Here is a 257374-nt window from a genome sequence, read left to right as displayed (position 1 = left end):
CTAGATTTTAGCAATCCATTTCAGAGGAGCAATTTGTAAAGGGCTTGCCCACATTTGAGCATTATTTAGCCTGTTCATCCACTCCATCACCACCCCAATCAAATTAGACAAGAGTAATCCATACCCAGACATATTTCAATATGGAGAAGCAACTTTGGTCTTTCCTGTGCATCCCAGTAGGCATGGCCTTCGTCTTCTAATTGGTTAATTCAGCTATGTCAGTTAGGTACTGACAGGGCATGTGTGCAGGTAGCTGTGCACACACCTTGGGTTGTTTGTTTGTTTGTTTGTTTGTTTGTTTGTTTAATGTCCCTACCCAAGAAGTGTTCAAATGCACACAGTCAAGCAATTGTAAATTAGCTCATGCAATTTTTGATTTTGTGCAAATCTGAGGGATCAAAAATAATGTTAGACCGAGCTCCTGATTACTATTAGCATATGCCCTTATTAGCATGTGCAGAAGTACATAAATATTTGTGTGCAGACCTAGAACAGGAAAGGTAGTGGAGGGCAGAAAAGTTGTGATTGAGGTGAGGGTCCATCAGACACACTCCATCAGTCATCCACTGATATGGACAGGAAATACTGAAATGCCTGTGAAAAATGTGTGGGCACTTGCATGTCTGTTTTGCACACAGAAAAAACAGATCTGAATAATCTGTAATATTAAATCCCTACAGTACCTGGAAGCATCCTTAATCTGCTACAGCAGGGTTCTTGAACACAATAGGACACTGAAGCAAAATAAAAAGATTCTTGTTGAAATAAATCACCTAGTCTAGCATCCTATTCAGGCTACTACTTCCTTTTTACCAATCCCCTCATTTTGAGGAAGTTTTCTGTTTTGAAGTCAATTTTGACCCTGCTGGATTTCCTTGGCAATTAGACATTCACATACATATTTAATTCAATAGCTCTAGACTCATTGTTCCCAATTGTGTCAACAACATTTACAGGTCCTGAGCACCGCTCGTAATATTAAGTCCTGGTTCACCACTCCTCTGGTTGCTACCATGACCAACTGTTCTAGGGCACGGTCATTTAGAATATCTGGAAATTCCATGTCTTTGTTGTGACTGGACCAATCTTTGTGAAGAACCCATTACTGCAACGAAGAGAGCTTCTTTGCTCTCATCCTTCATCTCAAAATCTCCTTGAATGTTTTGATCTGGGGGACGATAGCATGTCCTCCATATTATTCTTGGGGCTTGGTATCACCAACCCACAATGATTTTGTGGAGGATTCTGCCCCTTTTGCAATTTCTTGCTTGCTGGACTCAATGCCCTCTTTGACACTCTACCACACTAATGGAATTGTAGGGTTATCCTGGCAAATTTATTCATCCTGAGTACAGTAAAAAAATAAACAAAAAGCCAGAAAGGAGTAGATCAATCCATCTCTCTGCATGTTATATACATTGTTGGCCTGAGATACCTATGACTAACTGCTCAATCCTATGCATGTTTATTTATTCAACTGAGGTCTGTAGTACTTATTCTCAGGTAAGTATGTGTACCCACTTCTATATACTCTGCATGCAGTGCACTCCCACCACTGAGTACATATGATGTTAGCCACAACATCAATCCTGTTGTTTTTCACGGAATACTACATTTTGATGTGCCGTATTTTTCATCCCATAGGACGCACCGGCCCATAGGACGCACCTAGTTTTTTTGGGGGGGGGGAAATAAAGGGATTTCCCCCCCCCCTTTATTTCCCCCCAAACCAGGTCAGGGAATCCAAACCAGATCAGGGAACAGCGGGATGGCGGCGCTCCACCTCCCCGCTGTCCCCCGAGCTTGTGGGGCTGGTCGATGTCTGCCTGAAGCGTGGGGCGCTCTGCTTCAGCGCATCCCACGCTCCGGGAAGCAGGCTGCTATCCGCAGCCTAGGGAGCCCTGCGGGAACTCCCGCGGGCTCCCCAGGCTTGCTGATAGCTTCCTGAAGCCTGGAGAGCGAGAGGGGTCGGTCCGCACCGACCCCTCTCGCTCTCCAAGCTTCAGCGAAAGCCCGCATTCGCCCCATAGGACGCACACACATTTCCCCTTCATTTTTGGAGGGGAAAAAGTGCGTCTTATAGGGCGAAAAATATGGTAGTTTGGGGGAAAACACTTTCAATCTGTATTGAGAAAATTTTTGACCTGGCTGTGTTTTAAGCCAGCCATGTGTACGCAGCTTGAGTTGGGAATTCTTCTTGAATGCTGTTGATACATTGGGCAATAAAGCTTTATTTAAGAACTTAAATAATTAGGAAAGGGTGGGGGTAGCAATAATAAACAGACAAAAACTGTGCATTGAAACAGAAGTATTTAAGCTGGTGAAGACAATGGAAGTTTGCACAGCATTACACAGCAACACGATTGGGCAACACAATGTCAGTTGAAACACACTGCAGTTGAGATCTCAAACAGATAACCAAAATGAGGAGGACTCTTTCCATTGTGGCCAGAAAATTGCTGAGTTCTGAACAAGCTGCAGGCAAGAAAATGGAAAGGATGTGGGCAGCAGTGTGGACAAAATATGTTCAGCTGACAAACATGGCAGAAAAGTAATCAGAATTACTATTAGGGTATCGAGGAAGAAACCCAAATTCATATATGCTGGATGATGCTACAAAGAACCTTATCTTCACATCCAATATTAATGTTGGTTACTCTGTTTCAGAAGGTATAAGAAAAGCAGAATGGAGTCTGTAAGCAGAAAAGGGTCTGTCAAGTGTGGACCCAGGTTTGCAGTTTGTTTCCCCCAAAGAAACCAAGAGCGGTAAGCCAAGAACTACCATTCCCAGCATCCTGAGCAAACTACAGTTCCCAGAATTCTTTCGGGAAAGTCATATGCATTGAATGTGCTTTACATTTATGGAACAGATCTACCCACAGATTGAAAGTGGCAGGGATAACCCAGAACAGGGAAGGAAGAGCTTGAGATTAGACATGCAGCTTTCAAGGCATCCAGCCCAAACTCACCCACCACAACAGCAAGGGAAGAATGGTTTTGAACTCTTCCATTTTATACTGTGGCTTCAGAGTGGCTCCCACAGATGGCATGGTGGGGCAGAGCAACACTCCTAAGTCCTGACACTGGCATCACTACAGCTTAGCTAGAAGGCATCTAGAGTAAGGTTACTTACTGTCCCCGGACAAATTCCATCCCCGGAATGTCCCCAGATTTGCAAATCTGTCCCCGGAAAACATGGCAGTGGCAGCCTCAGCATAGTAGCATAGTTGGCTCTGGCTGGCTTCAGGAGCTGCTCACTGCCGCGACGCCCACCATTTTCCCTCGCTGGAAGTCCCCATATGATGTGTATTGTGCACAACACATCATATGGAGACTTCCGGAGAAGAAAAATGGTGGGCGCCACAGCAGCGGGCAACAAGCAGCTCCTGAAGCCAGCCAGAGCCAACTGCACTACCAGGCTGATTCTGGGCTGCCGAGGCTGCTGAGGCTGCTGCTGCCACTGCCAAAGGGGAACCGGGGATGTCCAGCGGTACAGATCTCCTGCCCCCTTGGGAGTCGAGGCCAGCAGTTGCCCAGTTTTTTAAAAAACTGTGCATTTATGTTTCACAGGGTGCGAAAGAAGGGCTTTGCACCTTGCCTGGCAGAGAAACTGAGTGCCCTGCATCCCTCCTGAGCAACAGCTGCCCGTCCATGACTCCCGAGCCTCCCCCAAACAAAGGGGGAAGGGGGCAGGAGATTAGGGAAGGCTCGGGAGTCATGGGCGGACATGTTGCCCATGGTTGTTTTTTTTAAACTCTGCGCATTTATGTTTCACAGGGTGCGAAAGAATGGCTCTGCACCTTTATACAATATGCATGTGTGCTTGGGCCCAGGGTCTTTTGCCTCACCATCCCCACTACTGACTCCCTGTTGCTACTCAGCTTCAAAAATAAAAAAAAACAGTGTCCCCGGATTCATTGAAAAAAATCTGGTAACCATGACTTAGAGGAGGCAGGGAGAAGAGAAGATGCCAGTAACATGGGAGCTGCATAGACACACTGGTAGGAGGGCCAGATTGGCTCTGCCTGGCACCTGCACAGACCTCGCCAACACCCTATTCAACATGGGGCCATCTAGGTAAACCGCAGTAATGATGGTGGATTACTACTCCTGCCATCCTTGCCCATTGACCATGCTGGCAGGGGCTGATGGAAGCATCATCCAAACAGGGAGAGGGGGTTCAATACTGAACTGCCTGGAGTCATAACTTACAATTTCCAAGCTTTTATTATTATTTTTTACAGGGCAGGGGAGAAGATATATGACTGAATTTATTACAAGTACCCTAACATCCCCCCCAGTTGTAGCTTCTTTTATGCTCGAGTCTCTCATATTTAGTATAAAAGGAAAGAGCCACACTCAGGCAGCATGCATATATATATGTGTGTGTGTGTGTGTGTGTGTGTATATACACACACCGTTTTAAAACAACTCTGTTCTGCAAATGCAAACGGTCCGATGCAGAAATCCATCGGAATATTTGCATTTAGCTAATAACAGTTAGCAGAATTACCAAATAAGTAATGCATAGATTTTCGTTAACACGTGCAGTCATACAATTCATTGCATTTTTATTTATTTTTTTTAAAAGACCTGTCTGACCTTCCTTTGAGTTTGGGGTGAAATCATCAATAACAGGAAGCGAAATTGACAGGGTGGTTTGACAGAAAGAGGCAAAGAGAGCGGAGGAGGTGGAAGAGGAAGTGGTTAAAAAACGGCTCAGTTCTTTCTTAGATGCTGGGACCCTCTGCAAAATGAAACCGCCAGTAGGCTCTCATCTGCCTTGGGATCATTTCAGAGTTTAATCAGCTAGATTACCAGCTTGCTATTCAGGCTTTATTAGGAAGAGAAGATGCACACCACAAATCAAAGAAAATGTGAAAATCCTTTTTTTTTTTTAAATGATATTTATTAAAATTTCCAATAAGAACATACAAATACAAACAACAATAATAAAAACAAACATAAACAAAACAACAAGTATAATTTCAAACCTTATTTCCTCAACCTAATTTCCGCGACTTCCTCATACCTCCCCATTTTGTATTCTAATTTCGTTATCCCATCAGCAAATCCATTCCCTTATTTCCCAAAAGTTTTTTATTAATTCCATTCCTATTCTTACTCAGCATCTCTTAAAGCCACATTATTTTTAAACCCATGTCAATCTAACATTCATTAATCTTGTAGTATTTATTAAGATAGTCCTTGAATTTCTTCCAATCTTCTTCCACTGTCTCTTTCTCCTGGTCTCGGATTCTGCCCGTCATCTCTGCGAGTCCCATGGAAAATGTGAAAATCCTTTCCACTTCCAATTTACCTACAGCCTTCACCCAACCCTAATATTAAGTCCTACAACCGAACTGCCTATTTATCTTTATTGACTTATTAAATGCATAGGTCACTTTCTTTGTCAAGCCAAAGTGACTTACAATATTTTAAGCAAACAGACACATACATACATTAAAACCAGAATTAAAAAAGCAACCCTAAAGGCTCACAACATCCCACCCAGGCAAAAAGGCCATAACTAATCAAAAGTAACAGTTCTGATGAAAAAAAAATGTTTTCTCCTGGCAACCTAAGCTTTATGTCTAGTTTGGCCTTCAGATCTTCTGCATTTGGAAGCAGATGGGGTGGAAACAGGAGACTAGAGTTCCTGAAAATATCCCCACAGGTCCAAGATTAACTGCCCTGGATTTGCAACGGAGCCGCATCTTCCTCCCTCTGGAGACTGTGGCAAGATGTAGCAAGCAGTCCCACTGTTTTCCCTCTGTGGCTGCTGACTGTTAGAATTGCTCAGCTGCCCCCTCCCATCCAATGCCTTCTGCTGCTGCAAGTTCCTCCTCTGCACCCCCCTGGCTGCCAGCTAACAGCATAATTGCCAGAGGCCCTGGCCCAGCCTGAGCAGAATTCTAATGAAGTGCAATGCATACAATCAGGCCGTCATTAGACATTAATCATGTGATGATCTTTCCCTTGCTTTTTTATTATTAATAGAAACAGCAGCCGTGGTGAGGGGGGTGGGGGAGAACAATCCAAACTGGTGCCACACAGGGAGTTACAGCATCTTTTGCCCTGCACCCTTTTCTGGCTGAAAATCACCCTTCTGAAGCTGCTATTTGTCTCCAAAGGTCTCATTAGAGAAACTTGTACCTTTTGGGATGGGGGATGGGAAACAGCACCTTGGGGAGGTGGGAGTTTTCAGCTGAGAAGTGGTGTGGAGAGAAAGGCTGAAACCTCGCCCCCCCTCCACCCCAGAGTCCCAGGTTTTCCTCTGCACTGCTACTTCCAAAACCTGTAAGGAATATGGAGAGCAATACAAGAAGGCATAGGGACGTGGGTGGCGCTGTGGGTTAAACCACAGAGCCTAAGACTTGCCGATCAGAAGGTCGGCAGTTCGAATCCCCATGACGGGTGAGCTCTCGTTGCTCAGTCCCTGCTCCTGCCAACCTAGCAGTTCGAAAGCACGTCAAAGTGCAAGTAGATAAATAGGTACCACTCCAGCGGGAAGGTAAACGGTGTTTCCGTGCACTGCTCTGGTTCACCAGAAGCAGCTTAGTTATGCTGGCCACATGACCCGGAAGCTGTACACCAGCTCCCTTGGCCAATAAAGCAAGATGAGCGCTGCAACCCCAGAGTCGGTCACGACTGGACCTAATGGTCAGGGGTCCCTTTACATTTACCTTACAAGAAGGCATATACTTTCTTTTTTAAAAATTTTCCTTCTTCTATTCTTTTTTTTTTTTAACAAATCTTTTTAATTAAGTTTTACATTGCATATTTAAATTCAAACATTAATCATCACCCATCATTTAGGATTCCCTGAATCCTTTGACTCCCCTCCACCCTTCCATGGTTACCATTTTCAATCTTTTTTCAACTGCTTCACTTAGTTCCTCTATTTTTCTTAAATAATCCATTTTTACCTTAGTTTTTTAGTACATTACAAGCATTACTCAAATCCTGCCAAACTTTTTAGTTGTTTAGGTAAAAGGTAAAGGGCCCCTGGATGGTTAAGTCCAGTCAAAGTGACTATGGGGTTGGGGCGCTCATCTCGCTTTCAGGCCGAGGGAGCCGGCGTTTGTCCACAGACAGCTTTCCAGGTCATGTGGCCAGCATGACTAAACCGCTTCTGGTGCAACGGGACACTGTGACAGAAGCTAGAGTGCACGGAAACGCTGTTTACCTTCCCGCCGCAGCGGTACCTATTTATCTACTTGCACTGGCGTGCTTTCGAACTGCTGGGTTGGCAGGAGCTGGGGCAGAGCAATGGGAGCTAACCCTGTAGCCCTGATTCCAACCGCCAACCTTCTGATCAGCAAGCCCAAGAGGCTCCGTGGTTTAGACCACAGCACCACCCACATTATTTACAGTGTTCTCTCAGGTACATGATAAATTTTCCTCATTAGTTCTTGTTGTTTAGTTGTTTAGTCATGTCTGACTCTTCGTGACCCCACGGACCAGAGCATGCCAGGCACTCCTGTCTTCCATTCCTTCTTAAAGTTCCTCTATTCCTGGTTTCTGATTTTCCTGGTCAGTTTCACCATCTCTGCATAGTCCAGCATCTTCATCAGCCATTTGTCTCTGGCCAGGACTTTATCTTCTTTCCATCTCTGGGCCAGTGGTATCCTCGCTGGTATTTTTTATTCATTGAATCATTTATTTGTTTAAACCACGTGTGTTGTTGTTGTTGTTAAAAAAATCATTTGTTTTGTTACTTGCCCCCTTTACTACCCCTTTACTTTTTTGTTCCCTTTTTCTCCTGGCAGCAATGGCAGCAATGAAGCTAATTTTGGCAGCCATCTCCTGGCAGCTGCCATTCCCCCCCTTCCCAGAATGCCCTGGGCTGAGCACTGTGTTGTTCTGGGGCATCCAGAGAAGAGAGGACAGCAGCCTCCACTGGCAGACTCATCTATGTGTGTGTCAGACACTAAAATCAGCTGATGTGTTAGAGAAAGGTAACACACATTCTCATATGAGTGATGGGGATGTGTGGGATGTAAACACAGGAGCAGTCAATGACAACATTCCTAGAGTGTACATGTTAGAACATGGGGAGGGATGTCTGTCCAGCAAGCAGGTAAACTTCCTGGGGACGGACTTCCTCCGCATGTGACCAGAGGTGGGTGTGGCCTCACCTGTGCAGGTAATGATAAAAGCACAGGGCAGGCAGCCACTCTCTCTCTTGCCTCTTGCCTCTTGCCTCTTGCCTCTTGCCATCTTCATCTTCTGAAGGAGCAACATGCCCTCTTGGCTCCCAGCCAAGAGAGGACAGTAATATCTTGCTACAAGATAGATTCTAACTGCATGTAACCTTTTTAAGCCTGCCTACCTTCTGGGATCATATTGTGAACAGAACGTGAGTAAACTCTTTTATACCTTTATAAAGACTGTGTCGTGTCTTGTATTTTAAGAGGGAACAAAGGGGAAATTACCAGAGTAATTATTATAGAGGTTCTAGCGAACCTGTGCAAGCGTTACCGTTGCGTACTTAAAGGGGAATGTCTATAAACTCTGCTGATATTTTGGGAACTTGTTAGTACAAGTTGGATAAGGATATAATTAGTCAATATATCCTCTCCTGCACCCCAGAACATTCCCACAAAGGGTTATTGGCCCCAGTATTGCATATTTCTGCGTATTTTTGAAGGATTGCGTTGGATTGTGATTTTGAGTTGAGTAGTATTTTTCTGAGTTAACTTCCTGGTAAGCACATGGTCCTTTGTTCCATTGTGCAGTGGGGATTAAGCACCCCCCCCTTCCCTCAGAGTTCACAGTGACCCAAGGCAGTGAAGAACTGTTTTGTATTTTGAGATTTTTGAGATTTTGATTTTAAAATTTTGAGAAATTTTGAAATTTTGAAGAATTTTCAAATTTTTGGATTTTATGATGGCTAGAGCAGCTTTTGATAGTGATGCAAAGCTAGGAATGCCTGTGCTGAATGAACACAATTTCATACACTGGAAGCAGCGCTTGATAGCATGTTTAGATTATAAGCACATTTTGGAAGCTTTAAACCCTCAACCTACGGGATCGTCTGAGGAAGCTTTAGCCAAGATAAGTGCTTGGAAACGCATGAACAGCGAAGCTAGACACATAATTTTGAGTGGACTTCGTGATGAGCAGCTATCATTAATAAATAGTACAGATGATGCATCTCAAATCTTAAGAGATATTGAGCGCGTGTATGGAGAATCTAGCATAAACTGCTTCAGAAACTTGGTTTGTAAATTAACCAGAGTGAGGATGAATTCAAAAGAGGAATTCACAGAGCACATCAACAAGTTCACTGAGATTATTCAAAGAATTGATTTGACTCCCAAAGCTTTTGATGAAGATACAAAGATAGCATTTTTGTTATCATCACTTGGACCACGCTTTAGCGCATTTGTAAGTTTGATGGATCATAGACAAGGTCTGACTTTTAAAGACTTGATTGGTTATTTAAAAGAAGAATGCAGAGATAGAGCTGAATCTCCAGTGAGAAATGCTAGAAGCAAGGACAGCAGTTATGCATCTAGGCAATGTACAAAGTCCAAAGAGATGCCTAAGAAAGTGATTTGTTTCAATTGTAACAAAGAAGGACACATTGCAAAGAATTGCAAGGCTCCTAAAGCCAAGAAACCCCACCCCTTTCAGCCAAAAGGAGAAAAGAAGGGGAAATGTGAATGCACATGGCTACTGCAAGAAAGGAATTTAACTGTCCAGAATCGTGAGAATAAACGTAATAAATGGATTTTAGATTCAGGTGCCAGTTCGCATTTTTCATATAAAAAGGACTATTTTAATGAGATAAATGATGAAGAAGGATCTGAAATTGAAATTGCAGATGGGAACATTGTTAAAGCAAAAGGTGCAGGTTCCATGAGTCTGAAATGCAATATAAACAATGAATGCATTGAGAACACAATCTCTAGAGTTTTGTATGTTCCAGAGCTGAGCTGCAATTTAATCAGCGTGTCCACTTTGGACAAGAAAGGTTTCCAGATCACATTTGGAAATGGAGAATGCAAGGTGACTAGAAATGGCAAAGTGTTTGCTCAAGCAGAGCTAATCAATGGTGTATATGAGCTTGATCTTTCAGAGAATCAGTCTGCAAAAGTGGCACATTCCAGCCAGAAGGATGAAGCAGATCTGGACCTGTGGCACAGAAGGCTTGGACATAGAGACACCAACGTCATTCTGGATCTACAGAAAAGAGATCTTGTAAGAGGTTTGCAGGTAAAGCAGAGCAACAAAGCTCCAGCAAAGTGCATAAGCTGTATTACTGAGAAGGCTGTAAAACCTTCATTTCCACGTTGTGCAGAACAAAGAAGCAACAAAGTGCTTGACATAGTGCACACTGACATATGTGGACCCATGAGTGTTCCCTCACTGGGAAAGAATAGATATATTTTAATATTTCTGGATGACTTTTCAAGATTTTGTGTTGTGTATTTTCTCAAAGAGAAGAGTGAGACAGTGGACAAGTTCCAGGAATACATTGCCATGGTCAAGAACAAATTCCAGAGAGCTCCAGCTGTGCTAATGAGCGACAATGGAGGTGAGTACTGCTCAAATGAAATGCAGGCTCTCCTGGCCAAGGAAGGAATTGCACACGTAACCACAATTCCTTACACACCACAGCAGAATGCCATAGCTGAGAGAAAGTTTAGGTCCATTATGGACATGACAAGGTGCATGCTAAAGGATGCATGTTTGCCACAGAAGCTGTGGGCCGAAGGAGTGTACACATCGGTCTATTTGCAGAATAGACTGCCAACTAAAGGTGCAGAGCGCACACCATTTGAACTTTGGCATGGGAAAGCTCCCAATCTGTCGCACATACGTGTGTTTGGAAGTCCGTGTTACTTCCACGTGCCCAAGGAACACAGACACAAGCTTGACTCCAGGGCAAAAGCAGGTATCCTTGTGGGATATGCCTCTGGAGGCAAAGGATACAGAATTATGGACTTACAAACTGGTAAGACAAATGCATACCATGCGGTTTATTTTGATGAATATGGAAAGGTAGACACTAAGAACACTGTTGTGGATTCTTCAGATGAGTCAGAAAGGACTCAAGAGTTTGTATATTTCCCTTTTGAGACCCCACAAAGTACTAATCTGCCTTCGAGTGTTACAGCGCCCCCTACAGGCGACGCACCAGAAGACGCAGAGGACCAGAACCCTGGCGGCACCAGAGACGAAGATGAGGACTCAGATGGGGACATGCCTACGTTGGAGGAGGATGAGGAAGCTGATGCGGTCGCAGAACCAGAGGTCAGGCGCTCGTCCAGAACCAACAAAGGTGTCCCACCATTACGGTTGTCCTACTTTGCAGGGTCGGCGTTTCCACAAGAACCTTCCACTTGGGAAGAGATACAGGAGATGCCAGCTGCAGAAGCCAGTCTCTGGAGGAAGGCCGCGCAGGAGGAGATGGATGCACTGCATCAGAACAAGACCTGGACACTCACTGAGCTGCCTCCCGGTAAGAAGGCCATTGGCAGTAAATGGGTTTTCAAGGTTAAGAAGGGGTCAGAAGGAGAAGTGCAGCGCTACAAAGCTAGACTTGTAGCACAGGGATTTTCACAGCGTTTTGGTGAAGACTATGATGAAGTTTTTGCACCAACCGTGAGGTACAGCAGCGTAAGAATGCTTTTAAGCATTGCAGCCTCCAAGAAAATGAGAGTGAAACACATAGACATTGCTACCGCTTTTCTACATGGGCAGATTTCTGAAGAAATTTACATGAAGCAGCCTAAAGGTTTTGTGAAACCACATGAGGCACATTTAGTGTGCAAACTGCAGAAAGGACTTTATGGACTTAAACAGGCTGCTAGAGCCTGGAACCAGAAGTTGCATAAAATGCTGATGCAACTTGGGTACAAGCAAGGCGACGCTGACAAGTGCTTGTACAGTAAGTCAAATAATGGACAATTCTCATATATCTTAGCATTTGTTGATGACCTGATTATTGCCACAGCAAGTGAGAAAGACTATACACAGATAGTAAAACACCTTAGCAAAGAGGTGGAGGTCAAGGAGCTAGGAGATGTCCAGTACTACCTCGGGATCCAGGTGGAAAGAGAAGAGGACGGCTCATTTCTTCTCAGCCAAAGACAGAAGATCCACGAGCTGATTGAGCACATGCAGATGCAAGACGCACATCCAGTTGCTACACCGATGGCTACTGACTTCCTGAAGAATCAGCAGGATTCGAAGCAGTTGCCAGACAACAATGACTACAGGTCGGCGATTGGTAAACTTTTGTATTTAGTTACCACATGTAGACCTGACTTAGCAAATGCTGTGGGGATTCTTAGCAGAAAAGTGAATTCTCCCACTGAGCATGATTGGGCAGGTGTAAAGAGGGTGGTGCGATATTTGAAGGGTACCATGAATTGTAAATTAAGGTTACCAGCCGTCAGAGACCCTAAGTTGGTTGGGTATACTGATGCGGATTGGGCTGGGGATAATGCTGATTATAAATCAACAAGTGGTCATGTTTTCATGTTTGGTGATGGACCTGTTTCATGGGGCAGTTATAAACAGAGCTGTGTAGCATTATCTTCCACAGAATCAGAATACGTTGCAGCAACAGAAGCCTGCAGAGAGATCGCCTGGCTTGATCAACTCATAAAGGACTTTGGGTTGGTGAGAAAAGGGCCTGTCAGCTTGCTAGAGGACAATCAAAGTTGCCTGAAGCTGACGCAGAGTGAGAAGTTCCTGGCCAGAACAAAACACATTGGGGTTAAATACCACTACATACGCCAGATGATCCAGGATGGACTTGTGGAACTATCCTACTGCAGCACCCAAGAGATGACTGCTGACATCCTGACGAAACCCCTACCAAGAGAGAGTTTCCAGAATCTACGTGTCAAGCTGGGACTCTGGGTGGTTGAATAAAGTTGTTTATGTTTTGTGTATGTTGTATTGCCTGAGAAGGGGTATGTGGGATGTAAACACAGGAGCAGTCAATGACAACATTCCTAGAGTGTACATGTTAGAACATGGGGAGGGATGTCTGTCCAGCAAGCAGGTAAACTTCCTGGGGACGGACTTCCTCCGCATGTGACCAGAGGTGGGTGTGGCCTCACCTGTGCAGGTAATGATAAAAGCACAGGGCAGGCAGCCACTCTCTCTCTTGCCTCTTGCCTCTTGCCTCTTGCCATCTTCATCTTCTGAAGGAGCAACATGCCCTCTTGGCTCCCAGCCAAGAGAGGACAGTAATATCTTGCTACAAGATAGATTCTAACTGCATGTAACCTTTTTAAGCCTGCCTACCTTCTGGGATCATATTGTGAACAGAACGTGAGTAAACTCTTTTATACCTTTATAAAGACTGTGTCGTGTCTTGTATTTTAAGAGGGAACAAAGGGGAAATTACCAGAGTAATTATTATAGAGGTTCTAGCGAACCTGTGCAAGCGTTACCGTTGCGTACTTAAAGGGGAATGTCTATAAACTCTGCTGATATTTTGGGAACTTGTTAGTACAAGTTGGATAAGGATATAATTAGTCAATATATCCTCTCCTGCACCCCAGAACATTCCCACAGGATGAAGGTGTCGTACCTCAGTAGCAGAACATATGTTTGGAATGCAACAGAACCCAGGTTCAATCTCTGGTGTCACCGGATAGGGTTGGCAACATCTGTCTAAATCGCTGAACCAGTGCTCTGACTCAACAAAAGGCAGCTTCCTGTGAATGCAGATAGGAAAGCAAACATGAACCCAATTGTCCCCACTTGTTATTCACGATGGCATTCATTTTGTAATGAAGAAAGGTTGAACCAAACAGACCCCTTTGGTTCAGTTTTTCATTTGTTTTGTGACAACTGCCTGTTAAGTTGTGGGTGAACATATCAGACGACACAGCGATTCTTCAAACAGCTCTTGTTTATTCACAGGCCAGAACAGAACTGAACTGAAGGGTTCAGCCAACCTGCTTATATAGAGCTCCACTACAACGCAACAGGAACCATTTTCTGTAACTATCCAATCACTGAACGTCACTTTCAATCCCTTATTTGCATATGTGGACCTGAGTGAAAACTATCTACATAACACTGCCTATACTCCCTAAGCAATGAAAAAGTGCATTTGAGTGTGATGAAGGCTGTGTGCGCACCCTTACTACTCGGGAGTGTAGAAACCTGGGTTCAAAGTTCAGGATCCTGAGAACCTTTGCTTTTCTTTAGAGAAAGAGAAAGAATGGAAGTTTCTCATCCTTGTGGCTGGAAAGTTTTTCTTGAAAGAGTGGGCAATTCCTGCCAAGCAACATTTCCCCTGGCTGAGAGTGAAACTTCAGTGCCTTGTACAGTTTATTTAAAAACCTTGCCCTCACCCATTATTAGCAAAACGAGAATAAAAGATGGAAAATGGCAAAAACTGCAGAAAGCACAATTCAAAATAAGAGAACTTGCGCTAATGCACTCCGCTTGCATGATTTATACAGGCTGCAGAATTCAGTTGTTGAATTTGTGAGGAGCATGTGAGTTGTCCAGATGGAGTAGATTGCACACAGAGCAAAGAGGGTGCAAACAGAACCCAGAGTATCCCCCTTTTTTGTAGAGCTGTGAGTGTGCACACAGTCTTGCGTGACTAATCTTTTAGATAGCCTTTTAAAAAGGAAACCAACAGTTCACTGGAAGATGAGGCTTCTGAGGGATAGGAACAGAAAAGGGGAAGAAAAGTATCTGTCAAGGGTAACACTCACTCTCACTTAAGCTTCTTGAATATTTTCAGGTCGCCTCTCCAGACAAAGTAGTTACATCATAAAGATACCTCGGTTTAAGAACTTAATCCATTCTGGAAGTCTGTTCTTAAACTGAAACAGTTCTTAAACGAGGCACACTTTCCCTAATGAGCCCTCCCGCTGCCGATGCCCTTCTACCATTCAGATTCCATTCTTAGACCAAGGTAAAGTTCACAAACCGGGACACTACTTCCAGTTTTGCAGAGATTGGAAACTGAATAGTTTGTACACAGGGCTGTTCTTAAACCGAGGTACCATTGTAGTGTAAAAAACCACCAGCATTTCTCAGTCTAAAGGCTTTAGAGCAGGCATAGGCAAACTCGGCCCTCCAGATGTTTTGGGACTACAATTCCCATCACCCCTGACCACTGGTCCTGTTAGCTAGGGATCATGGGAGTTGTAGGCCAAAAACATCTGGAGGGCTGAGTTTGCCTATGTCTGCTTTAGAGATCACTTTTTGCCCTGCTGCAGCTACCTGTGAAATCCATTTAAATGGAGATGCTGCTGAATAGAGATTGAACCTGGCTGGGAGGGGCATTGGCAAGGTGGTATTTTACTATGGTCCTTTCCGAGGGACGCAGGTGGTGCTGTGGGTTAAACCACAGAGCCTAGGACTTGCCGATCAGAAGGTCGGCAGTTCGAATCCCCATGACGGGTGAGCTCTCGTTGCTCAGTCCCTGCTCCTGCCAACCTAGCAGTTCGAAAGCACCTTAAAGTGCAAGTAAGATAAATAGGTACTGCTCCGGCGGGAAGGTAAACAGCATTTCCGTGCACTGCTCTGATTCCCCAGAAGCGGCTTAGTCATGCTGGCCACATGACCCGGAAGTTGTACGCCGGCTCCCTCGGCCAATAAAGCGAGATGAGCGCCGCAACCCCAGAGTCGGCCACAACTGGACCTAATGGTCAGGGGTCCATGGTCCTTTCCCCTTGGTATGTTTGTTTTAAGTATTCATATCCTGCTTTTTTCAAGCTAAGAGGCTTTGTGGAGCAACCTACAGTAAGTTAAAATCCATCACAAAGGACCAATAAAACCATAAAAATGATGAGAACAATGGGTTAGCAACACAGCAAATGGCAAGACACTGAGTTAAAATCCACAGATCTAAAATGACTGGGTGTTTTTTTTTTGTTTTTTTTTTAAAAGAAGGTTTTAGCTGGTGCTGAAAAGTTATCAGACCCAGCGCTATGCATACTTCCCTGTGAAGAAATTTCCAGAGCCAGGGTGCCACCACTGAAAAAGCCCTCCTTCTGGTCACTGTTTACCTCAACTTCATTGGCTGGTTTGGGGGGGAGACATTTGTGGCAGATTGCAGAGGACAAACAGGCTTGTATGGGAGCAGCTGGCCCTTCAAAGCAGCCTTGCTCTCTGCCACGTAGAGTTTTAAAATGAACACCGGCACTGCGCTTAGAAACAAAGTGGGACTGCTCTTTTCCTCATGAGTTTCTAAATGCAATCCTCTTTCACATGTTACAAGACTCAACACCTTTAGGAGCCTGAGATGGCGTGCTACTTTATTTCTCTCCCCTATAGCTAATGCTGGGTGATATTTCAGAACTGTGAGCACTCTCGATATTTATATCCAGGGCTTCCCCCACCCCCACAGCTGGAGCTCAATGCAGCTCAGCTCTGGCACCTCTCAGGTGGCTGCCACGGCCGTTCTAAGAGAATAAGGGAGACGTTTGTGGTGAGCTCTGGCACCTCTTTTTCTAGAAAAATAGCACTGTCTGTACCCATATCATCTATAGCAGCCTTAACATCAGCCAAAAGGGTAGCATTACAACCCTGGCTCTGCAACGCTGCCTGGCCATGGGATTTATAGTATGGACCAGGCTCCCTGTGCAAGGGCTATAAAGGTAAGGTAAAGGGACCCCTGACCATTAGGTCCAGTCGTGGCCGACTCTGGGGTTGCGGCACTCATCTCGCTTTATCGGCCGATGGAGCCGGTGTACAGCTTCCGGGTCATGTGGCCAGCATGACTAAGACGCTTCTGGCGAACCAGAGCAGCGCATAGAAACACCATTTACCTTCCCGCCGGAGCGGTACCTATTTATCTACTTGCACTTTGACGTGCTTTCAAACTGCTAGGTTGGCAGGAGCAGGGACCAAGCAACGGGAGCTCACCCCGCCGCAGGGATTCAAACCGCCCACCTTCTGATCGGCAAGTCTTAGGCTCTGTGGTTTAACCCACAGCTCCAGCCACGTCCCTTTTAAGGGCCATAGCTCAGTGTTAAAGCATATGATTTGCTAGCAGAATGGCCCAGGTTCATTTCCTAGCATCTCCAAGTAAATTTAAGAGAGACTGCTGTCTGAAACCCAGAAGAGCTGCTTCCAGTCAGTGTAGACAATACTGACCCTAGATGGACCAATAATTTGATTCAGTACAAACCATCTTCCTACATTCCTATGGATATATTCTTCAAATCAGGCGTATTAAGCCAATATATGTGTACACCACTAGAGGGCACAGTTCCCTGCAATCCTGCCAAGCATTTCAATTGAACAATATTTCTATTTTCTGGCAGCTCCAGCTACACAAATCCTTCCTAAGCTTTGCAAGAAGAGGATGGATCCTACAAGCTACTAGTCAGCTAGTTTCTGCTGTGCTCTGTTCCCCAAGCATCTGCCTTGATCTGCAAGCTATTAATCTTCATTTATTTCACTTCTGTCATCAAACTCAGCCTGCCTGAGGCTGTGGCAGCTCCTGCTGATCTCCTCACTGCTCCTCCTAACTTTCATGCTCCAGACCATGACCTCAGCTTGCCTTGCAGCTGCAAAGGAAACCCCTGGCATCTAATTAATCACTAATGCTCACCTTTAATTTCACTTCTCAGCTGGATCCCCAAGCAGACCTCGGCACCAATCATGACTTGAAACAGGACCTGCCAGCCAGCACTGCTAGCCACAGATATTCAAAGATTGCATGGCTGATCCCCACTGGCCTTTAAATCTTGCATTTGAAGACGACGCTGCTTATGGACTTCTTTTGCCTCTGCTCTCCTTTGGGAGGTTTTCACATCACATTTCCAGCTGCCACTTGAAACCAGAAAAGTTAAAATTTGATTTTTTAATTGGTCGGGACAACGTCACAATAGGATTCTAAAAGCTATCAGAAGAGAAGCACCTGTCTAGCTAATGTTGGAAACGAACAGGGCAGGCCCAAGATAATTTGCTGTCTGAGGCAAAAATGCTCCCCCATTCCTATTCCACATACATATGCTGAATTCTGCTTCAACACAAGTGATGGGTAGTGGGGGCTGGTGCCCACTGGGAAGGGCTGAAGGCAGGGAGGCCAACAGTAGGTGGCGCCAGAGCCATTGACAAGCAAAGCCAACTAATTTTTGTCCCCATCCTCTTCCCCAATGAGTTCTTCAAGGACAAAGAGGTGGCAAAAGAGGAGGAAGCTGAGACTCAGCACCACTCTGTGGGTTGGTTGGTTGGTTGGTTGGAAGCAAGAAGGCGGCTGAAGGAAAGGCATTTTGTGCTTGCTATTGTTAAACGTTTGGGTGTCAGATCTAATGCAGATAATCCAGAGGTGTGTCTTCTACATCCATTATACAGTTTAATCATTTGCTGAAAATGTACCTCCTTATCCTGGCCTTTTACCCTTGTGATTTATATATACAGTGGTACCTTGGTTTAAGAACAGCTTAGTTTATGAACAAATTGGAAGTAGAATGTTGCAACCCCTGAAGTAGGTGTTTTGGTTTGTGAACTTTGTGAACCTGTTGAGTGTGGTCCATTTGTAAATTGAGGCCCCCGCTGCTAATCAGAGGCTTCCTGTTGAGTCTGTCGGCTGTTTAGGACCGAGCACCCACACAACACAGAGGTAATACTTGGCGCTTTTGTTTTTGCATTTTTTTGCGGTTTTGTTTGTGTGGCATTTTCATGTGTTTTTTTTTTTACTGTGACTTGTTCTTCATTTTATGGGACTGACTTGTGACTGTGGCTTGTGACTTCGTTTTTGTTTCTGCGTGATTATGTGACTGCAGAAATGGATAAAAGCCCCCATCCAAACAATGGCTATCATTACTGCATGTAAGAATTTTTTTTAAAAAAAATCTATAATTTACAGTACTGTCTTATTTATTTTATAGTGCAGTACATTGATTATTGCTTTCATTTTATGGATCAATGGTCCTGTTAGATAGTAAAATTCATGTTAAATTGCTGTTTTAGGGGTTGTTTTTAAAAGTCTGGAACGGATTAATCCATTTTGCATTACTTTCTATGGGAAAGCATACCTTGGGTTTGGAACACTTTGGTTTTGGAACAGACTTCCAGAACAGATTAAGTTTGGGAACCAAGGTACCACTGTATTTTAGGACCCACTCTATTCTTGTGATTGCAATTTGCTTTAAACTTGGTTTTTTTAATGTTGGGTAATAAATCTAATAAATCATAATAATAATAGGTCCCAATCTACCTTCTGCCACACCTGTCCTGTGGACAAAAAACAAAGGCAGAAGAGATGAGAAGGAACTAGGGAAGGCCACTGAAAAGTTGGAAAGAAGAGACAAGAAATAGTAGCCTGTGAATGAAGGCTGTCAAAGTTGCCTCTCCTCAAAAATAATATTGCAGAGCTGGGAAAGGTTCAGAAAAGGGCAACCAAAAGGATCCAGGAGGTGGAGCATGAGGAAAGGTTCCAGCATTTAAGTCTTTTTAGTTTAGAGCAGAGTTTCCCAAACTTGGGTCTCCAGCTATTTTGGGACTACAACTCCTATCATCCTTAGCTAGCAAGAGCAGTGGTCAGGGATGATGGGAACTGTAGTCCAAAAACAGCTGGAGACCCAAGTTTGGAAAACCTTGGTTTAGAGAAATGGCAAGTAAGAGGTGGCACAATAGAAGTTAAAAAAATTATGCATGGCATTCAATGAAGCTGAACGTTGGAAGATTCAAGGAAAATAAAACAAAGTACATAGCACACAGTTAAATTATGGAACTCACTGAAGAAGAAGAGGAGGAGTTTTGATTTGATATCCCACCTTTCACTCCCCTTCAGGAGTCTCAAAGCGGCTAACATTCTCCTTTCCCTTCCTCCCCCACAACAAACACTCTGTGGCCTTTCTGGTCTGGTCCTGAGCAGGATGGCTCCTGCAAAGAAAGGTGGTGAAAAGAAGAAAGGACGATCAGCCATCAATGAGGTGGTTACTCGGGAATATACTATAAACATTCACAAACGGATCCATGGCGTGGGCTTCAAGAAGCGGGCTCCTCGTGCTCTCAAGGAAATCCGTAAATTTGCAATGAAGGAGATGGGGACTCCTGATGTACACATTGACACCCGCTTGAACAAGGCTGTCTGGGCAAAAGGAGTAAGGAATGTTCCTTACCGTATCCGTGTGCGTTTATCCAGAAAACGCAATGAAGATGAGGATTCGCCTAATAAACTGTATACACTGGTCACATATGTGCCAGTTACCACTTTCAAAAGCCTACAGACTGTTAATGTGGATGAAAACTAATCTTTCATTACAATAAAAATGTTATTACATTAAAAAACAAAAACAAAAAAAAAAACAAACACTCTGTGAGGTGAGTGAGGCTGAGAGACTTCAGAGAAGTGTGACTGGCCTAAGGTCACCCAGCAGCTGCAGGTGGAGGAGCGGAGACTCGAACCCGGTTCCCCAGATTACAAGACTACCGCTCTTAACCACTACACCACACTGGCTCTCCACAAGAGGCAGTGATGGCTACCAACTTGGATGGATTTCAAAGAGGATTACACAAATTCCTGGAGGACAAGGCTATCAATGGCTACTAGCCATGGTGACTTTGATCTCCCTCCACAGGTAGAGGCATCATGCTTCCCAGTTGCTGGAAATTGCACTTGTGCCCAGCATACAGGCATCTGGTTGGCCACTGTGAGGATGCTGGACTAGTTGGGCCATTGACTGGATCCAACAGGCGCTTTTGATGTTCCGATGGTTTTAAAATGTTATCTTTCTGATGAGCTCTGGCTCAATACCAGGGGTCAGCAACCTTTTTCAGCCATGGGCCGGTCCACTGTTCCTCAGACCATGTGGGGGGGCTGGACTATATTTTGAAAAAAAATAATGAACGAATTCCTATGCCCCACAAATAACCCAGAGATGCATTTTAAATAAAAGGACACACTCTACTCATGTAAAAACACGCTGATTCCCAGACCATCCGTGGGCCAGATTTAGAAGGCGATTGGGCCGCATTTGGCCCCCGGACCTTAGTTTGCCTACCCCTGCTCAATACAAAGCTAGGGAGTTGGCTCGGGAAAGGGGCTGGGAAAGGAGGCAAAGCCAAAGGGAAGAAAGAAGAAGGAAGAAGATCCTCTCCATGCTCAGGTAGATGGCTTGGAAGCAAATACAAATGGCTTCCCCTGGGAGCAGCACATGGCTTAGGTGACGGTTTAAAGCAGGCAGTTCTTGGAAGCTGCTTCCCTTTCTCGGCAGGGCTCTGGATGTTTAGAGAGAGGATTGGGACGAGCCCAAGCAAGCCACCCACACAACTGCACAAGGACCAGCTGGGACTTGTTAGCTGGGCCTTGTGCATAACTGAGAGGCAAGAGGCAGCCGTGCACGCCAAGTGTGCATTGCAGAGCCAGGAGAGGCAGTGCACTTTGGGGGACAACAGCAGGAAGGAACAGAGAGGCATCCAGCTTCCCCAAGAAGATATCCCCAATGCTGGAGGCAGTTTCAGTTCAAGGCTATGTGAACTGTGCACATTGTTCCTTCAAAGCACATCCATTTCCTCAAAGAATTCTGGGCATTGTAGTGTACTCTTCACAGAGTTACAACTCCCAGCAACCCTTAACGAACTACAGTACCCAGAATTCTTTGGGGCATGTGTGTGTGCTTCAAATGTACCTTAAAGCCATAGTGTGCAAAGCATGTCTCTCCCACACCCCATTCAGCACACTTATGACCGTTAGTAGACTTTAAAATGTAAAATGCTCTCCAGTGCCTCCCAGGATCCCATTAGTTTCACAATAAGAACATTTAGTTCTTCAGAAGCGGCTGTTGTTGCTGTTCAGAAAGTAATTAATCCATGTTGTCATGTGAAAATCACGTGGTCTGAGAAGGATAAAAGCTATCCTGTTCTGGATGTAGCACCCAGAGAGAGAGAGAAAAAAGATAGACCTTTATAGATATGGATGGATGGTAAACAGGGGGTACCATTTTATTTATTTTATTTTATTAAATTTATACACCGCTTGATTGGGGGGGGACTTCAAAGAGGTTTACAAAAAGAATAACATTATCAGTAAAAACAGTTAAAAGCAACTATTTAAACCATTTGAAAAATTAAATTCACTAATGAACTCAAAACAGATTGAAGTACACACTAGGATTCTACACATCTGTAGAATATCTAAACAAAAATATTTTTGGCAGGTGCCGAAAAGAGTACAGCAAAGGCACCTTGCCTGAGTTCCAAAATATGGGAGCTGCCACACTAAAATATTTATATTTATTTCTTCCACATGCAGAATACGTATTATGTGGCACCTGTAATAACACCAGTTCTGCAGATCAAAGCAGTCGAGAGGGCACATATGCAGGTAAACTGGTCCCAAGTTGTTAAGGACTTTATATAGTAATACTGTAGGAACACTTTGAATTTGGCCTGGTTCCTTAGGTTCCAGGTAGGCTCTAGGCCTGCTGCTGTATTGGAGGGGTGGTGGAGGAAAAGAACAGGGCGTAAGGTCCAGCAGCAGATAGAGCGGCCACACAGACATTACCAAAATAGAGGAAATGCTTCACCAGAAAGGGTGACAAGTGTGGACACAGATTTGCATACAATTTGTACATTTTGTCACTATAATTTAAACAGAAATGCATCCCACCTTAATGAGGAAGGCCCTGACCAGGTGACTTGTGTGCCTTCTCAGGCTGCAATCCCATGCCCACTTAACCAGGAGTAAGCCCCATGGAGTTAAATGTGGCTTACCCAAAGCAGGCATGTGTAGGCTTGCGCTGTCAGTCTGTTCAGTGTGCATCAGCTGCCTTAAGGCCCCCTGCTCTCCCCTATGGTTCTTCATCTTTAAACTGCACTGGGACCAGACAGCCCTTTGAGTAAAGGACTCCTTTAAATCGTGGACTATCGTCTGTCAAGCAGGACACACAGCATGGGCTACCTACAGAAAGGTGGAAATTTCATCCTTGCTTGACTTCCAGTCTGTCAGGTATGAACCAGGATGCCACACAGTTATTCAGTAAAGCAAATAAACCCATCATCACACCTTACATGCACCAAGAGGGCTCCCGTTTCGTTTTTGGAATAAACAGTCCCAGACTTTGGGCTCAGAACGCATCTCTCCTTACTGGGGTGTGTTTCTGCCCACCAGGTCCATTTCGAAGACAACACACAACCCCACAATATTCCTCCCACAATGCTCCTGTTTTTGGCAATCTGGACTCCTTTGACACCGCAAAGTAGTCAGCCAGGACCAGCACAGGAGAATTTGTTGGCAGGACGGGATTAAGAAAGTTTGATGTGGGGATAAATGTTCCTCACTGTTGTCATTCGGTATGGGGGTGGATGGTAAATAGAAGGGGTTAAGGACAAGTGTATTTTGTCTAGCTTTTCAAAACTGGAAGCAGGATGGCTGCAAGGCGGAAAACTTCCTGTATAGAGGCTGAAAAAGGAGCCAAGACTGACTTGCAGGTGAGATAGTTTGGTACTGAAGACACATCTCAAGATGGATAGTCTAGAAAAGGTGTGGATCATCTGTGACCCTTGAGAAGTTGTTGGACCCCAACTTCCATCAGCCCAGCCAGTGTGGCCAGTGCTCAGGTATGATGAGAGATGCAGTCCAGCAACATCTGGAGGAAACATAGGCTGTATAGCGCAATACACACACACACACACACACAGAGAGAGAGAGAGAGAGAGAGAGAGAGAGAGAGAGAGAGATCCCATAGGGAGCCCAATTGCAGCAAGGTTGAACTTTGGCATTAAATTCCCCACGTTAGCTGCTCTTTAGTTTGAAGGGAAATTTGATTCCTCCATTGCTGAGGCAGCGAGAAGCAGGTCACGGCATTATAAGGCAGATTAATTTGGTAGACTCTAACGTCCTGAAAACTGGCCTAACCCGTTTGGCATGTGTACTGGGCCACCAGGTGTTGGCACAGAAGACCTGGCAGCGATGCTGCTGAAAAGCTATAGAAACGCTACAGAGACCTGCTAAGTCATGCGCACTGGCACGATGCTGGCATGGGACAGGGGTCAGGAGGGGGTCATATTCATTGCTTAAAGGTGCGGCCAGGTGCAAAGATGGACCTTTGAGAGTTTTGTGAAAGAGAATTTCAGCTGGTGCATCACTTCTCTCCCCTACCTGGGAATACCTGCCCCCAACACCGTTCTAGTTGTTAAGCCCTGTCTAACGCAGGAGCGGGAAACTTATTTCTGCCCGAGGGCCACATTCTCTTATGGGGAATGCCCCAGGGGCCACATGCTGCCAATAGTGGGTGGGGCCAGAGGCAAGAGTGAGTGGGGCAAAAAATGTGACTCTTACCTTTGTTGAGCATAAATCAAAAGTTTTATGCAACAGACATCTTTCTATCCAGGCAAGCAAGAGTTCAAGGCAATGGAGCACATGAAGCAGAGTGTGGCCTGAAGGGAGGGGGGCATGGCCCAGCCCTAGGGAGAGTCTTTGAGACTTGGAGAGGCCCACAGACCTGAGGTTCCCCACTCCTGCCCCATCAAACTACCAAATCACTAAATTTTGGGGTATTTCAGGCAACTTTAAGTGATCTTCAGAAAATATGGCACCTGTACAGAGAAGGTCTTTCTCCCTCTCCACACACTACCATTCCTCCTCTCTCTCTTCAGAGTAGGGGTAGCCAATGTAGCGCCTGCTGCTTGTTGTGGGACAACAGCAACTGCCATCACCCCTGACCGTTGACCCTGCTGGCTGAGGGTGATGGGAGCTGTAGTCTGACAAGATCTGAAGCCACCCTGCTTTAGGGCATTCTCTCCAGTGCAGGCTAGATAGATTGAGCTCTCTCTCCCCTGCCCGCTTCCTCTCTGGCAGCTCAGAAGAGTCCTTGCGATGGAGGTCTGGAGGTCCCCCTTTGGCACGGTCCCCCTTTGGCAACCGGCCTCTGCCTGCTGCCTGCTCTGTTTTCAATTACAATGGGCTATGCAGCCTCTCCGCCCCCCTCTCCCCTACCCTCGTACTCCCTGCAGCGGCTTCCACTGCTCTCTGGAAAATATGATGACTCGGCAGCCCCCGTTTCCAGGCCTTGTTCCAGCTGCTGGGTGGAGGAGATGCTTGAGGTCTATTTAAAGTCCAGCTCTGCCTGCAAGACTCTGGCTTCCACAGGTCCTTCAGCTGTCATTCCGTTGTCCTGCTCTCATTTCTGGCAGTGTCTAAGGCAAGGAACTGCTCCGTTAAGCAGCTTTGGAGCTGACGGGGACCCATCTGTTGCACGACAGCCAAACTTTAGGAACACAGGAAACTGCCTTTTGCTGAAGCAGACAACTGGTCCATCTAGTCCAGGAATGATGACACTTGACGGGCAGTGTGTCGTAGTCTCGTGCTGAGTAACAACATGCAGTGGAGTGGGAGGCCGGCCAACCAGAAGAGTCTCTGAGGTGTACTTGTCTGGAGGCAAAGTCAGCATCCAAAGTCAGGTCCAGTCCCAGGGTCGGGCGAGCAGCAATCCACATGGCCAGATGGTTCAGGAGTTAGGGAATCCAAGACGAGCAGCAAGGAAGGGCCAGGAACTACAAGCATGGTTTCCAGCATCTGACTGCTGCTGGAAGCTCTTCTTCAGAAGGCTGAAGCCAGCTGGTTCTCATCAGTGCCTCCTCCTCTGTGCCCTTGAAGGCTGATCAGCTACAGGTGGAGTCACTCTGCCTTCTCCCCTTTCAGGCTGCTGTTCAGCAGGCAAAGCCCATGACACAGTGGCTCTCCAGGGTTTAAGATGAGATGCTGAGGATTGATCTAGGGACATTTTGAACCCAGAGCATCTGCTCCACCACTGAGCTGCAGCCCTTTCCCTGAAGGCTGTATGTAGTCCTGCATATGGTGACTGAAGACAGGTCTGCACGGCAGGTAGACTGGCTCCCATTTTGTGCAGGGCTGGTTCTGCAAACTGAAAATTAGGAGCTGTGTGGGATGATGGGCAAGTTTTATTCTGCGTTCACTATAGTTTCCCCTTTTCATGCATGCTCATATGCATCAGGAAAGAATTACACTGACCGGTTTTTTTTTCTGTAGTTATGCACATTCATTTTATGCACATTAATAATTGTACTTCTCTGCTACTGGGTTGGGGAACTCTAACAATCCAGAGGCCATGCCAGTGGTGGGTGGGACCAGAGGCAAAAATGGGCAAGGCAATGTGTAGGTTTCCAACCTAAAATCCTCCACTCCAACACACACATCACTCCCTCCAGCCAAGCTAGAGGCATTATCCCAGCTCAAGAAGCACTCCAGGAGGGCATGCAGCAGAGCCAGTGTGAAATGTGGCCTGGGCACAGTCCCGAGGGCCAGATAAAAAGGCCTTGAGGGCCACAGTTTGACCCTGGCCAGTGGGTCCTCACCCATGCTCTGCTACAACCTTTCTCCTATGCTCAAAGTGCTTCACCCACATTAACGTGGCAATCCTTACAACAACCCTGTAAGGTAGGCCTGCCTTAGCATTCTCATAGTTTTGATGAGGGCCTGAGGCAGACAAGAGAGAAGGGCTTGTCTAAGGCAGGACAGTGAGCTGAGCCTGAGGTTAGGTTGTGACTCCACATGATTGGTTGCAAACCATACAAGACAAAAGCATATTAGGAGCCCAGGTACATCCACACAAGAGTTTCCAGTCCTTTGGGCTGAGTATTTAGCACTAAAACAAGAGGATGTCACTGCCCAGAGTACATGCAAGAAGGTGTGGGATTTCCAGTGCTGCCACCACTCTGTCCTCTGTGTGGGCTGCTCTACATGTACTCAACTTGCCTTTTTCCTTCTCTGCAGTGCAGACTGCAGAGGGTCATCCCAATGGAAGGATGGAGCAGCAATTGAATAGTCATATCTGCATTCAAAAAACTGGTCTGTGTTTTAGAGTTGTAGCCCAGCTGAAACATCAGTATAGGTTGGTGGTGGCACTGATCTGCATAACAACCCAGTGTGCACCTGTTTCCAGCTTCTCTTGCTAGAAGATGCCCCCAAATTAAAGCAAACTGCTGCCAGAATAGTAGGACCAAGAACCAGAGCACAAATAGGTTTCTCCATATCATTTTGTGTATTTCTTCAGTAATTATTTTAAACTCTTTGCTGCCTCTTTCTTTCCTCCCTACACCTTATGGTAGGTGTAGGTAGACTGGAGAATATATTAATTGCAATTTATCCTCCCAGGCGCCCCGTATGTGCAGGATGAACAAAGTTTAAGGTCCCACTCCAATCAGCAAAGCAAGCGGGCTCCCCCCCCCCCTTTTTAGCCTGCTTAACAAAGAAATCGGGCAACAGGCTGAAGAGTAAGCTTAAAATATGATTTACTTACTCAGTAGCCTTGCATTGATTTTCAGCTACTGCAGTAGTAAAAACTGGACTGGTAAAATACTTATATTTACAGTAAAAGCAGTCTCTGGCGTGTGCCTAGGACTGGAGCAAGCACAGGGCAAGTCTGCCCTTATGGGTGGTTGAAAAGAGAGAGAAAAAGGGGAGAGGGAGGGAAATGCAAGTTACATGTGCCCTTTCCCGCCCATGAGAAGAGGGGAAATACCGTAACATCACACAGAGCCCTCTCTACCAATTATGTTTTCTATGGTCTGACTATTTGCTTCTCAGCAATTCAGCTCAAAATTAAGCTGGATGTTGTAGCCATGAGGTCTGCATTTAGATTTAGAGTAAAGATGGAGGTTGCAGACTGATTGAATTAGTCTTTGCTAGGCGCTGCATGTATCGAGTTACCCAGATTCTGGGATGAAGGCTCAAAGGCTGGTCCTGATTTCTGAAAACTCAGAACGGCCTCCCATTTTAAACAAAACAAATGGGGCTCCTGGTTAGACAATAAGGAGAAACGTGGCAGTCTTTATATGAGCAAAACTGGAGCCTGATTCTGAGTGCTGTACTAGTTAAAAGAGTCTGCTTAAGGCAAATTGTATTGCACTGCCTAGTGAGCAAAGGGAACATTACTCTCAAAATACAAAGCCCTTCTGTTAAACTAGCTAAGTGAACTGGTTTTCCATAAATCACTTACAACAAAACCAAAGCATTCAGGAATGCTTTTGTTGCAATGACACTGTAGTTGAAACTACACACTGTATTGCTGTTGAAGCTCCATGGATAATCTAGCATCTTCCACCCTCCTGAAGTTCTAGTTTGCAAAATAGAATTCACTCTTCCTTCTTTTTCCTGACCCACATGCAACTATGTCTCCCAACCCAATGGAAGAACAATTCTTCCTCTGGCCAGACTTCAGTTAATCCTGATCCTATTCTCTTCCATTCTCATTTCTCCCTAACCATGGCTGCTGCTTGTCCAGTCTTTCTAACAACGCATGGGTCGTGCTGCTTTCCTGTGCCTTAGCCACAGCAGAAGAGTGTGCATTATGCACTGTGATCTGCCTAGATGAGGGCTTAAAGCTGGCAGCAACACCCAATTCAAAGGGAAACTTAAAGCCTGTGTACTGGACTGTCTGCAACCACGGATGCCTGGAAACCAGCCTTTCCAAACAAGCTTCCCATCCAGGAGCCAGCTGGCCCCCCTTCCTCCTGCTCTGGCCAATCGCAAGAAGCTCCATCCCTCCCTCCCACCTCCCCAAGAGCAGCAGGCAGCTCTTTCAGTTTCCCATCACCCTGCGGAAAAAGCCTAGAGTAAAGGATGCCCAACCACATCCTTGGGCTCCTTCACCATTGGGCTTGCTCTTTCCAAGGGAGTCTTTGCTTGTTTTTAAATAGCCTCATGTTACGTTCTGAGCCTTGACTGTGTTCCCGTTTTATAAACAGCACAACAGAGTGGAGGAAACGATGCCATTTTGCATCAGGCCCCAATTCACTGCAGAAGTGTTTTTGTTTTGCTTTTTTTATCCCCATCAATCCCAAAGGTTCTCCTGGAGAGTAGCAATATATTCAACTGCATTAAACAGCCTGTGAATTAAGAAAAACACACACATAATAGGTATTAAATTCCCCTAACGCCCCCCCCAAATAGCTTGAAATATAGCTCATTTTAAAAGGCATGTTAAATTTCAGAACATGCATTTTGCTTCTCTGGACGGTGAGAAGTTCAAAGGGTTCAGTGATTTACCTGGGTTTGGCTTCCTTGAAAGGCTTAATACAGTTATTAATATATGGATTTATTTACAAATACAGTTTGAGCAAAGGTGGAGGCGCACAGTTTAAACGCTCCAATATTCAAAGCCCAATCCTATAGCAATTTACTCAGGCCAAAGGTTTAGGCAAGACGGCTCCCCTCTTACTAGGAACTAACCAGGAAATGTACAAGTGACTCACACACTTTCTGTGCTTCTGGGCACCATGCACATCCTTTCTCCCTCTTGTAACACTAGACTTGTGATCACCTAATGAAATTGATTAGCAGTAGCTTTCAGGGAGTTGCTGTGGCTGCACCTCCCCACAGGGAAAGATGCTTGTGCTGCCCCTTCACATGATACCTGAAAGCACAGAAAGAATATATGCAGCTATTCACTGTTTCCTAGTAATGTTTGAAATGGTTCTAAGAGCCACTGCAGAAGTTACCACATCTCACTATCCCCTGCAAATAATTACTCGTGCAAGTGGTCTAGTCACATGAGCAGAAAAGCAAATGCACACAAATGCAAGACTCTTCTTCCATGAATAGGAAAAAAAACCATTTTCAAGGAGGAAAAGAGGAAGCTGCCTTATATGGAGTGAGATTATTGGTCCATCTTTCTCAGTATTGTCTTCTTCAGTTGGTGGGTTAGGAGGGCTTTACCCAAAGTGAGTCAAACCAGCAACACAACCACCATACAAGTTAAGAAGTGTGCTCCAAATGCATTTTTGCATTCAACACGGGGCCCATGTCTGAAAAAAATTGAAAACTATTGGTACACTGTCAGGCAGCAGTTCTGCAGGGTCTTGAGCTGCAAACACAACATAATACTGTAATAATAAATAATAATAATAATAATTTAACTCTGGGCAGCTAACAACATATATAAAAACACAACAAAACATCAAACATTAAAAAACAAAATATCCTATACAAGCAACCAATAAATCAATAGAAATCATCATCATCAGCAACAGTCCACAGTTATACCCAAATTAAAATAACCACCAACTCCAACTAAACATTTAACCAACACCAACCAAAGGAACTTAAATTAGCACAATTTAAAACATTTTAAAACATTTTAGCCATTTGCCACAAACCAAGAGTTGTTCCAGCAACGTCCCAGTGGCCTCCCAGGAGCCTCTTTTAGCTGTTCAAGGTGAGTCAGGGCCCTGCCTCTAGGCCAGGTGAAAATGGGCCTTGCAGCAGGCAGCAGTCTTCCTTCCAGCACTCATGGCAGCAGCAATGTAAATCATTATTAATAAAATTACTAATAACAATAACAACATAAAGTTATAATTATTTAGAAGACATCTGAAGGCAGTCCTGTATTGGGAAGTTTTTAATGTCAGATGTTTTACTACGTTTTATATATGCTGTAAGCTGCCCAGAGTGGCTGGGGAAACCCAGCCAGATGGGTGGAGTCTAACTACTACTACTACTACTATTATTATTATTATTATTATTATTATTATTATTATTATTATTAACAACATTCAAAGCCAATTCCTTATTTCCAAAAATTCTGTGTGCTCTCAAAGAGTTACAAATCTCAGCAACCTTAACAAACCTCAGTACCCAGAATTCTTTGAAGAGAAAAATATGCTTCAGGTGTTCTTTTGAGGTATAGAATGTACACAGCCTCAATAAGGTGACTTTCTCTTCTACACATGTAAATGCCTGGGGTTTAATCTGGGACTCTACCACTGCTCTACCACTGAGTTATAGACCTTCCTCAAATGGTAAAAACCTGTGTGCATCATCTGAAGAAGGTTCTTCTTTCCATAGAGTGTTCCTCCACCTCAATCCATTTCCTGTCGTACAAGCTGCCTTGCCGTTCCTACAAAGCCACCCACAGAAACTCTAATCCATAATGCACACCCAGTGATCTTTCAACACTCTTTGAGTCCCTGAAAACTATACGCAGGAATTAGATTTCAGTCGGGTGTAAACAAAGCAATGCAATCTTCTCTGCAGAGAGATTTTCTACCTCTTGCGGGCTTGCCCTTTCCCTCAGGCTCTAAAGGTGAACCAAAAAACCCTAGACCACACTTTTGAATGCATATTAAGATATACCATATTGGTGTATGCATCTACACCAAGGAAACCATAGAAAATGCTAACGTTGACTTACTGAGAGACTCCAAGATGGATCTCTCAGATGATAATGATTTGGTATTCCTGTATACTTAATGACTTTGGATAAATTTTGAGAAGGTAGAAGAAGAACTGGTATTCTCTTCTACCTTCAAATTTTTTTTTGGTTCTAAACCAGAAACTCAAGTATTATTCTTGAAGAGCACATCCACCCAACCTGTGAGCCACTGAGCCAACTGCAGCTCCCTTCCTCATGCAATGCAGCCTACAAGAGCTTGAAAATCCTCTCATTTTTGATGACCGCTTTAGGGGCAAAGGCTGGGGGCGGGGTGTCAAATGTGTGTGCTCAGTCATCCTAAATCTTTCAACCTGTTTAAAATAGATTATTTTGAAAGATACTTCAAGTTGTTTGAGAGATTGGGATAACGTATCCCTTTTTTAATATAGAAGGAATGGGTTGTATTGCAAAACATCTATAATCCGCATGTAATGACAGAGTGTTAGGAAATGTATTTGGTTCATTTTCATTACATCTGTTAACAAAAGGTAGTGTTTCCTACCTTTCCTTTACCACACCAGCAACCCTATACAAGTAGGCTAGACTGGGGGCCAAATTAGATTTTGTACCAATGAAGACCCTCCCATGAACTGCAAATAGCAGTTGACCACAGCAAATACGTTTTCAGAAAACAGGTCCAAAGTTGCTTAGGCTTCCCTGTGGCTATTTACGAAACCCAAAATGTACATATTAATTAACACCACACCTAGTTTGGCCCTAAGAGTTATTGTATGCAACATCTTCTCATTTCTTCTCTGCTGTGCCATCACGAAATGCCACTCACTGAATTTTGCAGGCCCATTTGTTGTGTGAGAAATGAATGCCCAGGAATCTGGCAGCATGTAGCCAAAGTAGAGACATAGCAATGGTCCAAAAGGCTGAAGCCCCTTCTCACTCTCACTGTCATTCTCTGCCATGTGCTGTGAGGGGTATACGTTCAATTAAAAATATATGTGTGTCATTTATTATACCTAGTTTTTTTTACCTACCTACCTACCTACCTGAATCTTGTTTTTTATCAGTAGTGAAAAAAATAACAAAGCTTGTAGGGTATGAGTGTGGTTAAGGTGTTGGACCCCATAGTATGACAACTCATTAAGCTCCTTGTGTAGGTTTAGGATTTTAAAAACATTTTCATGCCACTTTTGATATTCACTTTTGAGCATCTGTAGGATTTTGTGTGACATGTGTATCATTGCACATGTGTATACCATGTGTGCACTTCAAGGCAACTCTTGCCAGAAAAGGTTTGAAAGTTGTCTTGTTGTGTTTGCATGATTCACAATTTGTAATGCTTTTGTGTGCACAGGGTATTCTTCAGCGTATGCATTCAAACTCTTAGCAGTGTCTGAAGCACTACTTTCCCAGAGTGACAACCAGTGGGAGATGTTTGTTCCAACAAAACTCAAGCACATCATCAGATTGATGGTCAAAGCTTGCCAACGGTTAATATGAAAATGTAACACGACACAGAATATTTTATTGATCTAAAATTACTTAGAAGCCCGTATTGAGTCCAGATAATGACTGAATACAGAATACAGAATTACAAAACTCTTATCTGAAATGCTATGAAAAACAGCTACATCCAGGACAATCTTTATTTCAGTGAACTTTTCAGCTCTTTTTTTGTGTCACAGTTCTGGCTCAGTGGCTCAGTCAGCCTGAGGTCTTACTGTTCTTGAAACTCCACTGACCATCCCGAAACTTTTGAGTTTATGGGAACCGAGACTCCTAGTGGGTCAATGCTGCTGTCTGTTCATTCCAGGAGAGAGAGAACAGGCAGACATTTCTCTTTGGGCTACTCTACCACCCTGAGCAAGAAGAGTAAACCACCCCCCAGTCCCTCCCCGGCAACTTCTGTCAGCTTCAACAAACTTGTTCTCAAAGAAGAAAATGTCTAAAAAACAAAAGAAAAACCCAGGACAATAGACGTCCTCTTGGAGACACACACCCATAGAAACAGACACTCCCACATGGAGGAACAGCGCTGGCAAGGCTTGCTCACACACGCAGCCACACACGTACAGCCTCTCTCGCGCAGGGAACAGTCGATGCTCCCCCACACAGAGAGGAAGGCACACTCTCCCTCTCTCAGACACACAGGCACGCTCCTCGTCCTCTCATGCAGAGCCTCTCGCAAACTCACACATACACCTTTGAACTCCCCGGCAAACTGGCGGCTGGAGCTGGCATCCTGCATGCCAGGGCCCTGATGTCACAGGCCAGCGAAGGAAGTCTGCAGGAGTTGCCGTAGGGACAGCTGGGTGAGGAGGGCAGCTGCTCTTCGAAGAGGACTACAGTATAACTTGCTGCTGCGGCTGCCTTTCTCCGCTCCTCGTTCCCCTCTCTCCCCCAGATGCTGTGGCTGCTGCTGCTGCTGCCCATGGAATGGGCCTCTTCGCAGGCGCATCTGCAAGCTGTGGTTGAGGTGAGTCCACGTTTCTCTCTCTCTCTCTCTCTCTCTCTCTCTCTCTCTCTCTTCCAGTGCCTTTCCTTGCTGGCGGTGGAGGCCGGCTCCTCTGAGTTACAGCCAGCCTGCATTTCTCTGCTCTGCTGGGGGATGAGAGCATTCCTGCCTGCTGGCCACACAGCTGCACTGAATTAGCACCATTGCCCATTAGAGAAGCTCCCTCCAGGAGCTTTCCCCGGCCTCTCCTCTAATTGAGACCACAGAGCCTTGTGCCAAGGCAGTGTGCGTTAACAGGGCAGGAGGACACTTATTGTGGCGCATGGGGATTCGCAGCGCTCAGGAACGGGGCATGGGAAGGGGCATGGCCTAGTAGTAGGGCACATGGAGAAGGTCTCGGGTTCAGTCCCCAGCATCTCCAGGTAGGAGATGGACCCCTACCTGAAACCCCAGAAAGCTGCTGCCAATCAAGTAGATAATACTGGGCTGTTTGGACCAAGGGTCTGACTTGGGAAAAGGTAGTGTCCTGTGTGGGGAGGCAAAGCCACACAGTGGGCCTGTAAAAAGAGATGGGAGCTTGTCATGAGTAACTGCCCTGGTGCTCAGTGTGTGTTGCACATTCTGCCGCCGCTCACACCTTCACCTGCCCGACTCAGAAGCACACCAGGTTCCCAGTCTGGATGCTGAGTCTGTTGGAAATGCTGGAATGAGGTGCATTATTATACTTCATACTCTATACTTTTAGTCCTACTTGGGTGTTTCCTGCCAGCCTCTCTGGACTTATGTATGCTTCCCACACACCCCCACACCCCGGCTGGGGCACATGAACCCTCATCAGACGCAGCTCTGTGACCTGTTTCCATTAAGGGCCTGGTTCCTCCTTTCCCCCTCACAATGCATTGATAGTTGTAGAAATTTGCCTTTACACAAATCTACCGTGCGGCCAGACCAGGAATACTGTGTACAGTTCTGGTTGCTGCACCTCAAAAAGGATATTGTAGAGCTGAAAAAGGTGCAGAAAGGGGCAAGCAAAATGATCACGGACCAGATCAGTTCTCTTTTATATATATATATATATATAATTTTTTATTAGTTTTCAACATATCATTTTCAACAATAATTAACTGTACTTTAACATCTTATACAATTTTTTGACTTCCATCAATCACATCTGAAAATTTTCCAATCTATTTACTTAATTTACATTTCTTATTTTCACTATTACATTTAAATCCCACAACTAATATCTCTCTTCTTTCTCTTCTTTGCAATATTTCATATATTTCTCCTTACGAAACTTCTTGTAGACCTACTAGCGTAATTTGTTGATTACAATTGCTCTTCAAATAGTTCGTATATTTCTTCCAATCTTCTGTAAATCTCTGGTCCCACAGGTTTCGAATCCTTCCTGTCATTTTATCCAATTCTGCGTAGTCCATTAATTTTGTCTGCCGTTCTTCTTTCGTCGGGACCAGATCAGTTCTTGTACAAGGAAAGGTCACAACTCCTAGGGCCTTTTTTTGTTCAGGGAGAAGGGAGCGAACAAGGAGGGATGTAAGAGATGGAAATTATACTTGGTGTGGACACAGAGAGGATTAGCACTCTCTCATAATACCAAAACCCAGGGTTGTCCAGTGAAGCTGAATATTGGGACGTTTAGGACAGGCAAAAGGAAGCACTGCAAGATGTAGTAATGGCCACCAAGTTGGGTGACTTTAAAAGGGGATTTGACAAATTCACAGAGGCTATCAACAGCTGCTAGCCACAATTGCCTTATGTACTACTGCCTGAATCAGAGACAGTATTGCTGTAGTTGTTGGAAGGGGCCATTGAACTCATGTCCTTCCCACAGGCATCTAGAAGGCCACTGTGAGAACAGGATGCTGGACTAGATAGGCTTTTGGTCTGATTTGTACATTGACTCCATGTGCCGGTTCAGGATTTTGGCCTCCCAAAATTCTCCACTCTATTTGTGTACAGAAAAAAACTTGTGTTTCAGAGCATTTCTCCAGAGAGAGGAGAAATGATCCTCATTATTATGTCACCATTAGGTGTGGCAGTAGCACAACCTCTGCATCCCCAAGTCCCCACCCCCACTTTGTTGCTAAAGGGCCCTAGCATCATTCGGGATCATGCAGGAGATGGAGGGGAATGATGGCACCACAAAAAAGGTGGATAATATTACAGTGGTACCTCAGGTTACATACGCTTCAGGTTACAGACTCCGCTAACCCAGAAATAGTGCTTCAGGTTAAGAACTTTGCTTCACAATGAGAACAGAAATTGGGCTCCGGCGGCATGGTGGCAGCAGGAGGCCCCATTAGCTAAAGTGGTGCTTCAGGTTAAGAACAGTTTCAGGTTAAGTACGGACCTCCGGAACAAATTAAGTACTTAACCTGAGGTATCACTGTAGTAGAAAATTCTGCAAAATGGCTTTCTCTTTTTGGGAGGAGGGGGAAGAATGAGGTAAGAGGAAGAATGAAAAATCACATCTTCTAAGAAATTTCGGCTCTGCTCTAGAGAAGGTTGTTCAGCTAGGCAGGTGATTTCCCTGGTGATTCTGATCACTTTCTTCATGTCATGAGAACCATCCTGGAGGCAGGGTGAGGCCGAGGACAGGGATTGGTGTTGCATTGCCCTGCCACTTGCGAGAATTCCCCAGATGCATTGCATGAGATGCTATTCCAACCATAAGATTTACATACTTGCAAGCCTTTGAAAAACCTCTTTTTCATTTGGGTAGCTCTCTGGGAGTCCAGAGATGTTGGACTCCCATAATCCTTGACCCTTGTCTATACCGGCTGGTAATAATGGGAGCTGGAGTCCAACAAACGTTTATCGGGTGCCTTGTTGGTAACTTCTGCACTAGATCTTGGTTTTAACCATGATATTCAGCAGCATATTCAGAACAAACAAAACAGTATGCATCATCACACACAATTCATATTTGGAAATCATTCCGACAAGCTGTAATGATGGCCACACTAGCATAAATATCTTTAAAAATAAATTTCAAAAGTCAGGATTGTTCAATGACAACTAGTAATAATCTTGAAGGGCAGAACTTCCTTCCACGTTTCATGAATAGAACTTCACTGTTCAGGATTAATGGATGGGGGGGGGTGTACAACAGGATAAAGCTATTCCAGCATGCCTTGCTTGTGAGCAATCCAGGGTCATCCAGCTGGGAGAGTTGCCAGCTTCGGCCCTTTCCAATCCCTGTAGCTGTGCCTTTAACAGCAACTTGATGCACAGACATTGGGAGGAATTCAGCTCCACATTGCTACAAACATTCCATCAGAATGCATTTCTGCTAGCCCAGTGAAATTATCTCCCCATACATGCTGTTCTGGGGGTACTGCTGACCCACACTTCCACTAATTTGTTGAGTTGGAAGGAAGCCTCATTGTGCTAGTGGAAGTCCTTGTATGGGCTTCTGCTAGCAGGACCAGTTAGTTGAATCTGGCCCCGGATAATGTTTATTTCCATCCTGCAAAAAAAACATTGTACCCACTGATTTCTACACATCAGCCTGTTGTGGAAAGCAGACCTGCTCCTTTCTGCTGGCAACCTTGCTGGTTGCCATTATTGGAGACAGAATGCAGGATAAGGGGAATCTTTGGTCAGACCCTGATAAGCAAATCTTAGGGGTTTTTGTTCTTGTCTAAATCTCACTGTAAAATTAGGAGCCAAATTAGAACAGCAGAGCTTAAACTGAACCTGATGCCACGGGGAGGAACTCCCATAGACCATTTCTTCCTGGCTTTTCCAACTTCACGTTCCTCCAACCTAATTTTTGCCATAGGGCTGCAACTAGAGTGGAGGCCAAATCTAGAGATTTTATGCAGTTGGGTGTAAATTTCCCCATCATTAAAAATAAAATTAAAAGCCTTAGGAGGTTACAAATTTAAGTGGAGGGAAAGTGTGGTGTCCGTGTTCTTGACCCTCCCCCCCCCATTTCTTTCATTTATAATCTCATCCCCCCCCCCAACTGTTCTTCCACAGGTATCTTAGTTTTGGTAAAAATGGGAAAAGACATACCACCTTCCCTTCCTATCACTGTTCCTCTATTTATGTTTACATATGCAGACTTACTATGTTGTTTTACGCGTGTGCGTGTGCGCGTGCGCGCGCACACACACACGTATAAAAAACATCTGGGAGGGAACACTGACTGCATGTAATGCCTAGGAAAAGGGATCCCTGACCATTAGGTCCAGTCGTGACCGACTCTGAGGTTGCGGTGCTCATCTCGCTTTATTGCCCGAGGGAGCCGGCGTACAGCTTCCAGGTCATGTGGCCAGCATGACTAAGCCGTTTCTGGCAAACCAGAGCAGTGCACGGAAACGCCATTTATCTTCCCGCTGGAGCGGTACCTATTTATCTACTTGCACTCTGATGTGCTTTCGAACTGCTAGGTTGGCAGGAGCAGGAACTGAGCAACGGGAGCTCACCCCGTTGCGGGGATTCGAACCGCCGACCTTCTGATCGGCAAGTCCTAGGCTCTGTGGTTCAACCCACAGCGCCACCTGCGTCCCATGTAATGCCTAGTTTGCCCCTAATTGTTTACTTCAGGCACCACCCTTTACTGGCCACATACCAAAATGGGGAGAACCAGGGAGTCCACTACAGCTGCAGCATAATGACCTGTCCCTTGTTACGAAGGAAGCAACCTGGATAATGCCACAAAGAGAAACAATGCAAGAGGCAGGGCTTGGCTTTACACAGCAACAAGTCTGGCTTCCAGAGAGACGTACCAAGCTGGGAAGGGAGGCTGGCAGCAAGACCTTACAGTTCCTGTAAGCCAGTCTAGGTAGGATGTGTAGTTGGACAGCACTTGGCAGCTGTCAATGTTGAGCCCTTGACTGTGAAAAGAAGATGTAGCCTTCCACCACTCAGGCATTCCATGCTGTACCCATCCATTTGGATGCAAACTCTCTTCCCCTTTGAGGTTGTGGTAGCAATGTCTAGAGAGGATGCACTTCTGTTTTAAAATAGTTTCATGCACCCATCCCTGGCCATTAACTATTCTGGATGGGGCTGATAGGAGCTGGAGTCCAATACATCTGGAGGGTACCAGGATAGGGATGACTGGACTTAGTGATTCGAATCAGAGAGGTGTCCCCTCCACATACTGCAAGTGTGAGGGACCAGGCATAAAGGTGGGTATCTCAGGGGTGGAGAAACCTGTGGCCCTATCATCTGTGACCATTGGCCATGCTCACTGGGGGCGATGGGAGTTGGAGTTCAGCAACATCTGGAGGGTCACAGATTCCACACCACTGGGGTGTCATAACATTAGAGGTGTTGTGTCTCTTTGTTTTTATGGCAGAATAGAGATGCAGTCTTTTTCTGAGCCTTGCTTCTATCCAGACACCACTAAGGATTTTATTAATTTCAATCTCATAGGATGACAGATGCAACCAAACAGATTGGCAAAGGAATCCAGGAGTGGAAGGACTGCCTGACGAGAAAGGTGAGTTTTCTGCTCCTCTACCCTGGGAGTTCCCAGACACGGAAATCTGGAATATCACAGGAATATCCACTGTTATTGGAGCCAGATATATTTCCCTAGAGATCGCTTCAAGGGACAAAGTGAGGGAGTGATGGAGACCTAAGGGACTGAGAATGTAATGGGAAGGTGTCCCTGAAAGTTCTCACCTTCTTTTCCCTGAAGAAGAGGGAGAGATACTTTTCCTCCCCAGTGCAGCTCAGCCTTTAACTTCCAATTGGCTTTTATGGAGCCAAGCTTCATGGGAAAGGACACAGCTTGAAAAACCCTCCTTAATCTAAAGAGTCACTGAAAACTATTTGTGGCATTTGTGTGTGTCGGGGTGGTGGTGGCATTCTTACAGTCCACAACTTTTTAAAAGAATTGGCTCATTGTGCACGTTGGGAGACCGCAAACCCTTTATAGGAGGCTGGGACAACCCAGTCAGATCGGTGGGGTACTACTACTACTAATATGTGTGTGAGTGTGAGTGTGTTTAATTAAAATAGTAGACAATGAAGGAAGGAGGGTGGAGATTGTGTTGCTAATCTCTAATTTTCCTTCCTTCTTTCCTTCCTTCCTTCTGCGCAATATTCATGATTTCTCCAGTTTTATCCTCACCCAGTGTTATACCTAAGGCTTAAGGGACAGTGACTATGCCAACATCACCTTCTAAGCTTCATGACTGAGTCTAGGTTTCCTCAGTCCTATTCTTACACTCTGTCCACAATACAACACAAGCTCTGTATCATATGTCCTATAAGTGTTTGTGACATTTGCAGCAATACACACACCTAGGGAAATATTCTTTTCCCGGCACCATGTTTCTACAGACTGTTCTGGGTAAAAAGAAACCTGGAGCCAGTGCCGAATTGTATTAGGCCTCCCTTATTCGGGCGATTCTCCAAACTATTGTTCACCTTTTCTGTGTATGAATTTCAGTGTGTTTTCAAGTAGCTAGAGATATACAGTAGTAGACAAAAGCTTCTGAACTGCCTTGGCGAAACAAAGAACTGTTAAATGTCAGATCTATTTAGGCAAGCAAGATGCACATTCAAGATCATGAAAAGTGACAGCAGCATTCTACAAGTGTTCTACCTTAGCATAAAAATAGATGTTGAATTCTGTAAGCTAATACTTGCAGGGATGGAGAATATTGTGAAGAAGAGGCCCAAAATGAATTGGCAAAAGTTATTATTGCTTTCCTCCTGGAAACCAAGTCAAGCCAAATTCTCTTAACTCAGGGACTGCACATTTCCATCATCATCATCATCATCATAATCATTATACCCTGCCCATCTGACTGGGTTGCCCCAGCCACTCTGAGCGGCTTCCAAAGTAAATAAAAGCATAATAAAACATTATGCATTAAAAAGCTTCCCTATGCAGGGCTGCCTTCAGATGTCTTCTAAAGGTTATATAGTTATAAAACCTTAAGTTTTTATCAATATTAATTAACCTGGATACATGTTTGCTCAACAATTAATTGCAGCATGCAGAATTTCCACATAGGTGAGTTCAACACAAGCCACCAAGAATATATTAACAATTACAACATGCAAAAGCAGCACAGGTTGCACACAGACTTTGCCAGCAAGCAGGTAAACAGGGCATTAGACACACTTCTAATACATCAGCAAAGCATTAAATAAGGCCTTTGTCTCCAGAGAGAATTACACTGCAATCCTAGGAACACATTAAGACTTCATTATGTAGATACTTCTCCACAGTGAGTTAGAATTAGAAAGGAACAGGGCAAGGTCTTTCTTAAACTGCTAATTCACCTAATGAAACCACCCAAGGTGTCTGCAGATCTTGCATCCAAAACTCATAATTACCTCCACCGGGGGGGGGGGGGGGAGCATACCAAAGTATTGTGGAACCTGAAAGGCCAACAGATTCATTGTGACATAAGCTGTCATCGACTAGAGTTCACATCTTATGATGCATGAAGAGTTATGCACAGTTAGTGGATATACATGGGCATTGAGGGGAAAGATAGTAAACAATGAAGCCAAATAGCATGAAATGCAGGAGTGGCAGGCTCTGTTTACACATGTGCGTGTGCATACACATTGCAGACAAAGATTGCAGTACTTGGATGACTGGATGAAACCCACCACGTCCCACCATTGCACACAAAAACATGCCCCATTGCCTGAACAGGGCTACAACCTATGGTGATTCTGCGCAAAGCTTATATGTCAACAAAGTAAACATAGTGGCCAATCACAGCAGCAATGTACAATAACACAACATTCCTAGCTTCACTATGCTAATTTTTTAATTACCCACCTGCAGTAGGAGAGGAAACTATTATCTATGTTGATGCCATTTCACGCCGGAATGAAGTGCCTTCATGGAAAAATGATGGCTTTTAGGTTAGGAAGAAAGTGTTTTCCAAAGACTGCCAATGGTTTCTGAATATTGCCAATTTTGTGTTGCTTTATTCTTTTCTGTAGTGACTGACTTACTTGTCTTGGTCAGGCATCCCCAAACTCAGCCCTCCAGCTGTTTTGGGACAACAACTCCCATCATCCCTAGTGGTCAGGGAGGATGGAAATTGTAGTCCCAAAACAGCTGTAGGGCCGAGTTTGGGGATGCCTGTCCTAGGTAGACAACAGAAGGGCAATGTTGAGAGGGCATTACAAAAATTACATGTAATTCATTGGAAGATGAGCAGGTGAATGAACACCTGATGATATGGTTGGCTTTATGGATGATGTCTGTAATACTGTTGCTTGTATGAAAACGGAGGTAGAGTTGGCATCTGGGTTTGTTGCAGAATCTGGTCCTTAGGTTTCTGTCTCCATTTGATAGTTAATTGTTGCTAGTGACTAGCCAGTTTCAATTTAGGGGCTTTCTGCAAGTGTGGACAGGGCTACCACCCAAGGCCTATGGAGTTGTCCAGGATAAGCTGTCGATTATTCATGATGCATTGGGGCACCTTTACCTGGGAGCCATAGGTGACAACAAGTTATTTTCTCTTCTGTTTCTGACTCGTAGAAGGATATGCCTGGGAGTCAGACTGGCTTTTTCAGTCTCTTATTTGCATTTCAGGGTGAGGGTGTCATCAGTTTCAGGAATCCCTGATGTAAATATTGAGTTCCTTTCTAAGGAGCTGGAACAAACGTGGTTGAATTGTGGGGCTTGACTACAGACAATGAATCATGTAGTGCTGGGGTTGCCAACACTGCCCCCCTACCCGCTTTGACCACTTCAAAATTGCTGATGGTCTCAGCAGACTAACTTATGATTTTCCTGTCTGTTGTTTAGCAATTGTAGAGGCTAAAGAATTAAAACATGACTATTCTAATGCAGTGGATTTGCCTGTCATACTACTGTTCCTTTTTATAAACCAACCACTCCCGCTCAGGTTCAGCATGAGAGTGAGGAGGCTTTGCTGATATCTCAAGGGCCTCCAGCTTTTTGGCCCAGATCAGGGATAGCCAATGTGGTGCTTTCCAGTTGCTTGGGATTGCAACTCTCACCAGCCCCAGCCAACATGGCCCATGGTCAGGGATGAAGGAAACTCCCCTGAGTCTGTGTGGCTCATTTGACATCAACTTGAAACTGAGCCTTTAATGTCACTGGCTCAGTCATGTGGAATGCTCTTCCAATAGAGATTCAACAGGTGTTTGCTGAAAACTTTTATGTGCTGCCACACTTATAGAGTCAACAAAGAAACATAGGTAGCTCGCGATCTGTTTTAAATTCTTATATACTTTTTAGAGTCTCTCTGTGTGTTTGTGACAGCTTTGATTATATATTTTTGTGTGTGTGTGTGTGTGTGTGTGTGTGTGTGTGATACAATTATTTTAAAAAATAAATAATAAATAATATGGCGCCCACAACATCTGGATAGCATCACGTTGCCTACTCACCTAGGTGATGAAGGTGTTATTGATCTATGTCAGATAGAGAACAGGCCTTTGGGTTTGGGGGCTGAAGACAGCAGACCCTGAAGGACAATACAGTTTTGAGCACCTTATGGTCTATCTTCCCCAGGACACCTCCTGAATGTGAGCATCAGCAGCCAAGGCCGCTCTGACTACCTCCTCTTGACCTGGGAAAGGCCCTCTGGAGGTGTCCAGGGCTTTTCACTAGCCCTTTATGACTTCAAGACAAACTCTTTGCTGCAGAATGGATCAGCTGGGATCGATGCCACCAGTTTCGACTTCCAGGGCTTGCTTCCTGGGACACGATACAGCATTGAAGTCACCGTGCTGCTGGTCTGTGCACGAAACTACAGCAGGAGAGTCACCGGGCAGACAGGTAAGTGGGAGACAAATGCATCTACTTTGCCGCGTGAGGCTATTCTGAGCATAGAGTTGGTTTATATTTAGAAACATGGACATCGCCTTTTCTCGCTTTCATTCACACACTCAAGACTCAGCATGCCACATTGTGTAATGGCGGCCTCCCCTTGACATGCCTGGCTGTGTGCTTTCTTCAAAAGTTGAAAGTGCTCACTTCTATAATAATAATCATAATAATCATAATTTTATTGTTTATACTCCACCCATCTGTCTGGGTTTCCCAATCATTCTGGGTGGCTTCCAGCAAAATATAAAAAATAATAACATTTCAGACATTAAAACCTTCCCTGAATAGAGCTGCCCTCAGATGTTTTCTAGCTTACTGAACAAGTAAAAGAACAACTAAGTGGGTTAGGATGGAGGCAAGAACCACCCTGGCTTGTGAGCTGCTATGCCATGGAGGAAAGTCCCACTCGGCTAGCACTATGCCTTGCACTAGTGCAGATAGTTCATTGAGCCTTGCCCTCAAAAATCAAAGCTGCCATTTCATTGTCAAAGCTTCCAGCTACCCATAAAGAAAGGAAAGGATAACGGAGCAACCTAGGACTTTTGCTTTCATTTAATACCCTCTGCCACTCATATCCTCCTTAGAGTGAAAATACGTGGCAGAAGATGCTTCTGGGAGGCTGTCCCAATCACAGCTTTCACACTGATGTTCATGCAAATACAGTGGTACCTCGGGTTACATACACTTCAGGTTACATACGCTTCAGGTTACAGACTCTGCTAACCCAGAAATAGTACCTTGGGTTAAGAACTTTGCTTCAGGATGAGAACAGAAATTGTGCTCCAGTGATGCGGTGGCAGCAGGAGGCCCCATTAGCTAAAGTGGTGCTTCAGGTTAAGAACAGTTTCAGGTTAAGAACGGACCTCCAGAACAAATTAAGTACTTAACCTGAGGTACCACTGTACCATCAAATGTTAGAAAAGTGCAGGATCACTTTACAGTATACTTGTTTTTTTCTATGACATCTACAGTGGTCTGAACTTGATTTTGGATGGAAGAAGAGCTTCTGCTAGCTCTTCCAGGCTGAATTGCTTTAGCTGTGTCAGGCTAAATATAACATGACGTACCAGTACTTGCGGTTCTACATCCAGTATTTAGCACAAATGCAGCAACATCTGGCTATTTTTTCTGCTTGCACATCCAAGTTGGGCCAATAAAATGTGTGTCTGGCCCATCGTTTATGCAACACTATACCCTCTTGTTCACAACTTCCAGATGCTTTGCTGGGGAGGGGGAATACTTTGCTCCATTATCCTTTCTCAGCATTTGCCATTTCATTCCAGAAACATCTGAATCGTATAGCTAAAAGCAACATGTTGTTTTGTGCATGCAACATTGCTTTTATTAACGCTGCAATCCTAAGTATTTCCTGCTTGGAAGCAAAGTCTCATTAGTTAGAATGAAACTTGCTACCAAGTTAGTTTTCTTAAGATGGATCACAGCTTATCCTCCAAACCTCCCTGGCTTGCAATTTACATGTACAATTTACATGTACAATGATATTGAAATCAACTAAGGCAAACTGATTTGCAACCTTTCCCTCTGACTTACACAGAAACTGAGAGCAATTGTCAGGCTCTGCAGGCAGCTGGCCGCAAAGTTAGCTCAGAGTTATTCCATGGCCGCCTGTTCCTAATGTAATGGTACCACAACCGTCTCACAATGTCCTTGTGGACTTTGGAACAGTGGGAGCCACTAATTGCAGGAACAGCCCAAGGTTTTCTGTTGGAGCAACTGATATGGGTCGTTCTATTACAGACAAACTGTGCCCAGACAATTCTGTTACAGAGAAGGGTTTTCCAGGCTTATGAAAAATTCCTTTGATCGCAGAAGTTCGTGTGTCAGTCACCAGCTGAAATTTGCTGAATGCAGTGTTTTCACAAAAACTGTTTTTACCATAGCCACGCACCTGAGGTGGTGTACGTTACCATTTAAGTCCTTTTTATTGTCATTCAAGCTGTAGCAGAACCTCATTGCAGTTTGTGCTTGTGAAAGTGCCTCTGAAGTATAGCAAGAACCAGGGTCGGAGCTAGGGTAGGATTGCACCTGATCTAAGTCCCCACCAAAATCATAATTCATAGAACCGTATAGTTGGAAGGGATTCCAAGGATCCTCTAGTCCACAACCCCCTGCAATGCAGGAACCGCAGCTACGTATGGCCTTCCAACCTCTGTTTCAAAACCTCCAATGAAGGTAAAACATGCTATATGCATTATTTACTAAAATGAAATTTACCTTAAGAAAAAATAATGTGTTAGGTGAGATTACTGGTTGTAGTAATGATTTAAATCCTGCAAATATTTAGGGTGTGTACATACTGTGTGATAATGTGCATTCGGAGCTGGATGCAGGAACCTTTTTCGGGTGCTGTACACATGACCTCATCCCCATGTCATCCCTGCCCCCGCACTAATGCTTGATCTGCTGGAGTGCTTATAATCCATTTTGTGCTGAGAATGCACTTCTCAAGTGCACGCTGCCGGTGTGTGTACACAGAGCAGGCTTTCTCAGGTCACCTCCAATTGGGGCAGACCTTCCGGCCTTGCAGGACTGTGCCACTCCCCCTCCCCGTACTTAACTTGTCTATGAATGAAATAGTCAAAACAGGAAGCAATACCATACCTTAGTTGTCTCTGTATGGTGATGCACACCAGTATATCAGCACACCAGTTTCCAAAGACTGCAGAAAACAACTTTTTTTAATAAAAAAAAAAAAGGCTGTGGACACAGTAATTCAGGAGAGTAGATAACACTGTTGCACACTAATTTTAAAACATGCCCACCTGTGTTTACAGACAACCTGGCTAGCAGCTGCTACTTTAGATTGTGCCGTTGCATAAAGGTGTGTACAATGGCAAAGTCCTATGTAAAAAAGCATGTTATGATAAAATGGCGACTGTGCATTTCAGAGGTAGAGTGTGTACACAGCCTTAATCTGAAAGGCAAAGCTTTGAAGCACCAGGCGCTGTCAGTTCTCCCAGTTCCAGAGTCATCAGACCTCCTAAAATAATCCATGAATATTCACTAACTCTGTCTATCCAAGTCTTGCTATTTATCGTTTTATTATAACTGGTGTTAATGTTTTACGTTATAAAATAGGGGGGGTTGACTTAAAGATGTGTTTCATGTTCTTTGCCCCAGGCACCAAGATACTTAATTCTGGCCCTGGCAACAGCCCAGCACTTCTTTACCTATAGACACCCTGTTTCCTGTTTCCTGTGTCTGCATGCAGGCTGAGTTTACATAAGGCTGAGCTGAGGACTGTGAACCTTTAAGCATACAATCATAGGTGCACTTTCCTGATCACAGTGGGTTTTATTTCCGAGTAAACATTATTCGACTTTCACTGTGAAGTGTTCATCTTTCAGTTCAGCGGTGGGGAACCTGTAGCCCTCCAAGTTTTGCTATAGTACAACTCCCAGCATCCCTGACCATTGGTTATGCTTTATGCCGCTGATGGGAATTAGACTCCACCAGCATCTCAAGGGCCACCAATTCTCCACCCGTTTTTTAGTTCCAACTGCAACCCTTAATAAACAGTGGTACCTCAGGTTAAGAACTTAATTCATTCTAGAGGTCCATTCTTAACCTGAAACTGTTCTTAACCTGAGGTACCACTTGAGCTAATGGGGCCTCCTGCTGCCACCACGCTGCCGCTGCACAATTTCTGTTCTCATCCTGGGGCAAAGTTCTTAACCCGAGGTACTACTTCCGGGTTAGCAGAGTCTGTAACCTGAAGCATCTGTAACCCGAGGTACCACTGTACTTCAGATAGGCTAGAACAGAACTCACATAAAATACTTTAGAAATCTGGTCAGGATTTGAGAGAGATAGGTTTGGGGATCTGGTAAATATTCTGAAATGCTTACTCACTGGCAACTCTGTTTTGGAACCTTCATCTTGTTTTAGCTCCCTTAGCTGTGCGGGACATGATCCTCAGCTATGATGGCCCTTCTGTGTTAGTAGCCTCTTGGAGTGAAGCCCCTGGCGGGAAAGATGGCTACCAGCTGGTTCTGTACCACATAGACTCACAGGCTCCTGTCAGGAATGTGACTCTCCCTAAAGGGGCCACCACCTTCCGCTTTGAGAGGCTTCGAGCTGGCAGTGAATATGCCCTGCGAATCACCACCCTGGCTGGATATTCCAAAGCAAGCACCAGTGCACGTCAATGGACCGGTATGGAAAGTTGCTACTCTGGCCTGAGGGCATTGTTGGAGGATAAAATCAACTCTGTAGAGACAGAAGCGTCTCCAGAAATTAATCAGATACCTGGGCGGGGCTACGTTATCTCATTGTTCCCGCATGCTCAAGGAGTAGTGAGGGGGAAAAGAAAGTAGGCAGGGGCTAATTAGCCATGCCTGAGATTAGTTTATGACACCCGTGGAGCTTATGAGGCCTGGAATTTTATCTATTTATTATAAAGTGATTTATGACTTGCCTTTCAGCCCAGTGCAGTCCCTAAGGCGGCTTACAATTTAGATAGGCAATTTAGACAACTTAGTTGTCTATGGAGTAAGACTCACCTTCAAGCAGCCAGGCAGGAAAAGATGGCAACCAGTCACTGGGAATCACAAATGGAGACACTTCTGTTGGTGCTCAGGTTCTGGTTGCAGGCTTCACGTGGCCACAGTGAGAACAGGATGCTGGGCCAGATGGGTCTTTAGCCAGCTCTGGTGGGGCTCTTATATCCCTGTGTTCTTAAAACTGATCAGTTTCTCTTCCATTAGGCCAAAGGCAGAGAAGTTGTGGTTCTTGCTGGACTACAACTCACATCAACACTGACTGTTGGCCATGGTGACTGGGGCTGATGTGAGCTAGAGTCCAGCAACATCTGCAGGGCCACCTCTGTTTTAGGCTACCAGCGTGCCATCAAAAATTGGCACATGTATGTGTGAGCAAGGCAAGCAAGTAGCTGCTTTCACTGACTGATTTGTTTGCAAGGGTGCTGGAGTGTCCTCTTCTGATGACTGGGGACTTCCATGGAGTGGGGGCATCTTTGAAAAGGGACCCATCTTCTTGGAGCAGGTGGTTTCCTGTAGTGAGAGATGACTCCCTTCAGCTTTCCTTTGTCCCAACAGCTCCTGTTGCCCCCAAGGCATTGGCATTCCATAGCAACTCCAGCTCCAGTCTGACAGCCTCATGGGCAAAAACAGAGGGAGCAGAATGGCTCCATCTCACTCTGCAGAACCTCCATACCGCAGCTGAGAGCAGCACAGTGTCGCTCAGGAGAGGCCTGTCCAGTTACGTCTTCCAGCACCTGCAGCCGGGCACCCCCTATCGCCTGGGGATCAGCGCTGCAGCTGGGCTTTACCTGATAGAGGGGCCCAATGTCACAGCTTATACATGTGAGTATGCAGCAGAATACTGTTCAAGGCACTTGGAAGTCAGGTAAAGGTAAAAGTACCCCTGCCCGTACGGGCCAGTCGTGACCGACTCTGGGGTTGAGCGCCCATCTCGCTTTAAGAGGCCGGGGGCCAGCGCTGTTCGGAGACACTTCCGGGTCACGTGGCCAGCGTGACGAAGCTGCTCTGGCGAGCCGGCACCAGCGCAGCACACGGAAATGCCGTTTACCTTCCCGCTATAAAGCGGTACCTATTTATCTACTTGCACTTAGGAGTGCTTTCGAACTGCTAGGTGGGCAGGAGCTGGAACTGAACGATGGGAGCTCACCCCGCCGCGGGGATTCGAACTGCCGACCATATGATCGGCAAGTCCTAGGCGCTGAGGTTTTACCCACAGCGCCACCTGCGTCCCTTTGGAAGTCAGGTAGGCAGGCCTAAACTGGAAGGAGAGGCTACTTTGAGCCTATGAAACAGAATAAGGCAGGGTTACAATAACAGGTAGTCCTTATCCTGAGAGACCTAGAAGCTTGCTCTGCATCTGTTTAATAAGGATAACTAACACACATGAACATGTGTATGTTCTGACTGTGAAATAAAGACAGTCATATTGTTCTTTTGTATTATTTGGTGCTTGTGTTTCCCTATTGTAATAGAGGCTCCATAATTTACTTTCTGAATACATGAACCAGAGACTTTGTGTTTTACGTTACCAAAGCAGTGCCAATAAAGTTGAGAATTTCCAAAAGTCAACCAGACTTTTTCCAGTCGGTGGGTGTGTTCTTAATGCAGGAGGGTCCTTCAGGTCCCAGTGACCATTTCTAAAAGGCCATCCCTGTATTCCAGTTGACTAGCTTTCATGCTTGGAGAATCCAAGCTACCTGCAAATCAAACCTTTGGTTTTCTCCTCACTTGTATTATGCAAAGCAACTAAATTCATTTCCTTCCTTTGAAGTATGGGTTTCTCTTACATCAGCTGTAGTTGCCATCAGGGAGACTTTACATTGTGTGTGTTTGTAAGTGTTAACATTCAAAATATTCCCCTATTTCTCATAGAACTCAAGAGCAGAGCAGGTACATCCCAGACATTCCCCTTTATTTACATCACATTCAGATATGCATCTGAAATAGAAGTCAAACTTCCAGTTTTGTGCTCCACTTATCAGTGCTAGCTTGACCCTTCAATTATCCTAAGAGTTGAGATGGAGAACTCTGAATCATGTGAGCAGCTGAGAGTTTGGAAAGCTATCACAATCTATTTACTAATTATTCCTAAAGCACTTAAAATGATATGTTGGCTCTGAATTAAGGAAGTCATAAGCTCTGTCCACAGGTTTACAGACCACATCACACTTTTCCAACCTGGTGCCCTCCAAACTGCAACTCACATCAGCCCCGGCCAGCATGACCAATGGTCAGGGATGATCATAGCTGTAGTCCAATACATCAGGAGAGTACCAAGTTCGGGAAGGCTGACAACACCCTGTTTCTTGGCAATTCATTAATGGTGAATGCTGGTCCTTCCTTTCATTTTTCCCCCCAGACCCCCTGAAGCCAACCAATGTGAGCTTGGTCAACAGTGGCAAAAATAACACTTTGAAAGCGACATGGAACTCACCAGCTGGAGGAAGAGAATTCTACCTGGTGATTCTGCAGGAAGGGGAGAGCAGGACACCTGTCAGAAATGTATCGGTGGCAAGGAACAGCACACAGGTCACCTTCCAAAGTCTGAGCCCTGGGAAAAGCTACATTGCCTTGGTGACCGCTGTTGCTGGACCCCATAAAGCATCTACAAAGAGCATCTCTGCCTGGACATGTAAGCAGGGCTTGAAGCTCAGATCCTGCCGAGAGGCAGTGGCTCCTATAGAAATGCTTTGCTACTGGTTTTGGGCAGGAGGGTATTTCAGTTACCTGACTGAAGGGAATTCTGGTAAGGTGAGGACACACAGGGAAGAATTCAAGATAGCTTTAAGGAGATCACTCTGTCAGGGCAAGCATTTCTACTTGCTGGATGGAATTATCTCCCCACTCCTCTCTTCCCCCACACAATTCTGGGGCTTCTCCCAACCTCCAACCCCTCAGCCAATTGGAGATGAGGGCACAGAGGGAGGAGAGGGTTGGGGAAACCCATTGCGCTAGTGGGGACCCATTAGTTGACTCCAGCCCTCACTTGTCTTCAGCGCCAACACTGATGCTTCATCAATCTCAACCTAAGGGACCATGGAAAGAGGTTCCTTCATCACATGGTCATAGAGTATGGTTCAAAGGCAAATGAAGGCACCAGCTTGCTGAAGCTAAGCAGGTTGGGGTCTGGATGGGTGACTTTCTGGAAACCACATGTGCACTGCCTTGGTTTCCATGATGGGAGAAAGGCAGGATAGAAATGCAAGATTTTTGTTTGTTTAGCATTCCCAACCATCTGTCAGGGTCAATGAAGAGAGACTCCCAGAGAACAGTTCTCTGTCTTGGCTGGGGCTTCACTTATTAGGCGTTGGACAAAACAAATATTCTGAGTTGACTTGAAGAGGAGACCATTCTGATAATTATGTCCATCTTCTATTCTGGAAGGTGGGATGGGAGAAACATCACAATGAGTCTTCTGGGAAAGGTTTTTTTTTTGGTCACCCTTTCATTCTACACTCCCAAATAGGTGCTCCCCAATTCGTATCAACCCAGACCTTTCATAGAAGGCCCTGTGCATAATTTTGTGTCTGTCTTTCCCCCTTCCAGATCCCGCAGCTCCGCCAGGTGGGAGCTTGTCGAGCCAAGGCAGTGCCCACATGCTCCGTGCCTACTGGCAAGAGGCGCCTGGGACTGGCTATGTGGCAACATTGTACACCACGGAACCCCACATGCTGGTGCAAAACAAATCCGTGCCTAAGAGTCATAACAGTCTGCGCTACGAAGGGTTAATACCAGGCACTCGCTATTCCTGGGAGATTTGCACCATTGCTGGGCCCTACATCTCCCCGCCCCTCGTCCTTAGCAACTGGACACGTAAGTGCCATGGGAAGTCCAATAGGCTGTCATGCACACGGCTACCAGGTCCAGGCCTTGAGAGTTTCCTTGGGTAATTGAAGGGGAAAAGGAGCTGCCACTGAAGTGGGAAAGGGGTCTGGGCGGGTGCAAGAGAGACAGGTGGGCCCTGTCAAAGTTCAGTCACCCCCAAGGCCCTGGAGCTTAGTGAGGAGGTGATTTTAGAGCTGAAAGGCTCGCGATCTCTCTCAGAACTGGTGGCACTGGACTGACATTTCACACTTTGGCCTTTATCGTCACCACTATTTCATTTGTGTGCTGCCTTTCCACTTATGCTCAAAGTGGCTGACAGCAATACACCACAAAATCAACAAGAACTATTTCACAGTAATGATACAGCAGCATGTAACAACATCACAAGAAAACAACATTTCAGTACTGTGAATGTAGGCACCTCCTGGTGGAAGCAAAAGTAATGAGGGAGTCTGAACAGTTTCACATTAGTCCTAGCCGCTGCTGCCATGTCCTCAACAAATTAGCAAATAATAAAGTCCATCTGATCAAATCGCAAAGCCTCAGCTTCCCCAAAGGACCACTGCACCTTTGGTGTCATTATTTGGGCAGTGTTAAGACTTCCAAAGAGGGACACGGGTGGCGCTGTGGGTTAAACCACAGAGCCTAGGACTTGCCAATCAGAAGGTTGGCGGTTCGAATCCCCATGATGGGGTGAGCTCCCATTGCTCGGTCCCTGCTGCTGCCAACCTAGCAGTTCGAAAGGACGTCAAAGTGCAAGTAGATAAATAGGCACCGCTCCGGCGGGAAGGTAAATGGCGTTTCCGTGCGCTGCTCTGGTTTACCAGAAGTGGCTTAGTCATGCTGGCCACATAACCCGGAAGCTGTACGCCGGCTCCCTTGGCCAATAAAGTGAGATGAGCGCCGCAACCCCAGAGTCCGTCACGACTGGACCTAGTGGTCAGGGTCCCTTTACCTTTAAGACTTCCAAAGGCAAAGGGGTGAAGAAGCTGGAGACAAACCTCAAAAATGCCTAAAATTGGTCTGATCTCCTCCTTTCAGATCCTTTGCCTCCGGAGCATCTGAGCCTCAGTAATGGCGGTCACAGCACCAAGTCACTACGGGCTTCTTGGCAGAGTCCCTCTGGGGTCAGAGGCAATTATGCAGGGACTCTCTTGGAAACGAAATCCCAGTTGGTGGTGAAAAATGTAACAGCGACGAAGGGTGGGACAAATGTCACCTTTGACGGGCTGATCCCAGGGCGTCAGTATACTCTGAAGATGATGGGAGTGGCTGGACCATATCCATCCATCATTCAAACAGCCAGTGACTGGACATGTGAGTATGCCATTTTCTGGAGAAGTAGTTGAGGGTTCTCCCAGCAAGTTCTGTCCCTGGTTGATTTCCACTGAGTCTCCATATTTACCCACAATCAGGAGAGAGAAGATGTATCCCATCTGAAGGAATAGTAGAGGCAGGAAGACAGGGAAGAGGTTGGTAGGGATATTATGAGGCCTAGTTTGGCCTTTGCTGACAGAGGAGTTTAGCCTGATTCCGAATAGCCTGATTCCGAAGTACGTGAAATTTTCACCAGCGTTTCAGACTTTTGAATTCAGACCTTTGACCTTTCAATTTCAAAACATTTTCAAACTTTTCTTTTAAAATCTTAATTCTTGTTGATGAATTTAAGGCAAGAAATAAACTGGTGAAGTAAATAATTTTATACTTTTGCCACCCAAAACAATAATAAAAACACAAACCCAAGTTCCAAATCCAAAACTATCCATAACTGGTAAATGTTTTAAAAATAATAATGAAGCAAGGCTTCATTTGGTTTGTTATGGGTTTTTTCCTTCCCCAAATTAGGAGAATTTGCATGTGTATCCCCTTCCACACATTGCCCAGGTTTCTGATTTCCTCCTCACACCTGAGCAAAACATAAATGTTGTTTGGACCATACAAGATGTATTACTAGCTCTTGGAGCACAGCATCCTCACCCTCCCTGAATGAATCATATGGACTTTTCCTATCTGCATATATCTGACAGCAATGAGTATGAAGTGCCTTTAGGCTGCACATCCCATTTCCCCCCAGTGGATAAATATTATATAAATATTATAAACCTGTGTATATGAAAAGGTAAATTCATAAGCATCTAGCCCCAAAGGGAAGTTACATGTAACATAACCAATTGGGACCATTTGTGGATTGAAGCCAGGGTGGGTGGGCAGAGCAGAGTGTCTGAAACTGGACTTACAAATGCTGATAGGAGTTTTTCAGGAGAAATTAAAGCTTGCTGGTATTTTGGTCCCACAACTACACCCCAGTTGTTGTTTTTTTGTCTCATGCACAAGTTAAATAAATAACAAATAGCCACCATTTTCCAACACCCAAGAACACCTGCCCTTGTGGAGAACATCTGCATTGGCTTCTGTATCTCACCTCTCTTTCCTCCCCATTTCCTCCCTGAATGTAATTAGATCTAATGGCTAATGAGTCATCTCAGGCTGTGTCTTTTAAGAGGGCAGGGGGAGTGGCATTAGGCCCTTTGCCAGTGCCCCCGGGCACCCTAATGTAGTGTGGATGTGATGTAAGACAGTGTCCTGTCCCCAATGCTGAAATAAGAGTCTGCCAGTCCAATGGGATTCTGTAGGAGAATTAGGGAAGGGGATGCGGTCTTGTCCTTTGCATCAGAAAGCAAAATGTCTTGGCCTGGCATTGCTGTATGGTGCTGACCAGCCACTAAGAAATCTGTTTCTTTTCAGACCCTTTGCCTCCTTCAAGGGTGACACTGGTCAGTAGCAGATGGTCCCCCAGTCTTGTTGCCACTTGGGACCTGCCTCCAGGTGACAGAGACCAGCTCTTTTTGCGATTCTACAGCCAGGAGCATCCTCTGCAGAGGAACATCACAATTGGGCCAGGCATGCGGAATTTCACTTTTGAGGGCCTTCATCCTGGCAGTCAATATTTCTTGGAGGTTATAGCACTGGCAGGACTATACCGGGCTTCAGCACAGGTGGTCTCTGCATGGACATGTGAGTATGCAAAAGAATTTCTAAACCGTGTGAGGCCTCAATAGTGACACTCTCTTAAGCTTCCGTCATTTGTGCAATCTAACATCTCAGCCTCTTGTTAACCCCAAGAATAGCAGATGCTCCAAGTGTCCCTATTTTCCAGGGACATCCCTGATTTAGAGAAGGTGCCTCAGTTTCTGACTTGATCCCAGAATATCCCACTTTCCCTGAGGATGTCCCTATTTTCATTGAAGAAATATTGGACAGTATGGAGTTATCCAACCCCCAAGCTGTCTGAAGGCAATCCTGTATAGGGAAGTTTTTATGAAAAAGCATTTAATGTTTTTTATATATATGTTGGAAACTGCCCAAAGTGCTGGGGCAACCCACTAAGATGTGTGAGGTATAAATAGTAAAATTATCATTATGGAATGGGACGTCCCTATGTTGGAGGGTATGGAATAGGTCGAGTAACGTAGCATTGGAACAAAATTATTTGAGTGTTAATAACGCACTGCCGATTAAACCACAGAATGTGTAAATCTAGGAATTTAGCAAGCAGGTGGCAAAAGCCTCTAGTGTTGGTGTGATGCAACCCAAGATGCCACAGTGATACATGTCACATTAAAGCTAACACAAAATGCCTCTCTGAAAGCAGCTGTGTGCCTGCTTCCTTATCCCACCACGATGTCCCTCCTACACACCATTTTTGTTGCAACCACAGATCCTCTGTCTCTGGCTAATGTCAGTGTGAAAAGCAGCCAGAGCCCCCAGCAGCTGACTGTGAGCTGGATGGAATCAGGAAGAGGACGAGAGTACTGGGTGCAGCTCTACTCGGGTGAATCTCTCTCCATTATCCGGAATGTTTCAGTGCCACATGGAACTACTCAGGTGACCCTTGATAGCCTGGTGCCAGGGACTCAGTACCGGGTTGAGATTGTCTCCAGGGCTGGACCACATCACATTTCCTCACAAACAGCCATTGGCTACACAGGTACAATGTTGCCCCCTTCTGTCTTTTTTCCTATGCCAAACATTCTAGTTAAGTTCGCACTCAACACTAAGCCTAATGTGTTTGTTGACATTCATACACAGACTTTATGCTTACTGTGGTTTACAGTCTAAAATATTGACTTGCAATCTTTAATATCATAACGCAGAACGGAACATGGGGAGGGGAGGGAAGCAAAGTGTCGTATCCATCTAAAACAGTCATATTCAGAATAATCCCGCTTAAAGCAATGGACTTAAGTTAGCCAATATTGATTTTGGTGGATCTGACGTATTAGGTACAACCCCCAACTTTTCCTTAGTATAACTTAATGACCTGGTGGAATGGCCACTGATGAAGGCAAATTGCAATGGGAGGAGCAAATGGGCATTGGCTAAGCCTTTTGCCTCGTTAGAGTCTTGTTGACTCTTGTTCCTATTTCATGATCACTTTTTACTCTGACTTTTTGTGGTACTAGCTGATGTCTCAGGTTCTTGCCTTGCCTGTGGGGTTGTTCAGAACTTACTTGTTGCTGTTTCCCTCCTGCATTTGTTGTATGGCTTGTGTGTCATATCTCAAAGGACTTAGAAACTTTAGAAAAGTTGCCAGGGGTTACACAACATAGAAATCAACAAGACGGCTGTCCCCTCAGGCATGGCTGTGTTCTCTGTCAACAGTTCTTTCCTGAAACCCTTTGTGGTTCTCCTTCTAGTGCCCTTGATGCCACTTGCCGTGACGGTGACCAGCCACGGCTCCTCAGTGTTGACAGTGCAGTGGAAGGCCCCAGCTGGACAGAGAGATAGCTACATGGTCTCCGTGTCTGAAGAGGACTCCACAGCTATCAGAAGCCACACGGCTGTTGAGAAAGCCAGCACTAACCTCACCATAGAAGGGCTAACCCCAGGCATATGCTACCTCGTTGCAGTGTGGTCACTGGCTGGACCGTACAGCTCCACGTCTCGGAACAGCACAGCCTGCACAGGTGAGTCGGGTGGTCAGTCCAGTGGGAAGAGAGGGTGTTACATCTTGGATGGAGGACGATCTGTGAGAAATAGTTGAGCCCATGCAGCTAATGATAGCAAACAGTGTTATGGAGTTACATCTGAATGAATTCTGATGCAAAAGACTTGAGCTGGTTTGGATGGTGGTGCAGCTCTTCCCCGCAGCATGAGTCAAACCCTAGATCTGCAGTAACTGTCGGATATCTTCATATTCTGCTTTCGTGTAGCCGTTGCGTAGACTGATCTTCTCTTTAGCACTGGGCTTGTGATTAGCAGAAGTAGGCTACTGCTCCAGCTGTATCACTGTGAGAAGTTTGGGGTGTTGCTGTGCCGTGGGAATCAAAGGCCCTTTGTGTCTGAATGTACCCTCTTCTTTTTTTCCGGAAGCCCCTGCTGCTCCTGTGAACCTGACCCTGAGTAATGTTGGCAACTCTTCTGTGCTACACACAGCCTGGGGAGAGCCTCCAGGAGGAAGAGACCACTACCGGATGGTCCTGTATAGCCTAGTGCCTCCAGGCATGGAAAGAGTTCGGGTTGTGCAGCCAAGCACCCAGGACTTCCTCTGGACGGGTTTGCCATCAGGAAGCCAGTTTGCTGTGCAGGTCATCACAGTGAAAGGCCAAGCTGAGGCCCCTTCGACCATTGCTGTTGAGTGGACATGTGAGTCTGACAGGCTAAGTCCCATCCCAAGGTTGAGGAATGCACCTCTTACCATCTGACATGCAACTTCCTTGCACAGTTCTAGGCCTACAACCTCTTTTCTCTTCTTCAGTGGCCCATTTCATTTCTTCTTTCCTGGGTCTAAAGCTGAACTGAAATTTCTCAGAAGACTTTTCTTTTCCTGAGATTTTTGAGATTTCTGAGATTTTTCTTGTTCTTGCCTCCCGAGAAAAAGACCACTTTTTGCAAAATTTTATTCAGATATTCTCCACCAATATATATGCATTGGATACTGACAAGACTTCCAGCTCAGTTACTGCTATTAATATTTGCAGTAGCAGCAGCAAAAAGAAACAAAAACCTCTGAAGAAAAAGAGGCTATGCTACTCCCTCTGCAAATGGTGAGCCTCACATCTGAGAAAGTATTGGAGAATTTCTACTTGGAGGAATTTGGTGGACTACACCCCAAAATATAATTGCACTTATAAGATGGATAATTTTGAAATACCATTTGCACTCAGCTCAGCTCATCCCTGACCCTTTCATTCACTCTGTTTAATTACCCACTTTCCTACCCCCTTACTGAATTCCACATGATAAAATAGAAGGATTTCCCCTCATGTTGAGGTATTACTAGCCTGGACCATCTTGCCTCATTAGAGGGAAGGAAATGTGAGAAGTTTGGGGAAGTGGAAAGGCTTGTTCTTCTCTAGATGTGTGGCTCACATGGGGGCAGATATGCAGGCAGTCACTGACTCACACAGGCCACAATCACACACACAATATATAACACCTATCCTTTATGCAGACATCTTCCCAGCATGTCACCAATTGCATGCACAGAGATTTCTCCAGAAGATCCAAAATGGCGGCCGGGATGAGACATAAGTCTCTCTGATCTATGTTATATAGAAAGGTGGACTTAACCAGGTGCTTCAAAAAAATTTGGCCCTTAAATTGGTTTAAAAAATGCCTTGAGAAAGGTTGAGTTGGACTTGGACCAATCTTGAATTCTCTCTTCCAGCCTGAGCTATTATTGATAGTTTAGTCCTGTCTGCATGCTATGCCATGTAGATCCCATTGGATAATTATGATAGTTCCATATATTGCAGCTACAATAAGCAGCCTGTTCCTTCAGTCACTGTCCTCTATTTTCTCATGCAAGTTCTTACTATTTCACAGCTCCTCTGCCTGCTACCTCTGTGCAAATCAGGAATGAAAGGCACCCACACCGGCTGAGTGTGGCTTGGACACCAGCCTCTGGTAGATTGGATGGCTACGAGTTGACCTTGTATCGCTCAGGATCTGGTACCACAGCAGCACAAACATCTCTGGGGACAGATGCCACCAATTTCACCTTCTCAGGTCTGACACCAGGAGCCAAATACTTCTTTGAGATCATCTCAAAGGCAGGACCCTATAGGGCTTCAGCAGGGAATGTCAGTGACTGGACAAGTGAGTAGCACAGGCTGACATCTGCCATTTTAATCTGAATGTCAATTTCTCTGTGGGAGGGAAACAGTCAGCAAAACAACCTTTCAATTCATTCCAAGCAGAGTGTTGCAGCCTGCTGTGAAAGAAAGCAGCACTGTGGCATTTATGAAACAAAACGATGAGGCTGTCTGGCTGCTCTTATCGCCCATGAAATAATCCTATCATTGCCTCTGCACCTCAGGATGAAGACATAGGAAACCAGAAATGGGATTAACTGCGTCCACCCATTTTATTCACTTGAACAACTCTGATCTGCAATTTCATTTAAAACAGCCCCACCTTCCCAGTTCAGGCCAGCATCAGATCAGTTCCTGCACTAATTTTGCCCTTCACAGCCTGCACACTTCAATAGCATGCCCAAGACGTCTGTTCAGCACTGGCAGCCTTGAGCCAGGACACAATGGAGTCAAAGAGGCCATCAGAGTCCAAGGGTTAGCAAAGTTTGCCAGGGCCCACTGCAAGGAGTTAGTTTGGGTGAGTCTCTCTTCACCACTCTGAAGGGAGCCTGTGGGTGCTCACCTCAATCTTCCTCAGCCTGATTCCCTCCAGATGTTTCAGCCTCAGCCAGCATGGTCGATGGAGTTGTAATCAAAAACACTGGAGGGACCAGGCTGGGGTAAGATGTTTTTTGCTTTCCTTCTTCGTATAATCCTACACAAAGTCTCCCAGATGTGACTTAGGGATCTGCTGAATTTTAGTACAGCAAACCAATTAATACCCAACAGAGAAGAAGTGGAGGGGGACATTTTCATGGCTAATCCAGGGTTCTTTTCTCTTCTGGTATTGCCTTCTTCTTAGGTCCTCTGCCTCCTCACACGGTGCATCTGTCAAACAAAGGGCAGACTGACAAGCTGAGTGCTTCCTGGGGACACAGCGCAGGAAACCAAGATGGCTATGTACTAACACTCTATTACGCTGGATCAGGCACTGTGGCATCCAAGACATCTGTCATGAAGGATGCTACTAATTTCACCTTCGTTGGCCTGAATCCAGGAAGTAAATATTTGCTAGAAGTTGCTGCTGTGGCAGGGCCTTACCAGATAGCAGCAGAGAATGTCAGTGACTGGACGTGTGAGTATCCTAATGCACTTCTGTGGGTTTGTTCACACTGGGAGCAAAATGTGGATTTGAACCACAATGACTCCCCATTAATACAGAGGTGTCCATATGATGTCCTCCCCATCTCAGCACTGATCTTTCCGCCTTTAAAAGTGGGGTTTTCCCATCCTTGGAAACAGTCCAAAACAGCCAAGATAAAAAGAATTCCCATATTTGAAGGGGGAAATGAAAACACCCATTGTCTAGCCTCTGGGTTTGCATTTAAGCCTTTTATGCTGATTGCTGCCCCATAGAAAACAATCCAGGTATCAGGAATTTTAGTGTAGTTTTGACTGGGGAGTAATGTGTCTAACTGAAAATAAAATAGGAGTTCATTATTTTTCTGACTCAGGCCTTACTCCATACAAAAAAAGATGGTTTGTTCTGTGTAAACATTTTTTTAAATTACTCTGCTAATGCTAATGCAGATAAAATCCTTCATTATTTTATCCATCCCGCAGAGGGTGGGGCTGTAGTTTAGGGAGCATGGGTTACACCCGGTCTGTAAAGTTAGCTAGTGTTCTGATATCCATTTTGCTAGATGGGGAGAGTTGGGAATCAGAGGCAGTATATGGCAAGGGAATCTTTCTCAGCCTTACCTAGGTATGGCAAGCATTGAACTTGGGAACGTATGCATGCAAAGCAAATGATCTATTACTGCACTATTGCCCTTCCATTTAGCATTCATAAGGCTCTGTATTCAATTCCTAACATCTCAGTAGAGGTGCTAATCTCAGCAGAGAGCCTCTTCCAGTCCAGGACGATACCACAAGCACCACTGCTCTGACTATTGAACGTCAATGGCGGCTCCTCCAGGCCAACTCGCTCCCTGTTTGTTCCCCCCAATCCCAAAGCAGATGGCTCTGCAGTTTTAGTGTCTAACTTACCCTCTCTTGCATTGTTTTTACACCACAGATCCTTGGGTTCCTCGGAAACTCTCCATAAAGGCAGAGAAGGGAAACCCTTCACTGTCTGTGTTCTGGACAAAGCCCCTCAGCAAGCCAGAGCGCTGCCAGCTGCAGCTGTGGCATCCAGGCAACAGCACCATGCTACAGCACCATGCCTTGACCCAGTGGCAGGTCCAACATGTTTTCCAGAGACTGGTCCCAGGGAGAAATTACTCCATATCCCTCAACTGCATCGCTGGACCATATACGAGCAGCTCTGAGACAGCGGTGATGCCAATAGGTAGGTATGCACTTGTCCTAGGGCAAGAGAATGTGACAATAACTTGCAGGACTTTTATTTTATTTTCTTCAACATACCCTTGGCTCTATCATTCCCAGAGGGGTTCTGGTGAATCTTTCATTTCTCCAGGAGAAAATCCAGAACTCTTTTCATCATAGGGCACTCTCATGCATCAAGCTTTGTGCTTGTCTGTCCCTTTTTAGTTACAGAAATCTTCACAATTTTGTTCCTCTTTTCATGGAGTTAACTTCACTCTTCTTATCAGTTATGTAGATTTCCCCACTTGTTTTATGGGTCTGGTAGGCTACAGTGTCCTACTACCTTTAGCCTTCAAAGTCTGTTGCTCTTGGTCATTTGTTAAATTTTGCTCTGCACCTGCCCCCTATATAGCAGTGGGGGAAGACAGAGCATGTGCATGCCTCACACCAGCTCTATAACAATTTGACAGATGTTTTAATATCATACAGAATGGGCAGAGAAACAAGATGATAACAAAACAACACCATCACTGATTTTTCATTTATAAAAGCCCCAATATTCAATCATTCCTCTTCTTTCAATATCAGCAGCAATGTATGTTTCCTGTTGTTAGTGTCCTGAGGAACTCTCACCTATGTACTCCCCAGTGAAGACACAGAAGCTATTTGCTTCTATTTCCCGGAACAGTGGGACCAAAGGAAAGAAATGTGAAAAGAGAACGAGAAACACTTACAAAAACCCCAAATATATATATCTCCATGCAACAAACCTATAAATTAAACTGCCCCTTAGAATTTATGAACATCTCGCTTATCTGAGACAAACTGTTCAGGATATAGGATTCCGTCCTTCCCAACTAGGCCTCACCTTCTGTGCTAGACCTGATCACCACAGCAACAACTGTGGGATGAAGAAGAACTACTCCCTTCTGTAACTCAAGGACCATATCCTAAGGTGGTATAGGAGAATCTGTTGCAACCATTCCCTACAATGCGTCAGTGTGTCTTGATGTGCTGAGGGCAGTGCCCTGCAGAAAAACACACCCAGGGCCACTACAGCCCACCCCATGCTATCCTGGATGTGTGGTCGTCACAGAGACAGTCAAGCTGTGCCTCCTCAAGTTTTTGCGTTGTGTCTCTCCAGAGCCCACACAAGTGAAGGACCCACAGTGTCTGCCTGACAGCACAAGTATATTTCTGAACTGGACCATCCCTGAGGGTGATATCGAGTCTTACAAGCTGACAACGAAGAAGTTTCCCCAAGGAAGCCAGCAGAAGCCTGTGCTTCCTTTGGCTATTTCCAGGGCTGACGTCACTCTGACAGAACTGTCCTCAAACACGTCCTATCAAATCAGCGTTAGTGCTGTGGGCAGAAATGGCATCTCGGGCCCAGCCGTGACACTGCTCTGCAATACATCTGTGGAAGGTACGTGTCTTCCAGGCTCTGTGTTGCCACAGGTTGAAAGTGCCATAACTTAGTGGTTGAGCAAAGGCTTTGGATACAGAAGGTCACAGGCAGTGGCAGATCCTGGTAGATCCTGGGTGCGGTAGGGCAACTAGGTGAGGCTTAAGAGGCTGCACAGACAGAATAGGGGAGCAGTTAAGAGATGTGAAACACTGAGCATTTGAAATATGTTATTTAAACTTTTTATTTATATGTACACCTACTGGTGACACCCTAATACCTCTTCCTTTCTGGCTTTCCGAAGCAGTTCTCCCGCCTCCTGTGCGAATGGACACCCCCCAGTTTGACGCCAGTTCTAGAGTCGTCATCTCCCCTGATATGTTCAGTGAGGAAAATGGCCTCATAGAGTATTATGGAGTTGTTGCCACCACTAACGAGTCTTGTAAGTATCTGCAACCACCATGGGCCATCCTTGTGAGGGGATTCATGATGCCTCCCATAATCATAACGTTGTAGTGCTTCCCTCTCTGTATCTCCAGTGTTGAGGCCCACCCAAGACATCATCTCCCGCACATGGTATGACCACTATTACGGGCAGGAAGACTCTTACTTGGCTCTGTTGGTGCCAAACCCATTTCGTTTCAATGACAGCACCAGTCCCAAGGCCTGGCCAGTGACAGTGGGTGCAGACGAATGCAGTCACTCTCGAAAGACCTGCAATGGAAAGCTGAAAAAAGATTCACAGTACAGGTAAGAGCATAAGAAAGTGCCTAAACAGAACACTAAATGCCTATCTGCTCCATCCCAAAGCCGTGTTCCTTGGTTCACTTGGGAAGCTCACAAGCAGGCATGACGGAAGTGTTCCATCACCAGATCCACAAGGATCTGCTAATCAAAAATATACTGCAGCCTTCTCGCTACTCTTGACCATTGGCCATGCTGGCTGGGGTGGATGGGAGCTGTGGTCCAATAACATCTGGAGGACATCCTGTTGCAGAAGGCTGGTAGACTGTTTCGGCACATGGAGGTGTGAAATTAGGCAAGCTTAACTTGGAATAAACTAAGCTCATTCTTAAGTCTTATGAATCATTGCATAGTAATAATAATAATAATAATAATAATAATAATAATAATAATAATTATAATTATAATTTATTATTTGTACCCCGCCCATCTGGCTGGGTTTCCCCAGCCACTCTGGGCGGCTTCCAACCAAGATGAAAGATATACTAAAATGTCACATATTTAAAACTTCCCTGAACAGGGCTGCCTTCAGATGTCTTCTGAATGTCAGGTAGATGTTTATCGCTTTGACATCTGATGGGAGGGCGTTCCACAGGGCGGGCACCACTACCGAGAAGGCCCTCTGCCTGCTTCCCTGTAACTTGGCGTCTCGCAGTGAGGGAACCGCCAGAAGGCACTCGGAGCTGGACCTGGGGGAGGAGATGCTCCTTCAGATATACTGGACCGAGGCCGTTTAGGGCTTTAAAGGTCAGCACCAACACTTTGAATTGTGCTCGGAAACGTACTGGGAGCCAATGTAGGTCTTTCAAGACCGGTGTTATATGGTCTTGGCGGCCGCTCCCAGTCACCAGTCTAGCTGCCGCATTCTGGATTAGTTGTAGTTTCTGGGTCACCTTCAAAGGTAGCCCCACGTAGAGCGCATTGCAGTAGTCCAAGCGGGAGATAACCAGAGCATGTACCACTCTGGTGAGACAGTCCGCAGGCAGATAGGGTCTCAGCCTACGTATCAGATGGAGCTGGTAAACAGCTGCCCTGGATACAGATTTGACCTGTGCCTCCATGGACAGCTGTGAGTCCAAAATGACTCCCAGGCTGCGCACCTGGTCGGTTCTTCAGGGGCACAGTTACCCCATTCAGGACCAGGGAATCCTCCACACCTGTCCGCCTCCTGTCCCCCCAAAACAGTACTTCAGTCTTGTCAGGATTCAGCCTCAATGTGTTAGCTGCCATCCATCCTCCAACCGCTTCCAGACACTCACACAGGACCTTCACCGCCTTCACTGGTTCTGATTTAAAAGAGAGATAGAGCTGGGTATCATCCGCATACTGATGAACACCCAGCCCAAACCTCCTGATGATCTCTCCCAGTGGCTGCATGTAAATGTTGAAAAGCATGGGGGAGAGGACAGAACCCTGAGGCACCCCACAAGTGATAGCCCAGGTGTCTGAACACTCATCCCCCACCACCACTTTCTGAACACGGCCCAGGAGGAAGGAGCGGAACCACTGTATGACGGTGCCCCCAGCTCCCAGCCCCTCAAGACGGTCCAGAAGGATGTTATGGTCGATGGTATCAAACACCGCTGAGAGATCCAGCAGAACTAGGAAGCAGCTCTCACCTTTGTCCCTAGCCTGCCGGAGATCATCAGCCAGTGCGACCAAGGCAGTTTCAGTCCCATGATGAGGCCTGAATTGGAAGGGATCCAAATGGTCTGCTTCTTCCAGGCGTGCCTGGAGTTGTTCAGCAACCACTCGCTCAATCACTTTGCCCAAGAATGGAAGATTTGAGACTGGGCGATAATTGGCCATCGTGGCCGCATCTAAAGATGGTTTTTTAAGAAGCGGTTTAATAACCGCCTCTTTCAGCGGGTCTGGGAAGGCTCCCTCACAGAGGGAAGCATTCACCACCCCACGAAGCCCATCGCCCAGTCCTTCCCGGCTAGCTTTTATAAGCCAGGATGGGCAAGGATCCAGGAGACAGGTGGTTGGCTTCACTCGGTCAAGCAGCCTGTCCACATCCTCGGAGGTAACAGATTGGAATTGATCCCACACAACTTGACTAGGCAGGACTCTAGCACTCTCCCGCCCCGGCCCTGCTCCCACGGTGGAGTCTACTTCTTCCCGAATCTGAGCAATTTTATCTGCAAAAAACTTTGCAAAATCATTGCAGGAGATCATGTGGCCCGTACCGGGCCCCGATGTCGCAGGTGGTTCCACTAAATTGTTAACCACCCGAAAAAGTCTCCTGCTGCTGTTTTCTGCAGATGCAATAGAGCCACTTGGTAGGCTCGACGTTGAGCTCTAACCTGTGTCCGATCAGATTCGGAATGAGTTATCCGCCACCGGTGCTCTAGCTGTCTCAACGATTGTTTCATTGCCCTCAGATCCGTGGAAAACCACGGGGCTCTCCGGGCTCCATGCAATCGGAGAGGGCGCTTCGGAGCCAAACAGTCAGTAGCCCTGGTTAACTCCACATTCCAGCGGGCCACCAGGGAATCGGCTGAAAGGCCATCAACATGGGATAAAGCATCCCCTACCACTCTCTGGAAACCATTTGGATCCATTAAGTGGCGGGGGCAGACCATCCGAATCGGTCCCACCTCCCTGCAGAGGGGATGGGTCGCAGAGAAGTCCAGTTGCACCAGGAAGTGATCTGACCATGGCACTTCTTTCGTTTCGCTTTTACTTAATGTCAGATCACCAACATCCATAGAGGTAAACACCAGGTCCAAGGCATGTCCGCGGCTATGGGTTGGGCCAGACTTATTCAGGGACAGCTACATGGAGGCCATGCTTTCCACGAAGTCCCGAGCGGCCCCTTGTAAGGTTGTGTCGGCATGGATGTTAAAATCCCCTAGGACAACCAAGCTAGGTGTCTCCAGGAGAACATCTGCCACAACCTGAAGCAGCTCGGGCAGGGAATCCTTGGTGCAGCGGGGAGGTCGGTACACCAAAAGGAATCCTGTACTGCCCCTATTGCCCAACTTCCAGAACATGCACTCAGAAAACTGTATCTTCCCAGTAGGACGCCTGGTGCAAACTAATGACTTCCTAAAAATCACTGCAACCCCCCCTCCCTGCCCACAAGGCCTGGGTTGCTGTGCGTAAGAGAAACCTGGTGGACAAGCAGCGGCAAGGACAGGCCCATCTGCTTCATCCAACCAAGTCTCTGTTACACATGCCAGGTCAAGTCCTCCATCCATGATCAAGTCATGGATGGCAGTTGTTTCAGCTCAACTCTGAAAGTGCTATAGGAATAAAATTTACTACTCAGGAAAATGAATAGAATAGAATAGAATAGTGGCTGATACAGCATTGAGTCTATGTCTCAGTGTAATCACCTTGTGGAGTCATTGGAAAAATAAGGGGCAGGAAGAGAATCATTTACACTGCTGAACTATTTGGAGGGAAGGTGAGGTATAAATGTAATGGATAAATGAATAAAATTCATTTTGTTCTGTTATAGGTTCAGCATTGCTGCCTTCACCAGATATAGTCAACAGGCTCCTAAAGTGTCATTCACAGCATTCTCAGGTGAAACATGTCTCTTCATCTGGTTGCATTCTGGATTAATTAAGCCTCTAGTCTCTTAGCCAATTTCACTAGGTCTTTTTTGGCACCTCCTGTGTATCTTTCAAAATGATGAACAGTACAATCCTGCACATGTCTATTCAGAAGCGTACAGGAGTGCAGCCTCCTTCATAATCGTATTAATATGTTAATCTTGATGCTTCCTGAACAGTGAAGTGGTGGGTGGCAGGAATTCCTGGTGAGTGCCATATATATGATAGATCTCCCTGTAAGGGATATTCTCATGGCTGCCTAAACCTTTGGGTAGAAAGGGAGGAGTCTCATCTAAACTGTACCTTTCACTGTCTTTGTGTTCAGCGGCAGACACCTCAGCAGCCTCTGCTGCTTTATCTGCCCCAGTTGTGGCTGGGATCATTATGGGATTCCTTGTGACAGTCACAGCAATTGCTGGATGGATCTACTGGAAACATCTGAGAGCAAGGAGGTGAGGACAACTGTGGGGGTTGCTGCTTTGGAAGGAATGATACAATGCAGGATTTTAGTATTTGCAGCTTGCCTGGAAATTAGCTGGCAAACCTTGAGTAAATCTAGGGTGCTTCCAGAAAAGAGCCTTCTTGCATTTTTTGGTCATTGCTTTCCTGTTTTTTGTTGCATGTGGAATTCACTAATCCAGGCTTCCTCAACCTCAGCCCTCCAGATGTTTTGAGACTACAATTCCCATCATCCCTGACCACTGGTCCTGATAGCTAGGGATCATGGGAGTTGTAGGCCAAAAACATCTGGAGGGCTGAGGTTGAGGAAGCCTACATGACTAATCTTTCCAAATCACAAAGGGTATTTCATTCCTTTTATGGCTTTTGTTTTTGCTACCATGCCACCATTTCCCATCTACATCAATGAGCATGATGGGATATACGGTAGCTGGATTTGTCTTACCTCTCCCTCCCATATTCCCTCCCACTGAAAATTGCTTTCTTTTTGAGCACAAAATGGCCCTAGATAGACTCTCTGAATGTTTCTAAAATACACTCTGAATGTTTCTAAAATACACACATTCATAATATCCAACAGGTGAGAAACTATGGGCAGGTTTCAGCCAACAATTCCCACTAGAAGAAACAAATGCAAGGACTTCCACCATCCCTGGCACCCCCCTATTGACTGGGGGGCAGGGGAACCCCCAGGGCAGTGCAGGAGGCAAAGAAGGGGGTGGGGATCATTCCATCTGGCAGTGACAGAATAATCAACATCGTGTGACATTGAAAATGCCCCCTGTACCCCAAGCACATATAGAAGTTTGGGAACACATATAGTTCTCCCCCATGGAAAGGATACGGGTGGCGCATGTGGGTTAAACCACAGAGCCTAGGACTTGCCGATCAGAAGGTTCGAATCCCCGCGATGGGGTGAGCTCCCGTTGCTTGGTCCCTGCTCCTGCCAACCTTGCAGTTCAAAAGCACGTCAAACTGCAAGTAGATAAATAGGTACCGCTCCAGCGGGAAGGTAAATGGCGTTTCCGTGCGCTGCTCTGGTTCACCAGAAGCGGCTTATTCATGCTGGCCACATGACCTGGAAGCTGTAAGCCGGCTCCCTCGGCCAATAAAGCGAGATGAGCGCCGCAACCCCAGAGTCTGTCACGACTGGACCTAATGGTCAGGGGTCCCTTTACCTTTACCTTTATAAAGTAGGTGAGAGAGTCAGCAGTAAAGAAGGTGCTTGTCTCCCCACTAGGAATTAACCACCTACATGTATGTGCCTTGCTTTCAGAATGAAAAAGGGTAACATCCCCCAAGAAATGGCCACGTACAGCCCAAGGTGAGTGAAGCTACTCTCGTGTCTCCCCTGCTCACTTAGTGTTGTCTTCTGCCACAGCATAGGCAACAAGCCGGGCTTTGGGGCAGGAGGAGTTGTGGGTTTGGCCATTCCAGTCTATCCTGGCAAGGAGGTGTTGTGGCACCAGCTCTCCCTCTAAGAGCTCATCACATGGGATTTCAGCTTGCTCTAGGCTGAGTTGGTTTTACTTCTGTGTTAGTCCCAGAAAATGAGGTACAACATTTAAATAAACAACTTCCTTCCCACTTCTTGCCCTGCAAGGGAATTCCTGTAGGGATGGGTGAATCTTCTGCGAAAACTTTTTTTAATGTAATATACCGTAATGCATTTGGGTATGCTATTTTCAGTAATATATGAATCTATATGCACAATTTCCCCTGGAATGTGCATTTTGTACATGTTACTTGGCTGGAGAACTGCACTGCAGAATTCAGAGAAAGGTGACCTTTCCCCAAAGGATGGCTCTGTTTCAGTTCTTATATTATTTCAGAATGTGTATTAGGTAGATAAGCATTTCTCTCCCATGCTTAGATTCATGCCACACCTTGAAATTGAAGTTATGGTGAATTCTCATTTCAAACAATGGGCTAATTAGCCTCCTTTGGCTACTATAACAGTTTACCATACATCTGCTGATATAACTTGTATTACAAAAGAATGTTTCGTGTTTGTAATTTGAGACTTATCGGAAAGGAACCTGAATTTTACCAAACTTGTTGTGTATGTATATTGAACCACTCCCTCCGTATCTTCATTCTGCCTAAAGGAGGATCCCTGCACAGCGCTCCTCTCACTTATGTGCGTCTTTATTTCTTGCAGAAATACCCACCGGCCAATCCCCATACAGAGCTTCAGGCAATATTATGAGACAAGGGCAGCAAATTCCAATCATGGCTTCTCTCAGGACTTTGAGGTAAGTGCTCCCCTCTTCTTCAAATTTAATCCAGGCTGACTGTGAGGCCACGGTCAGACAACATCATCATTGAATGCAGGCTGCAGAAATTTGCCAGTTTCGTGCTTTTATTAGAGCTAAAATTCACTACCTATGAAATATCCATCGAAACCAAGGCAGGTGAGCATGAAATGTTTCTCCTCTCCTCCCAAATCATCATAATACTGAGTAGTGTGCAGTCTCCTCTTCTTGTTACTTGGTGTCAGTAATAATAATAATAATAATAATAAAATTTATTTATATCCCGCCCTCCCCAGCAGAAGCAGGGCTCAGAGCAGCTAACAACAGTAAAATGATAAAACATTCCAAAATCATTTCATTATAAAATTAATTCAAAACAGATTAATGGCAACCATTGGGCTAAAGTTCTGTGAGGATTGCTAGTTAACCTAGAAGGAGGAATATTTCTCTGCCAGCATGTGCTGACTGCTATAAATTCAGGCAGAAGAGAGGCTATGTTCATGGCGCCCCCAACCACCACTATTCAGTGGTACCTTGGAAGTCGAATGGAATCCATTCTGGAAGTCCGTTCGACTTCCAAAACATTCAAAAATCAAGACGCGGCTTCTGATTGGAAGCCATGGAAGCCGCGTCAGATGTTTGGGTTCCAAAGAACATTCGTAAACTGGAACACTCACTCCAGGTTTGTGGTGTTCGGGATCCAAGGTATGACTGTAGCTTCAAATATCAGTTTAAACAATGGTCAAACTAGAAGAGGCCAAGGGTTTTAAAATAAATTCAGATAAAACAAAAATGTTGCTTAAAAACATGGATGATGAGTAAAAAAAATTGTTAGAAAAATATATATATATATATATATAAAATTGTGGAAAGAGGTTAAGAAAGAGTTGGAGATTTAGGAGAGAACGAAGCTCTCCCTGCTAGGTAGAATTTCAACCACTAAAAGGAATTCCAATAAATCCCAATTGTAAACAATTCAGGCTGCTTCAAAGAATGGAAAAACTATATTTCTAAATTTATTTGGTGGTGGGAAAGCCAAATAAATTGGCTTTCTCTGACCTTGATACTAGACTTGAATGTGGTTTGTTTTAATTGCGATAATCTTTTGTAAGCTGCTTTGAGAGCATCTCAGGCCATAAAGCCGGGAGATGAATATTCTAAACAAATAATAAATCCCCTTCTCTATGAGATTGGCACCTGGCTCAAACTGACATAGGGGATCTTGCTGATAAAGGTTTTCTCCTTCTGTCCCACAGGAGCTGAAGGAAGTAGGGAAAGAGCAGCCAAAAACGGAAGCTGAACTGCCTGCTAACATCCCCAAGAATCGATATCCTCATGTTCTACCATGTAAGTTCTGGACAGAATTATGTATAGCTAATTTGTCCCCTCTTCCTAGTTGGGTTATCTTGGCAAACTCCCTTCTCTGGTTGGCTTCATGCATTTTACACATCTATTGGATGTTGCAGTTTTAGCCATTTCCTGTCCCATGAATTGTAACAGAGCTGAAAGACGGTTGGCTACACCTTCATGCAACTTTTAGCCCCTGCTCCCCTTCCTCATCCTTTTGCCCTTCCCCCTGCTTTACACCCCACCCCCTGAACAAGTCTCCTCTGCGGTAAATCCCACTCTGGTGTCCATGCATGCGTCTGCATGTGTGTGAGTGTGACGACGTGTGTGAGCTGTATGCCTGGCAAATGTGTGGTGGAGTGAACATGTGTGAGATCTGTACATGTAAAATGGGTGCACTGATTGATTGATTATTTAATTTCTGTACCGCTTAATGGTCGGCATCCATCTGTCAGGAGGAGTGTGGTCAAGCTGCTGGATGGTTGTAACACCTGCTGTGGCTGTAGAGACTGATCCGGGAGAGACATGTTTTGTTGCAGCTGGGGCAGATGAAGGCATCCAGTTGTGCTGCTGCAAAAGCACCAACTCTGAGCTTATCCCAGCCATCATGCCCCCTCTGGTCACTGCTGTGGATACACGACCTGACAGCTTGTCTCCAGCCACTGTGGTCATCTGCAAGGGATTCCCACACAGTGGGGTTAATGTTGCCAACCTTCGCATTACACAAACAGCAGAGAATTGGCTAAACTCTTCCACAGGGCTGCCAAGTTGCAACCTGTAGAATCTGATTTCACCTTTGTCTTCTGTGTACCTTCTTCCTTTGCGTGCTGTAAAGGAATATTACAGTCCTTTGCAAACAGAAAGATCAGGGGAGAGGAGCACTTACCTCAAAATCCTAAGAGAAGCCATGATTGGAATTTGCTGCCCTTGTCTCATAATATTTCTTGAAACTCTGTATGGGGATTGGCTGGTGGGTAAAGATGCACAGCAGAGAGAGCAGTGAATTTATATTGGTTTATATGTATTAGCAACTTTGTGTTTAATGTAACATTTTAATATGTAATTGTGCAGATGATTACTCCCGAGTGAAGCTGAGCCTGCTGGATGAAGAACCACATTCTGACTACATCAATGCCAACTTTGTGCCAGTGAGCTCTTTGAATACTTCTGTAACCTTACTGACATCTCATAGGAAGGCTATGGAAGGTGGAAGGTGTTAGGGCACCTGCAGCCAGATGTTCACATATGACTTCACACAGGAATGAAACCTAAATCTCAGGAGGCCTGGTTGACCATTAGAATACTCTGCAAAGTTGGGAACAAGATTTGATTGATTGATTGATTGATTGATTGATTGAATTTGCATCACTATTGCTTCAGTTAGGACGCAGCAGGTATATCATGTGGAGCAAAGAGACTTTCCTAATAATTGCATTCTGTCACTATAGGGTTAGAGTATTTGGTTTCTGTGGAATGATAGAAAATCCAGTTTTTCTTTTCTTTTCAGTAAGTAGGAAGGTAATACAAAAATAGACAAGGATAAAAGGAAAACAAAAGATGGGGAAGATGGGTCAACTGAGCAAGGTGTCAGAATATCATAACTTCCACATGAGTGTAAACATGGTCTAAAAGCGTACTCAGGCATGGACACCATGTTTTCCTCAGTCCAAATTTACTTTAGTCTATCTCTAGGCAAAGACAGGCTTAAGAGCAGAAGAGAAGCCACAAATGTCTCAGCTGCAAGATGGGCCTGGTTTCATAAACTGACAAAGACGGATGAAAGCAAATTTCCGGTATATTATGTCACCATCAGTCTTGCCACCCACTCGCAGCTTCAGGGGGGCTGTCTACTTTTAAAATTTTAAAATCACCATATGAACATTCACACATTTATATGCATCCTCTTTTAATTTCTTAATAAAACCTTACCAGTTCAAAACCGCTCTGGTGATTGAAACTGGGTAATAGGTCCTAGTGACATTGCAGGGGCCAGCCAATCACCACCATGTGCGGCTAGCTGCTTCTTCAGACTTGCAGAGCTGTTTTTTCCCAGAACATGTTTGGGTTTGGACTGAATGGAGCGAGGGCACTCCCTGAGCAGCCCCATTGCTCTAAAACTTTCACTTGTCTTTCCTCTTTCTCCTGCTATTTACAGCTGCATATTAGAGAGCTTGGATGTTTCCCTTATGCCTCTCTGGTGATTTATCCAGGTAATGGCTAGAAAGCGCATCTTTATGTGTGTGCATGCAGCACTTGTATTTGCACACCCAAGTCTGCCTTGTGTGTACATGGTATGCGTGCGTAATAGCACAGCAGTCATGTTTGCATGCTTGTGTAAGGACACTGTGCTTCATTTGCACGTTAACATTTAAAGTTAGAAAACAAGCCTCTTTAGCACAAGAGCATCTGTGTCTCCTTTGCAGGCTGCATTGGCTAAAAGGTGTGTGCCTGGCTGGCTGCTACTGGAAACACAATACTGGAGGAGATGATCTGTCTGATCCAGCAAGGCTCTTTTTGTATTTGTAAAAATGTGAGCAGCGGCAGGCAGTGGCAGATAAGGCAAAGGTGGCAGCCTCTCTTTTACCAAACAAGGATCTGGGCAACTGCTCATTCCTGACAGCCCCTCTTTTACTGAAAAATTGTTCACCACGTATGGAGAAGGGATGCTAGATACAGAGGACCAGAGGGCTAAGGGACAAAGGAGATCAGAGGCTAAACATTTCACATTCCTTTTAGTTTGGTTTGGGTTTTTTGTTTTGTTTTGTTTTTTTTGCTGTCAATACAAAGCATTGCTGGGGGACAGTGCATGGAGATGAGGGTTGTTATTATTATATTTATTTCTACCTTGCCTTTTCCCCAGACAGGGACTCAAAGTGGCTCACAGATAAAATAGGAACAGCTAAAAACATAGGGGAGAAATTATTTTTAAAAAGCAATGAAACCCTAATAGAATATATTAGAAGTGTGCAGAGCAAGGAGTGAGCAAGTGCTGGCTGGGTGGCCATTTAGTGAGGGGGCCATGGATGTGGTAGCAAGGCCAGGCAGGGCTCTGGGGCAGGGAAGGATGGGGAGCCAGGGATGGGGCCCTTCCGGATACACCTGGGCACGACGGAGATCCCTGCGGAAGCTGGCACCTGTGTGTCACCTCCTCAAAATTGTGTGCCTGGGGTCACGCCCCCTTGCCCCTCCCATGCTACTCCCCTGCCTATGACCGTCCAAATGTTGATGGGTTCTATCTGCTATCAGCCATCACCCAACATAGCCAATGATCAGAGATTATGGAAGCTGTAGTCCCAACAATATCTGCAGGGTCACAATTTCCCTGAGAAGGTACCTTCTCCACTTCAGCTCTCTGTGGCACATTGTAGCATGCATCATGATGTGGCTTGAGTGTGTTAATAGCGCAGGCACGGGGTAGTGCATCGAGAAATCTTTCTTAGATTTTCAGGTTGAGCTATCTGATCTTCTGGTTTCTTCAAGCCCAGTGAGGCGGCATTCTATGAACTTGCATTCCTTAAGAGAGCCAGTGTGGTGTAGTGGTTAAGAGAGGTGGACTTGTAATCTGGTGAACCGGGTTCAAGTCTCTGCTCCTCCACATGCAGCTGCTGGGTGACCTTGGGCTAGTCACACTTCTCTGAAGTCTCTCAGCCCCACTTACCTCACAAAGTGTTTGTTGTGGGGGAGGAAGGGAAAGGAGAATATTAGCCACTTTGAGACTCCTTCGGGTAGTGATAAAGCGGGATATCAAATCCAAACTCTTCTTAAGCATGCAGGACTGTGCCTACTGCATTCTGTGGCTTGGAGAATGTGAGATCACCTGAGGAAGCCAGTGGGCCTTTCTTTCACTCTAGAAGAGCCCACAGACCACATTAATCTAAGACTTTTTAAGGGTTTCTTGAAAAGACCATCTTTGATCTCTATTGACTCCCTGTGTCCTAAGCTGAATGTTGTGCATAGCATATGGAATGTAGAAGCATTTTGGATTTTGAGCCTTATAAGGTGTGATGCTATCCTACAGATCCACTGACTGAGGGGTATTAGAAAATGTGGCTCTACTAGCAGAGATGGAGTTACCAGCATGGTATGGTAACTCCCAGTGACACAAGTGGAGTTTTCTACCAGCTTGTCTGTAGTCCTGGTGTATGACAGGGGTGAACATAGGAATGTGCGGCTCACTGTGTTTCTTCTCCATTATTAGAAGGGTTTAAAACTTGCTGTTTAAAAATAATGGGGGAAAGGTGCCGTAAGGAATGTGCAACAATATTATTGTAGGATGGAGAATTAAACCTCTATAACTTTGCTACAGCAGAAGGATGACTCAGAATGTACTCAGTTTTAATCCATACAGCTAAACATCAGTACCTCCATCTGTTAATAATTGGTTACATGAGAAGTTTATTTGGTTATGTTCATAAATAAGCATGCAACATATAAATGAACGTCACAACCAGTGTTGCCCAAAACATTCAGAGCCAGCCAAGTTGGTGAAGGCTGCTGTGTAGCATAAATGCATTCCAAACAGATCTGAAACACTGTTAACTGTTTTGGATGACAACAACAACAAGTTTATTATTTATACCCCACCCACGCTGGCTGGGGCTGATGGGAGTTGTAGTCCAAAACATCTGGAAGGGCCAAGTTGGCGAAGGCTGCTGTGAGGAAATAGCAAACATCTGCAAGACCATAACCACAACCATCCAAAACAAGTCAAGCTTAAAACTCATCCTATTGCTTTCAGTAGGACTTGTTCAGCACTGACATTTGCTGGATTGTGCCCTAAGTTCTTTCAAGGTATAAACTAAACTTTGCTCTATTTAAAAAAAAACAAAAAACAAAAGAACCCACACCACAATACAGAATAATTAAACCAAATCAACACTGTATGCTTTCCTTGATTCAAGAAAAGCATTCTGCGATTGCTAATTCTGCTCATTCATTCTTTTAGGGTTACAACTCCCCGCAGGAGTTCATCGCCACACAGGGGCCCCTGAAAAAAACCCTGGATGATTTCTGGCGGCTCGTCTGGGAGCAGCACATCTGCACCATTGTCATGCTGACTGTGGGCATGGAGAATGGACGAGTAGGTCTGATGGAAGCCCCTACTGTAGGGGCGAGATCCCCCTTTTCAACCCATATAGGCCTCTTTCCCTTCTTGGCCAACTTCCAGGGGCCACATGGCAGAGGTGGGCAGGGCTAAAAGCAGAAGCAGGTGGAGCAATCAATGTTAATTTACTCTTGCACCCTTCCCTATCCTCCACTCCAACAAACAAGAAGCAGAAATGCATATTCTAGCCAAGTAGAAACACACAAAGCAGGGCCCATGGAAGAAGGGTCTTGCTTGGGGAAAGATCTGGTGGGGGGGGGGGCAGATAGAGAAACGTGGAGGGCCTCATTCAGCCCCTGGCCTGAGGTTCCACATCCCTGCCCTACTGTTTATGGTCTAGGGAACAAGAGTTTTGCAGCGTGGTAGTATCAGTGCCCTTTGCACAGGCAGTGGGGGAGTCTTGATGGCCACTTGGGACCAATACTTCTTTCCATCAGTATTGTCAGAGGCCTGTTGCTTTATATCTAGTGGAAGGGAATTCTGAGGCCAGAAGTAGATATTGTATGAAATTGTGTGTAACAAAAAAAAAGTAAAGCAGACTTGGGAGGCTTTGATCTTGAGTGAAGGATCAGTGCCTCACCCTTTACCCACCAGCCATTTCCCCACTCAAAATCATCCCCAGCAGTTTCTGCCCCCTTCCCTCGGAAGCAGAAAAGCACGATAACAATTGAGATCTTGTGCATATAAGCTACGAGTCCAGCATTTCTAATTGCCTGAGTTAACATCTTTTTGCGGGTGGTAGCTGATCAAAAATTTATAAACTTTTCTTAAATAATGAATGTTAAGAAAAAAGCAAATTAAAGGCTAGGCTACATGATTAAAATTAGAAGAACCTATTGGCCAATGGGAATACCCAGAAGTATAGAAATGATTTATTATTGCGGGCCAGCTGAAGAGAAAGTTAACGACTGCGGTATATTACTACTACAGGTTGACACATAATCATAGCCCAGTGTGCAGGAAATGTGGGACTGATGCTGGTTTTGCTTCATGGTAAAGATCTATGGGAGAGAGAAAATAATGAAAGCATTTTTATTGCTACTGTTGCTATTGTATCCTGCTGTGCCTCCAAAACAAGAGCCCAGGACAGCTAACGATGATCAAACCACTACTACAAGTCGCCAAATATAACTATAAAATATCCATAAAAGCTGACCGATCAGCACAAAACAATCTGCAACTGGTATTAAAACAATCTCATTCAATCATTCGTTTAAATAGTGACATAATAACTAGCTAAGATTTGTAACTCAATCCCATTCTTTTTATTTATTTTTACTGTGCTGCTTACTCACACAAAAACGCCGAGGCCAAAAAAGGGAGAACTCCTCCCATCTTGTGTGGTTACTTTTAACAAGCATACTATACACAGGAGTGCAGATAGAGACTCCAAAACACGGTGGAAGTGGTTTTGACATTTCCTGCATTCGAAGCGGCTTGTTTTCAGGGAAGATAGTATGTGTTGTGCCCAGCACTGTAGAATCCACCAAGCATGTTGCACAAGGATAGCCAGGGGCAATATATAAGGAAAGAAGGTGCTCGTTTCCTTTGGAAATATTAATTGCAGTTCCATCTCCCTTGCTAGGTGCTGTGTGAATACTACTGGCCCTCGGACACTTCTCCTACCTCTTTTGGGCAGATCAGCATCCACCTGCTCGCTCAGAATTTTGCAGATGAGTGGACTACACGGGAGTTCAAGCTCCAGCATGTGAGTAGGAGACCAGAAATACCCCATGGCACCTCCCAATAATCTTTCCCAATCAAAAATGCAAATATAATATAAACCGCAGCGTTGTGGTGCTCCAGGGAATCCTAATGACTGGAAACAAGGCAAAGCTCTTACCTTTTGCGGACGGTTGAGAAAATCTGGAATAAAGAGTACATGCTTCATAAGCTTGTGGACCAGCTTTCTTGGTTGTAGTACCCAAATTCAGCAGAAGCATATCTCATGCAGTTTAATGGCAGATGCTTCCTCTCTTGCAATTTCAGGTTTAGGACTTTGCCTGAGCTGCTTCTGTGGGCACTAATGTGGGCATCTCTTATCACACAGGAAGGGCTAAACATGGAAAGGAGAGTAACTCACTTGCACTACACAGCATGGCCTAATCATGGTGTTCCTGAGTCCACAGCTTCCATGATTGCCTTTATAGAGTTGGTGCGAGCACACATGCAGGGTGCAAAGGAATCTGGGCCTACGCTGGTACACTGCAGGTAAGTTTCAGGCAACGCACTTGGCTGGTTATTAATGTTGGGATTCCTTTCCACCCTTTGCTGCATGGGATTGTTGTGTGTCACATGTCTGTTTACATTACAGCACAGATTGCTGGTGTGAGCAGAACTTCTGCTCTGTATTGCTTTTGTTTTTAGTCTCTCTCCGAGAAGACGGCAAGGAGAGATGCCATGTTTTCTTTGTCTTGATTTATGTATAATAAATGCGTAGTTTAGTATGTGTCTACAGCCTCAAGCCTCTTCTGTTGCGCAGTTTACACTGCTGAGTAAAGTGCTCAACTCTGCAAGCTTGAGTCACTGATGTACATCGGAGCAGAGGTCGATGAATCTCTGCAGCGGCAAGACTGAGGGAAAACACTCCAGCTGGGGCCGAGTCAGCTGGCCTTTCGACCCCCCTAGATTCCGACACTTACTACCAAAACCTGCAAACGCAACGAAACATCAAGAAAAATGCTGCCATAAAATCATTCAGTTGGTAAACATCATTGCCTTGCCATGGTTGGCATGATCAGGTGTCCTCTTTGCCCAAATTCCTTGACTGCTGGGGTCACAAAAGGTAGGGAGCACAGAATGAGAAGGAATGAAGGCCTCCAAGGTAAGCTGTGTGAAAGAGCCTCTTCTTTCCCTGTAATATTGCAGTGCAGGTGTGGGGCGCACCGGGACTTTCGTTGCTCTGGATCGGCTCCTGCAGCAGCTGAAGTATGAGAAGGTGGTGGATGTGTTTAACACCATTTACAGCCTGCGGATGAACCGCCACCGAATGATTCAGACACTGGTGAGAAACTCTGAGCTGCCTCTCAGGTCGGTGGTTGCCCTGACATGGGAATCATTCAATGACACAAGATGGCCTTACCCTTTCTTCTGGGTGTTTGTGGCCAATGCGGAGGGATGGAGAAGATGCCAGAGACACAATGGGCAACAGAATCTAGAAGGAACATCAGTGAGGGACCTGGGGGAGGGCTCAAGACATGGCAAGAACAGCCAACCTCTTGGAGTCCATAAGCACATTGGCAAACCAGAAAAGCTGTCATGCACACAGACACACACAAACATACTGCAACCAAGAGCACATGGCAAACTGTTCTAGTGGCTACAAGAGAATGCTTCTTTCAAGCCTAATTTCAGTGAAGGGGTGGGATCCTTTGGGCATCCTCTATGGGCATGTGGAGAAGCAAATGAACAAAATGGGCAGCTACTGAAAAATAAGCATAGGATGAGGTACAAGCATTGGCTGTCAACTGGTTTGCAAGCAGCTTCTTTTTTATTTTATTTATAGAGGCTGTAGAAAGAACAGTTCTTTGGCAAGTCAGTGCCAGTTCAGGAGTAGAGGCCTGAAGCTCCCAGCTGCACATTATAATGATTAGACCTGGTTGCCTTTCTATTTCAAGGTGCACTGCAGTGCTTTCAGGGTCTCCGTGTACATAAAATATGTGCTCTTCTCTTCTAGGGGCAGTACATTTTCCTGCACAACTGCATCCTAGAGAAGATCTCTGAAGACCCACAGATTGGCCTGTCTGGAGTGGATCTGTAAGTTTATACCTAATTTCCCCTTCCATTCCAGTGGAATGCATAGTTCTCTCCTGTAAGCCACCCCTCCCCCTGCTTAACATAGCTATTGTGCCCAGAAATGAGGCTACTCCTTCTTCCCCATCCATATGTGCAAACAGGCTATTACATTGCTGGATCAGAACTAGCACAAGTATAATGCAAAGGGGGGAAACCGGTTGGTTGGTTGGTTGGTTGGTTGGTTGGTTGGTTGGTTGGTTTCCCCATTCATCATCTGGAAAGGTCTATAGGGATCAGCAACCAGGGCACCACACTCATTGCAAATAGGCATGGCCTGCCTCAAATAGCAGCAGAGGCTTCTTGTTCAGTAGGAGTTGCAAGAAGTCTCCTGGGACCACAGTGTCTTGTTCTCTTTTCAAGGCAGCTGTGCCATCAGCTCATGTTAGAGGGATATGGAATGGGGAAGCTGAATAATTAAACCCATCTCTCATGTTTTCTCAAGCTCCCATCCTGTCCCTCTCAAGAACTTTGTTCAGCACCACGCAAAGAACAGTTCCAAGGCCAACACTGGCTTCCTAAGGGAGTATGAGGTAAGAGGTTGGCACACAGGGATGCTGGGTTTTAAGGGTGCTCCCACTCCACATGCCATGTGGGTGGCCAGATTGGGCCGCATCAGAGATGCACGACTATCACCATGAGGGCAGCTCAGGCTCAAGCTGTGAAAATATACATCCAGCTGCATGTAGCATGTAGTTAACTCTTCGGAATGAAGGTTTTGAAGACCTCTGCATTAGCAGCTGTATCAATGATTAAAGTACTCACCATTGACTCTGGGGTCAGTGATCCTGCATGCTCAATCATAGTGAAAAGTCCACCCCAACCCATCTCTCTTTCTCTCTCTCTGTCTCTCTCTCTCTCTTTCTTTTCTTCTGCTTTGCTTCTCCCCATCAGCAGATGCTCCTGGAGGCTGCCAAAGAGGAAGTCAATTCAGCAGTACCACTTTCTAGCAGTGGCAACCAACAGATCAACCTTCCCTCAAGCAAGAACTCTTGTGAGTAACGGGTTTTGTGGTTAGTATTGTTGCTGTGCATGAATTACGGGTGGGGCATAAGGCGCTGAGCTGAAATTCTGCTGCGCAGGATTGAGCTGTGCCTGACGCACTGTGTCACCCCACCCTCCACCTTCTCACAAAGGCTGTTTTGCAGATGATCGCTCAAAAGTGAAGTTCTCGCAGCTGGATCGAGATCCCTTCTCAGACCTCACGAATGTCTGGCTCATCCCTGTGAGTCCACCATGAATTTCATTTCTCCCCTTTTGGGTCCTCTGTTGTTGCATTCAGATGTCTTTGCTGCATGCTGCACTCCTATAGAAGGGTTCAGTTACTTGTATCACTGCTTTGAGGGTTTTTTTTCTTTTGCAATCAAGAGATATATATACTTTTTAATGAAATGTTATGAAATAAATGTACAGTGGACGCTCAGGTTGTGAACGTGATCCGTGCGGAATGCATGTTCGCAACCCGCACCTGCCCGTTTGTGCATGTGCGGGTTGCGATTCGGCGTTTCTGCGCATGCGTGACTGCCGAAACCCGGAAGTAACCCGTTCCGGTACTTCCAGGTTTCGGCGGTCCGTAACCTCAAAAAATGCAACCTGAAGGGTCTGTAACCCGAGGTATGACAGTATGTGCTTTTCCTTGCTTTGGTGAGAGAGAAAAGGCTAGGCCATAGCAAGTACAACTCAACTGCTGCCAAGCTGTGAGAAGGTAACAAGTGGATTCTGCGATCCTGGCTGTTCCTTGGCTTCAGGATGAGAACAGAAATAGTGCTCTGACGGCGCAGCGGCAGCAGGAGGCTCCATTAGCTAAAGTGGTGCTTCAGGTTAAGAACAGTTTCAGGTTAAGAACGGACCTCCGGAACGAATTAAGTACTTAACCCGAGGTACCACTGTATTAGAAATCAAAATAATATTGATAAACTGGAGAGTTGGGACAAAATGTACAAGTGTAAAAGGAATGCCACTTCAAGGGAAATAAGCCCGAGTGTGCAAAAACTACTCAATAAACAGTGAGTTCTTAGAATCATAGAGTTGGAAGGAACCATGGGGGTCATGTAGTCCAACCCCCTGCACTGCAGGAATATTTTTGCCTGTGGTGCTCGAATCCATGACCCTGAGATTAAGAGTCTCATGTACTAGCGATTGATCTGTTGCAACCCCTGAAATTAATACAAGACCTGCTAAAGTGCCACTGTGCAAAAATGGCAAACACTTTTTGAGGTTCCATTGGCAAAAGTATATTCAGAGACAATGGAGGGCCAAGTACACAATCACTGGTTACAAATAATTGTTAAGTAATTACAGTAAAAGCAAATAGTGCATTGTGGGAACTTTGTGACTATTCTGCCAGTGGTGAGTATAGGAGATAATACAGTGGAAGAGGATGGAGAGCTGACTTCCGGATGAGGGATACAGCAAGTAAATTTCAAATGTAATACCTTGTTTGGGAATCTATATAGCAGCAAGTACCTGGGCCAGCCTTCTTTAACCTGGTGCTCTCCAGATCTGTTAGACTACAACTTCCATCAGCCCCAGCCAGCATGGCCAAATGTAAGAACACCAGGCTGGAGCTGGCTGAGCTCGACAATCTATTAAGGTAGTTTAGTTCACAAAAATCCCCTGATTTATCAAGACCAAGAAATCTAGTCTAAGACAAGTACTTAAAGAAAGAAAATATGCTTTCATTTCACCCTCTGATCTGTCACTAAAGTTGCTAGCAACTCCTGGTGCCTCATCTTCAACTAACTTCCCATGGGAGAATAAGCCAGTTACAGATACCATAACCTGCAGCTTATTCCTTATCCAAGCTTAGACCAGACTAATCTTCTTCCGCTGGCACTTTGCTAACTCTGCTAAATGAGACTCTGTTTTTCTTTTTCTTTTGGCAGGGCTGTAACTCAGCCAAGGACTATATAGCTATTGAAGGACCTGACAAACTGGCCCTGGAGGAATTCTGGGGGCTGGTCTGGGAACATGGAGTCCACACCATCATCACTCTACTACCTGGACAGACAAACAGCCCCGTAAGATTCGCATTATGCAGACCCACAGAATTATAGAGGCAGGTCCTTCTGGGATAGCTGCAATCGCTGGGGCCATAGCACAGAACTATGGGACAAGTTCAGTTTGGGCACCTGGAATTGAGAGCTGTGCCGTTTAGAATCCTGGCTGTGTAAGAACTGCTTTTCCATGAGTGGTTCCCATTAACTGGAGCTATATCTGAATGGTGGCACCATGTGGTCAGGGCAAATGTAACTGCAGCTACAACTCGGTCCAGTATACCTGAAGGAGCGTCTCCACCCCCATCATTCTGCCCGGACACTGAGGTCCAGTGCCGAGGGCCTTCTGGCGGTTCCCTCATTGCGAGAAGCAAAGCTACAGGGAACCAGGCAGAGGGCCTTCTCAGTAGTGGCGCCCGCCCTGGGGAACGCCCTTCCAGCAGATGTCAAAGCGATAAACAACTACCTGACATTCAGAAGACATCTTAAGGCAGCCCTGTTTAGCGAAGTTTTTAACGTGTGATTTTACTGTATTCTTGGTTTCTATGGAAGCCGCCCAGAGTAGCTGGGGAGGTCCAGCCAGATGGGCAGGGTATAAATAATAAATTATTATTATTATTATTACTACAACTCCTATTTTTTATGTGTGTATGTGTAGACTCCAGACAACTCATGCTGGCCCTCTGAAGGTGAACCTGTGTGCACAGAGACGTTGACCATACAGCAAGGCCCAGAGAAGGTTATTTCAGGATGGCCATGCACTCAGCTGAGACTGAAATATGTACGTGAGTTGGGAATAGTGGGGGAAAGCCATGGGGCCGTGGGCAAAGGCAAGAAGAACAATGAAGCAATATCATTGGACATGTGTGTTTTGTGGGGGAAACTCCTTGTCACCATAGCTAAGCTTTTGAGCTACACAGAATTCTTCATTTGTGCATTGGCCTGCCCTCTACACTGCATTCCCAAACAGTTGCTAGATTGATTATCATAATGTCTTTCTTACTTTGTCAGGAGAAAAAGGCCAAGGAGAGGCTGCTGCAACGGTTCCGGTTCCCTTTGGGGGAAGGAGAGGAATTTCCAGACCCTGAGATCCTGGTGGGCTTCCTCACCACTGTCAGGCAACTGGTGCCATATCGGAAAAGAACAAATCCCTTGGTCCTGCATTGCAAGTAAGGCCCTGCCTCTCAGGTACCCTTGGGCTCTTGCCCAGTAGGCAGCCCTTTTTAGCCCTTTTCCTGCTGCATATGCCAATCCTAAGATGTAGGCATTCCCATCTCACTGAGCTGATACCCATCAGTAAAAGGGCTACTATCCGACCCCCTGCTGGTTCTATCTAGTGGCATCCAGTATGTGGAACTCCCTGCCTCATGACTTCAGTTTTTGTGACCAAGTTGTGCCTTTCCATCAAGCTCTTTGGTGATGATGCTGATGTTTTGGTAGGATCACCTGTGTTGTGATTGTCACTTGCTGTGTTGACGTGAGGAATTATAAGCTCCTGGTTTTAACTAATGTCCAGTGGTTAATGGTTTTATGGATGGTATTTTTTTATTGTATTGTGAACTGTCCTGTGCTGAAGGGCGCACTAGTTTATTTTTATTTTAATTATTTGATTTTTTTCTTTCACAGTTCTGGCGGCGTAGGCCCGATCGGGGTGCTGATTGCCCTGGATACTCTGCTGCAGCAGCTGAAAGGAGAGAAGAGTGTGGATGTATATGGTGTTGTTCTGAGGCTGGTGAGGAGCTGCTGCCTCATGACTCCAACACTGGTAGGTAAAGGGCAGAAAGGGAAGCTTGAGCAGCAATGGTAGCCAAGAGCTGTGTCAAGGCCAAAGGACACTATGCTGTTCCATGCTCTGCCCTCCTGCAGGACCCCTGTGCTTTCTGTCTCCCTAAAGCTAGTCAAGGAGGACATGGGATCCCTGATGGACTTTCCCTTTACTGTACTGGGGTACACTTTTTGCATGGCCATCCAATATTGTGGTTCAAAGTGGGGAAGTAGGTAATTCCAGTCATGACTCCGTCTGATCTTATTTAGCAAGCCCCTTGGACGGGTCTCTACAGCTCAGTGCCCTCTCCCCCTCTCCAGCCACCATCTGTCTCATATTCATGAAGAGCTGGGAAATATTGGGCAACTTTCACACAACAGATATTTTTGGACCTGCTTTCTTTCATCAAAGCCAGAGGGATGTCAACCAAGGTTTTCAGTTCAGGCTTTTCCATATCATCAACCAAAGCATTTTCCATCCCTTGTGGGATACTCCCAAATACTCTGACTCTGTGGGATGTTTATTTCATCTGCATGTAATAGAAACTGGGGGGTAGGGATCGTTTTTTGCTGCTGTTCATCTTTTGAAAAATTCAAAGAGGCTAGATGTAGTCTTGATGCTATGCAGGAAAGGGAGAGTTCATAATCTCCAAAGACTTTGGGGGGTGGAGTCAAGTAAATAGTTGTACTAGAGGATGACAGTGTAATGAGTTTTGCTAGCCCAACTGAGCTTCCTCCTCCTCCCTCTGTAAAGGTAAAGGGACCCCTGACCATTAGGCAAACCATTTGAAGCACTGGGAAAATGCAGCCTCAGCAGCAGTATCTTCTGCAGGGAATATGTCCAGCCTCTAGGGCAGATGTCCAGCCTCTATACAGTAAATGAGGGACAAATGCACATTTACTGCATAAAAATGTTTGTGTATGTCAGGTACATATGCCCAAGACTGCAGTATTAGGCTGCTTCCACATCAGCTGATCTTTGTGGCAGTTGTGCCACTAGAGGGCATTGTGCTCAAGCCCTTCTAAGTAAAATCCTGTGTATTGCAGGACTTATCACAGACCGAAAGCTGCAGCACAGGTGTACCATACAACTTAAATTGCATACACACATACACACCAAGTTAGAGCTCCCTGACATTGCCAGAGGAGAAGAATGTGGCCCTCCCTAGTGACCAAGCTGCAGAGATGCTCACATATGCAGCCTGCATGCTTCCTGTAGACATAGAGCAGCTATAAGGGGTTCCACAGTGTGTTTTTGTGCCCCTGCTGCTGAATTAGCAGTTTGATCTAGCTGAACATGCCTAGTTCATTGTAAATTCCTGGACCTAATTCCTGGCCTGTTGTGATGGCAATCCTTGGCTGTGTTTTCCCTTTTCACCTTGGAGTATTATTACAGATTCTTTGATTGTCCATGGGAGATGATGAGGGCAGAGCTCCTAATCTCTCTATCCCGCCCCCCTCTGCTTCTCTCTCTCTAGGATAAGTACATTTATCTGTACGAATGCATTCGTGACATCATCACCCAGAAGCAAGTTTAAGTTGCCGCTCTTTGTTAGATGGGTGGAATGCACCGAGCACAATAGTGTTGTAGGCATAGCCAGGATGGAAGTGATCCTATGTGGAGATGAGCAGCTGCATCTTAGCAAGAGCAGAGTGGTGAAATAAGAAGAGCCAAGAACAGTGAGCTGATTACAAGGAACTTAAATCTGCTGTCAGAAAAGTACGGGTATCCATGTATCCCCTCGGTCAGGATGGATTTGGAGGGGAGGGGTTGGGGAGAAGCTTTCCTGAGACTACCTGGCTTGGCTTCAGCATTTTGGGATTCTGAAGAACCTCAAGGTTCCCATACACTGACAGAATTCGTAGGGACCACAATAATGGAATCAAGAGGTCTTATCAAGTATGACAACCTTTTGGACAACTTGTGCCATTCTAGATGTTTCGTGCCAGAAAGAGATACGGCAGGAGATGATGTAGTAAAAGGTGATGGGCAGGACAGATCAATGGTCCAGCTTTTCTGCTACCACATGCCTGATACTTCTTGTTTTTGACCCTTGTGCCAGTGGACTTGCACAGCTGGGTCTGTGTAATCAATTTGTCAGACTGACACAGTCCCCAGTGCAACATGTCTGGGTGATTCCCTTGCACAAGCAGACTCATCCAGCTCGCATGGCGTCAAGAACAGGACAGCACTGACTAAGTTGCAGTATCTTCTTCACAAAAGCACCTCTGAAATAAGCATAGATCATCTTGCACACAGGGAAGGAAAGTTTAAACCGTCGGCAGTTTATGAAACCTTATATGATGCAGCAAGAGTGAGTAAAAAGAGGCTAAGCATGTTTACACAGAACGAAAGAATGGTGGTATCCAGTCTAATGAAACTAATAGAAAGCTAGTTCAAGGATATCTCAAGGACTTCTTTGCACAATGTAAAAATAACCTATGGAATTCAATGCCAAGGGGAGTTGTCTATTTGTATAAGTGCTTATGTGGCTGCAATCCTATATCAGATACCAGGAGTAAGTCCCACTGAACTCAGTAGAGCTTATTTCTGAGTAGAGGGTTGCACTGTTAATGGATTAGACTAATTAATGCAGGATGAGGATATCCAGATGAAAGGATAGAGTAGGGACAGCTAATGTAGTGGCCCTCTAAATTTTGTGGACTACAGCTCCCATGAGCTCCAGCCAGCATGGCCAGTGGGAAGAGATCACAGCAACTGTAGTCCAGCAACATTTGCAGGGCACCATGTTGGCTACCTCCAATATACAGAGAGGGTTAGACGCAATGCAGAATGTGGATACAATCATTTTACCCTATTTGTGCATTTCTTTAGCACAAAACTCTGGCTACTGTTTTGGGAGATTTCTAAAAGAAGAAGAAGTTTTAAGACCACTCTTAGTTTGATTCAGCATGTTTTCATAACAGTCCATATATTCCACATGGTAAGCCCATCAAGAACCGTCTCTCAGAAAGCAGACAAGACTTATCATCATTATCCCCCAACACCCTCTGATTCTGTTCTGTTCCACTTCCTGCCTTGGCTCTTGACACTGCAAGGCCCCCTCTTGAGAGCTGGGCTTGTTCTCTCCAAAACTCTGGTTCCTCTAGTGTTGCAATTCTTTCCCTGGGAAAGGGGGGTATTGGGAATATCTGCCATTGCACTCAATGGGGCTTAACTTGTGATTGAACATGCTTAGGATTAAATTGCAGGACATTCTTTGGTAAATTTGATTCCCGTCTTCAGTTTGAGTCTCATCATGCCCAATTCTTTCTACTTTAAACTGGCTCACTCTCAACTCTGTTTTTAGAATGGACACATTTTTTTTTAAGAGGCTTGAGGAGTATGCTGAAAGCAAAATGTAGTTGTAAATGAAAACAACTTTCCCCAGTTTCTCTGAAACAGAGAAAAAATGGGGGGAGGGGGTTTGTAATAATAAATTATTCGTTTTTAAAAAATGAAATTTAACACTTTCCTGGTTTTATTTATTTATCCAAATATTTATAAACCACAAATACATGAAATTAATATCATGGTGACATACCATCCAATCATTAAAACTTAATAATATTGAAAGAACAATATGACCAACAACACAATCCAGTTCTCTAAAAATGTTTGACCAACAGATGAATTAATATCAACATTGTAAGAGCCTCTCGGAATTCAGACAGTACTCCAAAGTAGAGGAGCCACTGTGGTGAGAGCCTTTGTTTGTGTAAAGGTAAAGGGACCCTGACAGTTAGGTCCAGTCACGGACGACTCTGGGGTTGTGGCGCTCATCTCACTTTACTGGCCGAGGGAGCCGGCGTACAGCTTCTAGGTCATGTAGACCCCTCTTAAGCCATGGTTGGATATCTTGCTGTCAGGGTACCTCAGTCATCAAGAGGGATTGGTGTTCCGCTAGAGGGCAGTGCTGCCATCTACAGTACACACACAGGATGGAGATTCCAAAGGACAGGTAGGTAAAGAAGAGAAAGGGATTGCTGATGGCTTTGGAACCAACAAATTTATACAACTGAAAGATGTAGAATAGTTCACTTGTTGGGAAACATGGCTTGAATGGATCCAGGCAGAATCAGCACATGGTGAAGAAGTTGAATGACAAAGGATGCTGTTACGGTAAAATCTGGGTGCGAGGCTGCTCTGCCACCCAGCTCGTCGGACTAAGTCCGCGGGTCCCTGCGGAGGAAAATGAGCTCACCCGGAGACAGGAGCAAGCTGCAGAAGATCCAAGTTTATTGCGCAACAGGTTCAAGGCGAGATTGAACAGCGAGAAAGGGGTGACATGAACTTTTGAAACTTCCCTCCATGTCCCAGAATACAGTCCCAGTTACATCATGAATACTTTAAGAAGAGGTTGGGTTACACAGATTACATCATGAATACATTAAGAAGAGGTTGGGTTACACAGATTACATCATGAATACATTAAGAAGAGGTTGGGTTACACAGGATTAACATATGGAGGAGGGAGGGGGGAATATGCAGAGCTGGAGATATGTGCAGATAAGCACATCCTGAGTACCGTGATGAGAAGACAATGGTCCATGTACGCATAGTCTGTCACCTGGCATTGCCAGGAGGAAAGGTTTGGTAGAGTGATTTGACAGGACTAGGGTCTTGATACCTTGCTTGAGGGATTATGGAGGACAGGGGAGGTATAATGGAGTCCTAGAGAAATTGAGCAAATTGGCACGTTGAGTTTCTATGAATTTTATAGATTTTAGTCCCTTTTGACATTGACAATTGGAAATAAATGGATATATTGTAGCGAAGAAGAAGGTGAAGAAGGCATGCCCCCCCTTCCGTGTCAATGCTAATTGTTATTCTATACAGCACACATTTCTATACAGTACAGGCTTCCAGAACCTGGGGCCCTCCAGGTGGTGTTAAACCATGGGTAGGCAAACTAAGGCTCAATCGCCTTCTAAATCCAGCCCAAGGACGGTCTGGAAATCAGCATGTTTTTGCATGAGTAGAATGAGTCATTTTATTTAAAATGCATCTCTGGGTTATTTGTGGGGCATAGGAATTCGTTCTTTTTTCTTTTTCCAAAATATAGTCTGGTCCCCCACAAGGTCTGAGGGACAGTGGACCGGCCACCTGCTGAAAAGGTTTGCTGTCCCCTGTGTTAAGCTCCTACCACCCTGGACCATTGGCCATGTTGGCTAGAGAGGATCAGATCTGCAGTCTAACAATATCTGCAGGCCATCAGGTTTGAGAAGGCTGCTATAGCACTATCTACGGAGGCTTTACATAGAGCAGTGTTGAGAGCCCTGTTCCCAGGGACGTTCAATCTAAAAATGAATGCAAGGAAACAATGGACAGAAATGGAGGTAGAACTATAAACAGGGGAAGAATATTCCAGCTACACAACATACTTTGGATTAGTTACAGCAGCCTTCGCTGTGCTGCCTGGGACTCCCATGAGTTGTAGTCCAACAATGGGCAGCGGGCAACAGGTTGGTGAACGCTGTGTTATGTTATAGGGGAGAGGGCTCTAGTCACAAGGCTTCCTGGCAAAATGAGTCTTGAGGAGGAATTTGAAGGAAGTAATGGAGGTGGCTGCACAGAGGCATGCTGGGAAGCAGTTCCAGGTTTAAGGGTGAGTAAGGGAGAAAGGGCAGTTTCCTTTCAGGGAACAAAAGCTATTTGGTGAGTTGAGGGTGATGCAGCTGGACCCATGTTTATCATACATAGAAGTGCTCACTGAGCAAATCTCAGTGCACTATAGTTTGTTTCTGTCAACCAATCTTGAACAACTGAACCACAATAACCATCTTTAAAGTAAAGAGCCTGACCTCTGATCAACTTTCTAAGTGATTCATTTATATACTGGTTTTTCAGTATATGCTTAAAGCTACAAAAATAAATAAAAACATGATAAGAACATAGCAGAACAAGTTTAACAAAACTGCCAGTCAATTAAAAGCCCATTTCTTTACATTGTTTTATTTTGTTTATTCACTTGTTTGTTCTGGAACATAAATAAGAATTTTTAAATACAGCTAACCTTATTTCTGTTTGGTTTTAGACTTCTCCAAGAGCCAACATTTTAAAATAAGTTTTAGGAGTATGGTAACTACTAGACTAAACAAGGGGAAATATTTCAGCTACAGCCACTTCAAATGTTAAAGCTCAGCACTGTCTTCAAAATAATTTGTGGGGAAATAAGCTTGATTGTTCACAAAAGAGCATGGCTACTCTTGCAGGCTGGAGTTCAGACAGAGAACAAATGAATCCAGCTCTAGAGGACCAGATGAGGAAAGCTGGATTATTTTCAAACAATAGCAAGAAACACTAATGGTTCATATGGCATTGTGTGAAGAAGAATTCAAAACACTTGGCACAGACAGCAATACTGACATCACTCCTGTTGTTGTTGTTGTTGTTTGTTGGCATCCGACTGTGTTGGGAGACAATGGAGGAGTGTGCCTTTGGGGGTGAAGTCAAACTATTGGAAGGTTACAATGCCTGTTGTGGCTGCAGCATTGCTCACATCACTTCCTAACTCATAGCATTGTTACTCTCTCCAATATCTCCCCAACTGCACAATGTATTCCCAGATTTTGAGCGGAATATTCCAATTAAGTTGAATATGCAGGTCTACACATATTGGATTTTGCACATGTATATGCTATTAAAGCATTATACCCATAGCATGGATATCTGGTGGTCTTGGAGATGGAACAGGGAGTAATAATAATAATAATGTTTTTATTTATACCCCGTCCATCTGGCTGGGTTTCCCCAGCCACTCTGGGCAGGTTACAGCATATTTAGAAATATAATAAAATCATCAAGTGGGGAGGAAATATGTGATCACACACACCCTTGACCATGTGTAGAGATGAGATTTGAATCTTTCAATCCAGCCCAATGTGTACCTCCTGCCTCTGCAACTACCATGGAGTAGGCTTGCTTGACCTAATGACACTTTGCAGGTGTAGCTATTACTCCCATTTCCTTCTCTGCAGTCATTCCTGCCTTTCCTTCTGGCTTAAACATTTACCAAGGTCAATAAAACCTGCGCCTCTTTATTGTTTTAAATGGTGGGAATTATTTGCTCACACACAACTGAACAACAAATAGGGCAAGTGATTGTTTGGGATGATGACGTACTCACTGGGATGCATAGCAATCTGTATGTGAGAAAATGCACAACTCCCATTCCAAATAAATGAATGAAAGCAGAGAGGGTGAACAAAGGTATGCTGTGCATAAATTACTATTACAGAGGACAATGGTGCTCTAATTTGTTCATAATTACAAGCAGTGAGGCAAGGAAGGTGTCAGGCACACTCTAGGACAAAAAGGAACAACCTGCTCCCCTCCCACCTTTTTTTTTTTGGTTAGCATGGAGGGATGATGCAAGACAGTATAGCATGACAACATAGCATGAGAGTAGCTGAGTACAGAGCTGCTCTGTTCTGCCAGCTCAAACAATGGCAGCATGGGAACACGTTGCCTTGGAACAGGTCAACCAAGATGACCGACAGGGCATTTGCAGCAACAGCAAAGCTAAGCCACAATCCAGCTTAGCCAAGCCATGACTAGCCAGACTTCCACAAAGTGAAACAAAGTTTTATGTAAGAATTATGACCTTCTCCAAATCTCTAAGGTGGATGGTGTAGGAAACCCTTGGCCTTCCAAATGCTGTTGGCCTGTGACTCCCATCAGCCACAGCCAATATGGCCAATGACTAAAGATGATGGGAGTGGTCGTTCAGCAACATATAAAGGACCAAAGGTTCCCCACACCTGCTCAGGAGCAGGGATGGGGTATTTGTGGGCAACAAGATGTTGTTGGGCTTCAGCTCCCATCAGTCCCAGCTGGTGCTATTTTTCTAGAAAAAAAGGTGCCGGAACTCACCATGATCACCTCCCTCGTTCTCTTAGTTCCAGCACCTCTCAGGTGGGTGCCATTGCCCAGCCACATGGCCAGTGGTTAGGGATGCTGGGGAGTTATACAGTGGAACCTTCATTCCCAAACAGCTTAGCTGACAAACAAATCAGCTCCCGAATGCCGCAAGCCCAGAAGTAAGTGTTCCAGTTTGCGAATGTTTTACAGAAGCTGAATGTCCATTTCGGCGGTCGGCATTGTTTCCGGGGCCCATCAGCCAATCAGAAACCGTGCCTTGGTTTTCAAACGTTTTGGAAGTCAAATGGACTTCCAGGACGGATTGCATTCGAGAACCAAGGTACTACTGTAGTCCTACATTAATTCTACTCATCAGAGACAAGAAATAGGTTGTCAGTCTTACTCAGGCCTTGGTTGCTCCTGCACCTGATCACTTACTTTATGCACCTGGAGCTGCTTGTTGTACCACCAGCATCATTATGTGGCACACCTGGGCTTCGCTTGTGTCATACTTTAAGCTGGTTGCTTGGCATAAAATGTGACAACCATACAAGTTGATGGTCCTCCCTATTAACATGGATTTGAACATGACATCCCTGTTAGAATTCAGGCTCGGTCAGAGGTATGTGCCTATCTCTCCAGGCACCGGCTGAATTCTTTTGACCTCCCTCCGGCGACTCCCGGCAGGAAAAACACACGAGGTCCGTTCCGGCGATTTTCCTCAGGCTGTGAGAAAAACACACCAACTGCTTCTCCTCCTCCTCCTCCTCCCTGCATATCCCCAGGGAGGGGAATCAGACTCAGACAGAAATTTATCTACATTCCTTTTATTCCTGTCTTTAGCAGTCATACAGTAAAAGATGTCTGCTCTCTTCAACAAACAGAGAGAAACTCCAAACTCCACCCATGTACATCCTGTACAGGTCATATGACACACACTGAGCTCACATCCTGTGCTCAATAAGGAGAATGGACTGCCCCTTTGTTTCCATGGCAACAGTCACATACATCCTGTCTGGCTTTGCAGCCACAAGCAGCTGACTGAGCTGCTAGAGCCTTTGCTTGCTGCAGCATTGCTGCTTTAGAATAACAATCCCCTCCCTTCCCAATCCTGTGTTTTTAGGATCCACCCATTTAAAGCGGGCAGAAGCCTGACCCAATCCCTAATGCTTGTGATGAAAGCAGAAAATAGAGATTCTGTGGCTAATGCTCAAGTATCATCTCATTCTTACTCACAGCCGAAAGCAGGTGAAGCTGGGTCAACCCTTTCCTTGGGAAGCCACCTTGCAATTTATCCCAGGGAGGGAGGAAACTCAGCTCTGAGGGCACAGGCCAGATGCTATGGAAGCTACACATCTGTCAAGAAGGCAAGTCATACTTCCTCCCTCCCCCCTCCACATGCACCTCTTAGCTTCTGGGGATGCTTTACAGACAAAGCAGGTGGGCGGAAGGCTCACTGCTCAAAGTGAGTCTTAGATTTCTGGCTTTGTTGGGTTTTGTTCCTGGAGAATGGCCTTAAGAAAAGGAGGCCCTGAAATGGAGATCAAAGCTAGGGAGATTGCTCTAAGCAAGGAACAAAGGCCCCAGATAGTGTCTGGCTCCCGAGAGCATCACAATTAAAGAGAAGGAAAGAAAAGAAGCAATTGGGAGTCTACAATGGGAAATGCATAAGCAACCTGAGCTGGGGGGTGTCGCCAGGAAATGGGAGACAGAGTTACAGCCCACAGGAGCAGGCCAGAGCTCAACCACTCTCTTTCTCTCTCCCCTCACCTGCAGCACCAGTCCTGCCTTTGCACAGCAATCATGGTGGCAGGTAGCATCACTACTGGACCTCTTCTCATGCTCTACAAGCAGCCCAACATGCAGACATGCAGGACTTTTTTTTCCTCCAGCCACGGAGATAAAGTTTTTAGGAAAGCTTCGCTTGCTTAACTGATGCGTATTGAATAGTTGTTAAAAGGACAGGAAGAGTATCAGTAATAAAACTGGGAACTTTCATTTGTAAATGTGGTGAATGAATTGCCTTGCTCTGAGTTGCCAAGACCGGCTCTACCATTAGACAGAGAGAGATAGCCATTGGTCAGGTGTGTGTAGCAAACAGAGTTTGAGCAAGCTGCCCTGTACCTCCTGAACTAGCCTGCTGCCTCCTCTGTGCAGCTGAAGATGTTGTCTCATTGCCAAGGTTGAAGGAAGATTCGAGTGCCTATTTGTATGCACCATCTTGTCCTTTGCCTCTGGCAGTAGAATGTCTTTGGCTGACCCTGTGGGCTGCCTCACTGATTTTGGGTATTGAGTTCAAGGAAACAGCACTGTTAGATTTGGATGCAAACATTATCTCAGCCATTGTCTGCCCTAATGCACCTTTATCGTTTCTAAGCAAAAGCAGACTGAAGCACAAAGAAATCATTGCTAATATTCCCAATAGTTACCACGGAGCAGGCAAAGGTCTATTTGCTCCTATTTATTCTCTCTCACGTCCACACACACGAACCTATTCTTATACTTCACTACTGTTTATGCACCCCTGTAGATAAACTTAGCCTTGCACTTACACAGCTGCCATGCAAACATGCTCATGCACACACGCACTCATGCATACACTGATAAACATGAAGCTCCACCCTCTGTCTGCTAAAGATGAAAGCAGGTCACAGATTTTTTTGGACACGTTGAGAACTTACTCTGCAATGTAGTGATGTCCACAGGCTACTAGGTAAGGAGATAGGAGACGGATGTTCCTTCAAGCCAGAGTTATTCACAAACCTCCCAGTACAGTCTCTGTGAAGCTACTCTCTTTCAGCCTATGCCAACAGGGGATGCTTTTCCTGGCATGGATATTCAGTGTTGGAAAATCAGCCTTAAAAGCATGTAGAGAAGAAGATAGGGCTTGACCAAACACAGGTTGGTGTCATATTTTTTTAAAAAAGGCTAGTCTGCTGGGAAGGCAAGGATCATTTTGACTGCAAGCCAGGAGATCCCCTGAGTTAAAACCCCAAATTTCTTCCAGTGCAAACCAAAACTATTCCAGCAAGTTTTGGACTTAGTTGTGTCTCACCGGAGTTATCAGCTACATGGAGAAAAAATGGCTGTTGTACCTTTAAAAACAGCTTGATCTGCAGAAATCAGCAGATGAAACTATTCACAGCATGCAAATGGGTGCATACTGAGCTGTTGTTAAAGGTTAATTAAATGCACAGCTATAGTAGCCGGATGAAAGCTAACTAATAATCTCACTGTCTTTTTGGTTTAATTCCCTGTCTGCTGCAAGGAAACAATGACTCACAGGACCTATAGTCATCCTTTGGCACTCATTTCTTCGGCAGTGCATGTGACGCTCAGTGCATGCATGCACACTTGCACATGCTATTTAGTTAGCAACATAGATGAAACAAGAGAAGAATCCCCATGAGAAACTTACCTAAGTGCAAGAGTGTGCCTGTATCCTCTTCTAGGCCCAGTAAGGAACAGGATTTATTGCACTATTTTCTGATTTATTAATGCTGCACCTGCTAAGCAGTTGGAAGATCTAGTGCTTTTTTTCTGGGGGGACGCAGGGAGGCGCATACCCCTAAACATTTTGTGAATCTAAGTCTGGCCTCATTGAGGGGCAGTATTTCAACAGGAGTAGGAAAATGAGACTACCCCTAAACTTTTTTTTTTAGAAAAAAAACCACTGGGAAGATCTATCTTCTGATGCCCATGCACACACAAATGCAACCTCTCTTTCTGGAACCATTTCCCCTGCAAACCATTGATAACTGTTGTTATAGGATGGGGAAAGCATGATGCTGAAAATGCAACAGACTGGTCATCCTCCTAGGAACAAAATTAGTCTGATCAAGGGGGATGAGTTTAAATTCAGAGATGAACGCAATCAAGTGTTCTTTTTTTAAAAGAAGAAGAAGAAACCTGGAATGTGTGTGGTTTTAGGCCACCATTGGCCTATGACCTTCTAAACCATTTTGGGCCATTTAAGGGCTGGCTGTGTGTTTGCACTGCCTTGAGTTTGTGTTTACATCTTGAAACGCGTCCAGGAGTCATTGACTGGGGCTGCCTGTGGCATTTCAAACCCTGGATGGCCCTGCTGGGAGCAGCAGGCCAGGGCCTCTGCCCACCCCTCTTCGCTCCAGCAAATGGCTCCCCTGTGGCCTTCTCCAAGCCACATAGAGGGCAAGTCCGTAAACAAAGCCCCAGGCATCTGGCTCCCTTTCCCCTCCATCCATGCCACTTATCTACAGCTGTGCCGTAGAACCTGATGGCGAGATACCCTAAAATAGCAAAGGAAAGTGAGCGCTTCTAAGCTGAGTACGTTTGGGACACAGCAAACACAGAGCCTCCAGCCAAGCCGCAAGAATGTGAGCCTCAACATTCACAACAAGTGCCCGCTGAAGAAAGCAGGAGCAGAAAAATACACCACCACACGCCCACCCCACCACCGGAGTGGGTGGAGGGAAAGCATTCAATCTACCTACACTCCAAACAAGAGCACGGTATGTGCTCTGGAGACGCTTCCAAAATGCCCAGGGCTAAGGGTAATGGAATGAAGCAGGTAAGGGCGGCAGCAGGTCCTAAGAAGATCACAGCCAGCAGCAAGAATCCCGTGCCATGTTTCACACCTGTGGGCTGTGCAGAATTTCACACCTCTGATACCTTAAGCCCTGCCCATGGAAGAAGATCACAGCACATCCCAGGCCAGGCACGGCAGTTCTGAGGTGAGTCCCGAAGCTTGACTAGAGAGGCCTTGAGGCTCACAATGGGCCCCAAGACCTGAGGTTCTCCAGCCCTGCCTAAGAAGATCAGATTCACTACCTGGGGGTGCTATTAGATCCAGTCTCATCTCTGAAGGCCTAGCCGGCCTCTGTGGCACAAAAGCACCTTTCGCCAGCTCAATGTCGTATGCCAGCTGCTGCCCTCTACTGGATGGAAAGAGAGCCGGGCCAAAGTCACACACACACTCAGGTAACTTTATAATGCATCCTAAAGTGGGACTGGTTCTAAATACTATCTGAAAACTGCAGTTGGTTCAAAACACAGGGGTTAAATTGTGAAGCTGGTGCAGGTGTATCGATTGCCAGTGGTTTCCTTCTCCGTTTTCTCAACACGATTCAAAGTGCTCATTTTTTAAAAAATGAGTAAAACCCTAAATGCTTAGAAACTGGCTTCCTTCAGGGCTACTTTATTCTATTACTGTGAATCTGGCAGGAGTTTTAAGATGATTTCAGAAGCCCTTCTTCAAGTCCTTTCACCATCAGAAATGGAGTAGGCAGTGACCAGAGACACAGCCCACAGGAGCCATCTTCTAGGGACCGTGGGGGCCTCGGCCCCCACAAAGTAGATGGGCATTCCCATTCAAATGGTGTGTCTGCACTGTGTCATGTGATCGATTATGCGGGGTCGGGCTTACCTGGGCCCCCACAATATTTTATTCAAGTTGGCACCCCTGACACAACCTTTTTCTGATGGCACACTGTCTTTGGAACTCCCCAAGAAGGCTGGCCTGGCACCAAGTCTACAGCAGAAGACCTTATTATCTGCTCATGCCTTTTAGATCTTTTGTCTTTACAGGTGTTTTATTTTCTTTTTACAAAAATTGTCATGGCCTTTGGATAGTACAATAAACTTATGGTTGATGATGATGAAGAAGATGCTCTCTACAAGTGTGCATGTGATTTTAGTGTATATTGTATTTTAAAATTGTGTTTTTATATGCCACTCCACTAGTCTTGTCAGGTGAAAAAGCAGGGCAATAAGTGAAACAAATAAAAGAGATGAATAAATGCCTGCCTAACTACATTATGCTAGTGGCTAATTCCTCTTTGTGTTGAGAATCTCCTTATCACGGTTATCTGCATGAATATTTTTCTAATTCCTGCCTCATCCCTTGGTCTCAATGAGAAGCAAGCACTTTTGTTTACAGTTGCTCTTCCAAAGATTAACAATCCTCACATATATACTCTAGGTTTCCTAAAGTAACCAGATACATACAACAATGAATGTAAGTGTATACAAATACTTGTGTAATAATAATTATAAAGCATAGTACCGCATTAATCTTTAAAGTATATATTATACCTTTACATATATTCTACATATAATATACACATTTGCGGGTATAATTTTTCATGTAATTAGTCTTAAAAAAAAATACAACGCATTGGTGTCTTAGACATCAGCAGTTTGTCAATGCAAGTGGTGATCTTATATGAGTGGCGTTTGATCTGACTGAAGCCACTATATTTCATGTATAAATCTGTTTAAAATGGATTCCTCCTCTGTTTCAGGTCACTAATCAGACATGCAGGGCATATATCCGCATGACATTTACATAGGCTGCAATGGAACCCTGGACTGTGTGGTTCTGTGATAGGCTAACTAGGGAACTATGGAGAATTCTCCATACTTCATCCTTTACCAAACCACTATTCCAAGAGTCTTTGGAATAGTAGAGTTATTCCAGAGTTATTAATGAGAGTTAAAGTGGTGCAGAACTGATATAAATCTGACATCTGACAGCAAGTCCAGTGGGACTTGGATTATCAGAATAGAGATGGATGGATCAGTTTACATCCAGCCCATCTCAACATCACATCCAATCTTTCATGATTTTGTTCCCTCTCATTTCTGGCATAAATAAATAAAAAGTTTTTAAAATCTGTATGAAAATTACGGTAGTAGTTAAATATGTATTTCCTTACCACATGAACTATTCTAAATTCATCTCCCCCCTAAGCAAATGTTTCTAAGCATATTTTATATCTAAATATGCAGTTTTAAAAACATGTTGTTACTTATTTTTGAGCTGAGGACAGCATTGTAACATTTGGAGATGAACAAAATCTGAAAATTAGCTGCTTTCCAATCTGGACATTATTCTAGGAGGTGTGTATTATGCCAGTTTGTATTGGATTTATTTATTTAAGACATTTATATACAGTGCTTTTTTCTTTAAAAAAATGTTTAGGGGTACTCTCATTTTCCTACTCTTATTGAAATGCTGCCCCTCAATGAGGCCAAACTTAAGATTCACAAAATGTTTAGGGGTATGCGTACCCCTGCACCCCCCAAGAAAAAGCACTGTTTATATATTACTTAATTATTAGCATTTCTGAGTCATGAACATACAACTAAACTATACAGAGAATAAATCAACATGATAAAATTGAAAAACTACCTTACAGGGCTTAAGGCAGCCCTGCATCAGGAAGATTGTAATATTTTATGTTTTAGTATGTACTGATATATGATGTGAGCTGCCCAGAGTGGCTGAGGAAACCCAGCCAGATGGGTGGGGTATAATTAATGATAATAATAATGACAACAACAACAACAACAACAATAATGCCTGCTGGGGAAAAATGGGAACGAATGGATTCTTCAAGCATCGCTATTCCAGATACCACCAGTGTATATTTACTTCTGGTAAAATATACAAAATAAATCTCTGGCTTTCAGGATGAGTTATTTGATCAGCTCAGGTGAGGATCCTGTGGTCCTCCAGTTTTTGGAGCCACAGCCTGCATTACCTATGGTGAAAGGTGATCTGGAGGATTCCAAGGTTAGCTTCTCTGATTAACTGATTGTTCAAGCTGCTTCTTATTAATAGTTTCTTAACTGTTTAGAGATAAACTGTTGTCTGATGCTGGTTATTTGCTTAGAATCCCTTTCTACCATCCACCCCAGTGTTTGAAAGTTAAATTATCAAGGTCTCAAACCCTCTGTGAGTTAGAGACTTCCCCTGCATGTGAAGACAGGCTCCGGCGGATGAAATGGATGAGCCCAGTAGTGGGTCCAACAGTCATGAAGGCGGTTTCTGCGTGTGCTGTAAGAGGGAAGTATGGGGCAGATGGGGTTCATCCACCTGGGAAGGTAGCCCATCAAGGAGAAGGAAAACCGCAGCGGGATATTTTTGGGATAGTAAAAGGCTAAGGACTAGCCTCCTTCCGGCAACTCTTGCAGCCAAGCTGGTGCCAAACGTATTACTCTGCTTTCCTTTGGACCGCCATATACATTGCTCAGGCTTGTACCGCGGCAAGGTCACTTCAGTGCTGCTAATGCAGCAGTTTGACTTCACCCCCAGAGGTGCTCTCCATTGTCTCTCAAGACAGATGGATGCCAACAACAAACAAGGTCTATCTGTCTTTTGAACTGAATTGATTATTTCGGTCACAGACCAGTTCCAGCCCACATACAGTATCAAGGAAGTCATAAAACACGGCAGGGATACATTTGAATTTGCAATTAGGTATAACAGGGACACTACAGACATAACAACAGTTTAAAAATATATAAATTAAAACTTAGTCACTAACATATAACCTAAAATTATCATTTAAGACCTTAATCATTATGATAGCACAGCTTTCCCCCTAAGTTTTATGGCAATCACAGAGAATTTGGCTACCCTTAACGTGATCTCAGGATCCTTGTCCTCTACCAGGGATTTTAGACACTGAAGTTCGGATTCATTTGGAGATTTTTGCATAGCAGGGGTAATAAATATCCCTCTAGAAATGGCAGCGTAACAAGGCATGAGAGACAGTTTCTACCTCCATCAAGCTGCAGGGGCAGACTCATTCCGCATATGGTTTACCCTCGAATCTGCCCTGCAATAAGGCAGCACGTCTTTAAACTTTCTCTTCCCTGGATTGAGAGTTAAGGAAACTTATGGACGCAATGGTTCAGAAGCTTGGTGGTTCGAGTTCACCCAAGGATGACTATGGGCGAGATTCCTGCATTGTAGGAGATTGGACTAGATGACCCTTAAGGTCCCTTCCAGCTCTATAAGTCTATGTTTCTATCTAGTTGAACTTCATCAGGCTCTTTATAGGACATTGTAGCTCTAAAGATGTGATGCATTTGAAGTGCCAGTGCTATAGTCTATGCTTTACTTAGTTAACAAATTAATTGTGAATGTGCTTTCCATGTTTCCCCAAGAATGCCAGGAAATTATAGCTCTTATTGCCTCTGTTAAGGGTGTGACCTTTATTTAGACAATACTGATATATATCACTCTATGTGGATGGTTGTATTGTCAGACTGTAGCTTTAGCTGAACAGAGGAATCTGTGACTTAGCTCTGCCACTTACAGCCATCCAGCTCCTAGGGAGCACTGAAGCTTGAATTAATAACAGGAAATAATGACATATCATATCAATATTGCCTAAATAAGATGTCAATTAATTGCATTGCCCTAACAGCTGTGATTTGCCTTCATTTTGTAGCTTGAGTGAACATAAGAACCCCATAACACAACAGGTCAAACTGAAAGGTTTTGTTTCTTTGTTCATTTGTTTTTGGTTAATTGTAAATGTAATTGTAGTATGTTTAGAGAAGGCTATGCTAGCAACTCTCTCAGCAGGCAAATTTGAAATTGAAAATGAGAAACTCGATGGAAAACTTAGTGGGAGAGATGAGAAGCAGGACTCATACTATCAGCTCTGTTGAAAAATCAGCTCCATCATCTCATGCCCCAAACTATTTCCAGCTGGTCTTTATAAGAGCTACTATTTAAGACTTGGTGTCTGTGTTAGCTTGTTCTTCTTCCCTCCTCTTTTCCTTGTGTGTTGTACCTTTTAGATTGCAAGCCTGCAGGCAGGCACTATCTTGTTGTAATTGACTGCATGTAAGTCACTCTGGGGAGTCTTTTTGGCTGAACAAAAAAGAAAGAAATAGTATCATTAATGAGAAATTACACAGCATTTGAAAGAGCAGAGATTTATATGCAAGCTAAGTGGCTAATTTAGCTTAATATGCCCTACATTCACATTTGCTCATTGTACTGTTAAAGGGGCAGGGCCAGGATGGTGTTTTCTTTAGGTCAATTGGCAAGCCTAGCCTTGAGGTTCACCAAAGAAAATGGGAAAATTCAGAAGGAAAAAGTGCACACACAAGTCCCCTAAATCTCCTTCCTTTCTTTTCTCCCTGAAGGCTCTCATGTGCTTTTCAGAAATCCAGCTACGATGTACCTCTGAAATATTTCTGCCTCCCCCATTGCTCTCAAACTATGTTTACTCACCTCCTGTGATTTCATCTCCCTGTCTCCTTTAACTTCTAACCTCCTACTTTACCTGAACTGTTTATGGTGAGCCTTGGGTCTGTGAGTACTTTCATATCTCTCTCCTCTCTTTCCCTTGCATCTTTTTCTGCCTGTCATGCAGCCACAAACTTTGTGTACACACTCCCATTTACCCTGCACCCAGGGCACTCTCACTACTGGTTCAAGTAGTGGTGTACACAGATTAGCCACAATTCATATTTATCCTGATGTTTCTTATGAAAGACTGCATTTACCAGTTTTGATCCAAATTGGGGTGTGAAAGTGACCTAGATGTGCTCAAACCAGTAACATGTTCAGAGCCTGATAGCCATATTCCAGCCAGCCTTCTTTGCATTCACAGTCCATTCAACATCACATCTACAACCTTCTCTCACAACAGGTTCCTACGGAGCATGTGCGGGGCGCATCCTTATGAACTCCCAATGAATAACACTGGCTACAAAATGCCATTTTAATTAAAAAACCAAAACAAAACTACAAACATCCCCCCAAACTTGTGGGTAATGGTAATGGCATGTGCAAGGTGTTCACCTTGACCCAGTGGCGTAGCGTGGGTTGTCAGCACCCGGGGCAAGGCAAGTAATTTGCGCCCCCTAACCCGTGGATTTGCGCCCCCTAACCCGTGGATTTGCCCTAACCCCAGATGTTGCGCCCGGTGCGGCCGGCCCCCCCTGCACCCCCCACGCTACGCCACTGCCTTGACCTAATTCAAAAAAACATTTCCCAAAAAGTGCAGTATAAATGGATGGATGTTTCCCTAATAATTACTCTAGCCAGGTCTATGGATGAAAAAAAAACAAAAACACTACCCATCAACTTCACAAAGTCACTTATCCTCTGTTTAATTCAATATAATTTGTTTCCTATGCCCAAATTTGGTACGATGACTCTCAGACTTAACTCTTCTACACAGTTAAGTTTGAAATCAGTTCGTTGCACCATTTTCTAAGCCAGAAAATCCTCCCACCCTGATTTCTCATTATAACGGCAGGATGTGATTCAGCTGACTCACCTTTAACAGAGAACCATGACCCTATAAGAGGGAGAACAATCAAGAGTCTCTTGGCACCTGAAAGAGGAATACATTTACAGGGAAAGATTCTCTTGTGGACTAGAACTCACTTTGCCCCGTGAGGGACCAACGCAAGATATTTTGCAACTTAAGACGAAGGAAGAGTCCCTTCTTCTGGACTGGCGACTGAATCTTAATTCAACACTGGCAAATGGACAGTGTTCTCCAGTGCCCTTGGCCAGCTTAGGGGCCTGGGGTGGGGGTGCAAAACTCCTCTATCTACCAGCATCTGTTGTCTGATGAGGTTTTAGGCTCTGTCAGTATCTCTCTTCTTCTTCTTCTCTCTCTCTCTTTAAAAACACACCACGTTTCCAGACAAATTCCTGAGCTGCTAACAGGTCTTTCCCCTTTCCTTTTGAATGAAATTCCTGCCAGCCCTGAAGGAGGGAGTGCGGAGAAAGTTCCCCTTTAACTCCTCCCATGTGAGCCTCTCGCTCCCTGCCCAGCCCAGCCCAGCCCGTGTGAAACCCAATAACCGAGATCATTCAACAATGCCTTCCCTTCTCTGCCTGCATCTTTGCTGCGCCAAGGAGGAGCGCAGGAGATTCAGAAGGTGCTCCTCCTGCCTGTGAGGTGTTGGGTCGGTTCCCTCCACGCGCTGAGCAGAGCAGAGCTCAGAGAGAGGCACGCACAGAGAGAGGCAGTGTTGGTGAAGGAGGAGAAGCAGCAGCAGCAGCAGCAGCAGCAGCCCACAGCATGCTTGCTGCCGCGGGAGTCCGGATGGAGCAGCTGTCGCCCTGCGTGTGGCTTCTCCTGTCTCTTCCAGGCGCTCTCCAGGTCGCGTCTCAGGAACCAGGCGCTGCGCCCCCCTCGTGCCCTCCGCTGTGCCACTGCGAGGAAGATGGCATCATGCTGTCAGTGGACTGCTCAGAGCTGGCTCTCTCTTCCGTGCCGGGGGGCTTGAGTCCCTTCACAGCCTACCTGTAAGTACCAAACTGTCACACCTTGAGGTTTTCTCTCCCTCCTTGGTGGGAGAAAGTGCGCAGGGGAGCACCGAATTGTCCGCTGGGTGTCTTCAAGGCCACATTTTGCTGAAAATAAAAGTTTCCACTTGCAAATTGGAACCAATAATAACTTTTTAAAAAATAAAAAAGCAGGCAGTTATTGCGACAAGAGCCGATTTTCTCTAACACCCCCTCCTCCTGCTGCCCCACTCCCCTTGTGGTCCTCTGCAAAGCCTGTTTATATTGTGATGTTCTGCATGCTTTACTTCTTGATTGCTACGGATCAGAGGAGACAGAGCTTGTTTGCTGGGCTGATTCTGATTGTTTGGGAGCATAATGGAGTATTTATACTGAGTAATTACTACAAACTGCTATGGGATCCGTCTTTCAAACATTTCAAGAGGCAACGCTGACTTAGGCTCTGGAACCGTCAGGATCCGGCTTGAAGTTCCCAGCGAATTGGGAAGTTCAATGAGCTTTGGGAAACATTTTCCAGCTCTGCCGGGTACGGTGAACCTGAACGAGTCAAGGTAAAGGAGATTTGCTGATTGGCGTCTAAGCAGCATTTGAGAAGTTTCACGTCTTCTCTCGGGAGAGTTGTTTGCTTGCTCATGGATCGGTGACTGGAAGATGGCTTGGAAATTCTGGGGGTTGCCTTTCTGCACGCCTCTTTTCCTTGCCTCTCGGGGCTGGACGGGCGCTCTCGCTTTGAACGAGAGGAGCTGGAAGGCTGCTCGTGAAAGACACTTTGTCTATTTGGGCACAGAAAGTTTAACGAGCGCAAAACTGTCCTGCACGATGGAAGCAATGATGGGATGCAGAGAACCTGGCTTTGTTTTTTATACAAGGAGAGAATTTTGGAAGTTTGTGAGGGTTGCCTGGCTGTTGAAAAGAATTACACGGCATACCTGGCAAAGCGGGCTGACGTTTGCTCATCCCCACTAAGCAGTGCTATATTGGGCAGTATTTCCTAGTGCTTAGAGCAGAGAATCTGGCAGATGACTCAACTTTGAGTTCTGGTTTTCCGACTTCCGTGAGTGCGATAACTCACCTGCTGTGCATGTCTCCTAAACACATGGAAGGAACCATAAAGGAAAATCCTGGACCCAGCCAAGATATATGTTCACAGCAAGCCAAGATGCTGCTCTAACGTCCATTTTCCTAGTGCCTCAGGAGTGATAATGGGAGATGCCTATAAGTAGCAATACTCTGTTGGACCCCCTGGAATGAGTCAGTTGGGAAAGAAAGATACCACCATTTCAGAGGGATGCTATCCTAGCTAATTGGGAAGTGTGATGCACAAGGGAACTTGCTGGAGTAAACCACACACCAGAGCCATCTTTCCCATAGGGCTTAGTGGGGCGTTGCGCCAGGGTACTGGCCTCTTAGGGATGCCCCAGCAAGTGGGGGAGCTGTGCGGCTTTGCCGGCGGCCTCCCCTTTCCCTGCAGGTGTGCAGCTTCACTCCCAAGCCTCCTCGGGAGGACAGTGATCCCTGCAGAAGCTTATTGCTGGCGGGTGCGCAGCTTCCCTCCCAAGCCTCTGAAGCCACTGCGGGGATCACTCTCCCACAGCAGCATGGGGGAGAGGTGCACCCCCCCCCAGATGACTGGCAGTGCACAGCTACGGCCACCCCAACACTATCTGTGGTAATTTGGGGGCGCTGGGCGGATATTTGCACCCCAGTGCCGCATCTGCTGAAGATGGCCCTGCCGCGCACAAATATGGTACCCTCTAGGATATTGGCCTTGCGTCGCACTTCATATCCAGAGGCACTCAGCAAATGGATTTGGAGGGATCGGTAGCTGCAGCTCAGGAGTTAAAGGGTGGCATTCAACTAAGTTTGACTCAGTGGAGCCAGTGAAATCAATGGACCTAACTTGGCCATGTCCATTGATTTCAATGAGTCTACTCTGGTAAAATTTAGTTGAATGCCACCTGAAATCTTACATTCATAGAATTGCAGAGTTGGGAAGGCCCATGAGGGTCATCTAGCCCAACCCCTCGCAGTGCAGCAATCTTTTGCCCAATGTGGTGCTTGAGCCCACGACCCTGAGATTAAGAGTCTCATGAGCTATCCTTCAGAAGGAGGCTTACTGATCAGTGGATTAATGATGGGAAAGTTGGTTCCTAATTGGCTATCTGACACAGCCTGAATAAAGATCTGAAGTCTATGTGCCCATGTAAGCTATCCCATATCATGCATCCCCATGACCAGGAGACAGTCTCCTTTGAGATGCACCAGAGTTTTTTCTGGACCAGTGGTGCCCCCAGCCTTCATCAGATGTTATATCTAGGTCAGAGTAGTCTGCTTGAGCAGCTCATCATGTCATTGATCCTAGGATGCTATCTGAGAAGTGCTGTTAGGGGACTCAATTTGCCTTTTAAATTCATCCTCACACATCCTGCCTTTAAAACCCAGGAGAAATCTCTTAACGCTAGATTTGACCAGATCTTCACTTTCACCCTTCCATCCTGTTGCCTCGAAGCTGTTTGTACCACTGCAGCAACAGCTGCTATTGCTGTCCCACTGCATTACTGTAGAGCTTGACTATCACACAGCTAGAAATTAAGACCAGTGACAAATGCCCCATTTGTTGGCCACCAGGTCATCACAATCACCTTCCTACACCCAGGCTAGATGATGCACACATAAATCATTTATAGGAGAACCCACAAAATCTAGACACAAGAAAAGGAATGTAAAGGATGCATCAGGTGTCTGGGCCCAGTTTGCCTCATCAACATCCATAAACTCAGAACTAAACTGTGCAAGGGAGAATGGTAAACATGCATTCAAAATCATGTGAGGCAAAAACCTTTGGGGGAAATTTGGAGTAAACAAAGAGTGAGTGGGAAAAGAGTTAAGCATGGCCTCCTTCTCTTTTGGTCTAAATTCCATCCTAAAGGAGTTTAGCTTTTAAAATGTGTTGCGGCATTGTTGCACATACTGATGTACAATTTGCCTCTTAGCTATTACTGAGCTTTGTAACAGTTCTAGCACGATTGCAAGATCACAAAGAACATATTCCTGGCCGTAATAGCTAAAGGAACAGTACTCATGAAGGTTGCAACATCTGGGATATAAATATGTATAGGAATTTTCCTTTTCCAGGGATATTTCAGCCTCCTTTTCCCTGACCCAGATGGATACATCAAAATTTGCTGCATCTGGAAATGTTTGTTGCTTTACACTGATCTAACCCTATTTCTGAGCAAAACTTTTCAAGAGTTCAGCAGGATGGGTCGCAAAGTAATCACTTTGCAACGTATCCCTCTTGTAGGCACTTGCCTAGTTTGGGCATGTGGTGGCGCCATTGACAGCTCTTTGTGGTATGCATCCTTGCACTATATAGATTCTCCCAAGGCCATCCTTCGAATAGAAAGGTTTTTCAGGTGTTCGCTATCTACTCCTTTTCCCTGTCCTCCTGTGCACTTAGAGTTTGTCGCATTTTCCAAAGAGTGGATGGATCCCATCATGTACATGGATATTTCAAACTCAGAGGTGTTGCTTGTAACTGGTAATTGTAAGTGTGAGTCGGTCTCAGCACCAAGTGTCTCTTGGTGCTATAGATTCCTCCCTCCCTCCTAAGCCCTGCACCTCAGGCTGTCAGGGGCATCCCAGTTTAAACTTGATTGGGAACTCCAATCCAAACGTGATTAGACACATGTGGATCTCGTTGCTCAAGTTTTACCTCCTTAGACTAGAACTCTGCAGTGTGAATCAGCAGAGCAACTCCTACCGATGGAGTAGATCAACAAAAATTCATGTGGAATAGTTACACTAGTTTATGGATTTGTCTGGCTTATAGATTTATACAAACTGCTTTATAAATGTCTTATTTATACAGTTGCTGGTTTTCCAGCATCTAAATGCCCAGTTCCTCCAAGTCATTATTATAAGCTTTCTCAGTAGTTGAACAAAAAGAGCACAGGAGGTAATGTTGGGTACAATAAGGCCATTAAACAGAAGGCAAATGCCATTTGCTCAGAGCATCTTCTTTTGATGCTTTGTATGTGAAAGGTTCCAGGTTTACTTCCTGGCAACTCCAGGTAGGGCCAGGAATGTACCCTGATTGGATGAAACCCTGGAGTGCTGCTGCCAATCAGAGTAGACAGTACTGGACTAGGTGGGCCAATGGTCTGCCTTGGCATAGGGAAAGTTCCTAATATAAATAGGAAACTCACAGTACTGTGAATGCCACTAGCTCTTTTTATATTAAGTTCCAGTGAACTGAATACATCATTGATCCTCCTTACGCGCTCACCTGCCCTGTTGCTGGTGTTGGGGGTGAGGAAGGCACAGAACTCAGTAACTTAAGGCCTCAGGGCCCTAGTGCCAGTCCCGAAACCCTCCTGTTGCTTCCCCTCACCACCACCACCACTACTGCCACTTACGGTACCCATCAACTTGGCAAATGTGAGAAAAATAATGGTAAGAAGCAGCAGCCTTTCTCCCCTTGCCTGCTCTCCCTCCCTCTGGGCAGCGGTGAAAATTGGACCCAATCGGCTTTCTTGCCCATCTGAAACAGGGTGGGCTCTTCACTCTGCTGCAGTTCCAAGCGGAATTCAGTTGAGAACATGCTTTCCAGTGGCTTTGACATTCTTTGTGGGTCTCTGGAATTTCGCAGCCCACCTGCAAATCTGAAACCCAAGTGCCATCCTTCTCTCTACTGTTTCTGCTTCCAGTATGGAGGATCACTAATGCAAATAGCACCGACCTGCACCTTCCGCCCAAGACGAGCCTGTTAGTTTGGGCTTGGCCTTGCTCTGACCTTTTCACTTGCCCCTCCTGTTGCCCAGCACTGGAGGTGAGGGACAGAATAGGACCAAACTATGACAGGAATTTGGCACAAGAAATTGCCAGGAAGCTGTCATCTCTAACCCCGGTGTTGGTTATGGGGTGGACGCAGCATAGCACTGAGCAGCATTCATTCCTTCATAGGGTGGGGCAGAAATATTCTCACTACACTCAAGTGATAATGTCTTCATCGGTTGCCTTTTAGCCCATCGACCATGGATGGCATCATGCTAGGGTTTAGCACACCAAAACAATTAGGATATCTGTATCTCCCTTGTGAAATATGCCTTACCAATTCTGATTGCTCTCCATTTCAGTCAGTTTACATATTATTCCAGGAATGTGGCTCAACGTTCCTCTTTTAGCAATAATGTTCTTTCCAGAACTTGCCTTACAGCTGCAATCCTAAAATGCACATTTACTTGGGAGTAAGTGTGCATACATAAGTCATGTTATTCAGAGGAATACCCAAGCATATTTCTGTGATGGCCTGGGTTGTAAGTGTCCCTTCCATGTGGCACCTCACCAAGGAAAGAGGGTATCAGATGGCCATCTGAGTTTGTAAAGGTCTGCCCCTTAAATATTGGGATTGTTTGTTTGTTTAAAAGGCTCATATACAACAAAGTGATTTACAGTCTCTAAAATACACCAGCAACAATTAGTAAAATGCAATCTGATTACAATAATACAAATAAACATAGATTTAAAATAGGCTAAAACTAGGATTAGACATGTGGCTCAACCATTCTAACCCAATTGCTGACCTCACATTTTAACTGGAAAAGGCTGTAAAAAGTGCTCAAGTGGTATGTGCATCTTGGTCCTGAAGCCATAATGGACCAATAAGACTTTGTTTCCAGCATTAATTAGGAATCCAGATTTTGTGCTATTTTTTGTGAGAGTGGTGTTGGAACAGTGGGTGGTATTAGCACTTTCTATGGTTGTGTACATGTGTCGGTGCTTTGCTGTTAGGACTTCTAGCCAAGGAGTTTAGACATTCTCTCCACATTCATTCCTTGCAGAATCAAGATCAGGTAATACCATTCCATTGCTAAAATGGTGTGTTTGTAAATTTAGTACTTGTATAGGCAGGATCACATGAACGCATTCATCTAGCCTTGCCACAGCATGATTAGCATTCAGAAAGATCTAAGACTGTTCAATCAGACCCCCAAGCCATCATGTGAGTAGAAAGAAAATCACATGTTCCATGATGTTCCATTGGAACTCAGCCTAATCATGCTAAAGCTGGCAGTTAGGCATCTTAGGGAAAGACAGGCACAAAGAGGGTATAATGCAGGTCACGCCACACCAAATGCCACCTTGCATTTTGTCTCTGGCAGCAGAGAGTTCCCTTGATCCCCTGGAAGATGAAAGGGCAGTCACATTGGTTTGCAGAAGGGTACTGTGGGTGGGGGGGTTGGTAGAAGGAGTGGCCGTGCAACATGCATTTTTTAAGTCACAATTGAATGTGGTGTTGCTGGCAGCTGTGGGATGGGGAGAGAGTCCTCCTGTGCTTGGGTCCTGCTTGCGAGTTTCCCACAGGCATCTGAAGTAAGGTATGCATCGGATTGCAATCTCCTGCACTAGGCACATGCCCTTAAACCTCCTGTTGAAAGCATGGGATTCAGAATCTTAGACTCACAGAGTCAGAAGGAGCCTTGTAGGAGACCGTCTAATCCAGGGGTACCCAAACTTTTTTCAAAGAGGGCCAGATTTGATGAAGTGAACGTGTGTGAAGTTGTTGAGCTTGGGATTGCAGTTCCTGAGCTTTTTAAAGGATTTTATCACAGGACATATACTGCCACAGGGGCCGGATTAGATTGACCGGCAGACTTTGGACATGCCTGGTCTAATCCAACTCCTTGCTCAGCACAGGAAATCCAAAGTTAAGAGCATCCCTGGCAAGTGATGGAATGAGCCTCTGACTAAAGATCTCTAGTGAGGGACAGCCCACCACCCCTCTAGGTAATCAGTTCCATGGTGGACACATGGACGGTGTGCCCTGGGAACCAGAAAGGGGCACTAATGTAGTAGCAACTAAAGTAACATGACAAGATCTTGGAATTAATTTGGCCACAACTTGATTGATTACAAATGACAAAGCTATGCTTTGGCATAGCCATTGGGTATGTGTCCTGAATCATTCAAACCAACTGCTCGACAAGCTCACAAGGGTTAAGTGTCCCTTCAAGATGCAGATCAACTAGGGTGACCCCTCCCAGGTTGCCAAATGAATGTCCTTTGGCCCATCAGCCTCCATCTGGACCTTCAGATGAAACTTCAATCCAGACCCATTTACTGAGGTACCCTGAAATTTTCATATGTCCAAGGGGAGAGGCTCCCTCTCATCCCCAGGTTAGACTAAGGGTTCTGGTTCCATTGTTGGGATTTCTCCTAAAGGTACTCCTGGCCACTGAGGCCACCTGAGCTTCCAATGACAGGGAATGATGATATGGCCAATATAATTAACCATATGACATTATATATTATATATATCATATATATCAGCCTGAATAGGGTTGATTCTAACCTTACAGGGTTGTTGTGATGATTACAATAGAATGTAGACAAAGTGGTTTAAACTCTCAGAAGTGCTACAGAAATGCTGAGTTTCACTATAAACCAAAGTTAATTAAGCAGCTCAAATTTCTGTGGAGACAAGCCTTTTCGCGGATCTTCTTAGCCGCACATGGTGCTGTAGATGAAAGACATCATGTCAGCAAGATGTCATCATTTTTAATTTTTGGCTCAACGGGAAAGAAGTGCTCCTAGCTTAAGGAAAAATGCATCCAGTCTCTGTGAAGGAAGCAAAGCACTGAGGGAGCATCTAGGTGCAAAACCCAGAGCACCCCAGTGCTGGTGAAAAGTGCGGCGGAGCCTCGGGCTGGGAAAGCTATGGCTGGCCAGTGCTGGGGCTGAGAACTGAGGTGGTTGTAAAGGGTCTGGAGCTCTGCAGAATTACTGGCTTGGTCAGGTCATAGTGAAGCAGCTGCTCCCACCCCCTGGCTTTGTGGAGGACAGTGGAACACAGCAAACCTAGTCTGGCAGCTCCTTCTCCACCTCGGCCCTCCCCTTTCTGAAGAAGCAACTTATAAATCTGCCCAGGGCACTGCAAGCACTGAGCTCATGCCCTTAGATCTGCGCGTGAGGAGCTCTAACTAGCGATTATAGGAATTTAAGACTGGCTTTGAATTTTTTTAAAAAAAAAAATTAAAGTTTTTTTTTTATTATTCTGGCAGGTCTTGGGATGCCGAAGGGTGAATGAGGAGGGGCACAGGGCAGTCTATAATGCCATGCCTTACACTCCTGCTGCACCTGCTCGTGTTCAGGAAGCAGCAGGCAAAGAGAGAGGCTTCACATTTCCAAACTAGCTTGAGTTTCCACCCTGTTCTTTTTTTTCCTGTGTAGTAAACAAGAGATCGGCACACTTAGAGCCCCTCGGGATGGGTTCCCAACCCCCCCCCCCCGGTGTATTCTGCAACATGACATGGTCACAATGATAGTGTATTATCAGGAGATTTACCCTGGAGTGTCCACACAGCGTTCAGCTTTCTTAATTGTTCTGTGATGTTTCCTCGGGGTCACTGTGTTACTGCTGGAGGACTTCTGCACGGTGATGCAATGAAAGCAGGACACAAAAAATAATAGAAGAAGAAGCCTGGAACATTTGCAGTGTGAAAACTTACAGGAAGGACAAACAGTACAGTGGTACCTCAGGTTAAGAATTTAATTCGTTCCGGAGGTCCGTTCTTAACCTGAAACTGTTCTTAACCTGAGGTACGACTTTAGTTAATGGGGCCTCCCACTGCTGACGCGCTGCCGGAGCACGATTTCTGTTCTCATCCTGAAGCAAAGTTCTTAACCCGAGGTACTATTTCTGGGTTAGCGGAGTCTGTAACCTGAAGCGTCTGTAACCTGAGGTACCACTGTACTGTAAAAGCAGGATCGTGTGTAACTGTCCCGAAAGCGTCATGAGCACAAATAATCATGAACGCATAATAAAAAAGACATCTGGAGCAGCAGCCCTGAGATGAAATAAATTATGGTTTATGAGTGGGAACATTGGAGGGAGCAGTGGAATGCAAGAGAGTTCTGAGCCCTTTGTTTTTCTCTTTGAGGAATGGCTATGGTGACAACCAGTCCAATGATGCACCCTGTAAAATGGCTTTCATACTTCCAATATTGGATTATATTCACACACACACACACACACACACACTTGCTGCAGTTTTTAATGGAACACCAGAGTCCATGTGTTGGAATGCAGCTTGTGGCAAACAAAAGTGCAGGAGGCTGGTACGTGGGAAGGGAGTGGCAAATCCGTCCCTGCCTGCATGTTTTCCTATACACCACCAGGCTGTAGCTGCTTTTCTCCCTGTGTAGCTTACACTGGTCTCAGGATCTGGCCAGGAGAAAAACAGCATCCCCCTCACACCTGTTCCTTTCCCCATGAAATATAATATCTCTCTCTCTCTCTCTCTCTCTCTCTCTCTCTCTCTCACACACACACACACACACACACACACGGGCTTGCCACTGTCCAATCTAGTTTAAACCCTAATGGAGGCCCTCTTAAGTGTTGAATGTGCTGTATGGTCCACACGCATAGTTCCACTGGTAGTATGGGGCTTCCATTTCCTCTCCTGTCACTAAAATCTGCCCAGGGGGGTCGCAACCCTCCTGAGCTGACTTTGTCAGCTGGAGGAGACAAGAGAGGGAGAGGAAGTTCCACTGCACGCCCAGACATTTGTTGCATCGGCAGAGATACAGCGTTGGATATGGCCCAGTGTATTTAGCAAACAAATGCTGAGTAGAAATGGAATAAATTATCAGAAGTAAGAAAAGGTATGTAAATGTGCTCAACTTCCATAATTTGTACATGGTCTCCTCTGTAGCAAACATTGGGTGGTACTATGTGCTACAAGGTCTCTGATTCAAATGTTGCAGAATCATAGAATTGTAGAGTTGGAAGGGACCCTTAGGGTCCCCTAGTCCAACCTCATGCAATGCAGAAATCTCAACTCAAGCATCCATGGCAGATGGCCATCCAATCTCTGCCTAAAACCCCCGAAGGAAGGAGAGTCCACCACCACCTGAGGAAGATTGTTCCACGGTTGAACAGCTCTTACAGACATTTCTTCCTGATGTTTAGTCAGAATCTCCTTTCTTGTAACTTGAATTCATTGGTTCAGACCCTAACCTCTAGAGCAGGAGAAAACATGCTCCCTCTTCCATGTGAAGTTATTTGAAGATGGCTATCATAACTCCTCTCAGTCTTATGTAACCTAAACATAGCTAACTTCTTCAACCGTTCCTCATAAGGCTCGGTTTCCAGACCCTTGATCCTCTTGGTCACCCTTCTCTGCACATGTTCCAGCTTGTCAATATCCTCCTTAAATTGTGGTGCCCAGAATTGGACACAGTACTCCAGGTGGGGGCTGACCAAGGCAGAATAGAGTGGGACTATTGCTTCTCTTGATCTGGAACTTTTTCAGCAGGGGGCCGGTCCACTGTCCCTCAGATCTTGTGGGGGGCCAGACTATCTTCTGTTGGGGGGGATGAACGAATTCCTGTGCCCCACAAATAACCCAGAGATGCATTTTAAATAAAAGGACACGCTGATTCCCAGACCGTCTATGGGCCAGATTTAGAAGGCAATTGGGCCGGATCCGGGCCTTAGTTTGCCTACCCATGATCTGGACACTATGCTTTTGTTGGTGCAGCCTAGAGTAGCATTAGCTTGTTTTTTTGCTGCTGCATCACACTGTTGACTCATGATAAGCTTATGGTGTACTAAGGCCCCTAGATCCTTGTCACATGTACAACTGTCGAGCCAGGTGTCTTGTAGCTTAGGAACACGCAAAGGACAAATGCCAACAAAGAAGCATAGGAAACAATGAGAGCATGCTAAACCATGATGTAAGCACCCCTACTAGTGAGCCATTGTTTTTGGTAGGCAACAGAATTTTCAGGATATTTTCAGGAAATGTAGGGCTTGCTAGAAGATGCTGTCATATTTGGCACAGGCCGCGGCGTCATCATGGCACCAGTGTAGGAGAGATGGTAAACAAGGACATGATAGATTATGAAAGTTCTGAGGAGAACTTGAATGGTATGTTTTTGATTCACTGGGGAAAGTAAGAGCCCGTGGAAGTAAACAGGGATGGGACCGGCTAGGGTTGCTCAGTGGAGAAATATGTTTGTTGAATGTTTTTCTATGTGTTTGTGTGTGTGTGTGTGTGTTGGATATATTACCTAGTCAAGGCTGGAGAAGGAAATATTGCCATGGTCAAAACACGTTAATGAGCCTATAGGGAAACTCAGTTGATGAGAGTTTGGAGGGAAAGGAAAGTTTCATCTTTACAGACGTCACAGTTAGAACTTTTGAGAAAGCACTGGCCAGGTTTCAGCCTATAAGATCTATGGGGTATGCCGTGAACAGGCTGTGAGTACCTATCCTGTTCTCACTGGGCTCCTGAGGAAACAGAGGACTTGCCAGTGGAAACACCAAACAGTATCAAGGGCCAGTCCAATGTCAGAGGCTAAGCAAGCAGAGCCCACAACAAAGGGTCAGGCAAGAGACAAAGTCAGGACAGTACATAGTCAGGACTGGCATAGTTTCCAGTAACAGGCAGGGTACAGAGATATTGTTCCAGAAGCTCTTCCAACCCAGCACTGGACTTGCTTTTCCTTGAATATTCATAGGATTGAACATTCATAGGATCGTGCTCTTAGAATATTGCGCGTAGTTCTGCTTGTGTTGTCTCAAAACAGATATTATAGAATATAGTATTAAAATGGTCAAGAAGTTGTGAGCACTTCCCTACAAGGAAACCACTTAGAGGTTTTCTTTAAAATTAAGTGGCATACAATTTTTGTGAAATAAATACAAGTAAAATAAGGAGAAGCTTGAGTGCTTAGCTCTTCGTTGTTGTAAAGAAAAGGGGACAGGGGGGATGATTGAACGACATAAAATTTTATATGGTGGGGGGGGGAGGTGCAGTAAGTTTTCTTCCTCCCTCTTTCCCTAATAATTCTAGAATTTGGTTGGAACGCAATGGAAATGAATGGCAGAAGAGGTTCGAAGAAGTTCTTTTCCATGCAAAATAACAATGATATTGCCTTTAACATTTGTATAGAGCTTTCAAGTGCTCCAAGGGCTTCATGTGCACTGCCTTGTTGCAATCCTTAAAACAGTGCTGAAAGATGCATCAATAATATAGGATCAATTTATGGAATTAACTACCACACAATGTGGTACTACCACACAATGATATTTAAAAGCTGAGATGCTTTTAGAAAGGATGAGGAAAACTCATCAAAGATAGGTCTGTCAACACCTATTAATTGGAATCAGAGGTGCCAGCTTGCGAGGGCAATTGGGGGGGAGGGCGATGTTGTGTGTGTGGTGTACCAACATCGCATACACAACTTTGAGACATTGGGAGGAGCCAGGGGTAGAACCAAAATGCAGTGGCAGTGCAGCTTCAGGGGCTGATAGCTCCTCCTCTTCCTGCTGCCGCCATCTGCAGGGGGTGCTTGAACCCTCTGCAGTAGCAGCAGGAGGAGGAGGAGTCGGCCACTGAAGTTGTGCCACACTCAGCTCTGCGCTCTGCCTCCTCCGCCCCCTGATTTTTGGCACGGGGGGGGGGAAGGGTTCAGCTGCCATGAGTTGGTACCCCTGACTGGAATGTATGGATTGCTGTTTCTGATCCATGTCTATTGGGCCTGTGCTCATTCGTAAGACATTTCTGTGCTGTTCCCACATCTGTCTGTAATTAATGGGGGGAATGAAAATTTGCATTGTTTTCTATTGTATTTGTTCCATTTATATATCCTAATACACATTTTTACCCTAAAGCATGTATTTCTGTATTTCTGATACACTTTTGGTCTGTTTGAGGTAACTACATTTCAAAATCCATAGAAGTCCAAAAACTGAAGTGCTCCAATCCATGAATTAGACTGAAATGACATCCTCAGGTATGATTAGATTGAATTACATCCTCAGGTATGATTGTTGGCCAATGTAGCTGACTGGAACTTCCTTGTACAAAGGTGATCGTAGTACAAACTGCAGGGTAGCAAGGCCATCCCTTTCAGTGAGAGCCAGTGTGGTGTAGTGGTTAAGAGTGGTGGACTCGTAATCTGGTGAACCGGGTTCGCGTCCCCGCTCCTCCACATGCAGCTGCTGGGTGACCTTGGGCTAGTCACACTTCTCTGAAGTCAATGGACAAAGCCATTTTTCACCTTTTCACCCCTTGCTTTTTCCTGTAAGACCTATTGCAGTCGTTAAGAGTTGTCAACAGGCTCATCACAGCTATCTGCCAATCACCCATTCCCACCACCCTTCTGAGTAATACCCCTCCCCACCTTCTCACTATATAGAAGGGTCTGGAAACTTCTGTTTCAGTGTATCTGAAGAAGTGTGCATGCACACGAAAGCTCATACCAAGAACTGACTTAGTTGGTCTTTAAGGTGCTACTGGAAGGAATTTGTTTTTTATTATTATTATTATTATTATTAGATACATTTTAATAATAATATTTTATGTCTCTCTGTGATTTTATTATATTGCTTTTCCAAGGCCTCTTTGAGCGAATAATACTAATACTAATACTAATAACAATTTTATTACTTATACCCCACCCATCTGAGTTTAAGTAAATAAATAACTTACCTCACAAGGTTGTTCAGAGGATTCCCCCCCCCCCCATCATTCAAACAACAGTTAGCTACAGGATCAGAGCACCCCACATTATTTCCATGGCTTGTAATGACATGGAACATGGAATAGGGGACCATTTCCCAGACAAAAAACAATGGGTTCTGAGGAAAATGTAGAGCCTTCCTCCCCTCCCCCCCTCGGTTAAAATTGCCTGGCTCTTCTGCCCGTCTTCATCCCAGAACTTTTCTGTACTGCCTAAACCCTGCTTGAAGGGAGAGGATTTTTCAAATGAAAGGAGCCCCTATGGGTGGGTGGGGGGGAGTGAGTCAGGCACACCTGTACGTGTGGGAGCCGTTCTTGGAACCTCTTGGCTCCCGGCAGGAGCAGCCGCAGGTCCCACTACAAAGGGACCCCGGGGAGACTGAATAGTTTCCAGCCGAGAATGTTCCCCCAGGGCGGGCAATTAATAACATTCCCCCATGTTCAAAGGGAAGGCGAGGCCCAGGCGCGGCAGCATCTTGTCGGGACCAGGCCTGCTTCAGAAAAAAAAAGGATCTGCATGGGAGTGAAATAGAAAGGAAATACCTCCTGTTGACTAAGGAAAGGTGTGTGTGTCTGTGAGATTGTGTGAGGGAGAGAGAGGAGAAGGATGATCATTTCCAGAGAGGAAAGGCGGTTTGGTTCAGCGCGCTCTGCATGCCCTGAGTACCGCCATCTAGGTCTCACAATGTCATGTTCGGCCATCTGCCCATTCTGTTGATGGATTCTCCATATTTTGGGTTGTTCTACATATAGCATGAGGGACGCGGGTAGCGCTGTGGGTTAAACCACACAGCCTAGGGGTTGTCAATCAGAAGGTCTGCGGTTCGAACCCTGCGATGGCGTGAGCTCCCGTTGCTCGGTCCCTGCTCCTGCCAATCTAGCAGTTTGAAAGCACTGCTCGAAAGCACTGCTCCGGCGGGAAGGTAAACGGCGTTTCCATGTGCTGCTCTGATTTTCCAGAAGCGACTTAGTTATGCTGGCCACATGACCCAGAAAAACTGTCTGCGGACAAACGTCGGCTCCCTTGGCCAGTAAAGCGAGATGAGCATCGCAACCCCAGAGTTGTCTGCAACTGGACCTAATGGTCAGGGGCCCCTTTACATTTATGTATAGCGTGTAGAAAACAAATGATTGGTGCCCTCAAAGAAAAAAGAGTCGAAAAGCCTAAGCAGCTGGTTCATTAGAAAAAAAATATACAGTGGTACCTCGGTTTACGAACTTAATCTGTTCCGGAAGTCCACTCTTAAACCGAGGCGTGCTTTCTCTACTGAGGCCTCCCACCACCGGTGCCCTTCCAACATTCGGCTTCCGTTTGTCTTCTGGGGCAAAGTTCGCTAATACCTACTTCCTGTTTTTGCGGAGTTCGTTGTCCGAATCATTCCTTAACAGGGCTGTTCGTAGACAGAGGTACCACTGTACTAGAATCATAGAGCTGGAAGGGACCACAAGGACCATCTAGTCCAACCCCCCTGCAATGCACGAATCTTTTGCCCAACATGGGACTCGAACCCACAATGCTAAGATTAAGCATCTCATGCTTTACCAACTGAGCTACCAAGGCAGATACATAAGTCAAGCAGTGTGTGTGTAGGAGGCTGACCCAAAATGACAACATGGAGTGCAAGCTTTTGAGTTTACCAGAACTCTTATTCAGGCTGGATGTTAAACAGAGAAAGAAAAGTGAGAGAGACAGGGAGATAGAAAGATGTTGCTGGCCTTGTTGGAACCCTGTGTCTGTACTTCGTAACAGTTCAAAGATAGAAGGAGCTTTGCAGACTTATCTAACCTGATTAAGCTTGCAAAATGCCTCCTCCATTATATCTGGAGACTGTTACAAACACGAGCTTCTGTCATTCCCAGTAATACCTTTTCCCTTCCACCTTCCTCATTTATGTATTTGTTTATTGCTTAACATCCACCCTGGAGAAGAGTTCTGGTACAATCAGAAGCTTGCATGTGATATTTTTAGCTGGCTTTATTTCTACCATCTCCTTAGGTTATGCGAAGGCAAAGCTTTGTGCCCAAGTGATAAGTTCTGTCACTTGTTTCCAAAAAATATATGTATGGGGGAAAGAGCCTTCATAAGGGGAGCAACAGCAAATTTGCTTCTTTAAAAGAAATAAATAGATATTAAGAATTGCAGCCAAATCCTAAATATGTTTACTTAGGATAAAGCTCCTGTTGAGTTCAGTGGGAATTATTCTCAAGTATGCTCAGTGGAAAAAACTGCCCCAGGCACAGAAGAAGCAGCAGGGAGCTATTTTTTGGAATCTATAAATATTTTGGAGGTGCTGCCTTTGTCCCTGGAGATCAGATGTGGTAGCTGTGGACTGTTGGGAGTGTTTAAGCATGTGCCTCTATGTATGCTCAACCTGCGCATTTGTAAATAAATGCAAATACTGCAAATGTTACAAAATACCAATAAGCTTCCAGGGATGGACCTTCAAAAGGCATCAGCAGGCAGTGGTGCCCTCCTAGTGGTGGTGAACCATGAAAAGGATGGCATGGGATGAGGCAAGGCATATATCTTGCGGCAGCTGGACACAGAAATTTCTTCTCCACCAAGTTAAAAATGACTAAAACAGATTAGTCGGCTGTTTTATGTCCACGTCTCATCAGACACTATGTTCTCAGGTTCTCCTGTTACTCAGGACATGGAATGGCCAATCCCCTGGAGGTCTCTCTTCCCACTGTAAGTGGCCCTTGTTACAAGCAAAATCCACAGTTTATATATATTTATTATTGCATTTATATCCCACCTTTCCTTCAATGGGCTCAGGGTGGCATATACTGCTATACAACACTGCTTTCCTAACTTCTTCCTCTTTCTATGGCCAATCGGAGCCTGTACTCAGGCCTGCCCTAGGATGGGAATCAGCATTTTGTCTCACTCCTATCATAACCCAACTTGTCTGCTGCAAAGCCAATAAGAATTCAGGACTCATAGCTTCTTACAACTACTGATAGTGAAGCCCCACCATATAAATGCAAGCTATAAAGCTTCTTTCATGGGCCAGCTTCGTACGAAGAACACAGAGAAGGAATGTGTGTGTGCATATACTTCACGTTTTCCACTCAAAAGCAATTGCTGCTCCCTTAAGTAAACAGTCTTGACATTTTTTAAAAAATGAGGAGAGTCACATAACAGCTTTTTACTTTCACTACTAATTTTCTCTTAATGAAAAGGAAGGCTCATTAACTCCTCTGTCTTCCTTCCTTTGGAACACTTAACTTCCTCTCATGTTGGATCTGGCCAGATAGGGCTTACCCCAACATTGTTTTGCTGACATTCAGAGAATAGCTGTGAGAGTGATAAAAGGAAAATCCTTTCAAGAAAGGTTGAAGCAGCCAGGTATGTTTGACTCAGGGGCCAAACCACATGTGATGTTGAGAGATCTGTGATTAGCACTCTCGCAGTTGTTGGACTGGTTTTGGGTTGCTTTTTTAAAAGTATTGTAAATGTGGCCACAGAGGAACCTCATTCAGATTGGGATCAGAGTGCGAGAGTAGGAGGGTGTTAACCCTCTCATGCCAAGCCCTTTCCCTGATCTGCCCCTCGTCAGCAGGTGGTGCTATTTACTCTGCACGGTGAAACATACTAGCATCATATTGGATGGAGGAGTGGGATAAAAATATTTTCTAACTGGATGAAAATGTCTCTGCCTTAGGAGTTCATTTGGTGGTGGTGGTTTTTTGGTACTTATTTTTTATTTTAAAAGCTGTATTTACTGTTCCAGCGGGAAGGTAAACGGCGTTTCCATGCACTGCTCTGGTTCGCCAGAAGCTGCTTAGTCATGCTGGCCACATGACCCGGAAGCTGTACGCCAGCTCCCTTGGCCAATAAAGCGAGATGAGTGCTGCAACCCCAGAGTCGGTCACGACTGGACCTAATGGTCAGGGGTCCCTTTACCTAGTACAGTGGTGCCTCGCAAGACGAAATTAATCCGTTCCGCGATTCTCTTCGTCTAGCGGTTTTTTCGTCTTGCGAAGCAAGCCCATTGACAGCTTAGCGGATTAGCGCTATTAGCGGTCTAGCAGCTTTTAGCGATCAGCTGAGAAGCGGCTTATCAGCCGAACAGCTGATAAGCGGCTTAGCGCTTAGGGAAAGGGCGGAAAAAAGCGGAAAAAACCCCGCGGGAACTCGCAAGATTTTTTCGTCTTGCGAAGCAACCCCATAGAGAAATTCGTTTAGCGAAGCGCCTCCAAAACGGAAAACCCTTTCGTCTAGCGGGTTTTCCGTCTTGCGAGGCGTTCGTCTTGCGGGGCACCACTGTAATTGACCTTGAGGTGTATGTAAAAGATGATTAATGAAATAATAGTGATGATGATGATGAATGGGTAGGTTTTGCAACCTACCCATTCATCTTGCAGTCCATTTGTCCCTTGAAAATCTGATCTAGAGGACTCTCAGTTCCTAGGATTTGAATAATATAGAACATTAAACAGAAATAAGGATTTGGTAAACGATCCAACCATAGTGACTGAGGTGGACAGTCAAAGGCTGCAAATAATACTAGAGGCACGCAAAGGGAATCAATGTTAAAGGTATTCCAGATGTTCATCTACCTTTGTGTAAATGATTGAGCTCTGTTGAAAAATGTTTTATTTTAATACCTAGGAATTGATCATTCAGAAGTGGTAGAGCAGACTAGGTGAATTGGACAGGCAACTGGGGAGAATTATAGACTAACTTGGCTCTCGACAGAAATTTAGTAAGTGGTTCTCAAGCCAGGTCCCTGTACTGTCTAGGGCAGGCATGGCCAAACTTGGCCCTCCAGCTGTTTTGGGACTACAACTCCCATCATCCCTAGCTAACAGGACCAGTGGTCAGGGATAATGGGAATTGTAGTTCCAAAACCGCTGGAGGGGCATGTTTGGCCATGCCTGGTCTAGGGGATGGGGAGAAATTTGAAACAGAACGTTAACCAAAACATGGCCATCCTTTAAAATGTGCTTTTCTCTGAATTTTGCACCTAATGTGTCCCAAAATGCATATACTGGGATGAAGTGTGCAGAAGAATGCATGTATTAGTGAAAATAACATAGATAAATGCAATAGGTTAAGTGCAATTGCTTTGCAAAAGTTTTTATATTAGGAGATATTCACTAAGATGCTGATGAATTTTCATGAGGAATTTTTTATTACGTTTTGCAAGCTGATGTGGAAACATGAAGAATATAACTTAAGATTAGGAAAATGAGAAAGTGGCAAGAAATCAGAATGGTCAGATTCCCCCATCCCTACCTCTTCATTCCCAATTGCCATTTCCCATTTTCCAACTTTGGGTGGGTCCAGGATATTACAACTGACACCTCAATTTGTGTCACTGATCATATCCTCCTCTTAACTCAGAAGCCAGGCATCCTGAGAGCTGAGAAGATGGTAATTAACTTTGGCTTTCTCTCCTGATAATCAACGGGGCATGTGGCACTACAAAGACCTTGCCACTCAGTCTAAATGAATTTCCCTTCGTCTTGTTCTGCATTCAGATCCTATTAGTACTGGAAGACTTAAGTTAAACCAGGCACCAGGCATGGCTGTGACCCAGTTATGACAGCACCAGTGTTGACTGAGTCAGACTCCACAGGCATTGCAAAACCTTGCAGGGACCAAGCTCAGGTTTCCCTCAGCACCCAGATTGGACTGTCCTTCCAAGTATGGTTTGGATTTCAAGATTTGCTTTCATTTTCCCTAGGCTGGTGTGTGAAACTTTGATAGCACTTTGGATGGATGTTTATAACCGGCCTCTGAAGCATGGCAAATGGAGTGCAAACCTTCACAGCAATTTTTTTGGATGTCAGAATAGATCCTAAGTTCCAGATCGGTGGTTTGCCAGCAGACTGAGGAAGGGAAGCCTTGCCTAGATTTTGGTCACATTGGCAAACAGAGCACAGAGATTTGTCTCCATCATTCTTAAGTAGGGTTGCTATGCTTTGTTGGAGGCTGTCATACTTAGAATAATATAATTGTAGAGTTGGAAGAGACCCCAAGGGCGATCTAGTCCAACCCTCTGCAATGCAGGAATCTCAACTCAAGCTTCGATGACATGGCATTTACACATATAAATCAACACATGCATATTTATACAAACCATCCTTCTCTTTTGCCTTTTTTTTGGACAATGTGTAAGTGTCCACCTTGAGGCTGCTTTTCGTTTTTTAAAGGGTTGAGGTGCTACATGCTACATGCGTGCTACATGCAAGGGTGTGTTGAGGGTAGTTTTCCCCCTTAGGACTGATCAATTGATGTGTGTGCTGTGTCTAAACTATATTGTTCCCTGCGTACATGAAAGCAACTTCCACCCATAAAACACATTGATATGCATGTCTATATTTTTCAGTATGTGTTGTTAGGTGCCAGTAACAAACCATTGGAATTCAGTACAGTGGTACCTCGGGTTAAGTACTTAATTCGTTCCAGAGGTCCATACTTAACCTGAAACTGTTCTTAACCTGAAGCACCACCTTAGCTAATGGGGCCTCCTGCTGCTGCCATGCCACCGGAGCACGATTTCTGTTCTCATCCTGAAGCAAAATTCTTAACCTGAGGTAATATTTCTGGGTTAGCAGAGTCTGTAACCTGAAGCATATGTAACCTGAAGCGCATGTAACCTGAGGTACCACTGTATTCTCTGTTTTGAATCCATGGCATTGAATCCTCAGTGATGTACATTACTGCAGGATGACATTTTCACAGAATGTGAATGGTTTAGATACTTAATATGCCAAGTTCGTACTTGAGGGGAGATGATGTTGTATAACATCTACTTTAGCTGATGCTGCAAGGGGAGATAGACTGACCTGCTTTGGCCATTGCAAAAGTGGGAAAACAAGTGAAAATTCGTTAATTCTGTTTGCTTCCATCACTTGATGAGCATCTTCAGTAACTTTTAATATACCCATCTGTAAGATAATTTGTATATCCATTTTTTTAAAAGGAATGTTACGTGAGTATCAGCCTCCTATACTCAAAAACAACTACTAGTTTTTCGTAGGGCAGCCAAATGTTAGCATGCAAAAAAAACTATATTGTGTGAACCAGCCTTAGAAAACAAGATATGAGGAATGACCCCAAAGAGCAGCAGCTGAATGGTTATAACAATTAACTACATTCCTGAAGGTTGTTGTCACCCTCTGATTTGTTGTTGCTTTGCTTACATAAATATAGAGGGGAAGATTATGCAATGTGTTGTGGAAGGGAAAGATGGTTAATGCAGTATTGGCCAAACCTCATTATGTTTAGACCACTACCACATCTAACCATCTCTCCCTTCCACAACCATCTTGGCCAGTACACACATTAGGCAGCAGCAAAACTGGGTTTGCCACCCTACAAAGAGCCAAAGCAAATATATACCTGCATTGAATATAGGTTTTCAAACACCTGTTTGTCACATTCACAGTTTTCATTTTAAGATGCACATTTGCAAAATCTTGGGTATACACGCTCAAAGTGTAAGGTATGATGAAGCCATGGTAAGCTTTGAATATAACAATTCAAAAACCCATTCTCTCCACTTCTGGATAGATGATTTTCCTTTCCCTTTTTGCTGTGGTTTTGTACTATTTCTCTGAAGTCCAGGATTTTCTGTTAGATCCCACAGTTTATGGTTGCTGTGAGTCTAACTGGTCACATGAATCTAAGGTGAACATTCTGTTCTCCATCTTCCAAGAATCTCACTGGCTTTTGAAAAGTAGAACATGAATTTCTTATTACTATCTGCAAAATCTTAACGTGGATTATGCATGTGTATGAACACAGCCTTGATTCTGATTGCTTTGGTTTTGTTTTTTTAAAAAAACCAATATGCAAAGTGACCTAACAAAAATATTGTTGCATTAAAAATCCCCTAATGAGTACTAGCCTATCACCTAGACTTGCACTTTCCTTTCATGTTTCTGCCCGCCTCCACCACTGCCAAACCTTCATGCAAACTGACAGGCCTTGTAGCATTGTGAGCATTTTCTGATTCTTCTTTCCTTTGGGTGGGAGAGGACAGTCTCTGCTGTGTTAAATGCATATGGTTACAAGGAGAGCAAGACTGAGTTAAGAAAACTTGCTTAACCTCCTTACAGAAATTGGATTCAGGTAAGACAGGTAGAGTTGCCAAAAGTAAATTTGCAAGAAATAAAGGAGTTGTAATGTCTCTTTAGGGATGTGGTTGGCTCTGTGGTCTAAACCACCGAGCCTAGGGCTTGCCGATCAGAAGGTCAGCAGTTCGAATCCCCATGACGGGGTGAGCTCCCATTGCTCGGCCCCAGCTCCTGCCAACCTAGCAGTTCAAAAGCATGTCAAAGTGCAAGTAGATAAATAGGTACCGCTCCGGTGGGAAGGTAAACAGTGTTTCCGTGCGCTGCTCTGGTTTAGCCAGAAGCAGCTTAGTCATGCTGGCCACATGATCTGGAAAAACTGTCTGCAGACAAACGCCGGCTCCCTTGGCCAGTAAAGCGAGATGAGCGCTGCAACCCCAGAGTCGTTCGCAACTGGACTTAACTGTCAGGGGTCCTTTACCTTCACCTTAATGTCTCTTCAGTACAGTGCTATGGAGCTGCACCATGCTCTGAAAATGGAGACATACATTATAGAGTGCTGCCACATCCTGGGATAGAGACAACCTTTATAAAGGAAGGTGACACTGGGGGGTCCTGGGACCAGCAACCTCGAGCCTTTTATACAAATTAACTGAGTTCAAACAAATGACCCTTTTCACATCTCTAAATCCCAGATTTAACTTGCCTGATATATTATATTGTGAACATAATATTCTGTATTACTTGTTGTGCTGACTCTTGGAAGCAGCTGCCTAGTCCTCTCTCACACATCCTATAGTAATCCAACGGACTGTAACAAGCACCACCCTGTGTGACCCAACTCTTTTTGATCCATCCATTTCCCCACCTCCTTAGACAAACAGAACCACAAGGCAGCTCTTATTTGTTATTGTAATAGATGCATAGACACGAAGGAGACAGGACTTGGCCCCTTTGTGTTTAGCTCCCAGAAAAAGAACAGGGGAATAGCAATTACACTGTCAAAGTTGCTGCAAAGCAGACCTAGACCCTTTTATATCTGAGGAAAACGTTGCTGGGGGTGACCAGCTCTTCACTTTAATTATAGGCCTCATGTAATACTTCCAGCAGTTTATGTACAAAAGTGAAGACAGAATGATTATTATTATTTTTGTCACACTCTGAGGACCTCAGGGTGGAGTTATCCCACCGTACTTCTCTACTGATGAGGTAGGTTAGGCAGAGAGAGAGAGAGAGAGAGAGAGAGAGAGAGAGAGAGAGAGAGAGAGAGAGACTGATTCAAGATCACCAATAAGTTTATAAAGGCTAAGTGAGGATTTGAACCCAGGTCTCCGCAGCCTGTTTCAGGTACTCGATCAGTTATACTACATTGGATCACTTATTGTTGGCTAGTGGCTGGGGAAGGCTGGGTGCATAGGAAAGACTTTCAACATGTGCAATTTCAGTTTCTGATCCTTGTCAAATTTCACCTTGCCCAGAGTAATAATTTCAGCAGCGGTCAATATTTATAGCTCCAAGAGGAAAGTGCCAGATTGAATTGAGCAGAAGGGTTGTGTACCAACTTTTGCATCTGTGTAGGAAATGAGATTCATAGCACATGCCAAACACTATCCAAGAGAGATGGTAAACAGACTGGTAAAAAAAAATAAGCTGCCTTTTCCCAGAGAATGAGTCATGTCCTGCCCACCGTGACGAATTTGCCACCTACATTGAAGGCACAAATCTTTTCTATGGAGCTCAGCTTCGGGGTACCCATTTGATAGCAAAATTCATGGGACAAGAGTCTGAGACTTGTGAACTTTGGATCATTTCAGTTGACATGACCAGAGATGTGGATGATGAGCTTGGAGAAGTGCAAGCAGTCATGTGTGAATAAGTTCCAAACTAGACATAATGCAGGAGACCCATGAATATGAGTTCCTTTAAAAAAAAAAAAAAGTGGTGGTAATATAGCAGCTGGGTGTGTGTGTGCTACTTTGAATTAGGACCATGGTACTGAGAAATGGAGGATATAATCCTTTCCCCAGGCACTATTTTCCTGTCCAAAGTTGCCAGTTTACTGTAAGGACCAAAATATATAGATGCCCACTGGACAAATAGCAGCTTTTCCAATGGGAAAGTGGCATGTGGGTGGGGAGAGTTAATTCCCACTCTCCCAGTGCTACATCCCCTATCCCAGATTGAAAGGTGGGACATGGCTGATATTCACTGCATAGTTCGGCTGTTAGATCCAGCAATGTTCCATTTTATTTATTAAAACATTTCTATTGCTGTCCTCACTCTTTTCAAAAAACCACCTGCAAAAGGGTCCTTTTTTCTGTAGCGACATCACACCTCCTGTAACCCTGATGACTTCCTCCTTCCTAATTCTCTCCTCTGTCCACTACTCAAGAGCCAGGGAATGATGAAGACAGTCTTTGCACTGCCAATTGCTCTTAATGGCCCAGTATTCTGTGGACCATCGGCTGGGTGAGGGCTGCAGGGCCTGTTCCCTTCCAGGGCCTTTTCCAGTATTCTGCGCTCTCTCTCTCTCTCTCTCTCTCTCTCTCTCTCTCTCTCTTTCTTAATGGCAACCCTATCAGCCAGTCTCCTGAACAGGAAAACTTTGTTGTTGTTGTTTAGTCATTTAGTCGTGTCCGACTCTTCGTGACCCCATGGACCAGAGCACGCCAGGCACTTCTGTCCTCCACTCCCTCCCGCAGTTTGATCAAACTCAGGCTGGTAGCTTCAAGAACACCATCCAACCATCTCATCCTCTGTCGTCCCCTTCTCCTTGTGCCCTCCATCTTTCCCAACATCAGGGTCTTTTCCAGGGAGTCTTCTCTTCTCATGAGGTGGCCAAAGTATTGGAGCCTCAGCTTCAGGATCTGTCCTTCTAGTGACTTCCTTAAGAATGGATACGTTTGATCTTCTTGCAGTCCATGGGACTCTCAAGAGTCTTCTCCAGCACCATAATTCAAAAGCATCAATTCTTCGGCGATCAGCCTTCTTTATGGTCCAGCTCTCACTTCCATACATCACTACTGGGAAAACCATAGCTTTTACTATACGGGCCTTTGTTGGCAAGGTGATGTCTCTACTTTTTAAGATGCTGTCTAGGTTTGTCATTGCTTTTCTCCCAAGAAGCAGGTGTCTTTTAATTTCGTGACTGCTGTCACCATCTGCAGTGATCATGGAGCCCAAGAAAGTAAAATCTCTTACTGCCTCCATTTCTTCCCCTTCTATTTGCCAGGAGGTGATGGGAACAGTGGCCATGATCTTTGTTTTTTTGATGTTGAGCTTCAGACCATATTTTGCGCTCTCCTCTTTCACCCTCAATAAAAGGTTCTTTAATTCCTCCTCACTTTCTGCCATCAAGGTTGTGTCATCTGCATATCTGAGGTTGTTGCTATTTCTTCTAGCAATCTTAATTCCGGCTTCGGATTCATCCAGCCCAGCCTTTCGCATGATGAATTCTGCATATAAGTTAAATAAGCAGGGAGACAATATACAGCCTTGTCGTACTCCTTTCCCAATTTTGAACCAATCAGTTGTTCCATATCCAGTTCTAACTGTAGCTTCTTGTCCCACATAGAGATTTCTCAGGAGACAGATGAGGTGATCAGGCACTCCCATTTCTTTAAGAACTTGCCATAGTTTGCTGTGGTCGACACAGTCAAAGGCTTTTGCATAGTCAATGAAGCAGAAGTAGATGTCTTTCTGGAACTCTCTAGCTTTCTCCATAATCCAGCGCATGTTTGCAATTTGGTCTCTGGTTCCTCTGCCTCTAAATCCAGCTGCACTTCTGGGAGTTCTCGGTCCACATATTGCTTGAGCCTTCCTTGTAGAATTTTAAGCATAACCTTGCTAGCGTGTGAAATGAATGCAATTGTGTGGTAGTTGGAGCATTCTTTGGCACTGCCTTTCTTTGGGATTGGGATGTAGACTGATCTTCTCCAATCCTCTGGCCACTGCTGAGTTTTCCAAACTTGCTGGCATATTGAGTGTAGCACCTTAACAGCATCATCTTTTAACATTTTAAATAGTTCAGCTGGAATACCATCACTTCCACTGGCCTTGTTATTTGCAGTGCTTTCTAAGGCCCATTTGATTTCATGAACAGGAAAACTGGTAAAGCCCAAATATTAGCTAAATTATAGGTAATAGAGTTGCCAACTATTGATTTAAGAAATTCTAGGCTCCTGGGTAACTCCTGGTGTTGCAACCAGCTTGGGCAGGGCAGGATTTGGCTAACCGAGGATGGAGGATGAGGCTTTCAAAGGCAACTATTGTGGGTTCTGCCATTTTGTGGGATTCCCTCTTAAGAGAGGTTAGACTGGCTTCCTCTTTGTTAGCCTTCAGCTCGCAGGCAAAGACCTTCTTATTCAGACAAGCCTTTGAAAATTAAGATGCAAGCAATGCTGGTCAGTAAGCAGCTGTCAGGGCAAACTGTTTTTAATTGCTGGTTTTGAATGTGCTCTGATGTTCTTTAATTATTGTTTTGAACAAGTTTGTTTTGATTACGTTGTGTTTTGCAATGTTTGTAAAAGTTGTCAGCTGCCTTAAATCTCAACTGGGGAGAAATATATTAATAAATATACAGAAGAAGAAGAAGAAGAAGAAGAGGAGGAGGAGGAGGAGCTAGCTATGATAGCTATGTTCTCCTCCGCTATCAGAAGCAGTATGCCTCTGAATACAGTGGTACCTCTGGTTACGTACTTAATTCGTTCCAGAGGTCCGTTCTTAACCTGAAACTGTTCTTAACCTGAAGCACCACTTTAGCTAATGGGGCCTCCCGCTGCTGCCACGCCACCGGAGCACGATTTCTGTTCTCATCCTGAAGCAAAGTTCTTAACCCGAGGTACTATTTCTGGGTTAGTGGAGTCTGTAACCTGAAGTGTATGTAACCTGAAGTGTCTGTAACCTGAGGTACGACTGTACTGGGAATTGCTGGGAACTGCAAGTGCAGAGAGTGCAGTTTCACTCTGTGTTCTACTTAAGGGCTTCCCCATGGCTGGCCACCATGGGAACAAGATGCTGGGCTAGATGGATCTTTGGACTGATGTAGCAGCGCTCTTCTTATGTTCTGGTGCGTTTGTAGGAAAGCCAGTATGGACTCTGACTGGTTAGGGTGCATCCTTGCTGGGCCTGGAATTTACTGCAACTGGTACCCTGACAGAACGAAGTGATCCTGGCAGGGACTTTAATAGGAAGGTTGGCTTCGGCCGGCAAATGGAACCTTGTTTGGACCTGTCCTTCTTGGTCTGGTCAACAATTCTAAGAAAGCTACAGAGACTGGCACTTAGATGCTGCCTGGTTGAGAGGCTTAGCTAGGTATGTCTGGTATACATGGGATCAACATCTAGGAGATGGCAAAAGAAGATGGGCAGGTTGGCTGTATATTTCAGAAGGCTAAGCTAGCACCAGGCATAGAGGGACTCCTCCCCAAAGAGGCAGCAGGCTTGGCTACATTTTCACATTCTAGAGATAGAGGAGGTGTGGGTTGCATTCATGAGGAATGAAAGCAAGCAAGGCATCTGCAGATAAACTGCAGTACAGCAGGGCAGGGGCAGGCCAAATGATGTGCTCTTCTTAGAGCTAACATCAACATTAACCAGCGGGCAGGAAAAGCATTTATGCAGGCATAATCAACGGAGCTGATTAATTTCTGTTTAGCTGTGGACGTCAGGCTAGGAAATCCAAGACACTTAGAGACATCCTGGATCTTAGCATGTCACGAGAGCCCTGCTGTGTGAGGCATAGCTGCAAGCACAAGTCCCAACTGAATGCTGAGTGAGGTTTGTTTTGTTTTGTTTTGTTTTGTTTTGTTTTGGGATAAGGCCCAGTGCACTGTAATTAGAGATAGGATATTTGGCTAGATGGCCCATTGGTCTAACCTAGAAGGGTTGTTGTTCTTGTTGTTGTGCTCTTATAATTGAGAGCAGGACAAGCTGAAGATATTTGTATAAACTCTGCTTGCAGCTTCCCAATTTGGAAAGGCTTTCTGGAGCCTGAACATCTCATGATCAGGTTTGCCTCTGGCCGGCATAAAAACCCCTGTCCTAAATGTAATCAACACAACTTTCCCATTAACGGCCACAATGGAATAATTCATAATTACTGAAGCTGTTGCACACCCAGCTTTCCGGGAGCTTTCTCACAGCCACCAGGAATGTGGAGCCCATTGTATTTGGGGACAGAACTCCTTCTCTGAACAAGAAGACTCCCTACAAGAAGACTCCTCGCTTGTCCATTTTGCTAACCCTCAGAATATCTGCAAGAAAAACAACGTCTCCTCCTTGGGCCCACTAGGCTCACCATCTGCCTGTTGCAGTAGAGTGCAGCCAATGTGATCAAAGGGCTTGTAGTACCTTCTGAATGAAGAAGAAAAAAAGATGACGGGTGGACAGAGCTGTATAACATTATGAATGGTGCAGAAAACACTGGGCAGAGATTTTCTCCCCCTCTTCCATAGCACATAATGCTAGATTAGAGGGGGACACACAAAGCATTCAAACCAAAACAGGACCCAAGACTGCTAGCACTCTGCTCCACTCCCACTTTCTTCCCAACCAGGGTGGCTCTGCTGTCTTCCTGCCCCTCAGAGCCAGCACCTCACGAGGGGCTGGGCTTTGGCAGAGACTGCCTTTCCTCCTCCTTGCCCTCTCTCCAGCAGCTGCTACGAGGTGCCCAAGGGACAAGGCCAGCAGTGGCAGCCATGAAGAAGCAATGGGATGCTTCCTTACAGCCGCCGATGCCGCCATTGCCATCATTTGGGACAAGTGGCGGCTCATCTTCCTCTCCAAGCTCAGCGGTGGCGCTGGCAGGGGAAATAGGGACATTCTGAGATCATGAGATGGCTTTCATAATTCCGGAACTGTCCCTGGAAAATCGGGATCCCTGGTCTCAAATGTGGTCCTCTCAAATTTGAGAGAAGTCTTGGTTTTCTATTTGTAAATCGCTTTTACCATTCCTGAAACTCAGCTTACTCCTACATCTCAAAATGCAACACAGGAATGGGTTAAATTGGTGTAGTTCTGAGAAAGTGCTGCCAAGCTGCTCCATGATTCTCAGGCACATCCACACCCAAAAACTAAATTGGTTTCGTAATTATTTCCTCTTCCTAATTGATCTTGGGAATTGAAGTTCCGTGAGGAATGGTAGGAACCTTAACAGAAAATTCACAGCACCCTCCACCCACCAAAATATAATTTCCAGAATTCTTTGGGTGAGCTATGATAGTTACAACAATATAAAATTTGATAAAAGCTTGTCGTATGGATCTGTTTATTGCGTATATTAGAGGTGGGGCACCTGTTGCCCTCCAGAAATTCAGCGGCAGCTTCCACCATCCCTGACCATTGTTCATGTTGTCTGGGGTGATGGGAACCGTAGTTCAACAACATCTGGGGCGCCATAGGTTTCTCACCCCTTGAAGAAGATCCAGTGCCTTTGCCAGCCAATGCAATTGAACTCCCCTTCCTAATCTCACCCTGCAACCCAACAACCTCAGCCTGGTCCAGAGGATTCCCAACTCCCTGGAGCATATTTTGGGAGCACAAGCGGAAGAGTAAATACCATTTGCTCATGCAAATTTCTATTGTACAAGCAGGTTGCCACAAATGGATATCACCTGATGCCTTTATAGTTCTTTCTCAGAATTCTAAGCCGCACAGAAGGAGTGATCCTAAAGAAAGTCATCCCTTTGCACCATCACTTTGGGCAATGAGTCAGGTTGCTGTTTTCTGAATATTTTTTTGTTAATTGCTTGCCCTTTGTTTTTCATTGTTGATTGAATCTGTTGAAAACTGCCCAGGAAGTTCTTTGATTTGGGTCTAAGTCTTTAAAATAATTCTAAGTCCTTATAAACCACAAGCATTAGATAACAGGAATAACTTGGTAGGAACCCACCAATGAAAAAACCTAGAATGCAGGGATTGGCCCTCAAACTATTACAATCATCTGCCATCTATTTGTCAGTTCCAATAAACAAAAGGTGCCCTCCAACCTTGAATTTAAAGTCTCAAATGTCTCGTTTTCAACTTTTCTGAAAATGTTTCTCAGAAAGTTTGCCAAAAGGGGTCAGCTCTCTGTTTAACCAGCAGCTTAATTTTTCTTGTGAGTCCAGACATGAGTGAGCTGGCCAGCTGGAAACCTCTGCAATTAATAAAAAATATTAACAGCTCTGTAAAAGGCTAGGAGGAAGCCAATTAGCTACCATGCTGGTTAGTGGAGAAGGAGAGAGATGGAACTTTAGAATAACAAATATTTTTGCCAAATATTACCAGCTCCTTCACATCTCTTGTACGGAATGCTCCTTCTTCTATATTCTTTGAGGCTGCACTTTTTGGGCTATTTATTTGTTCATTGAATGTACCTTTCCCGGGGCGTGGGGGGAGAGAGGCAAGGAACAATATTATTTAGCAATTATATAGTGCATTTCATTTCATACACATTATCCCTAGAACAACTATCACTGTTCGTCTATTATAAGGCTGCTAAAAAGTAGGTTGCCCAAGGCCACTCAGTGAGTGCAGGGCTGAGATATTATCAGTAGACTTCTAGCTCATCATGGCTCGTACTCTTGGTTTCTATGCTACTTCAGCTGCTGGTATGAATGTGGACACTCTCCAAGGAGTGAGGACAACACACACAGTAAGCGATTTGCTAGCCATGTGGAGCCCCACATGCAGAAACATTCTGATCATTTCCATAATGGGTTTGAAACACTTTTCTCAGTCCTTGTGCTCTGTAGGTGCCACCACTAGAAGCCAGCATTGCACAGTGGTGACACCTCGTGGTTGCTGGTGGGAAGCTAAATATGAAACACTGCCCAGATAACAATTTAACAAGAGACGTATTATTATATTGTGATGATTTCATGGGGGGGGGGGGACAGTTTCTAGTGGTATGGACTTTGAGATCCCAATTTAAGATTTATTTTCCACACAAGTTAGGATCTCATTGGTTAGAATGGCAAGCTGAAGCAGGTCGAATGAATGAAGGGAACATAAGATATTTTTAAAATCTAGCCAAGTGGGCCTTTTAACATTTTAAAAAAACACACAAAACCTTTATATTATTATCAGGTTTTTTTCCAGCTGGAACTCACAGAAACTCAGTTCCGGCACCTCTCAAGTGGCTGCCATTACCATTATAAGAGAACAGGGGTGAGTCTCTATTTCTAGAAAAATATCACTTCTTAAAATTATTAATTAATTGAAATATGAAATTTATTACAGTCAGAGATCAGCTTGAAATTAATTAATTAATGTTGCGTATTGCCCTTCATCCGTAGATCTCAGGGTGGTTCACAACATAAAAATACAAGATAAAACACACACACAAAATACATAATAAAAACTAGAACGGAAACATAGCTAACAGAACCAAATTGTTAATAACAGCATCAACAAAAGCACATCTCCACCAAACACAAACAAATGAGAAGAAGTTGATACTTATTTTCCACAGGGGGCAAAATGTATTTACCTCAGATAGCATGCCTGTTGCAGGCAAATGAAATTTCCCAGCATTCTTCTCACATTACTTTGCAGCTAGGAAATGCTGTTTCTCTCCAGAGTTAGCATACTGGGTGCTCTGTGGGGTGGGTCAGGGTAGATGTCACAGGCACCTATTTGCCAGTGCCTGTGACATCACTGCCAACGAGGGACACAACTTCTTGCACTTGTACCATTTTGTAATATTTAAAGATGTTTACTTCTTTGCTTCTTTAGGAACTGAGCAATTTCCCATGGGGGGGGGGACTTTTCACAGGTGCCGTCCCATTTATAGAACATCTTACAGAGACAAGGGAGGGGATGCACCAGTTTTCAACCAGAATCAAGATTTCTTGATTCTCTGAGTCTTTTAGTGGTTGATTTTAATGCTGTGCTTACTGAATTCTGCTACAACAAATTTTAATAAAAATAACTTAATCTGAGATTGCATTTTATTATTGCTGATTATTTGTCTGGACTTTTATGACCATCTTGATGCTTGTTTCCAAGCCATTTTAGTAGAAAAGTGACAAAGAACATTTTCAGCTGAATAAATAACAGGTTTGCAAACACATATTTGTCATGCATACAGTTTTATGCTGGGCTTAGAAAGAAAGCAGCCAGTTGGGAGTTATACTGGATTGCTTTTCTAAATATTATTTACTTATTTACATTTATGAGATGGTAACTGGCCCAACATCACCCTGTGAGCTTCGTGGCTGAGTGGGGATTCAAACCCTGCTGTCCCAGGTCCTAGTCCAGAACTCTAACCATTATGCCACACTGGCTCTGTGGGAGTCAGCTGAGTCAGAAAAAAGCACTGTGCCAAGGAGTAGAGTAGGCACAAGATGACCCAAGTGAAGGCCTATCAAATCCAGCATCCTTTTCCTCCCAGATGCTTCTGGGAAGCCCAGAAGCAGGAAGTGAGGGCAGTGGCTCTTTCCTGCTGTACTTTCCATGCTCTGAAAGCCTGTTGAGATATTTGCTAAACCTCTGGTGCTGGAAAACTGATAGAGAACCAGGAAGATCGTGTTACCTCATAACAGTCTTGCAGGCTTCAGTTTCTATTGACTTCTGGAGTGTGAATTAGGGATGTTGGATCTGGGGTGCTGGGCTAGGTTTGCCCTCGGCCTGGCCACCTCACATGTTGTGTTGGGTTCCCTGCTGTGAAAAGGGCCACCTTATGCCCTTTGACACTGGCCCAGCAAGATGCCTTCCAGAATGAGGAAGACCAAGAAACCGAGGGGTCATGTTAGCCATGGCCACGGCTGTGTCGGCAAACACAGGAAGCATCCCAGAGGCCGTGGTAATGCTGGGGTTTTGCACCACCACAGAATTAATTTTGACAAATATCATCCTGGTTATTTTGGGAAAGTTGGTATGAGACGTTACCACTTGAAGAAAAACCAGCACTTCTGTCCTACAGTGAATCTGGATAAACTCTGGACACTGATAGTGAGCAGACAAGACTCAAGGCAGAAGAGAAAATCAAAGAAGTTGGTGGTGCCTGTGTGTTAGTGGCATAAAAGATTTTTCTATGTATCCAGGTTTCAATAAACACAATTTCAGCTGTGTATTCATAAAAAAGGGGCCACCTTATTAGCTAGTGGTTTGAGGAGTGGGGCCATGTGGCAAAGAGATGGGACCGTTCTCCCAGCTCACACAGAAATGGGGAGTGAGGGGGTGTGATGCTCCCTGCCTGTCATCCTACCAACTAGGAGGAAAAGGTGGCTTGTGAAGCTTAGCTTCCTGTAAGGACGTCAGCTGCTTTCATCTTATTATTTCCTCCTGCCTTCCCTCATGACAATGTGAGTTTAATTTTCTTTCTGAAGATGATGGATCTGTTGTTTTCACCCTATTCTCCCCTTCTTTCCGGATGGATTTATTGCCTGTTGTGAGCAGCTATTGATATAGTTTGCCGAGGTTTTTAAGCTACTTTGAAAACACAAATTAAAATGAATAGAAAGTGTCTGGCAAGCCCAGAGGGTAGAGTCTTTGTAGCTGAGTCTTTTTTAAAAAAAGAAACAACAACCCAAAACATTTCTCTGCCAAGCTACATCTTGGAGCTCAGCAGCATCCCAGGAGAGCCAGTGATCTAGGATGAAAGCCAGTTTCAGACAAAATCTTTGCATTCATTAACCTGGACCTGAGCCAGAAACCCACCGTCCAGAGATCCCAAGCCCAGAAGTCACATGTTAACAGAGACACAGGAAGCATGGTGAGTGGGGAATTGCTTCCCCCCCTCCTGTGTCTTTTTGGTACAAGTGTTCAATCCTGCACACACAGTTTCAGAGCGCGTTCATTACACATGGAAGATCCCAGGTTGACTTACAGGTGATGAGCAAGAGTTTTTGAAGAGACCCCAGGGACCCTCCTCCAATCAGAGCAGAGAGTGTTGGACTACATGGACAGATAGGCAACCATATATGGGCCTTTCTTTCCAACTCTACAAATCTATGATTCTTTGAAACACACACACTTTTTCTGCAAAGCAGTCTCCCTTAAAATATTAAATTTTTGTATGTTATTTTCACTCTGTGCCCACTTCACGCTGGCAAATGTATTTTTAGTTACAGATAGGTAGCCGTGTTGGTCTGCCATGGTCAAAACAAAATAAAAAAAATTCCTTCCAGTAGCACCTTAAAGACCAACTGAGTTAGTTCTAGGTATGAGCTTTCGTGTGCATGCACACTTCTTCAGATACACTGAAACAGAAGTCACCGGACCTTTCTATATAGTGAGAAGGTGGGGAGGGGTATTACTCAGAAGGGTGGTGGGAATGGGTGATTGGCAGATAGCTGCGATGAGCCTGTTGACGACTCTTAACGACTGCAATAGGTCTAACAGGAAAAAGCAAGGGGTGAGAAGGTGAAAAATGGCTTTGTCATGTATAATGAGATAAGAATCCAATGTCTTTATTCAAACCAGGTCTCTCCATAGTTTTAAGTTTGGTGATAAGTTGCAATTCAGCAGCTTCTCTTTCCAGTCTATTTCTGAAATTCCTTTGTAATAGAACAGCTACTTTGAGATCTTGTATAGAATGTCCTGGGAGATTGAAGTGTTCTCCTACTGGTTTTTCTGTCTTGTGGTTCCTGATGTCGGATTTATGTCCATTTATTCTTTGGCGTAAGGTCTGGCCTGTTTGTCCAATATAGAGAGCTGAAGGACACTGTTGGCATTTTATGGCATACACAATGTTAGACGATGAGCAATTAAATAGTCCCGAGATGGTATGTGTGATGTTGTTGGGGCCAGTAATGGTGTTGTCCGGGTGTATGTGGCAGCAAAGTTGGCATCTGGGTTTATTGCAGGCTCTGGTGCCAGTGTCCGTGTTAAGTCTGGTTATAGTATTATTGTGGGTTAGGAGTTGTTTAAGATTGGGGGGCTGTCTGGAGGCAATGAAAGGTCTTCCTCCCAGAGCTTGAGAAAGAGAACTGTCATTGTCCAGGAGAGGTTGTAGATCTCTGATGATGCGTTGTACTGTTTTAACTTGGGAGCTGTATGTGATGACTAGAGGTGTTCTGTTATTTTCTTTTTTGGGTCTGTCTTGCAGCAAGTTCTCTCTGGGTATCAGTCTGGCTCTGTTGATCTGTTGTCTAACTTCATCTGCTGGGTATTTTAGTTCTAAAAAGGTTTGCTGTAGATCTCTTAGGTGAGAGTCTCTGTCTGTAGAATTGGAGCAGATGCGGCTGTAACGTAGTGCCTGGCTATATACAATGGACTGTTTGGTATGTTTGGGATGGTAGCTAGAGGCATGTAGATATGTTTGTCGGTCAGTTGGTTTACGGTATAAGGTGGTGTCTATGCGCCCATCCTGTATTTTTATAGTAGTGTCCAAAAAATGTATTTCTTGCATAGATTGATTCATTGTTAGGTTGATGGTGGGGTGAAAATCATTGAATTTCTGGTGGAAGGTGTCCAGGGTCTGTTGACCATGTGTCCAGATGATAAAAATATCATCAATGTATCGCAGGTACAAGAGAGGTTTGAGTGGGTAGGAGTTTAGGAAACGTTGTTCTAAATCCGCCATGAAGATGTTGGCATACTGTGGGGCCATGCGGGTGCCCATTGCTGTGCCGCTGATCTGAAGGAACAGGTCATCACCGAATTTGAAGTTGTTGTGGGTAAGGACAAATTGGCAGAGTTTGGTAGCAAAGTCCGCTGTGGTTTTATCTGAAATGGTATTCCTTATAGCTTGTAAACCATCGTTGTGTGGGATATTGGTATACAGAGATTCCACATGTATTTTTGTGCATGCTACTTGCCTGGAGAACCACATTGCAAACTTTGGTGAATTTCAAAGGAGGGCTGTATTCCAGTTTGCATATTGTTTGGAAAGTGTAAATTAGGAAGCTTTGGCTTTAAATGTGAACTAAATCAAATTTCTACCCCAGGCAGTTTTGATATGTAACGGAAATATGCATATAATTTTTTTAAAAAAAATTTTAAAATGAAAATGGTTAAATCTTGAAAGTAATTAAAATGACTGCTGAATCTAAGCTGCAGGAAATGATGCACAAAGTGTGAGATTTATGGCTTGGCTGAGCAGAGAATACAACATTGTATCATTAGGGAGAAGGAATGTTATTTTCCGTGTAATATTAAAACAGTAGAAAGAAAGATCAGTCCTTCCTACACATTAATTTGTGGAATTTGCTGTCACAAGATGTGATGGCCACTAGGTTTAGATAGTTTTAAAAAAGGATTACAGTGGTACCTCGGGTTACATACGCTTCAGGTTACATACGCTTCAGGTTACAGACTCTGCTAACCCAGAAATAGTGCTTCAGGTTAAGAACTTTGCTTCAGGATGAGAACAGAAATCATGCTGTGGCACTGTGGTGGGAACTGAAGGCCCCATTAGCTAAAGTGGTTCTTCAGGTTAAGAACAGTTTCAGGATAAGAACGGACCTCCGTAACGAATAAAGTACTTAACCCAAGGTACCACTGTACATAAACTAATGGAGGATAAGTCTGCCAGCGACAACTATATGCTACCTCCAGGTCAGAAGCAGCACGACTCTGAATAACAGGTGCTGGGGAAGAACAAACTGCAGGGGAGAGCTATTGCCTTCATGCTCTGCTTGTGAACTTCCCAAAGACATATTGCAGACCCTCCAAGTGTCCCTATTTTCCAGGGACAATCCCGAATTTGAAGAAGCCGTCCCGGTTTCTGATTTGATTCTGGAAGGTCCTGCTTTTCCTTAGGACGTCCTATTTTCATCAGAGAAATGTTAGAGGGTATGGAGTTATGTGACCCTCCCCCACCAAGGAGATAAGGAGATACAACCTTTCGAAGACAACTGAAGGCAGCCCTGTATAGTTTTTATATATGTTGGAAGCCACCCAGAGTGACTGGGGCAACCCAGTCAGGTGGGTGGGGAATAAATAAATGATGGTGATTATGGAATATGACATCCCTAGTTTCATCAGAGGAATGTTGGAGGGTATGATATCGTGGGTCACAGGTGCAAACAAGACTATAGATTAGATGGACTACCAGGCTGTACTGTGTTGGTTTGAATATGTAGTTACTGTATTATTGATTTCGTATTTTGTGCATTTGACTTCCTGGAAAGTCAGTAGCTAGAGATCCTTTTGAAAACAGTTCCTAGCCTGGTTGCTGTTGCTTGAAGCAAACGTGTCTTCATGGGCTTAATAAGCAGCACATCACCCATCGTCCATTCCACTTTATTACCGTAATGGCACATATAATTGTGGTTTCAGATTGGCTTTGGCACTACCGTGAAATAGAGTGGCTGCTCTTTTCATGGTATGGTTACAGCCAAAGGCTACCCAGTGGCTGTTGCTCAGAAAGAATGTTGTAATTTAAGCGGGCAGGATACCTAATTAAACCACAGCACAGAAGCTGCATGGTGAGGTTTTTAACAATAAAGTGAGTTGTTCTGCACTGGGGGTCAAAACAGACAGATCTGCGCAAGGCGGTTCTGATAGTATACGCAAGTATTATCCCACCACTCTGCCTGCTTGCAAGTCTGCATGCCTAAACAAAAAGAACAGAAACAGCACCATATTGCAGCAGGGTTGCCAGGGCAGTTGTCCTGAATTTATTCTACACTGCCTTCCTCAATGGAAAATAATTAAGGATAAACCAACAGGATATGAATTTGCTGAATTAATTTTTAAATGGAATACAAAAAAGGGAGGTGTGAGGAAGTCAGGAAAATAAGTTAATGAAAAGCGAGAAAGTAAAAAGAAGGATTTTTATCTTTTTTATCTTTTTTATTTTTTTCTATGTTAGATGTTTGCTTGTTTTTGTATTTTTGTATTTATGTGTATTTTTCTTGTGTTTTTGTTATAACTTGTTTATTGTTTATTGTTAAAATGTAATAAAATATCATATAAAAAAAATACACTGCCTTCCTCAAAAGACTGGTTACCCTTCACCTGCATCAGGCAGAAAGGAGAAAAGGAGGGGCCTTGAAGTTGTTCATCAATAGAATAGTTAGTACCCGGACAGGAGGCTGAGCAGACAGTCTTCCCCACTGCGGTGAGGTGTATTTCTATTTAAATTCTAGTATTTTTTCCTATATTTGCATCTATATGCATACATTAGCACATGTAAATTATTTGCAAATCTGTGCTGCACCTTAGTAGCCACCCTAGAAATTGTTGAGATTAATCAGACCTCTGTGGACAACGTTCATTCCGCAAAGGAATGCTTCTCATTCATTTTAAAAGCCCTGTGCAATTTCATAGCATCATAGAATTGTAGCATTGGAAGGGACCCTGAAGATCCACTAGTCCAACTCCCTGCAATGCAGAAATCTCAGCTAAGGCATCTCTGGCAGATGGCCACCCAATCTCCCCTTAAGAACCTCCAATGAAGGAGAGTCCAGCACCTTCTGACGGAGTCATTTCCATCCATTGCATTCCCCTCTGTCATTTGCTTCTCCGCGTTCATGGCTGGCTCTCAACATATCAGGTTAATGGCTGAGCATTTAGGAAACATTGCTTTCTTAGAGCATTGCTGCACCATTCCTTATTACCACTCAGCATATAAGCAACTATAAGGTAAAGGTAAAGGGACCCCTGACCATTAGGTCCAGTCGTGACCGACTCTGGGGTTGCAGCACTCATCTCGCTTTACTGGCCGAGGGAGCCGGCGTACAGCTTCCGGGTCATGTGGCCAGCATGACTAAGCCGCTTCTGGTGAACCAGAGCAATGCAAGGAAATGCCGTTAATCTTCCCACCGGAGTGGTACCTATTTATCTACTTGCATTTTGACTTGCTTTCAAACTGCTAGGTGGGCAGGAGCAGGGACCGAGCGACGAACCGCTGACCTTCTGATCAGCAAGCCCTAGGTTCTGTGGTTTAACCCACAGCGCCACCTGCGTCCCATAAGCAACTGTAGATACCTACAAATGCCCATCTTTTAAGTGGTGATCCTTCTATGGAGTTACTCTGGTTTGTTTTAGACAAATGATCTTCAGGATCAGGTTCGAATGAAGCTGGATCAGTGTGTTGACAACAAAAGCTGACTGTGCACCATGAGGATTGGCTGGAAACTGATGACATCACAAACGCCCCTCCTCCCCAAAGTTTCTGTGTTATAACAAAACTGATTCTGTTTCTGTGCTTTAAAGGGACACTGAATCAAATAATTGTACAGTACATGTAGGCAGCCCTTTCAAAATAAGAAGAAGGTGGATAGTCCAACTGAAACAAGGTGGGAAGGGGCAGCTTATCTACAAAACCAGCTCGTTTCTTTTCTTTTTAGCCATCTTTTGAATTGCTGGCTAGTGCATATGTTGGCGGGGGGCGGGGGGGCGGGGGGCGGAATGGCAGCTCATCCTGATTTGTATGGAAGTTTGTGCATGCAGCGTGCACCTTTCTTACAAAAAAAAAAAAATGAAGAAGAAAAATGAGGAAGGATAGATACCAACAAGACCTAGATAACCTGTCTGCTACCTGAGCTGAGTAAACAAGGATTAAAACGAGGGGCGGATGTTGATACAGAGCCACAAATGTACTGACTCTCCCCACCCTCTTTGCCTCCTTTGATTCTCTCTTCCTTGCAGTCCATCTGATGCCACCCAAACCCACTGTTTGTTTTCCCATTTGTGCCGGGGCAGGAAGCTGAGTTGCCAGACAATGGGCAGACTCGCTGATGACTGCAAAAGAAAGGCAAAAAGATTTGCTGCTGTGGGTGGGTTGGCCCAAGGGGCATGTGCTCATTGCTTTAGAAGCTGCCGTCATTGTCCTGACTTTTCAACAGCCATGGAAAACAAGTACAGGCAAAGAAGGGGGGGGAGGTTGTTCCAGTTTATTATGGACAGGAGCAAGAGGAGGGGGAGGGGGCAACAGAACAAAACAAAGGCACCCGACCTTCTGTGATGTTCTGAATCTAAGATTTCCTTAGATCCATCCTCGGTTGATAGGTAGTTTATATATATTCTAACCTAGGCAGAGAATGAGCCTTATTAGGTGCTGAAACCTCATCATTGTTTTGACATAATTGATGCATCTTTTAGAAGCACTGGGGGCCATTCTGCAGGATCAAAGAAAGCAAGCCTCAACGGCTTTTAGGATTAATGTTTGTCTCCTTAAAGAGACAATGGCACTATATATATATATATATATATTCACATAATGGAAGTGGAGTGGCTAGCCTTGTTGCGGGGGGGGGGGGGGGAGGGGCGTAAAGGAGACCCTTGTTCCAGGTATCATGTTCACCCTTTTGTAAATGGGGAGGAAATGGGCATGAGCCCCCGGAGAGAGAAGATCACATCCTGCAAAGAGTGAACAAATAGAAGAAAAGGGAAGTTAAATAATAACATTCATGAAATGGTATGTCATAATGGGAGTAGAGGAAAGCATTGCTGTTATTAGGGTTTGTATTTTGTTTAATACTCCTGCATTTAATACTCCTGCATTTAAGTCGCATAACATAACAGCAGTCCTTTAAATATGCTTTTGTATAGAAAATATATACTGGCATACACACACACACACACACACACACACACACACTATAGGTGGAGAGTTATCATTTGTGCCCCCCATGCTTATCCATTCAACAAACGCAGTTGCCTCTCTCTGAGCAAAGCGTTGCATTTCCCGCAAGTGCAAAATGTTGTGTTTTACATGCTGGGAAAATCTGGCAACCTTGCAACAGAAGTGCTATGTTTTAAGAAGATGTGTAGCTTCCCCATGACCAATGAGTAGCAACTATAGGTTAATTTTGAAAAAAAAACCAATGAACTAGAAGGGACTGTTGGAATTGCATAGTCTCCAACATCCCACTGATCAAAATTAGGATGCTCTTTTTTGGGGGGGGGTCCCGAGCTCTGGCAGGAGCCAGCTGACACAAGACCAAAAAAAGAGTGCCTGCTTGGAATTTATTGCCTTCTGTTATAAGATTCAAGAGAACGTCAGTGTGTTCTTCCTATGGAGGCAATTGGGGATTCTTTTATATGCCTTTGAAGCAAGGGTGTTTAAGGACTACTTTGGGACACAGAGAAAAGCAAATCCTATTTTCATGTTCCACAAAGATACCTGCCAAGCCTTTTTCTCAGTATAAATCACTCTGGAGTGTTAAGATCCATGCAAACTAGTTCACACCTCTGAGTGAATTATTGCCTTCTATTCCTCCTTGAATGGGTTATGTATGTTTTCAGTACTGGAGAGCTCGGAGAGGGCTCCTTCTCTTACTTATTTTGGCAGAGAATGCAGCGTCTGGAAGAAGACTGCTTTTAAAAGGCCAGGCTCAGCACCGTCTCGCTTTTTAAGCAGGTGTCAGATTATGACATGGTTTTCCCTTCTCAGGGCAACTGCTCTGCAGATGTCTCATTATTTCTAAAGAGAGCGAATGGCCTGGAAACCATTTGCCAAGGCACTTTAGGCTGCCTTGTTCTCTACAGTCAGCCTGTCTTGTCTCCCACCCCCTTTCTTCTGCACTTGGCACCACTGGATATAGCCTTCTCCGTTTTAGGGGTCCATTTCCCTGCTTTTATCTGGCAACGCTCAGAGAAATCTCTGTGCTGCTCTGCTTCATTGGAATGAGGAACAAAGCTTTGCAAAAGTGCCGCAAGTCAAGCTCAGAAGAAATGGCAAAGTTGGGCATCAAAGAGCAGTGAGCTTCTGGGTTCTTGGCACAGGGCGGTCAGGAGCAGAGTCTTTGAAATCCGACAATAGAAGAGCTCTGACTTACGACAAGCAGCTACATGGGGACACCTTCCACAGTTCCTGGTGTTTCTCAACGATAGCCCAGAAAATAAACCCTTCCCCCACTTACTATAATTAGTGCCAGATCATAATTTTAAGGACCAGTGGGAATGCAGAATGTGTATATATGTTTAAATTCACAGCCCCAATCCAGTTCTACCCATAAGAAGGGATGTGTGAATTTGTCAACTTCAGTTTCTCATTTTCCCAGTCTTCTGACATTTTTTGCAGCAATTTGCAAAATCGGTCTTGACTGGTCTGTTTTAGAAAAAAAAATACTTAAGCTTCTTCATGCAAATAGGTCTTTGATATGAGCAGAGTGTTTGTTGAGCCAGTTTAAATAGTTTTCGCTTTGAGTGTTTGGTTTGGGTTTTTTTAATGTTTCATAATTGGATGGCTTTAAAAGAGAATTAGACAAATTCCTGGAGGATAAGGCTATCAATGGCTCCTAGCCATGATGGTTATGATCTACCACCATGGTAGGAGAAGGTAGTGCTACTGAACAACAATTGTTGGAAACAACGGGAGGGGAGAGTGTTCTTCTGTTCAGGTCCTGCTTGCGGGTTTTCTCACAGGCATCGATGATTGGCCAATATGAGAACAGGATGCTGGACTAGATGGGCCTGATCCAGCAGACTCGTCTTATGTTCTATTCTAATGGTGTTAATAACTGCCTTTATATGATGGTTTGTGTTGAGAGGTCTTATTTTTGTGAAACACCTTGGGTACCTTATGGTAGACAAATGGTATATAAGCACTCGGGTGGCGCTGTGGGTTAAACCACAGAGCCTAGGACTTGCCGACCAGAAGGTTGGCAGTTCGAATCCCCATGACGGGGTGAGCTCCTGTTGCTCGGTCCCTGCTCCTGCCAACCTAGCAGTTCAAAAGCACGTCAAAGTGCAAGTAGATAAATAGGTATTGCTCCGGTGGGAAGGTAAACGGCGTTTCCATGTGCTGCTCTGGTTTGCCAGAAGCAGCTTAGTCATGCTGGCCACATGACCCGGAAGCTGTACGCCAACTCCCTTGGCCAATAAAGCGAGATGAGCGCTGCAACCCCAGAGTCGGCCACGACTGGACCTAATGGTCAGGGGTCCCTTTATCTTTAGCTTACATAAAAATAAATCAATACTGACTCTGGTATATAGGACAAGACACATCTCGGCTATGATGACTATGGTGACGGTGACTGTTACGACGGTTACACCTTCCGGGGGTGAAGTCACCACCGAAGTTACCTCTCTGGGGAGCAAGCCGGGGCAGTGTGTATGGAGGTCCTGGGCTGCCCAGATGACAAGACCCCTCCTTTGTCTTGCCTGTCTTTGCTCCAGCCTCTTCATACCTCTTCTGGTTTGGGGATGTCAGGTGGGAGAGAAGCTGGTCACCGCAGGAGGGGGGTACAGCCTGCCTCATCTCTCTCTCTTGCTTCCCCTCCTCTCCAGCCTCTGCTGCTGCCTCTGCCTCTGGACTGCTCTCTGCCACAGACTCTTCCTGCCCACTAAACCTCTTCAACTTCCAACACCTCCTCCCCCCAGCCTGCTCCCTCTTCTCCCTCTGACCACTCATCGTCATCCCACTACCAGTCCCCTGGCTTCTTCCCTTGGGAAGGTGCTTCCACCTTCCTCTGCATCCAGCCAGTCCATGACTTGCTACCCTTGGGTTTAATTACAGTAGAGGCTGAAATCAAAAGAGTTGAACCTAATATTTTTCTTTATTTATGATTATGATGCATCTATGTGCGACATTCTTCTTTAGCCTTTATTATATGCTGTGGAAGACTGTGTGCAGCCTTTCATATGCAAGGGATCTGTCAGGTATATGATGTATTCCATGTCTATTTTACATATACATGAGAGTATATACTTCTGGTGCAAAGAATGTGCAAGCCATCCATTCAATGTGTGCACCTAGTCTTGGTCTTTAAAAAATAAAATGAATTCCACCTTGAAATCCATGGCTCATTCCCCATGTATTCTCTTAAAAGCTTTGTCAGCCCAAAACATGGCAAGCAGAGCCCTGGTTTAGGCAACATTCCTTGGGATCAACTCCTCTGAGATGCGTATTTTGGCCCTTGTTGAATTTAACTTGGAAGGGACGCTCTGTGCAGCAAACTGAGTGAAGTCTGATTAAAGAGCACATTCTCAAAACAGATAAATAAACAGCAGTCAAATAACCACGAACCAGCCTCACAAATTATGTTCTTTCCCCTCAGTAGTTATCAGTTAAACTCTTCTGAAAATATCCAGAGTTTTATTATTACCATTTATTAAATTTGTATCCCACCCTTCATCCAAAGATCTCAGGGCAGTTCATAAATCCATTGACTGGAGTGAATCTTGGCAAACTAAGAAATTCATTAAATGATTTGCAAAGTAAGGTTGGATCAAAGTTACCACCTTGTTCCTGCTCCTGTTCTATGAGCAAGCAGGCTGGGTGATACATAGAAATTCAGTTGTAAGATTTTTTTGTGGGATAGAGTTAGTGATGGATCAAACCACCAGCTTAATATCTGTTTTTCAGCCTGTGTGTCTTGCACTGTAGTAGACCTAGCATTAAAAAGTGACAACTCTAATATTCTTGTAAGACTGTGGCTTTGATTCTCCATATAACCTCCTGAGACAGATGATAGATAGATAGATGATAGATAGATAGATAGATAGATAGATAGATAGATAGATAGATGATATACATAGACAGATACACACACGTAGAACTTTCATCTTGATATCCAGGACAAGTTGTTTTCCTTCTAGTCTAGTCAGTTGTTATTTAAAAAGTTGCTCGATGCTGCATGCTTGAATGCTTAATAATGCAGTATAACATTTTTAAAATATGTTTTGAAAATACCATAGTAGGTTTTGCAGATATTTAAAACTGGTATATAGATTTTTATGCATACAAGTCAGGATCAATATATTTCTGAAGTGGAAAGGACACACACAAAGCCAATGGCAATATGGTATTGTGGCTATCAGTTGGGAAATAGGATTTAATTTAAATCCCTGAAAATAAGAGCATTCAGGCACAGGCATGGTCCTCACAATAAACGGATTTGTTGTTGTTGTAAGAGCATTCATCTTTCCCTGCCAGGGATTGGTCTCCATACCTCTTTTATGTGTACAGTATTCTGAACTTTTATCCAAGAAACTTGACATAGCATAGAGGTGAACTGCATACCCTCCAACATTTCTCTAATGAAAATAGGAACATCCTATTTCATAACAATAATGTTTATTATGCCCATCTAACTGGGTTGCCCCAGCAACTCTGGGTGACTTCCAGCATATATAAAAACATAAACCACTTTAAAATACCCCTATACAGGGCTGCCTAACAAAAGGCCTGTCTATCCCTCAGCTTAATGTGGATTGTGAACTCCTTGTGTCTCCTTTAATTCCTCCCCATCTGGCATTTTCCTCCTGCTTTCCCACGCCTTTTCCTATCTAAATCTGGAGATTTCCTATGCAGTTAATTTCACTTTCCTTCTCGGAGCAGAAGAGCTCAAAGCTGGCAACTGTAAGCCGTTCAGCTATTTGCGTGGTGAGTTCCCGCCCCCACCAGGATAAATAAAGACACAAGGGCGAGCCCCCTCCGCGCTGGCCCTAAATAGGGCAAGCCACGCCCCCCAGCCGTCCAGCTGATTGGCTGGCTGGGGGGGCAAGCCCTACGGGGAATCCCCTGCTCTCGCGGGGGCTGGAGCCAGCCCCCGCTCACGTGGGGTGGGCGTGAAGCCCGCAACCCCACCTCCTGGGCAGGCCCGGAAGTGGCTTTACCTAACTGGTGGCCTTGGGGAGTCACTATTTCTCCACCTGTCGTATGTCACAAGAGTGACGTGAATCTAAAATTCCACCTACCCAAATATTACTTTAAAACACTTTATGCTAGGTTTTTTTTATTGTTTTCTGTTTAAAAGTATTGCATGTTTGTTCATATATATATATATATATATATATATATATATATATGCTTTCGTAGATTTTCACGGGTACAGGAATGCAGGTTTTGGTGTCCTCGGGTGTCTTCCCGTGTAAAAGTTGGGGTGTCTAGGCGACGTTTCGACGAGGTCTCACTCGTCATCTTCAGGCTGGTGCTTTCGGCTTCTTGTTACTGGAACAGAGCAGGATCTCAGTGTTTGAGTTCCTATAAATACTGTAGAGGGGGTGTGGTGTATAGCCTCCAATGTTCTGGGCAGAGAGGAAGTTCCCAGGCTAGTGTGCCTTTTCTTCTTTTGTTCCTTAATTACTTGAGAGATATCTTGAGTGATTTCTTGAGTGATATCCTGAGTACCACTTAGGTGGGTCATTAGGTGTGCCTGCTAACCACTGCCTAACCAACACGTACTTCATCCACAATGGACAAAGATACAAACAGATAGAAGGAGCACCTATGGGATCACCCCTCTCACCGGTCATCGCAAACCTGTACATGGAACACTTTGAAACCAATGCTTTAGACAAGTCAGAACACAAACCCAAACTTTGGCTCAGATATGTTGACGACACCTTTGTAATTTGGCCACACGGGAAAGAAAAACTGGATAGCTTCCTCACACATCTCAACAACTTACACCCCAAAATACAATTCACTATGGAAATAGAAGCCAACAACCAACTTCCCTTCCTTGACGTCCTAATCTACAAAAAACCTGATGGCTCCCTAGGACACACTATCTACCGGAAAAAAACACACACCAACCGCTACTTACATGCACAATCACACCACCACCCTGCACAAATAAACTCCGTAGCCAAGACTCTCATCTCCAGAACCAAACGCCTGGCTGACAAAGACCACTTGACAACTGAGTTACAGAATCTCTCAAACGTGTTAATTGCCAATGGATACCAGCAAAACAGGATTACGAAGCTAATCCAAAAGGAAACACCCCCCAAAAACCAAGACACAGAAGAAAACAATGGCATGGCCCTCCTCCCTTATATCAAGGGCACTACAGATAAAATTAGCAAAATCCTCCATAAACACAATATCAAAACAGCCTTTTGCACCAACCAAAAAATAGCCAATATCCTCAGAAACCCCAAGGATAAAATCCAGTTGGAAAACCAAGGGATCTATGAAATACCCTGCAAAGTCTGCCCAGCCACGTACATTGGACAAACAAACAGACGAATAAATGCACGTATCGCAGAACACAAGAATGCCGTCAAAAAAGAAGAAAAAACTTCCTCTCTTTTCCAACACATGAAAGAAACAGGACACGAAATTAATTTTGCAGATTCCAAATTGCTCTTTAACACGGAACATCACCACAAGAGAATAATCATGGAAGCCATCGAGATAGAGAAACACCCTCACAACATGAACAAGCGTGACGACACATCCCGCTTGCCAGACATCTGGAAATTAGCCCTCCCCACAAAAACTGACACCAGATCCAGAGGCACACAGAACGCCAACACCAATCAACCACACCAGACCCAAACCCAGACCCTCTCCACAGATGAATTACAGACACCATCCAGTAGCCAATCCATGGTGGCACCTCCGGATGCTGCACCCCCCTGCAATCCCTACACAGATCTGGCTGACACAAGCCACAAAACCACAGCTCGCCCCTATACACGAAGCCAAGCCAGAGCACAACTAAGTACAGCCATCTTCTCAGGAAAACTCTTCACAAAGTTCAAGAGGTCAAGACACAAAGACTTTAACAACTAATCCACACCTAATGACCCACCTAAGTGGTACTCAGGATATCACTCAAGAAATCACTCAAGATATCTCTCAAGTAATTAAGGAACAAAAGAAGAAAAGGCACACTAGCCTGGGAACTTCCTCTCTGCCCAGAACATTGGAGGCTATACACCACACCCCCTCTACAGTATTTATAGGAACTCAAACACTGAGATCCTGCTCTGTTCCAGTAACAAGAAGCCGAAAGCACCAGCCTGAAGATGACGAGTGAGACCTCGTCGAAACGTCGCCTAGACACCCCAACTTTTACACGGGAAGACACCCGAGGACACCAAAACCTGCATATATATATATATATATATTGTTTTGCTCTTGACTCTTAAGCTGCTCAAGAAACATTTGTTGAATGGAGACCATTTAAATTTAACAAATAAATAAATTCTATTTTTTAAAACCAAAGTCTGACCTGATTAAACCAAAACATTTTTCTAAAAGCTTTAATTTTGCCTCTGGATGTTCTAGAGCAGATTTAGGACCCAGAAAGAAACTCCTAGGACTAAAGATTTTGAAGAGGGTAATAGATAATGCACCTGAAAGTTTATTTGTTGGTTTAAAGTCTGGTTCATTGGCCATTTTTCCTCTTGCAATACTTGGCTACCTCTCCCCATGTTGACTAATCAGCACAAACAGCTTAGGGTAAGACATCTCTTACAGACCATGTCAGGAGCAGCCATTGAGCAAGCCCTAAATTGGGAAAGAAGAAAATAGATAGAACATGCAGCAATTTTGGCCTCAGAGAATCTTGAGAGTCCCATGGACTGCAAGAAGATCAAATGTATCCATTCTGAAGGAAATCAGCCCTGAGTGCTCACTGGAAGGACAGATCCTGAAGCTGAGGCTCCAATACTTTGGCCTCCTCATGAGAAGAGAAGACTCCCTGGAAAAGACCCTGATGTTGGGAAAGATGGAGGGCACAAGGAGAAGGGGACGACAGAGGATGAGATGGTTGAATAGTGTTCTCGAAGCTACCAGCATGAGTTTGACCAAACTGCGGGAGGCAGTGGAAGACAGAAGTGCCTGACATGCTCTGGTCCATGGGGTCACGAAGAGTTGGACAAGACTAAACGACTAAACAACAAAAACAAAGAAAATAAATGCAGCTCCAACGCATCCTTTGTGGCATGCAATCACACAGCCCCAATAATTTTCCATGCTACTGTTTTCATTAAGTTTCCTTCCAAGCTCAAACGCATCATCCACCCTGGGAAAGTGGAGCTGAAGTTGTGCAACCACATCGCATGTCCTATGGCACTGGTTTTCAGAGTTGTGCCTTCAGATAACGTGTTCTACATTGACTCATCGGCTAAGGAACATCTGCACGCCTGCCATGGTAGCCTAACACATTGCAGAAGATTCTGGGGCATGTTGTATTGTGGCCACTCAATCAGTTCATGCGTGACATTAGCAAAGCCTGATAGGCTCAAGCATCACCTGCTGAGAACTATCAGTTTTTTTGACCAGGAAAGCTGTTTCCTTCAGTCACCTTACACCCTACTTGGAGTACTGAAGGCATGAAACTTGAGGTCAGTGGTAGCTGCTTGTGTAACATGCCATTCCTGCCCAGTACTGTGGGCTCTGGCAGTGTTTGCTGTGGTTGCTTCTGTTTTCACCAGACCGCTCCCTGCCAATCTACCTCGAAGCAGTTGGCAAGAGATCAGAGGTAAGGCGCTGCCAGAATTTTGTGGAATGGGCCATTTGCTTTTGTATACCTATCAGGAGTTTCAGAAAGTATCAAGGAGGCAAGGGAGAGCCTAATCTCTTGAGCTCCTCGAAACGGAATAGTTGAGGAAAGTTGCCCTAATATCTACAAGAGCCAGGTGTAAACTGGTTTTGCTGTCACAATGAGGGAAATGCCATTGTCTGCTTTGGTACGTTACAACTTACAAAAATTGGAAGAAGTTGGTGTTCAGGGGGTACATGGATACTTAAGCCTGAGGTTAATACTCTGCTCCTGGTGATCGCAGGGTGAGGGTGCGTACACAATTTACATTTAAAGCACATGTATAGCACATAACTTCCCCCAGGGGTGCCAACTTGGATAAAAGATTGAGGGGGCCCAGGTAAGCTGCTCCCCGATCACATGACATGCTGCACGCACACTGTTAAGTTGTGGGTGAACATATCAGACGGCACAGCGATTCTTCAAACATCTCTTGTTTATTCACAGACCCAGAACAGAACTGAACTGAAGGGTTCAGCCAGCCTGGTTATATAGAGCTCCATTACAACGCAACTGTAGCCATTTTCTGTAACTATCCAATCACTGAACGGCACTTTCAATCCCCTATTTGCATATGTGGACCTGAGTGAAAACTATCTACTGTATCCCCCTGCTGGCCCAGGGTGAGAACTTCAGTACATAACACACACCATTTGAATAGCAATGCTCATCAATTTTTGGGGGGGCACAGCCCCCTCATATATTTTATTGGGCAGGGGTGAAGACTCTTCAGCTCCTGGGGGTTGGCTCCTATGACTTCCCCCAAAGATTCATGGGAATTATTGTTAAGGGCGCTGGGAAATTACATCTCCTAGGATTCTTTGAGCAAAGCAATGTGTTTTAAGTGTTCTTCAAATGTATAATGCGTACACGGCAGTAAGCATGCATCCATACCTCTGCTTAATGTGGACTATGAACCCCTCATGTCTCCTTTAGTTCCCCCCTCGTCCATGCAGTGTTCTCCAGCTCCTGCTGTCCCAGCCCTTCTCCTCCTTAAATCTGGCCCATGTAGCTCTCCTGATCGGATTTTCAAAGCATAGGGAATCTTTGGATTTAGGGAGGAGAAAGTGTACAATATTAATTATTTTAATGATGTATACCACAAGTTATACTTTTAAAGTCAATTCCATTAAAGTGGGTACATTTCTTGGTTTCCCTTTGTAGTTTATGACCATCCTAGCTGCCATCAAAAAATTAATAAAAAATTTAATAACTCTAATAAAACTCACACGTAACAGAATAATACCACCGGGGGGGTCAGCTGGAACCATAACCTGTAATTTCCCTTATGTTTTCAAGAATCATATTCCAAAAAATATATAAACTTGGGGGCAATCTCTAACATGCATCATTAGACCTGACATGCCTGCAGACTCTTAGGGATCTTTGAAGCATCTATGTGGTTACACAGATTTAAGGCAGTTCATTACATTTTCACACATTTACCTGGTACTTGGGAGGGAATGGAGACTTGTTATATAAAGGAATGGGAGGAGTCCTGGGGGAGTGAGTAGAATTGGTTTGTGATTACATGTTATTTTTAGCTCTCTTACTTTTGATGTTAATAAATCTTATTTTACTAGATATTTCTAAATTTGGCACGACACTTTACTAAACAGTCATAGTTCTATCAGTGGTGTGCCGCAAAATATGGTAAGAATAAAAGGAAAAACTGAGCACTTGAAAGTACCTGAGCTATATTTGTGGCATGGATGCACTCTTAAGACTGTTTTTCCATGGAAGTCCATGTCCTTCCCATAGAACACAAAGCTTGGATTTCGGATCTCTTCATTGCAGATGTGTTATCAAAAGAGAAAGGTCCACTTCAGACCAGATGGGGACTGGATTCAATTAAATAGCTGCACTAGCAGGAGCCAGCGCAACAAGTCCCACTAGCTCAGGAAGGCTTTCCCCCACTCTTTTCCCCCACTCCAATCAGCTCCAGGGCAGTTGGGAGAACAACTAGAACAGAGCATGGGGGGCAGAGAAGGGGAAATAATTGGAATTTCCTAATTTGCACATTATTTATGTTCAATTTGTTTGTCGAGTTTATTTATTGGATCAGAGGTGTGATCCTGGATTAAGAGCAACCAGGGCCGTCTTAAGCCTATCCGGCGCCATGGTGCAAAGATCCCTCAGGTGCCCCCTTCCCCATTTCCCAGAGTTGTCAACCTTTCCCCAAGCTTCTGCGGGGATCGCTGTCCTCCCACAGAGGCTTGGGAAGGAAGCTGTATGCCCGCCAGCCATATACAGTGGTACCTCTGGTTAAGTACTTAATTCGTTCTGGAGGTCCGTTCTTAACCTGGAACTGTTCTTAACCTGAAGCACCACTTTAGCTAATGGGGCCTCCCACTGCTGTCACACCGCCGCCACATGATTTCTGTTCTCATCTGAAGCAAAGTTCTTAACCCGAGGCTGGGTTAGCAGAGTCTGTAACCTGAAGTGTATGTAACTCGAGGTACCGCTGTAGTTGGCGGGGCGCAGCTTCCATCCTAAGGCTCTGCAGGGATTGCTCTCCTCCTGCGGAGGCTTGGGAAGCAAGCTGCATGCCCATATGGTTGACGGGGCACAGCTGGCGGGTTTGCAGGGAAAGGGAAGACCTCCGGCAAAGCCACGCAGCTCCCCCACTCGCTGGGCGCCCCTGAGAGGCCAGCGCCCTGGCGCAACACGCCAGTAAGCCCAATAGGAAAGACGGCTCTGAGAGCAATAGTTAGCGGGCTTCCCTTAGATTTCTTCAGAGCTGAAAAGGGTGCCCCTTTATTCACTTTATTATTTGTGTCCTTTGACAATATGGAGGTCTTAATTCATCTGCAGAGGACATTGTGCTCTGTCTTCTGCCCTTTGGAATTCTGGTGTGAGAATCAACCCTTTTGGAATGGATAGAGCAATAGTCATTAACTAGAACAAAACCAGAAGCCAAAGACAGGGCTTTCCTGCCGAGTCACCTAATTCCTGGCAATGCAAATGAATCTCATTTCATATGAAGTACTGGACCTTTGAATTCTTAGAACTCACCCACATTTCCACTTGCCCTGCAGCTTTCCCCAGAGTTTGTGTGTGTGTGGAACCCACTCTTAACTACTGAATTGGAGCAAATGTTATTCGGCGTTTCCACGGATTGATTTTGCTCTGATTCAGTGGTAAAAAGCAAGTTTTCCCAGGGAAAGTGGTGGGGCAAATGCAAAACTGTTTGGACCCATGCTTTCTAGGCAGAGAATAAACGAGAATAAATAAGCAAGATGAATTTTAACAGGGAGAAATGTAAAGTATTGCACTTGGGCAAAAAAAATGAGAGGCACAAATACAAGATGGGTGACACCTGGCTTGAGAGCAGTACATGTGAAAAGGATCTAGAAGTCTTGGTTGACCACAAACTTGACATGAGCCAACAGTGGGACGCGGCAGCTAAAAAAGCCAATGCAATTCTGGGCTGCATCAATAGGAGTATAGCATCTAGATCAAGGGAAGTAATAGTGCCACTGTATTCTGCTCTGGTCAGACCTCACCTGGAGTACTGTGTCCAGTTCTGGGCACCACAGTTCAAGAAGGACACTGACAAACTGGAACGTGTCCAGAGGAGGGCAACCAAAATGGTCCAAGGCCTGGAAACGATGCTTATGAGGAACGGCTAAGGGAGCCGGGCATGTTTAGCCTGGAGAAGAGGAGGTTAAGGGGTGATATGATAGCCATGTTCAGATATATAAAAGGATGTCACATAGAGGAGGGAGAAAGGTTGTTTTCTGCTGCTCCAGAGAAGTGGACACAGAGCAATGGTTCCAAACTACAAGAAAAAATATTCCACCTAAACATTAGGAAGAACTTCCTGACAGTAAGAGCTGTTCGACAGTGGAATTTGCTGCCAAGGAGTGTGGTGGAGTCTCCTTCTTTGGAGGTCTTTAAGCAGAGGCTTGACACCATGTCAGGAGTGCTCTGATGGTGTTTCCTGCTTGGCAGGGGGTTGGACTTGATGGCCCTTGTGGTCTCTTCCAACTCTATGATTCTATGATTCTATGATTCTATGATTCTATGATTCTATGATTCTATGATTCTATGATTCTATGAAGTGTGAACAAGCCCTTAGAGATATCAGGGAGATGGTAAGGCATCATCTAGCTTGCTGCATTGCCAAAGATTCCACCAACTTGAACTGATGGAGATCTTGAACAATGAATTTATGAGACAAGCTTCACAATCAGAGAATGAATGCTATTCCCATGTTTATTTATATTTTTAAGAACGCTGCCAGTAAGAAATAAAATTTGACAAGAAAGACACAATCTTTATAGAATTTTTATGAGCATCTAAAGTCAACCCTAAAATAGCTTATAAAAAAGTAACTTCCTCTAGGAAGGTGGCTTTGATTGCCAAATATAAGTGGTGATCATAATGCTCTATGAGGCAATGGTCTTCAGACATCTCTGTGTATAATCTTGAGTAGGACTGGGCACTTAATACTGGCAACAGGTCATTCAGATATTGAAAGCTGGTGGTGTGCACAAAAAGCACCAGGCCCACAACTCCCAATGGGAAGCATCTCATGCCACTGGGTAGATTTATCCAACCATATATAATCCTACCAGTAAATGTGCTAAGAGACCAGAATTGCTTAGGGGGAGGGTCGTGGTTCAGCACCAGCTCTGCATGCAGAAGGCCATAGGTTCCATCCCCAGCATCTCCAGGGAGAGTTGTGGTGTAGCGGTTAGAGTGTTGGACTAGGACCTGGGGTATCTGGGTTCAAATTCCTGCTCAGGCATGAAGCCTACTGGGTAATCTTGGTCCAGTCAGTATTTCTCAGGCTAACCTATCTCACAGTGTTCTTGGGAAGAATTAGAAAGGGGGAGAAGCTGTCTCTGTGGCAGCCCCCAAGTTGTGGAATTCCCTCCCAGAGAGGTGCACCTGGCATCTTCACTGTCTAGTTTTCAGCAAATGAGGAAGATGCACCTCTTTACCCCGGCCTTTGACACCTGAGATGTGTTTTTTAGGAGCTACCTTATAATAGGTAGCTGCTAAAGGTCGGATAATACTAATACTAATACTAATGCTAATAATATTAATAATTAACTGCCTTAAGCTTCTTGGAGGAAAGTGAGGATGTATATGTATTAGATAAAATCTAGACAGCTGCTGCCTGTCAATGTAGACTGGTAGTCTTAAACCTTTTCAGATCCAGGACTCACCTTTAACCCAAACATGCATTTAGGAACTTCTTTCTTTCTTTCTTTCTTTCTTTCTTTCTTTCTTTCCTATATATTTGTACTGTAGTAGTGCTTCTGTTGTGTCTCACATTAAATTAGGCTGTGACCCAGCAGCTGATCCAACCTATCATTTGAAGATCAGTGGTGATTGTAGACCATACTGAGCTTAGTCAGATGGACGAAATGGTGTCATTATGTTCCATTGGTACCTAACACCTCAGCATCTTAAGTACAGTATGCAGAACAGCAAGGGAAACTTGTTGGAGGTATGAAGCTGCAAGAGCTGGGATATGGCATATTTTCTGGATGTGTCCTAAAATAAATTTTAAAATTTGAGGAAGATAAAGCAATGGAAAGTGAAGTGATAGCAGGCTATGCTTCACCCATAAATCTTACAATTTTACTATCTGGATATGTTAAAGAAACTTTACTTATGCAGGACATGGAATTAATACAACATCTCTTGACCACTGCCAGAATTATTATTTCTCATGAAAAAATATGAACACTGTCCATGAGATAATGGATAACTAAAATCTTTGGACATAGTATGCATATTGAAGCTCACAGATAACTTCCGGGTTAGCGCGATCGGTTAATGGCGGATTCCCTCTGAGCTCCGGAGGGAATCGGCTCTGCTGAAGACGGGTCTTACCACGCCAGCGATGCGGGGACCCTTAGAAACCGCAGGCGTGGAAGCCTGCGGACTTGGTGACTCGGTGGGCACCTTTAAGCGCCTTCCCCGACCCACGAAGAGCCTTTTTAAAGGCTACAGAGAGGGTACGGAGAGCGGCGTGGTGCTGGGAGTAGATCGCTACTTCAGTGGAGCGAAGCCGCGAGCCATGGCCGGAGAGCGCTGACTTTTTTCCCAAAATTTGGACTGGAAAACAAACAACCCGTGAGTAGAATGGAATTTGGACTTTAAAATTTTCACCTTTGAATTCGGCACGACCGGGGGATGTGCTAAAGGGAAGTCCGCACCCCCCCTACCTACAAATGATCTAAAGCAAGAATCAGAGAACTAAGGTGGAGAGATTACTGTCTTTTTGGTGTTAGATAAAAGATATTTCCATGAATTTGACAGAAGAAGTCTTTGTGCTGGAGAGAAAGGGAGGAATTTTGGAAGTTTTTGTGTAACCCCCCCCCCCGAACCCGGGAGCGTCCTGTGCGTGTGCCGGAGGAAAAAGAATAAGGAGTTTGACAGCTGTCAAAGGAGCTGTCAAACGGGCGGTTAAAGTCAAGAACTTTACTATTTAATAACTCTCTGAACTAAAGGTGTTACATTTGAATTGAGGTGGTTGGAAACAAAGTAGTAATAAACAACAAAGTAACGGATTGTTGGAAAAGGACTATTAAGCAATTGGAATCCCCCTAGGGGGAACTAGAGACATTACAATGGCTGCAGAGGGAAAATTAGTGGCAGAGATAGAAAAAATGTTTTTTCTCGTGGGAATCTTGCAAGAGCAGAGTACGGCTATGAACAAAGAACTTATGACCTTGAATTCTAAAACAAACAACTCTGCTGAATGCATAAAGGATTCGACTGATAAAAAATCTGCAGCTGAACCAGAAGAGACATCTTTGGAATTGGCGGAGAGGAAAGAAGGAGTGGAGAAAGTACAGGTGGAAAATACCAACCAGAAGCCTATATCGTCAGAAAATAAAGAAGAAGATCTTCGGATTACAAATCTGCGAAAGATGAGAAAGATGAAGAAGGAAGTCCCTGGAGTACTTGGAATACTGGAATTTAAAAGAATAAAGAAACATGATCGGGACTTCCTCTTTGAGTATGGGAGAGCAGCTGACCTTTTGCAGCAACTGCTTTTAAACATTTTGGATGGAAGAAAACTTGATGTGACTGTGACAGAACTCCTTCGAGACCTGAGGACCAACAAAAAGGATTACCAACAAAATCGGCAGAGAGAGACTGACAGAGAATTGAAGGCCTCGGATGTGAGGAATCCGGGCTAGGAACTGTTTTTGTGGACATTTGCTTGGGAAGGGATGGAATCCGGGGTAGGGAGGGAGGGGAGAATAGAATTTCAAAATTTTATGACTTTTGTATTTGGCCATTGTGACCTATAATTAATATAATAAAGGGAGAAATTCGTGGAAGGGAAGTTAGGTCGACCTTAGAAAAAGGATTTAATGTTTATAAGAGAATTGGATAAGTTAAATGTGGACAAGTAAAAAGAGCTAAGTTTTAAAAATAACAACAATATGTTTAAGATGATAGACAAGAACTTGCTGAACTAATTATCGGAATTGGAATGTATGAAGAGGGGGTGGGGGGAAGTCAGGGAAAGAGGGTAAAGAAAGTAAGGGTATGAAATTGTATATGTGTTGTCTTTGTCTTTTTGTGTGTGTGTGTCTTTATAAAATGTAAAAACCCAATAAAAAAATTATATAAAAAAAAGAAGCTCACAGATATGGTTAGAACCAGTGAGGGTAGATGGCAAGATAATGTATTTACGAAGAAACAACGTTTCTTTATAATGTTGTGGATTTCTGATTTGGTCAAGCATTCAGCTTGATTTGTTTGCACAGCTTGCGTGGAAGTTATGCGACATTGGCTATTTATTGAGCCTTCATTTTGATTTGTTGCATCAAGCACTTTTCAATGCATTTCCCTGTCACATTCCTTATGGGAGAAGTCAATTTTGGGGTGGGTGGGAAAACAGGTTTATTGCACTAGGGCTCCAAATCCATTTTAAATGCCCAACCTGAATTTGCCAGTATGCTATGGAACCCCAACCACAAAATAGGAATGTGACATAAACATTGTGCCCCTGTTAGCTACCTCAAATTCAGCTTCACTTCAATCCATAGTCATATCCAGATTTAACCTTATGGAAAACTCTAGCCTATATGTGTCAACTGAAAGCTAGTTGACTGATTGTGGAATTTTAACTTCACTTCATTTAGGTCCAACTAAGAGGTCTTTGTTGAATTTGCAGTGTGTCCCTGTGGTTGTAGAAACAGCTAATGCTTAATTTGACCAGATATGTTTACGCCTTTTCAAGAGGTTAAGGTAAAGGTAAAGGGACCCCTGACCATTAGGTCCAGTCATGGCCGACTCTGGGGTTGCGGCACTCATCTCAGTTTATTGGCCAAGGGAGCCGGCGTACAGCTTCCGTGTCATGTGGCCAGCATGACTTAGCCGCTTCTGGCGAACCAGAGCAGCGCACGAAAATGCCGTTTACCTACCCGCCAGAGCGGTACCAATTTATCTACTTGCACTTTGATGTGCTTTCAAACTGCTAGGTTGGCAGGAGCAGGGACTGAGCAACGGGAGCTCTCCCCGTCACGGGGATTCAAACCGCCGACCTTCTGATCGGCACGTCCTAGGCTCTGTGGTTTAACCTACAGCGCTACCCGCGTCCCATTTCAAGAGGTTAGGCCAGAGCAAAAAGGTGCCTTTAAACCTCCAAAGAAAACCTCTCTTTTTTTAAAAGGTTTTTCTTTTTCTCTCAAGGCAAATTGAAATCTTGTGCAATCTGCCAAAGATGGCCTGACATGGGCTATTTGAGAGCTAAGTGGGCTGAGATTTCAGGGGAAAACATTGAACAGCCACAGTGGAGGGTGACCCTTAAATTGGTAATCTCATAATCTCTTGGCCTACGGTCTAGGTCAGAAAATGTATTCTGTACTCAGTGGTGTCTCATAAAACCTTTGATGTTTGCTTGTTAAAATGATAAAATGCTGGTGTTGTGACAGTCTACAAGCAACTCTGGTCAGCATTTTGGAGATTTCCTAATAGCAAATATTTTTAGATTCTGACTGAAAGAGCCACAGTACACTGTCATTACATAGTGCAAGATGAACTTACTTTTTAAAAAAATTCCTTTTGTTGTGGTGTATTCAGTATATATATATATACACACACACACACACACACACACTGAAGTATACATATATATATACTTATTTGCACTGTTTTAAGACCAATAACCTGTATAAAGCAGTTTTTCAATGGAACGGAGTACAAAAGCAGTCAAGGCAGGTGTCAACAGGTGTCTAGTTTGCAACAGAATCTTTGCAGGTGGCATAAGAGAGTAAGGAGATGAGAGTGAAATATGAACATTGAAGAGCAGTGGAGGAAACGGCAGAAGGAATTGCTGTCGTCTTTGGAGGTCTGACCCTATTGTAGGAACTTAAGAAGAGCCTGCTGGATCAGGCCAATGGCCCAATCTAATCCAGCATTGAGTTCTCACACTGGCCAAGCAGATGCCTGTGGGAACCCTCAAGCAGGATTTGGACACAAGAGCACTGTAACCTCCTGTGGTTACCAGCTATTGGTCTCAGGGTGCTCATGAGACACATCTTGCAGTAGGTTCACTGGGATTAAAGGATTAGCCAAGTGTATGATCCACACCTGCTCAGGTGCATTCCTTTCTATGCCAGGAACTCTGCCCAGTGTACACTTACTTCTTAGAGAACAGCTCCCTCATTACCCCCCCCCCACTGTCCCTTTAAAAAAATCTACTCAGTCCTGAATGTTTGATGAAAGCCACAGCTGACCAGAATGAAGTAGACAATTCTCCAAGGGTCAAGGGCTCTGAAGATTTCAGGCATGAAAGCTGAATGAAACAAACAGTTGGCAGGCCACCTCTCAGCTATTGGATTGAGGACCAAACCCAATGTGATGTGTTTTAGTGGCACACCGCCTGTGTTGAGAGGAGAAGGCAGAGCAGGTTGGGGAGAAGATGAGAGGAAACCCAGCAGAAATGAAGCAGCCATGATGGGAGAAGGCAGGGGGGCACTGAATTTTCTCATCACAGAGGGCACCACTGAAATTTGAAAGACCAAAGCTGGCCCTTCCTTCCTTGCTGTGGGGAAAGGACAGAGGTCTCCTCTTTTACCTCATGCTGTAATATGATACTATTGTATGTGATGCATAAATAGCAGACCTTCCAAATGTCCCTATTTTCCAGGGACGTCCCTGATTTAGAGCTGTCCCAGTTTCTAACTGAATCCCAGAATGTCCCGCTTTTCCTTAGAATGTTCCTATTTTCACTGGAAAAATGTTGGAGGGTGTGGAGTTATCCAATCGCTGAGGCAATCCTGTATATGGAATGATTTTTTTAATGTTTAATGTTTTATTATGTTTTCATATACCGTATTTTTCGCCCTATAGGACACACTTTTCCCCCTCCAAAAATAAAGGGGAAATGTGTGTGCGTCCTATGGGGCAAATGCAGGCTTTCGCTGAAGCCTGGAGAGCGAGGGGGGTTGGTGCGCACCGACCCCTCTCGCTCTCCAGGCTTCAGGAAGCTATCTGTTAGCCGTGGGAGAGCCGCGCGGCTCTCCCATGGCTAGCGGAGACCTTGCCGGCACCCAGAAGCTTGGGGCGCGCTGAGCTCCGCACGCCCCAAGCTTCGGGATTAGCACAGAGCACCTGGGGGGGAATAACTTTTTTTCCCTTTATTTCCCCCCCAAAAAACTAGGTGCGTCCTATGGGCCGGTGCGTCCTATGGGGCGAAAAATACGGTATGTTAGAAGCTGCCCAGAATACTGGGACAACTCAGTAAGATGTGTGATAGTATAATTATCATTGTGGAATGGAACGTCCCTATTTTCATCGGAGGAATGTTGGAGGGTATGAAACAGGCTTGTAACATAATTAAGTTGGGGAGAATGTACATTGACCTAGATTTATTTTCTCTTTTTCTGTGTCATATTAATAGCTTTCGCTCGACTTGGGGAGCGGTTCAAAGGTGCTTTTTAAGTGTTTTGTGTGAAAATGGTTTTAGTGTGTTGCTTAGTATTTTACATTTCACATGCTTAGCTGTATGTGTGGTGCTTGGCAAGAAGTATACCGTACATAAAATGTTGGCCTCTGATGTGGCAAGTGGACTTCAGAAGCTTGTAAGCCTGAGGCTCCTGGTGTCCTTAGATTTAACAGCTGAGGTAGAAAACTGTCAGTGGACTTTGCAAACTAATGTGAGGGGGGTGTAACTTCTTTTTGCCTTTTAGGCAAAAAAAGAAAAAAAAATAATGATGCTAACTAAAAGCAGAGGTAAAAAGGTTTGTTTATGAGAGGCGAGGGACATCAAAGCGCTTGAATTAAGGAGCCCCTTGAGGGACAGGTGAGTTATGAAGCCTGACTCTGAATCACATGTGGTTCAGTTTCCAGGAACTTTTTCTTAATTTTCCAGTGTATTCAGGTTGGGAATTCCTATGGCTAACAGGAATAAGAAGCTCTCTTGCAAGCTTCTGAAATGTAAGGAAAGTGAGTTAAGGTCTCTAAATTTAGCAAGGCCCAACATTACATAGGACTGCGAAAACTGTTTGGGGCTTTCATCCAGAATGTTGACATTTTAGCAGGGTAGTAGTACAGTGAGTAAGGCTGACTGAAAGCATTCATTCTTTATACTGGGATGCTGCAGAGGCAATATTTTAAAAACTGCAAAAACTTGTTTCCCATTTAGAATTGTGTGTGAATAATATATCTTGTCCTCCAATTACCAAGAAGTGTTTAGGCCATAGTGTGACTTAGGGCAGAACTGATATAAAATCAATATAGGTTTTTCTGTCATGGCTTCCTATTGTATTTTACTGAGGATACGGAGAATTCTCTTGTACAGATCCCTGCCTTGACGCTTAAAATGCAGTTCCCAGGCTTCCCCAACTATTAAGTCGGCTGAAATGTTTACTTTACATATGCCCAAACCAGATCAGTTAAACTATTAAACCAGTTTGTTTGTAACGTAAATAGAAATAGAAATAGAAATAGAAATACATGAAAATGCTCCATTGTTTAATCTGCCCCTAACATGTAATATAACATCATTTATGAAATGTTTATGTTGTTTCCTATATACTTTATATGCTATGACCTCTATAATGTAGCTCTTAGATGAGCTGGACTCTGTTGGTATTTTGTGGCCTCTGTTGGTATTTTAATAGTACTGTACTCTTACTCTTTAAAAAGTACTAATTTAACAAAATGTTGCATTTTGAGTGTGTCCCTGGTGTGTATCCCTCACAAACCCTCCCTCACTTCCCTTCCCTTATTTTTTGTATTTAATTGTGAACCACCCTGGACAGTGTTTAACTGAAAGAAATATACAAAACAAACAAACAAACAAAACTAATAAGCAAAGAACAGGAGCCTTGAACTGTTGTTTGGGGGCCCTGGAGGGTGGAGAGGGTGAAGGAAAAGAGACATCTTTTATCCTTTCCTCTCTCTTGAAGTCTCTATTCACAACATGAGGATGAGAGTTAATGTAAACTAAAGACATTAGTGGCTCAAGAAGGCCAGTTTCACCCATCATCTTTAATTATTCTTTTTTTTCAAGGGATATCTTAACATTTCATGGCTCAAATTCAGTCAGTCCTGGAAGTCACTGAACATAAGCCTGTATTGGAATGCTGTTTTCAGTTTTTGTAAAAGTAATCTTTTAATTTACAAAGTAATCTGTAGCGGCTGGTGGGGGAGAGCTGTGTTGGTTGGTGCTGTTTACCTGGCTTTCCAATGCAGAGGTAGCTGCCAGTAACAGAGGGGGAGGCAGTGGGAAAGTTGATGTGGCGAGGAGCTTGATGTGGGCACAGAAGCACTGCGGGGGGGGGGGGGCCTCCTGACTATGAAGAAACCACTATCTTATTTTTGAGTGGCCCTATTTCACTTCCAAACTGATAGGCGTGGGACTCCCCAAGTTCAGTATGGTCGCCAAATGTTGTCTAAACCACAGAGCCTAGGGCTTGCTGATCAAAAGGTTGGTGGTTCAAATCCCCACGACAGGGTGAGCTCCCATTGCTCGGTCCCTGCTCCTGCCAACCTAACAGTTTGAAAGCATGTCAAGTGCAAGTAGATAAATAGGTACCGCTCTGACGGGAAGGTAAAAGGCATTTCCGTGTGCTGCTCTGGTTCGCCAGAAGTGGCTTAGTCATGCTGGCCACATGACCCAGAAGCTGTCTGCAGACAAACGCCAGCTCCCTCGGCCAGTAAAGCGAGATGAGCGCCACAACCCCAGAGTCGTCCACGATTGGACTTAACGGTCAGGGGTCCCTTTACCTTTACTGCTGATGCTCACATGAGGTGGTGGTTCTGCCCACCACACCTTATGTTCTTCCACTGTTTGTTTACAACAGCAGTTGCCTCATTAAAGAGGTATCAGTTGTTGTTGCTGCTGCTGCTGCTATTGCTGCTGCTGTTAGTATTTTTAAAAAACGATTAACAAGTAAAAAGAGGCATAAGCATTTGACAAGATCAAGGTGGACCAAACTTCTTCAGCCATTATTCTATCCCCATCTTCTTCAGTGTTGGAAAATTGTTTCCTTTTAAAATACAATTATTCTCAGTGAATTTTCATCTTACAGTTTTCATCTGATAGCAGACAAAACTACATGCCTGGCTGCACCATAATCCCTAGATATGATGACTACAATATATTTGAAATTTGTTTTAAGTTTCTCATCACCCCCACTTCCACATGCAGCATCAGATATTTTTTTAACCAGGTATGCTTGCAGAAAAGCACTGTGTTCCATTCCCTCCCTTTTTAAAGTAAATTAAAACTCCAGTTCATGGACAAGAAGGTATCTGTGTATGGGAAACTTGAAGAAATGGTTTTCAGCAATAGTGATGGGCAATGGCTAAATTATATTTTCTGAGGAAGATTTCTTGCTTGTTTGTTTGAGTTGCAGTATTTATATCTCATCTTCTTGCCAAAGACCCCAAGTTGGCTTACAATAAAGCTAAAATGTGACCAAAAACAAAAAACAAAACAGCTGCCCAAAAACATAATTCGAGATCATAAAAGCAGCAGATAAGGAAATTAAGGCCATCATATAAAAGCTGAAATGAAACATCTATAAAACAGCAGAAAGACATTTAAAAGATTCCCAAATATTGTGAAATGCCATTAAGGGCTAAGCCTGAGCACTTGCAGAGATTTGAGTCATCAAGTGAGTTTTGTTTAACTCAGTCCAGCTGATGTGTGCTTGTTTTTTTCTCCACTTTCACACCTCTGGTGCCAATGGGATGTGGGGTGATCAATACAGAAGAAGAGACTTAGGGCTTATCCATACTGACCTTTCCAGGAACAGGTCTGCACTTTAAAGTTCCATGTACAAGTGTTCCTTTTTTTCGCCTCAGAGCTTTCTCCATGAAAACCCCCTCTTTAAAGCTGAAGCACAACAAACAGCAATTTGGGTTTTCTGTGGATTGTCATTTGCTCCGATTCAGTGGTAAAGAGCAGGTTTTCATGAAGAAAGCTCCAAAGCAAGAAACAAAAACAAAAAGTGATTAGACAGGGAGCTTTAAAGCGCAGACCGCTCCTGGAAAGCGTGGAGGAAAGGTAAGTGTGGATAAACTTTGTACAGTGGTACCTCGGGTTACATACGCTTCAGCTTACATACGCTTCAGGTTACACCCTCTGCTAACCCAGAAATAGTGCTTCAGGTTAAGAACTTTACTTCAGGATAAGAACAGAAATCGGGGTCCGATGGCGTGGCGGCAGCAGGAGGCCCCATTAGCTAAAGTGATGCTTCAAGTTAAGAACAGTTTCAGGTTAAGAACGGACCTCCGGAACGAATTAAGTACTTAACCTGAGGTACCACTGTATATTTATTTGTTTCAACATTACTGAAATAGCTTTTTAAAATTGAAACAGCACATCACTTGACATCAGTTTTATTGTCTTATGATCATAAGCAAATCTTCTTTGACACTATAGCCCGTCACCTAAGCTATGCAATCTGTTAGATGTAATGGAAATGAAGGCACATATACAAGATTTGCTGGGAATAATGGAACAACACAGGGAAAGTAGCAAGAAACCCTTTAGAACAGTAATAGAGAATTGCAAGAAACTGGCAGATGACGTGGATGTGGAACTTAAAGCACCTAGACAAACTAAACAACAGAAAAACCATGCTGGTAACCCCAGCCAATCCACAGAAGAGCTACATTCCCTACCTGGATTCGCTTGTTTCAGTGATGAAAACCAACCTGTTTAAGTTTGCTCAAACTACAGTGGTACCTTGGGTTAAGTACTTAATTCGTTCTGGAGGACCATTCTTAACCTGAAACTGTTCTTAACCTGAAGCACCACTTTAGCTAATGGGGCCTCCTGCTGCTGCTGCACCACCGGAGCACGATTTCTGTTCTCATCCTGAAGCAAAGTTCTTAACCCGAGGTACTATTTCTGGGTTAGCGGAGTCTGTAACCTGAAGCGTATGTAACCTGAAGCGTATGTAACCCGAGGTACCACTGTATATTTATCTCAGTTGTACCACATTGAAGGAAAAGGCTTTCAAGCCCATGTGAATTCCATTTGGGAACTTTCTTTGCAAACTTTGGGGATGAATCTGCTATGTGGTATGAGTTGAGGGCAAAACGGCATAACAAAGCAATACACCTATTGTGTGGCATATGCAACATAAGCCTTACTGAACTATTCAACCACACAAAACTCCCTGCCATTGAAATTGCCATCCAGACAGCATTTCCCCTCTCATTTACAATATGCGCAATTGAACAAACCTTTAGCACTTTGCACAGAGGGAAAACATGGTTTTGCCTAACAATGAATGAAGATCTGAGAAGAGCCAACACAAGCGATAGGTTTTTTTTTGCAGGCTGGACTAGATCCTATAAGTTTAAGTTTTACTTGGGTATTGCAAATGATCCAAACTCTGATTTTCTTTCCTTTTCTTTCCTTTTCTTTCTCAGTGATTTGAGCATGAACAACATCAGTGAGCTGCTGCCTGGGGGCTTCCACCACCTGCGCTTTCTAGAAGAACTGTAAGCATAATGAGGTTATATGGCCTCTTGGTTTAGCATTCCCTTCCCAATTCTGAGGCAAAGTGATATGTATGGCAGAAACAGGTGATATGTGACAAAGTCATGTGTGCAGCATTTAAACAATTTGTTTACACTGCTTCCAAATGTTTGGTTTATTTAGATCTTATCTGGCTCCCACCCCACCCCGTAGATCTACATTTCACGTTAGCTGATCCAAACCGGTAGTGCTGTATTGCGTCCAACAAAACAGAAGGGAAGAGGAAGATGCAATGCAAGGGTGACAGTCATTTTAACAATCAAGGTTGATATGTGCCCTGAGGATTGGGAGCACACAGCCTGCAAACAACTATAATTTAAAAATAAATTCAAGGGGTGCTTCTAGATGGAATCAGTACTCATGTCCACAAGTGATTACCAGTATCCACATGACTACATCATCATCAAAATACTGGTCCATATTTTCTTTTACATTTATTCCGAATTTCCCCTTCAAAAATTATTTGAATCATTGTGGGCTTAAGAGAAAGAATGTCATACTCAGGCTGAAATGTCACAAGAAGAATAACTACACAAACAGAACCAGCAGTTTTTACTGAACCTTGTTGGGCTGTCACTTTTCTTTACTCAAAGGAAAGATACTGGGATGGATGAAACCTGGGATATGAGAGCATAGTCACTTCTTTGATTTTTTCCATGCGGAAATGGATTCATAGACTGCCTTCCTCCTTACAAAAAGTGGGCATGATTCAATTAAGTTGTTGCTCCAAATCTGTTCTAAATCCCCACCAGAAGAGTTCATTCCACTCATGCATCTCCCACTTAACGCTGCATTGAATTCTGGTCAATGCTTCCCTCTATGTCCCCTGAAGTTACTTCACAGTGTACATGGCAGACCAGTTGTGTGTAGCTCTTGGAAAACTGTCTACAGAAAGATGGGGGCGTAAAATGCCTAATGAAGCAGAGTCATGGAGGAGCACAATACAGAGCCCACGATACAGACCTGGAAGCTGAGAACATATCCACTTGTCACTTCAGTCATCAAAATGGAAGTGACTTTGTTGAGCCAAGGCATACAACTTTGTCTTCCCTCTGATGGGGAGAATCAGGCAGGTGGATGTTTGTGTGAGAAAGTTGCAGTCAGCAAAGAAACTAAGTGGAACTGGGCAGGAATGGGTTTTGCTGATTGACAATAAACACTGGAAATGCAATGGCAGTGGGGTGGGGGGTGACACCCTGTGCACAGAATGCTATTGTGTCAGGATATACAGGGCTAAATAGTCTGAGTGATTAATGATAGGGAACTGAAACCAGTGTTGACAGCTTCAGTGGCATAGCTCCTCTCTCCCTGTTGGTTTGTGGTAAAAGCATATTACACTAGGCACACACCTCAAGCTCCCCTCCTCTCTCCCCACGAAAGGGCAAGCACAACAAACTAAACTTTCCCTATATACTTGATGATACAGGAGCGCGTACACACACACACAGTCTACCGGAGTCCTGTCTGTCCCTCCCATTCTGAGTTCAGTGCTTCATCCCTTCCTTTTCAATGCAAGGCACAAGAGCCTCTGGAAAACTACTCCTGTCTGTGTCTGGAGAAAGGTAACTGTCAGAGCAGCGCTCCTCACCTCATGTTACTAACTAGGATATAGAAAGATAAAAATGCAGGGGACAGTCTCAAGCATCCCCCCACTTACGTGGGTGCTCTTTTGGCACACTACGCAGTGTTCAGGTTTCTAAAGGTTAGAAGTCTAGTCCCCAGGAAATAGCAGCTTATAGAAAATGCACAGAAAGGAGGATAAAACAAAATGTGTTGCGTGACCACCATTTGTCTCATCTCCCCTCAGAAACACTGTCCCCTTCAGGGGAGCAGGAATCAATCCAAAGAAGCAATATCAAAAGTTAAAGAGTCCCGGAGTGACAGTAAGCAGAGACTGCAAGGCAGCTGGTGGTGTACTATAAGGAAGGCAGGTTGAAACCTGCTCCTGTATATTAAAGAGATGACCCTGTACTCTTTATGCTTTTATAGGACTAATTATGGGCGCCATTTCTTTAAATCCCAGGGAAGGTGAGAGACATGCAGCACTTGTATACTTATGTGCATAAATGCATTCACAAAAGCAATCATACTTTAAACGGATGAAAAGTGACTGGTATTATGTCCATGTCATTGTATCTGGATGACTCCAGAAAGTCTGCAGACTCCTAGAAACACAAGAAGAGCTTTGTTAGATCAGACTGAAAGGACTACCTAGGCCAAAATTCTATTTCCAAAATTAGTCAGCAAGTTGCCTCTGAGAAACTTGCTAGAAGAGAGGAGAGGCAACATCTCTCACCTCTGGTTTGTCCCCAGCATCTGTTATGCTGCCTCTGAACATGGAGACTCTTTTCAGCTATTCCAGCCTTCAAGAAATATTTTCTCTATGAATATCTCGAGTCATAACTCCATAATAACACATTTTTATGGCATTCAAACTAAAATGAGTTGTTGTTGTTACATTGCCCATCTGACCGGGTTGCCCCAGCCACTGGGCAACTTTGTAATATCATAACCTTTTCCTAACAGACTTACTTTAGACATACCTCACAACACAATGATCTTTTTTTGCATGTCATGGTAAGCCAAAGTATGGTTTACTGGGACAGCACAAACACGTCCACTCCCAGATGAGAGCTCACTCCACCTTTGCTTCTCTCAGGGCTCAGCTCAGCATGGGACAACAGTTAAGCCAAGGTTTGGTTTAGCATGTCGTTTGATAAGAGGGTCATGGTTCAGGTCTCTCCTCCTTAACCATATGAGCAAAACTTGGCTATAGACTATGGTTAAGGAAACCACAATCTTGGCTTTGGGCAACATTCTAAGCCAAACCTTGGTTTTACTGACATGCAATATGGTGCAAACTCAGCCAATGAAACCTTAGCTATAAAGCCAAGAGTAGACCCTTGATACTGCCTTCCATGTGGCTAGTATGAATAGTGACAGGAGGAACATATAGAATTGTTCACAGCAGTTTTAGAAATACCTTCTTCCTGAAATGACTGTTGGTTCCGCTCACAAAGCTATATCTAGCTCAGGAGCAAGAGACTTCGCTCCAGGTCATAATCATATTTCCTTACAAAAGGCACTAGTAGACTTTCAAATATGTTATCTTGTTATCTTGACCATGTCTCTTTTGTTTATTACAGGCGCCTATCTGGAAATCAACTCTCTAAGATTCCAGGGAAAGCATTTTCTGGCCTCTACAATTTAAAGATTTTGTAAGTTACAATTTCTTCAGTTTACTGCTTTATGCTTGTTCTCCAAACAGGCATTTAGGTCATGGGGTCCATCCCTGTGAATATGTGGTTCACTTGAATTCCCATGTATTAGAGACCATTATAAATATCATCACAGAAATGCTATGTACCAAATGTTCCTTGGAGCTGGGTTCTGTCTGATTTCTTCCAAATCATGCTTGTGGGAGATTGCCATCCGAGCAGCTGCAAAATGTTCAGGGCTGCTAAATAACTGCTCAAATCCTAATACACCACTGGAATTCCATTGTCTCTAGGGTATTTAATTTCAACACTTGCTTGCTCTTGAATCAATATATTTCAAGTTATTTTTCTTCTGTTTTTATTTGTCAGCAATTCATACAAGGACAACACAGTGTTTAAAGTTCTTCGTGTCTCCTTCATTTCCTCATCGAGTTTCTTCACTGTGATGATGTATCAGTTGTAGGGGCAGGGATTTCTCTATACAGTGTGCTAAGAAATCCTTGTGGCTCTTGATAATGACTTCTATTCAGCCCCAAATAACAGTGGACAGTATCTCAACTTTTGACTTTCATGCTTGACTGCATTTGTAGGATGTGGGTGGAAAGAAATGGCAAGGGAACCAGAACTGTGATTTTTGTTAGGTAGGCATTTGTATGGAGCCTATAATATACATTGCCAGTTGCTTTATATGGTCTTTATTAGTCCAGAATCAATGTAAAGGCATTGGACTTATAGCTACACCTCTGTGATCTCTCATTTTCTGAAATAGCTCTGTCCCTGGTACTTGCCCTGCATTAACACTTCATTCAAAGCAATCACTGCAGGACAGGCCAACTGAATTGGATATCTTTTCCTCTGGTCATCTGTGATTGCCTTAATAGGAAATGCACCCCCCAATATTATGGTGTATTTTTTATTTATTTTCATTTGTTAATGATTTTGCAACAGCAATCCGGTTCTGGTGAGTGTTTATTTAGGTTCTCAGTTCTTCATCTTCCCTTTTTCCAAGGAGATATTTTACAATCCCTTCTCTTCTGCAATAAACATTTCAGTCCTGAGGGCATGTTTGGAACTCAACCACAATGTGAAATCGCTGTAGCCGACAAAGTTTATACGAACCAAGCAGGTAGTAACCTGCTCCCGGGATTAGAGAGTGCAGTGCTGTTTACTAGGCCTTCTAAAGAATCCTGCCCTAAATCCCTGGGTTTAGAGATGAGTTGCTGCTTTATCCACAGTCTGCATTAGGCACCGAATCAAAGAAACCAAGAAAACCACAGCAAACCCACCCTGTTTCAACAAGGGCAACACTATGCTCAGGGAACTCATGGGCTCTGAATGCCTCTTTTTATCAGTTTACATTGGAGCGCTTCCCAGTGAAATAGCTAAGAATGTTGGAAGTATGCAGGGCTCATTGAAACTAAAACAGCACCTCCTGCAGGTAATAATAGTAGTAGCAAAAACTCTGCTGGCATCAGGAGAAAGCATCGCTTGAGTTCTTTTTCTGAGGCTGGAGGCAGAGTGCACAGAGCAACTGTGGCAATCTCAAGTGGCACGGAAATCTGTGTGTGGGCCTCCTCAGGTACATCCAAAGCAATCCTGTGAGATGTGATGAAGTAGAAGCCTACCTCTTAGCTTCATTCCACGTGACAGGAACACAGCTTGAACATCCATATTAACAAAAGGATTGAGCATTATAGCTTTCATTTCAACATGAAGGATTTATCATCTGAATGGGGGGGGGTATGGGTTGGTATATCGCCAAGGAAAACGTGCAGGTGACCCTATCTTCATGTCCATACTGTTCCTGTTCTTATTCCAAGAGTCTAACGGCATTTCCCCCTGCTCTGTTCTGCCAGTCCACATGGCTGGTCAGAACTAGCATGAGATATAAACGCAGGTTATGTTGTCCATGTGGCTGGATTTCCATGGGGATTATCACAGGTACAGTGCCCAGCTAGGAGGCAGAAGTTCCCTGCCTATGCTCAACAAGGGATGAGCCTTATTTTGGCCATTAAGTAACTCATGCAATAAAGGAGAGAACTGGGCCACATTTGCCAGCTGTTCACCATCCATTGCATCCATGTTATCTGGCCCCATAGCCCCTCCGCATGTGTGGTTAGAATTCTACACAATAGGGGAAGTCTGAAGCAGCCTACCACCACCACTTCAGTGTATCCCAACCAATGTGGGAATGACCAGCAAATATTTCTCTCTTTTTTAGCAGGGGGTGGGAGGTGAGGACTATGGAGAAGCTGCAATGTACATCCCACCTAGAAATGTTGCTCTTCCGTTATCCACAGAGTAAAGGATGCTGCCATGTTATAACCATTTTTATTTTCAATATTTTTGCAATTGAATTTATACCCCCACATGTGCAGCCCATGCTATGGCAAACATTCTATTAAAATTAAAACAGCTAAAACAATAAGATCCAAGGAGCAGCAAGCCGCTCCATAAAACTGTTCCAACATTTCCCTATTGAATCTGAGTTCTTTGCCAGGTTGTAGACAGGTTAGGGGTCTTAGATGCTTTTGCACTTCGAGCAAAAAGTAACATGATGCCCAGAAACATTTTTCTCCAGTGAGAGGGAGATGAAAGCCAGGAAAACAGCATGCCTTCTGAAATCTGCTGCCTGAAGCAAACTACTTCATGTTGCTTCTTGGTAGGGTTGGTCCTGTTTGCAGCAATATGCTATGCTTATATCCACACAGAGTGCATGCTTGATTTAGTGTTTCCTGCTGAGAACCTGGCGAGAGGCTTTTCCTGTAATGACCCAGTGGGTGCTGTTCTAGGAGTGATCTTACTGCTAGGCAAGTGGGTGTAGCTGCAATTCTTTGAAGTCTAAAGTGCCACTCTGCTTCCGTGAGAGCACACAGAACCAACTTTTGCTTATTTCACCTTTTTTGGAACTGTGGGATAACAAGGGAGGGCGCAAGCTGAGGAGAGACCATGGGACACAGAGGTGAATCTCTCCAGCGGCTTGTTGGAAGGAGGCTTGAAAAACCACCAAGTAGGGGTTGCGGGAAGGCTCCTACTTTCATCCAGCCCAAGGTGCCCCAGGCAAGGAATGCAAATTAAAACATCCAGAAAACAGCATGTGGGACAAGCTTTGCCTGCCTCTCCCTCTCCCCACCTACCCCAGCTCCAGCATGTCAAAACATCTAATACAGCTTTCCGTTTCTGGGGTTGCCCATAGCGCTTGTGTGACCTTCCATCACCTGGTGCACCAGTACTCAGTTCTGCAGGGTGCTGGGCTTCCATGAGCAGGGGTACATCATAGAATCATAGATCCCGAGGATCATTTAGTCCAACCCCCTGTAATGCAGGAGTATGTGGTTGGCCTGTATGAGGACCAAACCTGTGACCTTGGCATCATCAGCACCACAACTGAGGTAACTGGCGGATATTCAAAAGTACCCAGTCCCTCTCTTCCTGCGCACATTGTTTATTAGGGACCTAGTGTTGCTTCATATACCCTTCCCCCAGTTCCTTGTTGGGATACCAGTTGGGCTGAGGCTGAGGCCTCAAACTTCACCCTGTAGCTTGCCAGCCTCTCATGTCCCTTCCTAGCAACTTCTCTCTGCTGGACTTAAGGTCAACTAGAAAGGGGAGCAGGCCCTCTCTACCCCAGCCCTTCTGTTGTTCCTTAGTCATAAGGAACTCTGAAATGTCATGTTCAACAGTCAAGCCTCTCCCCAGCTGTTCCTTACCTGGTTTATCACCCAGTCATTCTTCACCAGCAAGCACAGCTGATGGGGGCACCGATCCTGCATCCACACAGGAGGGAAGCCTAGCGGAAAATGGGGCAATCCCTGGCGGTCCTTCACATTGAGTTTAATTTTTAGCAACAAGGGATTTCAATATGCAAGGTATTACTTCAATATGTAGAACCCATTATATACCCATAATTCAATCTGGTTATACAGTGTCATGTCAGCAGTTCACCATACAGATCCTTTCATCCCTACATTTCCAACATGCCAATTTGGTCATGTGAACAAACCCAGGTTTTTGATCCTGGTTCTGTAGTAATTTTTCATGCAAGAGCTTTCAGGCATAGAGAATCTGTGAGGTGGAGGAGAGGAAACTTTAGCAAGAAAACAACAAACACCCCCCAACTGATTAGTTAAAATGTGTTGCACAAGAAGAATTGTAATTGTATATGCACAACATGCTGTTCTGTGGGAGGGTGCGGAGAAGAAGAGCAGTTCAGGCAGAATAGCAACTCCAAGCTTCGGGTGAGAATGCTTTTGTTACATGCAAGGAGTCATTGAGATAGGCTTCACGGAGTGTCAGTCAATTAGGCGGGAGAGGCTGCTTCAGATGTGGGGCTGTGTGGGAAAGCATTCCTATGATTAAATGAATGGCTTTCCCCAGAAGGCATGGGGAAACACATGAATCGATGCTGTCTCTTTAAATCCCTCCCTGGAGTGGCGGGCAAGCAGCCCTTGATCTATACCTTTCTCCCTTTCATCTTGCTCAATCATTAAAACCAAAGGGAGCAAATAAACATACAGAGACATTCTCCAGGGAGAAGTGGATCAGCCCCAGAGCCCTGCCCTGCCTCTATTACACATACAAATGTGCATACAAGCGTGCGCACACCCACACCCACCAGAGTCCCACTGGAAACCTTGCTATCATATGCACATGAATACGAACCATGCCTGCATGCAGCAGGCAATGGAGTTGCAGGAATCAAGAACAGGGAGTGCACCACATAGCAATGTTTTGTTGCAGGTCCAACTTGCTTCCCCCTGTTTTCATGTTCAGGTGTGAGTGTTGGTGCTTATGTAGTGAAAATGGCACCACTTACACACAAGATAGAGGTTTCAGCAGTCCCAGGGTTTCCTGAACAGCTATCAAGGTGAGTGGTCAGTAGCAGGTCAGCAATCATTCACACCGTGTCAGCTGAGTTAACTCTCTGGTGAACCGCGCTGAGATGTTTTGATGAATAAATAATAATAATAAAATAATATTTATTTTTAAAAAAACAGCTTAGGAGGCCAGGCCAAATGAGCACAGCAACTCTTCCCAGTAGATCTTGCCCCAATATGTTAGTTGTGAGGACTGAAGGTCTCTGCCTTCGCCCAGCTCCCGAAGTCGTCTCCTCCCCAGCTCCTTCCCAAGCAATCTGAGGCTCCTTCAGTTTGTCTGTCTTTACTCTGCCCTCTTCATACCTCTTCTGGTTCTGGGAAACCTGGCCGGAGGGGAGCTGGTTGCAGCAGGAGAGGGAGACTGCCTGGCTTCATCACCAACCTCATTCATTGTTGCCTCTTGGTCCCCCTCCTCCGCAGCCTCCTCTTCTGCCTCTGGTGCTGGACTGCTCTCTGCCACAGACTCTCCCTGCTCACTAAACCATATTATATCTTCAGCTTCCAACACCTCCTCCTTCCAGTCTGCTCCCTCTGACCACTCATCATTGTTCTGCCACCAGTCCTCTAGCTCTGAGCCCCTTGGGGGTTCCCTTGGAGGTTCCCCAGCTGGTGCCTCCCATCTCCATTTCCCCCGTGATCACTCATGAATAAATAATAATAATGATGATGATAATAATAATATCTTTATTGTCATTGCCCCCTCTCGGGGACAACGAAATTACTTGGCTGCTCCATCCACCCAGGTAGGGCACTCCACTCAAAATCAGAACAACTATTTTCATCAGAGAAATGCTCGAAGGTATAGCACTGTAGAGTTGGAAGGGACCCTGAGGATCATCTAGTCCAACCCCCTGCAATGCAGGAATATGCAGCTGGTCCATACAGGGATCGAACCTGCAACCTTGGTGTTATCAGCACCATGGTCTAACCAACTGAGCTATCCACCTTTACCCAAAATAAAAACACTAATTAAAACACTAATTAAAACAATACAGAATAAAGCAACCTGTTAACCTGTCGATAAGCTTGTTAAAGAGTTTTCTTGAATTTGTTTAATTTATAATATTTTGCTTCCATGTGTTTATTATCTGGATCACATTCATCACCTTGGCTAATTATGTATAATTCTGTATCACTGTTCAATATATTTAAAAGGCATAGTTATAGCAAGTTGATCCAGTCGGGTTCGTCTTACATTTCGTATATACTAGATATGTGAAACTATGTTTGATTGTTTTTCTTCATTTGGGTGTTCTTTAATATGACGATGAGTATTTTTCTTGGGAATCACCTTTTGTCCTCTGCTGTTTTGTACTGAAGAAAGAAAACACAGCACCCTAGGGACCTGCACTGTCCACGTTGTGCTTCTAGTGTTTACTTGGGTAAATGCAAATTACTATCATTAGTCAGAGATGTTTACTGAAAGCAGTGGGGCTGGCAGGCTACTCCCAGTGTAAACTGCAGCATGTCCACTGAGCCCTGTGATTAGAGACATTGTTCCAAAAAGAGAAATGAGCTGCCTGGCCCCACACAGTGCAGCTTTACTACTCCTTTTGACTGTGACGTCTGTTATTTATCCCTGGCTGTTCATAACATGCTAAGCCAGTGCAATAAAGAAAGAGGTGGGTGGAAGACGGTACCTTCTGTGCTCTACCATTTCCATAAGAAGCTGCTTTGTAGGAAGTCAGACCATTGGCCAATCTAACACAGTACTATCTATGTTGACTGGCTGTGGGTGTGTTGTAGCATTACCTGGTGATATTGGGCACTGAACCTCAAACCTTCTACATGCAAGTATGTGGTCTTCCACTGAACTGTGATGCATCTTCATAAAGGCTTACCAGCACAGTCCAAGTTCTAAGCTCTGTGCGTTTAATAATAATAATAATAATAATAATAATAATAATAATAAATACTTTTCTAAAGTCAGGAGTACGGAATCTTTTTCAGCACATGGTGCATGCCTCAACATCAGCTGATTATCAGAGCTTGTGAAGCCAGGCAGTGGCAGAGCTGGGTGCTCTGGCACCCAGAGTGGCACACATGCCGTGCACCCAGGGGTGGGGCATTCTGCCTGTCCACGGGGGCAGGGATGATCTACCCATGGGGCCGATCTCGGCACAGCTGTGCAATCCTCCCCGGGGGCTGCCCACCCTGCAACCTGGAAGCATTCAGTGAGCCAGGGAAAGGGGGAGAGTCGCAGCAGCTGCTTTGCCACTTTGCCGCTCGCTGCGCTTGGGGAAGTGGGGGGGGGCCTGCGCCAAATGTCACCCCCCCTTCAGGATGACACCTGGGGTGCCCTGCAGCCCCCTTCCTACGCCCCTGAAGCCAGGTGCATTCATGCATGAGGGAGATTTTTGGGCTGGAACCTTTCACTCTGGTGTGCAATTTTATGCCTGCAGAAAGTTTAATGTGAGGGTTGCATAAACAATGTGATTCCATGTTTGAAGCCTGAAGCGTACAGTCCCAGAAGGACTGTACTACATGATTTTTCCTGTTTGTGGAGATCAGCTCCAGATACCTCAAGGAAACCTTTTGTAGCAGTAGAGAAGTACAAAATGGGCAGAACACATGACATATGTGACACTTTTAACAGTTTTGAAATTGGGTGCCCTTATTTGGGGTTTTATCGGAATTCAGAATCTGAAGTTGCATCCATCCCTAGGCATAACATTATGGGTGATTCTGCTCAGATCTGTGCAAGACATTCTCACTTTTCTGAGGTGTCCCAAAAACTCATGTCAAGAGGCCTAAAATTACTCTTCAGAATAAAAATCATTGTGGTAATATAATATCAGAACTCTGATGAAATTTCACAGTATCTATATTCCCCCCAAAATGAATGCATATATTCTCCCAGACATCTTCATGCTATTTCTTTCAGATCCCTCCTCAGAAGCCACCTTTTCCATAATGCCTAGTTTCCATGCCATTCTTTGTCGTACCTGTAACTAAGCCTAATCACAGGGAACTGAAACAATCCCTCATTACTTCCCTCTTTATCCCGGTTTCAATTTACATCATGCTCTTCTATCACTTTTCCTGTGTCAGATTTTAAATGGTCAGTTGCTTGGGCAGAGATGTGTCCTTTTATACCTGGTGAAGCATCATGCACACTGATGGTGCTATGTAAAAAGTAACAATAATTATGAACAGAGTGGCCTTTTCCCTAAATAAATTCCCAATTAATTCCAGGTGTTCACTTACATATGCGAAAGAGATACCAAGTCACAGGAATCATGGTGCTACTTTGTACAGTGGTACCTCGGGTTACAGACGCTTCAGGTTACAGACTCCTCTAACCCAGAAATAGTACCTCAGGTTAAGAAGTTTGCTTCAGGATGAGAACAGAAATCGTGCTCCGGCAGCGCGTCAGCAGTGGGAGGCCCCATTAACTAAAGTCGTACCTCAGGTTAAGAACAGTTTCAGGTTAAGAACGGACCTCCGGAACGAGTTAAGTACTTAACCCGAGGTACCACTGTATAGATTTTACATTGAGAAAACATTAGCCCTTGACAGGTTTACATTTCTGCCAGAGTCCCACAATTCATACAAGCAATGGAGTCTGCGGTTTCAGGACAAATAGGCTTTGGAATGCCATTCCTAGACCTGTATTCAGCAGCCCTGTGCCCTTGTTAATGGAAGGTTTTGTGCCTTGAACAGCATCTGTATTCTGAAATCTTGATTGAGGAGGGGGGTGGAATTCTGTATACCCCATTGTGTTGAGGGTTATTTTTGAAAGTTGTCTTTTCCCCCCTTCTAATTATAGGATGTTACAGAACAATCAGCTCAGTCGTATCCCAGCAGAAGCTCTGTGGGATCTTCCAAACCTTCAATCACTGTAAGTCCTAATGGATTGTCCCTTTAAGCTGTTATGGGATCTCTGAAACAAGTGTTATTTAATACTTTATTTTATTTATTTATTTATTTCAAAAAAATTGTACGCCACTTGATTGGTTAAAAAACACACCTCTGAAACATAGTAAAATACTAAAACAGAGTAGAATTACCTCAGCGTTCTAAGCATCTGAGTAGGCTTGTCTAAACAAGAATAGTTTTAGCGGTTGGGGTGAAATGAGAACATAGGAAGCTGCCTTGGATTGAGCCAGACCATTGGTCCATTTCACTAAGCATTGTCTACACTGGGTAGCCGTAGCTCTCTATGGTTTCAGATGGGAATCTCTCTCAGCCCAACCATGAGATGCTGGGGACTGAACCTGGGACCTGCATGCAAAGCATGCAGTTCTACCACTGAGGCATCACATTTCCCCCCTCCAAAAAATCCAGTAAGGTTTTCATAGAAATCTTTAGGGCAGGCTTCCAGTCTTCTGAGCAGGTGCTAGAGAAAAGAATATGGTACAAAGCACCAGAAATTTTAGAACTGAGAGGTGATTTTCAAACGGACACAAATATTTGGAAGCATTTCATAAAAAAATTTTTTTGAAGGATCATATCTTAATGGTAGAGCACCAGCTTTGCTTGCAGAAGGTCCCAGGTTTCATCCCTGGCGTCTTCAGGTGGGGCTAAGAAAGAATTGTGTTTGAAATCTTGGAGCCACTAGATAATACTGAGATAGATGTCCAGTGGTCGGACTTGTTATAAGGCAGCTTCCTATGTTCCTAATACCACCTTATGTCTTATTGCAGTACCTCGGTTGGCTAAATCCATGGTTCCATTTCTTTCCTTGAAAAAGACAATAGTGCGGAATTTGAGCTAAAGGAAGTTGGAAGCAGGAGTGCGGAGACATCTGATGTGGTTGCCACTCTATCTGAGTTCTCTCTGGGACCAGGATTAGCAGTTGAACGGTTGTGAGCTTTCATGGACTAGAGCCCAACTGAGCAGAAGCATGAAATGCTATCCTTAGTTTGTAAACACAGAAAAGGTTTATAGACTCTGGAGCCAAATGGCCATGGGGCAGCAATAGTTCTGTCACACAACGAGTTACACACAGCATTAAGAGTGCTTCCATTACATGTCAGCAAATTCGCTTCCCCAAAATATTGGACATTTTGTGATAAGGAAAGTGATGGCAAAATGCACTGGGAAATGTGTGATAATACCTGCTTTGGTTCAACATCGCTAACCTCAACAGCAGATCAGGATGAATGTCCAATAAACAGGTCACCTGGAATTACCTTAAAGTACAAGAAACACAGTGGAATAAAATATATTACTCCTGAAAGAGTTTCCCAAGTTTTATGGCCCTTCACTCCCATCTGCTTAAAAAACATCTCAGTAGATTGATTGGTATGGAGGAAGCTAGTCCAAAGGATACCTGGGCCTCAAGCCTTATAGAGCTTTAAAGGTAAGTATCAGGACTTTGATTGAGTTTGGAAATGAACCAGGATACAACAAAGCTGTTTCAACAGAAGAGAAATATGATCCTGACACCTACTCTTGGGGCTCCTCCACTTACCTTTGCCCCATGCTTTCTAGTAGCAGGTCTGCATTTTAAAGCGCTGTGTCTGAGCACTTTTTCTTTTTCTTTTTCATGTCCCAGCACTTTCCCCATGAAAACCCACTCTTTAAAGCTCAGTTGCAGCAAATGACAATCCGTGGAACCTAAATTACCATTTGTTCCAATCCAAAGCTTAAAAGTGTGTTATCGCAGGGAATGCGAAATATAAAGTAGGGCTGTGCTGCCACCACCAATTTGTTCTGTGCTGTTCTCTCTCATGTCACTAATCCTGCTGGTGTTAGGAATTCTTAGTATAGAGATTAGTTCCCATGTGGCTTGCTAGTGTAGGGCACTCAATCTGCAAGCATGACACTTGCAAACCCACTGTCTGATAGCACCCTGTAACAGCCATGTTCTGATGAAATTGCTTTTTAATGCTGTCACTCAACAATCTAGTCTTTGAGTTATTAGCCTCCATAAGAGGCCAACAGAGAATGCACATGGACAAAGGTATTACCTTTGGGATGAATAAACATGATCTTCGGAGATGTTAAAAGATAATTTTCCTAATGACAGATGCTTTGCCTAGTTCCATGGCAAGTCATTATGCAGTGCCATTCATTGTACAATCCCTCTGTGATTCCTAATTCAAACAGCTCTCCACATCATAATTTCCTTTCCCTCCTCCCTCGCACAGCTGTGCTGTTAAAACCATCCAGCCCAGAGGTGACTGCATTTTAGCTGTGGGACATAGGAGCTTTCGCTGTCCCTGAGAATGGCTGTTTTCTTTTGTTTTTGAGGCAGTTTGCTCTCTGAAAGGGACAAGATCTTATTGCAGGAACTGTCTCCTTGAAGCAAATGGGAGTATGGACTTACCAATGAAATCCAAGTGAGATTCTTATAGGATCTCTTTCAAAGCAAGTGCACTTTCAATACAAGAGGTGATTTTGAACTTTCCCTTCCAGTCATGTGGTCTGGAGAGCATCCAAGCACATGAAGCATCTACCGGTACTTTCCCCCTCAACAATGAGTAGTAATGTGTTGGCTGAAACTGAATAATTAGCATTTGTTGTGTGGAGAGATCCTTTTCTTCCACTGAAGTGAATCATATAAATATATACCGTATTTTTCGCACCATAGGATGCACCGGACAATAGGACGCACCTTGTTTTAGAGGGGGAAGAACAAGGAAAAAAAAAATCTCCCCCTCTCTGCCCAGCGCCCCTTCAGCGAAGCGGCAGGAGGCGCTGCACAGAGAGGGGGAGAATTTTCCCCCTCTTGTTTTCCCGCTCTAAAACAAGGTGCCGTTCAGGCGGCTACCTTGGAAGCCTGGAGAGCGAGAGGGGTCATTGTGCACCGACCCCTCTCACTCTCTAGGCTTCAGGTTCCTTTCGACCTGCTCTTTGGGGCTGGCGGGGGAAGCCCACCACCAGCCCCAAAGAGCAGGTCAGGGAGCAGCGGAAAGGCGCAGCGGAGAGGCTGCTGCCATAGTCGCGTGTCACCTCTCCAGCTGGGAGAGGGTCGCGGGGCTATGGCTTCTTTAGCCCCTCACGTGCTCTCCCAGCTGGAGAGGTGACGCGCGGCTAAAGAAGATCCTGCCATAGCCGCGCGTCACCTCTCCAGCCGGGAGAGGGTCGCGGGGGGGGGGGCATCTTTTGCCCCATGCGCGCTCTCCTGGCTGGAGAGGTGACGCGCGGCTATAGAGGCTCCTTCCATAGCCGCGTGTCACCTCTCCAGCTGGGAGAGGGTCGCGGGGCTATGGCGTCTTCGCTCCATAGGACGCACACACATTTCCCCTTCATTTTTGAAGGGGGAAAAGTGCGTCCTATAGAGCGAAAAATACGGTACCTCGTACTGTGGAAAGGAGAAACAGTGTGCCATAAGTCTTTAAACCAACGTTATTCAGGTCTCCGTGTATCTGAATGATTGCAATAGTAATCATACCTGGGTATTTGTTCTCTCATCCTTGCTTCCATTTGGTTTGCATTCTTTGGGGTAGCCAGCTGCTGCTTTTACACCCTGCAGGAAAATGACAGGGTGGAAAGGCCTAACTTTGGGAGGATTAAGGCTGGGAATACAGGGCCCATCCGCACTACCTGAAATTGTCTCATACCTTGAATGTTCTAGAATTTTTGATTGAGGGACCACATGATGTTGCCAGTGTTCTTCTGACATTTTGTATGTCTTTTAGCAAAAAAAACCCCCACATTTAGTCTGACCAGTAGTAGTGCAAAAAAGGGTTTTTTTAAAAAAAAAATGGCAACATGATGCTTTCCCCTGTGATGTCTGTTTAGCATAACAACACTGACCATATTTCCCCTTTTTTAACTCAGAAGAGTTCACGCTGACCCAGCTTGGGAACCTTTGTTCATGGTGGTTGCATGATGAGCACCACTCACTGACGTAATAACCATAAGAAACAAGGGCTGTGAATGGTTTCCTTCAGTAGAATCCTGAGATCAAATACCAAAGATTATGCATTTTAATATGTTGAAGTTAGACCTTCCACTTCATGAACCACACTGCAGCGAAATATGTGGTCTTCTCAAGTACAGTACATGGATCTCATCATAGATCCTCTCTTTGTATGTGATGTTGGGCATGAAGATATAGAAATGAGAGTGAATGTCACATCTGAACTCCATCCGTGTTTATAACATTTGGATTGAACATTACCTCCCACTGCATATGGTCAAAATTGCCTCCAGGTCATGCAACTTGAGTCAAATGCCTACTCATGATCTTATGGAGGTATAACCTATAATCCACCCCCTACCTCGCTATGGATATAGCCACAGATATTCCACTTTCATAAAATTGTTTTAAGCCACCATACCCATGAGTATTGCTGTCAGATTGCTATTGATGAACAGTGTTACACCCTATAGCTGTTAAATCCCATCTGCAGGAATGGGTAGGACACATCAAGGGGAGGAAATTTTAATGCAAACTAGTTTATACAGATATTTTACCTGATAAAAACAAGCCAGACCTAATAATAATAATAATAATAATAATAATAATAATTATTATTATTATTATTATTATTATTATTATTATTATTTATACCCTGCCCTCCCCAGCCGAGACTGGGCTCAGGGCAGCTAACAACCGATATAAAACAAATTGATTGAAATACAACTTTAAAAACAAGATTAAAATACAACATTAAAACATTAAAATGCAGTCTCATTTCAATGGAAACTCAAATAAAAAACTTTTTGGGGGATGAAAACGTCAAGTCTTCACCAGGGCTAACTATCCAGACTGGTCCTACATGGGCCAGAAAAAAGCCAGGGAAGTCCCCAAATAGGAGTTCCATCACAGGAGGAGAAAGAGTGTTTATTGCATCCTCCCTTCAGAAAGAAGAAACCAAAACCCCTCTACAATGGCAAGTTGTTTCCTGCATCCAGATTTAATAGAGGGGGAAAACCTCTCTTTGGAGATCTCCCTGCCCTCATTAAGTCCCATTAGACTAGTAGTTATTAGGATAAATTAGGTCTGATTTGAGAGAGATGAAAAGTCATTGAGTAAACAGTTTCCCCCTTAGCAGGTTGCTTTGTGCGTTAAGCAATATCTGAAGCTAAGCTGATTTCCTCAGATTTCATTGGGGCTGCCAATACTTCTTCATTCAAATTGGCTTTGTGTCAAATGCCCTTCTATTATTTCTGTATCTTCCCAGGGTTGGTCATTTTATCAGAAGAAAGACCAGGTCTGTATTTCCCTCCATTTAGAATCTATAAGTAATTTTCCACAAGTCTTCTATATATTTATTGCCAACTTGGAGCATCCATAGATCACTGCTGAGTGGTTTCCAAACATTACAAGTTGAGTGAGGACCTGAATCGTTTATTTACATTTGCCTAGAGGCTGTAGTTTTTCCATTTGCCCTGAAGTGTTTCGTTTCATAGAATGCTAACTTACCTACTGCTTAGAAATCAAGCAGCACTCCATAAAATATTCCACACCGGTGTAGGTATTAAAAGGCTTGCACATTGGAGGCCAAGACAGGTAGATGAGGCAGAATTGTACAATGTTGCCTTTATTGTTTCTCCATGTGATATTTACAGGTTCGAAATTGGGGGCTGAGGGGGAAATCCCATAATCTGTGCTGCAGGAGGTGTTTGTATTTATGATGCCATAATATATCAAAATTAACAGATGGCCCTTCAGACTTTTTTTGACGTGGGTTTGTTTGTTTCTTTGGCGAGTGTATTCTGCAACATGTTACTGGTACAATAACAATGCATTAGTGGTGGAATGATGCCGGACTGTCCACATAACCATCCCACTTTATGTGTTCTGTGATGCTATACAATGTTATTGCCTTTTTGCTGTCTGGGAGTGGGGCACATTTGCACAACAAAAGCAGACAAAAAATAAAGTGAACATTTGTGATATAAAAAGTTACAGGAGTTCAGCATTTGTTGGCTGAGGCTGATGGACATTGTAGTCTGACAACATCTGGAAGGCAGCAAGTTGGCAAAGGCTGTTTTAGATGTTGCCCGGCTGCTCCATATATGTTCTGAAGCACTCATTTACACCTCTGGCAATCAGGACCATGAATTATTAGCAGCGCCTGCTATTGTAGCTTTTGTCCTCTGTGTTTTGGACTTGGAGCTCTGTGCTGGCTGGAGGGCATCAGGTTGGCAAAGCTGTTCTGTTCTGAAGAGATGCAGACAGAAAAGCCTTAGGAGGAAGCAGCACAAAGTCATTAATGATGGGGTGAGGCAGGGCAAGAGGGTTTGAAGTAGTCCTTTGTGCAATCCTTGTGCTTCCTTTCGTCTGCATTCTTCTCATTTGCAGTCTGCACAAAATGAGAGGATTTGAAGAGGCACATCTACACCTGATGGCAAAAACTCTAAACTACATGTCAGGTGCTAGGCCTTATTTAAGGCAGTGATTCAGTCGTGATTCCCTGGCAAAGTGTCCGTCTACCAGCAGTTTTATAGGTGTGGTAAGGGCATACCATGCACGCTCTAGGAGAGTCGTGTGTCAGGCTAATTAACAACATTGTGGTTACAACAAGCTCTTACCTAAAGCAGATGGGTACACTCTGTTTCTCTGCCAGCCAAAAGTAAACCAAAGACTTCCAAAGCAAGCAGGTGCTATAAGTTATAATTATTGCGTTTTCAGTAAGAGTGAGGAAAAGAAGAGAGCTTGATTGGATTAAAAGCTCAGACAAGACTCTTGAGGCTTGTCTTTCAAATGAAAATAAAACACAATGGAAGCAGCTTGGTTTTCTGCAACATTTTGAATGCACATCCAACAGAGATGCTTAGAATGCCATCTCATATCTCCCCATTTGCAAGTATTAGAACTGAAGCATGGCAGATTCTGAAGCCCTCTTCAAAAGTCAACTCAAGATCTTTCAGCCACGTTTTCCTGAGCATGGTGTCTCTGATCCTTAAGGCAATTTTATCTTTCACACACAAAGTCATATCACTCTAGTTATGTATATGTTTACATGTTACATCATGGCAGCATGGCGCCTAACTTTGGTAATATTATATGTGGAAGGCTGTTTTGGCATTAAGCAAAATATACATTAATAAAGAATAAGAAATGTACAATTTCTGACTGCAGTCCCCCAAACTACAGTGAAGGTTTCCTTAGAGGGTTCCTTGACTTGTGGAAATAGAGAGTGCACCTTATATAAAGGGTGCTTTAGAAGCTCTGGTCTGTCTGTACGTGGGCTATTCTTTGTAGCCCGTTTGAGATGTTTCCATGTTTCAACAACTGTGCCACCTTTATATAATTGAGGTACCTTCTTCAAAAGGAAAAAAGTGAGGGAGGAAAATGGGCCAAAGTGCCATGTCCCAGACTAAACACATGTAACACTGGTGATCTAGGTAGAAAATGGTGACTATCAATTCCTCAGCATGTGCTTAATCCAAGCAAGGGGAGGCAGATGCAATAGAAGCCATTGTTCCAGCTGGCTGTTTTCCATTGTCACCCCATATTGCAAAATTATTCCAACACTGACTTCAAAGAAGAAGGAAAGACAGAAGAATTTGCCCGATAAATGCTGTCCTTCAACATACTGACTTCTATTACACTGCTTGCAAAGAAGCAGTGAGACATCTCAATCCATAGAACTGGTGCACCACCCTCTCCTCATGTCTTTAGGAAAAACATTTTGGAAGCAGACAGAAAGAGAGTAAAGACCTCTTTAAAAATGTTAAGCCCATGAATAGGGTAATCATCATCATCATTATTATTGCTGAACATTAAAATGCAAGGAGTGACTTCTTGGAAGTCACGGGGACAGTTGCTTTGATGTTGACAAAGGAGAAGCCTTCCCCACCAGACAAGTCGGTTGTAAGCATATATATTCTGATGACGGATGGAAGGAAGGAAAGGAATCACTTTGGAATTAGCATAGCCTGAGAGCATGTTCCCGCTTTCATAGGCCACCTTTGATCTGTTTGAAATGTGACAGCTCATTGTAAGGGCAATATTGCTTCATATAAATCATTTTTGATAGAATGTGCTTTTGCTTCTTAGAAAAAAGAAACGAAAAGAAATATCTTCCACTGAATGTTTAAAGGATAAAAGGCAACAGAAATAGACTGGGGTGTTTAACATCAACTTATAATTTATAGGCATGGATCTGATTTTGTGGCAAAGCCACATTAAGTATTGTTAAGGTAATTTATGAGGCATAAGCTTTTCCTGGAGCACAAGAAAAGTGAGCCTTCTAGCTAGTTGAAAAGAAGCCATCAAGTATTTGTGAATTTTAGACTTGTAGAGTAATCCACAAACAAGCAAAGCAGCCCTCCTTGAGGAACAGCCATAGCTGAGTGGTAGACAATCTGCTTTGCTTGCAGAAAGTCTTGGGTTCAACCCCCATCCAAATAGGGATGAGAGAGATTCTTGTCTGAAACCCTGGAGAGCCACTGGCAGTCAGTGTAAACAATCCTGAGCTGGGTGTACCCAAGAGTCTCACTCCATATAAGGTAGCTTTCTACATTCCTATGTTTTTGTGTTCTATGTTCTAAAGGATATAGTAGCCAATTGCTAAATAAAATGATGAAACCTGACTGGAAACTGCTTTATGCCTTAGAAGCTGTGCCCCATGATTTCCATTGTGTAGTTTTGTGCCTTGTTTGAGGAGAAAGTATTGTTACAAACTTAGAACTTGCCCTAGGGGTGAGAAATTCCAGGGGCAGTACTCCTTGAATTTAGCTTCCTTTTGATGGAGTGATGTCTGGAGACTTTTTGTAATGTTTAGTTTGTGGAGCTAGAGGACAGACTAGCAGAATGTTACCGTAGTTAGTTAGTTAGTTAGTTAGCATGTAGCAGATCCATTTCATATCCTTAGAGCAGGGTGGTCCACCTTTTCATACCAAGTGGGCCGCAAGAGTGCTTTGATACAGAAGCCATGGGCCACACACTGCCTTGTGCATAGGGTGGGGAGAAGCAAGGCCAAATGGGACACTGGGCTTTGGGAAGGAGGCATGAGGGCTCTGGCAGGTTCCTAGAGCCCTCTTACCTCCTCCCCAAAGCTGGGAAAGTACTAATTAGGCTTTGGTAAGGAGGAGGGAGGACTCTAGGACCCTGTCAGAGCCCTCTTGCCTCCTTCCCAAAGCCAATTGCATCACTTATCTAGCTTTGGGAAAGCAGTGTGAGGGCTAGAGGGGGCATCAAGTGTTGTCAAGGGTCACCCCCAAAAAGCTCAAGGGCTGCAGGCAGCCCTTGGACTGTGCATTGGACCACCCTGCCCTAGAAAGGCATCCTGCACCACAAGGTGTATCTCTGAACTGCAGTTTCTTCACAAGTCTATAGGTTGCATCCTCCGCTTCCAGGTTCTAGTGACCTCTCCCATTTGAAATCCTCAGGAAGGTTATCCAGCTATTTCAATTACCGTATTTTTCGCACCATTGGACGCACTTTTCCCCCCTTAAAAAGTAAGGGGAAATGTCTGTGCGTCTTATGGAGCGAAGCCAGCAAGAGCCGCTGCTGCCGACAAGCTCTGCACAGCTCTCCCTTTAAAGCAAGAGCTGCATAGAGTGTGTCTGCTGCTCTGGCTGGGTTTACAGGGAGGCGGGAGGAGGGACTGCCGACTGTCCCTCCTTCCGGCTCATTGTAAACCCAGCAAGAGTCGAGGCTGCTGAGCTGAGCCGGGAAGGAGGGAGGGAAGGGGATTCCGTTGGTCCCTCCCTCCTCCGTGGCTCGCTTTGAAGCAGTAAAGTGGGAGGGAAGCCGCTTACACCCGTGTAAGCAGCTCCTCTCCCACTTTCCTGCTTCAAAGCAACCACGGAGGAGGGAAGGAGGGGACCCATGGATCCTTCTCGCTGCTCGAGGCTGCAGCTGATTCCCTCCTCCCGGGCTCCCTTTGAAGCAGGAAAGTGGAAGGGGAGCAGCTTACACTCGTGTAAGCAGCTCCTCTCCCACTTTCCTGCTTCAAAGCGGAGGGAATCCCCTCTGTGGCTTGCTTTGAAACAGGGTTTGGGGGTTCAGTGGGGAAAGAGGGCAGGAAATAGATGCTGGGCAGGAAGACCTTGACCACTGGAAAGTCCACCTCAGCCTCCCCAGATTTCCACTGAGACAGCCAGGCATGGCCATAAGAGCTGGAAACTTGCATGGGCTGTTTATTTAAAGACGAAAACATGCATTCATGTGAAAGAAATCCTCCCAGGTTCCTGGACACAACCCACACTTGATATTCACACAAGGTTACATGGATGGCATTGGCAACTGGAGGAGCAGCATGGTTAAAGAGCAAGTCCTGGTTTCAAGCTTAAGATCAGCTCTTTCGTGGTGGCCTCAAACAACCCTTTGGCTGCAAGGGGAATCCCTCCCTTAATTCAGGATGCTACAGTCTACACATGCTGTGGCTGCCTGCCCTTTTCCCTGAGCTGTAAAAGCACCTTCAAGAGGGTGATGGGAGGTGACACAGTCATCTTCCAGATGTGCAAAGAACCACCCTCGCCACACTAAACGTGACAGCAAGCCTCACACCCAAATCTGAAGCATTAATGGGAACCTAGGAAGCTGCCTTATAAGGAGTCGGATCCACTACTCCATCTAGCTTAGTAATGTCAACACTGACTGGTAGCAGTTTGCCAGAGTTTCAGGCCTGGAGAGGCTGGGGATTGAACATGTGGTGTTCTGCATGCAAAGCCACTGAGGTTACAGCTGTTCCCTTTAAAAACAAAGATTGTAGTCCTCATGGTTCTGAAGAAAGGGCTAATTTAAACAGGAACAGAGGGACCTTCCCTGTACCACGTCAGGACCCCTGAGCCCATTTAGCTCAGTTTTGTCTTCACTGATGGGCAGAGGCTCACCTGGGTTTCAGGAGACACACCTTCAGTCCTACCTGGAGAAGCTTTCAAGGACTGAACTTGGGATCTTCTCCATGCTCTCCCTATTGAGCTATGATGGCTCCCTCTCTTCTCCTGCCCTCCTCCTATGCAGGAGGCCTATCTCGGCTTGTCAATATAATGTATATATGTCAAGAGCTTTGAGATGCATATAAAATCAGGCTCAGCATTATTAACTGGACTTAGATAAGCCATGGTTCCCCTTCCTTCCCTCCTCTGAGGCTCGCTTTAAAGCAGCAAAGCGGACAGGAGCCACCCGCTTTGCTGCTTTAAATAGTTTAGTACAACATTTGATTCAGAATATTTTTTTTCATGTTTTCCTCCTCTAAAAACTAGGTGCGCCTTATGGTCAGGTGCGCCCTATGGAGCGAAAAATACGGTAGCTCCCATTGAGAAGACATCTATCAGTCATTCTAGGCCATTGGCAAGCCATTTGCCTGACAAAGACAAAGCACAATTGGCTGGTCAGCTTTCATAGCATTATTAGCTGAAGCTATTAAGTATAAGTGCTTCATATTTAGGAATTTTTTTTCTTGAAAAGGACATATAATATAATCTTGAAGTATATTCACAGTAAAGAAGAATCTGCCCAATTAATTAAGGCTCATATTTTCAGGAACAGCAGAAATATAGCACCATTCTGGGGGAGAGGGAGGCATCTCCTATTCATTCTCCCCTGAACAATATGCCTGGAATACTCTTTTAAAATAAACTGTGTCCACCACAAAAAATGGCCATGAGTGGGGGATGCTATGACAGATTCAATTTTCCAATTTAACTGAATGTATAAACAGGTTCAGAGTAATGAGACATCAGAGCAAAAGAATATCTAGTGAACCAGGACTCTATGTGTCTCCGTTAGCCTATTGTAAAAGACCGTTCGCCGAAGTCTATTATAGATATAAGTATGCAGACTTTCCTAGTGAAATCAGCATATGGGAATTGTTGTCAGTCTCCCTGCTGTACTGACACATCTACTGTATTTAACATATGGGACCTATCAACCCAACTGCACATACATATCTACTGTATAGAACATCTGGGACCAATCACCCATCTTCCCTGTTCTTTGGCTTTTCACTAAGGGAAATGTAACAAGTCATGTACTTAAGTGAGAGGGTTCAGGGTCATGAATCTTCCTAATCAAGTTCAATAAAAAGCACATTGGGGACTTTATAATATTGTTTGTATACTTCTGTATAGGCACGCAGGTTCTGTTGTTATTGGGTTTTTTACTCAAGATCCTATTGCATTTTAAGCCACACATAAGATGGTAGAAGAGCCCAAAAGAGATTTTTTTCTGTACCGTACTACATAAGTTTTTTCAGGGGGGAGGGGAAATGCAAAAACTTATATGAGAAACTTGCATTCTCTTGTAGTTCTGTAGTCTAGCCACAAGACAGATGAGAAACGCCATGAAAATTAATCTTCACTATGGTTCAAGACTTAAAAACCAGACACACAATATATTTAATTCAATAATGGTGAAATGGAGTAAATCTATGGCATGGCTAGAATTTCCACTTTTCTTCCTGTCAGTATTTATGTGATTTTAATAGTTGCATGGCAGGCAAAGCATGTGACTGATAAACCCTTTCCTGACATGGTTGATACACTGATGTGGAAAAGTGAGTGACCTGCCAGGAAAAAGGGGTTTGCAATCCTACCTATAGATATGAGTGCTAAGATTGGGGGGGGGGGACTGGGAAAGAATTTTTTCACATGTCCAGGTTATACGGTTGGTCATATGGCACCTTCTGAGAACAAATGAAGGCCCCAACAGATGCAAGCAATTTTATCTGCAACCCTCCGTATGTTGTCAGACAGATAGTTCAGTTGGTAGAGCATGAGACTCTTTATCTCAGGGTCGTGGGTTGGAGCCCTGCGTTGGGCAAAACATTCCTACATTGCAACAAATCTACAATTCTATTACAGTGGTACCTCTAGTTACGAACTAAATTCATTCCGGAGGTCTGTTCTTAATCTGAAACTGTTCTTAAGTAGAGGCGTGCTTTCGCAAATGGGGCCTCTTGCTGCTGCTGCTGCTGCACTGCCGGCACACGATTTCCGTTCTCATCCTGGGGCAAAGTTCTCAACTCGAGGTAACTCTTCCAGGTTAGCGGAGTTTATAACCTGAAGCATTTGTAACCTGAGGCATTTGTAACTCGAGGTACCACTGTATTCTAAGTCTCTTTATTTCCCCAACAGGATAGCTCAGTTGGTTAGAGTGTGGTGCTGATAATCCCATGGTTTCAGGCTTGATCCCCAAATAGGACACCTGGTTTTCCTGCCTTCACTGTCACTAGGTAGGCTCAAGGATGAGCCCTCACATGTAAGATGTGATGTGTGAGAGTGCATGTGCAAAATCGTGGTACCTTTATTCTGTGAACCTGTGGGTATAGGGTGGTATATAAATTCATTAAATAAAAAAATACCTTGGGACACATTCTTATACTAAAGATCCACCAGATGATGGGGTTAAAATATTAGTGGGAAAAGTCTGTGGAGGATTGGTTTGGCCCTTCACTGGGTGCTACGGTTTAGCATTACACTTGAACAATCTCAGAGCCTCGTCTGAATTCCTCCATATGACATGAACATCCCACTGTAGGATTGATGCTTGTGATGGAAACTGCAGCATGATCTGAGAAGCACAGCAGAATAAAAAATGTCAACGTCTATGTGGAAATGGAGCAAGTTGGCACTGGCCTACCCTGTCTCCTAATCTGCCCAATTATCCCAGGTATAAACCATAATAGAAAGTGCTTAAGAAGCCATAATCACACAGTGCAGAAAGAGGAGAGCCATGTGGTTGCTTTTTTGTTTTGCTTAATTGATATAATTAGCAGCTTCTTGGTGCCAAGGGAGCTGAGTTTTATATTCGCTCCATCTCTTCCTCAAGAAGAACTACATTTGGGAGCAATAGCAGTTAGTGAGCTTGAACTCTGCTACATGTTTTTATGGCAATCCAACTTTATTTCAGAAAACAAGCAAGCCAGGATACCAAACTACTTCTGAAAGCCAGTTTTCAGTTTATTTATGTCTGTCGGTGTTATTGTTTTCACTCCCACTTTCCCTTTGTGGTGAAGGTTCCAGGGCAGCCTTGCAGGATCAGTTTTTCTTTTGAATAACAGAGCAATGGAGAATTCTGGTGCATTTTGCAATAACTGTTTATTTACAAATGCGCAGGCAGCAAGCCAGTAGGACCATGTACGTGGTGCAGGTTCCAAAATGGCATCAGTTCCTAAGCAACAGCATCATCTCTAAACAGAAAGTCTGTCTCTTCAGCCAACCCCTGAAACTTAGAACTTCTTTTCTCTTCTTCCTTTAGTCCAATACAAATTGCTTCTTTTCCAGGTCTCTGGCTGACCCGGTTGCACAACCCCTTCCTACATCCAAATATCTGAAGCAATCTGCTTCCCTGGTTCTCCATTCATTGTCAGTGTCCAAGTCACAAACCAAAATAGAAGTTTTGAAGAATAAAAGGGCAGCATGACCTGTATTATTACTGGGTTCAGGGGCACTCACCTATCTCAGAAAAACCCTGCCGTTAAATAATAAACTGGCTTTTATAACCATACACTCTGCAGTTTTTGAGTCTTTATATTTAAAGACTTACCTGTTGCAGCTTTCTCTGAAAACATAAGGTAGATATTAGGGACTTCATCAGGGTTATCTTATAAAACCATATGTAGACCCTTCATTTGTTGAGTACTGGAAATTGCATAATTCTTTGGATTTACAAGATGTAGTTAACATGACTCCATTGTACTTGGTGATTTTCCAAGTACTCAGACCTCCAAATGATACAAGTGAAGGAACGGAAACACTGGGTTATCACCCTCTGCTAAACCTAGCCATTGTCATGGGCAGACTACTAGTTTGAGTAGACTCACAAGACTTTCAACAGGTGTTTCCCCAAGAAACAGATCCCCCCACAAATAATTCCAAAACTGAGATGCATGCAAGGCACAAGAAAGCAAAACCTATGGAGTACTTTATAACAAATTGGCATGCTGAGGATATGATATTATTCCATTGGCATTCTGTAAAGTTTATTTTCTTTACTAAGAGTTTTATTCAATTCCTTTTGTGCTGGAGCTATTAGTCCCATTGCAAGTTGTTACTGAACACCTATCTCTATGGAACAGCTTTCCAAAGCAACTTGTTCCACCTTGTCTTCACTACACTTTAATGGAAGCAGGGGTGGGGCAGACCTCATTTCCAACCCAAACACATATAGGAAAATAGTAGGTCACAAAGTAGTAAAACCAGCGTCTACAAGCAATGTTTTGGAGAGCCCATTCTTCCCCTAGCTGCAGTTGCGGCTTGAGCCAGAAAACTAAGATTCTCTATAGACTGATTGAAGTGGCCAAAAGATACTACAATAGAACACAAGACACATTCCCCCTAAGCGCCAAGAAAATGTTTAATTTTCACTTGCATTAGTATTTCACTTGAGAGGTTTTACAGATTATTTCTAGGACAACTGAAACATTCATGTTAGATGAAACAGTATCTACATTTCAGGATTTACCATACAAACAAAAGATTAAGAAATTCAGCTTGTATTAGGTGGATGAAGGATTTTTCCTCCATTTGCTGACTCATTCAGATGACACAGTAGCAGAAACAGGTACCAAACCCAGCTATTTAACTGGGCTTAAATCCTTCTTTTTGAGCTCTTCAGCTTTTATGGAACTAAAGAATTCTGATTTAAAAAACCCAACAACTTCTCATCGGTGTCACATTTGGCTTACACTACTGCAGTTCCTATACCAAACCTGCAATTTTTATTTTGTTGTATATTATAAACAAACAAACAAACAAACAAAAAAATGAACCAAACCACAACCTGCCATTCCACAGGAAATGATGTTCAGATATTTTATTGTTTATTACTTGGTTTAGGGAAGAGGATTCTGAAGACATTATGGCAGTTCAAGCTAGCCTTGAATCTGTTGTATAAAGGGTAGGGCTTGGAGAGAATTTCAGTTCATTTTACATTTAAAGGTGAACCTACCTAATTACATTCCAAAACAATACATGAACCAAAACATAACCCCATTCTTCAAAATTTACACAAAATTTTGCACTGCAGCTCTCCAGCCAATAATGTGTACAAAATGCATATATTAGGATAAAGTTTGCATTAAAAATGCATTTGTTAGTGAATATAGCATGCAAACAGAAAATGGCATTGCAAAAATGTGTTTATTAGGCAATCTTGCATACAGAAGTGTGTATATTAGGATATATTTGCACTATGATGCTGATGAAATTTCTTGGGGACGTTTTTAATAAAAAAACCAACACAAATTGGCGTGGAAATGCGGAGAAGTAAATTTAAGATTGGAAACATGGGAAACTGAGAGAAACCAAAATTGACAGATTCATCAATTCATCCCTAGTAGAGGGGAAAGCTTATTTATTTTAATAAGAGTATATTTTGAGGAATGACAATGTACATCGACAGGAACAGCAGAAGAATTCAGAAGAGCATAACTGTGCTTCCTATAAATTGACTGCACAGCACCAGTATACTGTAATTCTGAACAAATCCCCAGACACCTTGCAAACAGAGAAGATCAGCTAGTCAGATGTTTGAATACTGTAATAAGGAGAGATGAATTATGCATTTTTTCACCTGAAGTGGCTAATGTCACTTCTGCCAAGGTGCTTTTTCTTTGATTTAATTTGAGTTTGGAGGACTGATGCAGAATTGCCCTAGAATATCTGTGTTACATAAACTGGAGCCACTGTGTGGGATCGCGGCAGCTGTACGATGTGATTTTGTTGAGATCCACCACCTACACAGGAGACCAAACAGTATTATCAAAGGAATTTTCATGCTATATCATTCCAGAGGTATAAAACCTCACACACTCTCTTTCCATTTCCTATCAGGTCAAATCAGCTGGAAGCACGGATATTCCATCAAAGGAAGCAAGAATGTGTAGTCATTTGCATATGTCAGTCGTGCCTCCTGAGCTTCTATGCAGGCCACTGGTGCTGCAGTAACTTGCTCAGGTCTTTGACCATTTAATGATAACCAACAGGACACTTTCTGCACTGTGCTATGTGCACACATGCTGTGTTTGATTGACTTGTCTGTTTATTTCCTTTAGGCGTCTGGATGCCAATTTGATCTCTGTGGTACCTGAGAAGAGCTTTGAGAGGCTGCCCTCCTTACGCCACCTTTGGCTGGATGATAATGCTCTGACAGAGATCCCTGTCAAAGCACTCAACAACCTGCCGGCTCTACAGGCCATGACACTGGCCCTCAATCAAATCTGGCACATTCCTAACTACGCTTTCCAGAACCTCACCAGCCTTGTGGTACTGTACGTGCCCCCTTTTACTTTCCGTTTATTCTTTCGTTCTTACTTTCAGAAGCCCATTTCTCATAACACAATGTACTGTTTAGACAAGCAGGAGATAGTTGGTTGATCAGTGTTTCAGTCTGGGCCGTGTCTGATAAAGGAAATCTCCTTAGTCTACGTAGCAAGTTCATAAAGGCATGGTTTTAGAAGTATTTAAGCAGTTTTCAGTGTAAAGCTGTTTTCACAAGATATAGTACAAAACAAATTAAAGGAATAATATTACTTCCGGTAACTGCCCATTTCCATATGGGACACATTTATTTCACAAGCAAGTTTTCCCCACCCCACAGAATACCATACCATGATTATAACAATGAACTCTAATAACCACAAAAATGAGCACACCAGCGAAAACATCAGATAAAATGAAACATACAGTTTTAGCACCAATGCATGTGAGTAGGACCACAATATATTTTTAGGAAATCACACCTGTAGGTTATTTAGGGCTTGCTTTAACCAATAGCTTATAGGTTTGCCCATCTTCTCAGATGGAAAGTTATGTGTGTAAATTTGTTAACTGTATATTGTTTGGTGCTGATTAGGAAGTTTGGCTTGTGGTTACCAGCTGTCTTAGAATTATTACCATAGTTATGAGATATAGGATTGAAACAGCTACTCCCGCTCTGGAAATACACATGCTTTGTGGCTAGGCTATAAAAACATCATCAGGAAACTAATACTAAGCCAAACTGTAGCAAGTGTTTAATGGTAAGACTACTACATGCCTTATGAAAAACAAATGAGGAAAAGAGGATTTCCTAAATTCTTTATGCATTGACTTCAACTGCCTGAACAAAATACAGCAGATTGTTTGAGAGTGATGATTAGAAAAATTAAAATATGCAGTTTATTTTCCAAAAGCTCCTGAGAGGCTTATTGTGTAGGACTTTTCAAGCTGCTTAGAGAAAACAAAAATGATTCAGGCTACTTCTATTGGTGCAGGAACAAGAGAAAAATAATAATGAAGTGTTAAATCATGTACCTCGTGAATGATATTCACCTGTACTGACAACACTACAAATGTGGGGCACATGCTTCCCGGGGGCCCATAGAAATATCTAAATGTTACCATTACTTGGGGGAACTCTGTGAGCTAGTAGAGTTTTGGCCTTGGTTTGGCTACACTTGGAGATAAATTCCCACCCAGCCACGAAGTTCATTAGGTGCAGTGCTTAATCCACCTCAACTAGCATTGTGAGGATAAAATGATAAAACTTAAGAGATAAAACAAATACCCAAAATTTTAAAAAGAATACTACAAGACAGGAGTAAGTGATGGCCACCAACCTGGATGGCTTTAAAAGAGTATTTGACAAATTCACAGAGGACAAGCCTATCAACAGCTGCTAGTTGTGATGACTATGTCCTACCTCCACCTTCAGAGGCATCACACCTTTGAATACCAGTTTCTGGGAATCACAGGTAGGCAGAGTCCATGTGTGTACTCATGTCCAACTTGCAGGCTTCCCACAGGTATTTCACCAGCTATTGTGAGAGCACATTCCTGGACTAGATGGGCTGTTGTGCGGATCCAGCAGGTTCATGTTATGTTCTCTTCCCCCAACCCTTACTATTATATATATTTTTAAACTGCAGGCATGACTACTTACCATGCATTAAAAGTAGCATCTGATTTGGCCCTTTTGGTGTGTGTGTGTGTGTGTGTGTGTGTGTGTGTGTAAGAGATCTGGTTAAGAAACAGGCATGTGGAGGCAGAAGAAGGGCTTGTCACTGCCATAAACTGGGAGCTAATGAAATAGCCACCTTTGGGAGGGGGCCAAAGAACAGCTGTGGAGGGGTACTGGGGAAGATGTCATTTACAGCCTGATTAATACTTCTGGATACCCCTGATCAGCAGTTTCATAGCTAAGGACATGACCTTCCCAGGTGCAGCAATGCTCTTTCCTGCTGCGCACACCTTGGGCCTGTGGGAGCAAAATGGCTGATCATCTGCTGATGGCGGAAAGAGTCAACATGAAAATATACAAGCTTCAATCTGGAACAAGTTAGGGGCATCAGCCACTGCTAATAAATTATATCCCCACTAAGGAATTCTGTACACCAGTTCCCATCCGTTTCTCGCATAGGTTTGTAATGGGGGATGCAGGATACTTTCTGCATAAGGAAACGTCCTGTAATGTATAGATCTGCATTCTATACATTAACATAACCGCAGAAATCATCCTTTCTCCTTCTATCATGTCTGGAAGTTACGGCTTTATGTACAGTAAGATTTTACACATCACTGATGCAAGGGAGAAAACGTGCTTAATAACCTCAGTGTTTAGGAGACTCACCAAGGGAAATCGAAACACCTACAATCTAGCCCAAGATGGAAAAGACAAAGCATCATTTCATCTTTCCAAGGATTCCTGGATTTCTAACATTAGGGAAGGAAAACATATGAGCACATCCAGAGAAGTGCTTTATTTTGTTTTTGAACTTTGCAAAAAAAAAATTTGCAGCCAAAGTTAAAGCATTTATTTAGTTTTTTTAAGGAAAGCGAGGCACTGGTGGGCTTCAAGGACATCTGAAATTCTGAGCAGATTGATATAAGAGAAAAGGGAATTCAGAGCAGACTGATAACAAGTCACAACTGTTATTGGGGGGGGTTGTACCCCCCTGTTTATTTCCATCACTGGAGCAGATAGACATCAAAACAAAATTCCTCCTATTTTCAACACAAATTTGACACCCAGAAGCTAAAAGAAGAAATTTGTCTGTGAGGTTGACTAAATCCCTATCTGAAAAAAATAAATCTGTCAGCAGGAAAAAATATAGAAAAATGAGATTTTAAAAGAAAAGGGAAAAATACTGATTGTTTCCAATCTATTCTGAGAAGAGATCTTTAAGTGGGTCAAGTGGGATTATAATGGGAAAAGATAGGGATTCTGTACTCAGCACAAGTGAACATAGAAATCAGATTCTGCAGGATTATTTTGGGGAGGCAGCTGATGTTTGTTATGGGTGCTGGAAATTGCTGTTTAGAGGGGGCTAAACTTCAGTTCGAAAGCACGTCAAAGTGCAAGTAGATAAATAGGTACCGCTCCGGCAGGTTAGTCATGCTGGCCACGTGACCCGGAAGTTGTCTGCAGACAAACGCCGGCTCCCTTGGCCAATAAAGCGAGATGAGCACCACAACACCAGAGTCAGTCACGACTGGACCTAATGGTCAGGGGTCCCTTTCCCTTTCCCTTTAAACTTCAGTTCCCATGGTTCGTTGGGAGAAGCCTTAACTGTGGAAGTGTGGCTGTGACCTAAATGAGTGGATTTCCCTACATAGGAGTCACAGCCAATAAAGGATTGGACCTCTGCTTCATATTTAAAAAGGGAAAGCAGCAGTATACACCAGCATTTTTTGGAAATTATGTATTTGTACACAGAATGTAGCATTAGTTGTCATTCTTGCATACACTGGCTATATCCCTATTCCAAGTTTTCCCCTGTGATGCTTAGGAACACAATGCAGTAATCATCACATTATGTGTGTTTCTTCCTACATGCCATTAGCTGGCATTAATGTTCTGAATTGCTTTGCAGAAAATAAAATAAAGTGTTTGATCTGGATTTTTATTTTAAACAAAGGAATTCAAGACAGTGCTATTCTGAAAGTTGCTTCCTTTTTGGAATGATCCCAACTCTCCTTCTTTTCCTGGATTCTGATATGTTATACATATTGTAAAATAGCTTCATTCTGTTTGTCATTGATTCATCAGAGGAAATATGGTCATTGATTTCTCTAGAAACCTGAATGAAATGAAGAATTATAGAACTGTGTCTTCATTTTGTCAAAGCATCACTTCTGCAATTGTCAAACCATCTGTGACTTACCAGGAGAAATGGCTCTGTGTGAGCAGGGAACAGTTTGGCAGACACTGGAGCAACTGTGATTCCACTTGCTAAAGTAATTTATTTAACATGGATGAGAGGATGGAAGAATGGAAGAGGAGTTCCTCTCCTCAAATATTTACCATCCCAACTTGGACTGTGAGTCAAACTCCCTTTTGTTTATGTTCCTACGGATCTGATGGCAAAGATTGGGTTCCATTTTCCATGAGAGCTCCAGCATTTCAGATGCTCATAAGATTATAAAACTGTTCTGTGGGGACTGGAATGTTCATGGTTTGCTCCGTTTCAAAACAGAACAAAACATTCCAGGCCAAACTTGAGCCAGAACAGCTTGACCTTTGTATCTTTCTGGTTCTCCTATAAAGTCATGACTCTATTTATGTGATGGTACAACTGGCATTCACCATCTAAGTTTTCCAGTTTGTAAACTTAGCTGTTTCCCTGGTTATACTATGCTTCTGCATCATTATCGCCCTCACTCCAAGTAGTATTTTATCTAAAATTCAGTATGATGTAATTATACGATGTAATTGTATGATATATCTAAAATTAAGTATGATGTCTGAGCACTTTCTTTTTTGCCTTGCCACCTTCTCTGCCTTTTGCTCCCAATTCAGTGGTAAAGAGCAAGTTTTTGTGGGGAAAGCCCTAGGGAGGAGGGGAGCTTTCAGACATGGCACTTTAAAGTGCCAATCTGTGTTTAGAAACGCAGCACAAAAGGAAGTCTGGATGAGCCCTAAGTTCTATTAAGGTCACTGGGACTTACTCCCAGGTAAGTCCCATTGACTTCAAGAAGATCAAACCTATCCATTCTGAAGGAAATCAGCCCTGAGTGCTCACTGGAAGCACAGATCCTGAAGCTGAGGCTCCAATACTTTGGCCACCCAAAGAGAAGAGAAGACTCCCTGGAAAAGACTCTGATTTTGGAAAAGATTGAGGGCACAAGGAGAAGGGGATGACACAGGGCGAGATGATTGGACAGTGTTCTCGAAGCTACCAGCATGAGTTTGACCAAACTGCGGGAAGCTGCGGAAGACAGGAGTGCCTGGCGTGCTCTGGTCCATGGGGTCATAGAATCATAGAAACATATAGTTGGAAGAGACCACAAGGGCCATCGAGTCCAACCCCCTGCCAAGCAGGAAACACCATCAGAGCACTCCTGACATATGGCTGTCAAGCCTCTGCTTAAAGACCTCCAAAGAAGGAGACTCCACCACACTCCTTGGCAGCAAATTCCACTGTCGTCACGAAGAGTTGGACACAACTAAACAACTACCGTATTTTTCGCTCCATAAGATGCACTTCCCCCCTCTTAAAATCTAAGGGGAAATTTCTGTGTGTCTTATGGAGCGAATGTGTGTCCCTGGGGCTGGGGAGGGGGAACCCGGGCTTCCCTCGCCAGCCCCGACCTGCTCTTTGGGGCTGGCGGTGGCTTTCCCGGGGCTGGCGGTGAGGGAAGCACAGCTTTCCCCACTGCCAACGCCACAAGCTGCGGGGAGCAGCGGAAAGGCTGCGCGCAGCCTTCACACAGCCTTTCCGCTGCTCCCTGGGGCTGGCGGTCAGGGAAGCTCGGCTTTCCCCACCGCCAGCCCCACAAGCGAAAGGAACCCGAGCCTATGTGGAAAGTGAGAGGGGTCGGTACGCACCGACCCCTCTCGCTCTCCAGATAGCCGCCTGAAGCCTCCAGAGCGCAGCGAGAGCTCCCACTGCACTCCGGAGGCTTCGGGTTCCTTTTGCTGAAGGGTAGGTGCCCCTTTAGCTAAGGCACAGCGCCTCTTCAGCTAAGCGGGAGGAGAAATGGAAGGGGCTCCGTTTCTTCTGCTGCTTCGCTAAAGGGGCGCTGCACAGAGAGGAGGAGATTTTTTTTTCTTGTTCTCCCCCTCTAAAACAAGGTGCGTCCTATGGTCGGGTGCGTCCTATAGAGCGAAAAATACGGTAATCAACAACAAAGTGTTTATAGGACTACAACCTTATTCCCACTTTCTCCTTTGTTGGGACGAAGGGCACTTCCAGACAACCTGTTTGTTGAACATTCAATCTGATTAGTTTGTGGGGAGGCAAGACAATGGGCTCACTCATGCCATCATGTAAAATGGCTAAAAACCCACATTTTACTTATTCCTTATGGGGGTATTTGCCCCATCGTTGTCCAAACCTGAACACCTTGCACTTTCTTCATACTTGGAGCAGACTTTTCTCCTGACCAGGTCCCTTTTTTATTGGTTCGTTTTTTCCTGTTTACTTGCCTCTGGCCTGCCCCTGCCCCTACTTTTCCTCCTTCCCTGATGAAGTGAGCTTGGGTGAGTAAGATTTCATGTGTGTTTGGTCCTTGCTCAGTACCTGAGCATGGAGTTCAGAGTGAATGTGTTCCCCAGATGGAAACCTATTCTACTCAAGTGTTATGTCTGCTAGATGCATTTTTGCCTTTATTTAACTTAGAACCATTCCTATTGCTAATTAATCAAAGGTACGAAAGGTGAATCAAAGCTTTCCAATTGCTTGTGTGCAAGTTTTTGGTACTGTTTCAAATATGGCAATATGTCATGTGTTACTAGTTATAATATATTTGAACTCTGGATTGCCAAGCCTGGGATCCAGCGTTCAGAGAAACTTAAACTGCAGGTATCATCTTTGTGTAAAGGTCCAAGGTGATGTCAGGGCAGCCTGATCTAGAAATGCGCCATAAAATTTGATAGAGGAAACCATCTGGATATGGGGTGTTGTTGTTTTTTTTGCTTTCCTACAGTCAGGGTGGAATAACTGTTTTATGCTCTAATCTCCTGATTTAGTTTTTGAATGAAATCGATCTTCTCTGTTGAAAGTTAGACTGGATCCAAGTTTTCTCTCAAGCATCTGCTTTTCCCTGTTTCCCACTTGCTTTAGAAAGGCAAGCAGTATTCTTTTTCTGCAAAAGAGCAAACACTCTAAGTGCTCATCAGAAACATCCAGGGATGTCATAGGCTTCCATTTATCCACCGCATGTTTACTCTGTTCCTTGTAAATTCAAGCTGCTTTTACCATGGAACTTTGTGCTCTCTGCCAAACCTCCAGTACCGGAGACCAGTTGGAATGGGATTTCTTTTTTCACTGACACCAGACCAAACACAAATAATTTTCACCTGCTGCTGGATGGAATCTCCCTGGGGGCTGCATTACATCACGTCACTGCCCAAAACATTGCTTCCTGTTACAGACCAGGATAATATTTCTCTGTTCCATCATAAAGAATATAATGGCCCTGAGCTTATCTAAAATATTCCTTAGTGAGTTGGCCACCTCTTTTTGCTCTGTAATGACATCCATTGCCAGCCAAAATTCCAGCGTACCAGAAATGATCTCATGGCTGCTCTGGACCCTTAAAAGTGACAAATTTTTCTCTCCATGCTTCCTTTGTGGGTTGGGTTTTAATGAGTAGGAGAGGATTTTGAGGAAGCCCATCTACGAAGTAAGCTGGCTTTCCCCTTCTTACTCCGCTTAACAAAAAACCAGACAACAAAGTTTAAAAATATAATTAATTTATAATCTTGCATTGGTTCAAAGCAATGGCAGAAGTAAAAACTATGCCGGCAAAATACTTATATTTACAGTATAACCAGCTTCATGCATGTGCCTAAAGCTGGAGCAGGCGGAGGCATTTCTGCAGCCAACGGTGGTCAAAGAGAGAGGGATAGGAAGTCCTATATGCTCCTTCCTCTTTTTTCTTCCTCCAGGAGAAGAGGGAAAATTACATCACACAGAGTCCTCTTTACCAATTGTATTTATACAATCCAAGTATCTGCCTATCAGCAAAGAAGGGGTATTAGCCCCTTCTCATGCTAACTAGCAAGTATATGCATTTGTTAGGTTTGTCTGCTAATCTCCCACATCCTCTCCTTGAGGGGGGTCCAACATCCTCAGGTATTTTCCAAAGCCCCGGGATTGCCATTGACCACTAGATCTCTGTGGTTCACCTTAAGCCTGCTATCTCTGGGCAGTGGGGATGTAGAGGTGCCATATTTCAAAATGTGAAAATCTGGACAGAAAAGTTATTGAGCCTTTGTGGGGGGTGGGGAGGCATTCAAAGGAGATGGGAGTGAGACCTCCAAGCTTGATTATGTCCCAAGTGACATCATCAGAAGCATGACGGCAACATTGTCTGAGTAGGGTATGAGGAGAGCTTGAAAATTAGCCAGTTTGGACCCCATCCAAATTCAGTACAGATTATCTAATTTTATGAGCACACTATCTAAAACCAGATAGGGGAGTCTTCCCCCATCAGTAGTCATGATGACTGGGGCCTATTGCATACAGATAACAACTGAGTGTGCTCCCTTCCAATGATCCCTATTAATTTTGAATATATTCAGTTGTCTGCCATATTCATGAGTGCTTTGGGAACTCGTGAACACTTGTCTAGGGTCACCTTGCCCTTGGCAGCATTTAGCTTTCAGTGCTTCTCTAGGCAACAAAATGGGGAAAAAAATCTGTTTGCTGATGTTGGGAATCTAAGGATATCCTTTCTCTCTGCAGACACCTGCATAATAACCACATCCGCAGCCTCGGAACCCACGGCTTTGAAGGACTCCACAGCTTGGAAACTCTGTAAGTTGTTTCCTTTTCCTTTGTACCTAGCACTAAATCATCCATCCTGAAAGAGTGGGACAGTCACGCTCTGTGTATTCGTTCCATCTCTCTGCAGGAGGATCTAGAAAGGTTTGATCTCTTCAGCTATTCCATCCTAGAGCCAGGGGCATAGCTAGCTGCTCCGACACCTGGAGCGGCAGGGGCCAGGCAACCCGCCCACAGGGGCAAGGTGAGCTGTGCATGAGGGCACCATGGCGACCCATGCATGGGAGCGCTGTGGCGATCTGCGCCGTGGCGCGGCGCAGCAATCCACCTAGGGGAGCGGTGTGGCGAGCTGCCCACGGAGTCTGCCTGGCGAACGCAAGCCCCATGCTGCTGTTTCGGGCAGTTTAGGTCCCCGAACCACCGCGTCACTCCCAGGAGAGACGCATGGCTTGGGCACGCTGCAGGCCAGGCCCTGTGGTAAGTGCTGCCCCGCGGTGTGCCATTTTGTCACCCCCTCAAGGATGACGCCCGGGGCAGACCACACCACCCTCACCTGCTTCCTATGCCCCTGCCTCGAGCTGAGCTAGGAAATGGCTATGCCATACCTTTCTGGCACTCGTGCCTCTTTTTTCTGGATATGTTATCAGCACTGGAGGAATCAGAAAAGTTCAATAAGTCAGTGGTGAAACTTTCCCAGGCAAAGCTACATAACAGACTTTCTTATACCCAGAGGGCCATGCCAGCCTACGAAGTTGGGTGGAGGGGGGGATTGGAGTAGAGGTGAGTAAGCAAATGTCTTTGTAGGTGTTTAAACTGAGGTTTTTGCAAGCCCTCTATTTGAACGCTTGCAAAAAAATACCTGGCTGGGTGCTCACAAGGCATGCTCTGTTGCTACCTACCGCTTCTCCTGCTCTCTAAGGGCCTGAAAGCCTATCTGGGTCAGGTCATGGACTTTATACACTAAGGAAAGAGATGGAGAAATGTGCTGGGCAGTGTGGGACAACATTTGCTTGATGTGACATCATGTAACCTCCCCGCAAATAGATCAGAATGAATGCTCAGTAATTATCCACAGTTGTCTTATCTCCATGCGAACATCTCAGGATCAATGCTCAAGGAACAGGTTGTGTGAAAGGAACCTGGAACTATCAGTCTCAGAATCGCCAGAAGGAAACTGATGCTATTTGCATTATTTCCACCTTATCCCTGCTAGAAATGATGTAAATAACTTCAGTCTCTCAGTGAAGATTCTGAGGTTGGCCTTCACAGTACCATCCTTTTCAGGTAAATATATTTTGTCATGGCTTGGGAAGTGCCCACTACAATATCCTGCCCTGATAAGTTGCTGGACCATTGAGGGGCAAGAGCAGCTGGTGTAGTGGGCCAGACCAATGGGGCCAGCCTCCTGACATCAGCAATTGATTCAGCCTGCCTGGGCAGGGTGGGCTGGGTCATATTGAGGTTGGGGCTTTTGTGGTTGCTCCAGTGGAACCCATACAGGGTTCCCACCAGTGTGTCCCTGCAGATGCATACAGAAGATGGGAACAAAAGTCCCTGAAGCACTTGACCTGTATTTGAGTTTGAGTTTTAAAACCTAGTTTTATATATGAAAAATACGGTACTCTATCCAGATACTATCTGCGCAGCATAGAGCCACATTTGGAGGAAACAACTCTCATGTTACTGGGATAATACATGAATCGGGCAAGATATTTCTAGATCCTAGAGTTGCACTGGACTTCAAGGGTTATATGTTGCCTCCCCAAACCCAGACCAAAGGCCTTGCCTAACTACTATGGTGGAAACAGCTTTCTTTTTTATATGATGGCCTAGTAAAAAACAACAAACGAGATAAATCAGCATTCCGAACATGAAACTAAGAGGCTCTTGCCCTTAGTTGTCCAGAGACCTTTGCATCCACTCCAGTAAAACAGTTCTTGACTTTAATGATGGAATCAAACTGTCAAAAGAACAAGAAGGACAAAATGGGGAAAGAGCCAGTAAAAGAGAGCGAAACTCTATCCCAGCATAAAAGTGTCATTCAAGGAGATAAAGCTGCCACCAAGATGTGAAATTCTGCCAAGGATGTCTGTTATCCCCTGAGCTAGGAATTAGGAAGAGGCAATATGAGAAAATATGCTTTCCAGACAATAGTATATATAATATGCTCCATTCCTAGAGCCTCCATTTAGGAAGGGGAGAAAGAGTTAATAATAATAATAATAATAATAATAATAATAATAATAATAATAATAAAACAACTCCGCCCACCCATCTGGCTGGGTTGCCCCAGCCACTCTGGGCAGCTTCCAACACACATAAAAATAATAATAAAAAACATCAAGCATTAATAGTAACAGTCTGATCCAAAGTGAGCCATTTGTAATGCACTTCACAGACAGCAGTGATTGCTGTCTACACAGTAAAAAAAACACAAAAACAAACCAAGACTGTCTCTGGGAAGAACTTGGAGGCTACAGTCTCTTCCTTGTATGGCAGGGAAAGGTACTATGCACATGATCTAAGTCTGTGCACATCATGTGTAACATTTCAAAATATATCTTGGAGTGAAATTCTTGGATCACACAATACAGCCCCTTGGGGTGTCAAAATGTATAGCGCCCAGAAGACTGTGTGTGTGTGTGTTTTGACAGCAGTGTTATTTACGTGGGATGACTTACATCAGAAAAAATGTTTAGGCTGAAAGTCTTAAAGATGGTGATATTTGTTCTTTAGTTCAGTCCCATCAAATCAAAGCATGGACAATCAAAGAGCATTACTTATACCATAGTGCAATGGGGGAACCCTTATACTTAGCCACAACATTGTATTTTAAATTGTTGTAACCTATTCTGGGACCTTAGGGTAAAAGGTGTATAATAACAACAGCAACATTTCACACCATTGTTCCATATATATTTTCATTAATGCAGAGCCAAATTCTGGTGTTTATAAAAGTCACAAAGAAAATAATGTCTAAGATGCATAGGTTCCTTGTGTGATACATTGTTATATTTTCAAATATCCCTGTATTTCATATTTCTTTATTATTATGTGTAAACACTTCCTCAAAAATGTGGATCAGCACAGTGTCTGTGATTGCCACTCATTTCAGTGGCCATTATAATATTGCTAGGATTGTGCTTCTGAAATTCAGAAGACTTGTAGGTGCTCAAGTTCAGTGATTTCTATCAATATGGTAAGGGGCTATATTGCTATCACAGTGAATTGGCCCAGTTCACACATGCAGGCAGCGATATGAGTGGACACACTGGTCCCAGTACAGTTCCTTGGTAGACTCCATTGTTTGCTTCTTACTGTTCTCCATTTTGTAAGTGAACCATTTATTCCAACCCTCTGCTTCCTGTTCTTTAACCATTCCTCAAACTCCATGACTCATTAATTTACAGAGAGGCCTTCAGTACAGAGCTTTCCCAAAACAAAATCCAGCCACATCATGTCCACCAGGTCAGCCCTATCTACATGCACATTGACAGTTCTGAAAGGCTAGTTGGGCAGGACTGCCTTTTGTGGAAGCCATGTTGATTTTCCTCAGCAAGGCTTGTTCATGTGTTTAACAATTCTGACTTTAATAATTTCTTCCAATTTACCTGGAACAGAAGTTACGCTGACAGATCAGTAATTTTCCAGATCCCCTTAGGATGAATTGAAAAAAACAAAAAAACAAACCAAAAAAAAAAAAACCGTGTTAACTTTGGCTGCCTTCCAATCTTCTGGTAAAGAGGGTGATTTTCATGATGTTGTATACTTTTCTTAAAAGATCAGCAATTTAGTATTTGAGATATTTAAGACTTTTAAAATAAATGCCATCTGGCCTCAGTTGTCCATAGACCTTTCTATTTACCCAGTTTGCTTTAACAACAGAATCAAGTCATATAAAGAACAACAACTAAGGAGAGAAAAAGAGATTTTCTAATTTGCAATTTTTAAATTAGTTCTAAACCTTGTTCACCTCTGTTGGACATATCTCCTTAGATGCCCTCTCTGAAAACAATGGTACATATGTGGGCATCTCCAACATCTTCCAATTACATGAAAGGCCTGCACAGAGAAGAAATTTGTTTAGCCTCTGAACCATTGCCCAGTGTTCCTTTACTACTCCTTTCACGTCTTGGTTGCCATCTAAAAGTCTTACTGCCCCTGGTTGGTTGGTTGGTTGGTTGGTTGGTTGCTTTGTTACTTCTCACATTACTTAAGAAGGAAGGTTTGTTAGTTGCTTTGCGTCATTAGTAATTTGCTCCTTAAATTCCTTCTTTGCTTTCCTTTATAAATTTTACATTGTATTCATTTTAAATTTTCCTCTGATGCTAAAACACACAGTCATCCACCATACCTTGCCTCCTTGCCCCCCGGTTTGTCATAACCTGCACATACATTTGCCCAAAGGTGATGATGATCTTTGGCACCCATTATCACAATATTTTCCCTTTTGACTGCCTGCCTGATTTCTGTCTATCTCAAGATCATCACTAGAATTTTGGATCGGGGTGGGGGGAGGCACAAGAGCATAACCCCAGTTACTTTAGCTTAGAACTCTATCCATCACGATTCTATGACTGTGGGTGAAGTTCTTTCTCCTAAGGCTTCCTTGGATTTTATGTCCATGGATAACTGTATCCTACTGATCCACCACATCTCCAATATTCCCATTACATTCATGTTCTCCTTTTATTACTAGGCATTGTAACATGAAAACCAACCAAATATCTTATAGCAAAAATCAGAAGCAAAGAAGATATACTAAGGTGGAGGGTGGGAAAAGTGTTTATATGGAAATGCTCAAAGCCTCGGAGCTAAGACGATGAGCAACCTGGATTAGACACATTCATGAAGGATACAGCTATAGCTACCTGCCATTATGACTATATTCTACCTCCACTGTCAGGGGAAGCAGGCTTCTGAATACCAGTTGCAGGGAACTACAATTGGGGGGAGTGTTCTTGCAGTCCTGTCCAGCTTTCCATAGGTACAGACGCTTCAGGTTACAGACGCTTCAGGTTACAGACTCCACTAACCCAGAAATAGTACCTCGGGTTAAGAACTTTGCTTCAGGATGAGAATAGAAATTGTGTTCCAGCGGCGCGGCGGCAGCTGGAGGCCCCATTAGCTAAATTGGTGCTTCAGGTTAAGAACAGTTTCAGGTTAAGAACGAACCTCAGAACGAATTAAGTTCTTAACCCGAGGTACCACTGTATCTGTTGGACTAGATGGGCATTGGGCCTGATCCGACAGGGCTCTCTCTATGTTCTCCACTATTTCTATGTGATTAAAAAGGTAAAGGTAAAGGACCCCTGACAGTTAAGCCCAGTCGCGAATGACTCTGTTGTTGCGGTGCTCATCTCGCTTTACTGGCCGAGGGAGCCGGCGTTTGTCTGCAGGCAGTTTTTCCAGGTCATGTGGCCAGCATGACTAAGCTGCTTCTGGCGAAACTAGAGCAGCGCACGCAAACAATGTTTATTTTCCCGCTGGAGCGGCACCTATTTATCTACTTGCACTTTGATGTGCTTAACTGCTAGGTTGGCAGGAGCTGGGACTGAGCAACAGGAGCTCACCCCGTCGCAGGGATTCAAACCGCCGACCTTCCAATCGGCAAGCCCTAGGCTCAGTGGTTTAGACCACACCTGTCCTCAGTCTGAGGGCACAGAGCGCTGAGATAATCATCCCTAAGGGACAGGGGTGTTGCTAGGTATGTTGCTAACACATAGTGCAGACTCCTGTCTTGAAGCACCCTGGTTGCCTGTAAAGAACATGTGGTTTGGCATTGCTCTTTACCTGGGAGGGATACATATTGCGCATTTGAAAAGGGTCCACATCCCACAAGTTGTGAATGAAGCAGGTGCTGGAACATGGCGGCAGTGGTGATTGCTTGACTTGTAGCCAAGCTGCAGTGAGGTCCCTTTCCCACCACCCTTTGCTCTTGTGCAACTAATTGGCAAGCCATCTCCCCCTCTAGCAATCCCTGATGTTGCCACCAAGTCATCTCCTCTCCTGTGAGATTACAGGAAGAAATAAGGAAACCTCCGTGTTCATTCTCTTTTGTGCGGTTTGGCAGGTTTCCTTTGGAAGTCATTAGGGAGCCCAGCCAGTTCACCTAGGGATAGAAGACACAATGCAGGCATGCAAAGGAGAAACCGAAGCACCCCAAGGGCACCCCAAGGGCACAGAGCCAGGCTTTATTCCGGGAAGCTGATTGATATGAGCATGTTTTTGAAACGGCTTGCCGGGGCTTTTACCGAAACTGACATTAAATCTCAGGAGTTCAAGCTATCATATGAAATGCTGTGCAAATAACAGAGGAATAGTCACGGGAATTAACCTAAAGGAGACGCCAAGCTTTATGAGACTGAAGGCAGTGATGAATGGAGGAGAATGTGGCTCTCCGGAAAAGTAAAAGAAGGAAGCATCTGTTAAAGGGTTTGGGGTTTGTTTGGTTCTTTGGTAAAAATTTCAATAAGAGGGGGAAATGGAATAAAAGGAAATGGCATACTTTGGGGTTGTGGCACTCATCTCGCTTTATTGGCCGAGGGAACCGGCGTACAACTTCCGGGTCATGTGGCCAGCATGACTAAGCTGCTTCTGGTGAACCAGAGCAGCACACGGAAACACCATTTACCTTCCCGCCAGAGCGGTACCTATTTATCTACTTGCACTTTGACGTGCTTTTGAACTGCTAGGTTGGCAGGAGCAGGGACCGAGCAATGGGAGCTCACCCCGTCACAGGGATTCAAACCGCCGACCTTCTGATCGGCAAGTCCTAGGCTCACAATAGCAGGTTCAATGAACAGAGATCTTCCCACCATAGGCACTGATGGCCAAGCCATGAATATTGCTGCATTGCATATACCCTTCAAGCTTATCTGTCCAGCCCTCGGGGCTCTTCCCCAACCACACCCCCCTGCAGGCCATGTTTTGCTGCCTCCTTGAGCTTTTCTTCCCGGTTGAAATATGTCCTTGAATCCTGACAATGCCTCTTGCTTCCCTGGACGGAGCATAGAGAGGTGTGTTTGAGCATGTAGAGAAACTAGCCTAGGGCAAGTGTCAACAAATATTTTCAGCAGGGAGCCGGTCCACTGTCCCTCAGACCTTGTGGGGAGCCGGACTGTATTTTGGTGGGGGAAAATCAGCGAATTCCTGTGCCCCACAAATAACTCAGAGATGCGTTTTAAATAAAAGCTCATATTCTACTTATGTAAAAACACCAGGCAGGCCCCACAAATAACCCAGAGATGCACTTTAAATAAAAGGACACATTCTACTCATGTAAAAACATGCTGATTCCCGGACCGTCTGCGGGCCGGATTTAGAAGGCAATTGGACTGGATCCGGCCCCCAGGCCTTAGTTTGCCTACCCATGGCCTAGGGTATGAAGACAGAATTTACATTCATTTCTCAGCTTATCTTTGGCTCTGGCATGCCCACCACAGAGGACATGTGGCCCTCAGAAGATTGCCCAGGAGGAATTAGAGAGCTTGGATTGAAGAAGGTTCCTCAAACCATAGCTATGGGTTCATCCTCTGTCGAGCAAGCAAGAAGAAACTTGCCTTCTCCCTCCAGATAGTATATTTGTGCTAAAGTGATCTGCCTTATTTTTATGAGCTCCAAACTCTTGCACTCCTAAGGCTTCTTCCTAGCCTCTTTTCAGTCTTGGCCTCACCACTGTACGGGTGTCTGTTCTTTCAGCCTGTCAATTCAGCAATTAGGCTCCCCTAGTGGGGCAGAGAGTTCTCCCTGAGGCAGAAGCAAGGTGTGCTTGTTTGTGTGGGGCAGGGATGGACTGTTGATTCTTAAGGAGACAGCACCCTCTTAAGGATGTTCTAATAACTGATATATCTAAGATCATGGATGTCATAACAACTTAGCACACTCCACTGTGTGTGAGGTACATTTTTCAAAAGCATAACACGAACTTTCCTCTTTCTGAACTGAGAGAATAAAAATTGAGAGGGGCAAAACAAAGCAAAAGCTGTGCCAGTCCTGATAGCCCACTTATGTTGAAACTTGTGATTATCAGTTTATTACACACCATGCTTTTTTTTCTTTAAAAATTTTTTGGGGGGGTCCTCTCATTTTCCTACTCATACTGAAATACTGCCCTTCAATAAGGCCAAAATTAGATTCACAAAATGTTTAGGGATATGCGTACCCCTGCGTCCCACCCAGAAGAAAAACACTGATTACATATCACAGGACTTCACTTGGGCTGCAGTCCAGATTTAAGTGGGTTATGGAGTAAGTTATGCTGAGACATATTAAAACAGTATTAAATGCTCAAAATGGGTTAATTATAGAATGTCCCTATTTTCTGAGGGATGTTGGAGAGTATGTATATGCCCTCTGATTAATGTTTGGGGTACATTTGGTTTAGGGTGTTTTTAATGTAAATGTTATTTCCCGTGATGTTATAAACATTGGCGAAATGTTGCAACTAGAGCAAAATTAAAATTTTGCACTATTTTAAAGTTCGAGAAAATGTCATAATTTTAATTTGAAACATTTTCAAATAGTGCTTCTGAACTTTATATTTGAGGAAGAGGACACTTTTCTCTATTTTTGCATATGTTTAAAAGCCTCGAGATCTAATAACATTCATAATCAGAAATGTTTAAAAATGAATTAGAATATCAATTTGAATTTCTGTTTTATTAAAAAAAAAATAGGGGAATCTGCTTAAGAATTAATTTTTCTCAGCTGAAGTTCAAAGTGAGCTAAGAAAGAAAAGGGACAGTAGTCCAAGAAATCAAAGGCACATTATCTGTTCAGATGACTCTGAGGAAGTGGCACGAAGCTGAGCAAAGTCACAGACTAGGCTAACGTGACAAGTGCAACTTTTCACTGACTACTAAGACCGTCAGTCTTTGTTTCATTCACAGAAACTTTGCTTCCTCAAAATGCTGTGTCGTCAAGTCAGGTGCATTTAATACTTTGAAGCACAGAATATTCTTCAACAAACCTGGGGCAATAAGAAGAAGAGGCTGCAGAATCAGGCCAGTGGCCTGTCTAGTCCAGCATTCTATCCTCACAGTGGCCAGCCGGATACCTGTGGGGAATTCACAAACAGAACCCAAGCACAATAAGTCTCTCCACTCTTGCAGGTTCCAACAAGTGGCTTTACAAAGGATACTGCCATCAACCTTGACTTGTGGCCATTGTGGCTTGTAGCCACTGATAGCATTATCCTACATGAATTTGTCTAATCCTGTTTACCTAGAATCATGGAATCTTGTAAAGGTGGAAATGACCCAAAGGATCACCTAGTCCAACCCCCTGGGATGCAGGAATCACAGCTAAAGAATCACTGACCTCCCTGAATACCTTGGGGTAAGCCCTGTTAAAAACAGTGGAGCTTACTTCATGTATACAATTGCACTAGTTGCTATATTTGTGAAATTTAAAAGAACAAGCTTTTAAATTAAATCAACTAAGCTTTACTCAGAGTAGACTCACTGACATTACTGAAGATGATTAGGTTAGGTCCATTCATTTTAATAACTCAGAGCAGAGTTAATACCATTAAATGTCTTTGTTTTATTTAAGCGAGAATTATAAGAGGAGATGCAAATTGTTGCAAACCAAGACACTTAGGTTTATTCTAGTTTTTTACCAACTGAAAAAAATAAGAGGTGGCACTGATGTTGAAAATGGAAAGCATCAACATTTACAAAACAATAGGTAGGTTTTAGGATTTATAAACAGTATGTAAACATTCAGCAGTTTCTTTCACTTGATGCAGAAGCGGTCAGAATTTAAGGGCCAGGCCACCATATCCAGGGGAGCAATATGCTTCCCAGATTGCACTCTTAATTTAAATACCTGAAGCTGTTCTGTGAATTGAGGACTTTTCCAACACGAAGTTCAATGAGTTTATTTGTTCAGTTCAGTTCAGTCAAACGCAGTAACATGCTGACATCACTAACACTGTTATCTTTGAATCTTGGACCCAAGAAATTTGGAGCAGTGTAAATTGGCTAGATGATTAGAAAAAAACCAGTGCAGGAATTTTGCATTAATCTGACAAAGAGAACATTTCAATATGGGCTCTTCAATTTTCCTCAAGTTTCCAATTTTTGTATTTAATCGAGAAAATATTGGGGGGGGGTGTTTGTGAATACTTTCAAATTATCTATCCTGATGTTTTACATATCTGCTTCAAAGACAGGTGATTTGCTTAGGATACACTAAACTTGCATGGTTTTTGAACCACGCAGCAGAATGTAGCCCACAACTCATGTCCTGTGGCTTGCTAGATGACCACCTAAAACTGTTTTTGACATCTCCGGCAAGCAGCAACAACAACCACAACAGGAAGTTTACCAAGCCCCTTGCTGGTTGACAAGTGAGTGGGTTACAAGTTGTGGAGGCCTGACATGGATGAGAAAGACCCATGAAAACATAAGACGTCCACTGATGGATCAGGCCAAAGGTGCATATCGATTCCAGCTTCCTTTTCTCACAGTGGCTAACCAGAAGCCTGAGGGATGCCCATAGGCAAGGCAAGAGCACAAATAGCACTCAATTCACTGTTATTTCTTGACTGAAGCTAGTCAATCAGGACACAGGAATGCTTTTGCAATATAATGAACAACCTGTATAAATATTAATACAACCACTGTAGTAACCTTATTCTATCACCGTAATCTTATATTCTATGTAATTAGAAAGACGTAAAATTGAAAATCCGTCTTTGTTGAATGACCAGAAAGCCCCCCAAAGTCAATTTTCAAGTTCACTGATTAGGTCCAAAGCCAGCATTATCCAGTTACGCAGACTCTAATTCTGTAGCAATGTTATTTTTCTGGTCTGAAAACATACCACTAAATGAGACATACACAAATGTGTACCTGATGATAAGTCAGATAAGAAGCTTTTGAATGGATCAGTTTTATGACTTATTTCAATTAGAATGGCAGTAGCGCTATGCGCTTTGGCAGTGTACAGGAATAAGCTGTGGGGAGCTGGCTGTGAAGACAAAGGGAACATTTTGTTTTTAACCAATTAATCTGTTTTGAAAAAGTTGCACACTCGAGGTATTTAAAGCCTGGAGCCCTGGCAGCAGTCTTGTATGCAGTTTCAAGTCCCATTACGCAAGCAAACCTGTAGTATATAATGTAACAAAAAAGTGGGTGGTATGGCAGAATTCCCTACCGATCTCAAGATCGTGGCTTCTATTGCCTGGGAATTGTATCTTGGCTGGAATCAAGTGTGATCACATGACAGTGATTGCAGTCTGGACATGTATCATTTATGATATATTATTTTCTTCCTAATCTTAGCTTTCCCTTTACAGTATCAGATACAAGCTGTTTAAGTGTGATATTCTTGTAATGCTTGTTCCTCTAAATTGCACATGCAGGTTGGGAATTGGATGTATCTGTTCATATTATAAAAAGACAATGCACTGTACCCAAATATAAAATGAAACCTGACGTGAAGTTTCAGCTTTCCTCCTCCCCCCCCCTCTGTAGGAAATGTTTATTCTCATTGAAAAAACATGGGGATCAACAGATGATGTAGTAATATTTTTTTTTGAAGTCTTATGTTGGTTTTTAATTTAATTTAATAATAACTTTAAAACATATATATAGTCCAAAACTTGGATGCCAAAGTTTACATACATACACACATAGATAATGTTAATTATATGCTGTCTTTCCTTAGTTCAAACCATGAAACACGAAAAAACTGTGCATAATTACAGTAAAACAAAAGTAGCCATAAACAATAAGTAAAACATTTAAAAAATTCACAATCAAATTTCACAATTTCAACATAAATAATAAAAAATCTAAAATAAGAATGCAGCTTTCCTCTTAAGAGCTGGAGTTAGCAAGAGACTGAGGGAAGCTGGAGTAATGAGTGTATGGAATAAGAGTAAGAAGATTAGGAGGAAACGGGAATTCGAGAATGGGGTCAGGTCTAGGAAGACTGTAATGATACATGGGTAGAAATCTGAGAAAGGAAAAAGCATACTATAATACTAGAAACGCAAGAGGCTAGAAGTAGATTCTGCTCTGTCTGGCCTGTGCCAGTTCTCCAGTTTTTCTAAGCATTGTGAATTGAACAGGATTAATCCATCCACTTAAGGTACAGTTCAATAGGCCTTTCCAGAGGTCATATCCTGGAGTATAAAATGCCAGCCACTGAATGTGAATCTGATTAAACTTTTTATAGTTTCTGACCCCGGGATATGAGCTGTGAAAGAATGTGTTTGTTGTTTGGTAACTGATAGAATTTGACAGATGCTCATGGAATGTAATTTTTGTTTTGCTTATGGTTTTAAGGTCTAAAAGAATTAACTGCTGTTTGAACTTTCATGGTGCATAATGTCTATGTTTCAAATGTGAACCAGGGTCACATTAGAAATCCTTGATAAACTAAAGGGATTTAGCAAATGTGCATATTCTGTAGTTATTCCCAGTTGTCTGACACATCATCTGCCCTATCATTTGTGCAGTTTCTGACACAGGTTTGCATATATCAGTTTAAGCTTCATTTTCCCCTGACCCCTACCCACTTTTTGTATGAATGGCATGACATTCCATTTGGAACTGCCACAATTCCACCCTTCTATTCCTAGAGTTAATTTCCAGTTTCTGCTACCTTTAGCTAGGTGTTGTTCTACTCTCTTGACAAGGACAGGCAATCAATTGCCATGGGTCTCTGGGGCAATTTGACTCAGTCATCTCCATCACTTGCCTCCATCACCTTGCTGACAGCTTTTGTGCTAATGGTGGCATGGTGTCATGTGCTTTAAATGTATACTGTGGATCTGTAATTTGTACAAGGCAACTGTCCTCCTGTCTCAGAGGAAGGGGGAATCTCATGCTTTTGAGAGGGAGGATAGTACAGTGGAAGCCAGAGCAATACCTAAAGCTCTTCATGGTCCTTCTGCTCATTCCTGTCCTATCATTTTCAATGTCAACTTCTCCTTGCTGTCTTAGAAAGGACAGCTTTAATGTACAACCTTATTCTAGATTCACCTATTCATTCCACAATGCTCTCCAAACCATAAAATCAAGTTGGATTTGTCTTTACTGCCAACACAGAAATCTGCAGACTTTCATATGGTACTTTCCATAATTCATACTGGCATCTAGCCAACGAAGTCACTCTGGGTGTTTCTGGTAAAATATTCACAGCTATTACATTATTAAAAAGCACCCACGAGGTTGCTTTAATGGCATACTGTCATTTTACCAATATGGAAAGGGAGCACCATTCATACAAAATAAGTAAATAAATTGTAGAGGTGCATAGCAGAGGTGCATTCAGATCTACTCTTGGTTTCCTAATCTATGTCTATCATTCTGAGCATCACCCAATTATGTGGAATTAGTCCCCTTGGGGTTTTTTCCCCCTCTGTAGCTGCGGCCCTGGTGTTCTCTCTCATTCATACAGATTCTTCCTGAATCTGTATAGTGAAGGACCCCCCAAGAGAGTCCAGCTCCCGAAGGTCTACTTTTAGCTTGTTAAATAAATTCAGCCCAAATTGAAACCATATTGAATCCAGAAGCTTCCTCGGCTACAGAACAGACAGCTGAGAACAAACACTTTCCAGAAGCATTAAAGAAAAGGAGCTTAGTGTGAGGGGAAGGCCTGGGGGGATTGAGGAGACAGCTGAGTTTTGATCCTATGAAGTGACACTAACATCTTCTCAGAACAGTGTGGTCACATTCTATGATAATCCCAGGTTTGGGGAGTTAAGAGAAAGGGTGAGCTCTCAGTGTTAAGCTATCTGGGATTCACTGGTTGCAACGTATAGCTAAATACTCTGTCCTGACAAAACCTGACCACTAGCAGTTGTCCCACTCCCCGGCAAAAAAATCTAAAATTATGGTACCATTTCTGTCAGCAGTGACTCATTTTCCATATGAAGAGGGAAAGCTGATGATACAGGTAAACCACAATCAAAACCTAACCTTCATCTTTCTTTGGGATCAATTTTTTTGAGAAGTGCACAGGAACTTCTTTCAATTTCTTGAATGAACAAGGCACCCTTAATTCACCTGTCATGCTGAGGTTTATCACATTATGACATAAGAGTGATCCCACTTCACTATGGAGAGTGTGTAGCAAAAATATAATTTAAAATTATTTAATTCAAGGGGGAGTTGTTATCCCAGGATAGCAAGCCTGAAGTACCAACTTCTAAAGCTTAGCTATGTAAAAACAACTTCAGAGTCAAAGCAGATTCCCATGTAACTGCATGCAAAATTTCCTGGGAAATCTTAGCCGGAATGGATTCTTGCTGATTTGACTTGAGCTAAATTTCTGTAATGTTTAACTCCATGAGCCTTCTCCCCATTCCCAGTTATACCTCACATTTTGCACTCTTTGAATGTGGCACTCACCCATAATATTTGCACCGCCCAGATGTGGGCACATGCCCACTCCAAAAAAGGTGCTCACTAAAACACTTACTGGTGGCCAAAATTATTGGAAAATATCAGCTATCAATGTAGAAATAATGCCCTAGCAAAAAGTCTGGAAGTGCTATGGACCCTTTTTTCTGCTTTCTTGGGCAACAACTGTCACAGAGTTACAGCAGCAGTCCGAATTACTGGAAGGGGCTGGAAACAGTATGAAACTAAACAGAAAATTTCCAGCTCCAATTTCTGATCTTACTGCATCTGTAGGTTTATTAGCTGCAAATTTGTGGTGTTCTGTGGAAGAGTTTATGGTTCCATATAGGTCCCCCCCCCCCCCGGCTTCCTAGGCAGAACCACTAATAGCCTCTAAGAGGCAGAAAATTGAGCTGAGGCTATCTGTTTTCGTCTCTCTCACTCTCCGGCCCCTCAAGAGTTATTATTAGTTCCAGGCTGTGTGTCATTGGTTCAAACAAATCACTCTGGCAGGCCTGTCTGGCAGTCATCATTTTGCTACTGTCGATTTACTTTTACTCTTAAATAAACATTGATCGAGGTGTTCTAAATATGGGTCCATGGAAGCTCTCTAGAACAATAACAAGTTCAGTTATCCTGCAGCTTTTCCAGGAGACCAGGCGGAGTTTTAATAGGTTCCTCTTTTAAAAGCAGGAATAGGTGAAAAACCTGAACAGGCAGCTCTGAATGTGGTTAAGCGAGTAAGGGTTTTATAGCCGTACCCCTCACACCCATTTCCCCCACCCACCTTTGGCAGAGGACTGAGCTTCAAGAAAGACCATTAACATGGACAAGAGACTCTTTTCATATACAGTGGTACCTCAGGTTAAGTACTTAATTCGTTCCGGAGGTCCGTACTTAACCTGAAACTGTTCTTAACCTGAAGCACCACTTTAGCTAATGGGGCCTCCTGCTGCTGCCGCTCCGCCAGAGCACAATTTCTGTTCTCATCCTGAAGCAAAGTTCTTAACCTGAAGCAATATTTCTGGGTTAGCGGAGTCTGTAACCTGAAGCATATGTAACCTGAAGCGTATGTAACCTGAGGTACCACTGTACCAGTTTATTTCTATTTGGAGTCCTCTGGAGCGACGCAGAACATAGCGTTGCTATTGTTTGCCAATTTTCGGGGGGGGGGGATTATTTTAGTTTTATAGAATTACATGAACATTCTCTCGTTGGAGCTATTAAGCAAGGGAGTGCTCATCCAGCAATATTTTATTTTATTTTTAAGTAAGGAAGACATGAGCAAGTCCTGTCAGGGAGTTCGGCTACTCAACATAATTAATGTCCCAGGCATAGTCCCAGTTGGTGGGTCACACAACGCTTTCCAAACTGCAGTTGTGTTATAAATTATAGTGCTGGCCAGAGAGAAAACTGTGTTTTCCCAACAATGATACAGCGTTCTTCCAGACAGGGACATAATGGGCCATTCAGCTATTGCAAACAGGTTGTTGACAACAGGTTGCTGTATGTTTTTTAAATGGATTTCCAAAGAAAGTGGGGTTAAATGGGGGCAGAGAAAATACATTGTTTGGATGCCCACATAGTCATGTGGACTCTTTGACAATGCAGTTCTAATCAGTGGCGTAGCGTGGGGGGTGCAGGGGGGGCCGGCCGCACCGGGTGCAACATCTGGGGGTTAGGGTTAGGGGGAGCAAATCCATGGGTTAGGGGGCGCAAATCCATGGGTTAGGGGGCGCAAATTACTTGCCTTGCCCCTGGTGCTGACAACCCACGCTACGCCACTGGTTCTAAGTGCTGTGAAAATGCAGCATCCACCAAGACAACTAGAGCCGTTGCATCAAAAAAAGTTCTTAGTATAACATTCTGTTTTTTCCATGATGTTGACCATTGACTGTACAGTGGTACCTCAGATTAAGAACTTAATTCATTCTGGAGGTCTGTTCTTAACTTGAAACTGTTCTTAACCTGAGGTCTCCCACTCAGTGGCGTAGCGTGGGTTGTCAGCACCCGGGGCAAGGCAAGTAATTTGCGCCCCCTAACCCATGGATTTGCGCCCCCTAACCCGTGGATTTGCGCCCCCTAACCCTAACCCCCAGATGTTGCGCCCGGTGCGGCCGGGCCCCCCTGCACCCTCCACGCTACGCCACTGCTCCCACTGCCACCACCGCGCCATTTCTGTTCTCATCCTGAGGTAAAGTTCTTAACCCAAAGTACTATTTATGGGTTAGCGGAGTCTGTAACCTAAAGCATCTGTAACCTGAAGTGTCTGTAACTTGCTGCATTTTAAGATGCTAATGGATTCTCAACCTTACTATATTCTGCAGCCTGAAGTTTTCCCACCTTAGTGCAAATATTTTCCCCTGTTTTGTTTTGTCTGATTTGGATTTGAATAGCCCCATGGACAGAAAGGTGGTCTAAAAGCTAAGCCAGGCCACTTCACAATCTTGTTTGACGACTCTTTCTCCATATTTAGCAATTTAGATGAAATGTTTTGGAGAGGGTTATGGGTATATGGTCGCAATTATGCAAATACATCCCAAAGATTTGCTCCAGGACAGTGATGGGAAAGCTGGAAATGAAATAGCAACTCACCAATGCTAACATAATGTCATATTTTGTGACATTACACTGATGCTGCAGCTAGAACACTTCGTCCTAAGCATTTATTTGTTGGCCCAGAAAGCCTCTAGACTGGCCTATAAAAAACTCTTATAGAGTTGTTTTGCTATAAAGAATGGCCTTGTCAAGCTATCACCTACGCAGGACTAGTTAAAAAATGGAGTAAATCAAGGTTGACTTTTCCATTGCACATGAGGTTGGGGCTTGTGCCAGCCTTATCTGATCCTTCCAAACTCTGTTCTCAGTACCAGAGCTTTACTCTGAGTATAGCTTATGCAGTAAGAATAGGTTCTGAGTGCATATTCCTCAACAATGAGTAAATAGAGAGAATGCTGGGGAAGGGTGTCTAGCTCTGAGGGAGTTGTTGCAGACCCACTCACAGTACACCCCACCTCACAGGTGAAGGCAGTAAGCAATGATAGGTGGAACAATCCTGACACAACTTTATGGGATTAAAAATTGGTCACAACATTTTCAATCACAGATGTAGTTAGGCTTAGGCTTAGACTTTGGCTGTGTATCCACTATCAGCCTCCCAAGGGAAGGCTGAAGTTTGTACAGGGTTGTGCCTGAATTATGGGCCAGCTCAAGACACAGGTCAACTAAGCTGATACTCTGCAGACCTCTACTGGAAGCCCCAAGACCCTTTGGCTCCCCGCTTGGCTTCAGGACAGAAACTTCCACTCAGACCCCTCTACCAGGGTACCCTGAGATCACACCTGCTTGATGTCAGGGTGATGAACCAAATCACCCAGAACTGGACTAAAGATTCCACCCAATGCCTTGTCTGCCGAAAGTTGTGGCAATTCTTATGAGGAATGCAAGAAAGAAAGAAAAAACCAACAGGCCTGATTTGTTTGCAAGCAAATTCAAATACAGCGACCATTTGAATCACAGCAAGGTCTTTATATAAGGTGCCTCAAGAACAGCATATGGGGTGGATGGGCTGCTCTTCTGCTGGCCATGCTGCCGATCTCCAGCGAAGCCGGCTGTTACCCTTTGACGCCAGACCAGAGTGAAGACTTGCTGCAGTCTTCAGCCAATGCCCCACCCCTTGCCAAGGCTGACTGGGCAAAAATTCAAAATTATCGGGCAGGGAATTCCAGGGTCCCTTGCAGCCATCTGAGGAGGATCCCAATGCTTGGCCACAAGGCCAAAATAATTTTTCTCCTCCGATGTGGGGGGGTAGGGGGGAATCATGATGGGCCTCAACCACTGCCCACCCCAAAACTGGGTAAGTGGCCCTTTCTGGTCAGGATTGAGCTCCTGCATCTCTTTTTCTAGAAATTAAGAATTGAAGTAGTCTAGTGGAAACTAAAGTATTATTCTGAAGGAAATCTTAAGTCTTAAATGGGTAGCAAAGCTATATTGCAAAGGTTTCTCAAGCAGCTCTTTCATATTTTGCATTGCTCAGTGCTAGCATTCCTAAGAGCAAGCTCTAAGAAAGGGCTTTTGTGCGTCTCAGTTCATTTGCATTTTGGTATAACTTTTGCCCCTCTAGCAAGTGCATTCCCAAATAGAGTTCAGGAATGGCACCCCTATTCAGAGGGATCTGCTGAAAAATACAGTAATTTTCTCTCTACCAAGCAGAAACTGAGAGGTTATCCAGATAGACTCTCAACATAAGTGAAGAATGTCAATGCTTATTCGGAAAGAACTATTCTTGTATGTGCTTGCATGCTGCTTGATATGCAATCAAAAATTACAACTGTCAATTAAAGCCTGTGAAAGCGCTTGGAAGAGCAACTGAAAAAGCAGATGAGCGGCTTACGTTTTACTAATTATATTAGCTATCAATTGATGTTTTGTTTTTACTAGTTCTAACATGGATCATGTCAAAAATTGCCAGACTTTTCATGTTCATGGGAGAGGCTGCTTGGAGGACTAGACCGTCATAATGGAAATATTATATTTCACAATTCCCCACCCTGCATTCATAGGAATTCCATTAGTTATGGAAATTTTGATCTAAGCAAGCGCTATATCAACAATTGCAACCCAATACAGTCATCCCTTTAAAGGCGCCTCCAGACTGTTGCTATTTTTGAGTGGGATTCAATCACATACAGTATTGGCAAACTCAGGTTGTGCAATTACACTGGGAAGATCTTGTGCAAGAAACCTACTTCACCAAAAGATCAGCCTTTTTTTTCAATAAGGAAAATGATGGGAAAATGCAGTGGAAAGTGTGGGGTAACACTTGCTCTGATGTAACAGCATCTAGTCTTTCCACAAACCAATCAGAGTGAATGCTCTGTAGCTGATGTCTGATCTCCCTGCAAACACATCAGGATAAATGTAAACATTATCATTCACTCTTCACCACATGGTCTCAGGGAAGGGCGCAGCAATTCAAAATATTGAAAACAATTAAAAACAAATCAGACAATATTCCAAGTACACAACGTCCCAAGTGCTGTTGCATCATAGATTTGTGCAATGGCTTTATGATAATGGCAGTTTTATTATCAGTTCCTTTCCTAATAAACCCTAATATGGATTTTAATATATATATATATATATATATAGTGTCACAACGGGCACTTTCCAGTCCTTCAATACGGAGGCTGATCTTAGGGACAAGTTACATATTTTTTGTTAAAAGATGAGCAATTTAACACTGTAGTTCTTTAAGAACTTTCAGGAAGATGTCATCTGAACACAGTCATTTTTCCATTTTCCATTTGTCAATAAGGTCTAAGCCTTTGTCCTTTATCACCACTTTTTTCCTCAGTTCCTCCGATTCCCTTCTTGAGAAAGTGAGTTCAAGCACAAGTGATCTGCCCTACGTCTTTCACTGTGTAAACAGAATGCAGAGAATTCATTCAGCTTCTCTGCAATGTCCTTGTCTTCCTTTAGCACACCTTTTACTCCTTGTTGTCTAAAGGCCCAACCACCACCTTAGCCAGTTTCCTCTTTCTAATGTATTTTATTGGTGATGGTCTTTATATTTAAAATGATGTGCTCCTCAAATACTATTACTACTACTAATAATAATTGCATCCTTTGTTGTCTGCTTACATTTCTTTTGCTAAAGTTTGTGTTCCTTTTTGTTCTCTTCATTTGGGCAAGACTTCATTCTACTAGACCACAATTTCTTCCACTCTTCTTGAAGCATGACCTCTCCCCTTAGCACACTGCTTCACTGGACACCTTTTTAAAAAGCGCTCCCAACCCCACACATTTCCTTCCCTATTTCCTTTGTACTAATTCTTCAAACCCCATTTTCCCTCAAGCCCATCATTCACTAACCTCCCCACTTCCTGTGGAGATATGATGTAACCCAGTAGCAGCAGAAGTGCCTTTATCTTATCCAAGCATTTTAGTCAATCTCTGCCAGGAGAATCACCACCACTGCAAAATCTCACAGAGCATTAGATTATAAAATGATTGGCCATAGTTTTGGGGTTTTTTTAGGCTGTTCTCAAAAGCAGTGCTTTTATCTGAGTTTTCATTTTTCCACGTCTGTAACTGAAGGAAAAGATATAGTGAGAAGATAGTACATCCAATATAAAAATAGCTCTTTCCCATTACGCACCTCCCTGTAACAAGTGAGACATTTAAGACTCACCTGTTTCTGTGTCACTTGAGAAAACACCGTTGTAGTAGTGAAGTTTGAAATTAGAATGTCATAGAAGACTGACGCCTTTAAAAATTGGGAAATATTTCTGGTCACAATTGGAGTATGCTTACCTCAAATGCAATCAAATACCTTAAGCATACTGAGCAAAGAGTTTTGTGGTCGTTACAGCATTAGATTTCATGGACCAGAGCTATCTTCAGTTGCATGAAGTGTGATTCAAGTTTTCAGGTATACATACCCTGGATGTAATGGTGTGTTTGTGTGTGTGTTGGAATTAAGTGTCAATGGGATGCAAGAAGTATAGTCTGACAGCTCAGTCAAAGCTAATATATATGTAAAATGACCCTTTGCAACAACTGTGGTTGGTCACAACAGAATTGTTTTAGCATTGCTGAGAAAATTCACTCCTATAGTGGAACAGGAAACCATTATCTCTACTTAGACCCAAATGAATAGAATTGAATTTTTTAATGTTGCAGTTTCACACTGGCATTTCTCTTTGAAGTTCCTTTGTTCCAGGGTAGCCACTTTACAGTGTGTGTGTGTGTGTGTGTGTGTGTGTGTGTGAATGAATGAATGAATATCTGAGATGTTCACCTACTAGTCTGTTGTATTGGGGCCTCTGAGTTTAAGTAGATGTTATAGCATATGGATCTAACTGCATGCAAACACTTTTGACACTGATTCGTGTTACATGGTGCTTCTTTCCACTGCTAATAAGAGGCATGTCTAGCCCTGCCTACAATGGATAAGGGCACAGGGGAGTTACAGGGTAATTATGAGGCAGTGGTTGTGGGGGAGAACGGAGGGAAGTGGGCGTTACTAGGCAATTAGACGGCAAATCCCATTTAATTCCAGAGTAAATTCATGGTTGTTTCTGTCCTTTAACCACAATCCCATTCATGTGGTAATTACTTTGGGGTCCATTAAGTGCAATTACAAAGTAATCCACAGGAGCCAGTAATTACTCAAAGGTTCTAAGATATTCACCAATTAAAACCCACTGGGCTACCATGTAAATAGAAATGGTCACATGGCACTTATGAGTCAGGATAGTTCCCTGCAACGTGTTTTATTGTGCTGGCTTCTTCTATGAATGGGACAATGAGGCGATGGGTAGTACATAATCTACACAGCAGCAAGTACCTCATTGGCCGTTTCAGACCAGAGAAATCCAGTGTGAATTATTTGTTCGGTTTCTTTTCTTGTGGATCACCCACACTGTTCAGATGGCATCATATTCTTTGGGTTAAGTTTAGCTAGGAGCTTCTCTCGTCTATCTTCATCACTGGCTCGGAAATACAGATAGAGGCATTTATCCTGGAAATGGGCATCACTTTCTCAACAATTGAATTAAACCAGCTGGGGGTGAGGGGACACTATATTAGTTGAAAATTTCAATCCAAATACAGTAGGAGGGTTAACACACTCTGACCACTGAAAAGCATAATTAATGTTGGGGCCTTCTTGCATGTAACTCATGATATATCTCATTTCCCCTTGGAGAATTAGTGGTGCTTTCAGATGACAGTTATAGTCACTCCATGTGACATGTGACAAACATGGCATGCCAACACCTCCATCCCCCAAAAATGTATTTAGGCCTGTGCCATCCCCTTCATTCCTTGTTGTAACAATGGCAATAATATATAAAATGGCAATTATGTATAAAAATGTATTTTTACACCATTGGCACGCTGCCGGTCTTGCATAGTTCACATATCCTCCTCCTAATGAGAGGGCATGTGTATTTCAGTCTCCCTTCTGTTAGTGACTGAAAGTAAATGAAGCTGTGCTTTGCAAGACTGGCTTGTGTGGCTTTGCCCTCAAATAACAAATGGGTGAAGGGAGCCTGCCATAGCCTTTCCTTAAAACCACAGGTGGACAACATCGTGTCCTCCAGATGTTTTAATCATCACCACCACCACCATCACCATCATTTTATTTGTATGCCATCTTTCCACAAAAAAGAATGACTGCTCAAAGCAGCTTACACAGTGGCGGAGCTAGCTGCTCGGCCACCCGGAGCAGCACACATGCTGTGCACCCAGGGGCGATCTGCCCAGGGGACGGGGTGACTGTCACGGCGGCAATTTGCCTAGGGAGGATTTTGTCACCCCCTCCCTCTGGGATGGCACCCGGGGCAGACCGCCCCACCGCCCCCCTTCCTATGCCCCTGAGTTTACAACAAAGAAAACAATAAAATCAACTATTATGAGAACAATTTCTTGACATAATAAAGCAATAGCGTAACAGCAAATATCATAACACCAAAACACAACATTTCACTTGCAACAAGATTGCATCGTCATCTTAATTTTATTGGTTTTGAACTACAACTCCCATCATCCCTGGCTCCACAGCATTGTGGGGGGGGATGACTCATTGGCCACCCATGCCTCTCGTTTTCTTTAAAGTAGCCATAACATAAGTTACCTCAGCAGTAGCTGCTCTCTGCCCTTGTAGGCTACAGCTGCTGCTTCCCCTTTTCTCTGAAAAACAGGCAAAGCCAAGCAATATGTGAAGAAAGCACTGTTTGAAAATGCATTAAATGATTTCCTCTTCCTTTTGCTTGGTTTTAGAAATGTGTTTGTGAGGAGGACAGTGATGGTGGTGAGTGTAGGATAGACTGGTAGAATGCCTAGTCCTAGAAGGGCAGCTAAGATGCATCAGAGGGAGTAGCTCAGATAGGGATGTTGGGGATCCAAGATGGTGGTATTACTAGAGGTCTCTGGAGCTTGGCTTGGCTCAGGCCTGATTTTGCTCCTAACAGGGAATATTCCAACATTTCTTTGATATTGTGTTTCCAGACATGGGTGGCTGGATAAACATACTTGGAAATCTCATCTCCAGTGCATAATGACTCTGTTTTTCCAACCCTTTGGAATGTGTCACCCTCTGCTGAGCTTTTCTAGCTTTCTTAATGATGCCTTTGCTTTTCTTTCTCCCAGGGACCTAAATTATAATGAGTTGGTGGAATTCCCAGTGGCCATTAGGACACTCAGCCGACTTCAGGAGCTGTAAGGCATTTCTTTTGCTTTCCTCGAGGAAGAATTCTCAGAGATAATCTGGCTCCAGCTTTAATGTGGACAGAACTGCCATTCCAAATGCTAATGCGCATTCCTCTTTCACCAGGCCTCTCATAAATTCAGCATGCCCCTCTCCCCGCACTGCAATAAATGCCTCACGGATGTCATTAGTGCCAAATAGAATTTCCAAAGTTGTGGTACCAGTGGGCAGATCGCCATGGGGTGTAATAACTATGGCCTTTGGCCAAACACATGAGACTCACACACAAACACACCTCCGCAGAGAACTGCTGAAGGCCCACAGCACTGATGGGATGGGCATATTTTGCTGTGCCAGTTTCTGCAGCTCCTGCTGCTTTCCACCTCTAGGGCTATGTTCCTTCAGAAGAAGCTTTGAGGCTCTAATTATTACCCTCAGTGGAGCATTCTCATTTTCCACCTCACTAAGGTCCATTCATTCTTCCAGGACATGGGCAATTTCTGGCTTTCCAGGAAACAGACGTGCATTGTGGGTAATAAGCTTCTCAGCCCTTAGGGTGTGTTCAGATGGTCCTAATTTGGGGGTGGCATGCACTGTCTCAGTGTTTCCAGTTTCCAAAGTCCATATATCTGGGGTGTTTCAGCTGCACTGGTTCCCACCAGATTATTGTGTCCCAGGATAGGGGTCTAGACTGTGAAGCTTACATTGTTAGCTTGCCAAGAGCACAGGGGGTGTCTTTTGTACTTATTTGCATATATTCTGCTTACATTATAACTGCTGTTTGTGATGTCAGGTTTGACCAATGCTGCTAATTCAGTCTGGCTTCATTAAATGGTTTTGTCCTATCTTTCCATCTCAAAAAATTGATATGCATGCACATTCGCTGTAAAGAGCTTCATTTACTTTGAGCATCATAGAGAATTGGTGAAGTGCATATATTAAGAAATAAAAAATGGTAATCATGGCCACATAATGGGCATGTGTCTGTTTTGCAGCATGTATACAAACAACAAGGGATGCGGGTGGCGCTGTGGGTAAAACCTCAGCGCCTAGGACTTGCCGATTGCATGGTCGGTGGTTTGAATCCCCGCGGCGGGGTGAGCTCCTGTCTTTCGGTCCCAGCTCCTGCCCACCTAGCAGTTCGAAAGCACCCTTAAGTGCAAGTAGATAAATAGGGACCGCTTTCTAGCAGGAAGGTAAATGGCGTTTCCGTGTGCTGCGCTGGTGCTGGCTCGCCAGAGCAGCTTCGTCACGCTGGCCACGTGACCCGGAAGTGTCTCCGGACAACACTGGTCCCCGGCCTCTTAAGTGAGATGAGCGCACAACCCTAGAGTCGGACACGACTGGCCCGTATGGGCAGGGGTACCTTTACCTTTACCTTTATACAAACAACAGGAGGGAAAACATAAGTGGTGACAGCTTCTTGCCACATCTTCACAAATGCAATGGACTACATTGAAGATACTCACACAATCCATGTAGTAAATTTTATGTTGTGAGAAAGCTAACTTAGACTTTCTATGTTTAAACAATACTTCTGTGTTCTAATCCTTAACCACCCTGGTGTCTTCTTGCTCAACAGGGGCTTCCATAACAACAACATCAAGGCTATTCCAGAGAAGGCGTTTGCTGGGAATCCATTGCTTCAGATTATGTAAGGAATAGGAATATGAAACCCAAGATCACTGCATAACCCCACCATGCTTGCCATCAGGGAGCTCATCATAATTCCCAGGGCTGTTGTCTCTCTCTATTTCCCGAGGGAAAAGTTAAAGAAAGGAAACCAACATGAGTTGGAAAGTTGTACTCTAAATTTCCTTTACCTGTTTCTAATGCCATGTAATTTACAGTATTCCATCAGGGGAATGAAAAAGAGGAATCAACAGGTTATAACTGCAGTGTTTTCTTCATCCATATCAGTGCAGGTCCCCTTTCAGCCACTGGAAGATAGGAAAATGTATGTGAGGTACAAAGGAAACTCCTGAAGGAGCTGCCCAAATATGCTTTTCAGGCAGTTTTCCACTTTCGCTCATGGTGCTGCTTTTTTTAGAATTACTCTGTGGCAGGCAAAGCTTGTCATTAGCTGGACAGGCTATGTCAGAGCTTCATTACTGTAGAAATTTGACTAGGCAAAGGGTATTCTTGGGTCAGCTGGGAAAACATTCTTCACTTTTCCCCATGGTCTGAGATCACAGTGGCACAACTCATACCTGCTTTTGCCCTGTTCCCCCAGATGTGATAGACTTCTATATCCCACATGGTGCAGCTCTTTTAATTCTATCCCAGTCACCTTCCTCAGTAGTATTCATATTAGCAACAGGGAAGAGACCAGGCCTTTCTTGCATATATTGGCATTAACTGTGTCTTCTCTTCTACAGGACTTTGACCCGGGCTGGCATCCGTTTGCTTCCTGGAGGAATGTGCCAGCAGCTGCCCAGCCTACGAGTTCTGTAAGTTACAAACACACTTCCCTTTCTTGCTAGGGCTCTTGGCAGGCATATTTCCTACCAACACAGGAAGTCATGGCTCCCTGTTGCTGACCAGTCTGGCACAGAAGTGTACTGGGCAGCCATGGCACATTTTCCACCCTTCTGCTTTCTCCATTCCAAGGAGCTAGCATTAATGGGCTTTCTGGAAATCATATTGTGTCGCTTCAGATCCATCTGTAGCCATATGGAACATCACTCTTAATCCCCGAATTTAATGAACACCAGTATCGGGACACATTGGGTTAAGAATATCATGGTGATGAGTGGGTGGGGAAAAAAGGGCAGAGATTATCCAGGATTAAGATCAAAGTTTGTCTTTTGTACATATTGAAAGAAGTGCTGGATTGAAAAATCGCAGACACTGGAGTGGCATCTACAGCTCTTGCGTAGTCCTCAGCTAACACACAATACATTAAACTGTGGTGTTTTTCAGTTATACATCCCCAGATGTTGTTGGACTACGGTTCCTATAATTCCCCAGTCATTTTAGCCAGTGATCAGGGATTGTAGGTATTGTACTTGAGCAACATCCTTGGGACACAAGGTTGAAGAACACTGGTTTCAAGTGATGTAACAGCATCATGCAGAAGTATGATTTATACCCATATGTCAACTTAGATAGCTACCAAGTAGTAGCCTATTACTGCTCTGTTTTTGGCTTTTTTTGTGAGTTGGACACAGAAAGAAGCTAAACTGAACAGAGGAAGGGTTGAATAATCTAGGGATAATATCAGGAAACTGGGCATATAAATGAATGAAAGGACTGGTGCCAAGCATGGGGTGGGTGCAAAGAGGATATTACCTGTCTCTGGGGTTTCCTGCTTCCCCAGCTGCATAGCCTGGGGATACCCACTCCTTTCCTCAAAACCAAATACATTCCAGGAGGGCCTTCAAGAAGGAAAGCTTTGTTCTAACTTTCGTTGTTTTCCGCACAGTGAGCTCTCGCACAATCAAATTGAGGAGCTACCCAGTTTCCACCACTGCCAGAAGTTGGAAGAGATGTGAGTAACTCTTGCTTCGGGGCAAGCTGAGGTGGAATCCCCAAGCCTGCACAACAAGTTAAGCAGTCTGGAGGTGGATAAACAGTCTGGAGATGGGTGCTTCCTGGGGTTTAATAGCGTCTCTGGGTTTCTTGTGCCCTGTGTATAACTTTTTGCATGAATGCTTGAAGCAGCACAGGAAGCTGCCTTATACAGAGCCAGGCTTTTGGTCCATCTAGCTCAGTCTTGTCTGCTCTGGCTGGCAGTGGCTCTCCAGGGTTGCAGGTAGGAGCTTTTCCCAGCCTGACCTAGCATCGGTTGAACTTGAGACCTTCTGAAGGGAAGGCAGATGCTCTACCACTGAATATAAAATAGTTTTGAGGGATTTCAGGTTGAGAAGGTCAGGGCAAAACAGACCAGTGAGTATGAGGGCACTGAGTCTTTGCTTTCCCAAGGGTTCCCTTCTCCCCACCCGCATGGTATTCCCATGGGTGGGAGCACCAGCTGGTGACACCGAACCCTGCAGGCTTCATAGTGTGAGCAGATGCTGAAGAGGCCTGGGAACTGTTGGTATAAAGAAACCTTGGTGCTTGTAACTTCCGCCCCCCACCCTGCCTCCCTCAAGCACACTTTTTATTTGAAGGGGCCACTGTCGCAGGCCTGAGGCAGTATGCAGGGAAAGGGGTGGGTGGCAAGGAGTTGTTTTGTTTCTTGATCCACTTTCCCCTTGAAATCTGAACCCCTTTTCAAGCCTGAATAGAAATAAACCTTGTGGCAGTCCTCCTTTCTTCTGCTGCCAGTGAGGATGGAGATCTCTGTGAAGCAAGTCTCCCTCTCTCATTTCAGCCTCTCTGTCTTTGCAGTGGCCTTCAGCACAACCGCATCCACAAAATTGGAGCAGACACCTTTGGGCAGCTCACAGCCTTGCGCTCCATGTGAGTACAGCTTGCTGGGAAGCATCAGAGGTTTTTATTTTAGTGGAGTAGTGCGAGGCAGTGCGCTCTGGGCATGATCACAGATGCAGCCGTACAAAGATCTATTCAAAACAAGCCTGCCATGCCAGCCCATGGACACACAACACCCCATTCTTGTTATGACATCTACCTTGCCCCCACCAACCGAAAAAAAGGAGCAGCTGCACTGAGTGGACTATGTAGTTCAATGTGTTGGGCCCAGCTCTAAGCCTGCAAAAGTACCAGATGCAGATGAATTTAAAATAGTGTTGCAGAAGTTGGGTGCCACCCCCACTCTCTGCCAAGTCAGTAGCAAGATTCCAGGGGATTTCAGGCACTCACCCAGGGTTTGTGCTCCTTTGGAAGCTTGAAGACGCAGCAAAGACTGTCGTGGCTTTAATAAATATAATTCGTTCATCTATTTACACCTTCAGTCTGCATGGAGGGAGTCCAGATCTTACAGCTTGGTCATTTCAAGAGGGGCTTGTCCCCCACAGCAGCGCAGCACTGGAGTCAAAGTTATCTTTCCCAGCCAGCCTTCAGCCAGGCTGCCCAAGATGGATCCCAGTCTCTTCTCTCCCCTTTTCTTCTTAGCACACCTCACTCCGAACTCTCTCTTTTCCTGACACTTCAGTCATACACCTTATCACCATAGCAAGCTCTGTCTGCCCAGGCCCAAGAATTCCTCTCAGATGGACCATCAACACCTTTTGTTATGTTTATGCCTCTATCCCAGGTGAGGCCCTGGCTTGGAAAGGAAGCTTAGCTGGTGTTCTTCCACTGGTCTGCAATTTTCCCTTCAACCCTCCAACTAATCAAAACCCTACCATTTATTAATTTCTAGGGTTTAGGGGTGTCCCCTTCAAATCTACAACAATATGAACACACACTCTATATCTATCACATGCCTCACACAGAGAGAAGACTTGTGATGCATTGCATTCCTCAGAGTTACAAGCATACCAGGAGCAAGAGATTATTTGTGCACCAAAACATTTCAACCCTTTGGACTGAAAAGGGGGGAAATTTAAAAATAAGTAAAAACAATGGTACATCACTCATCTTTCCTGCTCCTCACTCAAGTTCTCGAACAGAGTCCTCTGTCCCAAAGCTTAGTCCTAGCCCAATCTTGCAAACCTCACAGCCTTGCACTTTCTGCTCAGGCTGTTCCTTACACAGCTCTCCCTGTTGAAGCTAGAGGACAACAGCCCCCTCATACCCTCCATGGATCTTTCAGAAGCTATATGCAAGAGCCCTGTTGTGTGACCAGCCAGCTTGTATTCCTAAGGCCCATACTTCTGAGGTTCTGCTGAAATAACAATCCACACCATACTCATACTAAATTCACACATAATAATTCCACCACCCCCCTTTGGTGGGTGGGGAGGTCAGTGTGCACAGAAAGGACAGGATCAACCCTCCCTTCCCCAGGCACAACCTTTCCCCGAAAATGCCCTCCTGCGCTGCTATCATGCTTAAAAGAAGCTTTCTACTGGATCTACTAGAAGGCTTTTTGAAGCCTAATTGCAGAGAGAGAAGGGGGAAGGGAGGTGCTGCAAGCTGGATGGGGAAGCCCCAGGTGCCAGATCCAACCCATGGGATGGTTGCTACCCGTCCCTAGAAAAATGTGGTTATCCTTTTTTTCCTGCTTGGACTTCCAGTGGGATGAGTTTTTTCATGTGTTCAAGCTTATTCTCTTCCTCATCCTCAACCTGTGCTGGCAGAGGGTGGGTCCGGTGGGAGGAGGAGAGTGAGAGCCTGACCAGGTATTTGTGCAGGCAAAGGGTAGGTTCACAAGGAGGAGAGCCAAGGGTGAGTGCAATAGTTATCACAGGACACAGGCAGAGGGTGGGGTGGGGCAGGGAGGAAGAATTAGAAAGAGGGTTTTTGCACAGCCAGAGGGTGGGTTGTAGAATAAACCACTGTAAACCCTGTGTGTCATTGTCATGAATTGCTTTGAAGTCATTTCTGCACCAGATAAAGTAATTTTAGCCCCACAATCCCCTCCCCGACCTGCCCTTTATTTTACCCAACCAAAGGTGGCAACCCTAGCAGTTCCCCACCCCTGACTTACCGACTCTTCAGCATACTTTCTCCATCAATGCATGTACTTTTGCCTTGCAGAGACCTGAGCTGGAATTCCATTCAGTCTATCCACACGGATGCCTTTGTGACCCTCCGCTCTCTCATCAAGCTGTAAGTTACAGTGGCAGGGATAAATTACTGTTGTTTAAGTTAAATTTATATGTCACTCTCCCTTCCAAAGCAGGCCAGGGCAGTAAGAGAGGTAGGCATTATGTCAAAGGTATGCATTGTGTCAAAAATTAAATACCCCAAACTGAGGTGCTGTAGAAGAAGTTAATCTCCTTTTACACACAGCTAAATATGCTTTTCACCTGACCAAAACCTGATTGCTTATCCATTTTCAATGTCTAAATTAAAAGGGTAAAAGTGCTATCACTTTATTATAATATTTTTAACACCAGGCAAGTGAAAGTCCTTAGTTCTGCCAAGCAGTGAAAATTCTGGAATTATTGAGGAGCTTCAACATCCCACAGGCCTTTCTTGGCTCCACTGTCCCCTCTCATTTAAACAATAATATACCATTAAATGCCAAGGGTTGGTTCTATTATAGAACAGAGTTTAGCTGAAATAACCCATACAGCATGTTCTGTTACTGGACTCAAACCATGTGCTTATTTTCAAGGGAAAATCAGGTGAAAAGAAAAGAAACATATTGCTGGCAGATTCCCCTTAAAAGTGGCAGGCTAACAGTACAGGGTACAAAAGCCTAGTTCCCTAATTTCTAGGGATAATGGGGTGGGATTTACCTAACCAGCCCCAGCAGCGGAAGTCTTGCGCATGGACTGCTGCTGGAAAATGAGGCTTTCCCTTCCTCTCCTCCCCACACACCTTCCTATGCCCCCTGAAAGGGGGGTAGTTCCATCTAGCAAACGAGAATGCCAGTTGGAGCAATTGGAAGAGCATGATATTGAATTCCACCGATGGACTTTTGTCCAAAGTAAGTCTAAATAGCATGCATGGACTTCATTGTTTGAGAATCCAGGCATGGACCCTTCGATACAGCTTAGGCATGTGGAAGCTAGGAAAAGAGTCAGTGTCCTTATAGAATATTTGAGAGTAGGGGGTCCTGCTATTAACAAAAGCAGTGGCGTAGCGTGGGGGGTGCAGGGGGGGCCGGCCGCACCGGGCGCAACATCTGGGGTTAGGGCAAATCCACAGGTTAGGGGGCGCAAATCCACGGGTTAGGGGGCGCAAATCCACGGGTTAGGGGGCGCAAATTACTTGCCTTGCCCCGGGTGCTGACAACCCACGCTACGCCACTGAACAAAAGAGCAACTGAGCATCTAGTGCTGCAGCAATAAAACTGCTAGCACATTTGCAGAGTCCTATATGAATTCAAATTGGATGGCGGGGGCTATGTGTTGAGATTCCTGCTTTGCAGGGGTTTGGACTAGATGACCCTCGGGTCCTTTACAACGCTATAATTCTATGAACTGCTATGGAAGAACCACAAAGCAGGATTGCTAAAGTGATGGGCCAGGTGTGAATGTGCTTCATTGGCACTGCATCTTCCCATGGTCTTATTTTGACATGTCTGTGCATAAGCAGAAGTACAGGAAACGTTCCTGGGGAAAGTAGGTACTTTTCTCATGGGGCACGCCTCTGCTGACTCCTGGAACTCTGTTGTGCTGAGAACACAATTCACACTGGTCCCACGGTCATTGCAATTGGCAAGTATGGGGCCAGGGTAGACACAAACTGCTTGAGCCACTGGCTGCAGGGATAAATGGGCTACAAAGGCATATCTGATCACTATGCTGATGTGATATAAATGTCTCACCGCACTATTATATTGCAACGTGTGGGACAAAAAGGAGTGCATGAAATCTGTCTGTGGGCCTGAGGCTATTCATCTGGCATTTTGGAGAAAAGCCTCGCTTTTTTCTTGTGTGGAAAAGATAAAAGTGATCGTGTCTTTTGCCGGCGAAGCTAACAGAGCAACTATACTGAGAAACAATCAGCTACACATAGTGAACTTTGTTGGCCTCTCTTTCCTTAGTGATAATTCAACCTACACTTGGAATCTTTCTGCCATTCAGCAGAATAGCTTCCCCTCATACATCCTCAGTGGGTGAATCATGTATTAAAGCTACTTGCTGGCTAGCCTGGGAAGAATGTATAGTATAATAATGCTATTTACATATTTTATTACACTCTTGTACCATCCTTCTTCCCAGGTAGCTCAGGATACTATAAAAGATCATACCCTTTCCTATTATAGCATCACAGCCACTCTTTGAGGTCAGCAGTTAACTTGATTAGCAAAGCCGTGGTTCTTTACCTTTGGTCTCCCTGGTCCTAGTCCTACACTGCACCATACCCTCCAACATTTCTCTGGTGAAAATACAAAATGCTACTACGGAGAGCAAAAGAGGCCCACACCTTCCAGGATCTCTATTTGGTCAGTTTCTCATTGGGAGACCTTATAGGAACCATGTGTATGCTTCCTTGGGTTCCATGATGGAAGAAAAGTGGGCTTATAAATGTTAGAAAATAAATAGATAAAATAAACAAGACTAGTGAGAAGGTTATAGATTGAATATCACAGAGGAATGAGAAACCACCAAGATTCACTATGTGTAGATGCTTATTTTCCTTGACTTCGTGTCACATACAAACAGGGGTTCTTTGTGAATGACCAACACTTGTTGCATAATTGCTAGCTGATAAATAAGGCAACTTGAAACCATGAGTCATGAAACTCACTTGAAACCTACAAGGAGCCTTGTCCATGTAGCACTAAACCATGATTCAGTTTGACATGTCATGCAGCCGCTATGTATGGAGTGCTTTAAAGCACTATATATTTTCTTACTGGTAACATCTATTTTTGATGGAAAGAGATCTATTTAAAGCAAATACATCTCCTAAAAGTTACATTATTTACCAAGGATTATGAGCACAAGTTTTCCTGTTCCTATGAATAGTTGCTGCCTTAAAGATGCATGTTTTGGTCAGTGGTTGCCATTTTTACCGTAGAGAAATGCAGCATTCTTGGTTCTTTCTTTTTGGGGCTCTGCTGCCACATTTTGCTGCAAGAAGAATACTTTCCCATGTAATGTGAGTTGGTGTTTGGCATCAGGGTGTAAATGCAAGCTGTGTCTTTTCTCCAAGGAGCCAAATACCTGCCAATTCGTAACAACTTAACCTGAGCAAAGGTGTGGAAAAAGCACCCGCCTATTGCGTTCTTTTCATTTAGTTGTTTATGTAACCCGATCTATTGATTTTTAACAATATCCCAACAACTCACCCAAGGGACTATCAGGATGGTTTAACAAAAATATATTTAAAAAGACGTGGCTCTCAAAAATTGGATTATAAATCCTTTAAATAAACCAAACTTTTTTTTAATTTTAAAAAGTCCTCTTTAAAACAGTAATCATATAAATTCTAAATATCCTGAAGCTCATCTCTTGGGCCCAGCACACTTCTCACTAACCTACACCAGTGTGCCCGCACCCACCCACCCACTGCCTTTTTCTCCAATAGAGATTTGACTGACAATCAGCTGGTTACGCTACCATTGGCTGGGTTGAGCGGACTGACTCATCTGAAACTTAAAGGCAACCCTGCACTGTCTGAATCCTTCACAAAAGAGAGCTTTCCCAAGATGAGGTGAGCTTTGTTTCTGATTTCTGGCTTCTGGCTCTGTATGATTGGACTTCGTTTATTTGCTTTGATCTGCCTTCCGCTGTCCGTGTTTACTAGACGTTTCTGTGAATGCTCTTCCGCCAGAGGTTTGAGCAAGCGTGACTTCCTGCTCACACTCTGAATCCATCGCTGCCTTGAGAAATCGATGAGCCACTGAACGTCTTGTCGCTGGCATCATCCAAGCTCACACACAAGCAGAGACCTTGGAAGCAGGGGGCTCACGCCTGGGGCTCAGCAGAGCGGAAAACCTTTGCAAAAGCCAACCTCAGTTAATGACATCCAGCCTTCCCACAGTAAATGCTGTTTGTGTGGCCGTGTCTTGTCTGCTGTGGATTAATGAGCTGCCTGGAGGGATTAGTAAGCAGCTAAGACAATACTCGGTAATGTTCAGAAAACAATGGCAGAAGTGCCAGCAACATGTGGTGTTCAGCAGTGGACCTGCTCAGAGTAGAACCACTTAAGCTAATGGACATGACTAACTTAATTTCAACACGTTTGTTCTGAGGTGGACTTTGCTAAATACAACCATTAGCATTTACAGTATGTGAATGGGGAGTCTGTGGCACTCTGTCCCCAGTTCAGTGCCTTTGCAGTACAGTCGTACCTCGGAAGTCAAACAGAATCCGTTCCAAAAGTCCATTTGACTTCCAAAACGTTCAGAAACCAAGGTGTGGCTTCCGATTGGCTGCAGGAAGCCCCTGTCAGACATTTGGGTTCCAAAGAATGTTCACAAACTGAAACACTCACTTCCAGGTTTGCAGCCTTCGGGAGCCAAAACGTTCAACTCGCAAGGCGTTCGACTTCCGAGGCACAACTGTATATGGATCACAGCACTCCTTGGATTCGAAACATTATCAGAGACTTTTGAGTGCTCAGTATTGTACTCAGGCTCTACCAAGTTTATGGAAAGAAGGCACTGAGTATTAGTCATGAAATCAACCATTAAGATGCAGACAGCTGATATAGTTGCAGCCTTAAAAAATGGATAGACCTTTGTGTTTGCAGGAAGAGACAGGAACATGGGGCAGGAAGGAGGAAATACCAGAGGAGCACAAATATTGGGAGACCACCTAAATAAACATCTGGGACCGTGTATGTGCTTGTTCTATACCTGTGTAACTATATTGGCTTCTCCCATATAATACTCATAATTAAAGTGTGGTGAAAGGTCTCTTCCAGGAATCCCTAGCTCCACTCACAGAACTACAGTCCTCCCAAGCTCCTTCAAGTAACTAGTAGCTCTATATTCTTCTCTCCAGGGTCCTGGAAGTGCCCTATGCCTACCAGTGCTGTGCGTATGGAGCCTGCAGCAATTTCTTCAAAATGTCTAGTCAATGGGACTCTGAGGATATGAGTCCTGAGGATGAGGATGGCCACAAGAGGACCTTGGGACTGCTTACAGGCCATACTGATAATCACTGTGAGTAAGACCGATTTCTGGGTCGCAGTCTAACTTCTGCTTGAAACCTGAGTTTGTTAAATCAGAGGTTAAGCTGGGGTGGGGAGGAGTGCAGTTGCTAAGAAGGAAAGCAGGCCTGTGCTCTCATTGTGTTTGAGCAAACCGTGCACTTTCCTGGTTACCCTAATATTTTGATCACTCTGAACTGGCAACTGCAGCTTCCCGAGTGCAAGGAACAGAAAGGAAGACTGGGGTGTATTTCAGGGGGGATTCTGTGCAGTAGGGATCAAAGTGGGCCAGCTGAATCGTTGTGGCTGTTGCATTGAGGGGGTCTGCTGCTCACTTGGCTGAATCTTTCCTAGCAGGGGGAATTCTCTGTGACTGCAAGTCACATGCAGAAAGCATTGGTGGAAATACACAGATTCCCAAACCACAGCTTGGATTGTTTGTTTGCTGCATGACATGATTGTATAAACACATGGCCCACACACACTGACAAGACCGGGAGACTTGAGCTGAAATGAGAAATACATTCGACACAGTCTACCATGGGGAGAGGAGACTCGTCATCTCTTGATCCTTCTGAGACAGCCTCCTGGCCTATATTATAACAGCCTTGTTGCTGCAGTTCTGGAAGAGTCAAGGATACCCTTCTCACATTTTGTAAGGCAGGGCTCCAGCTTGTATGGGGCAGGCCACCACCTGCAGTCTGCAGTTACCATCACAGTCTGGTTAATGCTGCCTATTTTTTAATAGAATTCATATTTAAGCTTAAGTTTTCTGTTCATTAATAAGTAGTACTAGACACTTTTTATTATTATTATTCATGCTCCTTTTTTACACTTCACTGGAGTCGGGGAGCTGAGAAGCATTTACCTTTTTGTGGGAATCCTGCGTGTGCATTTCTTCCCTTTCAGATTTTCTGCAACTCACAAAGATACTCTCAGGGTTGTACCCTACCTCCTGCCACCTTCTCTTTCAAAGAGAAGAACTTGGAGCAAGTTGCTTCATTACTTACAAAATATATTTTAAATAGCTGGTTGGTTGGTTGGTCACCCACAATCTGATTCCTGGGGGGTTGGGATGGCAATGCTTGAGTGGACTGTTTTGCTCATGGCTCTTCCTGGAAAAGCTTTGCATCAGTCACAGTAGAGGAGGTACTCTACTGTGGAAGCCACATAGTGGGTTCAAATTGCCACAAGGAATGGTCCCTGCGTACCTTTTATACTGTTATGCTCCTAGGCTTGGCCTTGCATCCAGCAGTGCAGAGAGTAGGGATTTCCCTGCAAGTTCAATGGAAGCTCTGTGTGGTTCCTTTGTACAACCAGCTGTTTGGATGGCAGGATGTTTGTGGGAAAGAATATGCACTTTTTTGAAGTTTGCCCAAATCATGTTCTTGACACCTCCAGTAAAATACACAGCAGAGACTCAGCTGTCTAGACTGCTGGGCAACAGGTCTTACTCTTACAGGTGCCAGCATATTCCTAGCCTAGCTGGGTTGGAACTGGGCTTTCTGCAATGAGGAGGCATCAGTGATGTGCTGTACACCTCACAGCCATTCAACCAAAGTTCCTTAGGGAAATATTCGTCATAAATTCCATTCTGTCCATGTGTGTGACTATTCAAGGCATGAAAAAAGCTTACAGAAGAGAGAAATACTTAATACTACATTTGTTGTCATATCCCCCCCCCCCAACAAAGGCTCTCTGTCTTTAACAGCTATTTTAAAAGCAGAAATTCTACAGGGGCAGCTTTCTCCATTGCTGTCCAGGCTCTCACCCTAAAACATACATGCAGAGGATCTTACTTGTAGGGAAGAAAGAGATCTTTATTCAGGCAAGTAACAGTGTAGGCTCAGCAGCAGACACAGGGCTCAGGAGTCACAACTCAGGAGTTCAGGGGCAGGGCAAGAAGTTTAGAACAGGATGGTGCAACAAAGATGTCCCAACAAGTTTCCACACCCTGCATGCCATGCTTTTCAAGGCAAGGCATGGCATGCTCAGTCATAAGAGTAGGTTGCCTTGCAGGAATGTCAAGATGGCAGAGGTGGCACCTGGTTTGATGTGACAAGACTGTCCCTTCCTGTTCTGCCTCCCCAGCTCTCAGCAGTTCAGAGCCCTTCCCAGCTCCACTGAGGCTCTCTGCTCCACAGGAAGTTCAGGAAGAGAGCGGGTATCCCTACTCCCCTTTCTGAAGTAGCTCAAGTTGGGGTGAAGATATCCTCCTTCCTCTAACTGAGGTTCCCATCATTCAGTCCCACCTTGCCATTTTTTCTTCCTCTTCCTCCTGCATTAGAGCCTGCCAGTCTGGTCCAGATCCTGGCCATATTGTGGGGCTCGTGGCAATTGCTTTGTCCCATGATGAGAAAAACTGTCCTTATAGAATTCCTGCATCTGTGAAAAACACAGGGTTTCTCTTGGGGGGGGGGGAGTGGCAAGCCTCCATTAAAGGACATTCCTTCAGAGCTCTCTCTCAGTGCCTAGTGCTGCCCATTCAAAACCCTATTTAAAACATTTACCTAGGTAAATGTTTCCAGCAGTGGTGCACTAATAATATAGATCTGCTCAATATCCATATCCAAAGGCCTGGAGAATTTAAAGAAAGAGATTGTGTTAGACACAAAAAGAAATCTGCAAAACAGAGCTAAACACCTTAATAGCCAACAGAGCAACTACTCAGGAGTAGGGAAACTTTTTCAGCCAGGGAAGCAGAAGACATTACCAGAGGGCAAGGACACTTTCCAGCCAGGCAAAAGTACCCAAGGAGGGTACAAAACAGAATCAGTGAGGGGCAAGGCTAGGGAGGGGATGTGGCCTTAGGAGATACTATTTGATGATGATGATGATGATGATGATGATGATGATTAAAATTTGTATTCAGCCCTTCATCCAAAGATCACAGGGTGGTTCACAACATAGAAATACAAAATGAGAACACAAAATACATAATAAAAACAAGAATAAAAACCAACCAATTACCCCCTCCCACAAACACATTTAAAAGGACGTAGCATGTTAATCAGCCTGGTTAAAGAGAAACATTTTTGCCCTGAGGAGAGCATTTCACAAACGGGGAGCCATCCCAGAAAAGGCCTGTTTTTGTGTTGCCACCCTCTGGACCTCTCGAGTAGGAAACACATGAGGAAAGGCTTCAGATAATGATTGCAGGGTCCAGGACAGTTCATATCAGGCACTAGGCAAAACCCGGACATTTCAGTTGGCTCCTAGAAGTGTTAGAGGAGGCAGCATACCTATGCTCTCGCTGAGATAACAGACTTTTGTATTTAAGCTATGGAAAATTCCCTTTAATACTCAGCAAAGTACAACCATTTTGGTAGATTCTTTTTGTAAATAAAAATAAAAAATCTGAAACTACAGTAAATTATAAAATCACATATAACGACAGTACCCCATGAGGCTTATTATAGAAAAGAGCAAAACACATTACCTTATCAGAAATACAAATTTGTATTCTGTAACAATGTGCAATCAATTCCTATTCCTGAAACTTATTTATCTAAATAAAAATATTTATTTCTGTGTCTCTTAATGGGATGGACCACTGGGTTTGGACTACTCAAATCCTTTTTAGAGTTATCATGATTTTTCATCATCACTGTTAATTTAATAACTGCTAATTGCTCCTATAACCGTAATCGACCTGGTTTTTGGCTTTCCTTCAGAAGTCTAGCAAATAAAATTCTGGCCAAAGTAAGTATATGTAGTATTTGTGCCTGACATTTTTCTGGAACGCTATGCTTCACAGAATTCAGTAGACCTGTTAAAGGAAACTTTGGGAAATGTTTGTTAATGACACCAGTCTCCATAGACCAAGCTTTTTCTGTTCTGCTTTTGGGAATTTCCACTACATATGCTAGAACTCCCGTTTTCTCTCATTACAGAACCCACATGTACTGTCCTGCCCTTCTACTCTTTGACTGTGTCTGATGCATGGCCGTCCAACACAATTGCCTTTATAACATGCAGCCACCAAAAAAGTTAATTCCCCACGTTAAAAATAAAACAAAACCCAGACCTGTGTGTCATATACTTTGTTTCACTTCTCCAAATAGACCTGCCTTCCTTGAAAAGGCTTCTTTAGTAACATTTGATAAACTTTGCAGATTTCCGCCCCCCCCCCATTTTTAACATTTCAAATTCAGTTTTCTCCAGCTGTAACTTGTGTTTCTGCCCTACCCTATGTATAACAGGGAGTGAGAGTGTTCTTGTGCTGCTTGTGGGTTTCCTACATAAAATCATAGAACTGTAGAGTTGGAAGGGACCATGAGGGTCAACTAGTCCAACCCCCCTGCAATGCAGGAATCTTTACCCAACATCTTGTTGGCCACCATGAGAACAGGATGCTGGACTTGATCGGCCATTTACCTGATTGAGCAGGCTCAAAATTAAGGGCTGACTTTTTGGTTTTGAATAGGATGTTCTTGTTGTTATTTACCCCACCTTTTTCCTCGCAATGTAAGTCATAAACCATCATGTTCCTGAGGTTTATTGTTCCAGTTATGAGATTAGGAAGCATAGGAATGTATAACAAAGATGGTTCTCTTTCCATTTTAACAGCAGTGACTTTATGAAAACAAGCTACAGGTCTGGCTCACAATGCAAAACTAAGCATTAACACCCCTGTGATGTTGGTCTTTCTTTCTGTATGACTTTCCAGATGACCTGGATATGGATGATTTCCAGCTGGAACTTGAGGATTCAAAGCTGCACCCCAACATCCAGTGTACCCCAAGCCCTGGTAAGAAGTAGTCATGAAGCACAGTGCTTAAATCTTTAAATAAAAGGATGGTTGCTATACATGTTGCAAGGGAAGCCAACAAATACTGTTTCTGTGGTGGCAACAGATGAGTGTTACATACATCGCTCCATTCAGAATTGTGTTCTTTTGTGGTTGAATTATGCAAGGAATTGGGAGTGGGTGAAGAATTCGGCAAATTTGTAATCCCCCTTTTTGAAAAGCTATTTTTCTAGCCTTTAATGCCACAAAGAAAGTGGATGTCAATGTTTGTGAAATCTCAGGAGGAGGTGAGCAGGATTCTTGTAGCCTGGGGCAGTCTTCCATGCCCCATCTAGCTCTTTGCCCCACCTCACCAGCTCCATAAGTGGAATCAGAATGAAAAAGAAGCATTTTGTTCTGCGAACGTTCTGCTCCAAAACCCTGGTTGCAGCAAGTGGTTTTAAAGCTGTAGAGCTGCATGTACAAGACCTGCCTTCTGCACTGAGCCTCCTTGAATTGTAGCCATGATGTCCCTCAGCCTCTGCTTGCTTGTTCAGTAAGTGCCTGTTGCTTCATCAGATATAAGTATAAGTGGAGCAAAATGGTCAAATGTCATAAGAAGCTGCCTTATACAGAGTCAAACCAATTGTCCACCTAGCTCAGTAGTTTCTACACTGACAGGAGACGCCAGGGATTGAACTTGGGACCTTCTGCATGCAAAGCAGATGCTGCACTACGGAGCCACAATCCTGTACTCAGCAGTGCCTTGTGCCAGCTGCTCTGCTGCAGCATCCAGTTTGTAATGTGGCTCCTTCCTTCTTTTCTTCCAGGCCCCTTCAAGCCCTGCGATCACCTGTTTGAGAGCTGGGTCATCCGCCTGGGTGTCTGGCTGATCACGCTGGTCTCCATGCTGTGCAATGGGCTGGTCATGGCGGTAGTCTTTGCTTCGCCCGGCTATCTGTCCCCCGTCAAGTTTGTCATTGGCGCCATTGCTGGAGCCAACATGCTGACGGGCACGTACTGTGCCATCCTGGCCTTCGTGGACGCCATCACCTTTGGTCACTTTGCGAAATACGGGGCCCGGTGGGAGACAGGCGCAGGGTGCCAGGTGACAGGCTTCCTGTCGGTGTTTGCTTCGGAGGCTTCCATCCTTCTGCTGACCCTGGCCGCCGTGCAGTGCAGTGTCTCGGTGTCATGCATGCGGACCTATGGGAAGGTGCCGTCTTTCGGCACCGTCAAGGCAGGTGCGCTGAGTTGCCTGGCGCTGTCTTCAGTGGCTGCAGCACTGCCGCTCTTCTCTGTCGGGGAGTACGGGGCATCCCCCCTCTGCCTACCCTACCCACTCCTGGATGGGAAGCCTTCCATGCTGGGGTTCATGGTGGCCCTGGTGCTGGTCAACACCCTCTGCTTCCTCATTATCACTGGAACATACATCCGCCTCTATTGCAACCTGCTGAAAGGAGAGTTTGACTCTGTCTGGGACTGTGCTATGATCAAGCATGTGGCTTGGCTCATTTTCACCAACTGCCTTCTCTATTGCCCCGTGGCCTTCCTGACCTTCTCTTCCATGCTCAGCCTCTTCCTCATTACCCCTGAAGTCATCAAGTCTGTGCTGCTGGTGGTGCTTCCTCTGCCAGCCTGCCTGAACCCCCTGCTCTACCTGCTGTTTAACCCACACTTCAGAGATGACCTACGGCTCCTGAGGCAGAAGAGCCAGGCCCGGGAGAGCTGTGCCCAGTCCTACGTGTCAGAGGACACAGAGAAGAGCTCGTATGACTCTACCCAGGCCCTGGTTGCTTTCTCTGACATGGATCATATATTTGAGGCACCAGACATCTTCAGAGTGCCTCCTAGGTGCTCGTCGGTACTAGATGCCTACAGCTACCCATCAGTGACTCTCATCCCACACCAGCAAAAGGCAGGTGCCGGAGGACACGACAGTGGCTTCTCCACTCACCTGTCCTACCTTGCTGATGATGAGTTGCTCATCGCATCGGAAAGCAGAGACCCGGCAAGGAGCAGCCTTAGGATTGCCTTGTTTTCCACACCGCCTGCACCAGCCTTCACGTCTCACTTATAAACAGTCGTTCAGCCTCCCAGACCTGGTACACATTCACTCTGTGAAAAGCCTACGCAAGAGCCCACCTGTAGCCACCAACAGCTTTGGACAATGGCTGTTCTGGGGAAAGGGTGGCACAGTTTATTGCTTCTTCTGGGGGGGGGGGGAAAGGCCTTGAGAGCCTGCAAGGTGCTGCCAACTCCATGTATCCTAGCTTCCTGGAGCATTGTCTTCTGCTCTCTTGCCACACTAGTGTGTAAGGTAGTGTGGGTCCTTCAAGGGGGGACGACGACCAGGGGACCATTGAGTTAAAATCTTCTGACACACAACAGCAAACCAAAATGTAGCAAAACGAGAAAGCGCTAACCAACTATGATGCAGCTTCCCAGCTTTCCAGGATACATCTAGTCCTGCTCCTCATGAATTGTGTGGAGCAGGCAACAGAGTGCTATCCCCAATTAACCTTGCCTTAGAACGATAACAGATGACAAATAAGGCAGTGACTGAGCTGCTGTATAGACATGACCATGTCTGCCAGGGTAGATAGCCCAACACCAGCTGAACATCTGAATTGTCACCACAGTCTTTCCTCTTCATTCTCTGTAATGAGGTGTGCCATCAGTTCTGTTCTACAAATGGAGAAGAGGAGCTGAAGGTAACATACTATTCTTTAACTTGGGATGCTTCAGTTTCATTAATCCTGGTCTCTCTTTTTTAGGAATGATGCACCTATCCAGGCTGCAGATGTCTAAAATTTACTTCTAAGGCACCTAAAAATGAAGTGAGATTCCCAGGGCAGTGACAAAGTCAGGATTAGATCTCACCAAGGTTGTGCCATGTCAAGAGTCAAACCATGCCACATTTTAGGTTCACCATTTAGGGTAGAATGAGCTGCTTGTTCCTGGTCTCACTGAAGCCCATAAATGCAAAACATGAGCTAAAATGCAGTGTAATGAATTTGGTGTGTTTCCATAATCTTTTGGAACTCATGTAAACTCATCCCAATGAGCACATAATGGAGATATTCTACCTTGTAGCACCCCCTCATTTTTAAAAAAAACTGCTGGTGTTGCTAGGAAGACTTGAGTACAGTGAAAGACTGAAGAGAAGCAATTTAAGGCCCAGATATATTCACCATAAGCCAGAAATCCCCAACATAAAAAAGTATTCTTGCCCTCTAAGCCAAGCCCGACAAAGGGCAACTGCAGCTAAAGCCAACCATTTACAGATTCCAGAATCCAGTTGCATTGCTCCGGTTCTGCAATTCAGCCTTCAATTATCCTCTCGCCTTCTTTGCAACTTACATATAGAAATCATGAAAGCAAACTCACATCTCTTGCTTTTCCATCTAAAAGCACCTATGCTCTCAGTAAGAACTGTAGTCCTACTGACAGATGGGAAATAGTGACACAGGACTAAAACTTGATTGGCACAGGAACAAACCTTAATTGAAGCCACTAGGAGGTTAAGACGTAACTTGCTGCTTGATGGATCTTGATGGATGCTTCTAGAAAGAGCAAGATACAAAAATTATCCCAACTGTTTAACAACTACAGCTTGCTGGAATTGTCCAGGTTAATTTCCAGGCTGGCTTTTTCTTTGCTGAGAAGGCATAGTTATCAATTAATAACTTGTCAAGGGAGGTAGGAAAAAAATCCTGTCGTAAGGGATTTTATTGCTAACATTTTAATACCTTGCAGAGCACACTATCAAGCATATAGTCTAGACTTCATATGTAGTTCTGCTTTTAGGAAAGTTCTTAATATTTTCAGGAGAGAAATGTAGACTGAAACACAGAGAAGGATGTGGAAAAATGTTACAAACACACCAGGTGCCTTTCCCTTCAATCCCCTTAAGGATGATTCTGCCAAAATAATTTGGTTACTACAGTGTTCTGGTTGAGTAGAACTCCAGAACTCTTGGAAGTCCCCACTTGCTACTTTGGCTTGCTTAAACACAGTGTATGAATGGAAGCTGGCTTAAATGTCTTGGGACAATTCATTATGGCCTAGAGAAAAAGATGCAACACATATAGTGGGAACCCTTTTTGCTGCTCAGCTTCTCCAGAACTAGAATTAGTATTAACCATGCATACCTGTAAAGAATTGTCCTCCTTGGGGGTGTAAGTTTGAGCGCAGCTCAGTCAACTTTTAGAAATGCAAAATTCCTACAACTTGTACCATCAATACGTCCAAAATCAACCACAGGAAGTATCAATTTAAATGCCTTTACACACCACATTTGTTATTGTCTGTATATACACATTGCCATATATGATGGCATACGATGCTAGCATGAGCGTGTTTGTATATTATGTGTATATTTATATAGAGAGCTATATAGCCATTTGCCCTCTCTTTTTGACCTTGTGTCATTTTTTAATTTTTTTTTTTTTTTTTTTGTATATTGATGTGTAAAGCACTCTGGAAGACCTTGTAGAAAATTTAAAAAATTGTTAATTTTAAAACCATGCTTTATTTTGTTTCTATGACTTAGTCGTGGAACCACAAACCCACAGGCTTGTTCCTGCATGCTCATTCCTTGCGACAGCTTGTGTCTAGGCATAATCTTATCACAGATGTATCGCCACAGATATAAACTCAGTGTTTTCCAGCTGAGTTGGTTCATGTGTTCGGTTGCCAGTCATCAGGTTTAAGAGTTCTCTAGTGACATGCATGAAGGTGAACAAGCTCCAGTGTGTATGCTAGGAAGTACCAGCATTATTTAACATCACAGCAAGTGTGGTTTGGGAAATATAGGGGGGGAGGGACAAGACAGACATAATCTCAGACAGAAAGTGAAAGCCTCTTTTTTAATAAAGGAATCTGACTTGACAGCACCAAAGACAAACTAGCTGCTGAAGCATTACATCAACTCTTCAAGAAAACCCCTCCCCACCCCCAAATCTTATCTGGGTCTTGCATTTCATGCCTTTATAGGAAGGCCCAAGGAGATGAATGAATGAACACTCCCACTTCAGTGACAGTCGGCTTTAAAGGAGGCTTATACACAATTCTGATAGCCTGGGACTTCAGATAGCTGAAGAACAAAACGGTACATCAAAGTTGTTGTTTTTAAGGCAGATTAATATAGCTGGCTAACCCACAAGGATTGGAATGTGAACTAAGCTCTTCAGAGTTCCTTCAGTTTTTGAAAAATCTTAGTAATAGCAATCATTTGAAAAAACACACGCAGTATAATGAAATACTGAGAACCTCTACAGTTCTATACCAGTCCAGATGGTCTCAAATTCTGTATTTGGACCACCTTGTGGAAATTTAGATGTGTATACAATTGTATGCTTGGTCTGCAAGTTTGGTTGCTAAATTGGGATTTTGTCGGATTTGACTTTGTTATTTAAAAAAACCACAATTGAACAAAAAAAAATGATGCAAGAGACACAGCTGGGGCAACAGTCAGGTAGGGACACGAAGTCTGAGAAAGTAAAGTTATTCGCGTGGAAGACACACCTTGACACACATACCCTATTTAGGCATGATGCATTTTTTCACATCCTCTTCATATGAAAGCATGAGAAAAGGGATTAAAGTTTTTTAATCATGAAAACTGAGATTCTTTCCCAGAGACAGTTTTTCTCATCTACCCCATCTCAGCACTACAATGTGGAGTATGTGGCAGTGGGGGAGGAGGAGGAAACTCAGGGAACTGTGCAAGGGACAGTATTCCCTCTCCTCCCCATCATAGCACTGCAACGGAGAATGTTCACTTGCAAATGCATTTCTCTGAGCTTAAGTTTTGATTATATGATACAATCGCCTACTCTCTAAAACTGTGTTAGGAAAATGATGCAAATTACAAGGGGTTTTCATTTAAACCTGCCCTACCCTCACTCTGAACTGTGATAAATGCTGTTTCAGCTGCCCTGAATACCGAATGAATGATATATGTTTATTGTGCAAAGAGGCTTTTTTTAAAAAAAATGCTTCAGTGTCTCTTTGGAGTGTTAAAATCTTAGACTGTGCCACCTGTACATATTTTGTGATATACAGGCAACCCCTGATTTCCACAGGGGCTACGTTCTGGGTAATCATGTGCGATGGCAGAACATGCATAAGCCCGCTTGGGTTGCCACAATGCGTGCGTGGTCACACATCAATCGGACGCACGTAAATCAGTCGTTGCCTGTGTATCTATTTGTGTGTGCTTGTATATACATGCACACACATATACACATACTTTAATGTAGAAGATTCCCAGCAAAACTGATTACACTAAAAGAATTTTAATTCCAGTGAACAATTTAATCTCAGGTCCTGCTTGCAGGCTTCTGCAGGCATCTGACTGGCCGCTGGGGGAACTGAATTCTGGACTATGCGAGCCATTGGTCTGATCCAGGTTTGTCTTGTGTTCCCATATTCTAACATGCCCATCGTGACCAAAAATAATTTATTACCTCTGTTTCCCATACTGTACATTCAAATGGCCTAATAATGTTTTCCCCTCTACCAGTGTTTTGGCAGTTTGCTCACTAGGAGGATTACTTTGGGGGAAGAAAACCCCAAATATCGACATATAGGCAATATAGTTCCTGCTGGAAGGTAGCAGCAATTGCCTTCTGTCAGAGAAGACAAGAGCACAAAATATGGTCTGAAGCTCAACATCAAAAAAACAAAGATCATGGCCAGTGGTCCCATCACCTCCTGGCAAATAGAAGGAGAAGAAATGGAGGCAGTGAGAGATTTTACTTTCTTGGGCTCCATGATCACTGCAGATGGTGACAGCAGTCATGAAATTAAAAGACGCCTGCTCCTTGGGAGAAAGGCGATGGCAAACCTAGACAGCATCTTAAAAGGCAGAGACATCACCTTGCCAATAAAGGTCCGTATAGTTAAAGCCATGGTTTCCCTGGTAGTAATGTATGGAAATGAGAGCTGGACCATAAAGAAGGCTGATCGCCGAAGAATTGATGCTTTTGAATTTGGTGCTGGAGGAGACTCTTGAGAGTCCCATGGACTGCAAGAAGATCAAACGCATCCATTCTTAAGGAAATTAGCCCTGAGTGCTCACTGGAAGGACAGATCATGAAGCTGAGGCTCCAATACTTTGGCTACCTCATGAGAAGAGAAGACTCCCTGGAAAAGACCCTGATGTTGGAAAAGATTGAGGGCACAAGGAGAAGGGGACGACAGAGGACGAGATGGTTGGACAGTGTCCTTGAAGCTACAAACATGAGTCTGACCAAACTGCGGGAGGCAGTGGAAGACAGGAGTGCCTGGCGTGCTCTGGTCCATGGGGTCACGAAGAGTCGGACATGACTAAACGACTAAACAACAACAACAACAGAGAAGACAAAATGTGATAAATTGTATGGCTGATAATTTGCTAGCATGGGCCTTTGCCAAAATATGTTCTGAACCAGTATTTAAACCTACTGTATAATCTGTTTAGGAGAGTTATGCTTAGGTTTCTTTTCAGAGTTGGAAAAATTGGGATTAAAATCAAAACACAATTTCAGTCCAATTTTCTTCACATCCCAGTTCTAATAAAGACACTATCCAGTCTTCTCCATAGGCATGTGCTCAACTTTTCCTCAAACACACCTTGCAAAATAACAATTTAAAAAATACAAACCTACCCATTTTTAATTCAACGTAGGGAAGAAATGGGAAAGTAGATGGAATGCTTGATGCAGTTTTGTTGCCTGTGAATAAAATTGTATTTCTGAAAAATGTTATATATCCAAAGAATTGCTTACTTGGGTGGAAGTATAACAGTAGCTATGGGTGTGTACAGTTATTTTTGGTAATTTATTCAAAGGTATGTTCACAACTGGCTGTACTTATACTGATTAAAGACCTGTTCATTTTAGCTTTGACCCAGAATAGGTGTGCTTCTCTAAGAATACACTGGTGCATTTTGTTGCATGTCCCACTTTTACTACTAATTACCTAAAAATATTATATTAGATGTAACAGTAAAGTGCACTAAAGGTTTAGCAACATTGGTAAAGAGCAGCGTCCACAAGGAAAAGCCAAACTCATGCTGCACTTTTACAGTTAAACATGCCTAATTGTTTTTAGTACTGCTTCTGTCTTCACTGTCACACCTTAAATTTAGAGGAGGAATCCAGCACACTAGAGATACTTCTCTAATTAAACAGTGAGGGATTGAAACCTGGGCATGCAAACCATGAGTTCGTCCTTGGAACTGTGCATCCTTCAGACCAATGCTCAACTTGCTGAAGGTGTCTTCAAACTTACAAAGCTGCCAAGAAAGGAGCAGATACATAAAATATTATTTGCACTCATCTGTAGTCCAGCAAATGAGGCCAAAGGTACACAACTTTAGCTTCCAGAAATAGTTTAAACACCATTCATGACCATTAGTCATAGCAGGACTAAATATGTTATTTATTACTCTCTCATTGGTGCCTTCATTCAAAACATGCGCAAAATACAGCAAAATACACAAATTAGACAGTGAAAGACAAAATTGCTGTAAAGAACTTAAGAAATCTGCAGAATTAAAATAAGATGTTTTTAAAAACAGTCAAGTGCTTCACTGACACAGCCTTAGAGGCATTGCATATAACGAGTAAACAGTACATTAATTGCAACAAGTCTACTTAAGAGATGGAAAGGAACACTGAAACAGACACAGAGCTAGAGACCGGGATATTGCACGACAGCAAAGCTTCTATGTTTCTGAGCAAGGTCTTTTGGACAATCCACTGATACTGCTTCCTTTCCTTTTCTGGGAAATGTGAGAATCTTTGGGTGGGTTGGCTGCACTTTGGTGGTTCTCTTCATCGGTGGTTTCCAAAGTCTGGAATAACATCAGAGAAAACCAACTGAGAGAGAAAAATATTGGTTTCTGTGTTCACACTTTGTTCAAAGGACCAATGCTTTCATTCACATGCAGACTCCCTAAGTTAAGACTTCAAAAGTCATGGGACACATTTTGTTCTTTAAAGACACAAATCAGCTAATTCCTCACCTCCTTACCACCCCACCCAGAATTCCGATAGATCCTCATTATACAGCTCACCACATTTAGTGGCCTGACAGCCAACTTGAGGTGCTACAGAAGAGAAAATGTGCCTTTTCCTCCATCACTGGACTGTTCTTATGTGTTCTGGGAACTAGAAAAACTTTTTCAGAAATTTGTGCAATACAGTATGTATGGCTCTGCAAGATTTGTATAGGCTGTTCATAGATCACTTCCATAGCACAGATATACCCAGTCCTTTTTTTTCTGGGGGCACTCAAGGGTATGCAGTACCGGCATATTTTTGCCTAGAAGAAAAGCACTGGATATACCAGTTTTTACAAGCAAATTCTGGGCAACATGGAGATGCTACCTCCAAACAGAAATCAGTTCTTTCTACAAGCAGGCCAAATTTATCCAAAGCTGAAATTCTGCTGACAGCCTAAGAAGAATCAGCTTCTTCACATTAGTTTAGAAACAAGAAAGTGCAACTATGAAAGAAGCTGTATTATTTAAGGTTCAGATGCCCCCAAGTGTTTCAGCTGTGTAATTTCATTCCAATTTACCTGGAAATTTCAGTAAAAGTAGAAGGCATAGTTGTGAATTACTGAAGACCACTCTGTGCTCTATTGGGGCACACAAAACTGTTGAAGATGACACAGGATAATTTATACAGAGCTGATTGCTCTACTTTCTGCTTGAATTCATTGCTGGTGCTGGGCTAGGTGCTCTAGCACAGATGACTCCAGTAGTAAGTGCTCCCTCAAAGTATATTTCCTGTTTTCTATTCACTCCCCAGCTTTCAGTGACTGTAGAATACAGCCCTTTATAGTATGCATATATAGTATATCCTTGCTCCCCTGAATGGTGGCATTTGCACTCCCAAACATGTTTTGCTTGGGAGTTGCCCTGACTCCTTAGCTCCTAAATATAACTAAGACCCAAGTCTCATGTGCCCACCAATCTTTTGATTTGTCCATTCTATGCTAATAATGAGCAACTACAATGAACAGAAAGTTAGGGATCCATTTTTTGAACAAAGTGAAAAGTTACAGAAGAAAGGCAAGGAAATCAGGATTCTAAACCAGATTGAATAGGGAGCCAGCCAAATGCTTGAAGAATTAAGAGTTCTAAAAAGTGCAGGAAGCCTACAAGAGAACAGCTGTCTCCCACTACAGATGTTTGCCCTGAACACTTGGAATACAGAAACAACCATGCAACAATGGGGGAAGTCTAAAGGCACAGCCCCTTTTGTAATGGCAGTGCCCCTACATGCAAGTAAAGACTGAATAGGGTCAAAGTGATGGAGGTAGCAGAATGGACTGTACCACTTCAAACTGCAAGTGGGGGAAATTATTATTACTTATTAAATTTTGATTCCGCCCTTCATCCAAGGATAACAGGGCAGTTTACAACATAAAAACACAAAAATATATACCATGATAACAAACAAAAACAGTAACACCTGCAGCCTAGGGCTTTTGGAAAGGTATTCCATGCTCACTGAAGAAATGGAAGAGCAATGCTTTCAGACAGAAGTTACAGTAGGAGGTGAAAGACTACATCCCCATCATTTTGAAGTTATCAAGTTCTATATGGAAAAACTTCAGAAATGCACTGTGAGAGGAATCAGGCATATATGCAGAATGTCAAAAGACGATCTCTCAGCCTGCCCTTAACCATGCTTTGCCATCTCCTCTCCACTCCTCAAATCACCCAGTTTGTTTGTCTGGAATGCTATAACCAATTCTGTGACTGGGAAGAGGCCAGAATAACTACAGTTGTACCTTGGTTTTCG

At 44.2% G+C, this 257374-nt stretch overlaps 3 protein-coding genes, 1 long non-coding RNA gene and 1 pseudogene across 10 annotated transcripts in view; 3 read left to right on the top strand and 2 right to left on the bottom strand.

The window, feature by feature from the left end:
* Positions 1 to 19789: 19789 nt before the first annotated feature.
* LOC309344412 (large ribosomal subunit protein eL31 pseudogene) lies at positions 19790 to 20250 on the top strand (annotated as a pseudogene). The gene has a single exon. The product of its transcript is annotated as a large ribosomal subunit protein eL31 pseudogene (transcript).
* Positions 20251 to 33101: 12851 nt separating this feature from the next.
* Positions 33102 to 87999, top strand: LOC309344308 (receptor-type tyrosine-protein phosphatase V-like). Of its 4 annotated transcripts, none has more exons than XM_081866580.1 (37): positions 33102 to 33558; positions 38947 to 39013; positions 43037 to 43303; positions 47264 to 47530; positions 48433 to 48699; positions 50237 to 50509; positions 51424 to 51690; positions 52744 to 53019; positions 54448 to 54717; positions 55421 to 55690; positions 56400 to 56669; positions 57076 to 57348; positions 58531 to 58803; positions 59641 to 59913; positions 60856 to 61128; positions 62251 to 62532; positions 62816 to 62953; positions 63051 to 63261; positions 66722 to 66789; positions 67147 to 67270; positions 68554 to 68601; positions 69439 to 69532; positions 70789 to 70879; positions 71951 to 72027; positions 75825 to 75959; positions 77569 to 77691; positions 78034 to 78194; positions 78852 to 78987; positions 79660 to 79739; positions 80221 to 80308; positions 80670 to 80769; positions 80924 to 81000; positions 82661 to 82795; positions 83430 to 83552; positions 83783 to 83940; positions 84398 to 84536; positions 86014 to 87999. In XM_081866580.1, exons 1-37 carry the CDS (start codon positions 33487 to 33489, stop codon positions 86071 to 86073), a joined length of 6306 nt encoding a protein of 2101 aa, XP_081722706.1. In that variant the 5' UTR covers positions 33102 to 33486; the 3' UTR covers positions 86074 to 87999. The 4 variants fall into 4 exon arrangements, with proteins under 4 accessions (XP_081722706.1, XP_081722704.1, XP_081722705.1 ...); XM_081866578.1 differs by having other exon boundaries at positions 33103 to 33558; positions 62819 to 62953; positions 67144 to 67270; XM_081866579.1 differs by having other exon boundaries at positions 33103 to 33558; positions 67144 to 67270; positions 80673 to 80769.
* A 16001-nt stretch (positions 88000 to 104000) lies between these two features.
* LGR6 (leucine rich repeat containing G protein-coupled receptor 6) lies at positions 104001 to 251095 on the top strand. The gene is made up of 16 exons (XM_081866998.1): positions 104001 to 104451; positions 168991 to 169062; positions 172246 to 172317; positions 180964 to 181035; positions 198047 to 198262; positions 206663 to 206734; positions 230218 to 230286; positions 231858 to 231929; positions 232654 to 232725; positions 233700 to 233765; positions 234608 to 234679; positions 236822 to 236893; positions 240272 to 240397; positions 241693 to 241853; positions 246510 to 246590; positions 247400 to 251095. Exons 1-16 carry the CDS (start codon positions 104225 to 104227, stop codon positions 248647 to 248649), a joined length of 2772 nt encoding a protein of 923 aa, XP_081723124.1. The 5' UTR covers positions 104001 to 104224; the 3' UTR covers positions 248650 to 251095.
* On the bottom strand, positions 250220 to 253214 carry LOC309344558. Its single transcript, XR_014157766.1, has 2 exons — positions 252439 to 253214; positions 250220 to 252408 (listed from the first exon to the last, which is right to left on the bottom strand). It is a non-coding gene; the product is annotated as an uncharacterized lncRNA (long non-coding RNA).
* Positions 253215 to 254978: 1764 nt separating this feature from the next.
* The window catches only part of UBE2T (ubiquitin conjugating enzyme E2 T), a 9878-nt gene continuing 7482 nt past the window's right edge, over positions 254979 to 257374 (bottom strand). For all 3 annotated transcript variants that reach the window (XM_081867048.1, XM_081867047.1, XM_081867049.1), the window contains one exon: positions 254979 to 255414. In XM_081867048.1, the coding sequence (XP_081723174.1) occupies positions 255286 to 255414 (129 nt within the window). In that variant the 3' untranslated portion in view covers positions 254979 to 255285. The remainder of the gene's footprint in view (positions 255415 to 257374) is intronic.

The sequence above is a fragment of the Podarcis erhardii genome, assembly GCF_964252035.2.
Source record: "Podarcis erhardii genome assembly, chromosome: 6".
Classification (NCBI taxonomy): domain Eukaryota; kingdom Metazoa; phylum Chordata; class Lepidosauria; order Squamata; family Lacertidae; genus Podarcis; species Podarcis erhardii.
Note: the sequence above shows the minus strand (reverse complement) of the source record. Positions and strands in the feature narration are given on the sequence as shown.

What these genes read in the sequence shown, in the direction of transcription:
- LOC309344308 (XM_081866577.1), top strand. Translation starts at nt 33,487, where the DNA reads ATGCTGTGGCTGCTGCTGCTGCTGCCCATGGAATGGGCCTCTTCGCAG. An exon ending in AACAGCCAGTGACTGGACAT is followed by an intron (nt 53,020 to 54,447) that starts GTGAGTATGCCA and finishes GTTTCTTTTCAG; the next exon opens with ACCCTTTGCCTCCTTCAAGG. An exon ending in GCCTCATGACTCCAACACTG is followed by an intron (nt 84,537 to 86,013) that starts GTAGGTAAAGGG and finishes CTCTCTCTCTAG; the next exon opens with GATAAGTACATTTATCTGTA.
- LGR6 (XM_081866998.1), top strand. Translation starts at nt 104,225, where the DNA reads ATGCTTGCTGCCGCGGGAGTCCGGATGGAGCAGCTGTCGCCCTGCGTG. An exon ending in CTGCGCTTTCTAGAAGAACT is followed by an intron (nt 169,063 to 172,245) that starts GTAAGCATAATG and finishes TGTTTATTACAG; the next exon opens with GCGCCTATCTGGAAATCAAC. An exon ending in CTCAGCCGACTTCAGGAGCT is followed by an intron (nt 230,287 to 231,857) that starts GTAAGGCATTTC and finishes CTTGCTCAACAG; the next exon opens with GGGCTTCCATAACAACAACA.